Source organism: Anguilla anguilla, chromosome 13 (genome assembly GCF_013347855.1).
Source record: "Anguilla anguilla isolate fAngAng1 chromosome 13, fAngAng1.pri, whole genome shotgun sequence".
Classification (NCBI taxonomy): domain Eukaryota; kingdom Metazoa; phylum Chordata; class Actinopteri; order Anguilliformes; family Anguillidae; genus Anguilla; species Anguilla anguilla.
In genome coordinates this window covers 18066177-18354534 of record NC_049213.1, presented here as the reverse complement: position 1 = coordinate 18354534, position 288358 = coordinate 18066177, and the positions used below count along the sequence as shown (strand labels likewise).

At 41.7% G+C, this 288358-nt stretch overlaps 6 protein-coding genes and 1 long non-coding RNA gene across 8 annotated transcripts; 4 read left to right on the top strand and 3 right to left on the bottom strand.

Moving 5' to 3' along the window:
* The first annotated feature begins 19999 nt into the window (after positions 1-19999).
* LOC118210701 (leucine-rich repeat-containing protein 38-like) lies at positions 20000-37185 on the top strand. The gene is made up of 2 exons (XM_035387094.1): positions 20000-21058; positions 34002-37185. Exons 1-2 carry the CDS (start codon positions 20431-20433, stop codon positions 34247-34249), a joined length of 876 nt encoding a protein of 291 aa, XP_035242985.1. The 5' UTR covers positions 20000-20430; the 3' UTR covers positions 34250-37185.
* A 27700-nt stretch (positions 37186-64885) lies between these two features.
* Positions 64886-74141, bottom strand: dhrs3b (dehydrogenase/reductase (SDR family) member 3b). The gene is made up of 6 exons (XM_035389521.1): positions 72955-74141; positions 67932-68075; positions 67518-67637; positions 67067-67305; positions 66774-66899; positions 64886-66505 (listed from the first exon to the last, which is right to left on the bottom strand). The coding sequence occupies exons 1-6, from the start codon at positions 73147-73149 to the stop codon at positions 66421-66423; spliced, it is 909 nt and encodes a 302-aa protein (XP_035245412.1). The 5' UTR covers positions 73150-74141; the 3' UTR covers positions 64886-66420.
* Positions 74142-77244: 3103 nt separating this feature from the next.
* aadacl4 (arylacetamide deacetylase-like 4) lies at positions 77245-80658 on the top strand. The gene is made up of 4 exons (XM_035389520.1): positions 77245-77455; positions 78680-78905; positions 78994-79057; positions 79465-80658. The coding sequence occupies exons 1-4, from the start codon at positions 77279-77281 to the stop codon at positions 80246-80248; spliced, it is 1251 nt and encodes a 416-aa protein (XP_035245411.1). The 5' UTR covers positions 77245-77278; the 3' UTR covers positions 80249-80658.
* A 159-nt stretch (positions 80659-80817) lies between these two features.
* c13h1orf158 (chromosome 13 C1orf158 homolog) lies at positions 80818-86992 on the top strand. Of its 2 annotated transcripts, none has more exons than XM_035389522.1 (4): positions 80818-81127; positions 82387-82497; positions 83655-83829; positions 85020-86992. In XM_035389522.1, exons 1-4 carry the CDS (start codon positions 81029-81031, stop codon positions 85346-85348), a joined length of 714 nt encoding a protein of 237 aa, XP_035245413.1. In that variant the 5' UTR covers positions 80818-81028; the 3' UTR covers positions 85349-86992. The 2 variants fall into 2 exon arrangements, with proteins under 2 accessions (XP_035245413.1, XP_035245414.1); XM_035389523.1 differs by having other exon boundaries at positions 81091-81214.
* Positions 86993-87573: 581 nt separating this feature from the next.
* LOC118211931 (kelch domain-containing protein 7A-like) lies at positions 87574-90369 on the bottom strand. The gene has a single exon (XM_035389519.1). It carries the CDS (start codon positions 90367-90369, stop codon positions 87694-87696), a length of 2676 nt encoding a protein of 891 aa, XP_035245410.1. The 3' UTR covers positions 87574-87693.
* A 7243-nt stretch (positions 90370-97612) lies between these two features.
* Positions 97613-271197, bottom strand: LOC118210492 (immunoglobulin superfamily member 21-like). Its single transcript, XM_035386694.1, has 10 exons — positions 270468-271197; positions 196262-196374; positions 155529-155650; positions 150160-150278; positions 122747-122862; positions 111536-112016; positions 106503-106603; positions 102845-103037; positions 101003-101041; positions 97613-98937 (listed from the first exon to the last, which is right to left on the bottom strand). Exons 1-10 carry the CDS (start codon positions 270523-270525, stop codon positions 98861-98863), a joined length of 1419 nt encoding a protein of 472 aa, XP_035242585.1. The 5' UTR covers positions 270526-271197; the 3' UTR covers positions 97613-98860.
* On the top strand, positions 269618-274056 carry LOC118210493. Its single transcript, XR_004761872.1, has 3 exons — positions 269618-269794; positions 270092-270212; positions 273925-274056. It is a non-coding gene; the product is annotated as an uncharacterized LOC118210493 (long non-coding RNA).
* The last annotated feature ends 14302 nt before the right edge of the window (positions 274057-288358 follow it).

Genomic DNA, 288358 nt, shown 5'->3' with positions numbered 1-288358 from the left:
ACATTGTGTCACTGCTCTCTGGGCAAAAGAAAGTGAACAGATGATAAATACATTTGGGTTTTTGTATTTTTATTGTTGCAGGTTCCCTCTGTGCAGACCACATGCTCTTTTTGATGGTTTATCAACAACAGTCTGCCATCCATAAATGATTAAAATTACACAGTTACTCCTGCTTCGAAAGCATCAGTGTGAGTGTAAACTCAGATGGTGCTGGTTTGCTCCATTCAGTCTGTGTTTATTGTTATCTGTTGGCTCGTGTGAAGAGAAAATGGCTCCTGATGTGAACATGCTGTGTTATGATGTAGAGCTCACCCTGCTGGTGTGATGGTGAAACTTCAGCATTGCTGTGGCAGTGTCCCTTTGTCTGCTTGCCGTCCCCAGCTGCCTATCCAATCCCCACCTTCAAACAAGGCCACAGTGGCCCCCTCCCACCCCCTACCGCCCCGTTGTCCTCACCCATAGCACTGCCAACCCTGACCACTGTGACAGAAACAGGAAGCTCTGTTCCCTGTATAAATGTAAATTGACTGTATCCCTGTGAATGATGTAACAATTGCATTATTTGTAATATTGTTATTGTTTTTTTTTTCTAAAAATGGAAAGCCCAACTCGACTGTCCTCAATAAAAAATAAATCAGATCTGTAATTGTCTCCTTTTTTTGGTATGCATTGTGTTTTTTTACACACTGCTTGGCTTGGTTAACAGACTAATTTCTTTGAATCCTTATGAAGCCAGAGTAAGATTTCCCCCCTGACGATGTGAGGATTTTTTAATGGCTTTTTTCCCCCCCTTCTGACCCATGGACAGCACATGTTCCACAAAAGGCAATTTCCACTTTCTGTGGTAGAGGATTGTATTTTCTGATTGCCGTCAAAGCTGTTCAGGTCGATCTGTGGAATTGAACAGATCAACAGACAGAAACAGATTTTGGTTTGGCTCTAACGTCAATTTATTTTATTTTTATTTACCAAGTAGACCACAAAACAAATTCACATTTTGCATTTTTCATGCCAAAGTGCTCAAATTTGGGAAAAAGTGCCAGTGTTGAAATTTGAAAAAGGTTCCGTGGGAACAGTAACTAGAACACGTTCTATGAACTACCTAGGTTCCAGATAGTCCCAGGTATGGATGGTTCCTGAACTGCTTTGTGCAATGGAAAAGGGGATATTTTGTTCTGCAGAGCTGGAAACACCTGGCTGAATGAGTAGGCCTTTGAGGGGGTGATCTGGGCCTGCCTACCCCCCTCCTGGCTCCGCAGACCTTGCTTCCCGCGGTGGAACCCTGTGCCTCGTTAGCGATTGAAGTGTGAAGGGGTGGTAACCTCTTTCTGACTTTTAGAGCCCAAGGCGCAGAAAGCCCCTGACCGGGAAAGAGGGAGTTCAGGAGTTTACAGTCAAGAACTCACTGTTCCACAGGCCAGCCACTCTAATCCGCCTCACCCGCCTCGCCCCGCCCCGCCGTCAAACCGGGACACAGCTGGAGCCTAAACTCCAGGAGGCGGGACTGAAACCGCCTTTTGATGTTGGTCGACTGGAAATGAGATGTTCTTTGAGCTTCGGGATTGGCGGTAAAAGTTTGTGACAGACATCACGGTCTGCCTCACTGAACTCTCAGCAGAGAGAGGGGCAGGAGGAGAAACGTAAGCAGGTGAGACGCACACTGACCGCTATGGGCTTGCTAGCGCATGCTTAACAGTGACCAGAGGCACACTCGTCCTTCTGCCAGTCAGCAGCGATTAGCCAAATCGTTACCTGAAATTTATTAATGAAGTTAGTTTGTGAGGTGAAAATGCTTGTTTCATTTTCTCTCGGTTAGCTTTTTTCCTGCTCTGCTTTGTGCTTCCGCCTTTCTTTTTATTTTGTGTCATTCTGTCTCTCCCCTTATTTTTCCTTATTACTCTCCGACGTTAAGTTTTTTGTGTGCAGACAATCTACTGCTTCCCTCCAGCAGAGTTTAACTTGCTTCAGTGCTCTTTGTGCATGTCTGTTTGAATGTGTGTGAGAGTGTGTGTTTGTGTGTGTGTGTGTGTGTGCGCGTGTGCGTGATGCAAGGAAATACACACCTTTGTGTGTCTGGAGGGCCCTTCTCACAGCTGCCTGGTTCAGCATGTAATCACGTTTCTCTTTTCTCCCCTGCCCCACGGTGCCTGCTGAACACCATCGATTTATCAGCACGAGTCCCTCACTCACGTCTGTCCTGTGGACACGTTAAGAGGCCGCGGGGCCAATTAAACCCCATTCAGAGTCTGAGCCCTTCCTGAGCCCCCGTTTGTGCGGGTAATGGGCCTTGGGGAGGACGGGCCTTGGGAATGAGGGCTGTTTCAGGGTCTGTTACAGCCTCCCCTTGCTGCCATACCTGGCATCAAGGGCAACACCACACCGTCCGTGGCCAGTGTGCACCTTTGTACATCCTGAGGGAATTCAGTTTAATTCTACAGCCACTTTTCCTAGTCTCAACACTGTGGCCAATGGGCTATCAAAATGGAATTTAAAGGTTCCTTGTGTTTGGGGCAAAGTGCGTGTCATGTTGCATGTCCACTTGTGATGCACTCAGCAGGGGCCTGAGAAGCATCTCTGTAGAGAGACACAAGACATTAATGAATGTGTTCATCAGCCCACAAGCACTTTGGTCCAATAATTCATTACCACATTTGCTATAATGATGATCTGTGTTGACACTGGTTTTCCAGTCAAGCAACTTGCTGTCCTTTTACCGCAAACATCTCGAATGTTCAGGCCTTTCGTCCACACGGCATGTGCCCCCCTACCAGCCTATATGGTCACGGTCAATTCACAAAGCATTGAAGCCGTTAATGAATCCCAGGATGGAGTGTACCCGTGCGACTGACTGTTCTGTTGTTAATAATACCCACTTCAGATTGGCGTGAGTTGAGAGGTCACACCGTGAGCACCAGAGCAAAATCATCCCCAGAGTAGCATGCTTGAGTTGCATTTGAAGCCCAGGCATATTTGAGGGTGGACCGCTGTTTAATTAATGCTGTAGCAACACATGGTGGCCTTCAACAGCTCATTTTAACCGTTCAGTTTTTCATTTAATCAGTTCAATGAATTATACAATATCCCAGCCAGTTATTTCATCAAGTAATCCATCATTCAGCAGTCTATGATTACTATGCCATTTTGTTTATTGGCCTTCACAATGGGATTTGTTTTTTTGAGAGATCATTGTGTGAAGTGCAGTGCTGATGTTGTTTTAAGTTGCAATCATACTTTAGTCAGTTTAAAAATGTAATGTCCTCTAATGCAAACCTCAAACAAATGTTCATATGAGAAAGTACGTGGCACTCTCTCTACACACAGACAAGAACCATTCGTAATGTGAACTTTAGGTCTCCCCTATGCTCTGAATTTACTGTGTACATCTGGTTTGCCACTACCGCCCAGCAGTCCTACAGTCACAACCCTTTTATGACCCAAATGAAACGAGTCTGTTTTGCAGAACTTGCATAAAATTTGTTGCCATCATTTAACACTGGCTGAAGCGGATATTAGTTTACTTTGGACAGGGGATGGGTACGAGTGGTTGATGAATCGATTACTCATTGGATACGTGCCTACTTAATCTTGGCTCTGTTCATTCATTTAACTGATATAAAAAAGGGACGCATTGAAACAAACATATTTCTCCACCTAATATGAACAGAATAAACCAAATACATGTTTTGATTACATCTGTGCTTTTTATTGAAGAGCTGTATAAGCGGGATAATGACCGAGGGGTTTGGCATTATGCAGTTCCAAAGCCCCATGCAGAAGTAATAAATTCACCTCGGTAATTTCCCTCAGCGCTCGGCATTCAAGCTGTGTAATGCCCAGCCCCTCAGTCATTATCCCACTTATATAACAAAAAGCATAATTGTATAAAAATATGCAGAATATGGAAATATTACTTAAGTATTCCAGAAAATATCCTGTAGCCTATACCATTTAGCAGAGATGTTCCATGGCCCATGAGGCCCCCTCCTCTCCATTCACCGCTGCCCCACCAGCCACTTGCCTATATATGAGCCTACAGAACACTGGAATTTCAACACCACCAAAAGCTTAAGTAAATGCTGAACCTTGAAAACTGAAAACTTTGTGTTTATTCGTTCAAGCATTCACAACTGAAATTTTGAAAAGCTGTTTCAAAAAACAAACATTAAACATCCATTGCGTGTAGGCTGTGTGTTTCCATAGCTTAGGGAAAGGCAAAGGAGGTGTGACACTCGCTCTAAGAACATTAAAAATAGGGCTTGTTTAATTTAAAACTGTTCAAACTGCCACTCAACAGCGAACTCGTCTTTCTAGTCCCACTCTCAATGGTCTTTAAGCAGGTTATCACAAAGAACTAGCTAGCCACCTTTTGAATTACATTCAAAACAGACGCTAAACTATAAACGTAGTCAAACTATGACTAGTCTAGCTACTCTCTAAACATTTGTGGACATCAAGCTGACACTGTTGCAAGTGTAATATTGAAACGGTTGGCTTGCTAGCTCTTATAAATTTTCACTTTACTGAGTCAGACCAGGCAGCAACATCCCGCCTCAATTTTAGAAGCTGTTTCCCCCGTAGTGGTTTCCCCCAGTGGGCAGTGGCTAAATAGTGAACTGCAACACTGCTTGCAAAGAAGGGCTTGAAATCCTGCCCACCCCATTGTAAATGAACGGACATAGGCCAATGTTCTGTGGAAATACAGTCAATAAATTCACTAAACATTATGGTTTAAGTAGTTAATCCCATCCCTCCAAATGTCTCCCCTGGGTATGATTTTTTTTAAAATTGTAATTGCACTAATATTCCTAAATTTGGGTTAATTTCAGTAGATGCAATGTGGCTTCTGATATTACCATAAATTACCATACAGTATGAGTATATAAGGGAACTCGATCCTGGCTGCCTGGTGCATAAAGCAGAGTGCTTCAGTAGGATGTATGTAATGTGTTGCTCTGAGAAATTACTGGTTTGGGCTTCATGCGCCAGTGTACATTAGCCATTGAAAATGAATGGGTGATGTCATCATCACTTCGTCCATTTTTTTGTGGTCTATGAGTCAGACCGATGTGTGTTAATTTAGAAAGGGTTATTGAAATTTTGCAGTCGCTACTTCATAGGCCAGTGTATATGGAAAAAGAACACACACGGCCCAGTCCCAGTCAATCAGAACTGAGCATTCAGCCAAGCCTGCAACATTTGTTCGTTCAGAATACAATTCTTTGTAACATATCTAAAAATAGATGATTCTTCCCCATGCACACAATCGATTTCGGAATCGAGCGCATTGTGATCTCATGATATGAGAAATAATTGAAAATCACCATCCCTACTTTGGACTTGAGGCTGTCTGAGTTACCTGCTGCTGGCCCTATAGTTCAAAGGTCAATGAGAATGCGACTGCATCCTGGGCGAAGCTGGCATTGTGACCTCTGACCTCTGAAAGAGGCTTATTGAGTTGGAGCTCCGAGAGCTCCTCTAGTAAAAGCGGTTTTCATTTCGATGGTAAACAAGGTATGGAAAAGTATTTCCAGAAGCCAGAATACCAGAAGTGTTCCATATCATTTTGTATGCTCAACAAGCCATGAGGTTGGTACTGGTGATTATCTTTGTGTCTGCTGAAGCCATCAGCCCCAAAAACTGCTCTAAATCATTTGAACATCCCCCCGAATGCAACCCCTAAACCTGAGCGTTTGAAGCTACGAGGGAGGAGTTAATGCAGGACAGATTGCCTGGAGCTTAGCAGCTCATTAGGAGTAAATGTGTACCAGGCGCGCTGGGCTGTGCTGGGAGACCCAGACTGCTGCTCGTGGGGCTGCCCCGGTGCTGATAGACACGAGAGCAGGACGGGGCCTGGCTCAAGGTTTAGGAACGGTAGCGCGGGTTCAAGAGAGGCCGGGCGTAGCGCCTCAAGAATCTAGTCTAAGCTTGCAAGGTTTCCAGTGCCGTCCGGCCTACACTTCCACAACCACGATGCCCCTCGTCCCTCCGTTTAGTCCCGGGCCGCTTTCAGTCCCTTTCAGCTGAACCCAGATGCCATTCTCCTCCTCTTCTTTTTGTTCTTAGTTTCCATTTTTGTGGCATTTTCCCTTTTTACTGGATGCCGAAAGGAGCATTGGACCTTTTGTTGTGGTGCGGATGAATTCTGATTCCTTATGAATCGCAGGCTTTGGGAACAATCAAAGTCAGACTGTCCATGGGGGCTCTACTATCATCTCCCGTCTGAAGTTAAACATCTCTGTCAAACGTGGTTTACGTTGCTGGTGGATTCTTTTTCTGAGCGCCCACAAACATGAGAAAACTCACAGACGCTCGTGCAAAAACCAGTCTCTCCTTAGGAGGACCGTCTGCTATTTGGATATTGTATCTCAGATAAAGAACATGACAATGTGGATGTAATTGTCCCATGAACAGTTATGCAGTACTGCAGATGTTTGCCTTCATAGTTGGGCCCCATTGTCTTTATCTAGATCAGTTTTCATCTCTTTTCAATCCATTCATTTGTCGCTAAAAATGGCTGTTTATAAAACAATGTCAACAATCTATATTTCAAACGAGAGAATAGTTTAACATGACAGCATATTACGTGTAATTTAATGTTTGTTGGCATGGAATCATTGCATGATTTGAGGTTTCATTCTTTTGCCCAGTGAAGCTGAATTGTTCTTTGGCTGGGAGCCCTCTGCTGGTCAGTTTGAGAAATATCGACAGTCCTCTGCCTTGGTTAGGGTGGTGAATCCGAACTCAGTCCTGGGGACCCCTGTGTATGCTAAGTTTTTGTTCCAACCAATTTCTCTCTTGTTAGGTTGTTGAACAAGACTGTTAGCAAGCCCTTTGTCTTTATATACCCCCAAGGAATCTCAGCTACCTCAGTTATACGTTACAAATGGAAAAGGTAATGCAGTAGGATGGACAAAGCCACAAATGTACAAGTCATGACGAATTTAAGTTCTTACTGTACTGCTTTGTCCGTTCCATATGCTACCAGATAGTCCCCTACTGAAAACTGTCATTTCTGCTGAATATTACTGAATGAGAAAATCTTTCTGGAGTGAACTATGACCTGGAACTTAATCATGCCTGATATTATTCCACATCCCACTCAAGAAAGCGTGAAGGCATATGGAAACCCGCTCTAGTTGTATTTTAACTGAGCTAGAAGATTTACATTAAACTACTGATTCACATTAAATCAACTATTCTGTAGTGCACAACAAATAGCATAAGCATGTCAAACAGACAAAATACTGAAGTTTAAAGATCCTTGATTGGACTACCAGCCTGTGTGGTGTAGCAGTTATGTTTGGGGGTGGGGATTTAGTAGATAATTAAGAATAAACATAATTATTGAATTATTAAAGGGAGTATAAATAGCTCTCTCTTGCTGTGCTGATGTCAGTATCATCTCAGACCAACCGGACCGCTATGGCGGTAAGGCTGCAGTTCTGTGGCAGGGCGGAGCTCCGGAACCGGCCCCCCGGGGCCACCCCGTGCCCCGGCAGGCGGCTGAGGTGTTGTTACTTGGGGCGCATCTCGGCGTTTTAGCACATGAGGGTGTCGGGAGGCCCGGCTCCAGAACTGAGGCGCGGTGGCGCAGGCAAACCCTATCTGACCTCGTCGTCATGGAGACCTGGCAGATTGCAGGGGATCCGTTCCGACGGGCGAAGGCGTGGTGGTGCGGCAGACACTTTTCCGGGGGCCCCAATTATGTGTGATTTAATGGAAGAAAAGGAGAGCAGCGTCCTGACCGACAGCTGCTTTGTCCCCCTACGGACGTGCTCAGAATGGACCCTTTCTTCCCAATCTTCCCTCTCTGTTCTGATGTAATTGTTTGCCTCTAGACCTCTCTCCCTCTCTCTTTCTCTCTTTTAGCTTCCCTCTCTCACAGCTTCACTCTTTCTTAGTTTCCCCTTCTCCCTCTGCCGCTGCTCCTCTCTCTCATTCAAATTTCAAATTCTAATGTCTCTATTGCCGTGAAAAACATATTCAGAGCGCCAAAGCATATGTGTAAAAAGCTGTATCGGTGGACAATACTTCATATATTAATATTGATGTTATTGTTAAAAGCACAATATACAATATTAGTGCAAAATTAACACACTTTTATAAGAAAAGAAAATTGTAAGAAATAAATGTAAAAATTTAATAAAATCAAGACAACACAATAATGTACAGTACATATAAAATAAGAATCATGATAAAACATAACCATAAAACCTAACATTTTGTAAGTTTGCAGTCTTTAAGGCTTTCTCTCTTTCAATCTCTCTGTATGCACATACCATTATATTTCTTCACAGATAGGTTGCAGCTGCTTTCTGAAATTGCAGTTTGATCCTCAGTTAAACCTCAGAGCCAGCATGGGGCCTGAGCTTTGAGGTCACCACCATTGAGGGAACACCAATTCTAGGATTACCCCCCCCCCCCCCCATTTTGGGAGTCCCTCTGTGTGCTAGGCAGGCAATCCTGCATCATGTTATACATTACATTACATTTTAATCCATACTGAATTTACACTGTCACATCACAATGTCTCTCTTATGCACACACTCATAGCCCAGCATGTGAGCATGGGGGTGACAGTTATGAGGGCGTGTGTGTGTACAGGAAGGGGAGGGGAGGCAGTGGGATGCACAGGGTGGAGTCTCATTGAGGGAACACCACTATAATTATCCACTGAACAATGAAATCTTCTGGAGCAGTCAGACAACCGCCAACCAAAATGAAGGACGCTGTCACCATCTTGTGGTAGTGCAGCAATGTAACTTTGTGGCTTCTCCAATATCTTATAGTGGTATAACAATTAGGTTGTTTATCAAATTTTGAACCCCTTTGCAAAATAAAGGCTACCAAGCACATATTTTCATAACTGGGAAAAACCAAAATGGCTGTGTTCCATTATCTCTGTACTTTTATTTTCTTAGGGCTGGATTCTGGATGAGCAGCTCTCTAATGTATTGTCTATGTAAACACAAACATAAAAACTACAACCACATGAGGGCGCTGTAGGCCACAGTGTTCCTGTTAACGCTAAGCTTTTTCTCAAAGAATGGGGAAGAACAGAGCCCAGCCGAAGTTCGAAACCGAAAGCCAATAAGTAAAGAATCCTGGAACATGGTGGGTATACAATTACACTCAGCAGTTAAACAAAGATAACAGTCCAGCTGTATTCTGAGGACATTTCAAGACCACGGGGCGGTGTGTGTGTGTGTGTGTGTGTGTGTGTGTGTGTGTGTGTGTCCGTCAAAGAGAGACATTTCTCACACACGCACTCTGTTCTCAAACCAGAACAGCTGAAAAATATTTTCCATTATGACATGATATTTCAGTATCAAGTAAATTTGAAGAGTGACTTAAAAATGTGATGTTCACACACAATCCCTTGGAATATAATTTAAACTGGTGATCACTGATTATCAGTATTTTCACAGCTATCACTGTTAGATCATGCCAGGTCATATCTTTGTTAATTATATTGTGATAATTGTTTCATAGTAATAATTTGTTTTGGGGATCTATTTTGTTGGGCAACCTGAAAGATTGATCACTTGAAAATTCCCATGCATGCCATTTTAAACAACTCTGTGCTCATTCCAAAGTCACACTGAAACGCAGTATAACACTGAGGCGTTAAATCTTACACAACTCCATTAGAAAATCAGTACCAAATCCCATGTAGCAACAGTTTATTTTGACAGTGTGGATGGAGAAGGCACTTGTAATCCGGAGATGTTTTGGAAGTGCAGTCTCCTTTGGATTCCGGCACAGATAACTGTGCAGGTCTTAAGAGGGATGCCTCGTGGTGTACTCATCCCCTGGGGGAAACCATGTGACTGTCTGCCGTCCTCAGTGCACTGAATCCAAAATGGGAGAATGTCTACAGCAAGCACTTCAACTCTCTCCATTTTGTTACGGAAAATATTAAGTGATTCCAAAATAATGTTAAGCATCACATATGCAGCCATATCAAGTGTACAATAGAAATAACTAACATGTAAAAAAGTAAAAATAATCATTTGTAATTAAATCATATCAATAGTCATGTCGTAGAAATGAGCCAATATTACTGGTGCTGGTTATGGTCTTTATCCTGGCTATAGTATTGTTCACTTTGGTCTCTCCAGAACATGTAAATGTAAATGTAAAAAGACATCTTAGGTATCAGAATTTATTTTAAACTTGACAGATGAAATGCATATTTGAGTAGAGAGCTGGGCAAAAGTATTTTGATTAAATAGGGACATTCAACAGTATCTAAAGGCAGCTCATCAATTTATAAACAGAAGCACAAACACAGCACACATTATAGGCTTACAGGGATAATGGGCCAGGGTGTGCAGAGACTCTTAATATTTACACCCACAAAGGCAAATCAGTGGCTCTGTGTAAATATCTGGCACCATTTCGTGACGAAAACGAGCAGGTGTTAAAATTGCAGCCCTGAAATGCCCAATCAGAGAGTTAGACAGTGCAGGGGTCACCTTGGTCACCTGCCATTTGTCACTTGCTGAGACTGCCTTGACAGACTGGAAAGTGACATCACACATTCCCCATATGGTATGTTTTTGTAACTAGTCTTTTATGTTGACAGAATATGCTGACACCAGCTGAAAAGCTGTATAAGAGAATAGCTTAGAAGATATTAGGTCTCTCCATACTTTGTGTTTATATTTGTTTATCAGGCTATCTTGCAAAAATGCTAGGTAGTAGATGGGAGGGAGTAGATGGCTTATGCATGACATTGCAGTTCAGTTATTACAGAAACAATTCAGGTTATGTTCCCAGTTATGTGCCCTACCTGGAATTCTAACCTGAAACCTTCCAGCTCAGGCACCTGTGAATGTTACTGCACATGTCAGAGAAACAACTCTCCTTCCTGTGAAGGGAAATGACCCTCGCCTGCTGTCTCAGTGCTTACTGGTGAGGACATTCCACGTGGACGACTCGTGCTCTCCGTCACGTCTCCTTAGCAACTGCTCCGTCTGCTGCTGCCAGTTAATGTGTCTTTGCGGGAAAGGAGGAGACGATATGTACCAGAACATCTGTCAGTCTGACGCAGGTCAAAGCCATTCAATTCGTTCGGAGGGATGTTTACATTAAAGTGTGCATTATCACAGAAATAAAAATGGCACAGTTGATGATAAATCAGCAAAGAAAAGTGGAGTGCACAGTTGATGTCACTGAGACATTGGGCTATATTTTCTGGCTGGTGCATAGCGTGTTATGAGCCATCGCAGTATAGCAAAGTGGTATTTTTGTAATGGATTTTGACGCGCCTGAGTCATTTGATAATTTTGTGAAATGGGTGAAGAGCCGCTGCTGGGGGTGTGACAGTCAAGAGCAAGCAGTGCATCACAATTTTAGTGCAGCTCATTGCAATTTTAATGTCTGTCCCGCCAGCTACCCAGACCCAGTCTAAGGCACAAATCGCAGCCAAACGTACAGTATGGCGGATTAGAAATTTATGGCTTTTCAATGTAATGATAATAGCCTATTCAAAAGCCAATCAATGGTTTGTCCAATTCCAGAAGCTGGAAAAATGCACTAAAATGCATAATTTAAAAACAAATTCCTGTGTTTATTTCTATTTTTAATAGATGTTTTAATGTTTATGGCTGTTCTTATACTGCATTGTGATTCCTGGAGTGCTGTATTTCATTCTTTTTCTCACACCCATCTGTAATGAGAAGAATGACAGCAAAATCTGGAAAATAGAGCCCATTGCCTTTTCTAGCAGTCACATACACATGTACAGAAACATTGTGTATCTTAAGTCTGTGTAGCAAAGCATGTTTTCACTCATAGTGTCCCTGTTCTTTCAATAGTGCTTCTGACAATATAAACTAAATGATCCACCCATAACTGTGCTGCAATCACTGTCCCATGATGCAGTTCTGCTGGTGGAAGTGAAAAACAGATAAGTACACAGATGTTATTTTTGTCCCTGTACCCTGAGGTCCAGCTCTCTCTTTGCCCTCTTGGTTTGGTTGCTGGGATGCAGCGAATGATGTCATTCTTTGAAGTACTCCCTGTGCAGTGACCATTGACCCTGTTAAGCGGCTTCGGGCATGTTGCATTATGTGAGCACCAGTGTGCATTGTGACATCACTGCACACTGGAGACCAGCTTGCATCTTTTGTCACAGGGAAATACAAAACCCATTACAGCCTTTTAAAAAGCCTCCTCAATACATGTGTGCATTTGTGCATGCATGTATTTGTGAGCATCTGAGCATGTGTGCTGTGCGTGCTTCACTTGCACAGCTCCTCAGAATCTTGAAATGATGTGTAATCTGAAATAAATGCTCAGTGAGTCGTTTACGTGCTGCTCTGTAGATGTATAGGATTGACTATAAATAATTGGACAGACGTGTGTAGAGTATGTCATGAGAATAATGCAAAAACATGTATGTCCATTTTTGTCATTCGCATGCATCAAAAATTCTGATCCAGCTCTGTGTGTAGTTAAGTTCAAAGAAATTTTGGTCAAAACCATATATGACAAAAACCATAATGTGTATAACAAGATTATAAACTATAATGAGAATTTTGTGTTTTGGGCATATGAGGTATTTCCATGAAACAAACACTATGGTTACAAGTCACTTTGCTCTTACCCCAGTCCGTCCCAGCACAGACGTTTGGAATGAAATGCAGTGTAGAGGACTGGTGTGATTCAAAACTTTCAGGCTGTTCTAATGATGTGTGATGTTACTCAGGCTGTGTGTGTGTGTGTAGAGTGGGGTGCAGGTGTGTGTGAGTACTTTTTTTCGTGGATCCTGTTCTTTTGGATTCAGATTGAGGGCTAAGCAGGTGGGAGAGCTCAGCACCGCCCCGTGACTCACCACCCATGGACCGGGTCAGATCGATCTCACACCAGCTGACAGGGCTTAATTAGGCCTACTGCAAGGGGCAGTGGCTGTCAATCACTCTGCCCTTCACAGTGCTGCCATGGAGAGGGTGGGTGGTTCCGGTTAGACTGCTGTGCCCTTCCACCGCGCCCCCCTCCCCAACCAGCTGGAATACATAATAGCAAAGGTCACCTTAAAAATGGATTCTTATTACATCAGATGCCATTTAGCATCAGCAGCTAAAACCTGTCCCCCACTTTTAAATCCTGTCTCCTCAGTGCTGTTAAATGGTTTGTTAAAGTAGACAGGAAAGCTATAGTGATAATTATCTGGCTGTAGGACTAAACGTGCGTTACAAAATGTACACTGACAAAGGGTAATTGGCTTTAATGCAGTTTAAGATGTAATTACAATATTTTGCCACTGGGTTTAATTTTGATCCTACTTCTTACTTACAAGTGTTTGTCATTAATGCAACCGCTCTTGAAACAGAATAAACTGAAAGGTGAAATCTAATTCACGATGAACGCCCTAAATTTAATGCTGTTGCGCCATTTTTAAAAAAAAGTATCAGTAAATCAGTATCATAAATCTGCAGAGCACATTTTTATGCGTGGCCTATCTACTTGGACCTGGTTAACCAATTTAAGTGAACTGGAGCCTGGGCTTCATTGGAGATGCTACCGGCCTTTGGCTGTCAAAAGGTACACAGCGCAATACGATATAATCCTCTCAATAAACATCAAAGAAGTCAGGTGAAGATGCATCAAAGCACATTCATTAGGAAGATATCTAATCATGTATTCACTTGACTGGAGAGCAGATGTGCTTGCCAGCCAGATGGTCTCCCGGTAGAGCATATTCTCATTAATGGGGCGTCTAGAGTAGGTATCTGCATTCATCTGGGCTGAGCTGTAGAGATGCAGTAGATCCGGGGCATATCTTCTTACAGCATTTACATACAGTAATGTCGACACGTCGGATTAACAGATTCTCAGACCGAATCCCTTCATCCCTCCATCCAACCATTCCATCTTCCCTCTTGCGAAAGGTTGTGGAGAGCACCCCCGTCTCACGGAGGATAACACGGGGGCGCTGATGTATTCACGTTAAGTATCCACTCACTGCCTGTTTCCAGGTAGTCACGTGATTGGTCACGGCTGGCAGAGGATCTATGTAGCGTGTAAGCAGATGAAGCCCGAGGGAGAGACCGAACGGGCTCATCATCCACCATGGGATGTAATGAGTAATGTAATGAATTCAAGATCAGCGGTCACGCGATAGAGAAAAAAAAAAAAAAAAAAAAAATGTAAAAAGCGATGCTGACAATCGCAGGATTTGGCAGTTGGTCATAAAGGCTAAGCCTCAGGGCTTTATTTAATGTATGCATTTGTGTCTGTGAATGAGGCCTGATCTCTTTGCGTGATGGATGGAAGAATAGAGGGGCACTCACTCTTTCTCTGTCTCTCTCACTCTCTCCGTGGTCAGCTGTCCTGTGGTTTTTGAACCTGGAGTGCAAAAAGCACAAGACATTCACCCCCGTCTTTCACCCCCCCTCCCCCGTGCTTGGCCCAAGTGGTCAGGAGAGGGTTTTCGAGGACACTAACCCCCGTCTTCTGACCAAAGGTTCTCTCAGGTGGGGGTCCCCCTTATCCAAGCCCCCCACCCTCTTTCCTGTGACCCCCCTGTCCTTCTCACCTACCGACTAGGAGCTTATGACAGCTTAGGATGGCACAGCTGCCTCTCTCCAGAATGCCCAGGCAGTGCTAGATGACATTTATAGTTCCCCCCCGCGACGGCGGTGGGACGGCTCGCGGTGCTCTCCACACCCCCTCAGGCATGGAGCCCAGGAACAAACTGAGCCTGACATTAATCACTTATTAATTAACTCTTCTTAATTGCACCCAGGGGAGGGAGGGGGGAAAAAAAAGAGAGAAGGGAGCAGACCCCACCCTGTGACCCCTTCCTTCAACTAACCCCCCCCTTCCCGCCCAGTTCCCCTACGCCGAGCATGCGGTGTGGCCGGCACTCATTGCTAGGTGACGTTACGGCCTCGGCTCACCCGCTCTCTCTCTCTCCGGCTACGCGGCCCCGCAGAGGAGCGATTAGCCGCTAACCGAAGCGGGTGGAAGTGAAAGGCGAACGCTGTCCGTACTGATGCGCATGTCTTTCGCGGCCTGTTAATTGCGCCGGAGGCTTCTTGAGCAGAGCCTCCCTAGCGTGATCCTCATTAATCTGCGAGCTGCCAGGGCGCCGTTCCTATGGCGCGCCGCGGTCCGGCTTCCGATGGAAACGCCGTGCAGGTGCACTGTGGGGGAGGGTCTGCCAGAGGCACTTCACTTCAGCGCTAAATAATCAGATGAATCTCCAGGTGTGAAATACATTTAAAATTGGAAGTCAAACATCTTTCACCTCCACGTAATTGGTCTGTTTGATCCTCCTTGCCAGTATGTCAAGGAAAAGAAGTCATCCTGAAAAATAAGCAGTTTTTCTACAGCATTTCCAAAAACACATACAAGTAGAATCATTTGTTGGTATTTCTTTCTGACTACAGTCAGCTCGCAAGTAGTGAACAGACAATAATTCTATACAGCTGGGAGAGTTGAAATGAATTTACTGTATATTCATCAGCATGAATTACATCATAAGAAAAGTCACATTCAGTTGCATTTAGCCAAGTCAGGAATGTCTATGAGAATTTGATCTGAACTGTGTCAGGAGATGCTTTGACGACAATAATTACTCATTTGTCCGTCTGAGAAAATGGTGAGCAGGCTGTGCCCCAACACCCAGTCTATTAAGAGGATGTCAGGTCACGAGCTCCTGATGTACAGTACTGTACATATGTGCCTGGAGTGGATACTTTCAAGGTGGATAGGAACAACACTGCATCTGCACAGGTTGAGAACTTAGGTGACTCGGTTGAAATCTTACTCCTGAAGGGTAAGAGTCTGCTTGTTATGAAGCCAGGCATATATCTGTGAGCCTCCAAGTCCCCATCTGCACTGTGGGGTGTGATGGTGTATCTGTGTAAATTCAATACACTGGGTCAGAGATGTTGAGTGTGTGACTCACACTCCTGATTTAGAACATAAGATTAGATATTGTGTTTGTATTTATATTCAGTGTGATGGATCACAGCTGTTCAGAGGTAAGGTTACACTGACCTGTGAGAACCAATGCTAAAATTCCTTCTGACGTCTCATTTCAACACCACCTTCAAGTGAAAGTCTTCCTTTCTCTCTGTATTCTCTTTTTTGTCTTTGATCTATGTTACTGTGTTTTAAATACACACAGACCTATGCACTGTAAATCAAGGGTAAATATACTTATATAAACTTAATAATAATGGAAAAGGTCTCTCTGTTCAAGCCATCGTTTAAGACATGACTATCGAGCAGCTCTGAGCTGAAGTTCCCATGTATTCTGATATAGATCTGGGAAGAGCCAAGCTATAGTGGACCATAGCAGCCTACACCTCTGCCCCACACCATATGAAGTCCCTATCTCCAGCATTAACATTTCAATGACTCACAAAGTGCTCAACCCATCCTTTTTAGGACTCACACTGCCATTCTTGCTCGGTCACTAGTTTGAGCTTTATGTTGAAATAGGACATTGGATAGGAAATAGGAGAGATGAGATGAATTGTCCACACAGCAATGCCATTATACTAATCACAGTGGATTTTATTGAGGTGATCTGGCCATCTTCAACGAGTCGAAAGTCCCAGCCATTAATGGAGAAGGTCTGCACCCAATCCCAGCACTCCGATGGAATCGAACACAGCATTTCTTTCTACACTTCAGCCTCCCAACCACCCACCCTCTTGCCCCCTGCCCCCAGGGAAATGGAGAACATTAGCTTTGCTCAGGCTAAGCAACGCTGCAGGTACATTTGAATGCTAAGACCCCTCTGTTAGACTACATATACTTTGCCCTCTGATTTCATCCCAAGCCGGTGCACGATTACCCAGCCAGCACAAATAGATTCAGAAGGTGGAGAGGGAAAAGATTGTTCCTTTCTGCTTATCCCTCTGCCATAAAGAGGATTTTTTCCCTCTCTCTCTCTCTGTGCTTGCAGGGATTCGGTCTTGGAAAAAATAAACACTTTTTCAATTTGTACGCAACAATAATAATCCTCCTACTCTGTGCATTCCAGTGGGCCCATACTCAGAGGAAAAAAGATAAGGACTGTATGCATTACCGTTGCATTGCAACACAACAAATGATCATTTCACAATACGTGAAATTATGGGAATTTGTTTAACGGTATGAGGGCATCCAAGTAGCTTAACTTCTATACAAATTTTAGTTCAAGGTGCTACTTATATGTAAGCCATTTGCACACCACAATAACAAAAAACCTTATGCGAAAATATCATATTGCAGCTATATTTATGTTTAGTGTATTGGTGCTTTTTATTATACAATAACACAGCAGATAAAGTAATACTATTTCACGTTGGCTGCAAATCTGTGCCAAAGGTATCCCCTAAGAGAAATACATTTACAGATTGAATAAATATAGATCATAAATTCTCACAGTAAACTGCTTTTTGGGCACACAAGGCTCAGGACTCTTGTCCAGTGACATTCCCTCTTTAACCCTAATGGACATGTTCATGTAATATTGCAGCTGTGGATTTTCAATTCAAATGGATCCTACCGCAGTAAATCCAGCTTCTCTAATAGGTCAGCCATTTAGCCCTGGAACAGCCCTGTTGTGAATAAATACTGTCAGTCAGTTGATTGAGACTTAGGCTCTGATCTCATGCTACACATTGTGACAAGTAGGGGGTCCCGACTCATTGGACAGTTTGACCAAACTCCCTTCAATAGCCCCCTCAATGAACCTGTCCCTCTTCACCTAACACGGTGTCAGTACACAAAGAATCGTTAGTGCGAGGCCGTGTTCTGGGCACAACTTTCATTCCCAGCTCACGTTACCATTTCTGTGAATCTGTGTGGATGATGGCAACCCTCAGGAAGTTGCCGTGTTGACTCAGTAGGATTCTTAAACAGGCCAGGCTTCCACTGGAAAATATTTAATAGTACAATTCCAGGCCTGTTAGTGACCAAGTCTCACGCACACAACCTTCGGTCAGACGGGGGTTAGTCTTCGATTGTCGAAATGTCCAGGTTCCCTTCAGTCATGCATGAAGAGCCAAGACATTAATCAGGCTGAAAGCACCATTCTCCCTCACAAATTTTAATCTTTTTTTTCTACTCATTGTCATCTCCTGTCTCTCTCTATAAAATAACTGTATGCATATTTCCAGATTTTATCACTGAAGATCCAATTTGGACTGATAATTAATAAAATCAAAATATAACATCTCCCTCTATTCCCGCTGTTCCCTTTGCCCTGTAACCTTGGACTAGTTTCATTAAATCAATCTCTCTTCATCTTATCAGTGATGGCTTAATGAGATTCAACTAAAACCTCAGTCTGTGATATGCCATTTTTATACTCAGAAATGTGGACTAGCAAGATGTCAAATCTGCTCCTGAATTTGAAACTGGGTGTGTATATATATATATATATATATATATATATATATATATATATATTACACACACATACATACACACACACATATTTGTGTGTGATGTGCAACTGTCTCGACCAGAATAAGGATTCTAATCACAGATTAAAGATTCTATATTTTGCGGAGAAAAATTTCTCTACCAGAGATGAATATAATTATGAAAATATTTCAGAGAACTTATTCAAGGAAATGAGAATCTGAGCTCTAGACTAGCACAGTGGTAAAGGAAATCTAGTCCGGTCCCAAATTCAGATTTCACATGCCTTGCTGCCAATATACCTAGGTACTTACAGTAAGTCCAGTGAATGTCTCGCTGGGTAAATCAGTATTACATAAAAATGTAAGCCATAGATGTTGACCTGTGCAAGGGTGCTTGACAAACCAATATATCACCTGTGTGTCAGATTACATTGTAAGCGCATTGACACCTGCCAGTTTCAGGCTAGTCATGCAGCGCAGAGAGAGAACGAGGGATGATTAGGAATCGGTGCAGACATTCCTTCCTCCTCCAGCAGCAGGGAACGTGGGATCCTCTCCCTAACAGTTGTGTAACACGACTGACTAACAGCGCTCATGAATGCTGCGTAGCTCTTATTTAGGTTGTATTCCTTTTATTTTGCCAGGGTCACAGCTGACTTCTCTCTGAATAGAGGTAAATAAAGAATATTTGATTTAGTGTATTGAAGAACTTAGTGTATTGTATGTGAGAGGAAGCTATTTTTTTCCTTAGCTAGATAAACAACCTATTAATTGTTTATATGTAAAGGTAAATCATAAATGGCCTAGCGAACAATCTACAAGTGACAAATTGAGTAATCATTTTAGTCATAAGCCATAATTAAAAGTCATAAGCAGAACTCCTCATGGGGCTGAAAGCACTACTGTGTGGTGGGACCAGGGGATGTGAAAGAGTGACAGGTTGACTTTGTTCTTTAAGAGCAAAACTGATCTCTGAACAGGAAGTGACATCATGTGCTAGATTGACAATTCAGTCATGCCTTCCATGGGACCATAGAGTATGACATGACAGCACACTCCATTTTGCCTCAAAGTCATTAAACGGATTGGTCAGGTGACTGTTGCTCCTGTTGTGTCACCACTAGGACCACTTTCCACATCCAGACGCCTCCACGTGGTTATTTAGAGGTCTTTGCCATGGAAACAGAGCAACGGAGTGTTCAATTTAGCCCGTCACCTCCGCAGAGTACAAAGGCGGGGGGGACAGATAACCATGTGGTTTTGCAGACTTTTCTGGAACCTTTCATTTTTGCCCCTTCTAAGTGCTTCTCCACCTCACACATGCTTTGGCCAGTGAAACGGGAGTGCGCCCCCATGTGGAACAGACATAGGGCTGCGACTTCACCACCCTCGGCTCTGCCTACTGCTGCAGCTGGCTGTGACATCCCGCTGTGCCAAAGACCCCCGGCCTGATCCTTAATCACACCCCCGAGAGTTCCACTGTGGGTTAACCCAGAAAGCGGATGCCCCCCTCCTCCTCTGCCCTGCGGGAGATCCCCTCCTCCTGCTCCTCCCTCCCCCGCTCCTATCTGTCTCTCAGTGAGCCTCATCCTAGTGTTTCCCCAGTGCCTGGTTTGCTCTGGTCTACCTACCTCCTGTCTTCTAATCTCCCCTCCCTTTCCCCCTCTCTCTCTCTCTCTCACTGTCACTCTCTCTCCTTTGCTCATTGTACCCTCCCTCTCGCTCTCGCTCTCCTTTCTCCTCCCCTCGCTCCCTCAAAGCCAGCAGTCTGCTATTCGATCCAGGCTGCCTGCTTCATGATCTCCAGGAAAACACTGCTCAGCTTCTTGCTGTCTCTCTTTCTGCTTGATGCAGGAGCTTTTTTAGACTCTTATCACTGGAAGGATAGGATGGGTCTGCTTGGGGACTGATTCCTTCCACCACCCCTTCTCCCCACTCCCCTCTCCTAATCTCCCGCCCTCTGACCCCACCCCCCTTCCCCCTTCCCTCTTTCCCTGTACCTTGTCCCAGCCCGATCCCCATTTCCCCCCTATTTCTTCTCTGCCACTCGACCATGTTGCCATGTGTTCTCTGGTTCCAGTCTCTCTTCGTCTTGCTCTCTTCCGTCTCGCTGTCCCGAGGGGAAAACTGCCCTGCTAGCTGCCTGTGCCCAGACCCCCACACGGTGGACTGCAGCGGCCGGGGGCTCACCCGGCTCCCGGAGGCCATCCCCCTGGACGTCCGCAGGCTCCTGCTCTCCGACAACTGGATCCCCCGCATCCCCGCCGACTTCCTAGTGCTCTACAGCGACCTGGTCTACCTGGACCTGCGGAACAACTCTCTCTCCCGCATCGAGCCGGGGACCCTCAGCACATCTTCCAGGTTGGTGTTCCTGGACCTCGGCAGCAACAACCTGACAGAGATCCCCAAGGGGACTTTTGGAGAGTCCCGGAGCCTGATCAAACTCCGCCTGGGAAACAACCCCCACCTGAGCATGGTCAATGAGGATGCTTTCCTGGGCCTCACCTCCCTACGTGAGCTGGAGCTGGAGCGCAACGCCCTGTCTGGCCTGCAGGTGGGGGCCCTGAGCAAGCTGCCCTCCTTGCGGGTGGTACGCCTGGAGGGCAATCCTTGGGTGTGCAATTGCAACTTTGCCAACTTGTTTGCCTGGCTGATGGCAAACAGACACAAGCTTCCAAATGGTAAGATCCCCAAGTTTGGTAGTTCACATCTTGCTTGCTTCATTTAGAAAAGCTCTTGGATATGTTTTTTCTTCCCCCCCCCCCCCCCCCCCCAGGCTAACAACATTGCAAAGTTGTATTCTGGTACATCTTAGCCTTAAAAGAACAATATTCAGTGTGGCATTACAGTATGTCAGCCCTATTTATGTATTTATGCAACAAGAATAGACTTCTAAATTATGTTTTTTTGGTGTAACCAGACGCCTTCTTTAAGTGATAATAAAATAACGTGACACCCAAATGGGGTCTTTCTGACCCATTTAAAAAGCGAGTAGTTTTCCTATGTTATCTGGTGCCCAGAATACGGTTCGAGAATGTCTCTCATTCCATTACCACGTGCCTCGCATGTCAAGCACCACGTCTCCCCGGGTCTGGAGTTTGTCTTCTGGCCGTAAATCATAGGGCTGTGGGCTTTCTGACTCGCAGACGCCGGAGAGAACACTACAGCTCTGACTTGTTCCCTCCTAGTTTCGGGGGCTCAGACATTTTTATGCACGCAGCATGCATTTTGTAAACAATACAGAATGGATCGCGATCTTTCCAAAGGAAGACAAAAGCGGTAGAATATCCGAGAACATTGTTTCCAACACATAAAAACACTGGTTTCGTACGGAATCAGTCTCATAACGATGGACTGAACCCCACTCCTCCGTTCCAAGGTTAGAATACATTTTAGAATACATTTTGATTGGTTACTTCTGAAGATTGTCACATTCTGTTGTGAAACGAATACACAACACAAGTACCTTCAAACATCAGTGTGAGCATTTTAACGCAACTTAAACTGAGGTCTTGAATGTCGTACCTACGTATCCTTCGTTCGAATGATAAAACAAAGATGGATAAAATTACTTGACAAGTAGGTGATCCGACCTAATCGATTGTACGCGCAAAGGACAATCTTGAGTGCAGTTATGCGTGAATTCAGAGGATAGCATCGCTCTGTAGGCTACAAGCACGAACAATCAATGGAGAGTCTTCTTGTTTTGGAACTGAAGTTTAATTTTAAGTAGCGCAGCGCGTATACAATTAGACCATGTGCGCTCCGCTGTGTGCCTGTGTCGTGGCGACGAGATCCTAGCGTTCGTTTCTGCTGCATTGCAATTGATTGAGCTTGTTTGCAATAACCTCAGGAGGCATTCCCCAGTTTATTTACCCCTTCCGAAAACTAAGAATTCCGTTTATGTAGTTCACTCTGACATCTGCGGGCAGTCTTATTTAAAACAAATCTCCCGAAGAGCAATATCTTAGCCTACGTCATTAATATAATATATTAAAGTAAAATAGTAAATACTGTATATTAAGTGCTCACAGCTATCACAATCTTTATACCAAGGTCATTCTTTAGCCAACCTATCCTCAAAGGTAATATCATATAATGCAAATATCATTCAGTGAATGTGGAATTGTGAGAAACTTTTCAGCTAATCTCACAAATTCAAAATCAAATGTTTTTTTTTTTGTGTGAGTTTAACAAATTGCATGTAAACATACAATATAAAACCTAAATGGACACAATTACCTCCACTCCACTTATTAAAACAGAGCATATGTTATAGTTCTTCCAACCTTAGTCTTCTCACAATGTGACAGACAGACATACAGTAGCTACTGGATTAGCAACACTGTGGTAGCCTTTATTCCCAAAAGTGTTTTTATTTTGCCAGTATCTGGTATTTACAAGCCAGATAATGCACAGTGCAGGTGTCCCTGCTTGTTTGCGTTCATGGTCATTTTGTACATAAAGTTTTGTGCATGTGTGTGAAAAAGTTCATTTGGAATGAGTGTTCCATGTGGCAGAGAGCGCATCATTCACAGATCTCAGGTGTAGCCCTGTGCTCTGTGCACAGCATTCTGGTAAAAACACTAGCCAAGCAAACACCGCCGCCCACCAACAAGAGACCGCCGATTCTGCCAAGCCTCCGGAACATCTGCCAAATGGCCTTGCTGAATAAACGCTGACGAATCTGGTCGGGCGTCTGCGTCTAACCCCACACAGTCATTATTTCCACATCGCCATGTGTTTACAGCCTGCCGTTGTGTGCTGACGGGAGTCTGGCACTGGACTTGTGTCGTTGAAAAACTGCGGCAAGCTTGTTCATGCATGGGCTATAATCACCGTCTGAGTGGTGGGGAAGGTTACTGCCATTCAAAGTTCAGATATGCACTATGAATAAATCCTCTTAAAACATCTTATTTTGAAGATGTTGGAGGCTTGAATACTAAACTAAATGGGCCATATTTAGAGTATGAATCCTGTTCCAATGCACCAAGCCTTTGAATTAAGAAGTATGCCTTCCAAGCAAAACAAAAATCAGACCCTGTCCAATGCATATGTATGAGGGACAGCCTCTGCTGTGAAACAGTAAACAAAAAAAACCTTCAACAACAAATCTGAACAGTGAGCATTTTCAACGTATGGAATCACTTCTCGGAATGCCACCGTAATGCCACTGGGAAGCACCAGAGTAAGTTTCCGAAGTAACAATGAAATTAAGGCTTCAGCCAAAAACAAGCTGGAAAAACTTTAGTATTACTTTACTTCAGTTGTTTATTGCATTCTTAATTATGATCGTATTACATCTGATGTGCATTGCGACTGCTATTATGTTGCATTACAATGACATTTAGACTTGAAGTGTGATGAGTGGCAAGGAATGATTAGAAATTCTGCTATAGGCTACCGCTTTTTGCACACTTAAGGAATTGGTAATATACTGTATGTTGTTGTGTAATGCTCGTGAAACCCTTATTTGTCTCTGCATAGCACAAAAATGTGACCAATTTAAGACCATTGCTTCTAATATGAGAGTATCAGAGTTATATGTGGAGATTGAAAACAAGTCAATGCATTTGAAGGAGACTTTGGCAGTCTCAGGTGTTGGAGCCATACTGGGTAGAGGCAGCACTGATTTATTTGCTGTAGTGACACTCATTGTTTTTATACGTCAGCAAAGTAATCTCCCATTTCAGGAATTTGACAGGACAAGATTTATTTCTGCTTATATTATCATGGGAAAAGTGAAGGGGGGGAGCAGAATTCGATACCTCAGTTGTCCCCATCTTTTATATGTAATCTGTTTAAGGTGGAAGGAAGGGAGTGGCGAGCTAGCATTTGCCCCACATTTAGAGCTATGATATCGTTGTGAACAGGCTGGGTGTGAGCTTTGTTTAGTTCTTGATTTTCTGCTATTATATCCAGTGAACCTGATCTTAACAAATGATAAATTGGTTAATAAGTGAAGTTATGATAAGCCTTTCTATAGTAAGCCTCATAATACTTTTCAGTTTCCTGACTGTAAGCTCTTGTATTTCCATTGTGATGGTGGTGACCCCATCCAACCATGCATGGCAAGCAAACATTAGATTCTGATTTGCCAAATACCTGAAATCTGAAAGTCACAATTATTTACTTTAAGTGGCTTTCTGTAGAACGGCAATGGAAGCACAAAACGTGTGAAGAAATATCCGGGCTGCCTGACAGAACCAGTCTGCAGCAGGTGTGTTGTGGAGTACAGCAAGGACTTTAACCTTGTAGGGCACCCATGCAGGTTGACACTGTAGGGCAGCCATCCATGGTGCCACAATCGTTGCCGAGTCCTGACGTGGCAGTACATAGAGTGATTCCCTTACTTCAAATGTTGTGTGGTGTGTCTGCCCCACTCTCCTGTGTCCACCTTATCCCAGTTATCACTTGCAGTAAACATGCTTGAGATTTCTGTAGCCATTATGCATGTATTTGGCTTTGATTAAACATTGTGTACAATGAGACTTTTCAGAAATTAATTGGACAGGACTGACAACGGTATGGATTTAGACTATAGAATTATAAATGAAACCTTATACTCAGCTGAAACATCGGGATAACTGATACCATGCCAGTATTCTTTTTTTCCCCCTCCAATTGTTTCCCCTCCTCTGACCCAGTTCCATTCTCTGTAGAGAGGACCTCTGACTTTCTGGGAACGAGGCCATATTGTGTGGCATTTCTATTGTGTGGAGTGGAACTGTAAGCCTTCAGCATGATGTGAGCATTATCGGTCCTCCTCTGCCTCCTCCCTCCCACAGCGCCCTCCTTGATTTGGACATTTGGACTCTTCTGTTCTGCGCCCATCTCAGTTTGCTGAACGTGGGTGGGGGGGAATTGTAGGTTGTAGCTGCAGAACCCCATGGATTTAAATAGATCAAATGAGTCATTGACTGCCTGCCTCTCATGTAGCACAAAATGCACATCTCTTGAATAAGCCTCTCCAGCAGTAATTGGTCTAAAGCAATACCAGCGGGGGGGGCCTGCCACCCGAAGGCGAGCTCCCCCGGCAGAATTCCGACAAGTCTCGGAAGATCCCCCGCCCCGCCCAGTCACTCGATATCCCGTTCCCGCCTGACACGTCGGGTATCGCACTGACAGGAACGAGTGACAGATGCGTCCCGATATCCACCCCGCAGGGATTTCTGCCTGCTGCGGATGACCGATGTGAATGATTCAGCACCAATACTAATGTAAACACGATCCCCCGCTTGTCCCCGGCTCCTGGGTTAAGGACGGACAAATGACATCCATAATTCAGAGCCAGACGGGGCCCAATCTCGGAGACGTCAAATGTTTGGTTGCCTCTTTGGCCCACTGTGGTCTGGTAACTGGGCTCCACTCACACTCGTGTCAGGACAACATAAATCCTTAACACCATGAGGCCCAGCCATCCATAATTCATGACTAAAGGTTGGGTTGAGCTTAACAGCGTGCTTGTTTCATTGACTTTCCAGGGACTGGATAACAGCATGGAGACTGGAATGTTGGGTGTACAGAATATGAAACGATGATTGGTGTACTTGGATCACAAAACTTGGGCCAGACTTGGCATATTCAGTCTTATTTTCATTCATCAAGCCCATTTAATGTTTTTTTTTGCTCTGTATGCACAGAATTAACAGAACTGTGTGCTTATATGTAGATACCCGTTAGTGTGACAATCAAACATCACTTATTATTTTAGCTGGTTTTCGATTTGGCAGCTTGGCTAGCTGGACACTTGGTGCAGGTATTTGCATATATCAAACCATAGGATAAATATGTTTTTTTTAATATACATACTGCACTAGAAACTTTGGGGAAGTGGGTGGGAGTGTTTAAGTGTGTGTATTTGCTTGTGTAAGATCATGAGTCCATCCCTGCATGTTTTTGCGTGGCTGAGTGAGCGTGTCTGCGTGTCCATGGGTTCGAGTCATCGTTTATGGATGCTTGCATGAGCCTGCATTTGCAAATGCGCGTACATTTACAGACGTGCGAGTAAGCACGTGATTTTTAAGCTTCCCTTGCAGGGGATGCTGGGCTCAGCATGCAGCCGGGCTGTCATTAGGACGCCCACATGATGCTGATGTCACCACCCCTCCCCTGCATTTCCAGAGAATCCCCCTCCTGACTTACACACGGACCAGGCTTGTCACTACAGCCTGGTGAAGCAATTCTCACCAGCAGGTCTCATGAAAAAAAAGTTAGAATCAGCCAACTGATAAAATATTTGTAAAAACACAGGGAATATATTTAAATATGCCCATTCAAGTTCATTTGGCAGACACTTGACCAAAATGATTTACACAATCATAACTAGGACAAGATACCAAGACTGGGGACCTCCATCATTGCTGTGAATGGGAGTTGTTTCCATACAAACACTTTCACTTTCTTTCAGGAATGGAATGTTAGACATATGTACTAAATTGTATCAATGTGTAAATATTAACCTTTAAAAAAAATAAAAAAATAAAAAAAAATTTCTACCCCACGTCATTGAAGGAATTTAAGGTTTGTTAAATGTACGCTTGGTTTATCATTTAGCCTGTGCTCAGGATGCATTCAAAAACAGTCGTAAAAAAATGCATTGCTCAAGAAACTGCTTACATCAGACAATCAAGCACATGCTGACGAAGTATGATTCTCTCTTCTCGTTTTCTAGTGGTGTTAAAATGAAATTTCCCCTGTTCAATAAATTATGTTCTGTTATTCTTCTCTTCTTCCTGCTGTACATTTGTTCAAACAGTCTGACTGAGATCTGGCCCTTAGGAACCACAAGGTCATGGGCTCAGGGAGTTAGTTTCAGGCTGACAGCCTATCTGTTGCACAGACTGCAATCCTATCTACATTCAATCAGTGGTGGATGCCAGGGGTAACCTATCTGTGTTATGACTACACCAAGGGTGCCCTAATTAAACCCCCCCCCCCCCCCCCCACCCCACACTAAGCATCTCCATCTGATTGGTTTTACGATGCTTCTCCCAGGTTCATGGTAAGGTTTTTATGTTAAGGTGGCTTGCAGAGCACAAGCTATAAAGATGATTAAAGCTTGCATTTACAATGTCAATCTTAGTTATGCAAGTGCCATTTATACTGGGGTCACCTTTACAAGAATGCTGGGGTACCTCAATTGCTAGAGTAATACTTGGTATTAATGTCATGTGTGATGTGTAAGGTTTGTGAAATCCTAATCCTACAAAATCCTGTTATCTTCCAAAGTAATTTAAATGATTAATTTTAGCTATTTCAGTCCTGGTCTTCAGATTCATTCATATTAAATTTTCCACCACATTATTCCATGCTGTGGATTGGTATTGTATATTCACACCACATATTTGTATGACAACAGGAATACAAAATTACTGCTCGTTTTAGATGTATTCACTTTATGGACACCCATTACATACATTGTATGCATTTTGTATATTGTCTTCAAACTGGATTACTGAAGCAATTCTGGTTACGTTGCTCAAGAGTGCTATTATCCCAGTTCCTGGTGTCTCACTGCCAGTGTAATGTTGTGGAGACACGGCCTGCACTCGCTATTTCACATATTATAGACTGGTGTATGTGTGATGTCATTTAAAGCCATTACCATTCTGGAATACCCATCTGCACATTATTCCCTTCAAAGCCCCATCAGCCAATAGAACTCCTTGAACCTGAGAAGCAATACAAGGTGTCAGACATGTCAAACAAGAGTGTCCGTGTCACCCGTGTCTGGTCACTCACATTTAGCTTGGACTCAGAAAGCAAAAGCTGTACAGCTTTAAAGTTCAGATTCTTCTAACCTGTGGTGGGTCTGATGGGTAGTTCCTTTCAGCAATATCAGTCAATTCAGTTGGTGAAATTTTGTCTAGAGGATCTTCTTGCATAAGATTTGGATCCCAGTTTCCACAGCATTTAAAAAAGGCTACCAAAAGCAACAATACCTTTTACTCTGTTTAGGTTTTTTGCTTTTTTCTTATCCATGTTGTTTTTGTTTTGCTGTGTTTCCCATTCAAAGTGCTGTTTATTTACATCATCTCCCAAAATAATATAGAAAATATTGCATCTGAACTGTTTGTTGTAGGCTGGGCCCTTTTGAAATCTAGCAGCTGGGACTCTAGCTCTCTAACTAACTGCATACATAAAGAACCACTGATTAAATTATTCTTACGAAAACTGGAGCTGGTACCAAGAAAGAAATGGAGTGGGCGTTTGCCTTAAAAAAGCACTATTGGAGTGTCCTGGCTCCAGTCCATTGGCTGGATTGAATGACACAAGTGATTTGCAGATCACTTGTGTTGAGGGGCCTAATCCTCTTTGATGAAATTAAGTGCCAACTATGAAACGCAAAATATATGATATTGATCATGTGATGTACCTTTAATTTACAATATTTTCTGTTGAACACCAAATAACAAGGAATTGTGAGGTTAGGAAGAGGGTTTTCAGAACTTAACTTTAAAACAATAAATAAGTCTAGATCTGCTTGTATCCCTAGCACAGGTAACCCAACACAGTTGTGTTTTTAAATGGAGTGCCTTAAAAATAGCTAGGCTTATAGCTTATCCACAGTAGATCGGACAGCTAAAATAATGAAATTCGCAAACAAAAAGTCCCAAAAGACTGGGCAAGTTCCAAGCTAAAATAAAAGCTGCTGACCTTAGGACCATAGTAAGAGCCGAGAGGATCAGAAAATGAACCTGGATGTGTTATTTCCTGCCTCTTGTAGTGCCAACAACGCCCTCATTGGACCACAGAGAATGCACCACAGCTGCTCTCAATGGCCAATTAACTGCCAGTCTCCAATACACTGATCAACAGCGGATGCACATAACCCTATAATCAAGTGCTGAATCAAAGGAATCTCAAACTGAGTGACTTACGAAATGAAGAAATATGCGAAAATGCAAAAAATGCACTGAAGAAAAAAGGAAGCTCCACAGCATAGGGGACTGCTACAATCACGCCTGTTAAGCAAGTTGACATTGCCTTGAATAAGCCAGTAAACCCAGCGTGATGGTAGTAATATCACTGCAATGTACAGTGGGGAAACCTGGGTTTCACAAAGTATGCTATAAAAATATAATGCAAGCAAGTTTATATATATATATCACAGTGCATTTCTCGTTTCATTCCGGATATCTACAGTGAACATTTTATTACACAGTGCAACAAACCTCTATAGTGTCAGGATTTGAAATAAGACTGTATGGCACTCACTGAAACAGTCCTTTAGCTGGATATTCCAATCAATGTCCCATCACGCCTTATATTTATTGTTTTGCCAGTTTTCTAAATACATTAAATTCTCATCCATCCTGACTATCTTGTTCGGTGCAGTCAGGATGGATGAAAAAGCGATCGCCCTCCCAGGACCGTTGTTTTCAAGCCGACGGCTGGATTGATGCGAATTCCATTAGACTTTAAAAGGTCCATTTAGTGTTGAGCTCTGGCAGTGGTTTTAATTAGAGAGTAATCAGTATCCTGCAGGAATGTAATAACGCTTAACTTTAATTCAAAGTTCAATTCAACCAGGTTTCTTCTTTCATGACACATTGTTCTCCAGCTGTTTTCCGGTTATAATGTAATTCATTGTTTAAAAATACGTTTTGTAAGCTTTTGCTGGCATTGCATGCATTCATTGATCTGGACTGAATTGGAAGCAGAGAAAGTTAAGCTGTTTTCCCTTTGAAGCAAGACAGTCATCCACCCCCCTGTTGCTTCAGCTCTGGGGAATGCATCCTGTGCGCCATGATGTGCATGTGAGGAATGGTGTACTGTACAGAGAACTCCGGACCTTTCTGGAACATTTAAACCAATGGACATCCTGGCTGGACACCCTGCTAATACAGCTAGCCTTAAAATAATCTCACAGCACTTTAAATCACAAGATCACTGGCTCAAATCGTTCCTATTCTGATTGAGCATGAGTTTTAAGTCTTTGTGTTTTTCGGCCAAACTCTGCTGCATTTGAATTCAAATTGTGTAAAGATAGTGTAATGTAAATATGGAGAATGTGCTAGAATTCTTGACTCAGGGATAGAGATTTAGCTCCTTCAGCTCCACCAGCTCCTGAGTCACAGTGGAGGTGAAGCACAGGGGCAGTGTGTTCCTTTGCTGTGCTTATTCTCTTCTTACCAAACAGCAGCAGTCAAAATCACACTTGTTATTAGTTCTCCTCCTCTATCACTCCCTTGTTTGTCCCCCTTTTTACCCAACGGGAGATTTGCTTGGTTGGTGTCCTCCTTTTTTGTTTTTCAGTTTGCTTCATTCCTTTATTTTTGTTGCTCATTCCGTCCCAAGTGCTTTCCCTTTGCAGCGTGCTTTGCGACAGTGATGAATCACCAGGGGTGTGCAGCCAAAACCAGGTCATAATCCACCAGGGAAGGGATTTATCTTCTCACACGCAGGGATGATGTCGATGCATTCGCTGCTGTGGGAGTGTGGATGTGCCCATTGGGCATAGTCGCTAAGGAGGAGAGGTTGGAAACTGAGCCACAAGTCAGGTGTTAAACAGGCAAACTTTTCACCCCAAGACACATAAATCACCCTGCTGTATGAGGCAGATAGAAGTAGCCAGACTGCTCACCTCGTCACAGAAACAAAGGGTAAGTCTGTTGGGGGATGAGCTCGCTCCTGAAGGAGTACAGCACAAACATATATATATAGAAAGCATTAATCATGTTCACACATGGTCTAGATACACAGCCGCCGTAGTGTGGAAACCCAAAGGCTTGTCTGTCTGAACTTCCTTATGGTACGGGTTTGTGCTATGGTATACTATCTGCAAAATGATATTAGCAGGCTGTTCTCACCAGTGTTCTTGCAAAAAACTATTCTTTGTCTTAAGTTTACTTTTTATGACCATTGTTCAATTTAATTATATTGTACACAGTGTATGATACATTAGTCTACCATGTCAACCAGTTTATATGTAGATTTGAACGAGTTACTTTAAGCTGGAGTCTGATTTATGGCTGGAATCCTCACCTTACTGAGCGAGCTAGCACCGTCAGCTTTTTGTGTGAGGAAACAGACAGATGCGTGCTGAAATGACGTGAGCCTCCTGCCACCTGCTAGTGCACATTTGACGTTTATGCACGCACGCGTCCCTTCTCCACAGGCCGGTTGATGCTGATCGCTTTAGAGTTCCCCACACTCAGCACACCGTCTTGAAACTGATATCTTGACAATTCAGTAGCTTCCCTGCCATCGCATAATCTCAATCGTTTTGACTTTAGTTGCAAGCCACTCATGGATTTAGTGCCAAATTGGGAGTAGTAGTTTTGTAGTTATGTGGAGGTAGGTGTATGTTGTGTTAAATACTGAGCAAAACACAAATCAATGGAGAAATAATGTTAACGCTACACTGAATACAACATGCCATACCATCTTATCCTCAAACTTGAATAACCCATTATTCAACTGCAGAAGCCTAGCAGAGTGTATTTTTACATACTTGCTAAATACCTTAAGGGAATTTCTCTGCCAAAAAACAACTGCCAAAGCACCATTGGGTCATCTAATGTTGAAATCACTTTGAACCTTTTGTCCTAAAGAGATTTATTGTGTGTTGTACGTTGGAAAATGTACAATTCTCAGAGAGGGAAGGGTCACCTCTGTCATTCTGAAAGCTGAGGACAGCGAGACAGTTTGTTTCATCGGCGCCGTGGCAACGAGCAGGTCAGCTGTCCTTCATCATGTGGATTGCCTGCCACAAGGATGTTTCAGAGCACAAACGCATCTGTCAACAGGAGGGGTTGTTCTCAGCTATGTAAAGCTATGCCGATAACTAGTAACTGAAGACTGGTGTGTAAGAACAGGTGCTTTCTGTGTGGGTGTGTCACAGACTGCAGTGCAGGGGACGTTAGGAATAAGCGTAACGCACGCATATACATGCCATCCCCATTTCTCTCCACACAATTTGGGAATGCCACATTTGTAACGATAATTATGTCAGTGCCTTGTATTGAACTATACATGCATTTTCCATTGATTAGCATGCAGTAATGTAACCGTGTAATCATGTAATGCTGAGTAACAGTAAAGCCCATGTTGGCGCTGAATAGCAGTTGGCGCCTGACTATTTCAGGGGTGTTAAACTGTACTAGTCCCACACGTACAATCCTGCATATTGCTATTGCTGCATCTCACACAAGCACGCATGCACATACACACCAACCCTCGCAGTCACTCACTCATATGCACACATGCAGTTGCTCAAAAATCCCCCCCCGCCCCCCGCCCAAGCTGTAACTTGGCATGTGGCATACCTGCCATCCCAAAATAATTGTTTTTGTTTAAAAAAAGAAAAAAGGTAATGGTTTAATCTGGGACAGGAAAACCAAATAGGCAGATACTGAAGCAAAAACATTTGAAAGTCATCATGCTTGGTTTTCCCCCTGATGTTTTAACCTTGAGAACTTCCCTTTCATCTTCCTGTTGCATTGGAAATATTTATTGCTGTTGATGTGCAGCTTGTAAACTGCGTCACCAACTGAGGTATTGTGTTGAAAAGATGCCATACATTATTCCAGTTTATTATTTTCACAAATCTAATAATGTATTAGCACAGCAGACAGATCTGTCACAACCATAAACTCTAAGAAGGTCAAACTCAGTTTCTTGTTGGCGGACAAAGTCATTAATAAACAGTGACGGCTTGCTTGGCTAGTTTCCTCTCATTAGTCTGATTTCCATTTCTTTCAGACACTGTACTATAAATGGGGGTTTGGAATTAGAGTTGAAAGTGTATTGCTGAGTGTGATAAAACTGCACTGTGGGTGGAAATGACACTCGTAAGTCTGATCCTCGACTTCAAAAAAGGGAGGTTAGAACTGAGTCAACATCCTTAACTGACTCACAATTCAAGTGGCAACTTTCTGGTGTTGCTTTCCTTATGAACACAGTTTGGCAAATTTGAAGAAAATTAATTTCTTATGCCTTGGACTCATTCTTTGAAACCTGAAAAAGCATATTACCCATGTTGGTAACAGTAGCTTTAAGTGAATGCTTCTGTGACCAAATGAACAGTCATTGCTGGTTCACTTTCTTAGCGAGACCCTGCTTTTGTTCCCTTAAAAGTATGTAAGCGTAATTACATCAATTATATGCAGCTACATAAATTAATGAAAACTGCAGAGCCCCCATCCCAACTGTAAACTTTTTGTTTTAGTATGGCAAACTTGAATGAATTAAATGTTTGTTAACCAGCTAGTTAAAACATCAGACTACTATAGCTACAGGATTTATACACTTAACTCAGGGAGGGGGGAACCCTACAAATTGTTAGTAATTTCACCCATCCACTAAACCCTTCACTCCAGTAGATTCAAGATCCCACTGGTGTGGAAAGACCACAATAAAAAGTGATTAATCTGTTCTGCTGTCTGAATTCTAAACAGGCGCCTAATATAAAATGTATACTGTAAGGAAGATGACATACAGCCTATATTGTGTTGTGTTTAATTTTATTACATTGTGCAAGATTATGCTGTACCCAAGACTTTATTTTATGCTGCCATCAGCATTTTATGAAGTATTTTAGTGGCCTGTAATATTTTGTAATATAACCATGGTTCATTAGGCCAGCCCCAGTAAAAGGCAGGTTCTGTCTACCCGCAGGTGTGGAGGGTATGGAGTGCTCCCTCCCAACGGATGGGCGGAGGGTGGCTCTGAGCCAGCTCTCTCAGGACAGCTTCCGGGAATGCCAGGTCACCCTCACCCTGACGGACTTCCTCATCATCATCTTCTCCGGCATCTCCGTCTCGGTGGCCGCCATCATGGCCAGCTTCTTCCTGGCTTCCACCGTTCACTGCTTCCAGCGGTGGAGCAAGGGCGTCAAGGGCGACGAGGAGGAGAACGAGGAGTGAGGCCGTAGGCTCACTCGCCCTGGGAATTGGGAGCTGGAGAGTGACAGCCACGCAGGAATTTTAATCTAATCCTGTGCGTCAGTCTCCGTTTTAGGGCAACTGCACTCGCTGTCGTCACAGTACACAAAGCCTTGGTACCTGCAGAAGATGTGAATATGGAAGGTCCTAAGGCCAAAATTCAAGGCCAGGTTTGCAAATGTTTTTTTTGTTTGTTATTGCTTCACGCTGGTTCTCTATGCATGTACATTATGTACATGTGGTACAATAGTACAGTATTTGTTTTTGGAGCCAGGGTTTGAAAGGCTTAAGTTCCTTAATGTCCTAGGGTCTTTCCAGCATTACAGAGCTAAATCTTAACTTGCAAAGACTTCATAGAGTAGTTCATTACACCTACCGGTTGTTCAGTTTACACTGTAATCCAAATCAAAGCTTTGATGTTTCTGAGATGTGCCAGAATTACACAGGAGAGCAGTCCCTATAAGTAAGATGCAAATGAACATCAAAATGGGTGGAGTGAAGGAAAGCACCGACAGCGATGTATGCAGACGTGTGAAGAATCAAGCAGAACATTCAGTGATTGGGGCCTGCAAACAGTATTTAAATTAAATTCAGTTCCTTTGTAAAAATAAGTCCAATCATACAAATTGTTAGGCATAATTTGCAAGTTGGAAATGATCCCTTTCCATTTAATAAAAAAACAGTTATTAGACTAGAGTAATGTTTCACAATGTATTTCAAAGTGTACTGCACTTTGATTAGAATCTGTGCAGACTTGCAGTGTGCCTTGTTGGAGAAGGTGACACGAGGAAAGGTTTGGTCATTCACACTTCAGATGAGAAAAGGGAGGGGCTTGGCTTCCACAGTTCTCAACTCGCCTATTTCATAGGGATTACCTGTTAATTGTCAAGTCTGCCAAAGATGAGGATATGAGGTGGAGGGAACGAGTGCTGAATTTCCACAGTACGAGTGTTTTGTAGAACGGCTGCAGAATGTTCCGGTGGACCTGTTTGCACAGGGTGTGAGAGCAACGTTCTTTCGTGTATAACAGCATACCATCTAGCATGTCAACATCTGGCAAAAGCATGTGCATTTGCTAACAAATTAGAAAGTGGTCAAAGTATTTATGCATATTCAATTGCTTAACAAATTGAATTGGAATACAATAAAAAATACATGGTTTGGACAGAGGAATTTGAGATGCTAAAAATTCACATTAAGTATCTAGTTCTTACCCTTGCTATGCTGTATATATCTTATGGAGAACAATAATAATACATGAGAATTCTTTGAAACAAGTGGAATGACACTTGATGCCATCAATGATTTTCAGAGTGTTTTCCTAATGGATAATACGAGTTATGGCAATATGAAGTAATGTAAGGTTACAGGACAGCTGGAGGATGAAAGTGTAATCTTTCATCTGTTCTAGAGTGAGTTCATAAAAGGACACAGTTTTCCCTCAGCTAGCACAGGACAGAAGAAAAAAAGAAAAGTTTATCCTTGAATGTATCAAGCATTTTCCGTACGAGTCAGTCTTTTCCGGCTTTTTTTTTTGGTATATCCAATGAAACCCTTTCTCTGGGGTTCATTTTCAAACATTTGCTTTTTCAGGATGCATTAAAAATTTACTTCATGATCCAATTAGACGTGCATGGTAAATGATAACCGTAAGAGAAACTACTGATCATTTTTCAGACAGCTGCTGTGACTGCCCTTTGAGTACAAGTACAGAAGGATATCTGAATTATTTATCGAGGGAATGAGAATGCTGAAGGTTCTGAAGCACAGCAATGGGCAACATCCTATGCTTACCATTTATGCAGTGCTGGACCAAAAGCATTTTTAATGGGTTTTATAGCTTGCATTCATAGATGGAACTAATGGTGACATTGCCTGGGTTTCTTAGGGTTTATTTCAGGGATTTTACATAAACAGTATGTGCATTCCTGACCAAAACATTTAAATACTGATGATCTAGATGATGCAATGCATGGGTTCAGTTTAGGCCCAAAATCTTCCGTTCCTGATAGTCAAATACCTATAGTTCCTGATTTCACATAGGGCAATGCTACAGTCTAGAATGAGCTGTGTTAGATAAATGCATGTGCATATCCCAATGCCATCAACAAATGGTGTTGCCTAGTTGTGACTGTACTGTGGATTTTTAAAACATTTTTTCAATATACACTTTAAAAAAACAAATACAATGTTGGATGCTACATGTTCCCATTCAGAGAAAGTTATTGATGCAATTATTCTGTTGCATTTAGAATGAGTGTCGTCCCTCTGAAAGTGGCCTCTCCAAAGTGGGCTATGGCCATTTTATTCATAAACATTGCGACCTCCATTTCCACTGTCAGTCTAACTGCGGCAGCTGCATTGCATCTGCAGGCAAGGGAGTTGAGAGGGAGCAAAAGCATGTGACCAGTGATGGTCAAGGAGTAGAGAATTTGAGGTGTTACTGCATGTCGCATTGTGATATCACTGCTTGCTCACTTTATCAACACATACACAACGGAAGTACAGCTCTGTGTACTCATAACTGAATCCCACACCCACAGTACTGTCAATTTGTTGGTGCTAGATGTACCTTCACCCCTTAAATTATTTAATACAAATGGGCTCACAAGGAGACGGATTGGCTCTGTTCCCTCCACACTGTGCTGGGACAGCGTAGTAAGCCTGATTTCCAAAGAGCTAAACTAAATTTTTACGCTCAGTGTTGTCTGCTTTCCCAGTTTACTGTTGAGTTACAATTGTCCTGAGTCGTGTCCTTGAATTTTTGTCTCATGATTCTGGTTTAAAGGGCTTTTTTTGTTATGTAATAATGGATGTTCTCTGAATATAAATTTGAGGTGACTGGTATTTTCTTGACAATGAAGAGTCCTTTTCTTTATAGTGATACAGAAACAATAAACCCCTGATAAATACAATTTATATGTCATTCTTTACATCAAAATTACATCCAATTTACCAATTTTTTTAAAGACATATCACAATTTATTTTGTTAGATAATAGCCACAACCAATAATTTCCTTAGAGCAATTGATATTTCTATTCTTTGATAAGTAATCTTAAATCACATTTTCAGTTTAAAAAGTAGTGTTTTCAGAGGGGGGAAAAAAAAAAAAAAAAAAAAAAAAAAAAAACCAGCTGGTATGATACGAGTTTTTGCAAAGGAATTTCAATATTGATTCATATTGTTGGCAAATATCACACATTAATTTATAAATAAAAGCCTAAAGCTCTGCCGGTTAAAATGTTATGGTTCACTAATGCTTACTGTTCTGTGTCATGTGATTGAGATGTTCTAGAAACGCAGCTTCTCATTTCCATTGGAAAGTGTACTCTGCACAGTTCTCCCTGAAGGAAACAGTGCTCAACATCCTGTTAAAGCTATGGATCAAGCCTCAATAAATGTCAGTGCATGACTCGTTTACTCTTAGTCCTGTTGGGATCTTTTCCCCTCTGGCAGCGCAATTTAGCACAGAAATACAGGTGTTAGTTGTATCCAGAGCTGTAATTTACAGCCTCTAGAAAAGGGGAAGTCTTCGGTCTATAGAACATGGAGCTGTCACTAACTTCATTCATTTCATGTCATTCAGCTGAGACCGCAAAATAATAGCACCGATGGTTTGTGAAAAACAGGCGTTTGATCATGCTCCTGGCTTTTGGGTATGTTGTGGCTGTGCTCTCGTCTTTCACATTGTAAAGATAATGCAACAGAGTATATCAATGTAATTTCATTCAGTCAGCCTACTGTCAGGGAGTGGGGGTTTTGGGAGACCAAACGCGACTCAACAGGGATTCTTTAAAGCTATTCACCTGAGGTAGAATAACCACTAAGCCTCGAAAGAGACAAAAGGACAAGGTAAAGAACGAAAAGAAAAATACTCCTAAGGGAAAGTATCCCAAAGAAAATCTCTAAACAACCCGTGTACTGGGTAAAAAACAAAGGCTTAAGGAGTATGAACCTTCTGAAAATAAAACGATTGCCTGTGCAGAAAACGGGGTAACTCAAAGAAAACAGACCTCGAACCGAGGCTGGAAAAGGTAACACCCTAAAAGAAGAATGCAGAGTTTAGGCTGTGGCACTAACTTGTTACCAACAACCCATTAAGCTAAAGACTGTTGTGCTAACTTTGTAGCTACAACAATCCAATACCGCAAACTCTCAATCCTATACCTTTACCACCGATTACCGGCTCTCGTGTAACGTAAATGACACTGAAGCAAAGCTTATCGGCTTGCTAGGGGTTTAAATAGAAAGCCAACAGGTGCAAATTGTAAAAGGAGATTTTCACGCGTATAATTCAATCAAGGAAATGAAGAAAATGTAATGGCCGTAATAACTGAAAAAAAGGCGCAGAAAAAACCACTGGCCGTAATAACTAAAGAAAAGGCGCAGAAAAACCCAATGGCCACAATAAACGAAAGAATGATGCAGAGTGGAAAAGAAATGGTGTTGTCACCCAAAACCATGACACCTACGGGTGGAACACTGAGGCAAAACATGATGATTGCCTTAAATCATTGAGTCACTGATAACCTGTGTATCCCATTATCATTCTTAAAGCCTCACTGTATTACCACTTTTGTTTGTGCCCATTATGGTATAGCATAGTCCTGAGCTTCAGTTCTGGCTTTAACCAATATCCAGCTTGGCTTTTTGGATGGTGAACAGCTGTTGCCTGCTTGCGAACCTAACCCTGAACTGTCATTTTAGAGTGGAACCGCAAAACATGTTCAAAATCCAGGTACAGCTGTGCCATAATTAAATGCATAATAATCACAACCTACCCTACTGGCTGCACTGTTAGCAGTACCCGTTCAATAGCTGCAGACGTCTTTAACATGTGTCTTGTTGTAAAACATTTGTGCAGTGTTTTTCTTTAGGACGGTGGTGTTCACTCCTGATCCTGGAATTCCACAGTCCTGAGCATTGAAGAGAGTTGCCTTTCCTCCAGCATCTTTGTGAACAACAGGTGATTGAAATCGGCAATTAATTAATCCTGTTTAAGTTATTAAGATAATTTTAAAAATATATTTTCGTCGGAGGACAGAAAAGAAGCCCATGGATCACCAGTGAACACCACTGCTATAGAGGTTATCCAACTACTGTGTAGTTGCAATGAAATGAACGTACCTGTGTTTTGAATTTCACCCATGTTCTGCCCCTTTGCTGTTTTTTCTGAATGTGGTGGGAGCAAACTGACATACCTACTGAAATGCAGCAATGCTTCCATCTCCTTTATTCTTGCCCATTGAAATGATCACGCTGACTATGATATTGATGACTGCATTAGAAAATGATGATTTTTGACATGTAACTGTTATTTTTAATTCTACTTCCAGATTCATATGTATATTTTTTATTAAATAAAGAAAATAGGGCAATCCTTTATGATATTATTGCATTTTCCAAACTCTCCTGCCTCTCTCTGTCTTGGTCTCCTGGTTTGTTTCATATCCCAAAGGGGGAGATTGCATTGATGTTGTGGTGGGCATGTTCATTGAGCACAGGTGATGCATCAGATGTACTCTGTAGCCATTATCAACACTCAACACTACTTGACCAAATGCTGCTTTGTTAGCGCTACTGTTCACAGAGCTCTAAATCTAGTCCAAGTATGTTTGAGAGCCAACAAGCAAATACAGTATGTAAATAATTAATAAATAAATATAACAGGGACACTAAAAGGCTACTAAAAGATTTGGGATAAATGTTGTGACATTTACACTTGGTTTGTATTTAATTGTATTTAAAAGGCAATATTAAAATGCTATGCATTTATTTATTCATTTATTTATTTATTGAAGGACACTGCATGAATGGTATCCTACTCACCAAATTTAGTTTGTGATGAAACAGCTTATTGCTTACTTATGCTTATAATATTTACATGTCAAAGCAGATCAAAAATTAAGAACAGATGTTGATGGAAGATAGGTGATATACTGTGTGTATCACCACACTAAGCTTTACGTCTCTTCTGACTGATTCACTTCACATAAATAGCCACTTCGCTATGATATTATATAATGGTACAGTCCCACTGTGCTACATGTGCTGCAAGATAAACCACTAGCTGGGGACAGAGGGAGAGCCAGTTAGCCATCCCAGGTAACTCAAAGTAGCTTATTGTCCTACAACCAACACAGGGCTGAACCCCAGCATCACCCAAAAATAGACCTGCTGCAGAGCAGTTACCATGGAGACACAGAATTACACAGCCGTCAAAGCTTTATTACATTAAGAAAATGACACTCTCTGTAATTCACCAATAGTTCACCAATAAGAATGAAGATGGAATGTTTACTGATGGGAACAGTTCAAGCTATAGCATACATTACTGTAGCACAGCTGGCAGTTTCCAATAAATAACATTTCAGTCTCCACACCTTCTATCTTCACAGTGGTATTACCTTGTCGTGAGTATGCAAATCCCAAGTCTGTTTTCAGAGGGGGTGCAAATGGCCCGTTTATTGTTAGCAGGACGATAAACACCTAACTGCATGATTTTTGCAAGTCATCCACTACCTCTTTAATCCTTTTTGCTTCTTACTCAAGGGTGGTGAGAAATCTCCTAATTGGCCACAAACTGCTGTATATCGGTGCCAATGTAGTAGCAGACTTTGAAAGGGAGGAGAGGGGAAGTTTGCATTTTTAATGGAGGGCTGGTAGACTGGGGGAGCTTAGTCTAATGGGGATGCAGACAGGATCAGTTCGTATGCGGATCACTGCTCTTTTTCACGTTTTACGTATAGAAATAATGGAATCCACTTTGAATTATTCATGCATCGGCTTATGTGTATCTCCAAATGTACAGAACCACCGGTGAGCTTGACCGAGAGGCATGTGCCTAGAGCAGACACCACTGTGAATGGCATCACTGTTGCACTGCTGTGGCATTACCTGGCAGCACAGTCTTAATGCCTGAGACTGAGAGACAAGGCTGGGGAAACCCCTCCCATGCCAGTCATCAAGTATAATAATCACACTGTAAGTGTGCTGGGTGGGTGTGAGAAGCACACTTACAGAATCTTCTGCATTTTGCCTCGTCATCATCCTCAAAATGGATACAAAGTCAAAGATGGGGAGGGCGATGGGGGTGGGGGTGGGGGTGGGGGGGAATTATGAAACATGCCACCCATTTACTTTGTGTGGTTGCCATGGTTACACAACCAGGGGCTGACACACTGCAACGCAAAGAGAAAAAAGCAAAAGAGAAACCATGTGGAGCCCACAGCATCGTGATTCCTCTCCTCCCCTTCTTTGTCTCCCTCTCTTGCTATTTTTGAAGCTTCTGACCCAGCTATAATCTCTTATTGGCCCTAATATAAACATTACAATTTTGCTAAAAGCATAATAAAAGATTAAAAATGTATTATGAAATAGTGTTCATTTTTAATCAGCTGTAGCCCAGCGTAATGGAATTAGGCAGCCTGGTCTGTCCACTCAGATTAACCTGTCATTAAGCCATGTCTCTCCCCCTGTTCCCTTCCCCCTCTCTGACTGTGTATCTCGTAATCACCATGCACGCTGACACAAAAACACACACGCACACACACACACACACACACACACACACAGAGTGAGAGAGAGAGAGAGACAGAGAGTCCTACATGCAGAGCATGCTAAAGACCAGTTTCAGGGCTTAAAGGAACATAACGTGCAGAGATGTGTATAGTACTAAATATATCTCTTTTAACATCTGCTGGGCACCACCAGAAATGCAGCAGTTAGAGCTTCCTCTAATTAAAGGCCACAACCATGCACCTCAAATCTGAGCAAATCACTGGCACAGTCGGTCCCCTATTCATCTACATAACCACAAAATATACGGCATAGAATATTTATGCTTTGGTGTCTGTTCATACCTGCACTTTGAAATTGCTTTAATGCATACATAGCCTTAGGAGTCAGGCTTTATTTATATCCTTATAGATATGTCTGGCTGTGAAAACAGTGTGTTTGGTGATAAGTCTGGCTGTGTTTGTGAGAAGAGCCCTGTTGATCCCACTCCCCTAAATGATTAAATATGAGAATCCATGACTGCAGGCTAACCGCCAAATAACCCCCCCCCCCCCAATAATATTCAGTAAGTGCATTTAATTGAATCCCACCAATTTATTTTAAATGAATTATAAGTCGAGCACGTTGTAGCACACATGAGCCTACATTGTTTGTTTGTGGCAGTTTTACAATTTTTTCAATGTACTGTTGTGGCAATGCAATGAGTAATGCAATCCACACCTGGAAGGAAGTTGTGAAGAAGACAGGAAGTAATGCTACACCTCATGGAAAGGTATGAATAATTACACACAGACTCACACAGGAATCTGATGTAGTTGGGGATGGGATGTCAGGTCGCATTGCAACAGGAGCCCTGTCAAGTTTGACTGCTGTCTCCTCGGACTACTGACCCCTTTGGACCAAGTCCAAGATCAATTTAATTCAGAGAGAAACTTGCCCACATAGACCTGGCTGGCTCTGAACAACAAAGAACAAGGAACAAGGATATTTAACAGATGTAAACTGGAAATTCAGCTGGTGTTGTCTGTACATCTATTTTTTTTATCATAAAAATGTAAATAAACCTGAAAAGCCAAAATCGTAACAAAAAACTATGATCTTAAAAATATATTAAAAATGAAATTTGCCCAGTATGATTTGAATCATTTCTTCTATAAATCCTGGTAAACTATTCTGCAGGTCACATGTGTAATACTTATTCTGTTTATGCAAACATATCTCAGTAAAACCAATCATTTCAATCTTTCATTTTCCAAGTCTCCAGATACATGGGTCATTTTTATAGTTTGAGCATTCAAGCAAAAACTACATAAATTGTAATCTGAAGAATTATTTTGGAGTTGTGTTTTAATTAAAAAATGACACCCAACCCTAGCACAGCAGTTCCAGTGAAATGACAAAGGGTGGCTGAAAATCATCTACAAGGGTGAAAACTGTCCCTCTTACAAAACCCAGGGGTCTCAGAAAATCCCCTCTCATCCATGACAGATAAATGATAGTCTAAAATCTGAGAGCACTCCAAAACAATCAAAAATGGCTATTTTTTCTGTTTCTAAAAGTAATATTCCTGAAGTGAGACTGTAGTATCATGCAGTACTGTCTCTCAGCGGCTCTGTGTCAAAAGAGAGGCCTCAGTCTGAGTTTTATTCCATCTGATAACCGTGTCGCTGCCGTTCACCTCATGTTCCTCACCTCATGGTAAATACAGGGATTGTAAAGTGAACGATGCAGGTTTTGTGCTCATTGTTAAACCCGATGACCTGGTTTTGCTTCATGCTGACGTCTGATTTCTGGGGTTTCGGCAGCAGGATCCATTTTTACGAGCTCGGTTTTCTGGCTCCCATCTCCTGTCTGTGTCCTCCCATCAATAACATGTCCCATCGATCTCCTCATTTTGGCACCGAGGCATTCAACACTCAGTCAAACCACGTCAAATGCATTGGAATGGGCTTGGATCCCAGCTGGGGCTTTCACCGGACATCTTAGCAGGCCGTGATTCACAAGCCCTCACTGGGTGTTCTGTTATCCCATCGCTTAAATTTCTATCGGCTTGAAGTATGGTCTTGCTATGGTCATTTATTAGTGAGCATTTTGAAAAGCTCAGCAGAAAAACACAGGGACCCTATCAAACATGATACAATTTACCTGGCATTTTTCTGCAAGCATCAGGATCTGGAAGCTTGGGGTTATTTTGGTAATAAAATTAGGTATTTTCATGAGTATTACAAATGAAGCCTTGGGAAATTATATATATATAGTGAACTTCTTAATGTTTGGGACAAAGGAATTTCTTTCTCATTTTGGCTCTGTTATTTTAGATTTTCAATCACGTGTGCTTGAAGTGCAGATTCTCAGCTTTTGAAAGACAAGGAAGCCATTTGAGAAATAAGGGGTAAAAACAGACAGAGACATAAGCTAACCAAAATCAACTGTTTGGAATATCATTAATCTCTTAGCGCAAAACCCCTAGTGTTCGGCCCGCCGGCGTGCCGAGATTACTGAACTCAGACATTCGGTGCTACTGAAACAAAAGTATAAGTTAAAAACAGAAACGCGCTGTTTTTGTTTCATTAGTAGACGATACACTACAACTATGCCGAATACGGAGTTTCGCAGCACCACCATTGTCACTCTGGTCCTTCATTTAACACGCACCCCTCCCTGCAGTCTCATCTGCAACTACACCCCCCGCCCATGACATAATGGACAATATCGTCTATCTTGGCATTCATAAAAATATTCTTTCACCACTAAAAAATCGTATTCCGTCATAGCAACAAGGTAAACTCGACAATATCCCTAAGATATGCCAATACAGCAGTGAAAACGCTGCTCACTGAATAACAAAATAATACCATGTCATTCCACAGTCAATATCTGGGACTAAATATTGAATAAATATACAACCTTACCATTGGTTTTACGCGTAGAGATGTCCCTTTTGAGACTGAGTGGTCATATATTGTCTTGGGCAACCGTTGTGAAATACACAAGCATTTGCGACCCCTGGGTACCTTCTAAGATAGCTGTGGGTAATACCACATGTGTTGTTTACGGCGTTGTCACCCTTTTTAGTACAGTCTGGCTTGATTGACAATTAATTTATTCAGTAGGTGAGAGTATAAGCTTTCTAACGATGTATGACATGTCTAATTTTGCTTTTGGAATAGTGTTTTATAGGTCAGCGTAACCAAAAATTTTCTTACCATGGCATTCACTTACGCATTCACTTTGTGGTAGCAGTAAAAGACGCTGCACCTAACGAAACGTGGTCAACGATTTTTCGTAATTTCTTAGGAAATACTATTATTATTGAAGACTTCTGGGCATAGCTAAGGCATATGTTTGCTGATAGACCTAGCTGACATCGTTTTCTGGAGCAAAACAGAGGCGAATAGAGCAGTATCATTGATACTGTCTGTCTCCATCTACTGAACATAGATAAGATTTAACCATTGCTATGTAAGTATTACTGCTCAAAATATTTCGGTTATATACGTTATTTTTGAAATTGAGTGTCTTTAAATAGGTTAGTGGTGTTATATAATGTGGATATTCCACACTGTAATGTAAGTGTTGGATGGTAGTGTAATAGTTTTTGTGAAGCATGCAACAGTGATGACGTGAGAGTTGGAACATTGCCAAAACATGGTGGACGGTTGAAAATTGTTTTCATGTCTTCCCATCCCCATACAAGAAAACATACGAGAGTACAGAGTATAGAAATACATACAAGAGTTAATTATTTCACATTTAGGTACTGTACTGCATTGTGTGACAATATTTTTGCATTATCTTTTAATCTGATAGCAATGTTTCATCTTAAACCTTCATAAGGGGCTCGTTTATATGCTTTATAATGGACAAAAATCATTTTATTCATTTTTGGAGAGATTTTGGATATGTTTCTGAACCCCTAGATGTTTTAGACCAATGTACTGACTGACAGCTTGTAATACCCACTTGAAAATGATGCAACAGTGCGTTTCTTGAATCAAAACAGTTCATTTGTAGTGAAATACGTGAATATGTTGTGATTTACAGCAATGCATAATTTAGACATTTTGGATAGATTTGGAGACGCTGGGTACACTGCTTAGTTTTTGCTTCATACATCTATAGTAATTCTACATATCCACCCTTAGATTTTATGAACTTGTGGTCAAGAAGTTTTAGATTCAGCACATGTATAGTTTAACCTGCTGTATATATGCAATCTCTCAATAGTTCATTGCATTTTTGATTTTTTGTCTAGACAATTGCATTTGTGGCACTTTATTTCTTCCAAAATTATGAATGTAAACTAATCTGCATTAGTATTGTAAATTGTACAAATGTCTTGCTTCATTTAAGCCATTTTTCAAGTCTCTGTGTTGTTCACATCTGGAGTTATAAAGTTTTAAATAGGGTACCCCCTAAATGGGCAAGGATTGGCAAGATTTGGCATGTGCGCTAAGGGGTTAAGAAGAAAGAGAGCACTGATGAGCTCAGAAATCACAAAGAAAACCTAATACTGAGGACGTGGTGATGGCTATGGGTCACAGACTTTAAGCAATCATTGCATGCAAGGGCTATGTGACAAAGTACTAAACATGACTAATTTCAAGTAACATAACAGTAATTCCCCAAACATTATGGTGCCCTAAAATGGGGGCCTATGTATAAAAAGTTCTGTATATATGGTATACATCAGAGAGTTTGCCATAAAAGTATGATTTTAAATACCTGCTCCCATGGCTTCATCCCACTTATGCATAAAATCACTTGTAAAATTGTATATTAATCTATTAAAACTGCCCTGGTTCAGGGGAGATTTCAGCGTGCAGTGCAGGTATAAGTATAGGATCTGGAGCATCTTTTTCTGAATGCCCCATTTACAAAATGGACTGTGCTATTTTATCAGATGACTGCTGTTAAACAGTTCTGCTTGTTCAGCACAGAACAGCACCATGGAGAGGGAGCATCTTCCTCTGTAAGCTCTGAAACTGTCAGCGAGTTGCTGGGTTGGGGATGTGAGCGAGGGCGAAATAAAATTGCTCTCCTTTCAGTTTGTGGTTGAGTGAGATAATGAGACACTGAAAAAATAAGGACCACACGTGTGTGTGTGTGTGTGTATGTGTATGTAAATGAGGGAGAGAAGAAGACACGGATAGACGTGGATAGCTGCTGCTCGGCTCCTCGGTCTGTGCCAATCAGAGCGTAACAGAGCAGAGGCTTAAGAGTGACGGGAGCCCAAGGCCGCGGCCCCCCCAGGGAGATTGCTGTCTCTTCCCTTCACCCCTATCTGATCAACGAGGGCCTGCACACCGTCCGCGAGGCAGCGAGACGGAGAGATCTTAGCCCCTCCCATCCGCTGCGTGTGCCGCCAATCCGAGCGGCTCTCCGACTCTTGCTCATCCTGTGACATCAGACCACAGCATCGTCCTTGTAGAAAGCTTTGTGGCCCCACCTCTCTCTGATGCGTGGATGAGCTTCTGACGCTGACATCTCAATGGCGTTCGTTAATATATTTCCACATCACGGGTGCTGACACTTGTACCGTCATGCCACTTTGTAATAACGTTAAGGACGCTCGCAAAGCTCTGTCCGTTGCACGGGCTACAGGTTAGCGGCATTCCATTTTTACATCTGCTGACAGCATGCGTGACAGCATAATTTGGTTAAATGCTGTGTATTCTCCTGTGCATAGAGGATATGTTCTGACAGGCTTTGTTTTATGATGCAGTGTCTAACCAGATAGCTGCATCTTAATTTCAAACAACTGGGGCAATAAATGTATGGATAGCTTGTTAATTTCATCCCATCAAATCTGTAAAGTTCTGCTATGTGCAAAAGTGCACAGATAGCAATTCTTGACCCAAGGCTTTCTGGTGAATCAAAACAGGCCCATGCTGCATGCGGCTACCCAGGCTGGATGGACTGGGGAGTTTATTCTTAGTGACCAACTTATATTTACCAGAACATTAGGGTAAATGTTGCATTTGTCCAGTTACCTGGATGCATTTTTCCCACAGCACGCAGGACTGCCTGCTGCCGTGGGCCATGCGTGGCAAATTGTGATCACTCACTCACTCACTCCTGGACGAACTGAGAGGGACGTTTGGTAGGACGTATGCACAGGTGGTGCTTCATTTAGTAGGACACATGCGCAGGTGCATCTCCCAAAATCACCACTTCGAACGGCACAACATTTTTAAGCACAGCTTTATCGCTTAACGTTACTTTAGCTAACCCTAACATGTTAGTGTTTTACCTACTTTAGTTAACCTAGTTAGTGTGTACCACCGATAGTGATGTATGGACACACGGAGGACAACAAATAACGTTACAGAGGTGAGGACATGCCATAGCTAGCTAGCTATATAGTTAGCCAAGTTTTACTCATGACACTTTGTACATGTGCGCCGTGGGTCTGACGGTTTTGTGCTTGTTTAAGTTACAGGCAACACTGCAGGAATGGTCTTAGAACATGAATACATTACTTCAGATTAACAGGCAAGTGAATTGAGCATCCATTCTTTTTTTAAATTTGGAAATGTGGTCAGTCAGGAGAATTGTTACATTTGGAACACTCCCAAAACATTATTGACAGGTTCCCTCAATGTTTTTTCATGGCTAAATGACAGCTGTCAGGTTATACTAAAAAGTGTGTATGCCACATGTGTGGAACATTTTACTATGACCTTGACAGACTTTTCTTGGAATAATAATTACGTTCTACGACTCTTTGGGGGATGTTCTCATTGCTGCATTATATCACATGCAAAGGGGAAGTTAAGAAGCATGCTCCTCAAATGTCCTTTCTTATTTCTAAAATTTAGAGATGTTCCTTGTTTCCTGGGCCGTGGCCTGTGGTGGAGATGCAGTCCACTGGGACCGACAGAGTTTCACAGTCACATTCCGGCTGGATGCACGTCCTGTCCTGGGAACTGTGTTCCCTGTGTCTGGGGACGTGGCTCCAGGAAAGGAGGACAGCCGCAGGAGGAAAGAATCCAAAATCTCTGAGGGGAGGATGGAGGAGGGAAGAGGAAAAAAAGGGATGAAAAGAAAACAGACAGAAAGAAACAGCCCCGGGTGTCGCTCCGCATGAGTTATCACGTCTTAACGAGCTCCATTAATTACCTATTCATCAAAAGCCTTTTAACCAAAGCACCGTGCCAGGAATAGACGATGGGAGTAAACACGGCGCGATGCCGTAGCCTAAATATCAGCTGCCGTGCTGGGCGAGGCTGCTTTCTGTGGTGCTCCCGACCAGCCTGGCCTGACCTGTGGGTTTCTGGGTGCATCCAGGGCAGGAGGGAACGGCTCATTCCTGCTTCCCAAGTGAAGGCCAGCCGTCTCTGTGCTGCCGATGGATCGGGTCTGCGCCGTGCCAGGAGACCCGAGGCGGTCCGCGCTGATGGATTGTGGGACGTTGAAGCCGGGGGAACGAGGCCGTGAAGGGAATGTTGATTATGAATGCGGGGCGCGAGCTCCTTGGGAATTCAGAGGCGTGGTGCAGCTGGACACGATGTCAGGATCTCAAATGCTAAGGCCCAGGGGCTGGATACGCTAGACTACCGTAGAACGGAAAGATCAATGTTTGTGGCTAACAGGGGTCTTAATTGCACAGCTCATTAACACAATGCAAATAACAAATTCCTTCTGGATTAAAAAAAAACACAGCTATGCAGTTCAGGTGGCTCATTAGTTGTGTGTAACTATAGCTGAAACTAACCCTGTTTCTGAATGAGTGTTGACGTTAAATAAGTGAACAGGAGTAATCCAATGCAGTAGAGTTCACACGTAGCTATAAATTCTGCCTGTTTGCCGAGGCAGTGACTGCTCTGTCCTTGAAATGGCATCTGTGATTCCCAGTTGAGTGGAGCTTGATTACATTTATTTCTAAATCACCTTATTTGAATACTCACAATCAGAAAATTAGACTTATCTATTGGAATAACTCAGGATATTACAGGGATTCAATATAAACAAACAAAAGCAGGAGTCTCATGCAGGAACAGAATATGAATGCTTATGATTACCATGAACATTAATCATGTGACTATGGATAAATAAATGGAGAAATAATAATGGAAAGTAATACACTGTTTATATTGGTAAATGTCAGAAAATAATTTACCCATCAGCTTATCAGAAGGATGATAAAAAGTGATGAACAGCATGTAGCCCACACATGTTCTGGTCTTGGAATGCTCTACACCCCTGCAATTCCTCAATTCATCAGGTTCACTTGAGATGTTAAGAATGTATTGACTGATCAAGATCTTTCACCACTTAATAACCATACATTGGTGGAAATATGCCCTTGAAGGAGTGAGCAAAATTAAGACAGGTTTATTCAGCTCAGCTGAAATAACAGAAGCAGCGTTCTCAGGGTCTACAGGACCCAGAGTGTAAACCCTGTGTCAGACTGTGGTCTCAGGGGACAGAAAGTCATAATCACTTTAAAGCTTAAAATCCCCAGGAATTCCCGCATCTGTGGACACCGCTGAACCACACGCAAAAGCTTGCGACACAAAACACGCATGCTTGCGACTTTCATTCTGCCCGTGTGCAATCTGTTCAAAGACGCTCAGCCATACCACGCCCGGCATCGACTCCTGCTTCTCCTCTGCATCCATCAAAGAGCATTGCGCCAGGTTTTCGTGGTACGGAGGAGATTTGAGGGGGATAACTGGTCTCCGGGGAGGATAAAGGGATCCTGGGGATGCAGTGGGGAAGTGAGGAGTTCAACACTGAGATTAGAGGAGATTACGGAGTCAAATGGAATATTGAGAACCAGGATAGGAAGGGACACTGAGGCAATGATCTGTCAGTTTTACATTTTTCACATACGCTGAAAACAAAGCCACAAACGTAAAGAGCACATTATTAATGTATGTCAAATGTACTGCATATCTTACTGTAAATCAGTTGTATGAATTATTTCATTTGTTATTTATGTGAATATAATAGAATATGCTATCAGTATTTTACTATCTGAATAAATATAATCATTTGGTATGCTATCAAATATATAATTGCAATATGATTCATATATTTATAATTTTGCAGTGATAAATTTGATAGCATATATCATTTTCACAAGGGGGATTGGGGGAGATTCTGAGAACAGTTGCTTGAATTGACCTCTCAGCATTAATGATGAGGTGCAGTGGAGGATAGACCGAGTGCCCCACCTAGCTGTGGTGCTGGAGATGCTTTTACAGGATGTCTGCTCGTCGAACATGGCGAAGTCTCCCTCCGGAGGAAACCAATTAGAGCGTTAGTGACTGCATACTGATGGCATCTCATTAGTGTGCTTTTAGCTTTGTTAGAGAGTTGTCTGGCATTTCATTACATAGGATGCACTCACACGTTAAGTGTATCTCATAAAGTCTTTACACAGCATGTATAATGTACTCATAAACATGACATGAGATTATATCTGCTGTAAAAAGCCTTTCCTGGGAGAAGAACGTTTGAGTAAGGAGCGGGAAGGATCCATGGTACAATGTAGCAGAAGCACCTCTCAATTCCTAATTGTGTATGCACACATTTTTGCCTGCATCTGCTTTTTATGTGTTTGGTTTTTTTTCTCCCATTTGATGCACATATAGGAAGAGAGGGGTCAGCTCTATTGAGCAAGAAAGGCTGGAATGCGTAGAGCCATAGTCTATGGTAGAGTCTAATTGGTACCATGGAAGTTTCCTGGCAGAAAATGTATTGAAAGCACACATCAATTGCTTTTTATGATCCTGGGGATTCCACCAGAAAGATGGAAGCTGGTTCAGCTGTAGATTTCAAGACAAATTAAATGTATGGCCTGACTTGTCTCTCAGACAAGTTGGCACTGATAAACATGTGAGATGGGAAGACATTCACTATATTCACTCCTTTAATAGTTCTTTAAAATCCTATTTTCTGGTGGTAGCAAATATCCGGTCTAGGATTCTATGGAATTCATTAGAGGAAAATAATTAATAATCTTTATTCAAAAGCTGACACCAGAATATTGAAAAAAAACATACAACATTACTTCCTATTTGCTGTGAAGTAGTTTCAACTTCTCTTGATTATTCATGCCCGTTGTCCTTCTCATGTGAATAAAGTGTATCAGAGGATATTAAGATGTAGGCCTAGGCCTACAGGGAGGAGCTGAGGCTCAAATGTAGTCTCTCAGAGATGCAGTGTGCAAGATAATGTCATGTCATTTTTAAAGTGAATTAATTAATGTGAAGGAAGAGCCCTGCAGGTCAGCCATCTTGAGAGAAAGTCAGTTGTGCCTTTGCTTTATTTGGAAGGCTTGGGGCTCACAGGGTCAAGATACAGTGCATGGCTGAATCATCTACCAAGACGGCTTTAAATTACATCAAGTTTCCGGAATACTGCTGGCTTTCCAACAACCAATCTCCTAGGATACAAAAAATAATATGGATTAACAGCAATTACTAGACTGTCATTTACAGAGCAGTGCAAGACTGCGATGCTGGTTTCATATTAAAGCTTATGATACATTATGATAGGTATTGCAATATATCCTCCAGGTCACGTCTGAAATTTTTCATCAGGAAATGACATCAATTTTCCATCAATTTGACATCACTTTTCAAGGTCTGAATTCAGAATTTCTTCTCTTTTTTGCATTAAATACACATTAAAGAGAGAAATGTGTTTTGCCTTGAAGAGTGTGTCAGAGGAATTAAATCACAAGGTTACAAGAATATAATTATACTTACACTTTTTAAATTATTTGACTTTCCCATAGAACATTTTGAATGAGAACATCACATCATCTTAATATTATATTTCTAATCAGATTTAAGCAAAAAATACCATTGTTCAGCTTGTCATTGTTAAGCTCTTGAATACTTATACTTTATTTTATCACTATTTGTCAGAATGCCCTTGCACCAAAAAAGCAATTCAGATCTTGTCTTTAAATAACCACTGAACTCTGGAATACTTGAATATTGGTGGTAGCAGCTATTTAATTTAATCCACCTCTTGTACTAATTAATAATTTCATTGTTTTAAATTAGACACTTATGATTTCCAACAGTTTACCCTCTTAATGCAACATCTGTCAGAAGCAGATATTAATTTTATTCAGTTAGGTGAGTTCTCAGGCAACATTTTTCTTATTTAATGTGCTGTTGCAATGATTCCTTTTGAAAGAGGTTATATTTAGCATTGATTCATTGATGGATCTAAAGTTTAAATCAACAAAGTCCTAAATACTGATTATGTGGACACCCTGGGCATTGAAACTGTGGCAAATGATGAGATCAGTGATGGAGAAAATGGTAATGACCTGGGCCAGAACTGTGTTAACTTAAATGCATTTTTAAATGCCGGACAACCTCATCCTCAATTAATCAAGTGATTGGTTGGAGACCAGCAATGGTTTACAGGAAAACGCATTTATTGTAGTATTATATCGCCCTCTAATGTTCAAGATACAAACCATAAAGCAGGATGGTCTCAAACTGCAGTCCTGGAGGGCTACAGTCTCTGCTGGTTTTTTTAATTTTCAGCTAATTTAGGCCTTGGAAACGAGGTGTGCAAACTCTTTAGCCAATCAGTGATTATGCACTTAAGTGCAGGAACATATCAAAAACCAGCAGGCACAGCAGCTGGTTTATGAATTTGAGATCTCTGCTTTAAAGGGACAGTTCTATTTTCTTGGGTTTTTGATATTGCGCTGGGACTTCTTTCATTGACTGCAATGGTCTCAGCACCATAGGAAATTGCTCAAAGTAAAATTAAACAAGTTTTTGAAAAATAATTAGGTAATAGAACATACATGCAACCTCAGGAAAGTTGCATTGGAGATACTCAGCATGTATTTTCTTGCTTTTCTTTCTAGAGTAATTTAAAAGACAATAAGAAAATAGAATTTTAAGCAAATCCTCTATGAATTTTTGTCCATCTACTGCACAATGGATACATTTTCGACAGGACTCTAAATTTAATTGAATTACTGGCCAGCAGGTGGTGCTAACTGTCCAGGTTTATTTTAATAATAAAAATATTTTTATAACGGCTGTTTCAAAAGGGTTAAAATCAAAAAAAATTCTGATTGATAGTTATTTCTTTTTTGCAACCAACTTTTCACCCTTATTTTTCTTAATTGTAGACCTGGTCCTTCACTGCAATGACCTGTATCAGTGCAGAAGAGGGCACCCACTTATGCATGCCAGAACGTGGCACAGAGAGAAGCCTCCACATATTCTGCTTACACTCAGTAATGCATTTCTGATGACCTTTCACCAAAGCTTTGGAACAGACTCACCAGAGCAGGTACCAATGCTCATTATTGGACTTATGTGTTCATATTTGCCCTGTGAAATGATGAAAATTCATAGTAATTATTTACCCGGCAGATGCTGCTGACTTGAGAATCCTCCAGGGATTAAATATTAACCACTATCTGCTTAAAGGCTAAATGTTTTCTGAGACAATCCAGGTTTGAGTTCCTTTGTCAAGAATACAACCTGTTCCTATGAGGATTCAAACCACAGCCTAGCCATGTAACTAAGTACTATCCCACATGTGGCTGTAATTAAAATGTTTTCATGTAGAAATACTATTTAAATAAGAAAAACCTATGAAGAGATTTAAAATCCAGTTTATGTATCTGTATTGTGAGCACTGCATGCTTTGTCTCACGTTGCTACTGTTTCCAGAGTTACAGAGAAACTGTCTGAAAATCTACATGCAATATGTTTTGTTATGGGATTAGTCATGTTTGTGACATTGTATAAGTCCACTGGCTTTGTGCCTGTTTTATCTGCTTCATAAGGGAAAAAAAGGTAACGTGGGTTCTAAAAAGCGTTCTGGCATTCTATCCTTAGAGGTCCTGATGTGACAGAGCCTGATTCAGCATTAGATTATAAAATCCAGGCTCTATTCTATTCTGTTAAAGGAATCTAAGCTTATTAAGAGTTGGCAAATGCCTTTTCTTGTGATCCAATGAAAATAAGAAGAGATTGATGGCATTTCTCATTGACTGGCTTCGAACACAACTCTTACAACATGCTCTGTACCTCCCTGAATGAAAACGTACAACCCAGCACAGCTGGAGTGAAACCTATTTGTTATGTTTTTCGACATGGAAATATTTAGTTGTAATGTTTTCGTGATAAAAAAGCAGTTATATTTTTCAAATATGGTATATACACTGCATAATATTACACATTATGTGGTACAGATTAGCATATTTCAAATCTGGTACATAAACTGGTATATACTGGATGAGTTCATATCACATCTGCCACATATACTAATTTAGTACTCTGTTTTGTACAGACTCTGTAGATACACCTGAATTTATCACAAGGGATTACAGAAACGGAACATTTTGTTCTCTCAGCCTGTGATCCTGTCCAAGGTAATTACATAGCCTACACAATGGTCACGTTAATACAGGACTCCGCATTATTTAGCAGAAAAAATTAACTCCATTCAATAAATGCAGTTATTCTATTTTTTAGATTACAATGGGCAATGATCCAGACGTGAACCACAAAATAATTACTCTTGTTTCATGAGCTAATTATCTTTCAGTGTCTGACATTTGTGCTGTTATTGATAATAATATTTACACCACCGTTGGTTGCAAGCCCAGTTGTTGTCTAGTTTCTTCGATATTGAATAATGCGAATTGCTCCATGATAACGGGCTAGCTTGGACTCATGGTATTATAAATGTAGCACAGATCTTAATCTCAGATCAACTGTGGAGTATTGTAATCGCGTGTGTGGGTGTTTCTGATTAAATCTTTACCTTAGTGAGCCTAGTTTATCCCTAATATATTTGTCTTGGATCTTTTACATTTATATAAGGATTTAGATGAATTTTGAGCACTTTTTACATGTTTGATAACAGCAATGTGTTTAAGTATAAGTTGTGGAGAGTCCAGGGGTTATTGCACGTTTTTTCTCAGTACATTACGTCTCCTACCACAAGGAGGTGCAAAGACTTTGTGTTCCTATAAGGCCTATACCAAGTCCAGTCCTATAACTTTGCACGAAAGTTTGGATGCAAGGAATTCAAGCTAATTCAATACCGCCATGAAGAGAGAGCCATATATCCTAAACTTCTGCATAGGAAGGGCTACTGGTGAAACTAAAGCTGTCAGTGACATTAGCAATGACCCACTGTGTGGTTGGTTGGATGTAAACTCTGTTCCAGGTGAGCAGGTTGCAGATGGTAAGTGCACCCATACCCAATCTAGTCTATTAAAAATTGAACATTTCAAAAGGGAAAGGCTTTTATAGAGGTTGTTTAATAGGTGAACTGCATTTCACTGTTAAAACTTTGAACTTCGCATTTACAACACTTTAATTTCAGATTCTTTTTCATTGGAACATGCATGTGTGTGTCTATTCTTGCATGTGCATGCATGTGTAGTAGGCAAACACACGCCTTGTTTTTTCACATCATGATAGGATTAAAGGACTGTAAATAATGTTAATAAAATGTGCAGAATAAAAATAATTTTATTACTCATCTAACAGCATAACGAAGGAGAATTGGCCATATCTGATGGTATTGACAATTATGTCAATATAATGGTGCTTATATTAATTCAATAATGTCAGCATTTATTTACTTATTTATTTATTATTTTAAAATGTATGTGTAAATTGTAATTACAAAATACTGGTATTGACAGTAATGAGATAACTACAGTGATGTAGGCTCGCAAATCGTATGCCACCAGTTAAACACCGCAACAAGCCTAGTGCGTATGTGTGTGCGTGCATGTGTTGAAGCAGGCTCAAATGAACTTTCCTTTTGGGCAGTTGGGGCTGGTTCACTTTGGGGAGGTGCAGTGTGGGAGGAATTATGTCATGCCAGGTTTTCTGGTCTGGAATACTGATCTCAAGAGAAAGAGTTATGAGGGAAGAACTGGAGCTGGCCTTCTTATGAACCCAAGAGAGACTTCACTGACTGGGGTTATCCCAAGTTCAAGCCTCTCTCTGAGTGTGCAGGCCAGGAGAAGATTAGCAGGGTGAGGCCTGTGGTGGAGAACTGAAGAGGGGTATAAGGAGTGAGTAGGATACTACACATAGTACTTCAGAGTACAAGCAACTACGGAGGTGTATAGTGAATTTGCAGAGAGTAGCGTAGTGCAGTGGGACAAGGAGATGTGTGGTGGAGCTTACAACTCAGAGAGGTTTGTAATTCAGTAGTTCAGTGAGGTGTGTGTAGTTGAATATATCAGAGGGGCTTGTAGTGAAGTATCATGGAGAGATGTGCAGTTGAGTATCACAGAGAAGTGTGTAGTTACGTATCACAGAGAGGTATGTTGTTGAATATCATAGAGAGGTATGTTGTTGAGTATTGCAGGGAAGTGTGTAGTGGAGGATAACAGACAGGTGTATAGCATTACACACTGGACTCCAGCTCTAACAGGACACTCCCAGGGCCAGCAGTGCCTATTGGGGTCCTTGGGGGAGCTGGGGGGGGGGGGGGTTAGCTGGGGAGGCCCTCTGCTGTAAGTCAAAGTCAGGTCAGACTGTGGGAGACTCCACAGGGGTCAAAGTGCCTGATAAAGCAGTTACATTCTGACTTATCTCACAGTGTCCTCATAGTTAAACATTCTGTGTGATTACACTGGAGCAGCCCAAGTGCTCACCCCCCCCCCCCCCCCCCCCCCTAACACATCTAACTTGACATAAACCACCCTGTCAAGAACATTCTAGAAGCCGTGAAATTATCTGAAAGCCGTGTATTACAGTGGAATGCAAAGATATAACAGCCTAAGAATGTTTGATAACAAGAAGAGGAAATTCATGGGAATGCAGCCCATCAAGAACAGGATACTCAGCCCATCTCGGCTAATCATTTTGACTGTCCAGCACTGTAAAGCCTGGTCTCAGACATCACAAGGGCTTCTGTATCTGTTACTCGAACTGGCATGCGATCCCATGCATTGATAACCCTGCATGAAATAAAATTTCCTGATATCACTGCGAAATATACTTGTAACTGATTTTCGCCTATGCTACCAGTTCACAGAATTCAACCTGTAACTTTTGTGCACTGATATAAAAGCATTACCGCAGCCCCGGGTATGAGTCTGGGAAGCAGTGGCTAGTCTGTTCTCTTTTTTATTTTTATTTATTTTTATTATTCTCAACACTTAATGCCATAGACAGTGCCTTCTCTGTGCACCCAGCCCTACAAATGACATCATGGCTGAACTGAACCACACTCCAAATTGTTGCAATGTTTTTTTTTTCCTTTTGGCACATGAGAACTGGGATTGGAGTTAATCTTGTGGGAGGAATATTCCATCTCTTGGAGGACTGAGACGACTCTCTGGAGTGACTCTCTGAAGTGTCTGGGGTTTGAAATACTGGGTCGGCTTGTAGCCATACTTAAGCTTTCCGCTGTTCTTGAACACTATGAAACACAGATATACTGACGGGTCTTAAAACTAGATTTTTTTTGAATGGCATGGAGTCCTTAAGGTGTTTTTGACAGTGACTGAGCGCTGGAATGCTTTGTGACTTATTAGCAAGTCAACAAGAGTGGCATTACCCAGAATGCTTTGGTCCTCTGTGAATTCAGCTCTCTGTTTGCATCAACTGGTCTGGAAAGTACAGATCTTTACTTCAGTGATGTCATCTGTTTCCATGAGCTGAGTTGTTATTAAGCGTATACTTTTCAGTTGCTGCATGCAACGTCTTTACTGTAAGTAAAAGTCATCATGAAGTGTGAAATTAGCAAACAGCCTGGTGCTCATTTGAGAGAAAATACCTTCTGAATGAACTTAGATCAGATGAAGTAAACAGGCCTTTGTGTTTGCTATTTCATTATTTTCCCTCAGCCTTTTGTTTTCGGTGAATTATTTTTCAATGCGTCCTGGTGTCAGATGGCTTGAGGCGGTAGGTCAGGCCTCAGAGAACACGAGCCATGCTTGTGAGTGTAATCAGAGCTGGAGAACCTGGCTCAATCCATTCTGGCACACACACACACACACACACAGGCACGCACACACACTGCCCAAAACTGCCCCGAGCGTTGCTCTCCGCTGCTCTTTCTCCCCCACAGCACGTGGCCTCCACCTTTGGAGGAAAACCGCAGAACACGCCGTCCTCTTTAACAAAACTTAGGCGGTCCTGTGTTACTGAAGAAGATGGGACTCTGAAATCTGTGCGCTACTTTTCTGTACTGTATGTCCCCGAGGCAAGCAGAGGTGAGCTCCAGGTGCTGAACCCTCAGTAAGAGGATAGTGAAGGAAGAACTTTTAGGTGGTTTCTGGGCCCCAGCAGCTGTCCTATAGGATGATAGAGAGGTGGGGTGTGGGGGGTGGGGCAGTTCTGTTTTGGTTAATAATAAATTATGTTTGCATAAGATTGCAGCTTCTTCATTAGTTTTCTTTAGTATTTACTTTGTCACAAATGGGATGGAGAAGCCATGTAGGAGTCTTTACATTGTAGCAAGGTCAAGAAACATTTTGAAAGCTTAGAATGTTGTTCTCTTAAATGCAGAGGAGCAGGGAGAGAGAGAGAGAGAGAGAGAATGGGACAGCGGTGGTATTGAGAGATGTGTGTAGGGTGCAAGACCTCCCTGTGAACTGTGCTGTCACAAGCCAGGGCAGAGGAGGAAGGCAGTCAGAGACCGATCAGGAGTTCAGCCAGAGTTCACACAGGAAGAGGGCACAGCCTGTCCCAAATACACACAGACGGGCGTGCGCACACACACACACACACACACATTAAACACACATGCACACACACACGCACACACACACACACGCGCGCGCAATATGATACGATAATACTTTATTGTCAGATTACTTAGAAATTTGTCTTGCGTCGTTGTGCCAAAAGTTCCATATAATCACAAAAGGCAAGCACAGTACTACAAAAGACATTAAAAATAAATTTATCTGAATACAATTAAATATAAAAATAAAAAAACACGTTCTCCCATATACCCCCCTAAGCAACAGTTCCCAATTATCTTCCCTTTCTGGACCTATCATTTAGCATTTGAATAGACATTGGGATAAAAGTGCATTTATATCTTTTTTGTCTATGCTTTGGTACCCTATACCTCCTCCCTAAGAGAAAAAGCTAGAACTCAGAGTGCAGCACATGGGAACTCTCACCAACCATATTGTCTGCCCATCTCAAAATCAAACACACCTATCTATGTTCTCTTGAATCAAGACAGGGACAAACCCCCACCCCCCCCCATTTTGTCTCCGTATGCTTGAAGAATTTGAGAGTGGTATGGCAGCAGTTGAGGTGCGGTTGGTGTGGAGGAATGGGGTGTTGCAGAGTTGGCTGGGGTGTGGCTGTTGGCAGCTGAGGATGCTGACTCATTCTCCTTCGTCCCCTGGGGGGAGCTCATTCGCCACCTCCTGGGCTAATTAATCCACTGAAGGAGGCCCCCTACCTCCACGGCTCAACTTTAACCTCCCAGGCGTAAAGTGGCCAATTAATCTTCCCTGCTTCTGTGTGTAGACTGCCGCTGTGAGCCCTGCTGGTGTGTGTGTGTATGTGTGTGTGTGTGTGTGCGCATGCGTGTGCGTGTGTGTGTGTGTGTGTGTGCGCTCATGCATGTGTGTGTGTGTGCGTGCGTGCGTGCGTGTGTGTGTGTGCGTGTGCGTGTGTGTTCGTGCACGTTTGTCTCTCTGTACTGGTTAGGAAGTGGTCTGCTCAGTTTGGACTCCTGTCATTCCTGCAGTTTAATCTTAAGCTCCATCTCTTCTACATCCGTCTGGTTTCCTGGTGTCGGCCAGTGCATTTCCTTCTGTGACGCTGAACTCCTCCAGCCAACATTCAGCTTGGTGCTGGTTAAAGGGATATTTCACTTTGGTATAACGCAAAGAGTTCCTCCCAGTTGTCAGCTCTCAGTTCACTCCTTTTCATTTTCGGGACCTCACCGACATAAATAGTTTTAAAGCACAAACTAACTATGAAGCATAATAGATTGATAAAAGAGACTACTAACATCAAAAGATGTTTTTTTTTTGGAACTGATAAGCTGTTTTCAGGTTTAGGTTAACTATAAATAGAGGAACTATTTTCATATATGTTGCATAGAAATACAATAAGCCGTAGTTGGGAGTAAATTGGGAGCCTGACAACCAGGAGGAACGGCAATGCCATTAATGGTCAGTAGGGACAGCTGATGTTGTGAGTATTCACGCTGTGCAAAGACAATGGGGCAGTTAAAATTACAATTGCAAAAGTGAAATAGCCCGTTGATGACCCGGGCCGGTGTCTCTCGGCGAAGAGGTCCTGGTCCCAGGTGGCGCTCTGCTGTGGCGCCACCGAGGGACGCGCCTCGCCCTGAATCGCTCCGCTAAAACACACAGTACAGCCGTAGAAACGGACAGCGGGGTAAAAATGTCAGCCATGTAAATCCAGATAAGGGTGCCTGCTACAATAAGCAAAAGTAAATGAAGAATCCTCGCAATGCGTATGCCCAGCTCGTTGACAGTGTTCACAAGAGGTGCTGGAGCCTGTGGATCGAAAGTCCCAGTCTGAAATTACCACTCAGAACAGTGTCTGCCTCGCACTGTTACATCAGTCTAACTGCATGGTAAACTGCTGTTAAAGGCATCAGAGAAGGTGGTGCCAAGGGTGTCCTTATTAGGGCTCTTTTCTCAGACAGTGAAATGTCACAATCCCAGCAGGCCTCTGTCCTCTGAGCGGCTGTCGATCGGCCTTTGATGCTCTCTCTCCTCGTTAGGGCTGAGGATGTGCAGTAGATGCTCAGGCCCTGTGGCTCGTGCCTTTGTGATTGGGAAAGGTCTACCAAGCTGTGCACAATGGGACCTGTTCACAGTTCCAAAAAATGCCACCAAACAAAAAACCTGGCTAACACAAAATATGCCCACATGGAATTCTCTCATCATGTTACAGGTTTTTCCTGTGTTGGACATGTCACAATATTCCTGTGTAATTGCATTAGTATTTATTAATTTGTTTTGGTGTGTGAAGCCTTGGTTATGCTTAGCGAGGTGAATTTGTATGATGCTAGACTTCCCTTTTAGGAAATAGATCAGAAGATTTTCTTTGTGAATAGTGTCTTTTCATTGCAAAATATATTGTCAGGTTTATTGAAAACTATACTGCAAAAAGCATTCGAACATATGGAGACTTTCCAATGCATTTCAGTATTGAAAAGATGTAATTTCTGAAATAAATGTAATAAAAGAACACATATTTTACAATGCATTTTAAAATGTTTTGCAACATCTGAAAGTGACATTTTTATGTTGTAATATATTAATAAATGTTATTTAAATATAATCTTTGTATATTTAGTTTCCATATGGAGAGTGCAAAGAGGTAATTATTCCATTTTGCTGTTTATTATTCAACACATTTTTACTGCCCTTCTTACTCATCTTCAATGTGCAATAGTTTCACATCTTTAAAATAGCCTTTTTTAATGTCAATTAATGGCTTTTTAATGGGCTGTAATAAGATTAATAATTGGATAGGGCTGAAGCAGCAGGAGCTCTGTTCAGTAGCAGATTTGTTGACACAGATTTGCATGGTTTTGAATGCATGTAGGACTGAAAATGGTCCCCTGCTAGCTCTGGAATTTAATCAACCCCAGCCCCCTCTCCAAAACATTGCAACAAGCTGTATGTTTCTTGCCAGTGACTCATGCTTTGTCATGAATATACTATCATCTGCTTCAGGCTGGACTGTGGTCCAGTTATGTAAGGAGACGGCTGCTCAGCTGTAAATAATTCATATTTCTCAGAAGAGGACCTCATGTTCCAATGGCTTCTATACCACTCCTGGAGAGAGCAACTGTACAGCTGTCTCTATTCCTTCTTGTCCTGCCTCTTTCTAATTAGAGTTATTTCCAATTTAAGAAGCGTGCTTGTGTGTCTTTACCAGTGTGTTTGCAGCTGTGCGTGCATGCATGTGCGTGCTTGTGCGCATGCGTGCGTGTGAGCATGTGTGTATTCAGAGCAGTTTTTGAAGAAAAGATCTTTTGAGCTCTGACTCTTTTCTGTGTTATCACCAAACCTTCACAAGTATTAAACATTTCCATCGATTCATTCCTTGGTGGCTGATGTGCTTGTGGTTGGTCATTGGTCAAGCCCTTTTAAAAGCAAGAACATTCTTGCTTGAAACTGAGCTTCATTCTGCACAATAGCTCGAAGACCATCCAGTTCTCATGCGTGTGCGTGTTACATAATCTCCAGCAGGCCACGTTCCGCATCGGGCTGTTATTGTTCCTGTTCAGATCGGTCAGACTGATAGGCTGTTCCAGCCCGAAATGAGCACTGGTAAAACAAACAAGAGACGAGCAAGAAAGCAGAGAGCCAGCACTAGGGCACACTCCTGTGAATGAAAACCTGTTCCTGAGATCACAGAGAGGTAGGCTAACGCCTCTGTGTAGCTCAGTAAATGTTTTGAATGTGTTTGTTTAACGTGGTGAGACTCATTCTTCTCCAGAGCCATTGTTTGAATGGACACTCCAACAATCCAGCCACTTGTGTGTTTATCATCAGTAAGAGAGAGGGGTTGCTCAAGCATAGATTATCAGTAGTCTCTCCCTGCCCTGTGAGGTAGCCTGAGATTCTGAATGTGTAAACATGACCATGGAGACAAGCATAGACATGTAACTCCGTACTGTCCCACTTCTGTCCTCTCTTCCCTCCAGACTTCTCTTTACCAGTCATATAATCTCTGGTGTGTAATTGGACTAGAGCCCCCTCTCCCTTTCTTAAACAGATATTAGGCATCAGAGTTTCCTAGTGGGAGGCATGTAAAAAGGATTGTTCAGCACACACTTCATAAAAACAGCCGAAATGAGCCATGTGACGTGTCTGATGGGTTACTGAATCCAGACTATTGAACTAGACAGTGAAGTAGTCATATTCTGTGTCAAAATTATGATGGTGCATTTACTTATCAGAAACCTTCCTCAAAGGCAAGATTACGTATACAGAGTATCTATTTTACGCATTTCCGTAACCCTGCTTAAAGGTACAACAGCAGTGCAACACTCTTTTAAATAAGTTGTTAGGCCTTACCTGCTCTTGTGCGTCTAGTCTTAGCTAGGACTTTAGCCGATTCTGATTTTGATTTTAACCCTTAGCCTATAATGTGCAACTGATTAGCAATGTATAAGAGCTTAATGTATTGTAAAAGTCATATTACCCTAACGTATGCACCATACAGTCATCCCTGTTCTAGACTGTATGCATGACATTAAAAAGCCATTTAACAGGAACTGTCTTCACTTACACCTTCTGACCTGCCATCTTCCTCAGCGCACTGTGTGGAAGTTCTTCCCTTTCTATAGACGTCTCAGAGGATGAGTCTCTGGACGCGGTGGAGCTGTGCTCCCTACAGGTGCTTATTCGCCTGAATCCTTTAGCACATGCTCTTTTCCCCTCCCCTCCACCTGCTCCAGGACCACGGGGGCGGCACGCGGGCCCCCGGGCGGAGAGTTCACCGCTGGGTGAGCTGTCTGTCCGACGGCCCCTGGCGGACCATCCGCTGTTTGGCTAACCCAGCTCTGAACTCCCCCACCCCCCTCCTCCCTCCCCACCCCCCCAACTCCGCCCACACCCCTGAGATGTGAGCTGTGCTGTTCTGATGCATGCACTCTGCTCGGCCCCGTGTCCCAGACCGACCATCACACGTTTTTTTGGCCCCTTTTAACCCTCCCCTCACCTCTCCCTAGCACCAACTTCCACTGAGAAAATGATCCCTGAAAAGAGATTGCTTCTGTGAGACTCCTCCTGTGTTCTGTCTCTCTGTATCTGTTCCTCACAGGCCCACAGAGAAGCACACAGACAAGATCTGCTATCACACATGACCCAGCTTCTCACTTATTTACCCACTTTTTCCATACCATATGGATTCAGTGTTTGGGAGCCATGGTACACATCTCATAGCCAGGGGTCAAAGGCCTGTATTTGGGGTAGTTGTTTATTATTTTGGTCAGAGTGGCCCGTGTTCATCTTGGATGATGTTCAGAAGAACACTTTTTCATACCAGATGCCTTGTCTGGAGGATTTGAGTATTTTTTGTACAAGCGACAGGTTTTAGACAATCATTTTGAGCACTGGCATAAAGAAAGATCTTGACATACAAAATGAAGACTGCAATTCACAAAATGGTTTTTATAAGTGAAACAGGCCCATATATTACTTGCTCACCAGTATGTCGCCAGTTCCTGCGGTTGAGTGTCAAAGGGAACAGGCATTTGTTAAAGTCAGTTCTCTACTTTATCAACATCAGGTTTTATAAGATAAAAGTACATATCATCAATATTTCATCCAGCTACTGTTTGATTTCCCCCCCAGTCTTTGAAGATCAGAAGTATATATTTTTTAAAAGGTTTCCTTTGATGTAGTTGAGTGTGAATGTGTTTACCAATGTTGCTCTTTTTAAGGCTTACCATTCAATGTTACAACATCCACAAAATGTTAAAGGCATGCGTGAAATAAGCATGATATGTGACTGTACTGCTTAACTTGTCTTTAATGGTAGTGTGCAGTGAATGAAATAATTTATGGACTTCTTAGTTAAGCATAACCTTCTTGTGTCTGAAATGTGGTTTGTAAGAAGACAGTGGATGCGTACAGTATCTGTTTATCGAGAGGTTGGGCAACCTCTTGATCACCTCAGCTGAACATACCACAAGCAGGGAAGCATGCAGTAAGTAACATACAGACAGCAATTCCACATAAGGGAAAAACATAACACATAATTATAACTGGCCATTTTGTTTTCAAATCATGAGATTACAAAAAAGAACATGTCCGTATGGAAAATATCACATTTCCCATAACCATAGTCCTCTTCTCAATCATCAGGACAATTATTAAAGCAATTCAAAAAGGAAAGTCTGCATTTAAATTCAGTTACTTTTCATTGTAAAGATTACATGATACGCCATAAAAGAACATTGGCTGCATTTTAAAACCCACCAAATAAACAGGTCAGGCCCTTTAGACTGTGAGAGAGCACACTCCTCATGTAGATTACTTTCTGTTTCCCCAGGGATCAGTGAGCGTTATCCCACACTGCATATACAAGCAGACATGGCCCAGTTTATGGTCTCACAATATACCACAGCTTTCAAAATTTGTGGTTCAAAAATCTTCAGAAATTTCCCTTTCTGCTGTTCTGGCATTACCAAATTGTTTAATTAAATTGACTACTCCTGAAAAGTTGTATCTACAATTTACTTAAATTTTGCATATTCAGCACAGAGAGTGGCACCACTATCTTTGTACACAAAGACATTTCTGCTGCGTATAAATAGTTCTAAATAAATATATCTTTTCAATGGAAAAAAAAAGTATTTTGGTTAGATTATTTTTCCATCTACAACCATTTTACAAGATCACATTTTAGAGGGCAATACTGTGACATTGTTGGCCAAGGTTTTCATACCACTGAAATCTCACACCGGCCCAAGCCTAGCTATAAACAGTTGTTTGAGGTGCAATGGTGTGATGAGGTGAACAACAGCACCGCGTTTTGAGATGCTGTGGCCTCTGAGAATCCCCCACACCTGGAAGAGACTGGGACCCCAAAGTCCTGCTCCGCCCCCATGCTGTTCTGGGCCAATAAGACAAAGACTCTCAGGTCTATTTGTCCTCCCAGAGTCCCCTAGAGTCACTGTTAGCGTCCCTCATGTCCGTCCCTTGAACGTGTTCATGCAGGAGTAAGATCCTGTGAACTTGTGGATTTCCTCTAAGGCATACTGTGGCATGAAGCTATTTAAGAGGCCAAAAAAAAGAGTTGAGTTGAGTAAGTTGGTCAGTTAAACAAAGAGTGGGCTCCTTTTTCTGCAATATAATAGACTGTATGCATATAAGAGTAAGAACAACAGTGGCTCATAAAACACAAATCAGACATGATGTTCTTGCTCATTCTATGTTCATTCTATGAAAAAGCGCTTTCAACTAATCACGTGAATAGGATGTACTCTATTCACACTACGAACAACCCCCACCACCCCTCATTTCATTCGGGATGGCTCACCTTTTGAGTATGACGAGGGCACGCATGGTCCAGGGCAGGTAGACGAAGGCCGTGCTGGTTCGGACCGCGTCCACCGTCCGCTGAGCCACGTACTCGGGCCTCAGGGGAGGGAAGAGCTGGGGGAACCTGGGAGGCAGCGGTGGGCGTGAGAGGTTAATGCCAAGTGTTGGCCCTTCTCACAGCATACATCTCCGCAGCGGTGCTACGGCCACTCTATACCAGTCAGAGTTCGCTCTCTACCCCCTCCCCTCTGCTGCCATCTCCCTGTCCTCTCTCTCTTCCCGCGCTCTTACCGGACTCTCATGCCCTGGAACATCTCGGTGTTGGTGTGGAAGGGCAGCACGGTGGTGCAGCCCACCCCGGGGCAGTCCAGAAGACCCAGGGTCAGGCTCTCCATGAAAGCGAAGGACGAGGCCTTGGAAGAGCAGTAGTCGATGGCCCCGGGGATGGAGGAGAGCGAGAGGATGGAGTTGATGCAGACCACGTGCCCGTGCCGAAGCTCCAGCATCCTGGGCAGGAAGGCCTTCGTGGTCTGGGGGTGGGAGGTTGTGGTAAAACATGGTCGTGTTAATACCTGTCTGGAACTTTCCACAGCTGTTGACTGCGCATTTATTGTACGCACCTAAAACATAAGTGGCGTCAAATTCAATAACAGCTGAGGCAAAATTGATTTAATTTGGGGCTCAGCTGGAATGAAAACCAATCCATGCAATGTTCCCCCAGGACCAGGGTTGGGAAACTTACCCAGAATTGGCCCAGTGTGTTAACATTTTGCGATTTCAAAAGGGCATCATCATCGCTGTCCATTAGATTCTTCCCATGCACCACTGCTGCATTGTTCACAAGGATAGTGACGTCTCCCACCTGTCAGTGATAAGGACAGACAAATATAAGCGGTGTAAAAATGCTCCTGCCTTGCTGTGGTCAGGAATAAAAAGTGCAAATTGCAAAGGGTAGGATGTTTGCTAATGTCCTGGCCAAATTTGCATTCTGTCTCTGTTAATATGGTCATCATCCCCAGTGTATTTGGCTAAACAAATCCCCCCTCTTCATCTCACTTGATGTCTGGTGAGTGTCCTGGTGAAAAATGGGTGCTGTGCATCCCCTTGATAACAGCTTTTATTTGACTACAATTTGTCCATGTCTGGGGATACAGACCTTCTCCCTGACCACCTTGGCCTGCTGATAGACCTCCTCCCTGTTGCCCACGTCACACAGGAAATAGTGGCATTCAGTTCCCGCCTGCGAGATCTCCTCACAGGTCTCCTTCAGACATCTCTCTGTGCGACCCCACAGGATCACCTAGCAAGGGTGAGAGGTCAAAGGTCAAGAGATTAAAAAGAGAGGTTCACAAATAGAAGTGAATGCTCTGTGCCAAAATGAGTTTACAGTATACTTGTGGGAAACTTGCTGATAGCATCACAATGATCTGTATGTACATTCATGTATTGATCACTCATTCATAAGTTAAAAGCAGAATAAAAAATAAAAAAAAAGTTTTGACCTTCCAGTTGGAAATTCAAGCTTGGAGTTTGATTTTTAAATGCATCAATGAGCAATAATGTTAGTATTATGGGTGGTGTTTCGACTTAAACATTATGTGACTTGCCCTCTCTTGCAAATCGTTGTTTAGGGCAAGGTCACATGGCTTACCTAATTTTTATGGAAATAAACATCCCTTGAGGACTTACAGCAAAGCTGAGGTGAGAGTACTCAAGTAAATTTAAATATGCTGACAAAAAATGGAAAACCACTGGTATGGAACTTCAAATATCCATTGCAGCAGTATTTAGATGGTTAGCATTACAGTTACAGTAGCGTGTGTGATCTAAAGTGATCTCATCCTCTAAAGCCTTATGTCAATTTGCAGGCCAGTTATGCTAGACATGTCATAGCAGGTTCCTTCCTTTGAGTAGGGAAATCCAAAAAGCAAGAAAAAACAGAACCTGAATTCAGCAGCTCTCCACAACAGGTTTTCAGATCTACTTGTGTTCAGCATGGAAGTTTCATTCACAAGCACATCACAGTAATCAAATCAGATCACAGTAATTCAAATTTAAACATAATGCAGGACATTTAACAGCAGGATGATGACTCCAGAAGCAAACCTGTCATTTTCAATTTGGGAACCAGCTAAGGTTATGCCACCTACTCATATCCAATGTCAAAAGCAGCTTAGTATCTCATTCCACACATGCAGTGAGAGGACCTTTGAGCAAAGGAGCTGGTTATGCACAAGCCTACCAGCAAACAGACCTTTGTCTTTCTCCAACTGCCCCGTCACCTTTCACTGATAGCCAGTCACAGCCATTGAGACCACAACTGATTGCTGCATCTGTTACCACTGATAAGTCATCACTGATAACTTCTCTACATGTGGCAATCACAAACACAGTGCCTGGCCAATGTTAAATTAAATATGAAGAGGTGAATAAGTTAATATTTGTGTGCGTCCCTCATCTTCTCTTCCACAATGAAATTCAGGAGTTTTTATTTCCATTTGTGAGAAACTGAAAAAAAACAAACAAAAAACATATACTGTTCCATTTCCAGTGATGCTGACTATATTCAGATTAGTTCTGAATGCTACACTATTTTAGACTTGACTTAGCTCTGTTGATTCCAGCCGTGCCTCATCTTAACACCTTAAGTCCACACAGTTGATCCAAGGCCAGTATCAAGCACATTGTCCAAAATGTGTCAAGAGCAATTTTATCATTTTAACTATTAACCCCAACACAGGAGCCTGATTTTATTATTTCTTAATGATACCTTTAAAGTATCAGTTTTTTTCTGACCATGAACGTTTCCTTCAGTGATTAAGGCATGACAGATGTTATGACAAAACTGGGTTCTTGTAATTATCAGGGTTGGGTTTCATAAATACAGACTGAGAAAATAAAGGAGCTAATAGTTTCCTCCCTGCTCTCTCTCTCACCCCTCTTATTTCTGTCCCCCTTTCCGTCTACCATTCCTTCTTCCCTTTCTCCTGGTCTTCCTTCCATATCCTTCATTCTCCTCACTCTCTGCTCTGCTCCGCTCATATCCCCTGACCTTTTGTGTGCGATGTGAACTTTGCCTCCGGTGCTCTGACATCACTGTCCTGCAGCAAGCTGGCTACAGGACAGCCCATTCGTACGTTCCAGGAGGGGGAGAGGAAAGTTAACAGACCGGCAGACTTCCGCCCCCTCCCCCACCAGGCGCAAAATTTACTCAGCCTTCTGCAAATATTTACTGGCGCCGATGCCTCTGAGTGTATGTATAAGCATTAGGTCAGAGCTGTATGGAGCCGGGCCTACACAAACCACAGCTTCATGGGATCAGTCCCCCCCCCCCCCTTTCAGATTTCTCTCACGGCTACAGCAGGGCAGTGGGGGCGAGGGGCATAGAGCAGAGGATTGGTGGAGTTATGGGGAGCCCCACTATGCTGTTCCACAACAGCGGACACCCCCTCACTCACCAGCACCTTGCTGTCGAGGTAGTTTGAGAAATGGGCAACGACAACATGTATGTCTCAAGACACCGCCTCTCAGGAAGCGTGATCTCATGATGCAAATCGATATACTACATGTATGCACTGACGTATGCAAGTGTGTATGAAATTACAGTAGGCTGAATGTGTTAATAATTACAGCCTGCAGAACTGTTCATGCTGTAATTAGATATATTTCACATGTAGTTTGGAGGTATTGTTGAAGTAGTACTGAAATAATGAAACTGAAATAGTACTGAATTTCTGCTCCATAAAACATAGGGAAAAAGTGCAATGTTTATAAAACAAAATGTTTCACAAATGACAGCTAAATAAGAATACTGGGATCGATGGGTACAGATATAAATCATGATATAACTACGTTCAAACTACCTTTTTTTGGAAATAATCTCAGCAGTTATGAGTATATGTCATTCATGATTCATGTGATGTGGAGCAGTGACGTATTTTTATTAACCCTTTGTACATTCTTCACCAACCCTCTCTGTGGATATTCCTTTTCAAAGACCTAGTCATTTCTCAGGAGTAAAAATAAAAGCATTTGATAAAGAAAAGATTTTTATTTTGTCCATCAATGTGTTGTAAATAAATAAATAAATAAACAAAGAATATATGGTGAATATACTGTTGAAACTGATTCCAAGCAAGATTGAGAAAAAACAGATATCTAGGGGGAGGAGATTTTCTCAATTCAAAACAGGGGAACTTGGTGAACTTCTGAACTCTCCTGAATAAAACCATCCAACACCTGTTGTAGGACACAAATACTTTGCTTGACAAAGGCTTCTGTCGGCGAAAGACATTGTTTGCCCGCATTGTGTCTTGTGTGTTGAATGATGAAGCCCATTCACGCCTGGCTTTGGGTGCGTGGCCCAGGGCCCTTTGTCAGGGCCTGGCCAGAACGTAACGCACACTCTACTTTAGCGCATCGGTGGTCACATGACCAGAAAGGGCTCTATTCTTGCCTGAGATCTGCCCTCTGGTTGACCCTGTTTGTTGTTCAATTTGAACCTGAAATGAGGGAGCTGTGGCTCATGTCTTATTGGCTGTTGTCCCCCGAGGTTGCAACTCCCAAGATTGTGTTTTCAGAAAATAAGAGAATAGGATGAAAAAGAAAAAAGAAAACAGGTCAACCAAAGCTGTTAAAATGTGTTTGCCCTTTATACTGTAGAATGTGTTACACTTTTATGGACTGTGGCTGGGATTCAGTCAATATTTGTCCTTATCTTTAACTAACAATTAAACACAAGATTAATTGTCTTCACAAACACAGTAGGGAGACTTCAGCAATTAGTAAAACAAACTCATCAAAAATTAGTTTGCCAAGAAAAAGTGAAATGCTCACATTTACTTGGAACTCAAGCTTAAAGACAAAGGTTGATTAAATACAGGCTTGTGTCACTAATTAAGTGGCTCAATTTACTGAGGACATTTAAGTGAATACTGTTACGGAACCGAAAGTCTAAGCTACACTATGACCCGCTGCTACAAACACGATATGATATGAGAAAGGGACAGGTGTTCACACGTCCTGCAAGTAAACTGGAGCAGTAGCTATGATGGGAGTTGTTTATAATACTACAGTAATACGAAATACCCACCTGTTGACAGTTTTAAGAAAATCCATGCAACGATGGTGCTTTGGTACAGTACAGCAAAAACGTTTGGCCAACTTCTGTATTAACACTAAAAAGTTAATAAAACAGCTTCGATATTGTACAAAAACTGCAGAATCAACATGCATTTCTATTTTTTAAACATCCACCTCTAAGTTCTGTAGTAGCGTTACCTCGTACCGTTTCGAATAAGGCTACCTTTTCAAGAATTTAATTTGTACATTTTACAGGAGCTGTCCAATGGTGACGGACGGTGCTTTCGCAATCAATTATAGACCAATTAGCAGTTTTACAGTTTTCTTGGCACTGGCGCAGGAAAGCGCTGATGATACACACGCCAGGATTCGCCCGCGCTGGGCTCCCTCTCATTACGGCAATAGAACTGCGGAAATATGCATTCGTGATGGATGAGAACTTGAAAAAAATACAAATCATTTAATGTTTCTGGCACTTATGGCACAAGTGGTTTCCAGACTATCTGTTCATTGATTGGTTATATTCAAGTGTACAAAGGTCGTTAACCCGGCAAATGTCACCGTTGGTCAAATGATGCACTTTACGTCCTTTGCCATTTTAAGTCGCTCTGAATAAGATCATCTGCTAAATTAATATAAAGTAATATCAACCTTACGGTAAGAAATAAAACAAACATTATCACACTGTCTATCAGCCTCGCCAGACGCGTTAGAAGTAATGTAATCGCGGAACGGCAGTAACGACCGGACTGCATAGCAGCCCAACACAATACTTTATTTAATAATTGCATATAAGAACTACAAAGCAGCACTTGTATGGCAGTGACGGTAATATTGAATACCCGTTTACTTCTTTATTGCGCTTCAAAGTGATACAAAGTTGCACACGAACTGGCTAGCGTACCGAATGACCATAGTGCCTTTAAATGCATCTATATAACTGTTCCAGGATAGGGACCGTTATATACATTTTAAAATACAATGAACTACAGATTATGATTTTAATTATTTAAAGCGCAGGCTATGCCTCTCCAAACTGTTGATTCTCCTTCATTCTTACAGTTTGTGTATTGTGAATAATATAAATGTATCTTTACCTTCTTTGCCCCCTGCACAGCAAACTCCCTGGCCAGGTGTCGACCAATACCTCTTCCTCCTCCGGTGATCAGGACCACCTCTCCTCCCAGATCCCTCCGTTTGTTTGGGAGCAGTGTGCATACACACGCTTTAACAATGCAGAATATAATTTGGGCAGGAAAAAACAGCGCGGCGATCAGCAGTTTCCATTCCATTTTCTCGTTATATGCTATGCGTAACTTTATGCGTAATTCGGAGAACACGGGCTAACCGAATGCGTGCTTCGAGTGCCTCCAAATCATAGAAGCTTGAAAGCTTCTAGACATCGATGTGACCCTCCAAGTACTTGTGCCTGCTAGGCACTTTCAGGCAATTATGTTCCTGTGGTTGCTATGGTGAGTATTTCACCACTGAAGGACACACTTTACACGGAAAACTATTTTAAACGTGTCCATGTATACGCTGAAAAGAAACGACAAAAAGAAGTGCCTCGCTCATGCCCGGAAGACCGCTGAATGAGTGGCTTAAAATATGCACGTTTCCGAGACAAGTTTGAGTAGCTGACAAATTAACGAAACAACCAATGTCAATGTTATTTGTTTTTAGTTTGCGTGCTTTGATTCATAACCACCAGTCACTTCTTCTGCCGTTGTTCACCTCCAAGGTGTAATCACAGATACAGTACAGAGGGGTTCATGGTCCTTGTCCAGCGACCTTGCGGCTTCTTACGGGTTGCTGCTTGTTAGTCTTTCCCGATTCTTTAATGACTGTGGGTTGGTTTGGGGCCTGATTCGAGCTTTTAAAGAACACTGATCCTGATTGACAGTTTAGCGTTTGAGAATACTGCAGTACTGTGGTGTTTGTGGGTGGGTATTTTCGACTCCTAGTTCCTCCACCCCCAGAAGCATCAGACCGCAATGACATAACAACAGTAAATCGTCTTCTGCCGTAGAAAGAAGGGCACACTTCATTGAGATTCCCATCTGACCAAGCAGTAATCCCTTTGAAAAATAAACCCGGACAAAAAGCCAATCCTCTTCACGTGCTTTGCGCACTGACACCAGAGACAGGTTTACTAAGCAATTTTTTCTTTCTCAGAAAGTTCAACTAAAGAGCCAAGACTTGATTAAGAAGAGATCATATAACATGTGCTTTGAAAGTGCTTCGGTTGCTTATCTGTGTGCGCGTTCGTGTGCGTGTGTATACGTGCGTGCCCTCGTGCGTGCCTGTGTGTTTATGTGGGCGGGTGGCGGGGAATGACAATAATGCTCGCGTGCACTTGAAAATTTAACACGCTGCGAATCAGTGTTTAGTTTTGAAATGTATAATTGCTAATATGCGATTCTTAAAAATATATACATTTATTTTTATTATGTGTGTCAGTAACTGCACGCTGTACAGAATTTTTTGATTGACACGGGGACTTGAAGAACGTAATTAATTTTAAAGGCCATTGCCAAATTTGTTGAGTAACAAAAAAACAACAAAAATCTATCAAGTTAAAATCTTATAGCAAGAGAAATTGGCAGCAGTAGTTTGATGGCAACTAATTGAAACTGGGAAAAGTCGCTGTGACGGGGTGTTTAAGACATCAATGACAAGGAGGAATTGATTATATCTGTTCACCTGAAATGAAAGTAGGCTACATGCTGATAAAGCACCATCTTGCTGTCAAATGAGAGATATGAGGTTGCAACAGGATGTCAGTCACCACCAGACCCACTCAACAAAAGTGTCCCATTTGCATTGAGATGATTGGCAGCTATTATTAGTTTGTGCTGACATATGAGATTAAAAATAGATGAGTGTTGATGTGCTGGTGGGAGGTTCAGTCCATTGTAAATTAGGTACAGTGTTCATGGACGGATTTGATTATGTGCAGTATCTCCCATCTGTGCGGCACCTAATGTGTGTGGATCTGGCTTGTCTGTCTGAACTACACTCACATTACGTTTCCTTGTCATCCTCGTTGCTTTAATCAGGTTTATAGACTTATAGGCATATGATTATGATGCTTTTTGGCTAGGTCCAGCTTATGACATTTTTTTTTACATTCTGCAGGGTTAAAATATATGAAATATATATATATTTCTTTATTGGTCCTTTAACCTTTTTTTCATTAACTGCAATTGAACTTGAAACTGGAACATTCTATTTTCAAAAATTCAACTAATGGCACAAAAGCATATAAGTTCTACTGGGTCACTATTTGTTTACCAAGTTAAAAAAAAAAAGTTTTTTATATCTAACAGTGGAACTAGTTGAGAAGACATGGAAACAGAATAAGAACATTTTGATGAAGAAAAACTGTTTTCATGTATTCTACATTCAACATAATAAGAAGATAGATCCTCCTTAGAAACAACAGCATTTTGCATGTTTCCATGCAAACTAGCACAGCCCTGACTGTGAATGTGTTGCTCTAGAAAAAAATATTCTTGGCTGTTGAATACAATCCAGACTGTGGCTTTTGCCCCAGTTCCTGGTTAGTTCTCTGTGGCTGTGCCGAGGGCTGTCTGGAGACTCAGAAATGGCTGTTTAAAAAAAACTCTCACAATGGCGGCTTTGTGAGTCTCTCGGATTCTCTGGAGCGAGAGACCAGAGCGAGCGAGCGAGCAAGGAAAAATTACACGCTGCATGGAAAAAGTTGGCTGTGAAATATACCCCGCACTTATCTCAGCTATAACCTCTGATAACCTTCATTCTACCCTTAGAAGCATGAGCTGGGAGGGTAATGGAAATAAATAGATTCTTCTCCCTTTTGAATGAAAGTGTTGGACCACAGGGTTCACATGCATTGTAGGCTGGAATGATTTTACTTTGTACAATAAATAACACTGATGCTTACACTATAAAGACATCTCACCATTTTAACCTTGCGTTGATCTCAGATCATGAACTGAAATTTAATCTTCCTGAAGTCAGGCATTGACAAAATAATAGAATGTTAGAATTCAGTAGCTGGAAATGGAGAAACTGAGGATCGTGGTTTTGTGAATTTACTGAAGCCATATGACGACCAAAAACATTTTTTAATGGAAATAATGTTTTTATGATGATAAGTGCACGTTAAATGTCACAAGGAACATGTGTTTCATGAAGAGTCCATTTTTAAATGAAGTTGCAGAGGGAGACTGCCATCTACTGACTATAAGAAACATTTCAGCCTGTGCAGAAACGTTGGCGTAGTCACAGTGTGAAGTTGTCCTCCAAGAAATACTAAGGCAGTGTGTAGTATAAGATTCTTGTGCAATTACAGCCTTTAGTAAAAAAAGGAAGAGTAAACATGGCAGCAATATCTTACCTGGACTACTGCGACTCCCTGCCGTCCAGACTTCTGCAGTCCCTTCAGCTCCTCCAGAACACTTCAGCTGCCAGGTTTTCAACCCCTCTCCCCCCATCAATTTTTTTTTGCCATGTCATTCCCATTCTGTGTTCCCTCAACTGGGCCTTGGTGTTTGCCCCCAACAAAATCAAAACTAGTACTGGTGTAGAAGGCTGTTAAAGAAGCAGCATCCCCATTCCTCCAGGCTATGGTCCAGCCCTACACCCCAGTCCATGCTCTACGCTCTGCTGTCACCAGCCACCTAGCTCTCCCCTCCTGGCGGTGGCCTGGCCATCGCTCCACTCAGCCCCGACTCTTCTTCCTACTGGTTCCCGAATAGTGGAAGAACTTGCTCACCTCAGTCAGGACTGCAGAGTCCCTTCCTACCTTCCCTCATTACGTGAAGAGCTATCTGTACAGGAAACACCCATTCCCTTCTTCCACATCTTCCCCCTATATTCCACATCCTCCACATCTACCCTGTATTCAAATAAAAAATCCAAAATGTTTGTTTTTGTGACAAACGATTAACTATTTCCAAGGTGTTATGGCACTTCTCCTTAAACTCTACTTCAGATGTTGGTGATTCACAAATATATGCCTTTTCTGTGTTTACACTCATTGTAGGTCGATAAGGATAATAGTGTCTAAAATGTAAATATTTCAGTATTCCTAGTTTACGGTTTACAGCTATAGTTTAATTTATAATTGTTCTCATTAAGGAGACAGACCAACAGTTTTGAGAAAGCCTTTTCGAGGAAGTGCTGGTCAGGTGTAGCTTATCAGCAGGTTTAAAGCAACAGGGACCTGATATGTACTCACATTCCACAAAAGGCCGGATATATCTGAAGGGTAGTTTGTTTGGCGACTGGAAGCTGAAGTGGTCACTCAGAAAAGCAAACACGTAGTGCACTGTAATTCGAATCCTAGGGTAGCTGGAAAGTACCGCATGTAATTCATAATAGGTGTTCTTCATTTCTGCGCAGTTACATCCAGTATTCAGTTGGTTCGGTGGCACGATGGGTGTAGGTTTGGCAATTTTGATAATTGGCTTCGCTGCATTGTTTGCAGCATTCCTTCTGCTCTTAATTGGCCTCGTGTATGCTGAATTAATGAATTCGGAAATTCCTCCTGGGGTAACTAGTCGTCCGAAGCTACACGCCGTTCATATCTTGTTTGTCGGAGTAGCAATCGTGGTGAGTCGCAATGGATTTTCATGAATGTGATAATTATTTGTGTTTTCTCTTAGTCAAGCATCTTTGTGTATTTGTAACATTTATCCGTGGGAAATCCTACTAGGACATGATGAAATTGTAACTGCTCCTGCATGTACCCTTTTTCCTTCTCCATCTCCTGCACGCTGGTGAATGGTGATTGTTCTACCTTTAAGATAAAGCGCACGTGTTTGTTTTAAAGACAAGGTCATAGTGCCTTTGATTTTATTTATTGCAGTCTTTGTTCATTAACACTCGCGTTTGTTACGTCAAGCCTCCAAAGCCCGCCACGGTTATCAGTTTCACTTCTTCCAAAGAATTTAACGTTGAAAATGTAACGAAATATTTATAAAGTCAAACGTCCTCCCTTAAAAATCTCCGAAAAACCTTTGACAAAGAACAATATGAAAGGCCGCAGAGGCCATTGGTGGATAGCCTATTTCGTGACCATAAGAAAATAAAGTTAAATAAATAAATTCAATGTACCCATGTCCTCTCCGGCTGTCTAAGAGTGCCCAGTACTGTATCACAAACACCGCTTCCGGCAGCAACTTGGATTTTCCCAGGTCTCGCACCAAAGTTATAAGCCCACACCTGTTTAACTTTAGGAGTTTGACATGAGAAGGGTGCTGAGGCTGCTTAGCTTCAGTAGTTTTACATGAGAAGGGTGCAGGGTGGTAAGCCTGCTTAGCTTCAGTAGTTTTACATGAGAACAGTACAGGATGGTAAGCCTGCTTAGCTTCAGTAGTTTTACATGAGAAGGGTGCAGGGTGGTAAGCCTGCTTAGCTTCAATAGTTTTACATGAGAAGTGTGCAGGGTGGTAAGGTTGATGGAGGTACGGTGCTGGTGGTATGACTTGTATATATGACTCTATCACAGGTATAATTTTAGGATGGATGGGTGTGGTGGTGTGAACCCATTCAATGTTTTCAGGAAACAGTGCCCGTCCCCCTACCTAAACCTACTCAAACCCCACTCCACCCAGCCCCACCATCTTCAGCATAACTATTATACTTCTAGGTGTTGTTATGCATCTTACTAATGTTTTTAGTGACTTGTAAATCATTTTCAATGAGCAGATCCATATGATGATGATTGTGTGTGTGGTGTGAATTCTTTACTCATACCTCACCCAAACACCTGTAAGCCCTTTTAATTAAAAAATAGTATTTAAAGTCACCACCCCATCCCCACCTCCCTGTCAGGGCCGGATTCTGGAGCGCCTGGGTCTGTGCCAGCAGGTCAGCATCATCCGCTGGGCCTACGCCCGCCTGCTGGTCTGCAGGAGGCCAGCCGCGCCCGGCCTGCACATCAGAGACCTGACGTTCGGGGAGGTGCCAGTACGGGTTTATCAGCCGACAGCGCCCTCTTCAGGTGGAAGGAGGGGGCTGCTCTATTTCCACGGCGGGGGCTGGGTCACTGGAAGTATTGGTGAGAGACTGAGTTACAGCACACGCAGGTTAAGAATTTTTTTGTAAAGTGATTTGTACTGTCTGTAGCAGTTGTTCCCTCTTTACAGACATCGCGGATGAGGTCTGCAGGTACATTGCCAAGGAGTCGGAAACCACGGTTGTGTCAGTTGGGTGGGTCAACTTGTACTCTTAAAATCAACTATGAAGTGATTCATACTTGCATAATTTAATGACACCATTGCTAGCAGGTTTACATGTCACTAGATTTATAAAACAAAGCATTATATTATTTGTACTTATTAGTTTTAATTTCCTTTTAAAAAGTTCAGAGAACTGCAGTGTAACGAAGTTGTAAAAACGATGTTGTGATTTAAAAACAGAATGTCGTTGTTGTTGTTATTATTATTTGCCTACCAGACAACTGGTGTGATAGTGTCTACATTTTCCATAATCTATTTTCTGTACACAGCAGGATACGTACTGAAAGAATTGAGGTTAAGTAGTTTGTCCGTAGGTACAGTAACAGTGTCCAGTGGCTCAAACCTGAGACCCTCCGATGTTATTTGTTTCCTGCCTAGTTACCGGCTCGCTCCAGAACACAGATATCCAGCCGCACTGGATGACTGTGAGGTCGCCACCCATCATTTCCTGTCGGTGGCTGAGGCGGAGTTTGGAGTGGACCCACGCAGGGTCGCAGTGGGTGGGGACAGCACTGGCGGCAACCTGGCGGCAGCTCTGTGCCAACGGCTGGCAAAGAAAACGGACGGCCATCTGTCCTCTCCCTGTGCCCAGGTCCTAATCTACCCTATCCTGCAGATGGCAGATTTCAGCTTGCCCTCGTACCAGCAGAACCACGCCGTGCCCATATTGTTTCGCGGCCGGGCTGCCTTCTACTACCTGCAGTACCTGAACGGGGACGTGTCGGTATGCCAGGACGTCCTGGAGGGAAGCCACGTTCACCAGGACTGCAGGCTGCAGTACGGGAAGTGGCTGTCCCCGGAGCTCCTCCCACCCGAGTTCCTGGCGCGGGGGTACAGGCCGGTGGAGCCGCCGCCCTACGACGGCGAGGTGTACCACGTCGTCCGGGGGGGCCTGGACCCCGAGGTGTCCCCCCTGCTGGGAGAGGACGAGGTCGTCCGTCGGACGCCCCCCGCCTTCGTCCTCACCTGCGAGTACGACGTCCTGAGGGACGACGGGCTGCTGTACCGCAAGCGCCTGGAGGACCTGGGGGTGGGCGTGGCCTGGCACCATGTCCCCGACGGCTTCCACGGGATCGTCAGCTTCTACAACTGCGGGTGGCTCAGCTTCCCCGCGGCGCGGCCCACCCTGGACAGCATCGTGCGCTATGTGGAGACGCTCTGAGCAGAAGGGCGGGGTTTAAGGCAGGGCCTGTATCACGTGCTGCTGAAATAAAAATACACAGGGAGACTGAATGAGGGACTACAGAAATGCTTTTTGGTTGATTTGCATGGCTTCTCTGCAAATCAAATAAATTGAAATATATGTGTCTGTCTGACCAGTTAATCAATCAATCACCGACCAATAATGAATCTACATTTATTGTCAATACTAACCATATTATATATACTTTGGGATTATTTCAATGTGATGCTTCATGCTTGGGAGATTGTACAGTTCACGTTTTGAATTTGGGCCGCTGTTCCATTTTGAAAATGCAAGGCCACAGAAATGGGTGTATTAAATATCTCGTCTTGGAAAAATAAACATGAGAGCCCAAAACTGAGGGAAATTTCACTTAAATATATTCTTTTGAAAAAAAATGAAGCTTTAAAATATGTGGAACTGACAGGGTAAGTTGGTATTTTTAGGTCATGTCCTTGGTTATGAACAGTACACTACACTGCACTGCTACCTGAAACTATGACGAGGCAAATTCCTCACAAGTGGTATGTTTGCAGTGTCCATGGCAACGAAACACTGTGTTTCCCAGTGGCAGCATACAGCGGTCATCCTTGTACTCAGTATCCCACAGAGCCCAGGACAGTGGATAGTCTGCACTGGTGCGTAGTCTGCTCCAGTGTGTAGCCCGATCCAGTGTGTAGTCCGCTCCAGTGTGTAGCCCTATCCAGTGCGTAGCCCGCTCCACGTGACCGGTCCTTTCACAGGTGGGGTGGGTCAGCGATGGAGACGGACGACAAATGGGCGAAGCCCGGCTGGAGGATCGAGCAGAAGTACGGCAACAAAGTGCTGATCGGAAACTGGGCAGAGGAGAGGCTACAGGTGGGCCGGACCGTCGTCCCTCTCCTCTAGGGTCAGCGGTGCGTGACTGATGTGTCTGCTGAAACAGAGAACATGGCAGTGAAAAGGGTAATGGTATTGATGCGGTCTTTTTTTAAGTTTTGAGACCTTTTCTGTGGACAGACCCATGTCTAGGAGAGTCCAACCTAATATTTGTCTGCGGCTCTCAGTGTTTAATGAGTGCTCGTTCAACTGGCAGTTCCTGGTGTTCTAAAGGTCATTTTACCCTGTATTCCATATTTAAACTCGTAAAAAGGCCTTTCACTTCATTTAATGACACATAACATGCAGGCCCAAGTATTTATTTTCTTCATGTTTTTGCTAGTTGAAGAAAGTGTACATTTGAAAATGGAGGTAATGTATGACACATGGCATAAGCACAAAAATTATTAATGGCATCAAATATTTGTTTTGTATAATTCTTGATATGGTTCAGATTTGTTCGTGACACCTAAGTCTCCATGTAATAAATGTGATGTGTAGATAATGCTGAGAGAGCATACTGTGACACTTTCTACTATTCCTTTGTCTAGTGCTAATAACTAGGCTTCTGAACAAAAAACCTTTTAAAAAAATCTATTTCACTGTTTAGATTATCAAAATTTAACACAACACTTATCTAGACATGATGTTATTTCTGTTGCTTACCTATGGTAGAAAATAAGCTACACCTCATGAAATTCAATCAGTTTCTCCCCCAAAAAAATAAATAAATAAAATCCACTGGGTTATTAAGTTCTTTTTATCTGCAGGACACTTCAGTTTCCAAGGGATGCTAGCCAGTACATCTCTGTTACTTCCTCCATATTGCTGTCCAGGATGTTCTGTAGCTCTGCAAACCAAGAGTAATTTTTTTCTGATGAAAGCTGATTGATTGCACACATGTCCCAGAGGGTTGCTGGGTACTTTGACCTGTATGAGGACAGGCTGCACGTGTGTGGAGCAGCGGCAAACATCCAGCCAATCAGCTCTGTCAAATGAATCTTTCAAGGAAAGGAAAGGACAATTAAAGCAAGGGAACAATTAGCATTTATGAATGTAATGTGATTGGTTGAGCTAACTGAGCATGTTCCTTGAGGTTTATTTTCAAATGTTCTGGAAAACCTTTCTTCTGAAAATCTTACTTTGTATTTAAATGTCCAATGTACTTGGCAACTGCGATGGCAACTACAGGTAATGTATTTGGAAAACAGGCCAAGTGGCCTTGAAAATAATTTCATGCTCCTCTGTGTTTGAAAAAGTTCACCCGAGATTGCCGCGTGCCGACCAGCACGCACTGCGCAGACTACCGTCCGCAGTGGGACCACAGGCCCGACATCTTCCTGAGGAGAGAAGCACTGCGCAGAGCTGAGGTGAAGAACATGCAGGAACTCACACACAGCCACACATAAGACCCTGCCTAAAGGGATAGTTTACTTTCGGAGGTTTTTGCTTTAGACCACAAACTCCCAAGTATCAGTCAGCCTGCCACTGGAAAATCAGCAGGTTGTCAGAAACATCCCCCAATTATCTAAAATGTCCTTCATCTCAGAAAAATTGTCTGGGACAATTGACATTCGATAGAACTGGAATAATATTTTTAAAAACCCAGAAAGTAAATTCTAGGCCTGAAGTGGCGCTGTTTTCGTCTTGCTTCCTGCCTCCTTGTTTTGTTCATCCCCTCATTGGGTTTAGTCATCAGCAAACACTGCTGAGAGCCCAAGGGTTTTTCTTGACTCAGGAGTGTCCAAAAATGAACCTGTCACTCAATACCATGCAGGAAGCTCTCACGCTTAACAAAAGAGTGTGTGTGTGTGGGTGCGTGTGCGTGTGTGTGTTTGTGTGTGTCTGCTCCTCTGTGCTTTACAGCAGTGTATTCCTATCCCGCTGAGTATGCTTATTTTTAATTAGCTACTAAATTAATTATTTGTGATTAGGGTCTGAAACAATTAATTAATTAAACATCTAATTAATCCTAATTCATTTAGCTCAATACTAATCCGTATCATTGATTTGAACATCAAGGGCACTACTTAACAAAACAATAATTGAAAAAATACCTTTCATTGTTTCATGAACACAAACAATGTGTTTCTTTCTTGAAATGTCAAATCCTAACCGCTGTTCAGCTCCACAGTCAAGCCTAATTAGTTTAGAGGTCGCGGGATTGGAAACAGCTCACACAGTGTGGTTTATAGGACCAAGATCAGAAGCACCACTTTAGAAAAGCAATAGCTTTCTCTGGATAAATTAGTTTGGACTGAGTCCTAAGAGAGTCCTCTTATATAAATGTGTGTGTGTCAGCACGGTGTGTGTGTGTGTGTCTGTGTGCATACGTGTGTGTGCGTGTGTGCATGCATGCATGTGTGTGTACATGCATGAGCATGCGTGTATGTGTTTGTGTGTATATGCCTGTGTGTATGTGTATATCTGCATGCATGTGTGTGTGTGCATGTGTGCATGCATACAGAATGTGCTTGTGTGTGTGTGTCTCTGTATATGTGCTTATGTTTGCATACCTTTTCTACAGGGCCTGCCTGCAAAACTTCTTCTCGACCACCACAACATACCTCATTCTCACTACCTGGTCTCTCACTACGATGAGACTTACTGTCGACAGACTTCCTCTGCTCTGCCGACCCGGCGCTCCTGGCACCGTGACAAGCTGGCCTGGGTTCCAGAAAGATCTGACCATCCAGTTAAAGGTGGGTGGCAATGCCCCTTCCCCCTGAATCCTGACCCAGGGGTGAACCAGGACTGTGGAACTCTGCTTCTAACCAGTGTTCTGAACCACGTCAGCTGTTTGGCAAAACTTGACATGTTTTTTCAAAATGATTTTGTCACATCTGAAGACTACTCAGTACTATTCAGTGTGTATCTGAGAACAGGGAAATTGCGCTGTCACCTAATGGTGTCAGTTCTCGATCTGTGAGTTCCGTGGTTCTGAGGGGTGTTAGAGTCACCTTTCAATCAGCAGCTGACTGACACCACAAAAAAAAAGATGTGGTTAAAATGCCCATTTAATTTGTGGCTCCAATTAAGTCATTAAGATCTGATTTGAAATGCCGTTCGAGAAATTCAAGGATCTCGAGGTCTGTTATCCATTGTTTTTATGTACTTTGTGTGTTATGGATAGATGAGTAAAAAGTATTTAACTGACTGAAATAAAATCTGCACCTGCTGAATTAGTCTAGAAAAACAATACTAGCACACACGCATCATTGAGACAACAATGCCATTTGCAGATGTTCAGTCCTGAAGACATCCCATAATGCTAACTGGCTGAGAGACCATTCTAAGATACATGAGTGACTCAGCACTTTGTTTTGTTCAAGTTCAGCTACTCTTTCCAATTTTATTTTTTGGGAAATAAGACAAGCGAACAAGGGATTGGAGTCTGCAGCCCAAAGACTGGGCTCCTCCTAGCCCATAAAACCTAGCTATGCACTTTGCTGCTTTTTGCATTTGCACACCTCTCATGTGTGGACCACCTCACAGTTCCTCTTTTCTCAAATACCATCTTCAAAGCCATGTCACTTACCTCGCATTTAACCATCCCTTTTTTGCACTGCCTTGCCCTGGATTTGATTTGACACTCCTTTTCTTTCTGCTCTTTAGCATGTTTTTAATTAATTTTTGTATTATCCTCCTTTTAAAATAAAATAAAAGATACTGATATTAAAATATGATAGAATACATGATGATAATGTAGGCCTAAATCATATGGTGACAGTGAGGATGATAATGATTAGTATAGCTTTGTTTGAAAGAAAAAACAGTTGAGTCCCTTAATTTTGTGAATGAAAAATGATACCCCAGAAAGCCTCCCATGACTTGATGTGTTTCCAACCCCAGGCTAATGGAAGTCACAGTAGAATGCTTCCTGTTCCCACAGTTCCGCCGACTAACTTTGGCCTGGCGGAGTCACGGTGGGTTCACTCTGCGAAGCGGGCGGAGACTGCCGGTCACATGGTCAGCGTGTACCGGTCCATGTACCCCCGGTACCCAGACTCGGCCTTCAGCCCGCCCCGCAGCGCCCGCACCCCCCGCACGCTGTCCAGCCACCTGCACCCTACCAACAGAACCAACAAGGACCTGGGGCTGAAACGCAGGCCGCTGCTGCAGGTCCCCGACCACCCGGCCCGCCTCCTCCCTCCCGTCTGGGCCCCGCCGACGCGCGGAGCCCTTCCCGCTGACTCCGCGCGGTCTGCGCAGCTCCAGTGAGCCTCCACTGGGAACGCTTCCGCCTGGGGATCGTTTAACTCATTAGTTTAATTCACTTAACGCTGAAGCACTGAAAAGCCAATGAGACTGCAAAAATACATGTATGCATTATGTAGGGCGCATGGTGGTGCAGAGGGTAGCGCAGCAAGATGGTCCTGGGTCCCAGTCCTGGCCCGGGGCCCTTCTGTGTGGAGTTTGCATGTTCTCCCTGTGCCCGCATGGGTTTCCTTCAGGCACTCTGGTTTCCTCCCACAGTCCAAAGACATGCAGGTTAGGTTAATTGGAGAGTCTAAATTGCCCCAACGTATTAGTGTGCGGGTGAATGGTGTGTGGGCCCTGTGATGGACTGCCAAAATTGCCCAATGCGTGCTGGGCAAGGCTCCAGCACCTCCAGCAACCCTGACCAGGAATAAGCACACATGGATAATGAATGGATGGATGTATTATGTATTCAGCAGTATTCATCCTTCAGTGCCTGGCTGAGATGCACTTACATACCATACTTTACATTCTTTACTTAATAACATGATTGATTGGTTGGTTTTGACCATTTTCTATGTCTGTCTTCCTATGGTATCACAAGAAGTAGGAGGGGAATTTTACCCCGCTGGTTGAATAACAGCCAAATGACACTGTGTTTGCAGAGTAGCGCAGCTGACGTAGCAGCAGAGCAACATGTAAGTGAAGACCTCCAGGATGTCAACAGTGACCCGTGCGCACACACTTGGCTGGAACTGGAGCTGTTTAAGCACAATTCTCAGCGGGTCTGTTTGACTCTGTCTCCATTAGGTGTTTAATTGCAGGGAATCAAAGTGTTTAATTACAGAGAATCAAAGATCCTTCTGTCTGACGGTCACCCATCTGCACCGCTCGTCTCCTGCGGTCTCCCATGCCCCGTCTGTCTCTCTCATAGCCGTTTTCAACAATTAAATTGTTCCTCGATGTAAAAAACAAAAGACTGCACTCCTAGAACCACAAGGTGGCACTATGTCCATGATGCTGGTATATTCAAACTAGGATTTCTTTTTTTTTGGTTCACTCCGTGTATTTCATTCCCCGATTGAAAAACAGGAAAATTTCTAATTAAAAGGAGACAAATCACCAAACTTTCCTTCCATGCATCTACATCAAATTAATTCAGAGTAAACTTTAACATGTATTTCTGTGTACACTACATTTTACTAGGTAGACAAAATTAGCCAAAAGTGTAAGACAAACAGTTAAAACAGAGGATTCTAAATATTTTATATTGCATCAACAAAAACATTGTGTACCTAATAGTGTAAGGATTCATGTCACCATTGTATATTGTAAATATATTAATATATACACACTATACAGGTGCCAGGTCAATATTGCATTTAAGTTTATATGACAACATGTGTTGTCTTAGATTTCTTATAGGAACTGAATGTAGGTGCAGATTATTATTCAGTTCTGTCTGAACTGGCGCAAATATCTGCCATGAAAATTAAAAGTGGTTATTTCCAAGCAGAAAAATTCCTCCCCATTTATTAAAAATGTCACAGAATAGACTTGAATTTAGTTTTAAACCATAATCATGCACAAAACAAACCAGCAAATACTGTATAATGTCTACTTATGAACACATAATCATGATTAAAGGATTGGTTTACAAGTTAATTCGATTTTGGCTGTCTTCTTGGCTCCTACCACGTAAAATAATAAAAACATAGACTGAAATTGTTTTTACTAAAAGCAGAAACGACTCAGGCAAATCTTCAAAAGAAATGAGACCTAGATACAATGGGCAGAAATGTTGCTCTCAGGAAAGGGGGCACATCACTGAATTAATTTGTTTATTGAAGTCCATAAATCAATAATGAGTGACACATATTCAAATCAGATTATGTTTACAAAGCAAAACTTTAAGGATTACACCAAATCTAATCTTCACACAATGAACAGTGTTTATATATGATTATGCTATGATAAATCCCAGCAATCCTGAATTACTTGCAGACAAGTTTATACATTGTTTTCACAAAAAGGAAATCAACACTTCAAATAGTTTTGATTATTACTGAATAAAGTCAATTATTTTATTTTTTCTATAGATAATTCATTCATGGCAGCCAGTATAACCAATAATATTGTATTATTATTATTAGTATTGTTAATAATAATAATAATAATTACAATTGTGATAAAATAAAACACATTTTTGTTGCTAACATTTTAATTAGCGTTGTTACTGTGTGATACTGTTCGCTCAAAACAGCTAATTTTGTGTATTTTGTGCTGCAATGGCCCTGGATGAGATTTACATAGACAAAAAAGCTTTCTTACCCCTTCGCTTTCTTAATTTCTCCAAGCATCTATAGTTAAACACTGGTCTGGAGAGCCTCCATTTCAGGAAGCACCAGAATGAATGGAAACAGGGTGCCCTTGGCTGCAGAAAGGACACTCAAGTCCTCAGCAATGAAGGCCGGAGAGACCTCGTCTGCCAGGAACCTCATGGTGGCCTGCCGGCTCACGCAGTAGATGACATCATCAATGACTGCGCATTGGAAGGCGAGGCAGCGGGGCAGCTTCCGGGAGCAGCACTCGTACCAGAGTCGGGCGGCCACATGGTAGCGGTACACGCTGACACCAGAAGTAGAGCCCACATCGAACCGATACAGGAAGTTCTTCACTGCTACCATTTCGATGGTCCTCTCCTTACTGCCCACAATCAGGCTCCGCCTCCAGGTGTTGGTGGCTGGGTTATAACGGAGCAGGGTGTACCTCAGGGTGCCCCCAGAGACGAACAGCTCCCCATTGCAGACAGTGGCACGGTGGGCCACGGCGAAGGTGTCGTTGGGCATGGAAGCAACGAAGGCCCAGCGGCCTGTCCGGGGGTCATATCGCTCCACGCTGCTGAGACACTCCCCCCCGATGGCATACACGTAGCCCCCCAGGGCTACCAGCTTGCACTGGGGCCGGGCCTCGTTCATGGGGCTGATCTCCTTCCAGATGGATGTGGCCGGGTTGTAGCAGAACGCCCTCCTTGATGGCTGCACCTCCCGGCCCAAGCCCTGGCAGCCCAAAGTGACAAAGAGGTAGTTGTCCATTACACACATGGCGGAGCCCCTGGACACCACCTCCTTAGGGAGGGGGCACAGGAAGTTCCAGGAATCTTTGAGATCATCGTAGTAATAGAGACTGCTCGATGTCTTTGGAAGGCCAGAGTCTGACCCCACCAAGTCCTGCTGGTCTAAGTCAGCCACCACCAGGCACCGCTTACCCCTTGTCCGCAGCTTTTGGATCAAGTCCCTGTCCCCTCCTTTCAGGCTTCCATACAGCCCTGGGTCCTGTAGGACCTGCAGGTAGTTGTCAGACATGACTTTAAGAGCAGCATGCTGCAGGCTGGCATGTCCCTCTTTCCTGGCCAGGCTGAGAGTATGAAGACAGTTTCCTAGGTCTAGTCTTCCCTGCAATCTCTCCAGCTCTGGACTGCTTCCTTCTTTGGGTATCTGTAAAATGGTCAATCTTTCTGCACCCTCCAGTCCTGTTTCTTCAGAAGTATCCCCACCGGGGACTGTGGGATCTTTTACAGGACTATGGGGCTTTGAGCACGGGCCTTCTGAAGACAGGGTTTGAGAACTGAGCATGCTCGGTGATGTAGAAGCCCTAGGGTTGAGGAAAGGGATTTGGAGGTCATCATTCTCTACAATGTGAATGTAGCTGTCCTTTCGCACAAGCCCCTGCCGTCCAGGGGAAGGGGGGTCAAGGCTGGCTGCGAAGGAGTGCTCCTGTACAGAGGGGAGAACAAGGTCCTGCAGGTTGAGAGGTGGGGTAAGGGAATGGCTCAACTGATGGATGGCTTTGCCATCATGGTAACAACTCACCTCTGGCTGCTTAAGGCTCAGTGGGTCATGTGACGTAGTATCCTCTTGGAGCTCACCAATGAGATTTTGGATGGAGGGGCTGGCCAACAGACTCTCATCTGAGACTGACTGCAATGAGGACTGTATGTGGTTGTCATAGGTGCTCCCGTGTGCCTCAACTGGGGCATCCCCATCCCTCTCCTGCAGATAATCTGTGCCTTCTGTCCTGACCTCTTCCTTGGTCAGAAGATGGGAGGAGTTTGCCAGGTGACCCAGATCCTGCCTCAGCTCCTGGCCCATGCTTGTGCTTGGCTCCAGCCTCTCTTGCTTGCACGGGGATCGCCTCCCAGTTGGACTCACCCCAACATGGTCCAGGTCTTCCATGGGAGGGGGAGACAGAGAAGTGTCCAGAACAAGATCAGCATCCGGCCATCCCTCTGCCTCCTCGCAGTTGGTGTGGAGAGCTCCCTGGGTGCTGCGGTCATGTGCCACTGGTGTCTGTTTTATTTTGGGGGGATCATGTCGCACCATACTCTCCTTCGTTGGCAGGTTTGGATTGTGGTTCAGGTTTTCTTCTCCTCTTACAATTGCTACGTCAGGCTCGACATGGCCCAGATAAGCTGAGCTCTGAGTTTCTACAGATGAGTACTTGTATTTCTCTAAAAAGGTTTCTCCAGGTGACAGTATATTCTGAGGCTTCGGAGGTGAGTCTTCATATTGATCTGAAAACGTTTCTCCAGATGATGGTATGTTGTGAAGTTCCCCAGGTGAGTCCTCATGTTGATCTGAAAATGTTTCTCCAACTGACGGTATATTCTGTGGTTCCTCAGGTGAGTGCATGCACTGCTCTAATGGCATCTCTCCAGGTGATGGTATATTTGGAGGTTCTCTGGGTGAATGCTTGCACTGTTGTAACAATGTTTCTCTGGGTGAGACTTCATTCGATCGGAGCAGTTCTTCCTCACAGTTGTCAGCGGAGCCCTCTGAGGACGTACCTGCGTCCGGTTCCCGGTGCGCTCCTAGCCTGTCGGCCTGTTGGGTCCCTGGACCATCCTGTCGTACGTGCCACCTCCTGGAGTTGTAGAACCGGTAAGCCCAGGACACGAGCAGCACGCCGGCTACGGATAGAGCCAGCTTTGCCAACATCTGTGTATCGACCTGGATACCTAAGAGGTCCTCTGCCACTCGCATGTCCAAGATGGGTAGGGGTGGGAGGGGTTACCACCTGTCACAAGTGTCCTCTTCGCATCTTTGGAAGTTGAGATAACTCACCCTGTTAGCGCATCATTTATGCCCGCGTTGCTGCTCTCCCCCGGGGACTCAGCCCTGAACCCGACACCTGAACAGCCTGTGCCTTTGTTTCCCGATTTGCATGTCCTCTCTCGATGCTGGGCAGGATTTGGGTGACGCCCCGGTTGCACACCGAACAAAAGACGCACGTCTGAAAACCAACACTTATCTTTTATATTTTCTGTTTCTTTATACGATCTCGCTCATCTACTAATGAACTAACAGCTAGTCTGTTTCTTGTTCAACAGCTAGGCTTAACTATCGGTCACTGGCACTTATAGTCCACATTAAATAAATGTGCTTCTCTATGTCAACACGGTTGTGGATTTAGTCACTGTGCTGGATTGTTGTAGTTTGCCTCAAGGGAGGGAGAAGCTGATAGTCTCTATTTATAAAAAGTGTAATGACCAGGATCTGACTGTTTACATAGGCAAAGGCACATGCTCCACTGCCAGGATACATATGTTCAGCTGCTCTCTGGTTGAAGAGCTGTACCTTAAATTTTGTGTCATGATTTTCACATTACACAGTCTTAAAATGAAGAATCCCAGTGCGCTTCATAAAATGAATTTTGTAGCAATATCTTGTAGTGATTAAGTTGAGCCTACATTCTAGTAGGTTTGAGTCACTGTCGTACCTCTGAGACATTCACTTATCCTGTATTGCTTCAGAAAATAATCAGCTGTCTAAATAAAGAATATGCTTTTGAAATAGTGTCATCTACAGTCTATGCTCTGCCCTGATTCAGAGTGTTAGCTGTTCACTAAGTAGATAGGTAATATAAGTGTCACAGTGTGTATTACATAGATGCATAGAATAACTTTAACAAATATGCGATGGGGAGAGAATATTAATTGCACCATGGCAAACAGAACAAAGATCATGGAGTGATTGAACAGATACGAATGATGTTCTTATTTTTTGTTGTATTGAAATTCAGAAATGCAAGCGTTTGACAGACTATCGATTGTGAGTTTAATCATTGAAGCCCCCATAACACATAAGTGTAGTTGCAGATGTTTGTGGGGCTGCCCTAAGGTGACTGACAGAAATCACCTGACAGCCATGAGCTGGTTCTAGACAAACTTTATTAGTTGTTGAGGGGAGAGATGTAAATATATGTAAAAATATGACAAAAAATGGACCTACAAGGTATTCCATGAGACCAACTAAACAGAATACTAATACAATCTCCTAGATCAGAGTTTGTGGCGTTGTGAACAGACTTCACAAAGACTACCATATAGCATTTCTGGCCAGCTGCTTTTCAAGCCTGCTTCATTCAGTAACATCATATACATTATAAACTCAGAAGCAAACAGTTTTTGAATTAGTCATGGTCTTAGTCTTTTGACTAAAATGCATTTTAGTTTTAGTCATATTTTAGTCCTAACTTAATTTCTGCTGCATTTAATTCCCTGCCTACAGTAAATGTCATTACTATAAAGTACTTTGTATTTACTCAGATAGTGTTTATGACAACACATCAGTTGTAACAGTGCGTGTCCCTTGTGCATGAGAGTACTCTGCTTCACATGTGCATGCAATCAATGTCCAGCTGCAGTGTGAACACTTCTTTTCTAAAGACAATAAAGACATTAAAGATTAATATAAAACATTAAATTAGTTTTATTCAAAAACTCATGGCTCATTTGTTGATTAATCATTGTTGATTAAATAAATATAGGTGATTAGACAATGTAACTGCATGCATTTTTTTTGGGCATAACATTTTATTAGGCATAACATTACAGCTATCCAACTTGTGTAAACTGCGAGTATGTGATCTTTGCCATGAATTCTCTCCAAGAGTCAGTGCAGAGAATGAAGAGTACATGTACCCACAGTTTTAAATATTGTTGATAAAACATGCACAATTTTGCAATGCAAACAAAAATGATTTTTTTTAACTTATCTACAGCTCACCAGTGCTTTCTTTTTAATGATGTTCCAAGCAGTTGATTTTGGTAAGCCTAAGGTTTTGCCTATGTCACCGTTTTTCTCAACCTTAGGCCTTTTTTTGTATTTCTTAGCTCATAATGGCTTCCTCGACTTTCATTGGCACAACTCTGGTCCTCGTGTTGACAAATGTCAATAGCAGACTCCAAAAGCAATCAAAAGACTGAAAGCTTTCATATACCTGCACTAAGGAAGCAACTGAACACACCTGACTAATCAGAAACACCATAATGTCTGGGAAAAGACGATAATCTAAATTATGGATCATGTCTTGTCCCAGATATTATGGTGCCCATAAACAGGGGGTACTATGTATAAAAACTTCTGTAATTTCTACATGGTGGATATTATGACCGGTCATAAAGTTTTGTGTTTACATTTGTCTCTGCTGCGTGTGTATCCTGTTTATCTGGTTCGTCATCTGACTGGTCGTTTCAGTCTCCGGGTACTCTGTTTGAAAAAGCCACCATGTGCCACTTACTAATGGAGACTAGCTCTTCAAACGTGTGCTTGGTGTTTTGCTTCATTTGACTTTGTGTCTTTGACCTTATTTTGTTCGATTTCGATTCTCGTCCAGCCGTTCTGGTTTGTTTGCTGATTAGATTTCGTGTTTGACCACTGACTCTTTCCATTCGCCTCTGATTCTTGCCTTATCCCTTTTGGTATGTTTGCCCTGTGGATTTTGTGCTCAACCCTTCGCTCGTTCTCTACCTCAGACACCCCTCTGCTCGCTGTATAGTATCTCTTTTTTCGATGGAGTGTTCCGAGCTGGACTACAAATCCTTCCATGGGCCAGTATTTTGTTACTTTTCCTTGTTACTTTATTATTTTTTTTATAAGGTACTCCAGGTGGAATTTTAAATCTCTATTGGGGATACGCTATTCGGACTATTGGTCTCAGACTACAGACTAATTGTCGCGAAGTTCAGCATTCAAAGCCGCCACATGCCTAGCAACCACCCTTCAAAAAATTTGTCAGGTTTTATTTAGTTTTGGATAGTTAGATAGGGGCCGGAGTTACTCATTCGTCTGCAGTTCAAATTCTCTTACTCATTATCCCTTATCCTTATCCTTTTTCCTGTTTCGGTCTGCCCTTAGACCAGGTCATAACAGTGAAATCAAATTGGATTAAAATACCTTTCAATAAAAGGTGAGAATCTGAACTTTAACCACATATGAATCGTTTGATCACAAATCTAAAATTGTGGAGTACAGCGAGTCCACCATTTTCCTTTATCACAGCTTCCTTCCTTTTCAGGAGACCTGCTTGCTTTTAATCAGTAGTGGCTTTTGACATCTACACATCCTTTCAGACCCACAGCACTGAGGTGTCTTCTCACCGTGGAAAGATCGAAAGAAACACGTGTGGATTTCTTCAGATCTGGAGTAAGAGTGTAGCAGGAATTTTTCCTGTCTCTCAAAGATAAAATCTACTGTCTAGTAAATCTAATCTAAAAATACTGTCTTTATGATGATGATAGTTTTGATGGTCCACCAGTTCTTGCACGGTTGTTAGGAGTCCCATTTTCTCTGTATCTTGCAATAATCTTTTGAATCTTTTGAACATTTTTGGAAACTGTTTTTTCCCCCACTTAATTTCCTTTGACTTTCACAGTCCTTATATCTTATATCTAATCTTATTTTGTATCTAATCTCATCAGAAATACCCCCTTTACTATTTTGAGATGCACACGACAATCTAGATAAATCTACAAGGCAGCTAAGGTGTGTTTGGGTGATTGTTTCTTTCTAACATAATGTCATTGACACTTTTGATAACAACTTTTGTTGGGAGGACAGCTTTAACTTGTTTGTTGATTGGAAGAATGGAAGACTTAGTGATAGTAGGGTGCACAAAAGAAAGATTAGACAAAACTGATTTGATATATATAGTGGTGGACACTTTTCTGTAATTTTTCGTTAAATATATAACGGAAAATTACATTATTGTCTGACACTAAAAAAAATTCCCACTGAATGGCCGATTTAACTAGAAATTGAATATACAAAACGGTGGTCTCTGACTTTAGTGCCGTCTGTATATATATATATATATATATATATATAGACTGCCCCTATTTGTGAATAAGAGCTTGGAGTGTTACCCCTTCTTCCTTTTCCCCTGCATTCAAAACAAGACACGATCCAGGCAAACATGCTTCGAATTTCAATGAGATATTCACCGTTTTTCGCAATTGTGCAGACAAATCCTTCTTCTAATTGCCTTGCAAATACATTATCTCGGTTCGGAGCAGGGTGGTAAGCAGACTTCACGGGGGTGTGGAGGTCTTAAAGTGGTGGTGAAAAGGTGACCTAGGAAGAAGTGTCACATGGATACTTGAGCAGTCTTTTTCTGGTGCGGAAAGCCTGTGAGTCACCCGATCCCAGCTCCTGCTGAAGAGGACAAAGAGGGCCAGAGTCAGCAGACTCACTCTGCGGTGAATAATTCACCAGCGTTTGGCTGAAGACAGCTCTGCGGACCGCCTGCCTCTCAGGTGTTGAGTGGCGGAGCGCTCATGGTTATTTCGCAACGAATGAGCTGGCAGCTCTTATAACAGAAAACACTTTCACCTCCCTTCCCCCATATTTTGAAGAGCATTAGTGGAAATTATGCTGAAAACAAATTCAAACTTCCTAAGTCAACCATTATTTTTTATACTATTGGCAAATGGGTGTACAGTATTGTACGACTGTTATATAGATTGCACATCCAGTATTGACTGGCTGTTTTCTAAGATTCAGCGACCCAGGCTTGAATTAGTGCTAGGTACTCTCTAGATTAGGGCTTCTGAACCATGAGAGAGAGAGAAATAGAGAGAGAGAGAGAGAGAGAGAGAGAGAGAGTCTAAGTGACAGATTAGATGGTAATTCAGAGCATCTATTGTGAAAACTGTCACACAGATTGTGTACATGTGATGTACAGGAGGAATTAAAACATTGCATGTTGCAAGGAGGAGGGCCTTTTGGACGTAAACCAAATTTATCTGCTAACAGACAATAAAGTATGATCTTATCTTATCTCTCCTAAGCATCACAAAGGAATTGATTAGAATGGAAATAAGACGCCTGAGGTGAATTTAAAATCTGTGCGGATTTCGTGTCACAATCAAGCGGTTTTTCATTGTTATGCTATCTAGGGATATTAGCTTCTGAAAATCCAATATTTATGCTTCAAGCTGTAATTAAATTGTCACATTGTCATTTTCTTTATAAAGAATTTATTTTTGGAATAAGCATGGTAGAACTGCTAGCATGGCTTCTAGATGTGTGAAAGCCCATTAGGCATGATGGAAAGAGACTGCGGTGATATGAGTGTACACTGGTTCAAATGGCACATGGCACGGGTTCCTCCTGAATACTGGCAGCTATGCCAACAGAGATATCACAGCACAATTTGAAAGGCCTGTATTCAAACTATATCTAAACTGGTTTTTAAAACATCATAGGTAACAAGATTATAGATTCACCTGGACTTAAGAATTTGAATTATAAATTTGAATGAATTTCTAGTCAAAATTAGAATTATTGATAGCAAAAAATGGAAAACTTGTCTTGGTCTGCATCTGTAACATTCAAATCATAACTTGAGAGTAAGACAAAAGAAGTGTCACACAGTAGACACACAGAATGGTGAGTCTTTAGACTGGGGTGCAAAACAAATTCAGTTAAGCCAATGGTAAATTTTAAGCTTTTTGATTGGTGGATGAGTGTGAACTTCAAACCCTGTTGGTGTGAAGTAATCCAAAGATGCCTGTACGTATCGTTCCCAAACACTTTTAATTTACAGGTTCAAACTACTTAATGACCTTTGTACTCATGGTTGAAATTTGTATTTTTTTTGGATATGGTCTATTTACAGTGCTTCTAGCCTGGTCTCTAGTCGACTTCAAGCATTGCCTTAGAAGAGAATGCATATCGTTGTCGGTTTTTAAACCAGTCCCAGCAAACATTTGTATTTCAGCTTCAAAAAGTGACAGTTGATGGCAGTGATTGATTTGCTGTTTGGATTTCAAACTGAGGAATGATAGTGTGAAAAGCGGGGAGATGTGTATGGGGAGATATACTGTGAAGCAACGCTGTTATACATCCTCGAAAAAAGAATAATAGTACACGAGAAGATCATCCATAAAACGTGCTCTTCCATTCATTATTTTGCCCAACCACCCAGAGCTCATCTGAAAAATAGAGAAGCACGTGGTAGGGGGTGGACACCCATCTTCCCGATTTTACTAAACCCATAAATCTCTCCTGCTACCTACATCCTGGGCCCTAATCCTTTAATACACCGTGTGTCGAAAATAGCTTAAATTGCAATTCCTCTGAATGTGAAAAGAGACAGGATTACTATGCACGGAGTGGGAGAGGGGAGAAGGAGTGATACTAGCAACTGCATGAACTAGATGAAGGATATAAAAGGGTTAAAAATGCCCTCTAATGTTTTCCTTCCAAAATGAAAATATAATCGTAGATTACTGATAACACTCCTCCAATGATCTTAACAAATACTAACAACCACAGAAAGGTGGTTGTAAGATTCAATTTCATCGATGAATATTTTTGATTGGTGAGGTACATGACATGGTGATTTTTTTAATGGCTAGTGTTATTCATGTAGATCCTGCTCAGTAGAAGAAAAAAAAGCTCCAGTGTTTGATCCAACCATTTTAGATTGTTGTCATACAAAGTAGTTTTCCATATTAATTTGAATGGACCTAATTTGAGTCTGCCTACCAATCTTGCTTTGTGATATGTGATTATAGAGAATATTTAAAAATATGGGCAAGATGAGGTGCCATTTTGTTGATGTTAAACCCCAGTGTGTATCTGTAATGCTCCATTATAGAAAAAGGACACACAAGATTAAGTATGTGGGAACTGTTACACACTGTCAGGAAGATGACATGAGCAGAGTGACACAAGACACGTACAGTGGAATAACTCAAAACAATACTCCATATTTTATATCAATATTTAATATTCAGACGAACGTAGTGCTACTGATATTTGATAACACACTCAAGTTGATGAGAGCGGTGTCACAGTGTCACAAAAGTGTGAAATTGAATCATTGTGCGTTTTTTCATACTGGATTTTTATTCATTTATTTCTCCTTTGGGTTTTTTTTTTGCCTCACAGGTGTGATGTGGGCAGTATGTTTTCTGAAAGAGGACATCTGTGCACGAGATTAAATTCATAATCCCCATTTTAATACTGCTGGTAAAAAAAATAACACCCTGTTTACACTCAGCTGAAATCAAAATGGCGTCTAAACATGGAACTTGCGATACATTTTGCCAGGAAAAGGAACTTGTACACAACGCAGGTCACTTACTATAATATGTAACAGATGAAACATGGGACTACAGGTCAGCTGAATGTGGCCCACCCACATGGATTATGAGAAATGAGAAATAATTGTCAGACGTCTCATGCACCATGACCCTGAAATGCAGACAACAGCTTTTGATTAAAACCTGCCATACAGCAGATATAATTTATTGAATACAATTAAATTATAGTAATGAAAAGCTAGTATTTTAGGGCTGCTTTCCCAGACATTAAGCCTAGTCCTAAACTAAAACCTTTTTTCAATGGAGATCTTCATTGATTTGTTTCTTTTTGTCTAGGACTAGGCTTACTCCATGTCTAGGAAACCAGCACTCAGTGTTTATTCTTGATCTAAGTTGAGTTTCTTGAAGTCATAGGAAAGAGCCGATACAGTTCAAGCAGAAATTGTGAAAATTTGTGAGGCAAAACTGTCACTCTGCCCAACACTCTAAGCTGAACCTTTATATCAATTTATATATTTACAGGGATGTACACAAAAATACATTTAAAAAGGCGGTTGGGGTGGTGGGGGTCTTCTGTTCTTCTAACTGGGAAAGTGACATCAGTTTCACAGCACTGAAAAGAGTCCTCTTGTTTCCTCCAACATAGTCACTTTTAAAAAAAGGGGGAAAAGGAAGAAATACTAAAACAAGAAGAAAGAAGATATGACCGGACAAATGTTCTAGAAGGGCTGCCTTGTTGCCAACTGGGAGGTGCATAGAAATATAAGTGGGCCAATATGAGACTCCGTGGGATTTTGGGAGATAAAATGGTGGGCCTGCCCACACCATTCCAAAGATGACTGTACAAAAACAAACATGGTTATGTCTGAAGGAATTAAACCAAGCCCAGAGTTTTTACTTTTCCTTTCTCAAACATCGGATTTTATTGATAGACAGGCAGACGTGTGACAAGTAGACAAACAGGGGAGGGCAGGTGTTTTTTGTTGTTGCCTTCTTGTATGTCATTTTATCTTCTGTCTTGTTTTTCGTTTTGTCCAGAAAACAAATAGGGAATTCTCCCTGGTGAAGGTACTGATTCCTGGTGGACAGACGGGTGGACAGACGGACCGGAGGAGGGCAGGCAGAGCGCGAGCTTCAGAGGCTCACGTTAGCTCCACAGTCACTGTGAGAATCAGCACGGTCACGATCAGTCCCAGAACGTCCTTGTGGGAGGCAGCGTCTACAGCGGCAACAAACAGTGGCACTCTCATTACTACACACACACACGCAAACACACACACACACACACACATGCACACACGCGCACACAAACACACACACACGCACACACACAGTCACATGCTTGCAGATATGTATGCACATGCATGGACACACCCTCTCTCAGATGCCAGTGACTCAGTCAACAGACAGATTTTCATGAACTCGCAGAGAACCAGTTGGTCAGCTATTCCTATGTATCAATTACACTAAAGAATATGCCAAATGGATATAGTTGAAAAAGTTATTTCCCAGTTTAACACAGGAGGTCAAATGCTACTTGTCAGCTGTTATGAATTCTGTCAATGCCAATCTTACCACAAGCAGGTTTTCACGCATCAACATTAATACACAAAAGAGACAGTAAATGAACTGACAGTTCCTATTAAATTTAACGACCAGACCAGACGTTTTCCATTGCTTAAATACGACATTCAGAGCTGTCTGTTCTTATTTATGTCCCTGCTGTGAACAGCTTGCCTTAAAAACAATATTTTTGTATATATATTGTAGAGCAGGTTGCTAATTATAAATCAACGCTTTCCGCCAACGTTTTGCTCTCGGTGGACATTTTTAACATGATAACTGTCAACAGACATTTTGCTGTCATTCCTCTCACATGCCAGATCATGTGGCGATTAAGTGATTAACTGAGATGATTTGATGTAATTCATTGAATGGCTGTTTGACATGTGGGTCTAAATAGAGGCTCCATCAACCACTTGGTGATGCAGGAATACATACAAGATAACAGCCCAAGGTTTTCTCTGTGTTGTATTCATGAGTTTGAGCGATAACCAACCCCTCCCATTTTTGTTCTACATGATCAGAGTCCCTTGTGCAAACACAGTAAAAACAGTGCCAAAACACATAATCATATGTAACATAATCAACATAGCGCATATATCCTTCATCTCTTCTAATTTATGAAATGTTTTTGGGATCATGAGCATTTTTTGGGAAAATAATTTTGAGTTTGAGGATTGGTCGCCACATGAATAATATGTAATATGTATTATATTTAATTATCCAATCATGTAGAATCATGGGAACAAAAAGGTGGCGACCACCACATTTCTCTCATTTTCCTCGGGCTGCTGGTAGGACGAGCACGAGAACAGTGCTCCGCGCTGATTGGTAGATAGAGAGTGTGTGCGGAATGCTGGAGATCCCGCCTCTATACTGAAACCACCCCCTGCTGTTCTCCACCTGCTCCAAAGCTATGGTAGACATTTGCATATTCAAATATGTATCCACGGAGACTGAGGCAGAGAGAAAAGGAAAAATAGGAAGAGACAGCAAAACTGAATGAGACTGGGGGAGTGAGAGAGAGAAGAGAGAGAGCATGAGAGAGTGTGTGTGAGAGAGAGGGAGCACACGGGGTGGAGGGACAAAAATAAAGAAAAAAAATACACAGAAAGGCAGAAAGCTATTAAAAGGGAGAAAGTAAGCAAGATGCAGTGAGAAAGGAGGAGGAGGAAGAGTGAGAACGATTAGGGGAGAGATGAATAAAGAGAAAGAGAGAACGACAGAGAGAGAAAGATTCCTTCGTGGCTACACTCGAGACTGAGAAACCGAAGCAAATGAATAGCAATGAACCATATGGAACAGCCGCGATACATCACTGCAACACTGTGGTCCTGGGGACATACTGCAGGTCCTGTTTGGCAGAATATAATAGAGGAGGTGCAACCTCTGAGACTGTGAAAGGGTTCATTGTTCTAACACGCTGAGCCCCAAACAACGAGCCTCACCAAGCAAACATGGCGTTAATGTTCTAACACTTCTTATGTGGGCGGCGGCACCCAGTCGCACCAGCTGATTTAATTAGCAGCACCTCTTCTCTCTGCACCTGTAATAGATCAATGAGCTTTTCCTGCATTCAGAGGAAATGGCACAAACCGCCCTTTCACTAGTCTGCAGTCAGCCCATCAACACATTTAGGCTGTTTCAAGGTCACCTCAAGGTCTCAAGGTGTCCATTCATGAGTAACCCTGCTCTCCTCCCTCCTGAAAGTCCATACTTACTGTTCTGATTTTGAGTGTGCTTCATCATACTGGGATTTTCTGTGGAGGAAAAGGCAGGCAGACGTAAATATAGAACATGACAGAGAAAGAGACATAGACAAAAAGAATGGCAACAAAAAGACAAGAAGAATGACACGTCATTCTTAGACTTCTGGAAGTTGTGCAGATTCCTGCGACACACAGGAGTCAGCCTCTGCAGCGCTGCCTTCTTGAGTCTGCACTGGTCAGAGCCGGAGCTGCAGGCAATCCTGTTTTCCATCTATGCAGATGAGATTTGTTTGTGAGTGTTCTTCCCAGCATGGGGGTCCCAGCTTGTTTGATTGGATATAAACAGAGGCATGTTTCCCAGACCAGATGAGCTACTTAGGCTGGCTTTATTATGTTATCTCACGCAGCTTACAGTCGTGACATGTTATCCATTTATGCAGATGGATGCTTACAGAATAAATTCAGGTAACATGCTCAAAGGAACACCTGCACCTCATATGGGTTGAGAACAAAGAACCATGCGGTTGCAAGTGGAGCTCCCTAATCACTGTGCTGTAGCGCTGGGGGCAGGAACACAGCACACTGGGGGGTGGTGCTGCCGTATCATTATTGTTTGCTTTTCCAACCCGTGAGCAAAATCTGCTTTAGCCCTAGACTGAGACAAACAGCCGGAGGTTCACTGCTCCTGGGGAAGAACGGCAGAGAGCTGCACGGGGGTGTTTACTCATACACTACACAGCCAAGAGTATGTGGACACCTGACATCCAACGTTTCATCCAAAATTATGGGCATTAATATGGAGTTCTGATGTTAATGTCGATTTCTAAAAACCCTTCAGGGTAGAGAGGGTAGGTCTGCCAATTACCAAATTTAAATTTAGTGCATGTGTACATTAAACAGGTATATATAGCAGAATTAAGTCATATGCAACATATATAAAAAAAAAAAACTAATGCAAAAGTTACTGGACTTCATAATGTAGTATTGGAATCAGTAACTCCGGTTACATCAACAACAACAAAGTAATCACTCACATTCTGAATTTCCTCCTCTGGCATTCTTTTATCTTCTTTTTAAATAATAAAAAAAAAGAATAACCCTCATCTAAAATAGTCCTGTTCCAAAAATGTCTTTCAATGGAGACAAATGTACTGGAAACAAATTATGTAGGAGCTCAAAGAAAAGAGTTATGCTAGTCTTAAATACCACTGAAGCGCTCAACAGCGGTCATTACTGAGTACAGCCATGTGATTTGTCCGCGGCTGAAGAAGGTTGGATTTTCTGGTCGCATGAACCACAGTCACGTTCCTCTCTCCCATCTACCCTTGTGAAGATTTATAGAGCAATTTAATAATACTATAACTTATTAATCATGCACTTAGTTTGCATGAATTATTCATTGAGGAAAATGCAGCTAAATTAATTCCCACTTCATTGTGGAGAGCAATGCTCTGATACGATAGGGAACCCGTCGCACAAACTACTTATGAACCCTCTGAGAAATGCTGACTTTCTTTTTTTGCCCTTCTTTAGAACTGCAAAACTTTGGCACAAATATATTCACTTTCTTTTTTTGACTTTACACCAAAGCTTAATACTTTTAATTTCTACAAGCACTCAATCCATTCATTTGTACAAGGGCTGTAATTATTGCAAGGCCTCAGTCAAAACCACTGAGTTATCTAAAAGGGAAGGCAATGTCAATTAAATAAAGCCAAGCGTTATTTTTTCTTTTATTGTCAGTGATTGCACAACTAGCTGAACTGAATTTCTTAAGACATCCAAGTCGCCCTCTACACTAATTCTCTGTTGTAAGAAAAGCGAATGGTTCACGTTGATTGAATTCAAACTCACCAAACACAATTAGGCGTGTGTGGGTGTCTGTGGAGCCGAGGGGGTTCTGAGCCGTGCAGCGGTACATGGATCCGTTAAGTTCGGCTGGCACCCGCTCTAGAACCAGCTCATACCCGTCCCGTTCCAAACTCCCGTCCAGGAGACGCCCCCCCACGCGCGTCCAAGTGAAGAGGGGCTCGGGAAACACCTCGTTCTGGAGAAGGTTGGGAAGGGAGGTGTCAATCAGGTTTGTAATGAAGGAGAAAAAAAGCACTCAGGAGTCTGTATGAAAGTGACTAATGCTGGAATCTGACTACACAACCAGCAAAATCTAAGATCGCTGTACAGCTTAGACTACCCAACATTCTATCCTGTACATTTTTGTATTGCAGACATAGCACTGCACACACTTAACACACGTCACGGTACATTTTTAAAAAAGAAGACACATTTCTAAAGCTGAGGCTGACTGAGCTCCGGTCTCTTATCAACGTCCGATATTTCACACATTAAATACGCAAGCGTTCTGCTGCTGCTCTGTCTGATCGTGCCAAATCTGTTGTCTCGCCAAAAAAGCAGTCATGTTGCTGCCAGCCTCCCTCCCATCTTGTGCGTCAATGAAGAATGCAGGGCGCTGTGTTTTTTCAAGGCTATGATGCCATTAGTCTGCTGTTTTTTTCCGGCTTCCTCCACATGGCTTGTTGTTGATCACCAGTCGTAAAGCTCTTCACACAGCTCAAACTACAAGAGCAGTGCAGATTTGGCGCCGAGAAAAAGAAACAAGTTTAAAAATATCGGGCGGTCTGGGGCTTGTCTGAGACTGAGAGATCGGGTCCTGATTGCAAGTCTCTGACTTGTTTACATGACCTGCAGTGGCAGACAAGGGTCCGGTTTGCGGAATTTGTCTACGACCTCCAATAATTTGTCCCAGACAGCTAAATCCTGCTTAAAATTGTGTCTTGTAAGCCCAGCATTACCCTACTCAACACACACTGATACACATCTTTTCTTGTACATTCAGGTGTAAGGTGAATTGCAGATAAAACAAAATGACTCCATTCTGCAGCAGAACTTTGAACTGATTTTAAGCACTTTCATTGAGCTTCACATAGTCCAGATCCCTGCACTTGGTACATTAGGTTTGACAGAAGGCCTTGGACTTGCAGGCTTATCCCTGTATAGAAGAGGCCCTCTTCTCACTACCCCTGTCAATTTCCAACAGTTCCACCTGCTGGACAAGCTCATTTTGAACATTCACATTGGGAAAGCAGTTCACTGGCCAGTCTTTTTTAAGCTGCTGGAGAGTTATGATACGCAATGAGAATTTATAAGTTATTCAAAAATAACAGAAAATCACTAAAATGAATTGACACTTCACACATTCTAAAATAATTTTGTATTATTCTCCTCTGGTTGGTGTGAATCTGGCCAGGAAGCACCATTGTTCATCTGTGACTCTAAGTCTGGGAGATTGATGTATTTTGCAGGAAAGGTCACAGTGAGCTGGGAGTGTTTTTTGTGTTTGTGTGTGTGTGTGTGTGTCTAAATGCATGTTAAAAAGAAAATTCATGATGCAACTGCACGAAATGGTCACCCAAGTGGGTTTCTAGCTTGAATGTGTCCGTTCAGTTTATCAATCAGCTTGTAGGTGAGAATGAGTGAGAGAAAAAATATTGCAAACAAAAATGGTATAAGCCTTTCTCAAGATTGCAACTTTTCCCCTAGATAAGTTGAGACATGGCCTGTGTCACTTGACTGACACCTGCCTGAAGGGTGTGGGTGGGGGGGGCGCCGTCCATGTGACCTTTCGGAAACCGACATGAAATGTCAGTGCTGCCGCATGGCGACGTGCTTCCACATTCACCTTATGACAGCAGTGGAATGAGTTTTTCTGATTGGACGCAGATTCACTGCACCGGGTCACGGCAAGATCACAAGCTAAGTGGTCAGATAGATCCAGTCTTTTCATATATCCCCCATCAGGCTATGAGAGTGTAATTAAGCTGCTCAGTGAAAAAAAACACACATTTTTCCTTCTTTTCTAAATTTTTATTTGAACCATTGAATCCAAACGAGGGGGATTAAATGTAATAGCTCGCCATTAAGCTGCAAGCCAAACGTTTGACACCGCAAGACAGATTTAGACACAAAAAATGACCCAAGGGGATATATTTTACTGTCTTCTCAATGAAAACACAATGCAATGTATTTGTTCATCAAAACTACTACAATCTGATCTAAATTTGAAACAGGGCCAAAGGATGAGAGAAATATGTCTTAAATGTCTATGCATTCGAACCGTGACGGTCCAAATTAGCTCCATGTTAGCCAGGCCTGTTTATAGTTACCATTCTTAACGGTAATCGAAGATGAACTTCAAGTACTCGTAAAGCCGTGTCAGAACGCATAGGGCGAGTCTGCCTGTTCATCAGCATGGGCGACAGCAGGGCCTTTGATCACTGCCTTTCACATAGCTTACCATCAAAAAATAAAAAAATAGAATAAGAAAGCATAATAGCGCAGCTCACCTCCCTGTTCCTTGCAAACCCGCACAAAATAACAAACAGGATTTGCGTTCTGGTTCATCCGAGTCCCATCAGGATTAGAACAATCCACTTCGCACCTGGGCAGCTTCCGTGACCTCTGCTGCCGTATCGTTTCCGTCACAGTGACAGGGGGCTCGCACCTGACCTGTTTGTGTCGGGCGGCTTATTTCTTCTACGCTGTATTTTTTATGACTTTGCCGATAGCTACGCACAGGCAATCTCCCCGCTTGGCTTATTGGCACGGGCAGAAAACCTCCACGCAGGTGTATGCGGTCACTGACCGGCTGACAGGAGACGGCTTACGTGCGACTCAAAGATGGATACGCAGCCGCTGAGTTCGGCTCCGCGTGTCAAAAACCCTGAGAGAGAGTCGCAGACGGCGCGAAGAAACACAAACATCCAGTTTCTCTTCTCAGTCTCTTTTTCTACTTCCTGTTCCCCACAGAAGAGGTGCAAAAAACTATGAATGTTTCCCAGCCAAAAACACTGTATACTGTATGTGTGAGAGCCTCTGACTTGCCCGTCAGCAGCTTTTAGCTGCTTAAAATGGCTGACTTATCACATGAGATTTCATGCTTATATGACACATTCCTGAAATTGTAATCTGTGTGCAAGTGCTAGTTTTCACCATACAGCTTTTCTGTCCATCCATCATCTAACCAACTCTTTCTGGTCAGGGTCATGGGGTGTGGAGTGGGGGGTTGTGGTTTTGGGGGGGAGTTAGAAACGCATGATCCCAGCATGCAATGGGCCAGCGGCAGGAATACACCCTGGACAGGTTGCCAATTCATCGCAGGGCACACACACCTTTCACTCACACACTTATACCAACGAGCAATTTAGACTTCTCAATTAACCTACTGTATGTCTTTGCACTGTGAGAGGAAACCAGAGTACCCGGAGTAAATCCACATGGACATGAGGAGAACATGCAAACTCCACACAGAAAGGCAAACCCTTTCTGTCTGTAGCTGTCATTTATATGGTTGGCTATGGATCAGGCAGGCTCATTCTGTATATTCCCAATTTCCTAAGAATGGTCACTATAGACTAAATCACTGGGACCACAGGCAGCTCTCCGCATCCCGACCAGACAAAGCCCCGCTTTCAAATCTGACCCCTCATCCGCTTACCCCAGTGGATCCTACCTGGAATCCTTCAACGGCGATTCGCACCGTGTCCCCTACCTTCGCCCTGCTGGGGGTCATCTGGAGTTTGGGGCCTTTGGGAGCCGCTGGAAGAGAGGAGAGGAGAGGAGTAAGAGCTCTTATCCCGTAGACTCAGAGAAAGAGATGTGCCAGAAGCCGGTTTACTTGGGGAGAAAATGAATACATTTACTGCCAGTGGAGGTCGTGGGCGGGCAGCCAGGGAGCTGTGAGCTCTCTGATCCAAAGGGCAGAGGAGGATTTACTTCCTTGGGAGAAACAAGGAACTAAATTGGGTGGATACTCATTACTGCAGGAGAGACAGAGCATGCGAGAGGGAACGTACAGGCTGACCGATAAGGAACACTTGGAGAACTAATTCCCCCGACTGCAATTGACATGGGGCCCCAGATGGATTTCATTTGCTCTCTGGGTAAAGGTGTACGCTGCCAGCCAAGAGAGACGATTGTATTCCGACCTTCTTAAGGGGCCAAGGATTTCTCTGCTGTGCCTATAGACCACAGATAAGGTGCGATTTTATTATTTTTTTCCACTTTGCATTCTAAATGTTGACCTTTGACCCTCAGAGTGAATTCTCTCCCAAATCTTCCATCGGAACCCCCCCCGGAATGAATGGAGGGAAAAGAGCGGCCCCTGTGTCGTCCAGTTCTGCTTCATTTCCGAGAGTAACGGCCCTGTGCTTGTAATGGCCCTGGGAATAATACAGTAAAGCAGTGCGCAGTGGGGTAATGGCGGTGTAATTATGCAGGCGCGGGAGCTTGGAGACTCAGCACAGATGTTCCGCAGTGTGTACCGAGGGTTTATTTCTTAATCACAGGGAATTGAATTAAGGCAACGCGACCCATACTGGGGTTGCCATTGTACTGATCGTTCCTGCTCCACCAGTAGCCTTTGTGTCTAAACTCACACCACTAATGAACTCTGCAACCAACACCCCCCCCCCCCACACACACCATCCCCTCCCCTGCACCCCCCAAAAAAAACCTCTCTGTAAATTTCTCCCTTCATGAAGCTGACCACACCTGAGAAGGTAGAAGCCTCTTTTAACTCATCAATCAAAATGTCAGCCACCGAGGAACGCCAAATGAAGCATCGCAGCCAATCGCGTTGCTTGATGATTCTACCCATGGCTGTCGGTTAACGGATCATGATTTCCCTTCTCACGTCTGTGATGCGCATTGAAAATTCGGTCGGCTCATAAATCACACGGCAAGACATGTAGGATATAACGGGGAATCCTTCAGTGGCGTGTTTCTAGTGTGGGACTTCAGATAGAAGGTATCCACGGAGCAAGAAAGCGCGTGACATGTGGGAGAGGTTAAAAGCACTCTCAGACATAAATCAATATCTCCAATCTTAGACAAAGACGGAGTGTTAAACCGAAGAATGAGTTATGGAGGGTCCCTACTCTCTGCCCAGGTATTACCAGACACCATTAAACAACAGACTGGCAGATCTGGGGTTCAAGTTTAAAAACGTGAGCCTATACTTGCATTCAAGTGGCGCACGGTCTGATTTTTGTTGGTGTCTTACGATCCACGGTGCTACAAAAATCATAATGATTAGACAGCGAATAAGAACACATTACCCTTCAGTTTGCTTGAGGCAGACTTTTCTGTGCTGAGCACTCTAAGCTGAAACTCTGTTGACTAAATTTTGCATCGAAATATGTGGCCCCTGCGAATGCGAGGAGGGGTTAGCGCCGTTCTAAGCTCTGTACATTGTGCCCCTTTACATAAATAATGAGACAGGAAATCAGTATTCAGCCAGCCTCGGCTCTTAAGCGTTTGAAAACTCCTAGCCGAATATCTTTTGAATAAACTGCCGCTGCAGCTCGCTCCCAGAGGTGAAGGGTAAGTGCGGGGCGGCGCTGTTGTTCGCGCCTTATCGCGTGTCACAACGGCATTCATTTCACACAGCATCGATCCCGCCTCCTGTCAGCCGAGGGCCGACGTCGGGGCGAGCGGCGGGAGAAAATGCACGTCGGAGCCCCTCCCCCCGTCCCCGTCCCCGTCCCCGTCCACTTTGTCTGAGTTCCGCAGCGACGGGGAGAGGAGCGGGGGGGCGGGGAGCCGCGAGGACGGACAGATCATTTCCCGTCGTCCACCAAATCCGCTGAATAAAACATGACCGCCGAGCCCTGCCGACGGAGGCCGCGGAGCAAGAGGCTGAATTATTGAGACACGCCGGGTTTCACATCAATTCCACGTTCCGCAAAAAAAAAAAAGAAAAACTTTGGGGAAAGGGAGCGGTTTGAGCGTGGCGCTCGGCTCCGGCTGAATTCCATCTGCATGGGAGGCACTGCGGGGGCGGCGGGCGCTCATGAATATTCAGCAGCTGTAATACAACATTGGACCATTGTACGGCTGTCGCTTAGGCTCTCGTGGCGATATTACACTGATGAAAGATTCATCGTTAACGCCGATGCTCCGGTTTCATCTGCTCAACCGGAGCACGGCGGGGGGATCAGGTGATAGGGAATGACGTGGAAGACAACTGTAAGTCCCGTGAGCGCTACGCACTGAAAAGCGAGACGATAACTTGCCGAAAGTTGACCCGAGGAAAATAAACTGTACCGTGCCGCCCTCCAAACCCCCTCAGAGGTGTCAGACTTTGTTTTAAGGAATGGAAATGGCAATCATGACTTAAAGGAGGGTTATCAAATTTTACCGGGATATCCTACATTTACATCCTGGACCGACTGAGGCTCCAGAAACGGCTGTTGACTAACTTCTTTGGAGATGCAACAGCCTGCCGGCAACATTACATACCCAATTAATACAGATACGTCTTAATTATGAAAGCTCAAAAAAAAAGCAGATTGTGAAATTGAATTGCCACAGAAAGGCGATGACTTCATTTGCACATTTCTTACCTAAGGTGCTTAATTTGAGAGAATAATTATTTATAATACATATTTGAAAGAGTGAGGCTTGGAGGAGAATGCATTGAGTTGTATGATCTAAATAAAACCACAACTTCTTATGGTAAAGGTGCTTTAGGTGTATTTCATGAAGTTCCAGAGCTTATTGACAGAGAAAAACGAAATAATAAATCACAGAGCATGTCTACTTTAATACTAATTTCACCAAGTGCATTTAGTACCTCAAGGGTATTATTTAAGATAGAAGTAATGATGTTCTCTGAAGTATGAAATGTTGTTTATTTACGGTATTCTGTTGGAACAGTATGACTTTAAGGTTTTAGAATAAGGTCTGTTAGAAAATAGGCCTGCCACTGCTTCTCCTTCATATCACCTGAGGTTAAAACTCACTCCAGCCGGGTCTGAGAGTGCTTTGAATTTTAAGAGTGTGCCAATTAAAATAAACAAACGCACATTCTTAGTATTCTTGAGAGTGAGCTTTCTGTTGTGTATTCTCAAGGTAACAAAATAAGGATGTCTAATTCTGTTCTCTCCAGCCCTTTAAAGAAGGCACCTACTGATAAATGAATGGCGCGAATTGCTATGGAGACAAAGCCCCGTTGAAATTTAAGTCTCCCACAGATAATAAGCATGCTGTCCTGTTAGGCTCCACTGCGGCGAGTGTGATGTTTTGCCAACACCACCGCTGTGGTATTTTATTTTAATGGAGCTGAAGAGAAATGGCTTCTCTCCTCAGTGGTGATATTCTACGCTGGTTTTGCTTTGCTGTTGTCGTGCAGTGCGCTCTGGGGAAACGCGGTGCATTGTGGGGCCGAATGACAGCAAAGAGAATGTGCCTCCATGCTGTGGAGGAGCCTGGGGCAAGCTCTGCTGGCAGACAGAGATTGGGCCATCTCTACCATGGATCACTAGCCAGCAGGCCCGTCAATCCATTGCCTGCTCCATATACCAGTACGGTTTCGTCATCGTAGTTCAAACAGGGAGACTTGTTCCTACTGTTGTGGCTAGCTCCGGCATTTCCACTGCAATGCCATCTTGTAGAGAATCAGGAAATGCCTCTACGATTAGCTGGGATGATTGGCACCCCTATTGCGGAGTTGGAGGTGCCCTTGTCTGTCAGTGTGATGGACAGCTACCCTGGCAAAGACATTAAAGCACGTTTGAGAGATGAAAAGAAACCCACGGCGCCACGGTGACGAGGCGTGGAAGCGAACGCGCGCGGCAGAAAAACTCCTGCATCGTACGAACCTCAACATGCCTAACCTTTATCGTTGACCTTTCCTCTGTGGACTCCTCACTAGGGACTTGGGAGCTTTGACGTCTTAATGGGACCAGCAGGAGTCCATCTTATTTTTGGAGTGAAATGGAATCAGTGCCTTTAATTCATCCTTGTTCTCCTCAGCCTCTGTGTTTTTTTTTTGAACGGCCGCTAACACATCAGTGGCTCTGTGGAATAGCACTCCCCTTCGTATTCCATGGAGGAAGCATCTTACCGAATTGCTGTAAGTTTACACTCACCTCCCTTTACAAGTTAATTAGATCCTTGATTAAGCAGAAATATCCGAAGCTCACATTTGCAGACGCACTCGAGCAAACAGCAGGAGAGGCGCAGTCCAGTACCGCTGCCTATCGGAGGGCGGCGACACAGCGGTTCCTGCATAACAGCTCGATCGCGCCAGCGTGTTAACATTTTCATTCGATTCCCCTAATTCAGGTTGACTTTTACAATAACGCACGCGAGTTAACTCAATCTAACGACAGACAGCTCAATGAGCCGCCTGTCAGTCACAGGCCTTTCGCATTCCGCGTAAAACCTTCAATCTGCCCGACTAACACAATTAAGCATCAAACAGCACGGCTGCGCTGCTAACAATACAGGTGGAAAACAAATGGGAGGGAGCGGTTATTATGGGGTAAGGAGACAATAGGAGGGGAAGGGGGAGGGGACACGAGGTTTGACATTAAGGGAACGTGCCGCAGGAGGGGTGGAGTGATGTGGATGGGCGGAGGGGACTGACTGCAGGAGGGCTGGGGGATGAGCGTGAGAGTGGCAGGAGTGTGGGAAGGGGACATTTCAGAGCCAAGGTGTCGGGCGGGGTCGCGGTCCCGTGCTCACCTAGCGTGACCTCCGCCTGCATGGGCATGGAGAGCGCGGGGTGCTTGACCTCGCAGCTGAACAGGGCGTCGTTGTCCAGCTGGGGGTTGAGCGTCCAGGTGAGCATGGCGCGCACCTCCACCGTGCCGTCGCTCTGGGGCAGGTGGGCCGTGCTGAAGTAGTAGAGCGGGTCGGAGCTCTGGACCCAGCGCGGGAACTCCCGGCTCACCACCGTCTCCGGGATGGTCTCGGTGGCGGGGCTGGGCTCCGAGCCCGGCGCGCCCGGGGTGAAGCCGCGGGCGGGGCCCTCCGTGTACGAGCGGGCGGCCTTCCCGTCCAGGTCCAGGAGGGACAGGGACCGCTGCATCTTGGTGTCGTCCAGGTCGCGGCTGATTAGCGGCCTGGCGCCCCTGACCCCCGCCGAGCCCCCGCTCTCCCCTGCAGCTGGGGGCTGGGCGTACGGAATAACGTCTATGAGCTCCCCGTCCCGCTTAAAGTACACCTACGGAGGGAGAGGGGAAGAGTCAGTGTCTTGCCATTCTGTGTTTTAGCCACACTATCCTGTTTGCTATACTAGTGAAGCTCATTTGAATTCATTACTATTGAACTGAACCCTTATGAGGGGTACACATTCAGGTCACTCACAGAGCGATACAAACTGGACAAACAGCACCACTGTTCAGCTAACCCACACATAGTTACACTTGCTACCACTTAATACCTCCTCTACAATGAGCACAATGTTTGTCCTTAATAAGATCATTTGAATGGTGCATGCTGAGCTAACCAGCGTGAAGAAGCAGAACCATTAACATGCATATCTAAAGACAAGTAGCCATGGAGAAATCTAGCTTAGTTCTTGTATCAGCCTGCATGTGAACTACTTTAGAAACATCTGTGTCACAGCCTTGTTTGGTGCCTGTGTTCGTCTTGCTTGCTTTTGGTATTACAGGAGCTATCGCATTCTTCAATCTGCGTATTAGGATTCCCACTGATTTGCTCCCTTTTCGACACACGCCCTCCAGTTATTTGTATTAAAATTGGGATTAAGAAAAACTGCCACTGGCACAGCTGTTTGTGCCCCTCCCTTTTTCCCCCCCACTGTCCTCATTTTGAGTTTTTATGTATTTTATTTTATTTTTTCCCCCCAATGCAGCTCAGTCTTGTTTTGAGACCTTCGGATATTTGAATTCAATACCCATAATATCAGTGTCATTACTTTACACACTGCATTTCACTCACAATACATTTGACTGTGTTCATTTACTTCTTGTAGTAAATGAATGGTGATGTCCCGGTGATGTCTGTGGGTCACAGAGCAAAAGTGACTTCAAAAGTAGGTAACATTCAAACAAGCAACTACACAAACACCTTAGTTGCCTTGCAGATGTCTTTGTCATGTGCATCAAAAATGGTTAAAGGAGACATTTCCGCTGAGATTAGATATACGATAATTCAACTGCACAAGGAAGGTGAAAGTCAAAGGAAAATAAGTGAAAAAAACTGGAGATTCCAAAAATGAAGTTCAAAAGATTACTGCGGGAGAAAATGGAGAAAATGGGACTCCTAACACCGTGCAAGAACTGGCAGACCACTATCACCATCACAAAGACAGTACTTAACAAAAACAAAACATCAAGCTCCACTCTTGCTTCAGATCTAAAGACATCCAGGCGAGGTCCTGTCAGTCCTTCAGACAACTCAATGGTATGGATCTGAAAGGATGTAGAGCCATCACAAAGCCACTACTGAGAAAAGGAAATGGACAAAGATTTGCAGTAGTACACTGAAACTGAACTCCTGAGATGTGGAGTAGGGTTTTAGACTAATGAGTCTAATTTTGAGATTTTAAGAAGTAAGAGAAGGCAGTATGTACACCACTGAAGCAATGAAAGACACTCAGAACCATGTCTACAACCATCAGTCAAGCATGGTGGAGGATCAGTGCAAGTTTTGGGTTGTATAACAACATCTTGTGTTGGTGATTTGGTTTTGATTGAAGGGCATCATGAATGCTGATAAATACAATCAAATCTTAACATATCATACAATACCCTCTAAACAGCATTTGTTTGGAAGCAAATTAATTCTACAGCATGATAATTACCCAAAGCAGACTGCTAAAGATCAAGCTGCTGGTGTTCTCAGAACAATGGACCGTCCACCCCAGAGTCCTCACCTCAACATCATTGATTATGTTTGGGATTATGTTAGGGTGTTTACAAAAAACTTGAAAAATATCCCTGAAGATTTCTGTGAAAAACTGAAAGCAAGCCTCCAAAAAGAATTGCAGGTGTAATAAAGGGTGGATACACTAAATAAAGATTTTTTATTGATATTGCACATAGCTGGGGAGGTTTCTGTGTAATTGGTGTTAAATATATGTTTGCTGCACTATTTTCTGTCACTGAAAAATAAATAACTTGAATGTAATGGCTGTTTTTTTTAAAAATGTACTTTTCATTGAAAAGTACATAAAAGAAAGGGTGGTCACTGACTTTTGCACAATACTATATATATATATATATATATATACACACATACAGCGAGAGAGAGAGAGAAAGAGAGATTTTTTCCTCTAGATTGTTGAGGCATGCTTTGGTGTTGCACTAGCTGAGGGAGGATCACTGGATCACTCTGCTTGGTAAATATGCGTAATGAGTGTGAACAAGTGTGACGTATAGCACCCTGCTGGGGCTGAGTTCACAGGAATGGCAGACACTGAAGACCTGAGGGAAGACTGCTGGCTGTGTTCCATTGGTTCTGCTGGTGCTCAGTGTTCCCAGGGCTCCTACAGTTTAAAGGGATATTTCATAATCAACCTACTATCCTCCATTGTTAGTTTGTGTTTTAAAACGATTAATTTCGGCAAGGTTGCAAAAATGAATGGGAGTGAACGGGAACCGGAAAACTGGGAGGAACGGAAAACAGGAACATCTGATGTTGCTAGCATTCACACTGCACAAATACAATGGGGTAAGCTCCACAAAATGACTTGCGTCATACCAAAGTATGCCCAGTGTTTCTATGGCTCTGTGTTCCAGGGGCTCTTGCAGTGCTCTTTGTTTTTTCCTTGCTACCAGTTTATCTCCTGAAGAGAGCCATGGACCTGAAAGCAGTGCTGCTTTGCACCCTAAAGTGATGCATTTATGACCTGGGGACTGTATGAGTCACTTTCTGATTCATAAAAACCACTGTTTCCTCTTGATCTACAAAAACATGGCTTCAAACAACAATTTGTTCAATTTAAAAGGTAATATTCTGGAACAGATAAAGTTGTGGAATGCATAAAAACCACACTTCACAATCTTTCCCACAGTTGTGTCACTACTTGTCCAATTTCTGTAACTGGGCATTCAGTTTGGTGATGCTGAGATATTCCAATCAATTGTGCACTCCCTCTCCTGACCAGTGGGTGTCACTACAGATCCTATTTAACAGAAAGGGACCTCACCTACAAAATCCAAAAAAAAAAGAATACCTATTCCAATTCCAATTCCATTTCCCTTTGAATATATTTTCTATTGTCAGATGCATTTCTCAATAGGTTACTATTCTATTTTGGTAGTTCTGTTAGACCAACAACAGCTGGATAAATAAAGAACACAAAGAACACCTCACGGCTGGTACAGCAGCTGGGGCGCTTGGCTTTTCCGACAGGCCAGGACTGAATGACAAACGCTCCCGCATCTCCAGTCACAGATACAGCCAGTGAGATTTCTGTCTTATGACCAGTTTCCATACTGGTCCACATGGTGCTTAGAAGGTAAAACACACACTACACGTGACTTTCAACGATTTAAAGTAAATATGCTCTCAGAGAAACGATCTGTGATCATCTGCCCCTTGATGGCAATTTCGAGTAAAGCCGCTTGTATCCAGCGCAGATGAGGGGTAAGAATTATTTCATGCTGGTAGACGGTGTGGTAGCAATGCCCTAGTTATGTCAAACAGGCAAAGGATCTGACAGTTCTATTTGAAGCAAATGTTTAAGAAAAGTGCAATAATTGAATAGCTAAAGTAATATAGGAGCATGTCACAGGTTCCCATCATATCCATTTTTATTATTTTGAATGGTAATAGGCTGAATCTGGGTTTTCATATCACAGTGGAAATTCCATTATTCCTACTTGTAGCTGACAGTGGTACGCTTGTCAAGAAATAGCATTTGTCAAGAAATAATTCTATGCTGTATCAGCCAACACGTCACGCACGGATATTCCCACACATATACATTTATACGTGACTTTAATGGAAAGTGGTTCTCCACATAAACAGCCATACCAGGCAGTTTAACAAAAACTGTTCAGGCAGTTTGGTGAAACTTGGGAGGGACAAAACATGTCTTGTTTTCGATTAATAACCAGTAATGAAAGCACCTGCACCCTGCACATAGCCAGGGTTTCCATTTAAAATTCAGTTTGTTTGCAAGCTTGATAATAACCTTGCCCTTGCCCAAATGCCCTTTAAAAACAAAAATCCCATCAGGATGCATCACACAATTGCCTGACGGATGATCATTTCTATAGCTACGACCAGCTAGAAATCTGAGCTGGGTCTCGACCCTTTCTTAATTATCTCCTAACGTGGTCATTATTATTCATCATTCTCCCTCCTTACAATCAGCAAGTGCTTGCTTTCAGAAGGAGTCAGGATTGGTGTGACACCGGAGCTATTACTGTTATTTGAAAAGCTTGTGCTGGTGGCACAAGATTGAGACAATTTCCCAAAGCAAACACTTGGCCTTTTCAACACAAAAACTGAATTTAAATGGGAAAAGAAAAAAAAAAGAAAAAAAAAAGAAAAGTGTTGCAGAGCTACTTTTCACAACACGGATAATCACCACATATTTTGTGGCTTGCACTAATTTTTAATTGTTTCCACAAATTGGCACGTAATTACTGCACTACTGAATTTTTACAAGGTAATTCATTTATTGGGGGATTAAAATTTAAGCATTCTGTGGTAGTGTGTGAAATGAGAGCTGGTGAAGCAAGCATGCAGTCCTCTTTCATATTGAGATTACTCTGTGTTGTTTTTGTGAAAGTAAGTGTATCTATCTATATATAAAAACACACACGCGCATGCACCCACACACACACACCAAAAAAAGATCTGCTCTTTATTATTTACCATGATTGATTACTGTGCAGAGAAATAGTACCCCGTGCCTTCATATGTACTTAGTACCCCTCAACCAATCACAACGCAGTCCTCTAAAGGTCAATAGTACTACTAGTTCTACAGGGTGGCGAGTGTCAATTGAGGGAGAATGTTATCTTTGTCGCCTGTGAGAGATAACAGGTGTGTCATATGAAGTAAACGATACAGTGTTGAGCAAATCCACCCTGTCCCTTGTGGGATGAGGCCACCTGTGACCTGCCACAGCAGATCACCAGTTCCGACTGGCTAATGACATAATCCATGTGGAACCCGCAATGTTTGTATCATCAAGACACGAGAGCATTAGGAGGACTCGCTCTGTGGCATCTTTCCGCTTCGGCTTCTTTTTGGATTTCGTTGGTAACTGCACCTCAGCCTTCCAGCGAAATGCTCTCTATCCAAAAGCAAAAGCACTTCTGCGCTTTATACAAACTCCACTGGGAGCTGGCCATTGCCTGGGGAATGACACCATTTCATTTACCATCCCACTAGAAATAAGAGAAAGGAAGAGAGTACTACTTTTGTAGAATACCCTCAACACAGGATCATGTTTATATTTTGTAAATATCTATCTTCTTCCAAGGTGTGCTTTCTGCTTTTCTAACAATTTGTACGTAAGCTTTATCAGAGTATATCCCCCTGTCCTTCATAAGGCAACAAAAGATTCCTCTTAGATATTCTTTAATTTTTCAATCTCACATACCCAACCCACTGAAGCCAGACTTTATGAATTCAGAAAACTAGCTCATGGCAAGAGATGAGCAATCAGAGCTTGCTTATCTAGCAGCAGACAGTCTAGGTCGATAGTGGTCCCCAGCAAGAGATCCATGGCTCTCTCTCATAGCATGAAATGCATAAGGCCTGATTTTTGGGTCATTTTGTGACTAGACTGTAGTGCACCTGCAGCACTACACATAATGAAAACGTTTGATTAAGCAGAATGAATGAACTGTGGTGGAGGCTTGGTTTCATAATGGCCAATCAGATAAGCTGGTTTCTTCAACAACACTGCACAAATGCTATAAGCAAAGTTATAATTTTGTCAAGTCTGATACCACATGTGGATTTATGCCACTTCAAAAAAACCGCTTAGGGAAAATGATGCTGTCAAGATGGAAAACTGGGACAATTCTTTCATCCTAATGAGATATAAATCTAAAGTATTGGGTTATTTGTCATTTTTCTGTTTTATTATAATTGGCAGTAGATGTTTACCAGCCTACACTACTTCATTTTACATTAATGAGAAACCTAAATACAAACAAAATTAGACAAAGAAGTCTGTTTCAGCACAACTGCTAAAGAATACAATTAGGAAAAGCAAAGAATTGACTAACTGTAGTGGAATACAAGACGCAATCAATAAAGCTATAGCTACAGTATATCCAAAGAATGAAAAATATGTTAAAACAAAAAAGAGAGCAGAGTTTATTAGCCCTACCCACCTAAAATAGCTGTGCAGAAGACATGCACAAATTTAAGCAACAGAATAAAACAAAATAAATAATTACCCATATGATTATCAACATGTAAAACAGAGTAGAAGAATATGGTATTTGGACTGTTTTTGGGTTTTCTGAAACTCATTTTCAGCGAGGAGGGTGGGTTTGCCTGAGGAAACCGTGCAATTGCCTCTACTTTGTTTTATGTGTTAATACACATCTAGATTGTGCTTTTATTTGTGTTTTTTTCTTTTGAGTACATTTGAGCACATTACTGTGCAATCCTTATAGTTAGAGTGCCTTAAGACTGGGAACTACTAATAAACTCTGCACTGTTGTCTGATTAAAAAATAAAAAAAATACAGAATAAAACCAAAGTTAGCCAGTCTCTGAAATTGGCCATGTTCAGAAAGCACAATGAAAAATCTATTTTGATTACAGCAAGTTTGACTTTTTATTAATTTAAACAAAAGTGACAACAAAATGGGAATAGCTAAGTCAACAATACAGTAACAGTTTTGTAACAGTTCCAAGGATCTGAATACTTTAAATTGGTAAAAGAGTTTAGAAATGGTTTCACCTCCATCTAAAATTTTTTAGTTTAGTAATTTTTTGTAAATTACTTGAATCACATTTTTCACTTTCCTTGGACATCTTACAGTCTCATACACTTATATAGTAGATGGTTTAAGATTAAGAGGAATAAATACCCTGTGTGTGGTAAGAGGAATAAATTATCTGTGATCTTAGCTGGATAGTAACCCTTGATCTATTATTAGCATTTCCTCCCCTTTTTATTATAATTTGAAGTAGTAACACTTGTTTGTTCACATGTTCGAGTTTACCTGACTATTTTAAACAAAATATGTATTCTCCACTTCACTTGCATTTCATTAATGCACTGCATTGCAGCCAATGGGCCCATCACATTCAATCGAACTGTGAAGAATCCAAAAGTAGCTTATACGATTAGGCCTTATCAATATAAAGCTCTTGTACAAAAAGGCAAGCACTAAAGCAAACATTAAACTCATACAAATAATGTTCCATTCAGAAGTAACTTAAATACTACTGAAATTAAACGAGGAGTGTATGTCTCAGCTCTATTACACTATCACTATTAAAGGCTAGAATTGAAGATCCACTCAAATAGCTATCTATATCCAAAAAAGAATGAAAAATACATTAGGACTTATTGCAAAAAATTGTAATTTCTTTAATGAGCAACAGCACCCACTAAATACAGTTACACAGTAATCTTTGTCTGATATCTAAAGAATTAACATAGCACAAATGTTTCCTTCAACACCCCAAGCCTAGCCCAAACATTCAAGACTACTTTGAAGCAATTTGGAGTTACTTTGGAGAAGTGGAATGTGACGTCACGGCTCATAAAATATGTTTCTTAAATCTTAAAGCCATTGCAGCACAAATGATCATTTTGGGGGGAACACAAAGCAGCATAAAGTACTGGCAATACTAGTGGTGAAGCACATTTGTGCTACAGTTGTCACCATGAAAAGCGATGAGCATAAGAGTAAGAGTTTTGTTCACTGAGAGTGTTTCTTATTTTTCCATCCTGTCATGTCTCCACATACCGACAGCTTTCTGTCACAGAAATGCACCTCCAGCAGCGCAGCTTTGTATTTAACCCCCGAAACCTTTTCTTCCATACTCAACCCTGCATGAATTGTATGTTTCCTATGAATGCCTAAGCTTTAAAATGCCTCTGTATTGAGTCTGTTATCTGGTATTTGTCTGATTGGGGATGATTTACCTTGAACAGAGAGGATTACTTGGACATACTTTGAAAGAACTAGGACGATCCTTGTCTAATTGTCAAGTAGTTTGCTGTAAAGGCATTTCATAGTTCACATGCTGCATTGGTAAATAAGTCACAGAAATAAAAAAAAAAAAAATAAATAAACCTTTGAGGAGCTTTGTTTCCATACCAATCTTAATCCTCAGTTTTTTCAGGTCATGCAAGGGCATCCTTCTGAACGGTAACAGTTAGTGTTTTGCAAAGTACACATTTTCCCTTCAACAGTTACAGTACGTGTCAGAGCAGCTTAAAACACAAGATTTACACAGTCAATCCACAGTAAACATTTTCAGGGCTTCTTGCCATATGAGAAGACAACTGTCAGAAATGTCTGTAAAATTCGGTCAAAATGTATTTTAGTTGCACATTTATTGAATGCAGGTAATAAACTCAAAAACATGCCACAAGGTGATAAAATTGATTACAGTGCCGGGCCAGAGGGTTCTGGGTTTGAAACTGCCCTTTTGCCCTTGAGCAAGCTACTTCATCCACCGTTGCCCCAGTAAAAACATTCAGCCATATAAATGGGTTGCTGAAGGCATCATGAAGTGAAACTGCGCTCACCTTGACTAAGGCCATCTTTTTTTGGCAGGTAATGAAATGTTATGATCACTCATTTGCTTTGTGTGTGCCTTTGTGCAACCTAGTTAGATTTGAGTATTAATAAGACAGGGGCAGTCTGAACGACCCTCCCCCCCTCCCCCCCCCTCCCCCCGCCTCTAAGGGAGGGCAGAGTGAGTACTGTCAACCATCTGCAAGAAGTAGTTAACGGTCAGTGGTATGGTCAGTGGCTCAGTAAACAATGTCATTTTAAATGAGCACCCGTTCACTTCTTTAGGAGACAGGGATGAATGTGGGGAGGTGGAAATCAGATTGACCTTTCCCTGACCTCTCACCTGGCGCCTAATTGGTCCAGATGGGGCAGAGATAGACCTGGAATACATTAGCGAGCCTCCACAGATAATGATTAATGGCCCAGAAAAAGTTTCATTAACAAGTGTCTGAGGATATAGGACAGTATATGTGCTCCTGTCCTGAAGAACCACAATACTGAAGGGGCTTAATAATAATACCAAATATAGCTGCAAACAATTTTTTAGGATGATTTAAGTGCCAACAATATGAAAATGTACAAAGGCACTGCACATATGTATGTACAACTTTAATTTGGTTGATTGTAATAATCCAATTTTAATAAGGTTGATTGGAATAATCACATAATTTAAAAATGGTAAGACATTTAGAAGGGTCATTCATACCACACCACAAAATCATTGTAAATCATTTGAATAGCAGTGTTCACAATACAACAGTATGTTTAGTTCACAGATTAGTAGAATATTTCTCCAATGATAAAATATGTTCAACCAGTTAAAAGTATAAATCAAACTGTGCTCGAGATGATAGTGGCAGACTGTCAGCACTAGTTTGTCATCTTGGATGATATTTCAAACAAATTTATCCTCATTGCAAAATAGATGATTTCTTAGAGAAGTTAATATCAGAGAAGAGCCCAGTCATTTATTGTAAAAAATGACAAGCCTTTCAAGGATGCACTTAAAAAGAAAGATGCCTTGGAAGCAAATTGCAAGTCATGTATGGGAATAAATATGCTAGTTGGGAGCAATTGCTATAGTAGGCAGAGGTTAGCTAACCTAGTCAATACCCTGGCAAACTTTGATAACGTCTGACATTTTCAATAGATAATATTCCATATTACCCTATTACCTTCCTCTATAACCAAGGTACTTTTAATGTTTGGGCAAACGAGCATAGCTATCGCTATTTTAAAGATTAGTTGCATACTGAGGACCACAAGTGTCTGTCAGAGCTCACAACACATATTGAAAAACTCCAGCGATGTAACACCAACTAAAAATTTCCATGTTACATTTTAGGAGAAATGGCATTACAGGGAAACTGTAACAAATTTCAACTGAGCAGGAAGTAAGCAATCACAAAGAGTGGCGATGCAGCAAAACCTGAAATAACCTACAGTTTTTCCAGTCAGATGGCCTTTATTATCCCGCGCCCAGTGTACAGAGAGTAACTTCAAAATGTTACCGAGGAAACGCAATCCCAGACCGGCACCCTGGCACATGTGTCCACTTCCAATGGGTGTTCTTGTCACAAACCTCAAAGCTTGGCATACTGTTTGGTAATTAACCAATTCGAAACATGTACTACCCAGGTGATCGCCAATATCTAATACCTGCGTGAGGTCATCTAGTCCCTTTATGCATTTTAACACGGTATGACTGTGTATAAACTATAAGAATATATAATAACATGTTTTCTTGGTCCTAAATTGTTACGACAGTTGAGCTTCAAGTATAAATTATCTGGTGTGGACGCTGCTCAATGATAAAACAATATTGTCCCTGTTATAGTTATTTTTATAGGTCACAGTGTGAACAGAGCTTCTGAGTGTTATACTCTAACTCAGAATTGAAGGTCAGATAATTAACAGCTTTTGTCGCTGCAGCCATGGCATCCAAAGAACAAATTAGTGAAAATTGCAAGTCAATAAATGAAATTATCTTAAGAGATATGTACTAACAAAATTAATTGATTGGCTTGCTGTCATATTAACCGCTGTCATATTGTTTGAAAAGATGAGCATCTGAAGAACCATGTACCTATGACGATTAGCCCAATAATAAAAATAAAAATAAAATAAATAATAATAATAATAATTATTATTATTGTTATTATTATTATCATTATACACTGCATCTAAATAACACCATCCATAAACTGTTTTCACAGGAAACCATGATGGATTAGCTTGCTTAACAGGCTCACCGTTGGTTCGGGTTTTCCACCAGATACGATGCACATCAGGGTGAAGTTCTGTGCCTGGTACCGACTGAACGGGGCAGGGGTGTCTGCTGCAACCACAGAGATGGCCTTAGGAGGTGCTGTGGAGGATGCAAGTGAAAATGACATCACTTAAATTCGCACAAGGGATTCACATTTGATTTTACAATCTAATACGAGCTATATTAGAAGTATTAAAATTTAGGCAAAACAATACTGGTCAAAAAAGGTCAAAATGACATTTGGTTTCATATCAGTGTACCATCTGAAGAAAAAGAAAGACAGAAGAGAGAAGGAGTAATTTTAAGGTTCATCCTGATGCAATCCAGCTTTCTCCTTCTGGCTGTAATCATGTGCTCTGCATGGAGCAGACTCACACTGTTTCAGATTCAGAAAGAGAGCAGGATAGAGAGAGAGGGAGACCGGGAGAGAATACTAAAGGAGAGAGAAAGACAGAGAGAAGGGCTGGGAAGTGTAGGAAGTGGAGCAGATCCACAGTAGATTAGCTGGCTGCTGTGAGTAGAGGATGCAGGAGTCTCTTGGGCAGAGAGAGAGAGAGAGAGCACTAAGGGCAAGACCGGTGCCAACATGCTTGGGAGGCGCCCCTTGTGGCCAGACGCTGCCAGTTCCAAAGCTGGTGAACTGTAACTTTTGTGGCATTGGGCTGGGGCATGGGGGGTGTGGGCAGTGAAATCTGCACCCCGTCCCACCACTTGCAACATCATAAACATGAGACCAAGTCAGCGTGAGACGCACTCAGAATGGATAAAAAATTAAGAGTAACCCCACTCTCACACTTTGGGAAAAGCAATTCTCAACACAACAGCCCCCACGGCAAACAATATGTGCCAAGTAGGCCGCAATTACTAGTAAGACAGTGGCAGAGAATGCAGGAACAGGAAAAGGACTCAGACAATGAACAGGTTCTTTCCCGTAGGCTGTATGACACTGTAGTGCTCTAACACCATTACAAATATCCTGCTTTGCATTTGGTTTCAGCCGCAAGACCCTCATTATGGCATTAGAGGAATAAAAAGTCAATTGGAAGCCACCAATATATTAAAAAAAGGAAAAATGACAAATGAAATTTATATGTTTTTTTCAGCTGGCTTTCCTGCCAGAGCGAGATCATTTCATTGGTAGGTTCTCGCCACTGAGTTTCTCCTGATTCTCAGTCAAACATTCTTTGCAGGAGGGCATTAGATATTCTGCCTGCTGCATTAATATATAAAACACTTCCTGAGAATTCTGTTTTACTTCCTTCCTGCGGGACGCCGTAACTTGCCATGGGGCCGAGCGGCGTCTGGTCGGGATTCACGAGTGTAGATGAAGGGGCCACGTCTGATCAGAAAACCAGGCTGGAAGGGAGGAGTCCCCAGCAGGAACCACGGAAGCAGATTTTCTGATTTGATAGAAACACGCGTCGAACAACTTGCTGCGGAAATGTTCGATGTAAAAAAAACCAAGCATTTACTGGCATAGCTTTTAGGTCTAAATCGATTCGTAGCGGTGCAACGGCATGCGACGGTTAATAAAGGGAGTATAAAAAACAAAGTGCGCTAGCCTCGGTGTTCTCGCTGCCTTTCCCGTTAATTGCTTATTGATGGAGCGCTGCGTGGCTGGTAATAAACGGCGAGGTGCGATCAGTCGATTGAGACGTCCGTCCGCTACAGGAACACGCGCACAAATCAGCTCGCGACTATCGGCCTTGATTAAAAGTTCCTTTCAGTAATACAGAAAAGTCTCAAATAAATAAGTCGATTAAGGTGACTGGAACAGAACGTGACCAATTCACCAGATGAAGGAAGATACTGATGGGTTTTATGGTGGTGATGTTGATGCTGTTTGTATTTTTCGTCTGAACTTGTTTACCAATGAGTCCAACTAACGCACTATAAGTCCCCTACGCAATTTTCTCGGGTATTTTAATTCTTATTACAGGTAATATCAAATAAGTGAGCCAGAGGTAGAAACTGGTTTGGTAAAGATGCTAACGGGGTAGAATGCAGGGTTATTTATGTGTCTGGTTTCGTGAAAACAGTGACCCTGTATACCCTGTTTTAAAATGCATTTCGGTGATCCGAACACAAGTGGACAGCCGAGACACATCGCTGTTCACACCTGTGTCTATCATGCATCTCCAAGGTGTCCAGCTGACCACTTGTGTACAGATTTCGTTACTGCCTATGTCTCTTCCGCTAGAAGGTCGCCAGACAAGCGCCAGATTTGTTTTCGCACGGGCTAACTAAGAAAACAAAAATGTTTCAAGTACTAATATACATGTACATTCCAACTGTTGAGATTGGTAAGACAAAGTCATTTGCGAATTGCAAAACAACCACCACGTCCTGCATTGATGATGTATTTTCCTGTTACGTCCTTGTCGGGGACGCATCAGGACGCATTAGCATTTACACTATAAAAGACATGTGGACAAATGCGTCCCAGACCACCTCGGCAAGTGGTTTGAGTGATCAGATCACAATGCATCTTGGTGGTCGTTTACACTTGTATTTAGCGCTGTCTACTTCCGATCCGATCGCCCAAGATGCACTTTAAAACCAAGTGTAAACAGGGTCAGTGAGAGTGAGGCTGGATTACATTCCTGTTCCATGCAGATGTATTACTTTGACAGCCTTAGGGGCGATTGGGAAAAGAAAACAAACAAGTTAAATTTAGAAATGATCAACTATAAGTAGTGGTCCACAGCTCTGGTCATGAAATACTTTTTTGGTTCCGGTGTTTCAGGTGGCTCATATATGCAAAGGGAAACACTTGACCGTTCTCGATAAAAGGTAAATATCGAACATCAGTGCCTGGGGGAGAAATGTGTGTAGAATCACAGAATGATGGGGAACTCTTGCTTAAACAACTAAAACTTCTGCAGTCGAGTATCATAAAATAAGAAATAAAAGAATATATTTGTCAAAGTAAATTAACAATACATACTTTAAAAGCTTCTTAAAGTGTGAAACTTGAAAATTTGTGATGACTTCATTTTAACCTCTATTGACAGGAGTTCTTAAGATGTCAAGCCATTCAATTATAGAGCAAAAATTGGGGCGTATTCAAATAAGCCTCAATAAAATATTTAAACTGATTAAAAGCAAGTCCCACCATGCTTGGCATACAATTTTCAAACACAACAACCTCTCATTTAATCCTCCCCTGGATTAAAAGAACATCCCAATGTGATAGCAGTTAAATCCCGCATATTCCATTTAATTGAACTTAAGTTGTGTCTATTGTTGGAGGCTTTCGTATTCAGATGATTTTTGTGTATTCTCCACAAAGCCCTTCTATGCCAGAGATGTATTGTGCACAAAGCAAGGTTTTCTTGACTTTTCTACAACCTATTTTGCATAAAAGAAACTTTTTCACCGACTTGTCTGATGAAACAAGGGCAAGCAGTTTCCTTTCCCTTAGAACCAGCATCACAACTGACTACTGATGTTTCTAAAAGACTGGTGCACAAGGCACTGAGAGGCTGGAGATCAAAAAGGAGAATTCGAGTATTTTAACTTTTACCTCCTTATTTCAAGAGACAAGTTCAGAAGAACATCCGCATGTGTTTGGGATTTTATTTTATTTTTTAACTTATGAAAGAAAACTTGAAGCAGAATATTATATAATTTCTACAGAGTGAGAAAGTGAGTTGTGTGAGTGATGACCGCAGATGATCATATTACCGTCACGTGCAAACGCAGTTTAATAATACATTACGTTTTCAGTGCGCTTACAGTGCAACAGAAACATGAAGAACGTGTTCATTGCCAATGCTTACACTGTAACATCACAAAAATCACACTTTTTACCACTTACAAAAAAGACAGATTTACATTTTAAATATTTACTTGTGTTCAATACTGTCTAGGGTGGACGAGTTAAAAGAAGAATGTCCAACATGCCTTTTTTATCCAGAGGCAGTTTATTTACAGCTCAGGAACATCAGCTACCAGAACAACCCCAATTACAATAATTGTATCAACATTAAGTTGCAAGGCAGCTGTAAATTAAAGCACTAAACACTTGTGCTCAGTTACCAGGGAAGATGAGAACCACAGCTCCATATGGGCAGTATATCTGTGCTGGTCTATGGGCGATCCTGTGGCTTCTGCTTGCCTGGCAATCCGAGAAGAAGCCAAGCCAAACATGGACACAGGCACAGACTCAGTACGCGGTGGTCTTGTTTGCGCTGGCGGTATAAACGCCATTCCATCTTCTTATGTTCACGTCGTCATCCGTCTTCACAGAACAAACCTAAAAAATTCCTCCTCGGACACCCCCCACAGTGTGAGACAGTCCTGGGGCTGCACAACCCTCCGTGCCTCTTTTTTAAAAAATAACTGCAGATGGGATTTTTATGTCACCGGTATGGTGGTGTAATGAACAGGGAATTCCCAGGAGGCATATGTCTCTGGCCGTTAAGCAAAGGTTTCTCTGAGCCCTCTGAAAATAGGCCTTCTGTGTGTTGGGCCTGCTACTACCTTCTAAAAGATGCGAGGACAGAGTAGCAGCACACAGATTGAAAGGTCAACTCTCAGCTACACTTTTGCCCCAGGAATGTCGTTTCCTGGTGATTTTTTGAAATAATGAAATATTCAAATCTAGTTTTACTTTTTCACCCTTTCTTTATTATGATGAACATCCTGAAATTCACCAACTGGTGTTTGTAAAGTTCCTCTCACTTTTGCTGCAGTGTGAGAATCTATTTTGAACACAGACGTTCAGAAATAAACACACATTCAGCACACGCAGATTACAGAGTATAGAGGCTCTGGGCTTTCTCGACAGAAAGAACGGACTGAAAACACCAAGGCAAGCTTGGTTTGAGAGGGAAGACTCAAAGACTGCGTGGTCCTGATAAAAAAAAAAACAAATGCCTTCTAAAAAAGACTTTGAAGTGAGCTAAACAGTGCCAACAATTGACTGCAAATTATACTAATTTCAGCCTGCATTGTACAATGCATTCTTCAACCATTCCCCACGCCCCTCAATTTTCCAATGTATTCCATTGTAATTTATTAATGGGCAAATTCTCCTCTGAATAATAAAAACATGCATCTTTATCAACATCATATTTTTGAATGATCATTCTTTTTTCTGCCATTTTTTAAAAAACTTCACTGCAGTCACCATGGATACACAGGAGCTAAGTCTAAGCAACAGGCCTGTCCAAAGCATAGAACTGACATGAGCAGAACTGAGCCGAGATGCAAAGAAGCCATGTGGCACAGACTCCGAATCATCGTTTCATTTTACGCATTAAACAACCCGTGCTCGCTTTCAAAGCGCAACACAGCTGCTGAACCTGCCAGGGAGAGACCGTCAACATATTGCGCTGCGTTTGCAGGTTTAAATTTACCTTCAAATGTGCAGCGGAATTAAAAGACCTTGTGAGTACACTCAAATACTGCAGTCAGCATGTATAATTCCTAACATACACTCAAAAACATTTTGTTGTTTTTGTGGTTAAAAAAAGAAAAAAAAACTTCATGTTGATACTGTCTCCTGAAGAGAAAGGAGGGGTAATTCTCTTTCATGAGAACAAATCATCGCCTCTGTCTCCTGACAAATACTGTAGTAAAACCAAGGATGAGGTGAGATCCACTGCCAAATCTTCACTTCTGTCAATCACAGATATAATGAGACATCCAGCATGCTCTTATGACCTGCACTCACTTAGTGATCATCTGCCCTAAACTTTGAACAATGATATTAACAACAATAATAATGCTCAATACTTTAGAAATAATGTTTTGCAAGTTAGCTTTGGTGATTGTGTGAAGAAGAAGAAAGAAAAAAAAACACTTGTTGATGGGATCCAGGCCCATGCGTGCTGAAGTAGAGTAGGCTCTGCACTGTTATCGGGTCTGTCCAGGAGAATTTCCTTAGAGGAATCAGAGGTTCTCTTCAGGAGTGTCTAGCTAAGTCTGGTACTCAAGGAGTTGTAGTGGCTCTCACCCACAGTGTCCCAGGAGTAAACTTCAGAGGCCACTCAAAGGAGCACTGGAGAACCGAGTCATACTTTCAATCAAGAAGTGAGGCACTGTGCAATTTCTTCTGTAACACCAGCTCAGTTCAGATCTGCTTTAGTGTGTGAAGGCGAATACATGTGTGTGTGCATGTGTTTGTGTACGTTTCTGGAAATCGCTATTATTTGGTGCCTTCTCTGCAGTCTACAGAAGGTAAGCTAAAGGGACACCCAGGAAAACACTTTGGCGCTAGAAGAAATCTATGCAGTGTGGATGAGATACAAGATCGTTACTCTTTCACGCTCTGGATTGCAGTCCTCGGCAATTCTTTTAAAACCTCCCGTTTCCTGGGATGCGATGTTGTGTTTGTTTGTAACATGCCGGAGTCTAAGAAGAGTGCTGTGGGACGGGACCGGATGACTCCGTCGACCCGCTCACGCAGGAAGCGAACAAATTTGGTCGTCTGTTTTTCGGGTCTACGCTGCCTGAAAAACCAATCAGAGCGAAAGAGCCTCTCTGGGGGCGAAAGAGACACATTGAAATGAGCGCTGGCAGGAGCCTCCGAGTCCTAAATCGGCCCTTTGAAATCCAGCTCCCAGGACGAGGCTAAGCGAGAGATAAAAGAAGCCAGAGTGCGTTTTAATCACTCCGCCATTGTGCTTTTAACATTTGCATTTGCCCCCACCCCCTTCATTTGCATTCCTCATTACAAGGCTGTCAGCGCCCATCCAGACCCCCCCCCCCCCCCCCCTTCCTGCCCTACCCTGGGTGGGAGGGAGGGGGGAGCGGGTGGAGGCACTGGCAAACTGCACGAGGGGGATGGGTAACTCCAGAGTAAACCAGTCCACTGAGTGTCAGGAAGAGAAAGAAGCACGTACACAGAGACAAAGACTGTCACATTTACTGTTACAGAGTCCATTAATCATGCATGACGTCCGAGTGTGTAGGTGCGCGTGTCTGTGTGTGTGTGTGTGAATGCGTCTGTGTGTGCTTTGCAGCATGCTTTGGAGTGCACAAGACAGTACAGTTAAATTACCCTGAGAAAGCAGTCAACAACTGTCAGCTTAGTGCATCCTGCAGGCCATGTAGTTTAGAAGGCCACGCTGTGGTCATCTGGGCCTCTTCCAAGTACCACCAAGCTGCACTGGCAAAAACAGCCGCGAGGCTTTGCGGGTTTGATAGCCCAAATCTTTCTAGTCTGACCGGGTTTATCGCACTTCCACTGCTCTTTCGCACCATTACCAAACTCCATTCTGATTCAGAGCTCTCCCTTCCGCCCCCACCTCCATTCTCAATCCAAAAAGAAGCCAAGGCTTACTTTCCAAACAACAGAAATTGAGACAGCCCGTTCGCTCTGAGTCACTTCCCAAAGTCATGCTCTCACGCATCCGCTTTCGGATGACAGCCTGTGGATGTGTCATGGCTGCTAACGGCCTCGCGGTTCCTCTCCAGCTCCTCCAGCAGCTTCTCTTCGGGGGGGGAAGCGGCCTTGGACTCTGAAGGCACCGGCTTTAACTACCATGGCTGGAGGGACATAAGAAAGGATTTCGCGGGTGTGATGAAGTGGGGAAGTAAGAACAGGTTTTACGAGAATGGTGGAAGAAGAAGAAAGAAAACGGACAGATGGGCAGCCCCGGCGCGGCACAGTAGCGGTAACACCGCGGCTGGCAACCTCGCCCCTAAAGCCGGCACTTTGTCTTAGGGGGCCTCCACACAATCTGCCTGGGATTTGGCAATGCAACCGCCCCACCGGTCCCCCCATTGTCCCCAACCCCACTTCATGGGTCACTCTGGGTAGTTTGCACACCCAGAGCAGGCTGTTTTTTTTAGGGTGCCCTGGTCCCGCAGATATCACAGAAAACTTGCTTTATGTACGGACGCGAGGTTTAGTTCATGGGGATCATTTTAATCCCATGCTTTTTCCTTCATTCTTTCTTTCTATTGACACCTACTTTACTGTGGCCATGAAGCTGTATGAGGCCAGAGAGCCCAGCATGCCACATTCTGGTCTGAACTCCACCCCTCGGTTGTGCCAAGTAGAAGCCCTGCCCATGTGCCCCAGAGACAGATGGTCATCTCAGCACCCAGCTGCCAGGGGGCACAGGAATAGCTTCAGTCGCCAGGGGATAGAGGGAGGGCAGTGGGGGGGGGGGGGGGGGGGGGGGGGGGGGGGATTCATACTGAGAGGTTTGGGAGCTAGGGCTAAACCCATAAGTGAAAATATGCAGGCCGGATGCACGACAACGAATTGCAGTAGAAAGCCATGAAGATTTGCAGGAGCCCCAGCAGAGACCCACAGGGACAAGCCATTTAAGGTTCCTGATTGGTTGGATCAGTCGGCTCTAATGGCAGGTTTGGTACCGTTGTTTACTGTGTGAAACAGAATACAATAAATAGAAGGTGTTACAAATGAAGTGGCCAATGTGCTCTACTTAATTAGAAATGGCTTATTTAGCTGCTTTATACAATTCCCTCTTGCGACAGGAGTCGGCAGTAAACAGGTAATTGGATACTTATTGTTAAGTCACTTCACATAACACACTTATTGATTGATACTGAACACTCTGGAGTAAATTCCAGGAGACTCTGAACATTTATCAGAATGATACCACAAAGAAGCACGGAAAAATGTGAAAATCTCTCAAATTTGTGGATTTTGTACTTTGGCTATAGGGGTTAGGATCCTGCTGTGTTCTCGGTAGCAGTCAGAGAAGTCTGTGTAGTGCATTTCCTGTGTGCACAGACGGAGAATGTTCTGTAGTTTTAACCAGGGCTTCAAAACGAAAACGGAAATGAAAACCAGAAATGAAAGGCACTTTTGCAGGAACAAAAACAAAAACAGAAACAAAATCAGCATTAGTGTTCCTGAGCAAAAATGTCAAGTGAAAATTTTTAAATTTGAGGCAGGATGTTTACAGTTTAGAATAAAACAATTACAGCGGTAATAATATAGTCAGCTAATATATAGCCTAGTTAGTTTGTTCGCTTAGTCCCTTAGCTTGCCAGCAATAATACAGGTAGATGAGTCGGGTTCCATTATCATTTTAACGTTACTTTGTTACTACTTTACATAGGGGTTTTATCTGCAAGTGGTTAATGAATGATACAAGGCTGTTTGTTATTGGTAACTTAAGCAAGCATCGATACAAAAATGAATCGATGACCAAGCTGCAACATTAGTCAATGATAAGCAAGCATTGATACAGCAATTATGAAGTTGTAGCGTAGTTTCCGTAAGATGGTAAAACCATTTTGTTCTCTTTGATCTGGATAACTTAGGTTAGTCTACATCATGTTTCCATGACTTTGTGATGGCACAAAATCATGGTGGCAGCAGGCATTTTTCATTTCTCAAGTTGAACTTCTGGATTGCTAGACAGTTTGATTTGGCTATATTGACTTCCTGGCTTTCTCGACATGATGGATCGGTATCATTCAAGTGGGTCTGCAAAGCGTAAACTGATTCGACAGCAATTCTGCAGAAGGTAACGTAACCCTGCATCGGCTGTTTTTATTTTTTTTTGAGTTGCTGCTGCTACATGCTAACGCTACTCCCAGCAATGCCATTTCTGCTAGCTTGCCAATTAGCAAGCCTACACAAACCACAATGGGACAGCAGTGCCTTTAAGTTTATTGATGGACGAGTCAGACATTGTAGCAAGCTGGAATTTGAGGACAGCCTATTGTGTCTGCTTTTGGTAGATGGAAGAAGACCTTTGCGGGTAAGACACATTTTATTTATATCACGCTGGTGGTATTTTGCATAGTCTAATATATCACTGGTGATGCTTTGTCTATGCCTTTAGTTTTCTTATTGAAAATGACTAGGCCAGTCAGTCAGTGCATGTTATTGCTACGAGAACAGCCCCGAGCCGCTGTACTCTTGCTCGATTGTGTCACGATGAAGTTGGTAAGTGTTTTAATTTTTAATGTTAGGCTACTTTGAAAGATATCTCAGTGCTAAGTATTATCTCTCAGTGTGGATAATGTTGACGTTACCATCCATTTATGTTTAAGTCAATTGTTGAATGTGATTTATGCAGTTAATGAAGCTGGTATTTCAATTAAATACCACGCTACCCTACACCTTGTAAATGCCAGGAGTTTAGATTCAGATTATTTGCTTATCTTGCTGTGAGGAATTTGATCCTGCTCAGAGCCAATGAATATAAAAAAAATCTGTTTTCAAGTTCTAGTTTTAACAGACCTGTACATATGCACATGTCAGTTTGAGGCTACTGAAGTTCTGTATGTGATGCACATTTGTATATGTGTATGTCTGTGTACACACATTTCTGTGTGTAAGCACGTACATACATAATTGCATGTGCTGTGTGCATGCACATGTGTGTGGTGAACGTTCTGCAATGTGTGTATAAAACGGTGAGTGAGGTTCCTCCTCAACGACTCCTGGAAGCAGCACTCTGAAACCTCTCTGTACCTACGGTCCCCAGAGCACTGTGCCATAATCACTGAAAGAGATCAAATTCCCTGGGCTCAATCTCCTCCTGTCCTTGTGTGTGTGTGTGTCTGTTGTTTTGTGTGTACGTAGGAAGGTTGAATAAAAAAAAATCAAATGAATGAACAGTAACCCTAACCTTCTACCTACTGCTGTTTTACACCCTGCCTGTGAGGTGGGCTGCAGCAGAGAGCTCTAATGCGTCTCAAACAGCGAGTAACAGCAGGGGCTTAGACGTGAGTTCCCTATTCCCAGCCAGACTGAAACTCACCATATCACTGCCAGCAGGGAAACGGCCATAAAAACCATACACTGCGGCTGCTTTACTAGGGGCGTTTTTGGGACGATTTTGATACGAAATATGAAAGTCGAAAAAATAAACGTCCAGTACAACATAGAAAAATTAAGAGCTGGGTCACGATTCTCTCTCTGTCTTGCCCCCACTCTCCCTTTTTATGTGGAGAGAAAGAGATCGCATTTGACCAGAATTTCAGCTCTTCCTTCCGACAGGAAAGAACGGGTCATCACTGTGTAATCAGTGCGGAGGCACGACGCGGGCAGCAGTGGAGGTTAAAAATGCACCGGGCTTCTGTCAGCTGTTAACAAGGATTGACAACAATTGCAAAAAGCAATGTCATCGTTTTTGTAGTGTACCGCTTTGTTCAGCTAGCAAATTAAAACAGCAATATTTGAGATTTCATGCTTTCTTAACATTTTTGTCCTTAATCAAAATCAAATGGAATTCTGCTCTAAAAATTGACAGTCGTATCGAATTCGGGATTTTGAGCATGGTTACACCCCAGTGCTCTACCCATCCTGGCCTCCTCACCTCCTCCTTGTTTCTTTCAGACCACAGGAAAAATAAACATCTTCCACTGAGTCACTGCTGAGTTTGTTTTCCTCTGCAGGTTAATCTTTAATTACACGTAATCAGAAAAGTGCATTCTGTGTTCAAAATGAGATGTGGGGCCTTATTTACCAGAGTCCTGCTGGTAAATAAGAATAAAACAGGCACAATTAATAATAATTACATGGCCAGTTGTGCATACATTTAAAAAGTGTTGCCAACAAACACTGGCAGTTTTCATTTTTTCAGTATTGTCAACATATCCTATGAAAACACCAAAACCAAAAATGTATTTTTCAACATTAAGCATTCAACCAGAAATGCCATTCATTTATATTGTGTACTGGAGTCATTAAATACAGCTCAGAAAGACATATTTTCATTTTCAGAAAATGCAACCTATAATCATAAAAATCATGGCCACTAAATTTACTTCAAAATGAAGCACATTTTTAATTTCGATGGGGGACTATTTTCATTATGACAGTGTCCAACTGTAGACATATCAGAAAAGCTATTTTTAAAGCAAACTCTATAAAGTTTCAGTAAAAAGTGTAAAGGCCAGGTTCTTCGTACAGGTGAATTATGCTGACAAAGTAACAGTATGTCTCTTTGATTTGTTTTCATACTTTTTAGGACAACAATGGAGTTCTATGACTTCCGCTATATTGGCGTTGGCTAGATCCTTTTACAGTTCTAACAGACAGAATTAATTCATGAAGGTTCCGTTCAATGTGAGTTTACAGGGAAGGATTTCCTGACCTTCTGAGATATATACTGTAATTAGTCAAGCATGATAAACATGTATAAAGGTCTACACAATATATTCAGGCATATTCAAGACAACTGTACAAATTGAGGAGCATTGCTTGTTACCCACTTATCCATTATGTAGTGAGACTCATCCGCTGCATGCCAAAAGAGCGGATGGATCACCCACGGCTGTTAGTCTGATGTTTTTTTGTCCATACATTATCTTGATTAAGGATGTCTTAAACTATGGAAATGCACATCTATATCTGGCAAAAGGCACAGTCCAGATAATCATTTTTAATTAGTTTAAAGAGAAGCATCTCTCATCGAATGCACATTTTATAAGGGATTGCCAAGCTATACTCAGAAGAAGCATACAAGGTAGAAGGTCTGTTTTTAAAAACTGTTATTGCTGATGTTCCGACGTTCACATCTGGAATAGTCATTTTTAAATGGCAAATGTGCGCAACTGAACAAGGGTTTTTTTCCCCTTATATACACAGATTTATTTAATTTTTTTTGCATTATCTGTGCTTGACATCAAGGTATAGTGAGGATATGTAAAGGATGTATTCATCATCATGAGAAAGGACACGTTTGTTTGCTAACATTACGTGGAACACAATATACAGACAACAGAGAGGTTTCCCCTCTGAAGTGCATATGTTTGGAATACATTTGAAATTATTGCATTGAATTCACTGAATTGTGTCACGATGAAACTATACACAGGAATGTTTGTGGCCTCTGGCTTCCTGACCACGGGACTGACCCTCTGCTGAGTCACGTTCACCACAAGCTTTGCCTGGTCAACCAAGGTGTAATTAAGTGCCTGTCTTCTTCCTCTTGTGACCCCGCAAAAACTGCTTGGACAATTAGCCACCAGCTTGGTGCAGGAACACCACTTTTATGAGGAAATGAGGAGCCCGATTTACCACACTTAAACATTAAAGCAGTAATCAATTGTATATCTATCAGTATTTGATTGACAGCTCCAATACCTTGAGCCAATCAAATGTTTGTGTGCCCAAAATAATCTACCAATCAGGTTCCAGGGAACACGCGTGGGATTCCATCACATCAGTGACTTTGTGAGCATAAAAACTCACCAAAAACGTAACAGCTCTGCTTTGATGGTAAAGACAATCGTCTACCCAACCGGACCCACTAAGGAAACTGACAGACCAGAAGCACTAAGTGAATTGACGGCCCACACAAGCATCTCGTCTGATCATCGAGGCAGAGCTTGCCTGTTATCGTCTGCAAAATAAACCTGGGTCTGGGTTGTTTCCCTCCGACAGCTGTTTTGAGGGACAAATATCTCCAGACTTTTCCTCCCATACCTCCCTTGCGGCCAGACCCAAGCGGAAGGTCTGTGCTCATCCAAAGTCGTCTTGACTAGAACTCGACGTGACCCTGACTACAAAGAAGTTTTCCAGGGGCACATGCACCTGCAGTGGCCTTGGGCCAGCTGACGCATAACCTAATGGAATTAAGGATTGGCCTCCCCTTTTATTGCTATCAAGTATTGAAACACATTTAATATAACACTGACATCAAACCATAGAATAGTGTAAAACTTGTAATACCTGACTGCGTAATTTTACTGCTGTTTCTTGTTGTGTTTTGTATTGCTATGCGTGTGCTGGTACAGAATATAAAATTCCATGACCTTGTTGTTTTACATTGTTAAAACTTAATTTTAGGAGACTTATTAAACTAACTAACCACGTAATACAGAGTAGCGTGTCACTAACCCATAACACAAATTAAACTTTGGAAGTACTATTAACCTCTATGTATATCATTTCCTTTGATTAAGAATTAAATAATGTTATCCTTCATATTATGCAAATGATTGTTTTCAATTAGCCTGTTCACATATTCATTATCACAGCCAATAAATATATATCCTTTATTTCTAAACCATTGTTGTGTCCTTGTTATTTCACTAAGCTTGGCTCTACAGACATTGATTGGTTGTTGAACTCAGTAGTTCTGAATAAACCTGACCAAACCTCACTATTGAATACATTTAACAGCATTTTTCTGTATCTGCCTACATTCTCTAATGCAGGATTGTAAAACTCCAGTCATGCAGGGCCGCAGTGTCTGCAGTTATCTGTGGTTTCCTTTCAATCAGCAGCCAATTAAGAGCCTGAGAAGGTTTGGGGACTTTAGCCAATCAATGACTTAAATTAATCACTTGTGCTGAAACACACTGAAAAACCAGCAGACACTGCAACCCTTCAGAACTGGATTTTAACCCCCCCCTGCTCTAATGTGACAAGAAAAAAGAATTATACAAGACCATTTTTAAAAGGGATTCCTTACTAATGAATTATTCAAACAATAGATATCGTTGTTAATCATGTAAAATATATGAAATCAGCCATTGTTGCACAGATCCATATGTCCTTTGTGTGGGTACATGCAGCTGAAGTGGCATGGAGTGGCTTTTTCACCACGTCGCATTTGATGATGTAAGGAGAAATGTAGCATGAGAATGTGCCTTTTGCTAAAGGTAGATGTGGAGAAAGACGACAGACACCAGGATGCATTTAAGCTTTAGATGTTAGCAAGCCCAGCAAGAAAGTAAGGCTAGGTCTAGCACAAGTGGCTTGCCAACCTCAAAATTGATGAAAAGAATGTTTACCAACAGCAGCCTTATTAACATTTATGTAAACTGTTAGATCAATATATTTTACACATATCTATAATTATCAGTCTGCCACCACGTTTCCATCAGAAGTTTATCTTGCCTTTACTAATTGTCAATAACGCTTGACAAAGTGTCGCATTTTGTGTTGGTATTCAAATAGGGAAACCATCTGAGGTTTGTGGGAGTGCATATGGCTTTTCACATTAAATTGATGGATCTTGATAAAGACGTTTTGGTTTTTACATGGGTTGTTGGCTTTCTCTCCCAGAATGAATGACTTCCTGCTTCACATTAAGTGTTCAGAAATGTGCTGTGGGTTTCAAAAATGTACTCTGGGTATGGTAGGGAAAAATACAACTGTATGTATAGTTTGTAGTTGAGGGAATTTGTCATCATTGTTCCCCAGAACAAAGAGGTCCATTTTCCACTTGATATATTTCACTCTCAGCAGATTGCCAAACACCGCAAATTGACTCTGAAAAGGTTGCCTGTGGATACAATAGCTTTTTTTATATGAAGGACATATTTTACTAGTCAGCTTGTATAGAATTCCATGCTTTTTATTTTCTGAAGCATCACTAATGCTCAAAAAAATGTACTGTAGTTAGTCATTGTTTTTATAGCCCCCAACATACTGCATATTGTTATACTGATTTACTATTAATGGAAATAAAGCACAAACGGACAGTACAGCAATACATTCAGCCAAGAACAAAAGGTGCTTTTAAAATAAATAGTACATTCATATGAATTATTATTATTATTATTATTATTACAACAACAAAATGAGGGTTTCAAACCCCAATGTGAAATTGGATTTTTTTTACATGTCTGCAAATGTGTGAAGAAGGAATTGCAGACAAATTGGGGATCAATTAAATTGCAGGCTCTGCTCCTGCTGTGTCCTCAATACTGCTTAACTCCTGAAGAAAACACATTTTTAAATAATTTTGTTTAACAAAGAAAATATGTGTAAAAGCATTATATTCTCTTTGCACATATCAAAGTCACTCTATGAGCCTATTAACAGTGTTGTAAAAGAGTCCATACATGCATAAGTACTTATGAAGTATGATTTTTTTTGAGACCGTTAATATGGGGACAGTTATTGGGCAATAAACTAGTCACAAGATTATAGAAGCTCACACACAGAGTTAATCTACACAGATTTTCAGATGCATTTTTGTTGATTTTCCCATTGCAAATGTAACTATCTCTTTTCATTGTCCACCGTGTGCTGCAATTCCACGCTTGTTCTCTCTCTGCGTCCCTCTCTCTCTGTCTCTGAGCAGCGCACTGCTGGAGTCAGCTCCAGTACCATAATGCCTCAGCGCTAGATGGAGAAAATGTGAAAATGACAGCAAGAAAGAAGGCACCCTCACCGGCTCCAAGTGTTCAGACCACAAAAAGAGTCTATGATTTGCGGGTAATTACGGTGCTATTTGGGATAGATTAAACCTTTATCCCCTTAGTTCCTCCATTTATGACGTATTCACTTTGAAACTGCGGTTTGCAATGGGTCTTTTGGAACTTTGTGCTGTAGAACACAACAGGACAATGCTCCTAATAATACTTTGCGTAAAACAAATGACTTAAGTGCTTTTCGGAAGTTTTTTTTTTTCATGACATGAACATTGATGGTAGAGTGCAGTCTTTTTTGTGTCTCAATCACATGGAGAACCAGTGAGATATCCCTGCCGTAGGGCTGCAGAGATCTTAGTAATTACAGTGCTAGGCTGCAACCAGTGTGTTTACTCAGTTTTAGCAGGGTTTGAATAGCTGGTAGAGATCACTTCTCTTGCCTGCCTGAAATAGCAGGTCTGTAATTGTAAGGCAGGTGCCTGGTCTGTCTTCCCTCCCCACTCATTCGGTCACAGAGGGTTAGAACAAGTGGGGATAGACTCTCCGGCAAAGTCACCCTGCGTGCTCGCTGCCAAGTGGTAGAGTCTTCATTATCACAAACAAGGTGTCACTCACTCCCAGTCCGGTCGATCAGTTCAGGGGCAATCTGACAAACATTTTGACTTTGAAAACTGCCGGCTGGAGATGTTTCTCGTCAAATTTTCCTCTGCGTCTAGATCTCTTTCCTCCGACACACCTTCATGTGGCTTTAGCTGAGTGGGATTTCATTCGGTTCTGCCCCCCATAAAACGGCACAATATGTTACATTAATAAAATCGATTTCGGCAGCGGCGGTGGAAATCATGAAAGGCAACTCAGCTGTTATATGAGAAAATAAAAACTGAGGAGAAAGTGCCTGGTCGGAGGTTCCATACATTATTGAATCTGCCTAGCAAGGGCCATTAACTTGGTGTGAGTCGGTCCTTAACACTTTATTTGGGCTTCATTTTTTAAAACGCTCTTTTCTCCAGAAAAAATGAGCAATGGGACTTTTCTTCAGAGAAATGTGCCAGCTCCTACATGCTGATGCCTGTGAAGGTGACAGCTTTGCTGAGAGCAGCCGTCGGTGCCCTTTAAGAAGCCTTTTGGGAAATTCATAATGCCGGACGAACATTGTACAATTTTGCCGTGATATCGTCATGACCTATAAGATGCTAACCAATTTTCAGCGTTGAAGGAACATGTTAGGAGAATTCTAGTGTTGTAGCTCATGCAGTGTAAGAGGGTCTATGACCTGTGTGTAATTGTCTCTTTGTTCTTCAGACCTCTCTCTATGTCCTGACAAAATTCAGAAATGCTGCAATTTTCAGCCATAATGTGTCACAGCATGAGAAATGTTGCATCAGAATGAATCTACAATGGCTGCAAATAGGCAGCAGAAACCTAGTTTTTGTATGCAGGCCTATTTTATATGGCTTTTACAGATTTTTGGAAGAATAACCATCCCAAAAAAATCAATAACGATGATTACCCATATACATACACTTCAAATGAAATGTCATCATATTTGTTCATTATCTGGTGTAATGAGGCTGATCATTAAAATAAAAAAGTAAAAAATGATGTGTACTCTGCTCACAGTGATCTGTACACACCATTAAGGGAATCAATGATGATTAGCCAAACTTAAAAATGTCTTTAGGTGTGAGTGCTGAATTCCAGTTGCCTAAATATTGAATAGCACAGGACCTGCATTTGGATAGACTTACACTGTGTATTAGACCACTTCCCTGTGATTCATGGAGACTTGTAAAAAGCAAAGAAATAAAAAAACAATGGGAAAGAAAAAGACCAAGGCCTAACCTAGGTTCTTCCAATGCCGTATCAATTATTCTCTAATAAATCACAATGAGCACATTGTCGAGCATGTCACACATCATTTCTGTATGTGGTACTCTGTAGTTCAGAATCTATTCAATATATGAAAAGGATGGATTAGCATGATTTTGAAAGATTCTGCCAGGTCCAAAATGTATTGACATTCTTTTCTGTAACATAATCATAAAGAAACAGTAGTTTATAATGGTTGGTTACTAAACAGCAATAGTTTCTGGTAGAGCTAGTTACAGCAGCTACTTTACCCGATAGTGTTTGGACATTTTCTTGGTGTATGCCCAGCAGTCAAGCAGTAAAATATGCACGCCTCTACTCCTGCGTTTGGTCACTTTTTTTACTAAAATATTACATCCTCCTTCACCATACAAGCAACATGAAAGTCATACATGTGTGGGGAAGGAGGGTTTGCAGTAGCCTGAAACTTAAACCATTGCAAATTGTGACTTTTGTGAATGAAAGCAGTCCACTGTGAGGGGACCTGCAATCTTACGATTTTTCAAGTTGCACCGTGTCCGTACAGCATAACTCATACACATAAAAAATAAGTAAGAACACTAAAAATTCTCCTCAGAAACTGCATGCATCTCATTTAAAAGCCCCCTCCCGCCTGTTCCACAACCAAGTTACTATCAGACATGAAACACCAGTGTGCTAAATAAAGAAGAGGCAAAGCCTGTGTGCATGTGTAGTGTGTGCGTCTGTGTGTATGCGGTATGTGGGTTGTGTGTGTAGTCCCTGGAGGGGTCATTACAAGCATCGTGCTTCTCTCAGTCCCAAAAGTCCTAGTTTTAACATCCATTTCATACACAACTTTTGCATTTTACATAGCTCATGGGTTAACTGCACAGTCACACCTTAAAAAAATAGTGCCTAGGATGGAAAATGTATTTCTCTCCCCCCCCTCCCCACCCCACCCACCCCCCAACTCACCTCATCTAATTTGTATTCGGCTTAAGGAAACTGGCAAAAGGAGAACAAATCCATTCGCTGCAGGCCCGCCGGCTGCATTCAGGAGCTTTTAAATCTACACTTTTTTTTTATCCTTGCCAATTTATCGCGTGTCCCGGCCTCTCTGTTAGCCGCGGCCGGAGAAGACTGTGGAATCTCTGAGCGCGCTGGCAGGGGAAAGGGAAGCTGAGGGGCGTGCGGGCACGTCCGCGTCTCACACTTCAGCGCCACGCGAACCGCAGTGTGACATTTACCAACCCAGATTTCTTTCTGAAACTAGACCGTCCTGGTGTAAAGGGAACAGAAAGAAGGGAAATTAAATTGTCCTTTTTTGGCTGGACCACAACAGCGGGGCCAGCCCTACAAACGCGAATGTCTGTGACCGAGTGAGTGACTGAGTGAGTGGCTCGTCCAGCCATATACTAGGTTTTGAGCTGGTATTGCTTTTTTACAACTGCCTTTTTTTTTTTTTTTTTACAACTGGCAAAGAATGCTAACAATCACTCGGCCCATTTCACAGATAAGGATAGCTTAAATTTGTCAGAAATTTCTAATGCAATTTGGTAGCTCGTTGAAGCATTGTTATCAAATTTGAAAATGCTATCATGATGGCATACTGTATAAGCCAAATTGTGCTATTATGCACTAGGCCTCTCATCTGGAAAACTTTATTCATTCTTTCATTGGCTCCCATAAGGTTAGTTAAGTTATGTAAGATCTAATGTTACAAAGATTAAAATTACGAGTTTAGGGTCCTATTTGTCAATGGTCAGTGTACAAATTGTATAAATAAATGAATCAGAACACAGCTACCATAATGAAATCTTCCACCAATCCTGATTTAATGAATAGAAAAGCCTACACACTAAACTACACAGCAGTGTGTAGGCTCATCAAATCCTAACCGGCTTCCAAAGAAAAACACACCACCAAAAGAACACCTCTGTAGTAATTGCACTATGTATCAGACTAAATACTAAATAGCATAAAGTTTCTATAAATCTTTAAAGTAGATCCTGCCATTTTCACTCACGTTTAGTCATGTTAAGGGCATGCTAATTCCTTTAATAAAAAACATAGGTCTATTGTTGGAATATCCTAGTCAGCTGGCACCACAGTAACCTAAAGGGGATTGTCTGCACAGTCATCAAATGTCATCAAAACATTTCATGAACAACTAGCCAACTGCCTTCCATTGCACCTGCTAGCTGTGGGTCATATGAAGCATGAATACAGTGAGGTCCAGTGTTTTTGACGCTGTCCAGTGAAAACAGCGGGACGCAGTGCTTGACCATAGGGGGCAGGGCATCCTCAGGCAGCTCCAGACAGGGCGGGACTCTTCACGATAAAAAACGGGCAGTTTAAGGATGTGATGTCCTGCAGTCTTTAATAAACAGCCCGGGGCTCACACAGTGAAAATAACAGTAGAGACTGCCTGGGCCTGCCAGGCCAAGCCATACAGCAATCTGTTCAACAACAGCTCAGCTGGACCCAGAAAAAATAAATAATACACAAGCAGCTGAACATTAGTCGGACCTTTTAGCCACATATACACAATGCCAAGTGTGAAGCTTATGGCTTAGTCTAAGCTAATGGTGGGCACTGACACTGCACACATACACGCACACACACACACGAGCAAACACACATACACACACGCTACCAATCATCATCTGGCTTGTCTGAGAAAATTATATAGAGGTACTTAAACAATTGGAAATTCAACAGGAAAAGACAATAGCTTTAATTCACACGTCATCCAAAATATCTGGTGTAGGTCACAGGTCAATATATTTTCATTATTTACTCATTAAAATATTTCTCACATTCCCCAACAAACCATTCTTTGCCTTAATGAAAACGTATCTAAAGGAGGAGCTTAATCTCCCTAGAGAAAAGAAAGGGAAAAATAGAAACGGAAAAAGAGTTGGGAATCTTTAACTGCAAACAGATTCAAATCTGTCAAAGATTAAATCAATAGCTTTTAAATTTTTCTTTTCATACCACATCATGCCAGTGCTTGCGGATATGCATGCGTCCATGAGATCCTGTGTTACACGTGTGGCTAATGCAGGGGTCTGCAACCCTGGTCCTGGACAGCCACAGGCTCTGCTAATTTTTTTTTTGTTACGCTGCACTTAATTGACCAGTTGATTGCTGATGTGTGGTATAAAATGGCTGCCGTGCTACACATTGGTGGTGGTTGAGGTGAGTTTCCTCCATCATTACGATAAAGTCCTTTGAGTCACCAGATGGTGAGAAAGGAATTATATCAATGCAAGGAATTATTATTATTGTGTGCATTATGTACATGGGTTTGTCCCAGCATAATGAATATAAGTATGCATAAGAGTGTTACTTTGTCTGCGGTCTTTATATACTTGTGTGTGGATACTTTATGAGTGTGTGTGCGCACGTACATATTTTTTCATGAATGCTTTACATGCAGCCGCAATAGAATCTTGAAGCAAGAGCAAACATTTCTGAAAATAAAAAAAAAAGATTTTAATATTCACTGAGAGAGTGTTATGTTGAGAAGTTTTCTAGTACTTCACGTCAGGAATGACAACCGTTATTCTCCAAGTCGCATTCAACGCAGAAAACTGCTAGAGTACACTCAAGTGTATGCCATTTTAGAGAGGACAGGAACCGGCGTGTACCACAGGAGGCATTGTGCTCTCACAGATGGAAATCTCAGAGTGATTTCAAGTACATAAGAATAATTGAATGGGTACAAAGAGGACGAGAAAGTAGCCAAACATGAAAGAAGAGGAAAATGGAGAAGAGAATGGAAAAAGAAGAGAAATAATACACTACGGCTTGGCTGACTACTGAATGGCTGGGAGCTGTGGCTGTGATAGATTCGCGACCTATCCAGGGTGTGTTCCCGCCTCTTGACCAATGCACCCTGGGATAGGCTCCAGCACAACCTGCGACCCAGGAATAGATAAGCGGGTATAGATAATGGATGGATGGAAGGATGGATGGGAGGTGCGCATTGTTTTTTTTACATAATTGCTCAGCTATGAAGTAACACAGACAAAGGCTTAATCACAGTTCTAAATTATTGGGCATCAAAGTCTAATTCAATAGAATGGATGTGGACAACAAATTTTTTTGTCGTAAATTGCTGGCAAGCCAACGATTACAATTTTATACTTGCAATAGTGTTAACGGATATGTCCAGCCTCTGCCAACTCAAGCATAGTCAGCTTGTTGTCCATGAATGACTATAGTGAGTAGCTAGTCTAGTTATAGTTTACAGTTGCCAGCCATCCCATAAAATAAGGAATCATCCTATAATTGGAAAGTAGAAGAGGTGTTTCGTACTGAGCTCATACGGGATACATTTTGTTACGTAACTTTGAGAATGACCACATTTATAGTTTAGCTTCTGTTTTGAATATAATTCAATAGTTGGCTAGCTATCTATCTGTGATAACAACCATGTTGTGAGACCTACCTTAAAGCTAGCTTGGCCAGTTGAGAGGGACTAGAAATATATGTTTATTGCTGAGTGCTAATTTGCTGAAATACTTAAGTATTGTTTCCAGTGCAGTTTCCAGTTCCTCACTGTATATGTATACACCGCCCACTGTTTATATATTTTTAACAGTTGAAAAAAAAAACTTTTTTTGTGTGACGATGAGCAACAAATTCATAGGACAATATATAAGTATTGGACAATAGTTCTTAACCACTGTCACATTTTAATAAGATGTGTAGATGTTCCTGGCTATCATGGCAGGCGCCCACACACTGAAAACCAGTGTCAGGTGAAAATTATTTTTTGAAAGTCTTCAGAAGTTTTTTGTTAGGTACATGATAACATTACTTTATTGTTCATTTTCAACATTGACTTTTGTGGCTTTAAACATATTACTTAATCATTTGTTTTATATTGAGTTTGCTGTTCGTTTATTTTTAACTTCTTTTTTAACTTCGGATGATATACACTGCATGCGGTATTATAGATGTTCTGAGCGTTCCTTGCATTGTGGTGGTCAGATTATTTTTCAGAATGTTGCAGGGATTTATGTTGCCTAGACGCTCTAATTCGTGCTGTGGCACAGCACCATGTTTGATTATTAGCAAAAACCCTGAAGGCTGTATAATTATAACCTAATGATAGCATATAATAGAAAGTACTAATTTGACTGACTAGGCTAGTCAATCAATTTTGACTAATGAAAGCTGCAAAACTCAAAAATGACCTGTTCATGAGAAACCCAACATCCAGCAACCACCCCCCCAGCCCCGCCCCCTCCCCGACCAGCGATTCCTATGGGTCATGTCTTGCCGATCTGAACAGACAGACGATCGCCCTAGATCCTACCCTAGATCCAATTATCATATTATTTGCAAAATAGAACAAACAGAATTAGTTTCTTTTAGAACACAATAGAATAGAGTAGAATTATTGTTCATATTAATGGAATATTAGTCTGTGCAAAAAAAAAATCATTCTTCACCATCAAAATGAAAGAAGAGTCTAGTATTTTTGCACACTAACATGGGGCTCGGTGTTCTACAGCCAGGTTCTACAACCTGGTCTGATCAACAACAACAACAAAAAAAAGCCTGTTTCCTGTCAATCCATGCAACACAAGGATCTCAGTGCTAAACCATGCATTTGTGTCTACAGGAGGCCTAGTCCACAAGGGTTAGGAGGGCTGCATTAACAACAGCCATTTACAAACCACTGGCTAAATATATACACGGCATAATTAAAGTCAGGTCCGTAATTGAAACGAATCCTGGTTTTATGGGATGAAAGAATAATTACTCCCCAAACACCTCATAGCTCATTTGCCCTGTTCCCCAGCATATAAATACAAACTCCAGCTGTCTTATGAAGGGTGTTCTCTCAATTACCTCTCACGCTCCTTTGAAAGGTTAAAACAGAGGGATCTCAGAGATTACGTGCCCTGACATACAAACACAGAAGTGCATCGATGGAGTTATAGTTTTACAAGACGAACATTGACACAAATGTTTTAAGAAATGAATTTTAAACCTTGTCATTGCATTATTAAAAAAATAAACCTCCTTCACTCACTGTTCTGCATCACGGCATTGATCAGTGATTAAAACCGAACAAAAAGTTTCATGTCAAATAATTAGACACCGTTGTTGTACCCATGGACATTTAGACGCCCGGAGTTGATCTGAGATATGAACATAATTGATCTAATTATTTGCTCGGCTGGACTAATTTGACATTGTCTCAAGGTCATTTACGGCTAGCGACTTCAGAGGAACGCATGATTTAAGGTGCAGAGGCTGCACAGATAGTCAAGTGAAACATTAATAATGAATAACAATCATGCGCAATTAAGGAAGTAAGTTCTGGAAGGCTAGCTAAGCTGCTTTTATGCTACTTGTGGGCATGTATGTAACAGAGGGGGGACCTGTAAATGGCATCATGGACTGGATTTGTGGGATTCATTTTTTTTTTCCCCACTCCCCGCAGAGGAAAACCCCAGGGCTGGCACAGACGAGGGGCACCCAACCCAGGTCCAAGGAAGCAACTCAGGTCATTGTCTGCCTTTCAGCTGCGATGTGCCACGGGAGACCAAATCTTTTTCAATACATTGTTTTAAAAAGCCTGAGTTATTTCAGGAAGGAATGTACAAAAAGATCTTCTAAACTGATATTTATTTCAGTGGCTCTGTGCCTATGGGTAAGGCAGTCGAGAGAGAATACAGTTTGCTGAGAGTATGTGCTATTGTAAGCTTTGGATATCTCAGCCTCTTTGCTTTCATTTCTGCCATTGTGTTTTCCAAAAAAGCCTTCTAAGAAACACTGTCCTGCTTGCCTTCCAGCCTTCCAGTGTCCATTGTGACAGGTGCGCGGAATGGCAGGGAAACACTCAGGCGAAGACGAAAGATTAAAAAGTAATGAAGTCAGAGTGACACGGGCTACATAATTCCACAGTGTGGCCTTCAGATACAGTGGTAGAATTGCTTGGCAGGAATTCATTAAAATGATAATTCTTATTTATGAAGCCCTTTAAAAAATTAAAATTGCCTCCTTGCAGTTTCCCATTAATTAACTTTTGTCTCTTTTTCTCTCTTTTTCCTCTTTCCTATTTTCCCTTCCCGGTGAACTTGGCACACTGATGGGTTATGAATAATTCTTTTTCAGCTTAGACAGCAATTAGCCATGACACTGAAGGCCACGCAGATCCTCCTTTATGAGAAAAGGTTCTCACACTATTTCAGGTCCCAGATTTTAGCCATGCTGCGTCTCACATTCTGGCAACGTAAGCACTCCTCGACTTCAGACTCATTCTAAATTGCGACACGAAATGTTCACACACACACGCACGCACGCACGCACACACACACACTCTCTTCTCACAAAAAAAGGAATGAGAACATACAGAGAATTACTGGCATCTTTCATAGGAGTATGCTCATCACTGTTTCCCACAGGTTTACATTCAAACATTGCACACGGAGGTATGCTTTCACTACCATCTTTTTACACTGTTGGCTTGAAACTAACATGGCCGTTTGCTTCATCTTTAAGTCAGAATCCGTTCACATTGTAGTTTATTTGGGTAAGATTGGAAAAAATGGCTGCCCCTAATAATTTATAAAATAGTTTTGGCCATTATTTGCTAATTGTCTCTGAAATTGAAATTAGTGTTCTGTTTCTGGGGTGCACTTATCTGCCTTATAGAACGATTGAAGTTAATTTTTGTAATACCAGAAACAGGGATCCTGCCACCCATTGCTCCATGGATGAGGTCACAGGTCAATTAGCGGCAAGAGGAACGTCTCTCACGCGAGCCAGTGGGAGTGTGTAGCATCGGACATCCTGTAGCTGATCCATCTCCCTGAGAGTGCAACAGGAATCGGCAGAAACGGGTGAAATTCTACCGCAGGAACCCCAGCTCACCCCTCACTTCACCGTTAAGGGCTTATTTTAGAAACCCAAAGATTAAAAAAAAAACGTTAGAAAAAGAAGGAACAAATCCAAAATGAGGAAATCATTTCCAGTTCAAAATTACCATCCCTATCACCACCTTTTAATTAAAATATATTACATAACACAGATCTGCTGGAGAATGAGGAAGAGCACGTCCTCAAAGCAAATAGAGGAATTCAGCTCATTTGGTAGGACAATTTATATTTCTTTTTTTCTGGACCGAAAAAAGAAAATCCATTTGCTTCTGGGCTTAATTATGCTGTAATAACTGCTGTTTGAGAATAAGAGCCTATGGTTTAAACATGACCCTGCAGCACAGACTGGAGAGCGGATGAGTGTGTGTGTGTGTATGTACATGCGTGTGTGTGCATATGCATGCACGTTTGAGTATGAAAGACAGAGAAAGTGAGACATGGAAAATGTGTACGTAAGCGTGTAACATTATATATGGAATAGTTTATGAGTGCAGTGAGGAGTACTAGAGCTCCAAGTTTCACTCCTGTGCATCTCACAGCCCTCTGCATAAACAGCCCCTTATCATGCTGAGCTGGTTCTGCTAACGAGCCTCCACTCCTTCCCTGTGTCTCATGGCTTGCATCCAACATGCCATCGCTACCCCCTCTCCCCCCCCCCCCCCCCCCAAACTGCAGCTGTTCTCTCCCAGTTCTATCAATCCATCAATCAACTTCATTTTATTTGACACGCTGCTCTTAAAGTGCATTGTATGGATGTAATGTGAGTTATTGCAGATATAAATTGGGGAAAAAAGAGCAATGATGCTTGGGTAATAGAAGAGAAAACACCTTGAGCAATAGCAGTGGAAAAACCGAGATGTGATCAGTCGTGATTAAGGGTAGATGGGAAAACAACCTAATGAAACACCTTTCTGAAGCCGTTCTCTCTTTCAGGGGGAAGGGTGGGTAAATAATGACCCGACACTTTATATGGTAAAAAAAAATAGGGACATTTTCCCCCTGGATGGACACCCTTTGTAAAAAAATAAAATAAAAAAGTGAAAGATAACAATGGGAGGTGTTTGTCTGGGGGGTAATGCATTCAGATATTCTCCTCCCCGGCAAAGATGTGGTATACTTGCGGTTAATTCTGTGTAATGGATGAGGCACAGGTTTGAAAATCAGGTGGGACACAGCTGTGAAACCACATAGCTTCATTAAATATTCATCTCTATAAATGGATGATACAAACCATGCATTGTTTAGGTCTGCTTGGATAATGATCATTCTCTGTTTTCCAATGGTAGAGGGCAGGCATGTAACATAATGTACTCTGAAATAAGTCTTATATCTTTGAGCGAGGTAGCGAATCTGAAATATTTTGTTTATCATTAAGCTGCTTCAATGACTGACATACATCACGTAAGAGATAATAATGGTTGCTAAGAAAATAAATTTTAAAACATAATAATAGTCAACATACAGTATATGACATTATTTACAGTACCATGTGATTTATAGCAGTGTAACAACTGATCTTAGTTAAAGAAAGATTATCATAATTCATCGATGCAGGGAATACGGCGCACATCTGTGATTGGTTATTGAGAGACCCGTGGACACTCACCCATCACATTCAGGAAGACGTTCCCCGAAGCCAGGACCACCTTCTCCCTGGTCGCTCGGTCGTAGATGCCCACGTGGCACTCGTACGGCCCGTTGTCAGAGATCCGTACCTCCGGCAGCCTGGGGGTGAAGGAATGGACATACATGCATCACAATCACAAAGTAAAATTACACAACCAAGGAAAAATGTCTACACGAACTGAGCTCGCGCAGCCTTACAGATTATGACCTCACACTGTCCAACTGCAGCGAGCTAGCACGTTATTATAGTACTACAAGTGATCCACTGATTTGAACCAATCAAAGCCTGTGCCTGTGGAGTCTTTTGATTGCTTTGAACAAGCAAGTGATGACTCTGACTGTTATAGCTGATGGTATGTTATTCACCTGGGTGCAAATATGCGCAAAAGACAGAGTTTCAACAATGTAGTAAGACCGTGACACCAACAGGCGCCAAACTATTCTGTGCAGACTGAGGTTTCGATGCTATCGACAAGGCTTCACAAGCGCGTGATTCTCTGGCAATCTGCCTGAAAAACGTCAGAGGCATCATCGGTATTCCGAGACAACCCTAACGCGTGTGTCAAGGGAAAACAACGGCGAGCACGGGAAAGTGTTGGGATTTATTTTGGGACAGGAGAGATTGTCCTTGCTGTCTGGAAACCGCAGACAGACCTCTCTGTGGGAGAGTGGGGCACGCCAAACTGTGTCACGCTAATGAGTTCAATGGCGGGGGAGAGTCATTGTTCTGGAGCCTTCGGCAGAGTGACTCTTCTCTTCAGACTCAGGATCTCCGCTTCCAACCTAGCACCCATCTAGAAGCTCGCGCGAATGGTTACAACAGGAACCGACCTCTCCTATCTTGTGAAGACACACACACACACACACACATAACAATTTGAAAAAAATGCTCTGTGCTTTCTTTTCCATTCCTCTAGCCTGTGAGCTCCCTGAGTACTGCGCCATCTCCTTGCGCATACCGGACACCTCGCGGAAAGTTAGCGGTTAGCTCGACTAGTTTGCTGTGATTGAAAGCGGCAGAGGAGCTTGACACTTTTCACAGAGAGCGTTCCCGCCGCGCGCAGCGTTTCTTTTCCTGTGCTCTAAATCATTCCTTCCAGCGCGCGGTGGGGAGGAGCACCAGGAGCTGGAGTCTGAGGCGCGGCGTGGATAATGGCTTCTGCGTGACAGCGTCGGTCGTGCCAAGAGAAGAAAAAAATTTCATTTGACTTTGGAGTCTGTTTGGAGGTTCCCGAAGCATAATTCCACAGCCTTAATTATGTAGATGGTGGCAGATTGAATGCGCTAGAGGAGGAGGAGGAGGAGGAGGATTTGGTGATAGGCCCTAGTGCGCACCAGGGAAAACACTGAAAACACTGCCATTACCACAAATGCAGTATAGTGTTGGCTTCCTCACCAGTGCTCACTGTCCCCTCGATGACACCAGTCCAACTCGACTTGGCTCGGCCTAGCTGAGCATGATTCGACTCAGGTCAGCTAGGCCTTTCTGCGCAAAATGAGGTTTTGATACTATCGACAAGAGATCACAAGAAAACGCCTACGAAACGTCAGAGGCATCAGAAGTACTACGCCACAGCCCCAACGTGGCAACGGGGATCATCGAAGGCGAGCCTGCGAATGAATCACGACTGATTTCTGAACAGCAGCGACTGCCCTTGACTCAGGTCAGATAGGTTAAGTCCGGCTCAGCACACCTTACTTCGACTAAGCTCAGCCTAGCTTAGCCCAGTTATGCTCAACTTTGCTAGGCTCAACGGCCAGGTCAGTCAGGTGGCAACGTGCCCGGAACCCGTGCCAGCCCGTTAAAAGCCCGGGCCCTCGGAGCCATTTTCACGGCACTGAGGGATGGGCTACTCCTTCCTGTACCCTGTTCTGCTCTAGATGTAGATTTCACATGGACCATTCATCGGCTTGTAATAAAAAGCCGATTAGCACTAAATCACCTTGGAGCGAGGAGGGAAGTCTGGCCACCAACCAAGGACGTGCTTCTCTCTTACAATATATTGCAATTTCCCGGGGTGGCTGAGAACTTACAACGCAAAAATGTACATATTCAGGAAATAACGAGAATACGATGTCAGTATACCCAACGAATAAAGTCATTAGATTGGATTCCTTTGTTCCCTGATCCAGAGTACTGACCTCTGGCTGACTAATCTTTTTATCCAAGTCTGAATAATCCCACTGTAAATGTTTCAATTTGTCTATATCTGCTCCTGCATCGTGATCAGAATGATGTGATAGTGGATAAATGCATCACATGCACACACACACACGTGCACACACACATGCACATACACACACAGACACACGCAGACACACACACGCACGCACACACACAAAGACACACACGTACAGAAGTGCGGCGGACACACACACACACACGCGTGTGGCTGATGGCAGTGGGCAGGCTCAGAGGGATCGATAGACCGTTTAGAGCTCCCTCTAAGAGTTCATTCCCGCTGTCCAGGGTGCCAAGTAGCCGGCCCTAACGTGACCGCCTGAGCTGCTCCTCTCTGACATCAGAGGAGGGAGAGCTGACCTGCCAGGCCGCTCCACACAGCACATTCCATTACCTCAGCCAGGCGGTCACAAGCGTTTATGCAAAGGCCTCCAGCCTCCCTCCACTGATCTCAGCTCATAGCACTACATGCACTGAATAAACACCATGGCGCACTCCCATCAGAGGCTGGATAAAGGATTCAGTGAGAGAAACAGTGGCTCAGAAGACAAGGCTGTGTACCATATAATTAATACAGGGACATGTCGTAACTTTCTGTGCTTTTACAGGAGAGTGAAAAAAGCAATCTATTGCTAAATTACCTTTATAAGAACATTATAATAATTATGAATAATTCATGTCATCGGGTCTTGTTATATTCTGTCTGCATTTAGACTGCCTTCTGTAAATAGTTGTATGCAAATAAAAATGGCACGTTGTCTCATAATTGTGATAGGTTGGGCTTGACTGATAAGTGAAAGCACTGAGGTAATCTCAAAGAGAGGGGTAGTCTTGTCCTGTGTTCTTATGAATCCATAATGTTAATTCATCAACTGATGCCCTGTGATTAACTCTACCCTTCAAGTATATATTAGGGGTGTAACAATATATCGATCCAGATGGATGTATCAGTTCAAAAAGCAATCCTAACGTGCAAAATTCGATCCGTATCAGATATCCAGCTTGCTCTTTAGCAACCCTACCAACACCACAATTTACATTTCTGACTCGAGCTCATCATCACTCGCACTAGTGCTGTTTTTCCTTCTGTTAAACATGATGTCAATAAGTTTCACTCTCAACCTCATTTTGGTGGTATGTGTACCTTTTATCAGAATTGTGTTATCTGGATCATACGTATTGATCGTTTTGTACTGCCAGTCATTTTGGCTCGTATCGTAGCAAAATCTGTGATATTGCCAAATATCAAACCAGCAGTCCTAAACTTGACCCGCTGTACCACTGTCACACACAGAACAGGCAACTTTGCAGGGGTTCTGAGCAGTGAGGTCACAGGATGGATGCAAGAAGAGAGAAACAGAGCGGAGACTCAGCGAGACTTCAGAGAGCGAGGGAGCACAGTGCAGCAGTTCCCGAGCAACAGCGGCCACTGAACCACTTCCAAGCCCGGCTTCCTCGAGGCTGTGTGACAGAAAGCATTGCATTCGTAACTGGAGAGGTTATACTCTGAACACACTAACTGCTATTAAATATTCACACTGACTACAGCAATCTCCCCACAGTTATGCAAGGGAGTTATGGAGCTGTGTTAGTGGAAAGCATCAAATCGCAATTTTCTCCATCCTCATTTGTGGATTTGACACCGTACCATGAATGTGTCATGTCTTCATACTGCTCTATGCCCTCCAGGAGAACCAGCAGCCCGTACTAAGCACATGCCATCAAGGGAAACACACCAACTCTAATTCCCCTCTGTTGAAAATGTCTTTGCATTAAAATGCCTTAGTACCCTTCTTATAATATTACAATGAAACTTCCATTGTCAGGAGTCCTATCACTGCTGCCTTGATCTCATTGATGCATGTCACAGACATTCAGTAAGTAAATAGCTTAAACAGCCTTTCCCGGTTTGCTGAAATGTGGTTTTGCAATAAAGATTTAAGACTTAATTACATGCTCTAATATTTGTGTACTTCCTTCCCACTTCCTACTGGGCTCAAATGCCCCCCTATATTTACCTTGATGGGGTATCAGTGACCATGTGACCAGCCTGGCTAGATGTCTGCTTCAGGAGCACGGTACTGTAATGCTGTACTCACACCTCCTTAAAGGTTTTCCTCAATTGGCCTGCATATCACAGTCTATCACATACAACCATCAGTGTGGTTATAATGAGTGAGTGAATGTGCATGTGGGTGTTGTGTGTCTTGGTTCCCCAAAGCAAAGACAGGATTTTCAGTGCGCCACATTCTAACCCAAATAGAGGGACGGAGACAGAGACAGGGAGTGAGATAACTTTTTTATCCAAAACTTTCAGACAGGCGAGAAAATCCCAGGAAATCCCTGACATGCTGCTCAACCACCCAGACGCAGAGCTGTCCGTTTCTCAGGCGGGATGGTATGTTCTCGGAGGGGAAAGATGGAGAAAGGAGCCCGACTTCTGCAGAACTGCCGTAGGGCCTGCCTCAGGTGCACTGTAGCACCGATCGATAATTTAAAAAAAAAAAAAAAAAAAAAGCCCACAGACGTTAATGGGGTCTCATGAACATTCAATGGACAGAGACAGGTGCAATTCTCTCCAAGATTGTTGGAGATGACCACATCAGCCAATTAGCATCATTCAATGCCAGTCCATCATTGTTGAACAGGTTGAACAGTGTACGTTTAAGGTTGATTCAGGACTGTTTTTGGGAGCCTATCTCTCTCTCTCTCTCTTTCACTCTCATGAAATTATCTTTCAAACAAAAACGTTATTCATTTTAAGAAACAATGATTGATTTTTGAACTTTATGAATTCAATGGCATGAAAACAAAATTTAATTTTAAGAAATGCAGTGCCGCATGTATCCAGTATAGGGGCAATAATGCCTGTGTTTCTTGTGCAGTGACTGAGCCAACAAAATGAAACCGAAAACAGCAACTTTTTCCTCTTAATTTTTTCTGTCTCTTCTTTCTGTCTTTCTCACCCTCTTTCTGTCGCCCCCCTCTCTCTTTCTCTCTCTCTTACTTCCTCTCTTTCTGTTGTGTGAATGCACATGTGTGATTGTGTGTATGTGTGTGTTTGTGGGAGGGATGGATTTTTGCTGGGGCAAAAACAAAGGTTTGGGTCTTCCCTTGAATCACCAATCAGTACTGCGGTGGTAGGTGTTTGGCCTCCATTCACTTACCTGACGGTTGACTGGTACACCAGGTCTTCGCGTCTCCGGTAGTCCTCCATGTGGGAGTAATTGGTGTTGAACATGGCATCATATGTAAAAATCTTCTGCTTAAGCGTGCCCCCGTCCATCACCTGCGGGGACAGACAAAAAGAATGTAAAAAAAACAGGCACAAACATTCCACAGTACAAATGTACTGGGTGCTCCTCTCTGTAAAGCACAGCACTTACATCATATCACATCTCCTGAGGCAATTTTACTAATTGTTCCTTCAGTCACCTCATTGATCCACTTAATGGTGAAACAGGTTTCCTTATTCAAAAGGAGAGCATGATTCACAGCACTTAAACATATTTTGACACATTCAAAGATGGCAGAGGTTTGGACTTGTTTCCCTTTCTGGCCCTTGTCCTTGCTGATTTAGATCGGTGGAGAGGGTGTTAATTCTTTTTCTGACAGCCTGCTTTGAGAAACAGTATGCTGCACATTCCATACAATCGTTCCTGTGAAAGTGGCCTTCTGACTGTTCTAAATGAATACACCAGCTGTTCAACCTTCTATTTCAATTGAACATATGTGCAGCTGAAAATAATGGCGAAAAGTTAACATTACAGAGTAACAGTTTAAAAAAAAAAAAAAAAAAGTATTTGTATGTTCGCTCATTTCTGTCACAAATAGCTACAGTGGATACAAAATAACCCATTTGGGACTGTCCGGTTGTATGAAAAGAGACCACCTCAGAGTCACTACACAACCCCTCAGGTTTACCTGGAGACCACTGCAGGCCACCCGGTCACTGCTTATCTTTGTACAACCACGCATTCCGGAGTATCCCCTGCATATTTTAGTGAAGACTGTAAGAGCACTGTATTCCGTTGGTGGCCAACAGACTTTGAAACAGCTACGGCATTACACTATATGACCATTATACTATAGTGTGTGAGGGAACGGTGCTTGGAATGGCACAGCCATTTTCTGATTTATTTTTTTAAAGTCAAAGTGAATGATGGCCCGGCGTTTCTTCCTCTAATATTCACAAGGGGAGGTTGTTTAGCATTTGAATGACTGCGATTTTTCTCGCCTTTAGAATGGCAGACAGACGTGGAGAAAGGGTGACAGCATTTTAATGGAAGCGTTAATGCCGCTTTGAAGGGGGAAATTGTTGGCGGGATGGATCTTTCTTCGGCGGCTGCTGGAGATCTTATCTTCCGCTTCTGCCACCGCATCCCTCTCAGCGGTAAATAAGTCCTAAAATAGGCCGCAGCAGACACAGGCCCGAGGAGGTGGAACTAAATTGATTGATTTAAGAAAAACAATTCATGCAGGGTAGAGTCTTCATAAAAAATACCCAGAATAGCTTACAGCATGATCAGGAGAAGATGGGAACACCTGCAGATTCCAGTTACAAAATAACATAGAATGTGGAGATATAAAATCAGAGGAGCGTGCTAAAAATGCTCAATAACATGCCGGAAAAATACAACCGATTGGGTACAAGAAGCCATATTTTTTTTATACAGTAGAACATCCGAGCAGGAGAATAAAAAATGTGAATTATTGGACGGATGTGTGAGTGATGTTATACATGCAACGTTTAAATGTATAAATAGTTCTGTTAAATAAATATTGTGTATATTTAAAATAAATGTTGGCCATATTTATATATGTTTATATTTTTAATAAAAAGGTTACATGCAATTGAATGAAAATGAGCACACTAGTGAATAGAAAGTAATGGTTTCATCAAATGTAAGGTGTTTGCCACACATTTGTACATAATCTAATTTACAATTGTGTGGCAATTGTCTATGCAAATGTCAGTACAGTATGTTATTTCTAGTTTCTGGTATAGCACAAATCTGCATTTTAAACAGATAATATGTTCATAACAGAGGCCTATGATAGAAACATTTCAAAAGATGAGGCAGTTGCACTGCAGAACCTTTAAATGTTCAAACTGATCTTTTTTTAATGCTTCACAGAAATGTGCTCGATTCTGACATTTCTAATATGTAACGGATCACAGGAAACAATTTACGGGCCAAGAGGAGGGACATTAATATTTCTGCAAGCGAGACTGTGAGAGTGGCCATTTGGCCAGGGCACAGGCTTCCGCTTTATCCTTGACTGAAAGGACTGTGCCCAAGGAAATGCTTTGGCACTGGACCCAAGGCCTGAAGGACGATAACACTTATCAGTTTTCCTCCTGCTAGTAGCGTTTCAGGAGTGAGGACACACTCAATCTGGCACGGGTATGGATGCACAATGGCGGGTAGATGTTGCTTAGAGGTTTTACAGACGGAGGCCGCGTTGAAAGGTCAACTGCTAAAAGCAAACCCCTGTCTGAGAACTGTTTACGCACCAGCCAACCTCTCACTATTGTTGTGGCTCCCTGTAATAGACCTTTCAGAAATGTCCTAAAAGGCAACAAAGGTAACAATAGCTGTCTAACATTACTTCAGACAGTGACAAAGAAATACAAACTTGTCCGCTGCATACTTCAAAATGTTTCTCCTGCTTACATCAGAAAGGATGAAAAAAATGTTGCAGAAGAGACAATATTAATAATTTTACAATCCCCTGGTATAGCCATATTTTACATAGGAAAGCACTCGCTTTATTTTCTCACTACTTCAACAAAATATAGCTATAATCACATGGGTCTTTTTTTGTATGTGCACTTTCAATGTCTTAATGATGAATTATGAATCTACTAATTACATAAAAATGACAGTCCAAATCATTCACAAATCCCAAAATGTAAACACAATGCAACAAAAAAATCTTAGATGTGAAAGACAGCAGAATTATTATAACCAATCCTGGCAGCAGGTTGTGGGTAAACTGCTCATTTTTTCTCTTATTGTGTTGTTGGGAGAGCTGTTCATTACAGTCCAGAAGCAAAGGAGCAGTAACTTATGTAAACAGAGATGGCGGTCGATGGCGAGTCGTCTGAAGAGACGGAGCAGCAGCGCCTCGCCGATCCCCGCGGATTGTTACCGTTCTAGGGTTAAATAGTCCGTTTCAACGCGTCCCTCCCCCCCCTCCCAGCCCCCGCGATTCACGATTCAAAAATGGGCTGTTAGAAATGCGGCCCAGGGTCGCTCGGGGGCCCGCCTCGCACCGCCCGCCTCGCACCGCCCGCCAGCCATAATGGAGACGGAGACCAGGGAGTCCTCGGATGGGGCCGAGTCAGTCCCTCGCCGTTGTTTGATATTCCTCGGGTGCCCCTCCTCCCTAAACGAATTCACCCCTTAATTAAGACGGACTCGGATCCTGGCGCACGGTGACACCCGTCTGTGGAGGAGCGAGGAGCGCGCGACGCCGGTCGATTCGGAGTCTGAACTTCCTCAGAGGGAGGCGCGAGCGCGCGGACAGGGGAGGGGGAGGGGGAGGGGGACAAGATGAATTTGTGGTGATTAAGAACAAGCGCTGCTCGGGGAAAATGACGCTTTGCTTCGGTGACTTTTTTGAATCCGGGCCACGCATTACAGGTGTACGCAGAAAAGACCACGGCCATTCCAACAGTCTGCCATCTGGAGATCTGAAAACCAGCAGCCACGCGAATGATGGCCGTTCCCTCAGTCGAGCCGATTGGTTTACAAAGTGCGGCTACCTCACTGTCTTACCGACAGAAACAACGAGGTGCGTCGACTGGTGTGTGTTGCCCTGCCTACGAGGCTTCACCGAACAGCGTAAATCCCAGCGCAAGGCTCCGGCAGGGTACAGGGACATCACAAAGACCAATAAGCGAGCAGGAACAATCAAAAAGGCCTCCAGACAGGAAGAGTGGTGTAATCCAGCTCTTCTCCTCAGGTCACCAGAGGCCTTCATTTATAGTAGAGCACAGTACCAGCTGTGAACCTCTATGGAACCATGAGGAAACCATGTAATCCGCACTGAATCTAAGACCACCTGCCGTCAGCGTAACTGTCTCCATTTAAAGGAAATACTGCCGGCCACCTGGAACGGTCTTCCCACAGCTTCCCAATTTAGGGACGCTTTGAAAAGTCTCGAATGCTCTTGGCGGGTTATAACGCGCAAACAATACCACTATCTTATCTCTGTTGAACCAACTCCATCACGGCACAAGCCTTGAATTAGTCTTCTGAAATGTCTTCAATTCTCTTAAAAACAGAAACATTTTTGATTGCAGTTTGAGAGCCAACAATCTGGGCCACTAACAGCAGTGCTCTGGCTTTTCCCAAAGCATGTTTAATACACAAATTAGCACGATAAGTGTTCATTACTTTGTTCACTGTTCTCCGTTTCAGTATGTTCAATCTTTCACAGCATGAGTCCAGGAGTCTCTGTGCATAACGCACCTGAATCAGCTCGTTATATGCCGGCAGGCTCCACTCGTATATAATTTAACAGAGCAACTTCAATAGCTTAGAATTTAGCTAATTATGCACAGTTAACTAGCATATAGTGCAGTATACAAGTTATTGTATTGTTAACACACAAGTATTAAATAGGAAAACAAGCACCAAAGCAGAGATTTTCAGAACATTACCATAAGCGGACACACTGCATTGTGAAAACAATTAGCAACCGATCTTCTCGGTAATGAGGCTGAACATTATACAGTTGCAGCGTGAGCGAACTCAGAAGCACAGAATATTGCACAAATTTATGGGTGACAATATTCAACAAACTCATTTCCATATTAGTTTGTATTACAAGTGTGCCTTTATGTTGATTTGCAAGTTCATAGCAGGAGTGTCACTGTGAGTGTGCACTCTGCTGTAATTTCCATAATTGCAGTCTAGGCTACTCCTCAAAAAAAAAAAAAAAAAAAACTAAGTGAAACAAAACAAAAATGGCTACGGAATGAAATCTCCTGATGATATAGCTCATTAAAAAAAGAAAAGAAATTAAAGTGTGAACATGTTAACGTGATTAACATAAAAACAAGTTGACCATAAGAACATTTTAATGCAGCTGATGAAATCGACCATTTATACAATCCTTTTTTAAAAAAATCCCTGGTGACTCGGCCTCACTGTAGGTTTAACGGAAGCCAGTGTAACGGGAAAATGGCAGTGTTTGCTGTTCCGCCGGTGTGCACGTCGCCAATTTGCACCACGATCTTCTGGCTGAAACGTGATGGGCGTATTCGTAAACTGCTCGCTGAGAACCATTCTGTTAACCTGCAAGCATGCGGCACGGCGCAGACTTCCCATCGAACGCGGTGTGTCAGGAACCTGTTTAATGCATTTCATGCTCCAAATGAGAAGGGCTGCTCTTCAGCCTCACCCCGCCTGAGCTCACCGCGGGACCGTCAAAAACGCGCCTTCCCCTTGTCACGCGCATAGTCGCCCCACTCAGAGGAGGGAGCCATATGTCTCTCCTTTAAGGGTGAAAAATGACTCAGTTATGAGGATTTCTGGATGAGTCGGCATCACCTTCACGCTCCTCTCATCAAAATTTATAATGAATAATACTGTGATGTTTAAGACAACAAAGAAAACAAGTTTGTTCTTGGCAGTGCAGATGAATAGAATGGAATGAGCCTGGGTCATAGTGGGATGGTAAATACTGCTATATTTTCCTCATATCTGTGTCAGGGCCTCTCAGTTGTTTGGCTCCTACTGTCATTCTGATTGGCTACCAAACACACATGCACACACACACGCATATACACACACACACACACACACACACACACACAGACCCTCAAAAGAGTGACGTCTCGCTAGGTTGGCTATTGATTTGTGAGGGTCAGATCAGGTTCAGGTTTAATCAGTGGCCTGTTCTCTGAGACGTTATTACAGATGTCTGTCTTCCTGATCCAGACTGCCCAACAGCGGCATTACTTGCTCTGTCCCAGCTTCGCTTGCTGATAAAATCAGAGCAAGAGAGATATGACGGTGAAAGAGCTGAGAGAGAGAAGGGGGCTCTCACAGAGCAAGCGAGTGAGCGAGCGAGCAAGAGAGAGAGAGAGAGAGAGAGAGAGGACAACGAGTGGACAGAAGCACCCATGGGCCAGCACCCAAGTCAGTACCAAGTAGGAGAAATGAACAGCTGACTGGAGTGAACCATGAGCTAACCTGCTTGTTTCTCCAAAAAATCACCAGAAACATCCCTGTATCCACCACCAGAGGCTCGGAGCGCACCTGGAGACAGTTCTGAGGGCAGCATGATTCTGTGGATGTGGTCTCCCAAAGGCCTGAAAGCCCTCAGTAGGTTTTTTCTTTTTTTTTTAGTTCTTTAAAGTCAAGTGTTTCACTGTAAAATATCAGCACCTCTTGGTCATTTTAATGGTCAACGTATAGCCTTAGAAAAGAGACATTATTAATGACAGAATGAAGGAACACTATGCTCCAGTCAACAATGGCAATGTAAACTCCATGCAGAGGTCAAATGGTGTTCTCTAGAATGTTGTGGCTTCTCTATTTTAAGAACAGGTGTAAATTGTAGGACAAGCTGTTTGTGTGATACTTCAGCATAACAAAGTATGCTGGCCTGAGCACAAACCACACGTTTTAAGAAAATAGGTTATGGATAGGGAATAAAAATGAGGTCACTGTGCTCGATTGAAACTTTGTGTGAGTGTGACTATTCATACTGTTGGCCTCCCCCTTCAACTTGAACATTTCCTTCCCCTGAAATTTTATTAATAAATAAAATAAAAAACAGTTACAAGATTAACTGTTAACTTATGAATGACTTTTAATGTTATTTAAAGAGGATCTGAGCATAAAAACAGTAGCAAAACACTAAGTCATCAAATAAAGGCACAATCATGGCAAAACAGTAGAGATCAATGATCCAGCTTGCACTACCTCTGTGAGCATATCACACCGGGATAACCTTCTGGCTGGGCGCTGACCCATTGGTATCAAGATCTTTAGTCAGCATCCCACCACTAAAGACACCAACTTGTTTCACATGACATTAGTTTTCAAATAATACAGAACATGATTACATTGTATCATGGAGAACCTAAAGTTCAGATAATGCTGATCCGATCGGATGTTTTGCACTGTCTCTTCATCACACTTGCTGACACCCTGTCAGCACAGTAAACAGTCTGTTTTCCTTTGTAGGTCTGATAAGAAGCACACTTCTGTGAACTGCCCCACAGTAGCTTTAGTTTGATTTACTACTTTTCTCTTACTAGTAGCTGTGCTGTACTGCATCTCCCCTTATTATAACACTATGTTCGTAAACAGTCAGTACCTTCCTGTATGTTACACATACTCCCTCCTCTCCTCTCCCTCCTCTCCCTGTACACCATTCATACGTCCCTCCTTACCCTCCTTATTATAAAACACTCTGCACCTAAACTATGAGTCTTTTCAGTAGGGAAATTTAGCTTCATGGCCCATTGGCTCTTAATAAGAACCTGTATCTAAAAAAGCAGCAATAAATCATCCATCTTAAAAAATCCTAATTGACTTTCTTTAAAAAAAAAAAAAGAAAAGAAAAAAAAGCATACATTTGCAAGAAATGAAATTTAAGGAGTGTAAGGAATTTCTGACTCAACAGCAATAACCCTTTTTGAGTTACATTTATAAAGCCCATGTTGCCTCAGCGACCAAGAGAAGTTGGGGCTGGTGGGGGGGGGGTTATCCGTAATCCAGTGGAAGGATTTTGCTTTTATTCTGTGGTGATGAGGTGTCGAGCTGGTTACCGTGGATTAACATACAGATTTAAACCAATCCTCTTTTACATTTTCACACACAACCACAGAAAATATTTACTCCACACTCTGTAAAATATTCATAACTCTCAGATACATTTGGGGCTGGGCTTCATTTCATGGTTAAATACGTCAACTTTCTAATGCTCAGAGTGACATGAGGTCTTTTTATTTTTAATAAGACATGCTTCATTTGAACGGAAGAAACAGACAGTAGCTGAAATCATTAACCACTAATGCGTGCTTTCAGGGTGACTTTGTCTTCCTATTGCAAAAGCTGCTAATTATGAAACAAAATCCATGCTGAATATTAAATTGTTCCATTTTTCTTATTTCCACCACATCTAATCTGATTTTCCAGCGTTCTGTCAGTTTGTCATATGTTATTGACTGAAAAGTTCTGGTGGCAAGATAATATTGTGTGACATCTAAAAGGCATGCTTAAAGACTTATGCTTGAAAATGAGATATTGCAGAGCCCTGAGATAAACAAAACAACAAGTCCTCAGTCAGGCTTTGTCTAAATCAAACGCGGGATCTGAGCGGAACGACGAGTCCTGGAAAGGAGACACCTGCGGCATGTGCGCCAGGCTAGAACTGAAACGAAAGGAAGTCTTTCTCTTCCTTTCTTTCTTCTTCTTTGTGGCGCACATGCGGTCTAACTGTCTCGTACCTGCACACGTGCATCAGATGATAAGTTTCATGTTGCCTCTATTGTTGCGCATGTTCCTGTAATTACATGGCCCGTTGCATTTAACCATAATGCCTCTCACTAACACACATCCGGTCCCCGCCCCTTTACATATTTTAAATGTTATTATGCAATTTGCATCTATTAAAACAGAGCAGGGCCTGGAAGCTTTGCTTTATATGTGCAGCTGAAGCGTAATCATTCAGGTATTAGAAGTGATTGTAATACACTAGCAGTTAAATAAGGTTTCTTGCTTGAATGACGACTGCTTTATTATGTAAAACTTGATTATGGTCTGGAGGCATTCGTATGATGGCATATCCTATGTGATGTTGACAGGCGATAGCTTCTAGAATATTCCCATATTCTGTGTATGCATCTTGGTTGCAGTTTGTTAAAATTTTTTTACCTCAATTCCCTCCAACTCAAACTGTAACTTTCCACGATTATACACATCCGGAATTATAGTTAAAGGCATCCAAAATCTTTTGCTGAGTAACTTTTTTTTAGCATTAAATAAACTCATAATTTTACTCTTATGGGCTACCTTTGATCCCTGTTGAGCCCATACAAAATAATTTCAGGTAGAAACAGTACACAAGACACCCACTCATATGAGCCGATCAGAACCTCTGGCCCATTGACCTGTGATAGACCGAGGACAATCCACCACCTCTTAATTAATTGGACTGTGCCTGTATAAATGGAAACTAATTAACCACATTAGAATAGGGCAGGCTGGGAATTTAATATGCAGAAACCAAACAACCTTCTCATGCAGAACAGGTTAATTGATTATGACTGCTCTAAAAGACAAAGTGATTGAGCAAATTGAATCAATTGCAAAGAGGTGCTTGGACATCTTGTAGACACATTTTATTGTGGTCAAAGCACTCCCACTTTTTCAACAGAATAAACAGCTTTGTGCGTATGTGCATGTGTGTGTGTGTGTGTGTGTGCTTGCGTTTGTCTGTGTCTATTTGTGGCTTACCATTGTCCTCTCTCTATCTCCCTTCCCTTTTTCTTATTCTCTCTGCTCCTTTTCCTCTCCCCCTCTTTCTCTCCATGTCTATCTCTGCCATGGTGCACCCCTCCCTCTCCCCTGCCCTCCCTCCCTCCCTCTGTCTCTCCTTCTGCATGTGCCAAGCTCAGAATTCAGAGTGGCGGGCTGAGCTCCCCGGCTGAGGGACGGCGGTCTCTGGGGCGGCGCCGGGGCCGCGTCCGGGGCCGAGCGGCCGGCTCACGCAGGGCGAACACGAGTCGGGCCGGAATGAGAAGCATTATTCACATCCGCTGAGGGGGACGGAGCCCTCCCCCCCGGCCACAGCTGCGCCGATATTAATGGGCTACAGGAGACAGGTACTTTCTGCCAAGGTGACACGCTTCCGCGCGGCTCCAGAGTGACAGTGAACAATCGCAGGCCCGAGCGGTGCTCCCAGGCCCTCGAATGCACCTGTCCTGCCTAAATGACCACATTTGACTGATTCTTTTGGAGAGAGGGGCACCATGGAGGGAACAGGAGACTCTGGTCAGGATCCGATCGACATTTCCTTAACTGACACTCAATTAAATGCAGCTATGACTGATAAAAAGGAATCCAAGAAAGACTTCCAAAGTGGACTCATTCTTGGAAAAGGTGAAGTTGGAGCACATATGTTGTTACACTCAGGCCTTTAATCCACCTGGCGTCTTCCTCAGTTACCTGCACATACCAAAGAGCCCATATACACTACATCCAAAATTATGAGCATTAATATGGAGTTGGTCAACCCTTTGCTGCCATAACAACCTGGAAAGGCTTTATAATAGATTGCTGCAGGGATTTGCTTCCATTCAGCCAGAAGACCATTAGTGATGTCAGGCACTGATTGGGCGATTAGGCCTGGCATGCAGTTACCTTTCCAATTGATCAACAAGGTGTTGAGGTCAGGGCTCTATGTAGGCCAGCCAAGTTCTTCTACACTGTTCTTGACAAAACTATTTCTATATGGACCTTGCTGTGTGCCCAGGGGCATTGTCATGTTGAAAGAGGAAAGGGCCTCCCCACAAACTGTTGGGGAAGCACAGAGTAGTCTAGAATCTGATTGTATGCTGTAGCATTAAGCCTTCACTGGAACTAAGGGGCCTAGCTCAAAACATGAAAAACAGCCCCAGACCAAGGGGTGTCCAGATACCTTTGGTCATATAGTGTATATATAGCCTAATGGCCAATTGAGACATGTAACATAATCCCAACTTGTAAGGTATGACTTTGTTTAAAAAATTGTTTTCACTTTTTTGGTGATTGATGAATTTGCCAAACTGTGATTGTGCAGAGAGAAAAAGTTTGTTAGTGCCAAAGTTAAGGACAAACAGTGATGGAATCCAGGCCTCTGTGTCCATTCTATTCCTGTCCTAAAACAAGCACGGGCCCTCCAGCTGCAAGCTCTCCCTGCGTTCAGGCAGGAGCTGGTGTGACGATGGGGAATAGCAGCTGGCCCCCTTAGCGGAGCCTTGTTCATGCTATTTCTGGGTGCATGTACCTCATTTTCACAACGTCCTCTAAGCCTAATGTCCAGAAAGGACCCCTCTCGAAAGTACAGGTCACCGGTGAACATGGCCCAGCAGAAAAGCTTTTCGAGACGGAGGAGAACAACAAAAATTTAAGCGGGGAGTGTGGACCGGGATTAATGTTTGTTTGCTTCTGGCTACGGTTGAAAAAAGAACAGGAAAAAACGGAAACAGCAGCTTTGGTGCGAAGAACACTTTTTGAGGTGAAAAGGAAATCATGGCTCTTTGCGGAAAGAAAAAAAAAAGGCTCATTAAGAGCCTGGGGAGATGAGAAACCCTCGCCGTGCTGGAGAGGCGGCGCTGGCTCGTGGCTCCGGCCGGGGGGATTTCAAGGCCTCGCGATCAAGCGTCTCCAGCTAATGACCTGGGAGATGAGAGCATCACACCACCGCGTGAGGGAGGAAGAGAACAGAGAGCAAATGAGAGGAAGTGAAACAGTCAGTTAATAGTCTCCTCTTTCTCCCCCCACCACCAATCTTCTCTCATTAGACCGCTTCCTACAGTTGTGCGGATCACTTGAAGCCTGCTGTGAGAAAGGACTGTCAAATAAAAGCGTGAAACAAGACCTCACTGTTTCCCATACTAATGCGTGCCTGGGAAATGGAGAGAAACGAGAGAATGAAGCAGCGAAACAGGGGGGAAAAAGGCGTGCAGAAAAATGCTGGGTACAGTTCATTTTCTGTATCCTGCATAATTGCTAGTGTGTAGGTTCAAAGCTAGACAAAACTAACTATCCCCAATAAGGACTTTCATAACCTTTTCAAGACACAAAGAATGTTTGCCATGGAAACTGAACATAATAATTTGTAAGTCAAAGGACAGATTTTGATTGAATCCAGTCCTTTGAGTACTTTACTATCTGAAGCCTTTCAGTGTGGGTGCTACTTTTCGAAATGAGAGGAATTTGCCAATCAAAATGTCCACAAAGAAATCATAAAACACACAAAAAACAAGGTCGCTGATTTCACAGCCTCAAAGTCTCAGCCTCCACTTTCAAAAACTGACTATGGGTGGGGGGGGGGGCACAGCAAGTTTGGCCTTGTCTTGCCTGGTATATGACGTACATGCGTTGGCTGCTACACCCACTCCTCCCGTTGACACGACTGCCACCCACAGGCTGCCAGCCAACATCAGAGACATGCCTCTTCTCTGACTGGCGCTAGCTGTCTCCTGTAGTATTATGTAGACTAGTACTTCCTGTTTCAATTCTTATCCCTTGTTTTTGCTTCCCGTCCTCCTGGCAGCGCTTCTTTCATCCGAGAGGCAGTCGATAGCTCACAGTCGAGCGCGAGTGAGAAATGCACGCCTCACCGTTGCGGCGCTCCTGGCGTTTGGGTTCGAGTGGGGGCGTGACTGGCATTTCAGTATCTCAAAGGGTTCAATCGGCGGTTCCACCATGGAGAAAAAACGAAGAAATGGGGGGAAAAAGGTTTCAGCAAGGAAAGGATAGCACCATAATCCAGTAAGCAGAGAGGCATAAGGCCAAGCTGGCGGCAGCTGAGCAGGTGAATATGGGTGGAATGGGGCACGGCACTCCAGGGTTCTTGGGTGTGCACATAATGGAGCACTATCCTGAGGGTTTGTCTCACAGGCAGTATAAATCACTCTCACCCCAATACGGGCATGGCTCCCGCTGGCCTGGGGGAGAGCCTCATGCATTATTTACGCACAGAAATGGGAGATGACTCAACCCCAGGGTCTCCAGGCAACAACCCAAGGAGGAAGGGGTGGTTCAGGGGAGAAAGTGAGTTAAACTGTTGCTTAACTAAGACTTGGCACACTAAGTGGACTGTTTAATCAGTTTCAGTTCTGCGCATGGTCACATGGTCACCTGGGATAAGTCAGATGAGATGCTGAGAAAAGGCTGCATGGCTGCAGATGGGAAAGTGAAGTGAAGTTTGGGGTACACAGAGTACTTTTACGCTGCTTCTAAACTACCATTAGCACCGCAGTGAGACAACGTAGAACACTTCAGCTCGTTCAGCCCACCTCATTTATAGTGATTATTCCATTTATGTCATTACAGCTGCAAATAGAGCAAAACCTCAAAGCGGCCTTGGCTCTCCGGAACCTGGGATGTCAACAGTTTAACAGACAATTACGACCTTTTTTTTAAATAGCAATGACTCAAGGGAACAGCAGGAAAGGAACCAGAAGGAGGAAGAGAAACAATATTTTAATTGACAAAGACAAGCACTTCAGACACCAACAGTGATGAACACTGGGAAGGGCTGTGCAGACCTGTCTCAGTTTCTGCTTCTGTCTCTCACTTTCCCACTGCAACTTGAGCTTTGAAATGTGACAGCAATATGTATGACTGAATTGGCCGCCTTTTCTTTTCCAGCAGCCCTCTAAACTTCCACACCCTCGGTGGTATGTCCCTGCAGTTTTAGTTATCTTTTTCTTCAGTGTTTGCGTGAAATGTGGGCAGGGCCAAGGAGTGGCACTCAACATTCCTCCCCGATTAAGTCCAATGAGGATCAGCTGTGTGCTTGGATATTAAAAAAACTGAAGATTTCTCCATTCAGGAGAGGAACAGGACAAAGAGAGTCCAGGTTTTTTTCCCCTTTTCTTCTTCCTTTCCTGACAAAGCCAGACCTACATTTTGGTATTCTATCCTTTTTTCTTTTCATCTCATGTGCTATTGTTTTGGTTCCATTTTATTTGTTGTTTCTTTTGGTTTTTGTTGTTTTTTTGGGGGGCACAATGGTTTATTAGCACAGTTTAAATTACGGTAGAAGTGTATTATGTGGAAGATCACAGCTGCTTAAGTAGGTAAGACCTTGTATATGCAAGATCTTGTACTGTAGCGTATGTAAGTCTTCCATGCCTGCCCTGACCCTATTTGTGTAGTTTATGGTTTTGTCATATTTGAAATTAAATATCGCTTGCATGTTACAACTGTGATTTCTGTTGGTCTTTTGTTAACTGCGTGGTTATTATAACTCAGCTGACTGTTGGCTGTAACACCTGGGGAACTCAAAAAGAATGTACAGAATGTTGCACTAAATCATGAATTGGGTGACACTGCTGGCCTGACCCTTACTGCCGGTTCTGATCTAGCCCCCTTGCACATCATCACTCTGGGACCATGTGGAGCTACTCACCTTGCAGAGTCATCAGGAGGCTAGAACTATCCAATAAAACGGGTCACTGATGACAGGGAGCATTTGGCAGGCACCCAAGAGGAGGACACAATGCTATCTACCTGTATGTGGCTGCAAGTTGAGACGCCCTATGCATGATGCCTAAAACCCTTTCACATTCTCCATACCATCTACCTGTTCCCATCAGGAAATCTTCTGTCCCCTTAAAAAGTTAAATCCATCAAAATAAAAACATTAAATGTTTAGCAGGCCTATGAGCTCTGTGCAAGCCTCTTCCTGGACATGCAAAAAAGGTGGGAAAATTGCCTTCCTAACAAACCAGTTGTGGATACGCAAAATGAACAGGCACCATGAAAAGTTTTATCCTCCGGAGGTGAAACATGTCGCCTTTGTAGTGAGTCCTTCATTAAGTGTGGCAGCTAAACATAGCCTTTTGTTTGTAGCTACAAAGAGATAAAAAAAACAACTTTGCCTGAAACGGCAACCTTTCGCACCTCATCGCATGCAAAACAAAATGTTTTTACGGCTGAGTTAGCGGTTTAACAGCGTGACATGTTCCAATACTTACAGTGTTGGAGAGCCAGGGCACACTGCCTTAAACAATATGGAGGTGTTGATAAAGACTATAAAATGACATGCCTTTTATCTCACATGAAGAATCATCTTCGACACCCACTCTACATTACTCGGGGGGGCCTAACACCCTATGTCACAAAGAGGAGGGGCATCAGGCATGATGACATCACAGACTTCACTTTCGCTATTGTAAGCAGCAGCATTTCTAAACTAAAAATGAGAGAACAATTAGTCACTAGAGATTTGTAGCACAAAGACTGGAAACACCATCCAGCCTGGGCAGTCCCAAATGTGCCTTCTGTTAAATGCTTTGATGGCCTCATGGGTGGCTCTGTCGTTTAAGGCACCATGTCGTGGTGCATGCATGAGCCCCACAGCCTTGGATCGAATGCAAGACTGTGACTGCGCCAGTGCCAACTGCGGCTGGTAGACCCATGGGGCGATGCGTAATTGGCAATTGCATCACCCAGGCACAGGACGGTTCAGTCAGTTAAGGGTCTGCGTTTCATCACTCTCTAGCACCCCCCGCTGGTTGATCGGGCGCCCGTGGACTGTGTGCCAATACCGCATATGAGATGTCTTCCTCTGACTCAACTCAATGCAAACCTGGCTGTGGACTGTGGTGTGAAAAGAACTGGTGACACCATGTGCTGGTGACACCATGTGTTTCGGAACAGGACCACAGATGTCTTCACTCTCCCCAGTCAACAGTGGAGACTGTGCATAAACTCGGCAACAAATAGCTAACCGGATAATCCAAATTATGGCTGTAACTGGACATGTGCATTCCCACGTTGGGAATGCTTTGATGGCTTAAGAGAGCCAAATATGAGAGCAGCTGAAAGAACCTGTGCTCCATTTTATAGCCGTGGATTTAACAGCACACAAGGAAATGAAGAGCCTTTTTAAACGCGTGCTCTCCCCTTTGCGCGATAAAATGGACAAAGGAATCAAAGTGTGAAAGAATAAACGCATCATAAAAAGGCGGTAAGAATAAGCACTGTAGGCAAAGGCAAATGCTGCAGACACAGTGGGAATAGGTGTGCTCTGATGATAATAAAGAAGCAGGTTTCCTTTGGCTTTGAAAGAAAAGAAAATGCGGAGGGAAGCACTTTTCCAAAGCTTGCGTCTGGAGTCAAAGCCCCTAATTAAGCAGAGTCTCTCCATCCCGCCAGGATCTCTCTCGGTATTCCGCAGGGTCGAGGAGACGCCCCTGGGAGCAGGCTAGAACCGAGCGAACCCGTACGTTGTAGCTGTTAAATATTCCCAATGAAATCCCCGAAGGGCAGCTCCGTAAACGGCGTGAAAAAATAATGTAATGCGTCCATTGGTTCTGCTGGATTGAAACGTTTAGCTCACGCGCGGGTCTCGGGTGACCGGAACTGATCACCCCGCAGTGAAAACCATGACGACAGTGTCGCGGGGGGTGGGGGGTGGGGAACAAAGCGGTTTCACATGTGCATATGTCGACACATGTGGTTCTGTAACTTAAGCCCAAACTACAGTCAAGGAGGAGGCTGTGTGGAAGCAGTGGGGACCACCTTTAGGACCGCGTATGCCCCCCTCGTTGATCAACACCAGTGCATGCGAAGCTGCGCTATTTGTCACGCAGGTAAAATGCGCCGTCCCGTCATTTAGAATTCTATCAGCGGCTTCACGGTCTTCTCTCTTTCGCTCCATCTCCCTGTCATACCACGCATCTCTATTCATCGGCGTATTTACACTGGCCCTACATTCACCGAGCCTTTCCTGATAGAGTGGGGGGAAGAAAACGTCCTGCACTGAAGACGCATTTAAAAGGCTTTAAAAAAAGCCTCCCCTGGCAGATTTATCAGATGCCGTGAATTTCCGTCGATGTTCACACTGACCCTGTTTTATGTGTTAGGCTAGAATGGAGTTACTGAGACAGTTGCCCCTGACAGCCTTCATTCTACCACTCCTAACACTGCACACCTCTACATCTATTGCTCCTGAAAGTGTCTCAGTTTCTCCCATCCCTCTCCCACATACACCTGAGCATGACCTATCCTGTAATGTACACCTGTGCCCCTTTCTCTCCAATAACATACACCTCCATATTACCTGTGTGCATCCTACAAATATACATTACCTGCAACTTTACCTCTCCTATAATGCACGCGTGTGGTAGAACAAATTGCTGTCACTTACAATATGTATTTGTTTTGTTAGTCGAAAACTGTGGCATTGATGTTTGATAAATGTGCAGCACAATAAATGTTGGGAGGGATTTGCAAAATGAGGAAGATGAAGGTTATTTATTGCAGACTGGGACTGGATTTTTGACTTCATTTGACAATGCATTTTTATATGCTGACAGTTCAAAACATATGAACTGTTTCCTTTGTTATTTTCAATATATTTATTGCACAAAACGTATTTGGGTTTATTGTCTTAATATTTAAAAACTTAATATTTAAAAATATTTTAGAAATCCATGAATTTAATTATTATTTGGCAATGTTGATGGGACAAGGACTTATATCCTTGATTATATAGCCTGTAGGTAAATGGTTAGCAGCACTGTGTGAGACAGAACCACAGACATATTTACATTGGTCTGCAGTGGGTTAAAATCTTACATTTCACCACAAGTATTGAATAAAAATCTATTTCTCTTATTTTTCCTCCTTCTGAGGACAGTGTCTTGAACTCTATTAGAATAAAATCACAAAGACCCAAGACAAACTTGTCTAAGAATTATTTATAATCTGCTGTGTGCCGGAGCCAATTTGACCCCTGTGGTCTGTCTAATACTAAAAGCACACGGCGAAGTAAGAAGGTACCGCATTATCATCCTTAATGCAAGCCACGGAATTTACACCGATCCTGATAATAACAGCAAAATGTAACAGAACTGTAATCTGGAGCCATGTCCTGTGAACCCGACTGATTTAACGGTCGACTGTGCACAACGCTCATTGCTCCGTCGAACAGGACTGTAACACAAACTTTTAATTGAGTAAGCTTCGGAGATGATGCTCCACAGGTGGGCACGATCAGAAGATCTCATCCACAGACATACATCACCGAGTCCCCCCTCTCCCCCTCTCCCCCCCTCCCCCACCCACAAAAATTTCTGCATTCCCGCTAAAGTGATGAAAAGTAATTGGCGAGAGGGCAGAAAAGCCGGGGCGACTGGTGGTGGTCTGCCAGTCCCTTCCATTTTCACAACAATTGCTTTTTCTGTCACATTGTGGAATGATGTTCACGGATGGATCAGTGATAGCTATTGCGTCGTGCTGAGCTGGACATTGTCAGCAGTTGGACTCAGCGATTTCCTTTAGAACAGCCTCCAGGCAAGTTCAGGTCCTTATTAGAATTGGTCCATAGCACATTTTTGACTGAAGCCCTGTCGTTGTTGTCTGTCTCATTCTTGGCTCCCAGAACCGAACAGCTTCAAACACATTGCATCAAACCCAAAACACACCTCCATAATTATGTTCACTATGAAATAATACGAATCGATGGCTGAATAAACACAGGGAATAAAGGCAGTCTGACTGACAGCCATTTCTGGGAGTAAGGATCTTAGGTAGAGATGACTGTAATTTAAGAACCCTGATGCTGACACAGAGACAGGTTTCTTTAGAATCATTTGAAATTCACATCATTTGTTTCTGTGGATTTAATCACTCTTGCCTGTAATCTGTTCACGTTTCATGAATCACAGCAAGACAGAATTCAGAGTGAAGCTTTTACGAAGTCCTCAGCACTGCTGAGCATTGGGATGGCTTTGCTCAAAAAGATTCAAAATCAAACAGTGGGAGTCAACCTGGAGATAAAACAAACACTTTGTGTTTCAGATGAAGTGAGCCTGAAGAACATTTTCAGAAAAACATTCCTTCTGTAAAAATGTTTCACAAAAAAACAAAAAAAAAACAAGGTGAGAGATATAAATATAATTTCTCTACAATCTTTGCCATTTTACAAGTGAAAGATGTTTGGGAGCACACAAACACACACATACACACACACAAATGGTCAGTGACAATACTTTATAGGTAAAAATATAATGATAAAAATACCGCCAAATGTTAATCATAATATGGGTGTCTTAGGCACTAGAGATGAAAACAGGAAGGATTTTATTTTCCCAGAATGCTGCTTGGCTTGGGCTTCTTCGGTCATCAGCTGGGTGCGGAAAGGGGTTTAGCCAGACCATGGCTAATCCCGGATGGAATACAGGTCTGAAAAGACAGGCTGAAATCACAGCTTTCTCCATGATAATGGCGAAGGCCGTGGATGAAAGCGGGCTTTTCAAGGTCTCTCTTGCCAATTCCAAGGGGCCAAACCTTTGAAAAATAAAAGGCAGGGAGAGATGAAAGCGTTCGTTTTTTTATTTTTTATTATTATGCCTCGATGGCTACACAATTGCAGCTTTAAAACAGATCATGTAAGCATTCGATTTCTTGGTAGTTCCACACATGACCGAAATACAGCAGTTCCATAACAGTGCTAATGTATGCTGTAAATGGAGTGAATTGTGCTCATAAGGGATATGCGTAATACCTACGGCCTCATTGTTAAAACTAAAGCAATGCTGCACTGCCCATGTATTGCGGCCATGGTACTGTGTCTATCGTCACATGCATTCAGTGCCTGAAATGTATCTTACAATGGCAGAGAGTACACAGGTATTTCATAAGAATTCCCAAATCTGCACAACACCGTGTAAAATTGTGCTCATTAAGAGCTCTTTTTCAAACTAAAATTCACACCTCAAGCCTTCTTTCAAGTTGCTGTTCTCTCCTCTATAGGGCTTGTATGAATTCCTGCATTTGTCCCATCATTCGCTCCGCTAATGTTTACCTATGTTATCTTAAGGCTGCCATTACACTTTCTGTCTGGAGCAGGAATGCATGCCAAAATGCAGCCTGGTTATTTAAGTTAAAACAGCAGCCGGTGACATCGAGGTCGGGAGTAATCAATCTCTCCTTTCTGTCCCTGTTCACCTTCCTCCCCCGAGTCGCACTCCTGTTCACACGCACGTTCCTCTTATCCCATTCCTAAATTTCGATCGGCTCAGGTCTTGCTCATCCCGTCGCTGGAATTAACTGTCCGTCAATATAAGAATGGCATAAGAATCTGCCAGTCGGGGACAGAGAGGATCCCAAACTTCACAAGCCCGGGCCCCGAGTGAATCAGGCTTCTGTGACCCAACTCTTATTATATGTCATTTAGATATGGAATTACATGCAGGAGCATTGCATCTAAGAGATGCAGTGTGCGTAACAGGTGCAGTGTGTAGCAGTGTGTGTAGCAAGTGCAGTGTGTAGCAGTGTGCGTGGCAGGTGTAGTAGGTGTAATGTGTGTAGCAAGTGCAGTGTGTAGTAGTGTGTGTAGCAGGTGCAGTGTGTAGCAGTGTGTGTGTAGGTGTAGTAGGTGTAATGTGTGTAGCAGGTGCAGTGTGTAGCAGTGTGTGTAGCAGGTGCAGTGTGTAGCAGTGTGTGTGGCAGGTGTAGTAGGTGTAATGCGTATAGCAGGTGCAGTGTGTAGCAGTGTGTGTGGCAGGTGTAGTAGGTGTAATGCGTGTAGCAGATGCAGTGTGTAGCAGATGCAGTGTGTGTAGAAGGTGCAGTGCTTATTTTGACTGGTGTGAATGTCAATGGAAAGGGTATTGTATTAATTATTCCATGTGTGTTTTCATGTCATTACTTTAGCCTCTCTCGTGGCCCACAGTTGGGAACCAGTGCACCAACACAGAGCTGTGCAGTACATCCCATCAATACAGTAACACTGCCATTTCATGCAGATTCTCTACATATTTAATTTCTTGAAGATGCATTGGGCTTTGAAGTAATTAGCAGAAATACCGCTGGTGAACTTTTGGCTGATCATTGGCTCATTACAGTACCTTGATTTTAAATAAACATTTATTCAATAAGCAATTAAGGGAAAGACTAGGGGAAGGAAAGAAGAAGAAAAAAAAAGACCTGGGTCAAACATGGGTTTCAAATACTTGAACTCCTTAGATGCTGTTAAAAATACTGAACCATGTTTCTAGCTAAAACACATAATCATAAGAAAGAAGTTTGTTCTGAACTTAGTTCCCTTAGTTCCAGTGAGGCAAATCTTGGATGCTACAGCATACAATCACATTCTAGATGATTCTGTGCTTCCCCAACAGTTTGGGGAAGGCCCTATGTTGTTTCAGCATGACAATGCCCCCTGGCATTCAGAAAGGTCCATATAGAAATCGTTTTGACGAGAACCATGTGGGAGAACTTGAGTGGCCTCCACAGCGCCCTGACCTCAACCCCATCCAACACCTTTAGGATAAATTGGAAAACCAACTGCGAGCCAGGCCTAATTTCCCAATCAGTGCCCGACCTCACTAAAGCTCTTCTGGCTGAATGGAAGCAAATCCCAGCAGAAATGCTCCAATATCTAGTATAAAGCCTTCCCAGAAGAGTGGAAGTTGTTATAGCAACATGGGTGGACTAACTCCATATTAATGCCAATAATTTTGGATGAGATTCTGAATGTCAGATGTCCACATAGCCTAGTTCTGGCCATGCAGTGTGTGTACATACGTATACTAAACGAAACCACTGCCAACTGCAGCTTCCATCTTTTTTATTATTATTATTATTATTATTTTTAATCCAAATGTCAAAGGAAAACACTTTCTGAATACATGAAAATCTGTTCACACCTCTTCTGTTCACACCTCTCCACCCAGCACCCCAGTTAAGAGATTCTTCGGTAATTTTTTAAATTATGTTGTAATTATTCCCTAAACTTAGAAGGATGTAAACCAGAATTTCTTCTAAAAGTTAACATTTTCATTGAAGTCACATAAAAAACAAAATAAAAATAAAAAGAATTCTAAAATAATTCTGCTCCATTGCCCTGGATACCATGATGCTGGAAAGCGGTACATTCTCACAGGAATACAGCACTCTGCGTCGTCACACATTCGAACAGAGCCGCATAACATACATAAATTCATAGCTCCTCACTCTGAGCGTTAATGGCACTTATGCAAATAAATCCACAAAAGTTTGTGGCATTCGATCTGACTGGTGAGTGGATTAGTCTCCGCCACACCTCACTGAGGAGTGAGCGCAGGACCCTTGGTTGAGTTAACTAATAAGCCCAGATGCTTAAAAGTGTACACCTCTGCCCAGATGCTTAAAAGTGTACACCTCTGCATGGTATGGGGCTGTGACTGGGAGCACATGCCAAGTCAGTTTTAGCTGGATAGTCCATTTGGTTTGTGAAGACAAAGTGAAAGTAAAAAAAAACATTAAAAAGCGGAGGAGCTGGTGAACTGAAAGGCGGGTGACCTGAGAAGCTGTTGCTGAGTCGTGTATTTGTTGTTTCGGTTTATTATTTTGCTCGGAAGCCACGAGGAGGAAAGGTGAAGATTTTAGTTTATTCGTGTTTTTGTGTCTGTGTGGGTGCTATCTATCTCTGTCTCTATGAAGCAAATTAAATCCCAGAACTGCTGCATCCCCCTCCCAGAGGTGCCATTTGACAAAGTTTTATTTCTGTATGTGTTCATGAGATTTTGACCCTTAATATTATGTCTGCATTTTTATTTATTTTTCAAAAAAGAAAACAAAAAAATTAGCTCATTACTGGCGCAAGCGTCATGTGCAGAGGTGAAATGAAAAGAAAGGTTCTGCCTGTCAGTCAAAGCATAACCATGTTGTGACGAAGAGGAACCCGATATGAGCTCTGGCCAAGTGATTCCATATCAGGATGAAGACACAATGGATGTTATGGAAATGGAAATCAGAGTAACAGACAAATTGACTAATGGACATTTGCAGGGAAAAGCTACAAAGAGACTTTACTGGAATGATATCATCTTCTGGGTTACACACAAGGCAGCATGCGACATGTCTGAAAGCCTTTGTCAGTACTTGGCTGTTCTGTTGTTTGGGTGATATTGGCTGAGCACCATATACTTCAGTGAATTCAACATTGCACTAATGTTGCCCCCCCCCCACCCAATTGACACTTGAACCCCTGATGGTAGTAAAAACAAAAGGTTAGGGGGGTTGTAAAATCTTTACATAAACTTAAGTAATTCTAATACTAAATATTCAAATGTGTTTCTCCAGCCCTGACAATCACCCTACGGTGGCCATACCTTTTCTAAACAATTGAGATCGTTTGATCAGGTCTACATTATGAAATACAAATATATGTCACTAGCTATATTTGTTTTATGTGCTAAGTGCAGGCAACTGTAAACATAGCTAACAACAAGTCAATAACAAATTCACCTACAGCTAGCTAGTTCTTGGCAAACTTTGCTGTGAGATAACTTGCTTATAGAGTATCATCTCAATGCAACAATAAGTTAATTTGAGCAGGTGCAATACATATATAGCCATTATTTTAAAAGCATGCAACTTTCCAGACACCAAAACAATGGTTTTATTCAAATGCAAATTACTGTCATTGTCTTATATTTAAAGTGTTTTTCCTTGTTGCCTTTTTAAAAATAAATTATTCTTTTTCTGCCATGTTGGGCCCCTTTTTGTCATGGACCTCTGGGTAAGTGCTCATTCGGCCCATGCATTAATCCAGCCTTACTGATAACAGCATGCACCGGATATTCTGCTGAACTGTGTGGCACAAGAAATATGATTCCGCTTCGTATTTCCCAAGTTCCCCAGGTAACTTCCTCTTGATGCAGAGTGTGTAAAATTTGACACTCCAGTGCAGTTGTAAAAAAAGAGAAACAAAGCTAAAAATAGGCATCAAATACTACATTTACATTTAGCAGACTTATCTAAAGCAGCATACATAGCTACATACATGCAACTGTAGGCAACAAACAATGCTGAACTATTATAAACTATTATGGGTAATTAAGAACGATGGTTCCAATTTATTACATAGTGAGCAAATTAAAGGAAACTTGCAGCTCTTTCCATTTAATAGGAGTTCTTGAACCAAGAAACCAATTTTCTATTTTCTTCCTTCTTCCCATCATCCCTGCATCACACAAAAGCCTCCCTCTGTCCTGCAAAATGCCAGGGAACCTGAAACCTCCAGCTGATAATTGATGTTGGCTTTAGTTCGGTGATGGCTCAATTTGACCCTCACGGTATTGCTTTGGTCTGTACCAGTCCGTAGAGGAGAGTGAGATATTTATCTCAGCCCATCTGTCACACTAAAACACGTTTTAGACAACACAAGAACAGGGGGACAAAATTGGAGGATTTCAGTTTGTCCTGTGGAGAGGTTTTCTAATTGCCAAGACATTTGTCATCGCATTTGAAAGTTGCTTCCCCGGACAATAGGGTCCTGCTAGCAAGGTCTTTTTAATGGGTGCTATAATAAATTGCTTCAAAGCAGAGGTCATTTACACAGTGGTAAGCTCCTTATAACAAATGTAGCCACTCGCACATATTACAACCAATTTTTTTGTTATGCAAATGATAATTTCTGCAAATTTCTTGCAATATTACATACCATGCAATTCTAAAGAAATTAATTCTCAAAAGAAAAATGACATATGACCATTTATGGTGTGGCTGTTTCCCATGGCTCATTAGAGAAAGCATACATGACCATGGGAGAAACATTGTAAAGGAATAGAACACAAAACATTATAATATTGTAATAGGAATCAATCATATGCCCTCGCTTTTGTTACATTACTTCAATGCCATGAATATGGTTGGTTTGACTTCACAATCAGCTGGTATACGTGCATACAGTTATACAGTTCAGGATTTTTAAGATATGATTATTATCATTTTTTATTTATTCATAATAAACTGCATAATGGCTCCTGGAAAAATAAGTGATATTCAGTAAAGGCAGGTGGGACAAGGGAGTATAAAGGATTATTTTGAGACTGGCCACCAGGAACAAGGAGATGGCAGAACTGAAAAGGGTCACAACAAGGACAAAGTTGGTGCAGTCGTGAAGTACAAATTAGAAATCCAGAGGAAGCCAAGCCTCAAAGCAAAGTGGTGGTACCGTACAACGCAGGAGTTTGTCATGACCCCCCCCCCCCCCCCCCCAACATGCACCACTCCCCTTTCTCCTGCTGGAGATAAATAGTGGGGTGAGGGGGTGGGGAGTGCAAGTATTGGGATGGCAGGCACACCCCATTCTTATACAGCACTGAGAGATTGGCACTTTCCAGGGTTTCTCACTGAAATAACCACAATAACCACAGACTCTCGGCCCAGAGATTCTGACCTCATGAATACACACAGAATTCAGATACAACTTCACATGTCCACACAATAAAGCCCCAAACTTGGGTTATTTCATGTTTTTTCCTTCTTCTTTTTCCTGCCGATTTCATCATCACAAATGATCCAGTCTCAGAATCAATAATTCTCTCCACTGGGTCCAAGGCCTGACTTGAACGCAATGGTGCTGAGGCAGGACCTGAAATGAGCAGTTCAGGCTTGAAAATCAACTAATTTTTATGAATTAAAGCAGTTCTGCACAGAAGAGTGGGCTAAAATTCCTCCACAGTAATGTGAAACACTGATATAAAATTGTAGGAAGTGTCTGGTTGCACGTATTGCTCCTAAAGTTGGTGCAAGCAGTTATTAAGTTTAAGGGGGAAGTTACTTTTTCCAAATGGCTGACATGGGTGTTTGATAACTTTTTCAATAAATAAATTAACTCATAATTTAAAAATGTTCTTTGTGTTTAATCGGGTTCTGTTTGTCTAATATTACATTTTGTTTAAAGATCTGAAACCATTCAGTGTGACAAATACAAAATAATAGAGGAAATCAGGAATGGGGAAAATACTTTTTCATGGCACCATACTAGAGGCCTGTTTGAAAACTGTTCACAAGTACTTTTATAAATTTTTTCCATGAGAAATGAAGACCTTACTAAATTCTGGGGGGAAAAAATCACACAGCCTTAAACGTCCCTTCATCCACTGTCCCTATAAGAACACACACTGGTAGTCCAAATGGTAATCTCTGCTTTCCGACTTCTTTCCGAGTTCTGCCTGGGTGGACAGGACACAGAAGTTTCAGCCTGTGGCTTCTCATGCTTTTGTAATTAAAGCTGATCTCCTGCATCTAAACCTTTTAACTCCATAGGACCCAAATCGGCCTCTCCTTCCAGCTAGTCTGTTTCTAACTGAGTTCAGTTTTTCACCTTATTATGCAGGGTTACCTCCCCACAAAGCAGTATCCCCATGGGAGTGCCAGCCATTGTTGCTAATCATTTAGTTTCAGCTAAATCAGTTATACATGAGCCAGGAACATCCTGTACTACAACAAGAAACAGAAATCATAACCCAGGTGAAGGGTAAAGTTTAACAAGGCAGACACAAATTATAGTCCAGAAATGCATGGTTCATGCAAGTCATGCTTCAGTGCATGATAATTCTCACAAGCCTATCAAACAATAGTTGTGTAGACCCCCAAACCAGCTCAACTCATTTAAAAAATACAATAACTATATTGCATTAATTGTATTAAATTGTGAGGTTAGCCCTATATGTAATGTTTTGTAAATATAATGTAGAAATCAGGTTTCAGTTTGTTTTGTCTGTAACCTTTCCTTAAAAGGAAAGTCTGACCACATTTCCTGCTGTAAAACTGATGAGATCAAAAATTAAAACAAATAGTAACAGTGTCACAATGTATTTCTTCCAGCTCATAGAGAACACTGAATAAAACAATAATGAGAGAAAGCAAGAGAGTAGAATTTTACCTGCAAATTATCAGGATTTTCAATGGCATATATGCCTCTCAAACATTATGCTATTTAAGCTCACATACATAATAAACACATTTCTTTCTAGAATTCATCGGTCTGTGGATTGAAAAACAGCGCATGGCCTAAAGCCTAGATCTGTTCAATTGAGCCCTCATAAAGATTTTTCTCAACACGGTCCTGCTGAAATGGAATTAATATCAATATAATCATTTTCAAATCATGTCTCACAGAAGGAGCAGAGGTAGTCCACGGTATCGCTATGGACGCAATTCTAATATTTGATTGACATGTCTGTGAACTGTCCCCGTGGAAGCGGGCCCTTTTATCCCAGCTCTCCCCCACTGGCATTTCCAGGAGGAAGTACTCAGCGGGAAGCCTCTGTTAAACCTCCACTGACAGCAACACATACTCAGACTACTCGCGCTACATCACCATCACTTGTCAAACAGGAGACCCATCAGTCATAAAAAGTACTCACTGGACACACTCACATGTATTGTGCTTGATGTACATGCGCACGTGCAAATCCCACACACGTACACATGGGCACTGCACTCTTGCATTCTTACCCAAATACATGTACAGGTTTCATGGTAAGCACTATGCTTACATAGCTTCTCACAACAGGCAGGCAAGCGCACGCACGCACACAAGCACGCACACACATTCATACCTGTGCTCGTACACACACCATAAGGTGAACAGTGGCAATATAGCTCGGCAGCACTTAAGACAGCCTCCTCATCTATCTGTGGTATGGAGCAGGGCTTAAGGAAGTCTTCATAATCACTGGGTTGCATGTTTGAAAAGTGCAAGGTACAATTTTGCTGTGCAAGGCACTTAAATTTCTCAGGTAAATATCACAGCTGTAGAAAAGGATAATACATGAATCTAAGTTTCCTGGATAAAAGTGGTTGCTAAGCAAACAGATAATGTAACATAATCGTCCAATCTCAATTTCAGTCCATCAGCCTGTTGGGGGCCTAAGGCAGCTCCACCAGATATATTGCAGACCATCAGTAGAATCAAGAAGGAAGTATAGATCATAGAGAGATGTGAATGAGACAGCTATTTTGCCCCTTTTCTTTAATGAGCCAATGAGATTCTTACTAACGATCATTACCAGAGCGCAGACAGTCTGACTTGCATGCCTCCAAAAAAAGGCTCTTTGAAAATGGAGGCACTTTAGAACCACTGGAACTCCAGCCAGTTGTATCAATATTAAACACAGTCAGACTGCGTTAGTGTTAAGTCAGAAGAAGACCGTAAAGGCAACAGTTTCACAGGGGAGTACTCTTCAACATAGACTGTGGGATTACAAATACAACCACAGCGGTTGTCTCAGAATCTCTCTCCCTTGTTTTTGGAAAGGGAAGTCGCAGTGTATATGATTGTTTCCAGCAAATTTAATCCTAGATTATGTTCTAGGCCAACAGTTTTTGTTGAAATGAATTTGTTGCCTCCAGCAGGAGCTCAACCACACACGATTGATTCACAAAGGACCACCTGACTATTGGTTTGCTGGCAATACACCTTCCCAGAAATTGGGTAGACTAATCTCAAATTAAAGTTTCAACCTGGACAGACTCACAGTACCATGAATTTATGAGCCTGGCAAGTGAGTCTGACTAAGAAAGAGAGAAAATATTTGATTATCCCAACACTTGACCATTGGATCACTGATTGTTCACTTTTCCTGGCACTTTTCCTTATTAATAATGAAACTTGAGTCTTGTACTCTCATTAATCAATATTCAGAAAGTTTGTGCACATAAATGGAGAGAGGGGCTTTGGAGGGAGAGCAGAGAGGGGATGGGTGGTGGAACTTTTTTAATTTTTCAAAATCTAGCGCTAGTTTCTCTGAACTTACATACTGCCTGTTTAAAATCTCTTTACCAAAAGTAAAACAATGTGGGGTCAAACAGTAATGAAGGTGTCATCCAACAGGGGGGCGATATTTCAACTGAGGTGTGGCACTGTCATACCCATAAGTATTCCTTTTTTTCCTCATTTACAGCCAAATTTATAAGCATAACTCCGCCACTCTGGGGAAAATGTTCCCTTGTCTTTGTTGTCCTTAAAGAAACCACATGTTTCCATTGGGTTTGTGTGGAGGCACACACTAAGTCCCCTGCTGCCCCTGGCCACAAGAATCTCTCTCCCCCTTGTAATGCAAATGTCACAAACAGCCTCTGATCCACTCCTAATCACTAAGTAATCACTCTCGTGTTTGATCATTCTGTGATAGTGAAATGGATTTGGGAAAAATCTGCGGTCGGACTGGTGCCACGCTCACTTCTGCACCGCGGCAGGTTCACAGGCCTGTGCTGTGCAGGGAGGCGCGAGTGTGGCTTCAGATTCCAGGCTCTACAGTCTGCCTCCGGTATCACCGCGCACGCAAAACAACGCTGATGCAATTCAACCGCGTCGCCCATTCTCTCTGAAGGGCACAGGGGGCTGTTCTCTGAAACAGTGTAACTATGCTGATGATTATGATTTAATTTGCACATGTGATTATTGCACGAAACAAACTGGAAAGGTTTATAGCAAAACAAGTCAGGTAGGTGAAAATAAACCTCAGAATCAGCTAAAAAAAGGTCAATTTAATTTGAACATAGTTTTATCAATTTGTCTTACATATAAAGAAATGGGCATAATTTGGATTTTGTTTGACTTCTAAATTCATTACATACGACATCTACAATAGAAAAAATTTAGTCTTAATGCTGTATTATACTAATATGCAGTATCTTCAAGAATACTGGAGAGTGTCAAGTTTGTCAAGCTTGTCTGTCACACCAGATACTATTTAATTTTAACTTACACTATTTTGAGACATTTACGTAATGGAATATACAAATTCATTTGAAAATTGTGACATAAAAAATATAAAGAAACTTACAGGAAATGATATTTTGAGCTACAGTAGTTATGGTGACTGATCTAATTTTTATGAGTTGAATCCTGTGGTCACTATAGTATTGAATACAAGAAAGTGCAAGAGTGCATTAAGAAGAAATTACAGTTCATAGACCTACAACGTCAGAGCACCATAATGTTTTGGACAAATGGCTATATATATACAGTTGAGGCCAAAAGTTTACATACACCTAGGCTAAAGATATTTTCACAACTCAGCACATTTCATGTTACCATACATTTCTTTTGGCAAATCAATTCGGGAATATACTTTGTTCACATCAGAGGTAATTTTAAAACACTCGATTTTAATTCACTATATCAGAATTCCAGTGGGTAAAAAGTTGACATACACCAAGTCTCTTTAAACAGTCTGGAAGACTCCAGAAATTGATGTAATGACTTTTTAAAAGCTTCTGATTGGCCAATAGTCATAATTAGGAGTTAATTGGGAGTTAATTGGCACCTGTGGCTGTATTTAAGGGCCTACCTTTAGAGCCACTGCCTTCTTGCCCTTGATACCATGGGGAAATCCAAGCAACTCAGAAAAAAAATTGTGGTCCTCCACAAGTTCGGTTCGTCCTTAGGAGCAATTTCCAAACAACTGATGGTACTACGAGCACCTGTACAAACAATTGTATGCAAATTTAAAAATCTTGGGACCACAGACACTGCATTGTTCAGGAAGGAGGCTCAAATGAACTAGGTGTGTGTAGCAAAAACTACTGTGCAATATATGTATGTGATAAATATGTCACATAACACAAAGCATTTATTACAATGAGACATTTAAAAAGATGTGTCATCAGTTGGAACATTTTAAAGCCCCCGGACACACATAGAATCCTGTGTAATATTTTCCTCAGCATATTTAGACTCCTGTAGAGTTTTTTTTTTTTTTCCTTACAGACAAACAACAACAGTGAAAGTTAAAAGGTCAGAGCACCAAAAACTGACATTTTCCCCCTCTGACCTGCTGGCACTAATGCAACACGTAGGTGCAGGTAGATGATATAGACCCTGTATTACAGAAACAGCACATGACCACGTGATCATTTCTCTGTGATCATATTCCGTATATACAGCTTAACTGCATCTAAAAAGAAAATGGCACATAACCCTTCATTCATTTAGGCCATTCGAGCATCCTTCAAGGTAAAGGTAGCATTCGTCATTCGGTCGTAATCAACTCACGAGCCAGGTGAGTGATTGCGATGACTGCGTCAGTGTGTTCTCTCAGTGCCTAACGCTTGGTTAATTCCCACGCGTTCTACCTTTATTTCTCTATTCTTCTAATGTCATTAAAGCTCAGTCACATGGTGTACAAGCAATGTGCATAGATCTCATTATCCTTAACAAAACAGCAATGAGTAGCAAGTTCAGTGGAAATAATCAGCTCGCAGAGTCCTTCATGGGAAATCATCATCAGACATGGCTCAGAGACACTTAATAAACCCCCCTCAGGGAAAGAAACATTCCAGCTTTTCTCTCCTCTTAAACACAGATCACACATTTGTACTCCTATCTTACAGATTCCACTTTGTCACATGGTGCGGTCCATTAACAAGGCCAGACCCCATTAGAGAGCGACATCACAGACGGGCGCGCTGTGCAACAGTGTGCGCAACAGCGATGCGGTGTGAATGAAATTGGATGTGGCTACCGACTATGTCAGATCTCAGAGAGGAGTTAGACCCTATTATGGCGGTAATGGGTTCGAGGGATTCATGTCTGCAAGCAGTTGTTTACTCACTGGGAAATATCAGCGGATATCACACAATCGGCAAGATCATTAATTGCAGTTTCATCGCCGTTTTTGTTTCGATTTCTTTGGGCTCTGCATGGAGCACTGGATTCTTGCATTTCATTTTCAAGCCATTGCTTGTCATTGGTTCTTAAAATGAGTAACTTTTTTAGTTTGAATGATAATTTCATGAGAGAGAGGGAGAGAGAGAGAGAGAGAGAGGAAGAAAGAGTCATGTACAAAGGACACTCCTCAGCACCCAACACATTCTGCAGTCTTTCTGATTTCCCACAAGAATAGGCCTGAAACATTAAACTACAATAGAATCAGTTAGGCACATGCACAGACAAATTGCCTGATATAAATTCAGCTTCCATCCTCTTTTTCCTTCCATAGCCTAAACTTCCTTGCTTTGAATTAAGGCACATGTTTAAATACATATACTGTATCGCAAGTGTAGCCTTATAGCTCTTTATATACAGAATTTGGGAAATAAAAATATTGTTTTTATTTTTTTTTTTTTAGTCCCAGGCATATTCTGAAGAAGAAACAAGACTAACTTGATTGAAGAGAGAAATTGCAAATGACAAAATGACTCCTGAGGAGAGGAACAGCGGGGTTTACACACGTTAAAAGCCTGCAGGATCACGGTGTATGTATGCCTTGCAAAAACCAACACCGCGCGCCAAGGCTCCGGTTGCCATGGCAACAAAGTCCCCTCTTTCACCGACTAAGATTGTGAATCTGATTTCACCTTTTCTTTCCTGGTTGTGGAAACAGGTCACTGTCTGCTGAAACCGACAGCTTTCCAGCCTAACCATGGCTGAGGACTAACTGGCACTCCTGCAGGGTGGACGCTCATAAGGGGGTAACTGGATGCTGTGACCTGGTGAGGAGGTTGCTGTGGGAAAAGCTGTGGACAGGCCTGCTGATTCTTGTTGTGTTATCTCGCCGGGAGCCGGGCATTTGCATACCGCGATCATGTGCGTTGGTGTCAGTCCCGATATAATAGGATTTATTTAAACGTGGGCCACGCAGCTCCACCCTTGGTGCTGCTGAGATGCTGTGGTATCAGTGCAGAGCCAGAAACAGGAGGAGCAAAGACTCCTGTAATGTGTGCAAGCACAACCATTGTCTGTGGCAACAAGTAATTAGGTCGCATGGCGCTCTCCGAATGACCCAGCGCTTATGTATTCTGGGTGGCAGCGTTTCAGGGAGTGGCTAAGGAACAAGCTTTTCCACGTAAATACACCGGCTAATATAACTAGCTGATCAGCATGCTATGAACCTTACAGTATCTGCACTGCATCTGGCCTATAAATAAATGGAAGCCCATAAAAAAAAGAACAAATGCCGTGTTTTATTGTATTAATCTGACCTCCCTCCCAGATTCCTAGAGTCGACAGTTTAGAGAGAGATGAAAGCCTTGCTGGACTGCAGAACCGCAGGGGTAGAATTAGGAGGCATGAAAAACATCAGGACTGGAAAGCAGGCAACTCCGGCAGTGACATATGCTTTGTGTGTTGTTGGTCATATTTGTCATTGGAGCCGCCAGTTTTACTCATTCTGTAGGCTGCTCTGTGGAAGTCTTGCTGCTCCAAGGCTCAGAAACAACAATAATAGTAGGAAAGCATGGATTGCTAAGCATCACATGGAGAGGCATAACGTACGGGCAGTCTGATAGCCTATTGTTCCTGTACAGCCAGCAAGCATTTCATAGCTTTTCCATCCCAGGCGTAAGGCTTTTCAGACACCGTGAACAGGCTATGTGTTGGAGGATATAAAAGTGCCACGAGGAAGATGGATTTTTCTCCTCAAAACCTTGAGAAAACGCGATCCTCCCGACTGCAAGGTGAATGGAGAGAATGCAGCCATGTTGCATCTGTTCAGATTTTATTTTGATACCCCAGGGGCCCTCTGCAGTGCACTTGTCAAAAGAGACAGAAGGAGAGGGATAGACAGAAAAAAAGAAGGGGAAGCGAAGGAGGGTGGGTGAGGAAAAAAAGCCAGACAGGGAAAACGAGGGAGAGAGTGAGCTCCAGCTTGCGAACTAATTCAGACACTTCAAGTGGACATAGCAAGCGTGTCAATCTGAACAATTTCACGGGTCTAAGTGCTGGTTCCCTGTTAGTCAGAAACACAATGAACCACTGTGAACTGAAATGCGAGGGGTGTATTTGACATACGTTGGCCATGCTGTACACTGGGTCCTGCCTTATACAGTCCATACCCTAACTTGAATATTCTTTCAAATATCACAATTGCCCTGCGAGGTGAAGTGGACTGAGAACTACAGTGATGATGAACTATGATGAAATCACTGCATATTGTTAAATGCTGTTAAATGTTTGTGTGTTTGTTAAATGGCTGTCGGCAGCCATAGAACATGTACCCTGCTTTTACCAATTGGCTGAAGCTAAGCAGGTGAGAGATTGGTTAATATTGGGATGAAACTCCAGGGAAAACCAAGTTGCTGCTGGAAATGTTGCTGGTGGGCCAGTAGGGGGCAAACTTCCCTCTGGTTAAATAAACGCCCATACCCCAGTGCAGTGATAGAGACACTGTGTTGTAGGAAACAGTTTAATCGAGGTTTTGACTCACTGAGGTGATCAATGATCCCACAACAGTTATCAAAAGAATAGGGGGATCCCAGGTGTCCTGGCTAAATTCTCAACCTGCTTTTAATTGGCTAAAAATCGTTCTCTTCCTCTCCACCTCAGCTGAAGTACGGTGACTGGTGCAAAATTGCACCCAGGTGGGTGCTACACATTGGTGGTGGTTGAGGAGAGTTTCCCCCTGATCACTGTAAAGTACTTGGAGTTTGAGAAAAGTGTTATATACTGTAAATGCAAGCCATTATATTGCACTAATACAGTACTTCAGTGGTTAATAATAGAAAGCCTAGCATCTTCATCAAATGTGTCCAGTTGCTTCCTTTTTAATGTGTGAATTTGCCTTATTTGAGTATTCATGCTCCACCTGTACTCATCTGTTTAATAAGTTCAGGTTCTCAGTGGGGATCTCTATGGACTCCCGTCCATAGACTTATGAATACAGTGCAAATCGCACCACTGCAATCCAAACCACACTTCAGACACGTCCCACATATAAAACATCATGGTGTGAAATTTGACGTATGATGAGTGTACATGGCAAGCGATACTTTATTTACCATACAATATGTATGTGATCAACATGTTCATGGTTTCTCAGTTCTTCTCACTGACACATGCCTTAGCTTCTGTGTGATTGGCTACACATACTGTATAGAATATAAGCAAGATGGGGGACCGTCAACTGTGGCCGGTAGCTCCATAGGGTGACACAAAATTGATTTGCGTCGCCCGGAGCATGGGAGGGTTCAGTCGGCTAGGGGTCTGTGTTCATTGCTATCTAGTGACCGTCTGGTTGAACAGGTGCCCGTGGACTGCTTGGAAAAAGCCACATATGAAAGGTCTTCCTCCGACTCCGCTCAATGTGAGCTTAGCTGTAGTTGGCGGTGTGAAAAGAAGCAGCTGGCATGGAGGATTGTGGGTGTCTACACTCTCCTGAACTGGCAGTGAGGTTCGCAGCATGAGCACGGTACGTATAAATGTAAATAAATAACGTCATAATGTGCTGTCTTTACATTATGTAATCATACTGTAAAGAAAGCACCAAAGCAGAAGCCAGGGTTCATATCATCAAGGCTGTCATGCAATATAAAGTATGTCAGTCAACACGGAACACAGAAAGCAGAACTGCATCTACGCCAGGGGTGATTTGCAATCAAAGCATTCATAGTCTTTATTAAGAACATTTTGTTAAATGCAGGCGCAGCACAAATTTAAACCCCTTTGTTATAATAAATACGCCCATCACTATGGGTATACCTGTATCTAATGTAAATAAAATGAATCCATAAATTATGTGTATCGTCATTATTCCCACATTGTAAACAATGTTTAATGTCTCCTTTAAAACGCAACATTATGGTACTAAATATGCAGCACTCTGAAACTCCAAAATGCCATTAACATAGGCGAAGGGGAGCAATGATTTACGTGTGCTCTGAGCAAAAACATCCTCAAGCTATTCCTTTCTCTTTCAATTCACACAGGCTTGTGCTCCCCGGAGCACTTTAAAAACACTGCAGAAAAGAGTGGAGAGTTAAATTTTCCCACAAAAAGCTTTTGCAGAAAAGTACAGGGCAGCCAACAAATAACAGTGCTAGATCTTGCGTAAGGCTGGACCCTGAAGACATGTTGGTGGCAGGTAATGCAGAACGACACCTCTGCACGCAGGCAGGTAGAAGTGCAGTGTTCACAGGCATTGCTGTAGCCCCCCCTTTCCCCCGAAGTGAGAGGAGAGGTTCACATAATAAATACAAACAGCGTGAGGTGAAAAGGAGAGCTTTTTGGCAAGGATGACTCTCCACGGTCCTCTCTTGCCTTCAACTCTGAAGACCGCATGTGATGGCTTGAAAATGATGTGACAGATTCTCATTTCCATCTGCATACTTCCAATATGACACATTATCATAATATCAAAGACAGCTTGATGTTACTATGCATCTGTCATTCAGGCTGAAATATTTGGCTTGCTAGCGATTGAAAGGCAGTATCACTGTTCACAAGGCCTCGGATGAAGTATTGTATACTCCAGAGGATTTATTTTTAATGTTTTTTTATCAGAAATTGTAACTATTTCAGGAATATTTTGTAATGTAAGATATACAAACATATTATTACAGATAAATGCAACAGTATCGGGATAGTGACACCATTTTTGTTGTTTTGGCTGTATACTCCAGCACACTGGATTTGAAATAAAACAATATAACCATGTCACTGACTGATTTATTCTGATTTTTCAGCCTCATGATGGCCTGATTTCTTGGCATTGACACTTTAGTTCTCATGTTCAGAGACATCAATGGCAGACTCCAAATGCACATTCCACAACGAGAATCAATGCTAGACCTTTAGTTAGCTTTCTTGTGCATGAACTAATGATGCAAAGACACATAGCTGGCCAAGAAACTGCTCAGAGAATACAACTGCCCAATTATATTTGCTCCCCCTAAAATCGAGGACAATGTATAAAAAGGGCTGTAATTCCTACAAAGATCACACTCAACGTGGATGCAAATGCCCTCAAATCAAATTAAAGCTTACACACTGCACATCAACATTATATTCATTGTTTTATTTCTGATACAATGTGCTGGAGAACAAAGACAAAAAAAAAAAAAAAAATTCTGCCTCTGTCCCAAATTATATATGATGCCTATAAGAGGAAAAGATCTCCTTTCTCATTTATTTATTTAAATGTACAATCAATGAAACAACATCAAAACCACAAATCCACGGCTGGTTGGCTCATTCAAAAAGGTACCACTCTGGATGAGCCTCATGGCCCGGAATCAAATCCGCACTGTGCCTTTGCTGATTGGCCAGTTGCTCAACCGGGCAGCGTGCAATTTCCAATTGTAACACCCAGGGTATGGGAGGGTTCACTTGGTTAGGGGTCCGAGTTCATTGGTATCTAGTGATCCCTGCTGGTCCACGGAGCGCCCATGGACTGCTCGCTAAAGCCGCATATGAAAGGTCTTCCGCCGACTCTGCTCTGTGTGAGCTTAGCTGCAGTCTGCAGCTAGCAAGACCACGTGTTTTGGAGGAGAACCATGGATGTTTGCACTTTCCTGAATCAGCAGTGGGGTCCGCATATGAATGGCGCTGTGGATGCAGATTACTGGCCATTCCAGATTGGGGGTGGGAATTAAATATGCTCACCCCCACGCTGGGTACCAAAGCTATGAAAAAATAAATAAAGAAAGTCAAATAAATAAAAAACTACCACAATAAAATCCTGTGCCCACTCAAACTTATCAAATCTGAGTAAACAGACCAATTTATAAAAGCAAGAGAGAAAAAAAGCTTTTTTTTTTTTTTTAAGTTAACCAGGGAGGTCAAGAGAAAATGATCATTTCAGCTTCATGGATAGGCAACACATGAACCAAAAAAAGTACTGTTCACTGTGCTCACGCACATTCATACAGGATGTAAACCAATAATTACATTAATTTCATATTAATAAATTCAGTCTATATAGTGATTTCTATTGAATGTAGAATACTGAATCTATTATTTCAGCTTCCTCTACTCGACAGCTTCCAGTATCAGTACCAGTATCTGAGCTGTTTGCTGTTGCCGTGAGGTGCGAGTTGAGAGAGCAGCCCTGCCAAGGTAGACGTTACGAATTTCTCAAACAGAATTTTTTAAGAGCGCGGTAATGAACGAGGGAAACCACCGGATCTTTAATTCACGCTTCCGACTCTTCCCGCTGGCTTCGATTAAGATACCGCAATTCCCACGGCGGGCATCAGCCTCAAATGCATCTTGAAGGGAAGGAGAGAGAAAAATAAAGCGCGGAGAAGACGGCAGTTTAGTCGAATAAAAGGTCGAGATTAAAGAGGCACTGGCAGCCGAGCGTGGATAATTGATTTATAATGTATTAGCGGTTGCAGAAAGCAGGAGTCGCCGGGGACGCGCGGCTGCTTCTGCCGGGCTCACCTCTGCCTCTCTTCCGCAGCCGCCGTTTGATGATGACAGCTCCGGTCTCCCAAGGCCTCTTTTAACGCTACAGCTGTCAATACAAACACCGCTTCTCTTCCTCTCCGGTAAACTGCAATGTAAGGCTTACTTCGGCCCCTGCTCTGTTTCATTATTCATGGCTTTTCCTCTTAAACAGCCTTGGACTTAAAAGGCATTCAGGGTCACACTGCCAAGAAATAAGAGCTCAGGTATTTAAAGGGTTTTGCTGGACCAAGAGTATAAAATGTTTTATTTTTTATTTTATAAAATTGGCTTTTACTTGGGGTTCATTTCCAGAAAACCAGAGATTGATAAAATAATTTTGAGTTATTTACATATTTACATGCAACAGATATATGGCATATGTATGCATGTGTGCGTGGGCACACACACACAGCCTTGGCACAGTTATATATAATAATTTATATTATATATTTTTTTATCACATTTATAATAATATATTGAATATTTTTATAGGCCATTGATGCCCTTTAAACACAAGTCAGATTATTAAACCAATCCTTAACTTTAACTGTAACTCTAAATTGTAATTGTACACTTCTTTCCAAGCTACCTTTTGTAGCTTTGTAAATTCTGTAAGTATGCAGACACTACCCCGACTGTGTCCCTGTAAATAAATGAATCTCTGGCACTGCCATTAGTGAAATGAGGCAGAGACAATCACAGCGTCGCTAGTAACACCAAGAGAAGGAAACTACCTCATTTATTTTTGTTAGTCAAGGATTCCACTTTTAAAAATCGCAGTATACATAATCTATACATAACAGTATATGTGGGAATAAGATGTTTTTCATTGTAGCAGCAGAAAAATGCAGTACTTATACAGTTGTACTTGATGATTAAGACTCACTGTTCCTCTTGATCTTAAAAAAATTCCAGCAACTTGGTTTACAGTGTTTTTAGCAAGTTTGAGCCTGTTGATTGTAATCGATTAGCTATATATAGATATTAACACTATACTGTAGATATTTTTATCTAAAATAAAAAGATACAAAACAAACAAAACCTCTGTATCCATATTCAATGGAACTATTCAACTCTTTCAAATAATTGATGATACCAAGGTTATTCAGTAAAGTTCCATAAATATTTCTTTGTCCTGTCTAGAAATATCAGGATTTGTAAAGGTGAGCTCAGCAGACAATTGATTTTTAAAGACAGTTGGAACAGAAATCCAAGATAGCCACTCCCACGGGGTTTGTCTATCTTATTCGATAGTCTCCTCCATTGCAGGTCTGTTCATCTTGTCTCTCTCTGACCCGCATTCACACAGAAAGCAATTTGATCAACCTGTTGCCGGAAGTCCATTCCTTTTCTATAAAGCTGAGTGACCTGAGCAACTGGGCAACTGAGCAACAAAAGTTGCTCAAGAAATATTGTCCACAGTTTATCTTTTTGCAGGCTTCGCCCATCAAAAGCAAATCAGGGTTTCTGGCTTCATGTTTCTCCAGCAAATATAATACCATTTTGTGAATAATTGCTCCGCTGGGCTTCACTCATTGCACTGGAGGAGACACTAAAATCTTAAAGGCTAGACAGCAGACTATATGGCCAATATGTGGCTTCTACAAAAATCAGTTACATTGACACCAAAACACATTGAGTCTTCTAAACCACTAGACAGCTGGCTATTTCTAACAATCTATCTAACTATGTCACGAGCTAGATAACGTTAGCTATTAAGATTGAGATTGCTAGCTAGGTAGCTTACTAGTGACAGAGATATATAAAGGGGAGTGTTGAAGTGTCCCTGAGCAAGACACCTAACCCCTAATTGCTCCCAATGATCTGACTGGTGCCTTGCATGGCAGCCTTTCACCGTTGGCCTGTGAGTGTGTGTGTGAATGGGTGAGTGAGAGGCACCAATTGTGTGTGTGTGAATGGGTGAGTGAGAGGCACCAATATATATGGATATATAAATATATAGATAAAAGCGCTATATAAATGCAGTCCATATAAATACAGATCATTAGCTACTGTAGCTAGCAAGATGGCAGTTACAAATAATAATTATCACTGTAATGACATAACTATAGAAACTAAAGGACCGGCTATATGGCAGATATATGTCTTTAGCCGTCTTTACACTTCTACACCGGATAAGAATGCCAGATCAGAGCCGGGAAACAATGACCGGTTTACACAGCTGACAGCTGATGGAATGTTTACATGGCTTGTTACCATGGCAACGGCCCAGCATTTCTCTGGTTTTACTTGACACGGAACTAAACTCCACCAATTACCTGGTATTTGTGCTCTGTCTGAAGGTGGCTTTTGACAGATAATGACGTTATTTCTCTTCAAAAATGTGTAGCTGCACAAGAGGACACAATGTCACAGAACTGACAAAAAAATTGAAAAAATCACAGAACCCATGACATCCGTGACTTTCGAGGCGCCCAGCCTCAACTATGACTCTTAAATGTTCAGAAATGGTGTTAGAACTTATATTTTAGTGTAAATATGTACACAGTACTGCGTAAGTACAAAGATCACAATATTATATCATCAACTTTAAATAATAGACAGGTCATATTTCAAGATCACATATTTTGCAAGCAAAACAAGGGGATCTGACATAATAGCATTTGCAATCAGCACAGACAGTCACTGCTAAACAAATGGCGCAGGCTACAGATTTGCAGATGGTTCATTGACATTTGACTAGATAAGGGCCTGCATGTGACCTCTCTAGAATACATTTTTTATTCAAAACAACGGCTCTGTGCTGTAATTATTTGGCTGATAATGTCACACAGGCCATCTCTCCAATTCTGTGGTTTTCAGCAATTAAAGCGAGCATTTCCATTTTCATTATCCACTGAATATGACATAGAGACATAATGAAGCCCTTGTATGGAGGCGTCAAGCACTGAGCCAAAGCTAAATGCAAAATGCCTCAACGTAAACCCTGTCTCTGACCAAAGGAGGATTATAATGACTTTAGAGAATCTAGTTGGGAGCCATTACTGAATTCCTGTACACTGTACCTAGGCAGTCCAAATGGTCCTATGGTAGGCAATGCATTAGCTGGATGTTCATGTGTCACTTTCACCAATCCTTCTAGTGCCACAAAATGACTGACATCATGTTTAAGATGTTTTTCTACATCTTAAACATGTAGAAAATTCAATTTGGAAATCATGGTTGTGATGCTGGTAATCACCATTCCGACAGAGCCACGTGGACCCTGACGTTTCCAGGAGCGGGTAGTGCTACTCACCCGGAACCAGACGATCTCTCGCAGCCTGCCGTCGGTTTTGAAGTTGCACTTTAGCGTCACGGTCTCTCCCACAACAACAGGGGGAATGGGCTCGATGGTCACGGTCAGGTATCCTGTGGGACAGGGACAGAGAGAGGAAATTGGACTTTCTGTTCCGCTGGGCATTTGTCGCAACATCTTCCATCACTTTGAAAGTGCCAGTGTGAAAGGTCCTCCAAAATGCGAAGCTAAGAGGTGCCCTACTGTCTGGAGCATCTCTAGTGAGGAATGAGGCAGGGCTATCCTTCTGGATCCAGAGTTACAATTTCCAGCACCATCTGGTGTCCCGTTTTGGTTTGTGAGTGTGCAAGTTTATGTGAATGTATATGTACGTTTGTGTCTGTGTGTGTGTTTGTGTATGTTCTCTGTATATATTTATTTTAATTCCTAGGACTACCTGGCAGGGATAATGCTTTTACCCTACATTGCAAAATATTTGAGCTGAGAAAGCTGAAGGAGTGTGTTTGTTCGAGAGGGGCTGGCGAAAGACATCCGAGATATGCTGACATTAAAACTCTGAGACTCAGACAGAAAGAGTGCGACTTAGCCAACCTGCTGACACGGCTTCTGACCTCAGTTTGTCCACTGAATGTAAACCACTACAGCTCTGGTGTGTGTCTTCTATGATGGCAGTGAGCATTACTGACCATGTGCTCCATGGAGACAACTCAAAGACTTCAGCTGGGCAACATGCTTTCTTTAAAACACTGCTTGTCCGTAAATCATGAAAACCGAGATCAGGTATTATTTATCATCGGCCTTACCCATCATGGCAGCTCCTGTACCTTCATGCCCCCCCACCCCCCACCCCACCCCTGTTCACCCGTTCACCCTCTTCATACGCAAAGAAAAAAAAAGACTGAGGCAGTGAAAAACAGTCATCTAGTAAAAGAACAACAGTTATTAATACACCCTAACTTGTCTTTTTTTATTTTCGTTACCGCAAGCAGTTTTGATTTATTGAGTGACTAATTCCATCCTGTTTGAGACTACCTACGTTATTGATCTAGTTCATGCAGTCCATTATACAATGCAGAAATAAATTACACAAGTTTGGGTAAGGAGGTCTTTTAGTAATGTTTTTTTTTTTTTTGGACACGTGGAAATGGATTTCCAACATGGCTGACTGGCAGCAAGCTATGTCTGTGCAGGGGTTGGTGCGGGCTGTGGGAGGGACAGGAGACACTATCCCTCCATCAACGCTGAATGATGCTGGCAGGGGTAAGGAAGGGAATGTGTGTTAAAACAGACAGCCATATTAGCCATCAGAAAGTCCCACTGCTCGAATTCTGATCGTCTGAAGCAGACAAGGGCAGTGTTGATGGTCAGTTGTGTTCAGTTAGGCTATTTGCGTTCAGTTAAGCTCAGGTCTGGGTACTCTTCTTCTGAAAGCAAATGATCAATCCCATAGGCTGTTAATTATCTCAGCGCAGACTCTGTCTCACACGGTCTCTATAGGACTTTACTCGCTAAATCTTTATATTCATCTACAGGGCAGCTAGTGGTGAAGAGTAGGAACTCTGGGGAAATAAAGTATATTCCCTGAAAGAAATCAAATCAAACAATTCGCATGTGGTTAAAAATATTCTCAGATTTATTAAAGAGTATTTTTTTTTATACATTTTGGTTTCATGTGTAGAAATTACAGTACTTTTTATACATAGCCCCCCATTTCAGGACATCATAATGTTTGGTACAAATGGTGATCTTAATCTAAGTGAACATGTGTTTCATATGCTGAAAAACATACTTAGGCCAACTAGCCACCAAAACAAAGAGGAGCTGAGGGTGGCTGCATTACAGGCCTGGCAGAGCATCACAAGAAAAGATAACTCAGCACCTGGTGATTTCTATGGGTCACAGACAAGCAGGCATTACTAAACATGACCACTGTAATTTACATAACATTAATATGACCCAAACATAATGGCAAATTATGGAGCTCACTGCATATACACACACACACACATATATATATATATATATTTTTTTTTAAATTGTGAAGTCACAAGTTATGGGCGAGAGAAAAAGAAATGGAGCTCTGCATTCTCAAAGCCATAACCCATAAGCCAAAATCACATTACACAAGACCGGCCATTTGAGTCCTGTTTTATGTTTCATTCAAACAGCATTAAAGGACAGGTAATGGACTTCAAGTCCATGATTCATGTTATTTCCTGACATTGCAGGGTACGAGTACTATACAGGTTGCTTATAATGAGGATTGTTTTTGCTGGAAAAAGCTTTTAGCACATTTATACATAGTTTCCAGTAAGTACTGCAATGGGATGTTTGTAAAAATAAGATTGATTTAGAGAAATCTTATCTATCAATCTACCCAGCAGGGAAATGCATGTCCTGGTTATTTTAAACCTCTGGCTTCTCTAGGCAACCCATGCTTGTGTCTTCATCGAAGATAAAGAGGTTCACCTGTCTTTGGAAAATGCATCATTTAACCCCAATCACCAGTGGGTACAGCTGTGAAAGCGCTGCTGATAACTTAATGCACTGCTGCATTGTAGGACAGGATCTCACTATGCTCTGCTGTCTATGAGTCAAAAGTCTAAGAGTCCAAAACCAAGGGAATGTTTGTATATTTTCCCAAAGGAATAACTTGAAATTACTGCTACATGTATTGTGGTTTATGCTATGACATGGCAATTTTATTTTTAATAAAATATTGCAGAAAACATTATTATTATTATTATTATTATTAGAGTAGGACAGACAACTTTTCAAGCAAATCTCAAATTGTATCATGTGTAACATACTGTATGTTGACAATAGTTTTGATACACTATCAGGTAATATGCAATAACTGACTCATTGATACACATCTCTGAACTGCTAATTCAGATTTTATCTCATGATATGAGGTAAATGCATGAAGGGGGTAAACTAGTATCACTGCCAAACTTACAATTAAGTATTAGGCAAGTCCACCAGCCTGCCCGATTTAAATAATGCATATGGATGGATAGCCGGGTCGGTAATAAGTGTTCGGGAACAGTGGTGTCTGACACCACTAAACCCATCCACTAAGACCACTCTGCAGAATGACTGAATAAGTGAGTATGCCTGAATGTTGAGGACCTAATTTTCACTACTCAAACCCCTCATGCTTTAAAGCTGGTCATAAAACTCACCAGTGAATTTGCTCGCTTTTGTTTCATGAGCTTACCCAGAGCTCCAGCACAAGCCAGACAGCTGCTTCTTTTTGGACTGATTCTAGATGAAAAGCCACTTCCATCTATGTTGTATGGTTGTGGAATTAATTTACAAATGAATGAATAAAGAATGTTGCATTTAGACTAGATGAGTTTGGAGACAAATGGAGTTGGCAAATTTTCAAAGCATGCATAAAACCTGTCCTTGTGTGGGTTTTGCTCCTCCTAGAGATATGTATAACATGATTAACTCGGTTACTCAGTTACTTTATAGTATATGTGTGATTGTGTGTGTGTGTGCATGTGTGTGTTGTGTATGTGTGTATGCTTTCAGGATTCATAAATTAAAACATTAGCTTCACTTAGCCAGGTGGACCTGAAGAGATGTAATAGAAACTACGGTCCATGGCTCATAGAATGAGAGATATTCCATTAAAGCTTCACAAATTTATTGTACACTAAATGTTTATGAGTGTAGTTAAACATTCAGTCATCCCCAGGCCACCTCTTAAGACGGAAACATATCTCTGAGGTGTCCGATGACATTATTATCAGGCAGGGAGAGTCAGGGCACGATAAGATCCTTTCTTTTTGGTAGTGGTCCACTCTAGTGGAAGCTCCATTCGGAAATTTCCTGTAAGCCCCGATGATAAGGCGTGTTGTGTTGCGAGGACGTTCTGGGTTTACTGAGGCTTAGGCTCAACAGCAGGGCTTAAACTCCTGCCTCCCTGCTCTAATGCCTCCACAGCGGCGTATTGATCCCTCCCGCGGTGCGAGCCAGCTGCTCCTGCGCGAGCGAGCTGAGGGGAGGCGCACATCTGCGCAGCGCCAGGCGCAGCCCGCTCCGTAACCACCCTCACCAGGCAGGCAAACGGGCAGAGGTTCCGGAACGATGGAAAAGAACGTCGGCTGGGCAGCAGCCACTCTCCCTGGCCCCTCCCCCCGGCCGCTCTCTCAGGCTCCTCAGATACAGTAACCAATAGGCCTCCTTTGCTTCCACAAATCAGACCCTGATTTGTTCACCACTAGGCATCACAGGGGATTGTGCAAGCTAGAAAAAATATTAAAGCAGTGCTTGCTAATGCTGAAAAGCCTCAGAAGTTTACCAAACCAAAGTTGTGGGACTACTCTAATTAACATATATTAGCTGATAGTAGGATCATAAGATGCCTCTGGCTTTCCTTAATCTATCACCACAACCATTAAAATGACACCTACGAGGGTAGCAAAACAAGCTTTCCTCCATTAACAGCAATTTGCCTACTGTAACTGTTATGACCTAATAATGCACATCTCAAGATAGACCTACCTGGTGTTGCTTCTGTAATTCTTCAGCAAGATTTCTGATAATAGTGTTCTTCAGCAGTTCTGAAATCTGCTATCAACCACTGGTTAAAATCTGCTGTCAATCACTGGTTCCTCCGATTCATTTATCATACTTTACTCACCCTTGCAAAATGCACTCCGCTGGTAAACGTGCTAACCACACAAAACTGGCTGTGCGGTTTCATGTTTGTGCCTTGGCTATTTAATATGCCTGGGAGTCAAGAGTGACATCACCCTGCCTAGGGTAAAGGGAGTTTTAGCTGGACAGAAGTTCCCAGGTGCTCACAGGGTACCAGCTGTGATCCTGCAGAGATGCGCCTTTCCTCTGATCAGCATTGGCTCTCCTGTAGTACTGTGTGGCCTTTCAAGTTTAAAATATTTAATGACTCCCAGGTAACAGAATCGAAGAAGTGCATGAACCTCAGTTGTGTCAGGGAAATACAAATACCAGACCCACTCAATGCAAACTACTTCCCTTAATTATTTATAGGTCTTAAATTATTGCACGTGTTTGCGCATTTGCACATATGTGTGTGTGCTTGCCCAACCTAAGCCCAACAGGGTGTACAGTGACAACTATCATGTAGGCCTTGCAGCGCGCTATTAAAAACGTGTCGAAGAAATATATTCACAATAGTCTAGTCCCTGTTAGTCTACAACTCAGTTACTTAGCTAGCAGTAAGGATGTTTGTTTTAGTTCCCTGAAACCTCATGGTAGTTCTCTATAAATATAACATGAACAACATGGTCACAAGCTGTCCTTGCTGAGTGCCTCTCCCTGTCTCGGGGACACAAGAGAATTCCTCTCATTACTGCAATTAAAGCCCTTCAGCTCAGGAGCAGTGGGTAAATTCCTCCTGATTGTGTCTTGTTCCAAAGCTCTCTGCAAACTGAGGGAGGCTCTATAGATGAAAGCGATCTCAGATTCTCACAATCGTTATGCTCATGTACTTTTCAGCATGAATATGAAGAACGATAGATAGGGCACACATGAAAGCTACAGGAAATTCATGCACACAATGTCCACCATTAGTTCCTAACACGTGTACATTCACATTTTGCCTAATTAGGTGGCATTTGTAGTACAGCATAACCATGCTATTTTCATGTAGTTATACACTCAGTAATAATATAACAATAATAATAGTTATACACTATAGTGTATAATAATAGTTATGCACTATTATTATTATTATTATTATTATTATTCTTTTAATCTACTTTGGTTCATTACAGTCATTGAGTGCACACAAATAGACATACGTTCTCAGACTAGAATAACAATTCTTCGTCTGTGAGCAGTCGATATCTGTGCTTAAGGCGAATGCTGAATGGTTTCATATCTAACGTGCCAGAACGAGCATGTCAGATGACAGTATGACACCGTGAGTGGCACAGAGCCTTCCCGAGAGAATCTCTTGCCCATGCAATCTCTGTTTATTGTTCCACTTAAAAGCACATTCCATTGCTGATAGCCAATTATGACTATGAGCACAATGGATGCAATCACGGTGAGAGCCACTTTACACATACTAATGTTGAGTGAATACATACAAATTGCCTTACAGATCTAAGTTTTCATATGAATAAAAATGACCTGATATAACATGAAAATTCAACCTGATACTTCAGTCCAAGATCGTTGGACACATTAAATGGCAAGGTTTTTAATATCATGATAATTCTGTATGAATACTGGGTTTACTGTCCTTATTGATGTCCTTACGGGGTTCTTAAGGGAGTTATGTAACTTCCAGGGACTGGGATCTGTACACCTACCAGGATCAACCAGGTAATAATGCATATGGAAAGACTTGAGCACTATGCACCTGTCAGACCTGGTAATAATGCATATAACAAGGCTGTAGCACAATGCACCTGCCACAACTTGGTAATAATGCATATAACAAGACCTGAGCACTATGTGCTTGCCATGACCTGGGAATAATGCATATAACAAGGCTGGAGCACTATGCACCTGCCAGGACCTGGGTGCTATGCACTTACAGGTTCTGGGGCTCATTCCAATCTCTAATTTTATCCGTCCTCGTCTCCTCTGTCCTCACCTGACCTGGAAATCGATCAAGGTCTGCCATCTTTAAGGGCAATACAGTCTGATAAATGCTCCTTGGAGGAGCAAGGAGGCTCCCAGAGGGTGGGTCAGCGAGGATACACAAGTGCATCCTTTTTTTGCAGATACACAAGTATTTTTTTAGGAACATGCGATATATAAATGACCAACTTGTGGATCCACCTCTCCACATTTGCCACATTTGTAACTGGCCTAATACACATTTTCTTGATTCCTCCATAATCGTATCTTTTCTTCGTGTCCTTTCCTAGTGTCCTCTTTGGGGGTAGCTATGGAGTGAGGAAAATAAGTGAGGAAGAGATGGCGAGGAGAGAAAATAAGCGATTGGAATGAGCCCATGGTCTTTGGTTACGTCCCCCAGGACCTTGCTGAAAGCTGAACAGGTTATTCACTCTCCATGGACGCCATATGGACAGGAATTCCCCAGAGAGACTCTTTCTTTATTCCCACCTGGAGAACACTATGGTTCCACTTACTCTTCACTGGCAGGGTGCAAGATTACACAGGGTGGCTATAAAAGAGAATAAAACTCAGGGAAAGCTTTTGGTTGGACCTAAGCATGAATAAATGAGCAGTTTAGGGCCCATGTCCAGATGTAAATATGGCACATCCAGCTATACACCTCCCTGGGGATCATTTTGTTCAACCTACTCACTTTATCCAGAAAACTAGAAGTTATTTCCAGCTGTAATTAAGTTAACCCTTGTGTAATCTCCATATTATATATGCACCCCGTGTTCACAGAAAAGAAAAATGTCCCACCGTTATTGCCTGCCTGTGATCAAGCCTCGCCGTTGAATATTAAACCCAGAGTCTATTTTGCATGTGGAAACCTGCCACTCATCAACAAATCGGTGAATAACTGTGCTTTCCTACTTCGCAGTCCAACGAGACTGCATTTATGTAGTCTGCACCACTTGTTTTTACTACAAAGCACAAATTATTAATGTTTGGTTTTGCTTAATAGATGTGTAGCACTTAACTTTAATTATGAATTTCTCTATTTGTATGTGTGCACAGCCTAATTTTTTTCCCCACATTTTCATTATTATGTTGGCTAAAGGTACTGCATTTTTTTTGTGCCTTTTTAATGATTTTTTTATGCCAGTGTTGTGTGTGTGTGTGTATGCCCGCAGGGAAAAAAGTGTCTTGGCAAAGATTCACATTGAGAAACTTATTTTTTGTTTCATTTTGTTTGTTTGAGTGACTGCCTTGGGAGGTCTTTATAAGATTTGTGGATTTATGTAAGAGTGAAAGAGAAAGGGAGAGTACTCCATTTGATGCCATGTGTATGTGTGTATGCACATGTGCACGTCTGTGCATATGCACATTTTCTGTATGAGAGAAAAAGATAGATGAGGAGAGGGAGATGCTAAGATATCAAGTGAAAATGTCCTCAGGTTCTTTACTGAGCTTTATAGTTACTATAAATCATTTATTAATACTTCAGTTAGCAATTGATTTCGCCTGAGTCAAAAAAGACCTGTAAGACTTTGTACTGCTTCTATAAAAATATAAAAAAGGGCAATGTTTAACAATTTAAAATGGCAGGGTCATCAAATTTCATGCTGAAAAATATTATTTAGGGGGTTTTCACTGCTATTCATTTCAGAAAAGGGTCTTTTTTTGACCCACGGACAACAGGGAGGTTAAATGATAATGTAAGTGTCATGATAATCACTAGGTAAACTCCTTATGGCCTACCCCACAATTAACAGTAGCCTTCAGTGTCCTAGTGTGATCACGAGTGAGGGAAATTGCCTCAGGTAAGTGTAACTGAGCGCAGTCGTAGCCATTAGAAGAAAGGATTCTAAGCACTTAAGGTGAGTACAATGAGAGGGTTGACAGTAGGGAGTGTCATACATAACTTTTCTACTAAAACCAGATCAGAACTGTAGGGCATTCAGAACCAAACCAGAACGAGGCAATCGGCGCACACGCTCAGTGGTGCGGTTCTCTGGCGCACAGCTTATGTGCATGCCTCAGACTCTTTTCCTTCACGGCAAGTAATGGCCCACTGCCTCAGCTAATTCAAGCAGAAAGACACCCACTGTTAGTTCAATATGGAAGACTTCTCGTTTATATAAAGCGCCTTTTGTTTGAGCAAAACCGTGCCGCTGGGAGCATTGGACTGTGGAAAAAATGTTTGTCTCCTGCTACCTTTTCAGCCCTGAAATTCCATGTGGTGCCACGCGGCGAATGCAGTAGGAATGGAAAGTGAAACAAGCATCCGATTTGTGGGGGACTCTTTAAGGGGAATCTGTAAATGAAGATTGATTCTGGATAATGACAGGATACTTTTCCGTCTCCGGAAAGCTGCACAAAGGCAGCTCGCAGTTTGCCTGAATGAGGTGACAATTAAGCTTGGATTTGTGTCAAACTCGAAATTGCACCAAATCGTGGGCATGATTGCGGCATCATTTTCGACCCTACATGGCCTGCCATGCCAGCAGAGGCAGGGATATTAGGCGAACACCCCACAAGGAAAGCATTAGCATTCCGATTCTGCAGGCTTGGCCTCACAGCAGCCTCCTGTCTGTTGAAAAGACAAAGCCTTGAACATACAGTAGAAATAACCGCGTGGGGATACCACTTTAGCACTGATCGGAATGACTAAGACATTTTCTCCTCACTCTGTCCCTGCCAGTACCCGCAGAACTGGAGGGGAGGAAAACGACGAGAAGTAAAGTCTGATATAAATACCCACGCCATAGTGAACTGTGTCATCCTGCGGCATTGACCTATGGTTGTCAGACATGCAGTTGTTTCTCCAGCTATTTCTGATGAGTTTGCTTCTAGACTAAACACAGGCCAAATTAATCTACTTCCAACCGGTAGCAGGACAAGAATACCTATTAGTGACTGAACATAACTGGGCCGAGCAGACAGACATTCCGATCGACTTTAATGAGGTGAATATGGCCTGGCACACTGCCTGTGGTGTCCACAGCTGAGGAAAGCTCACATCACCACGGAAACACAGAGAGGCCAGATAGGGACACATTGTGGTTTGGTGCCTTAGCCTTTCATGGGAAGCGTGTCCGTAGATCTGAAAAAAAATGTGTGAAATAAAATAATTTAAAGAGAAAAGTTCATCCATCACAGTCATACAGTGGTCATTACTGGAAGGGCCTTTCACAACGATAATGACATTTATTCCCACTGTTTCTCCCTCCCTTTCTACATTCACCCTACTGCTTTTCTCATGTTCTCCCCTTCAAACTGCGAGGAAAATAAACACAAGCAAATACATATACTCTATACATGAGCAAAATTTCTCTCTCACATCTCATCATCTTCAGTTGAGTTGTAGACAAGAGTCAAGGGGACAGCAGAACTGAGAAGAGAAGTTTTCCAAACTGTTATAAGCACCCAAGTAAACATCTATGAAAATGGTTTGAGACCATATTTTCAGCAGGGAATATTTTGTTTTTTATTGGACAGGGCAGGTATAGTAGTGTTCAAGTTTGAATAGTCTGTGGAATATTGACTTTTCGCAAAGTAATGCTTGTGAAAATTCAGCTCATCAGTGTACTGTGGTCATCTCCCTTTCTCCCCTTCACATTCATTTTCCATCGAAAAAGCCAGAACAAGCAGCAAGTTCAGAGAGGGGTTACTGTTATCAATTCAAAGAAAAGAAGTGTATAAAGTAGTAAACTAAGTGTATAAAGTATTCCAACTAAAAGTATATGATGTCATCTTGTGTACTTAATTTATCTTCCTAGAATGGAAAGCTAGCAACAGATGGAAGACAATGAGTATGGTACAGTGTGTTAAAAATGAAGAAAGCAGGGCTGATTTGTAGCTCATTTGGTTAAAGCACTACGCTGTGGTGCATGAATGTGCCCCATGGTCTTGGACTGAATCTGGACCGTGCCAATGCTATCTGCAATAGGCAATGCGTAATTGGCGATTGCATCGTTCAGGGTATGAGAGGATTCAGACAGTTAGGGGTCGGTGTTTCATCGCATTCTTGTGAACCCCACTGGTTGGGTGGGCACCCATGGACTGCATGCCAAAGCTACATGAGATGTCTTCCACCAACTCAACTATACGTGAGCTTGGCTGTGGGCTGCAATGTGATAAGAAGTATGCTGGTAACACCACATGTTTCAGAGGAGACCTGTGGCTGTCTTCGCTTTACCAAATCGACAATGAGGGATCACGCACGAATGCGGCTTCAAATGGTAACCAGATATTCCAAATTGCAGTGTGATTTGGATATATTCAGCCTCATGTTGGGCATAAAGTAAAAATAAAAAAAAAATAAAAGGAGAAAAAATGATGAAGGCACACAAAATGATGAATAATAATAATAAAAAACTGGATAACATACTACAGCTAAAAGCTTTCCCAAGAGCATATTATTATTAAGAGGGATAATTTCACAAGATAATGACATTAATTAGCATGGGCATTATTGTGATCCTGATTCATAAATACAGCTATGAAAGCAGTGTCTACCAAATGGAAAGTTTTTCTACTGTCTGGCAGTAGGACCTAAATAAAGCCAAAACGCTGTGCCTGAAGAGGAAGCATATATATTACAACACTCTGCTGCACTTTCTGTGAATGTTCATAAGAGCTAAATAACTGTTGCATAAGCATTATATGCCACTGCCATAAGCACTAAAGCTTTCATACATGCTTATTTCAATTACAGTAAATTGGTATAATGTGTTTTATATCACCACTAATGCAGCCAATGGCATTGCCAGGATATAGATTTAACAGTTGGCACATACCGTATACCTATATGTGGTTAGTGACAAAAATTTATGAATGTCTATATAGTGATTATGAGGGACCTGTAGAAAATCTATAAAATGTATGCTCATTCAGGGGCCCTAGGTGAATCGAAGGAATATCCTGGACATGCCTTAAGTAGTTCTCACAAGCTGAAAATGACTGAGCTCTCAACATATCAGAGAGGTTCGTTACTGGCAGTCTATTAGCTGCAGGAGCTAATCAGCATGCTAATATGGGAGCCTGTATGTGCAGCGCTACACAAAGACAAGGATACGCCAGCTAAAGTTGAGACCTGTGCAAAATATAGGCCTATGTCATGATGATGTGTACCTGAAAACAGTGAGTTACACTAATACTTTATTTGTGATACCATCTGTTCTGCATTGTGTTGTGCTTAATATTAGCAGTGTTAGCATGACTACATGTGTAGTAACTGTGAGAATATGTGAGTGGTGTGCAATAGATGGGTGTCACTTTGCTGAATTTAACTTCTAGGCTATATCCTGTGTCTAATCCTGTATCTCGGTATCTAACAAGGTACCTCGGTATCTCGTCTTTTTATCCCACGGCGTGGCGGAACTGCCGCCGTGGGCTATGCATGGCAAATTGTGGTCACTCACTCACTCACTCACAGACGACCTGAGAGGGACGTTTGGTGGGATGCATGCACAGGTGGTGCTTTGTTTAGTAGGACACATGCGCAAGTGCATCTCCCAAAATCACCACTTCAAACGGCATGAGATTTTTAAGCACAGCTTTATCGCCTAACGTTACTTTAGCTAACCCTAACATGTTCGCGTTTCGCCTACTTTAGTTAACCTAGTTAGCGCGTACCACCGATACAGATGTATGGACACACAGAGGACAACAAATAACATTACAGAGGTGAGGACATGCCATAGCTAGCTAGCTATATAGTTAGCCAAGTTTTACTCATGACACTTTGTACAGGTGCGCCATGGGTCTGGACGGTTTCGTGCTTGTTTTCCCTCATATAGCAGTTTTCATTGATATTGTTGTACTGAACCCAAACTACTGTATTGTACAGTGTCAAGTTTATGTTGTTAACCCTTTGGTTGTAAATGTAAACTATACCTTTTATGTCATTGCATTTACCCAGACAAAACAATGTTATAATTACATCGATCGACACCCAGAGTGACAGTCACTCCCCCTTAACCAGCAGAGTAGAGAGGCCTTTCTTGTGTACTTCTGGTAATACATTTTGAGGGATACACATGGATCTGCCAGTAAGGCACACGGTGGGTGAGTTTGTGAGGCACTATAACAGGAGTAATGGAGCGCACAGAGATATCTGTGATGGGTGGCAATGGAGTGTTGCGGGTTTGATTCCCAAGTGGGGCACTACTGCTGTACCACTGAGTAAATTGAACCAATTCAGCAAAAAATACAGCTGTATAAACGGATAGAGCGCAAGAAAAATGTAAAGTGGATACGTTGCTCAAGATAAGGCCACCTGCTAAGCAAACAAACAATGTAATGTAATAATAATGTGTTTATGATTCTGGTATTTTCCATTTTAAATATAATAAAACAAACATTAAGATTATTGCAATCATGATATAATAAATGTCAAAATGTTTGAGTCATCCACAGTGAATAATATCAATTCAAGCTGCTTATCATTTTATATACTAAATCTTATTAAAACTATGAAAATCTATTGTAATAATCAATATAATAATTTCCTGTTTTATTTTAAGCATGCTGTACCATTATGATTTGATACCTTCCTGAAATCTCTGATTAATCATTTAAATTAATAATTATTTATTTATTAAGTTATATCATAACTGGTATAATGGCAATGGCATACAGGAGGCTTCACAAAGGGTCTTTATCAGCATCTCGCTGCTCCTGGAATAGAAGAGAAACCATAAAACCTGGTTTCCGAGATACATGGCCCTGCCTATGTGAGTTTTTCAGAACCCGTCCAGGGGAGGACCTGCCGAATTTCAGCACCTGCACCGAAGACAGATCGACCGCATCCATCAGATGGGACATTGTAACAGCGGACACCGGAACTGCCTCTTCTCTATGAGACGAGTGAGGTTTCCTTCTTAGCCTCCTGCCATGTTGCCACGCCCCTGTACACGCGTTTGACACGCCCCTGGTCCTTCCGAAGCCCGTGCGCGTGGAGGAGATGGTCCGCCCCTGCTCCCTTGCTCCTCAAAATCTGTCGCCAGCAGGAGGCGGTGATCCCGCGCTGGATCTCCCGTCAAAGAGCCGAGAGGCGACCCGCGGGCGTTCGTTACTCCGCAGCCAGGCGGACGGCGGAGCGGGAAAAAAATGAACCTCGCGTGCCGATCTATCAGCGCCACGGAGAGGATTAAAAGACCGCCGGCCTCCTGCCGGCGACGCCAGCCTGCCGCCACCCGCTCTGTTTCGGGTGCTTTTAAGCCCCCTCAGTCTCTCAAGATGTGCTCCCTCGCTCCGACGCCGCGGCGGAGGCTAGCAGGGAGCGGGAACGGGAGCGCGCTCCTTCATTCATTGATATAAATCACCCTCCTTTGTCAGCCCAGAGCACATCTATAAGGAGAGAGAAAGGATTTATTTATGAGTCAACCCTTCGCTAATACATGCAGGGGAGAAGCATACGGCGGAACCGAGTGACGCCGTCTTTTCTCTACAGGCTGTTAGCCTGGGCGCAGACACGCCAGCGCCCGAATCCTGGGCCTTTTCCGTGCCTCTCTGCCCCTCCCCGGACGGTCAGAGCCGCACTATGGAGGGTAACAACCCATCCAACCCCAAGCTGAGGTCAGAAAACTGCCAGTAATACACCCTCCTCCACTAAGAACAGGCTGTCTGAATGTTGTGGTTCCATACTTAACATTATATAGACAAGCAATGAGCCCGACACTGTAGCACAAAGTCCTCCAATGTTATCCATAGACCTTTGCAAACAATGCATGACACTATCATAACCAAGGCTATCAACGAGTGTGCTGTGCAATTCCGTTTGTAATTCTGCTCGAAACTTTGATTCTCATTATTTGAGCAGAAGCAGCACGGCAGTGCAGTGCAGAGGTCAAAGAGCTTGGACTCATAACGCAAACAGATTCCCGGGAGTGACACTGCTGCAGAGCTGTAGTCCCCATGCTTTCTAAAGACCATGACACAATTTATAAGCAAATACACCTTCTGTGACCCCTGCCTTATTAAATTTAACAAGCCTGGCATATGCTTAACATACAGTCTGTGAAGCAAATATATATATATATATATATATATATATATATATATATATATATATATATATATATATATATTTATTATTTTTTTTAAACCGTTGTTTAGCACTTACATAGGATGAGTCACCACCAATGTTGATCAAACTGGCTGCTCTTTCCCCAGGTTGACATTTGCATTCAGCTAATCTGCAGTTGCTCACCTGCTTTGTCTTGCACTTCAGATAAATGTGCAGAAATCTCAGTATTGGAATACACACTTACACTCACTGTTTCCCATGAGCATTGCTCATGAAACAGCTAGTTGTCCTGTCTTGAGGAACCCTCGATTACTTTGAAAGAGGGGCTTTGTTTGGGCATGTTTGGCGGGAACTGTCTTGGACAACTAGCTAGCTGTCCAAGACAGTTTCCGACAAACATGCCCTAACAAACCCCCTCTTTCAAAGTCATCGAGGTTTCATCTTTCAGCCATGCTAAACATATTATCTTCAACCAGACCTATCCAGAATTTTATAAATGACCCATGCATGATGGGATGTTATCTGCTTAAATCGTGGGTGAACTACCCCTATGTGGTCACCTCTACTTTGAATATACTTACCTCACATTTACCAAGGTGGATAAGTTTAGTTCACTGCCTGTAAGCTGAAATACAGAATTAAAATGCTTCTTCATGAATCAAAGAAATACTGTGTATACACTAACTAGAGAAGTACTTAATTTGACAGATGTGAATGGCAATGGAAAATGGATGATTTACTGTGCAATGTTTTTTTCTTCATAATTCTCACAACCCCCTACAACCTTTCCCATGACCCACCAGTGGGCCCTGGTTCACAGTGTGAGAACCATTGCCCTGAAGCAGCTTTAACTAAAAGCGCTGCAGAAAATCAATGACTCCAGCTGTATAAATGATACACGCATGGGGTATGGATTTCAGGAATTTGTTGTGAGATAAATGACGTGAAATTAAATCATGACAAATGAATGTAGTGATTTTTGTACAAGCCTCCAGGAGCTCATACTCACCAAATCTTTCCTTCCATCCCTGAAGGGATTAACCCCTCAGATATGTCAATATATGGAACCCAAATATACAGCATATACCAGAAAGCTAAACCTACTGATCCTTTGTACATGTAATTCTATGCACATAATTACTGTAGTGCTTGGATTAATATTCATTTTAGGTCGTATTTGGAGTATTTCTCAGTAGTTATTAGTCATACTTTAAATTTGATTCATTTTAAAAATAAACAGCAATTCCAAGACCTCCACCTTTGGTTTCAAAGAAAGAAAAATAAAATATTTAGTGACATTTAGCATTGTTACTTACTGATCATGTTAGACAGAAGTCATTAAACTCAGAAATGACTGAGAATTCTGTTAAGTTTATAATAATGTTTGAGATTGCTGGTAAACTTTTAAAAGCAAGTCACAATTTGTTTGACTTAGTCACACATCAATGGTGACTGGATCAGGCAACAAACAAATATCTGTTTACAATGATATGCTCCATGACACTAAATATAAAATTTCAAACAAAAACACAGATGACATGATTACTCATCACATATTCAAGAAGGAGAAAATTAACTTTCAGTCTTTCACTCACTCACACACACACACACACACACATACACACAAACACACATTTATACCCATGCTCATGCGTACACCATAAGATGAACAGTGGCAATATATGTAACAGCTCAACCGCACTTAAGACAGCCTCATCATCTATCTGTGCTGTGGAGTAGGACTTAAGGAAGCTTAGTCATAATCACTGGGCTGTAGGTTTGAAACATGCATGGCACAACTTTGTTGTGCAAGGCACTCAACTTGAATTTCTCAGGTAAATATCACAGACATATAAAAGGATAATACGTCAATCTAAGCTCTGCATGTCAGACCCATAAGTTTCCTGAAGTTAAGAGTGATTGCTAAGCAAACAGGTAATGTAACATAATCATCCCATCTCAATTCCAGTCCATCCATCTGTGAGGGGCCTAAGGCAGCTCCACCAGATATATTGCACACCATCAGTAGAATCTCTCCTTTAAAAAGTATAGATTATAAGAAGACTTTAAATAGACAGCTAAGCTAACACACACACACGCACGCACGCACAAACACACACACACACATCTTTGCTCTGCAATCTTGCAGCACAGTATCTGGCATTTCCTGGTCTCTTGACAAGGTGGGAGGGGTGATATCAAGATAGGAATGTCATTGGCCAGTCCTCCGCTATAACCCAGCTTTCACTTTGGTTAGCAAGAGGATAAAGAGAGGTTTTTAAAACGCTAAGCTAACACTACCCTACTTGAACATCAACTCATGTGCCACGTACTGTATGTACCGAAAATTAAATCACATGATTTCAGAATGAGTATGCATTTTATACAAATTGCAAATATGTAGTGTATGTCTGAAATGTTTTCCAACATATTGCTTTAATTAGGCATTTCATTTTTGCTGCAATTGGTTTATGCCTGGAAGAGTTAAATCAAGTCATAAGGGGTTATCAATCAACAGCCAATACTAAAAAACCTAGCCCTACACACACTGAAGATCACCACTTATCAATGCAATATATTTTATCAATATAAACATATTTTCCCTGAGACAGCTTGATATATTTTCTTTTATTTTGAGATTTGAGTTCTCTTCTAGTGTTTATTTTTTCCTCCACTAATAGAGGATATTAATATGTATGCTAATTATTTCTGGTCTGCCATTTGAAAGCCTCATTGTTCTGCAAATTATATCAGAGCCGCTCTTTGCAGATGCATCTCTTGAGAAAGACTGTGCTGTACTGCAAACACAGTAATGGTGCTCATTGCAGTTACATAGCTCATTCCAGATACACATTTATTCCCAAGTACAATTTTATTATTGTACAACTACAATCAATCTTCCCTCCCACCCATCACATGCAAACTGACGTTTTTCGAATGCGACCATTAACATTTTGAGTATGCATGCATCAACTGCTGCTACAATATTTTATTCACAATCAAATCAACCTATGTGAGTTCCGGAAAAAAAGAAAAAAAAATCTATTTCTTATTTGCTGAGAACTGCGAAAAATGTATCTCTTCAGCAGAAAGTCAATCATGTGACAAAAATATAAATTGCATATTTGTTATTAATATGCAATGACACAGCAAGGAAGTGAAATAAATTAATGGTTTCTGAACCACAGTTCAAACAATGTAATTTCGACTGTTTTTATTGATGGGGTCTTCTTGTATACAGAAATTTTTGAGAAAAAAAATGATGGCTACAATACCTTAAGAAAAAGGAATTTTTGAAGAGAACATTTTTCACATAATTAATTGCTTTGTACGTTTTGAATTATTCCTCGGAAACAAAACCAGGGGAAATATCTATTCCGACAAAGGCAACATACTATATCTCCTTGTCACATTTATTGTTTGTTTTTCATTAGCCAGTATATAACTACCAAGGTTTCATTTTATGTGTATCATTCAGAATTAAACTGTCGTTTCCCATAGTTCAATATCTAATCTACACATCATAAAATCACCTCTGAGTGTGACTAAATTGAAACCATTAGTCAGCAGTACAGCCTCAATACTTTCCCTGAATTCAATAAATCTTTGTCCTTAACTCTGAGCATTTGTAAGTGCTTACTGGAAGTGCTACATTCCTCTTCATAAAACCATATTGGCAAGTTCTGGATTTATAACCAAAATAAATGAAAAATTATCACTTCATTTATTTATTGAATTTATTTGTGAGTCAAAATAGAGCGCAAATATTGACCGGATCCAGGAGTATGCATGTCCCTATATGTGTTTACTGAAAATAAGATCACGGCGCAAATGAACCTTGGTTCTGCAAGATCGGTCATTATGGTAACCCTACCATATACAGTCATCATCCTCACTGCATCATCACCAGCCACCAACCCCTTCGTCACCCGGCCCAGAATGAAGACGATTCATCCCTATTAGATTGGGCTGGCATTATCGTCTCAGCGCAGCTTTTCTGTGTAGGGTGCCCGCGCCCCCGCATTAATCATGACCCTTTGGTCTTCCGCCGCGCACGGGCGACTCCACCGTCAACCCGCCCGATTTATCACAATAACCTTTCAGAGAGCATGCTTCTGGACCCGCTGTAAACTTCACTGCAGTGTGAAGCAGTCAGGGGAGCTCCAATATTATTATTATTATTATTATTATTATGATGATGATGATGATGATGATGATGCCAGGGTGGAAGACTGGATCAAAGTGTGCAGATTTTCTTTGGGTTGCAAACTATTCGACAAAAGCATTGGGCGATTGCCATCATGCCTTCATACAACCCACAGTGTATTTCATTAAGATGTAGTGGGGAAACTTAGTGGCTGACAGTTCTATTTATTGTCCCTTCTGATAGCACTCAGGGACAGAATTGAAGCCCCTTTTTTATTTTGTCAGTTCCATTCCATTCCAGTTCCTAATCTTTTGTTCCACCGCTGCAATTATTTGTCTCCCGTCGCCGCGACGCCCTGTTGTTTCTCCCAGGTTGTGCGCAAAAGCTGAGCTCAGCTGCTCATCAAAGTCAGGGAACGGTGCCCCGCCCATCGCCACACACCGATGACCCCCGAACCGGCGGATTGCTTGGTATTCACACAGGCTTCTTCACAGCCACTCTTATTTACCATGCATCAAACTCACAGGCTCTGCAATGCACGTTCGCTGACTGGTACAAACTCACATCCAATAAAATGAACCTTTACTAACTGGCACAAATGCACAGCCATTAAATGAACCTTTACTAACTGGCATAAATGCACAGCCACTAAACTGCACCTATACAAACTGGCACAGACTCTCAGCCACTAAAATGCACCTTTACTAACTGGAACAAACTTAGTTTTTGAAGGAGAGAGGGAGGGGGGAGGAACAGCGGTAAGTACAAGATGATTAATCACATTTTTCATGTTTATGAGATCAAAGGATGCACAGAGTGCATGTGTATGTATTTTCGTTTTTTTCCACAACCATCTGTGGAGTTGACAGTCTTAGCTGCATGTTATAATGTAATCTAGGACACTGCTGAGCCACACTCATCTACAGCACAGGTTTTAATCATTTCAACAGCGGTTCCCCACAAATTATATTTCAAGCAATAAATAATAAACATGCAATGTGTACTTTTAACACATCCCTGGCCCGTACAGTCGTGGGACCAGGTATGGACATTCTTCAGAAAGAGACCTCACTGCATGCTTCTTCAACACTGTTCTTTTCATGTGGTTGATAATACTATTTCTTTGTATCTTGCTTTATCATTGTATTTTGTCAGTATATACTACTAATAATAATCATTACCTTCATCATCATCATCAAACTCGTAATAATAATTGGTAGTTATACCATACTGTATATAACAAATGAATATTAGCTATGAAAACAACCTGTGGTGAATGCGTTGGAGCAATGCAGTCACACAGAGCCCTCGGCCACACCGGTACTTAGCATTCAATATGCACTGCGACTCCTATGCCTGCTGAATATTCTATTTGACATGATATCTGAACACAGTGTGAGGGGAGGGACCTTGACGTGTTCCTCTACGGAAGGCCCATAATTCACCAGCACGCGCTGAGCGGGAGCCAATGTTTATTCTGAACGTGCCTTGGACATCGTCCCCAGCTGGCGCCAAACATCTGCACAACACCGAGGTGACATTGCAGGAGCATGATTAATCAGGCCCGCGCGCACAGCCGCGCACTTTAGCCGGAGCCGGGGCTCACGGACGGCCCTTAAAGACTTATCAGCGTGTGACCAGGCGTGTTCAGGCGTGTTTATAGTCCCTGGGAGACTCACGTTCTGGAAGGTTCCGGCGGTCCAGATTTGGGATAATCTACGGAGGGTAACCCAGAGGTGTTAGCAAAGACACAAAAAGTGTTTGGGTGTGTGTGTGTGTGTGTGTGTGCGTGACATGTGAAACAGGGGAGAGGACTATAATCATGCCTACAAAACGCTCTGACACACAACATTATTGCTTTATCACATCACATATAATTACTCTGCTATGTAGGTATTCAAAGTTACAACAGCTTTCCAGTAAAGCGAGAGAAGGATTTCCTCGCAAATACAGATTTAAGATCGCGTTCCCTTTAATGCATTTCTCACTAAACCATGCAAGCGCATTCCTCGGACCACATGTGCAGCACCATTAAGACTAATTAAAGCGTGACCTCTTGGACACTGGAATCTCATCGCAATTAGTGGCTTCAAACACAGCTGTGGTATGAGGCAAAAAAACTACAGAAGAAATGAGAGCAGTGCAAGGTAGCTGAAGATACTACTTATGAAGCACTTTACTGGTACACAGCAATAATCATGAATCTCATCTGAGACTAGGCCAACATGGAGGGCATTTCATTGGAATTACTTCAAATCTTCACTAATGTTATACATTATTTGTTATTTCATTTATTTGGAGGAAATCTAGCCTTACAGTATCTGTACCTTGCAATAATTAATCTTTATAAATGTCTATAGCCGATTTGTTATTTTGATTTTGTTATGCATTAAATTATATGTATCTTGTTATTGCGTCGTATATTTACTGAATTTACATAGTTTAAATTGGCAAAACCGAATTTGAAAGACGGACATGGAATTATTCAGTTCTGGAAAGCGCCCATACTGAAATCATTGAAATAATTAAAAATGAATTCAGACAAAAAATATGCAGAGAGGAACATGCAACAAAAAAAAATAAAAAAATAAAAAAAAAACCTCCAAGGACGTAAGACTGGAAAGTGTTGGCAGTAAACAGTGCTCTGAAGGCCATGACTAAATCATTATTCGTTTCAGCCCCAAACCGCCACACTTCCAGTAATTGCATGATGGCCAGATAAAAGCCACAAAGTGTTTGTGCCGGTATGGCTCAGAAAACACCACTGTTATTCTGCTGCATGCTTGTGAGAGGGGACAGACATTGTCAATAAAAGTGCCTTAAAATTCTTTCTTCGCAGGAACGTCAAAAAGGATATCATTTTTGACAGCTTGTTTCATGCCTCCAAGAAAGCAATAATTGTGTCTATCGGGCGCGATGAAGGCATTTCGGCTGTGAAAGACTGCTACCTGTGTCACCCTGACAGAAGCCACTAAACTGTTGGCTACTAGTTGCCACTTGTCATTGTGTCTCTTTTGTGTTTGTCCACATAGCACATTTCAGTAAATCTGGCCTGGATTACAATGTGATTCTCGTTTCTTTAAACTTTGTAGATTACAAAAGTGTGTCGCAGTGACACCAGCCTCTGTCTCTGCTCAGTGTCATTGTGTTTCATTCCTGTGGGTTGCACTTGTCAGTACAGACAGTGCCCCCTAATTACACTGTACTACTTCTCCGCAAACTTCACACAAACTAGCCATGAAACGGTGCACACAATCATGAACATGAGCACCAATCTGGACCATTCAATTCTTCATATGAAAGAAATGCTCTCCAATCTTTTTTTTTTTTTTTGTGAAAGTGGAAACCTTAGTTGAGAGGTTTCAAAGGATGGTATTTTGAGTCCAGCAACCTCCCTGATCTGGTTGCATTTATATTAATGAAGACATGACAAGGAAAAAAAAAAAACACCATTTCAGATTCCATTTTCAATAAAGTTCTTAGGTAGAAGGAGAGAATGCCTGAGCAGCACTTTTTCCTTGGGCTCTTTGCACAATCCAGCATAACCTCAATCTCCAAAGAGACACAGACAGGAAACGCATCACCGCCTCCACCCCCCACACCTGCCAGCACTGTAAGTGGGCAGCGCTCTGACGGAGAAGGCTGGGGAGACGCCGCGGGGGTGACCCGCGACCCCGAAACACCGGCGCGCAGGTGCTCGTTTGTCTCGCCGTTCCCCATCGACGGCGGCGCCTAAATAAGGAACGGGAGCGTCCGCGGCGACCCCGCGGAAGGTCAGCGATCCCTCGGGGGCCCCCGGGCGGCTGCCACGGAGACGGGAGCGATCGGGCGTGAAGATCCGCTAGGAGAGCACGTCCTCACACCGAGCTACACCTGGGGGGAGGGGCGCGCAGGTAGAGTGCGGGACACACATGTACGCCAGGAGACAGAGGAGGACGTTGAAGCATGCCGGCCTACAACGTATCCTCCTCCTCCTCCTCCAGTCTCCTGCGGTTTCACATCACTAAAGCCAACACAACCCTTGACACAGATTAGACTGAACAGTCATCAACAGACACCCCGATAATCCCCAGATTCATTGTCACATCTTATAGTCTTAGATGTTTTTTTTCCCAGAGTAATTATCCGTTCGGTGAGATGTTTGTGTTAATGCGCAGTATCAAAGGGGAGAAGAGATAAGATTAACTACCTTGTTCAAAGGTGCAGCAGTGCGATGTTCAGGATTCAAATGGGCAGCCATAATGTTGCAGCACAAACTCCCACAAAGCACCCCTGCTCCACTCTGTTCCACCTGAGCAGTGCTCCCCATACAGTGTGTGACTAGAGCACAATCCGGAAGATCGGTTAAAGAGCAGGCAAGCTCAAGGCCACAATCTCCCTTTATCAGGAGAAGACGCATGATGATGATAATAATGTTGATCCTTTCTGCTGCTTTATGAGCTCCTGTATCAGAAGGTCCCATTGCATTGCTAATGCAATGCAATTGAGCTTTCAGAAGTGCATCCTTTAGAGGGGCAGAGAGTGAGAGCTAATGAAGACACATGCCCCTTTACGGTTGGCTGGAAATGCCAGAAATATGTAGTGAAGTGGCATTACCAGCCATGCGGTTGCTCATTCACTGCTCCAGCCTGTGTGTGTGTGTGTACTTGTCTGTGTATATATGTTTGTGTGTGTATGTGTGTGTGTGTGTGTGTGTGTGTGGGTGTGTGTGAATGTACGTGTATGCATATCAGCATGTCTGCATGTGCGAGTCTGTGCGCATATGCACACATTCATGTTTGCATACACATTTATGTATGTGAGAATGCAAGTGTGTCTTTGCACACAAACATGCATATCTGTGTGCCTGCATGTGTAGTTCCATGCATACTTGCATGTACATGTTTGTGCCTTTTATTGGAAAAAAAAATGTGGCTAAAATGCACAGACTTTCTGCCTTTCCATCTGCAAGTTTATACATCGTTCTATACATCGTTCCCCTTGGTCAAACGCATCTGCAATGTAAATCATCACATACAGGGGGTCTGAACGTTTCGATCGGAAATGATAGCGCAGGGAATTCACCCCCTCTCTCTCCATTCACTTAGTAAAGATTTCACCTCGTAATGAGACCGCATTGCCCCCACGCTCTTAATGACTCGGACCCCGGAGCCCGCTCCCGCTCCAGTATTTATTTCTGTCTTGCTCCGAGCGGTGGGATGCGAGTCACGGCGTCTGATAGATCATTTCTCCAGTTGTCAGATCTGGGCCTGTAATAACCCCATGATGCCTCATTGACTTTTAATAGGATGCAATTTGAGCTGAAATTCAGTGTTTAGGCCGGGGCATTAATGAACGGGGGGGGGGGGGGTATGGAGAGTTGGCCCCGTTCCTCCTCGGGGGGCCAAGGCTTCTCTCCCCGAACGCCCGCTCCTCCCGGCCCCCCTAAACGCAGAGAGGGAGGGAGGCCAGACACGCTCACTGGAGGCCCCGAAGAAATGATGAGATTAAAGCCCTGAGCAAAGAGGAGGGATGGGGAGCCACGCGATGCAGGAGAAAGGCATCAATGTCGCTCAATGTCAGATTGACAGATGCAATAAACATTAGCTCAGCGGTGGAAGGCCTATTCAGCCAGGATGGTGGCACTTTAAGGCCAAATCCACAGCCGATCATTGAACTTGGCAAGTAAATGCCTCATATAGATGAAAGTCCTATGCGTGAACCACGGGATTCTTCTGCATGGTTGAAGGAGAAAACGACTAAGGGCATGTGTGCTTGTGCTTCTGTGTGGCATGTGCACATACAGTATGTGCGTTTTGGGGTTGTGTACCTGTATTTGTCTAAGTTATATATCTATTAATTTTAGCGACAAAAATAGTTTGCAAGCAGTTGATTGAAGAATATATATCTGCCTTGGTTTTAGCTAATACTGCATTTATTCCATGTCATTTTTGCTACTGCTCATCACCATGGTTTGCTACTACAACACATGATAACTGTAGAATCTTCCAGATAAGAAGGCTTTGGAAATGGAAATAATTTATGGATCTAGTTTCATGGAAAATCTATTGCAATTTGTTGCATTTGTAAATAATACATTGCAGCTGCCTGGTTAACAAGCTTACAGTTAAATCGCTAGCTATCTACTGCTCGCTCTTCCTATCGATAGAGGTTAGCTACTAAGCGAAAAGCATTTTTACATGCAGTTTAGAAATGATGGTATTTGCTACTTAAAAGTGACATGAAAATACACCAATTTCGAGAAAAAAGATTCTTTATTTATCCTTTATTTGAATCTGTCATTGGAATAGTACACCTAAGTTATAGTACCCTTATGTGCAGGAAAACCTACATAAAGTGAACATATTCTCTCTCAAAATCGGGTTTAATATAGGATCCAGTGTTTCTGAGCTGTCCTGTCCTCTCTGTCATGTTACGGCAGGGACGGGGGCGCTTCAATCCGGTGGTACCCTCACACAGCCCCTGGAGTCATTATCTCTGCAAGCCCATCCCATTTGACCTTCGCTGCTGATGCGCATTACTCAGAACAGAGCGGGGGGGAGGGGGAAGGGGTCTGAGCATAAGGGGTTAAATAGAGCCCTGCTGTTCTTACTCTGAAGTAATGCTGGATGCTGCCGGTACACTCCTGTCATCACAAGATACCCAAGTCACCTTCAAACAGAAACGGACCACTCTTGAGCTTTGTGTTCCACGACTGCCACCGCCGTTCCCTCATTAGCCTATAACTATGTCTAATGGAGGCGAGAGAGGCACTGCTTTGCTGAAGATGAATAGATTTCTGCCCTCCGTTCTCCATTGTCACAGCATTGTGCTTTCATGCACTTAAGATCCAGATCCTTCGCCCAGCACTTACAGGGGGCCAGAGAGTCCTACAGGGCCGTTAATTGCATAATTAAACTAATTACCGGCGCGAGCGGAACAGTGGGGCCCGCCGAACGTTCACGTGGTCCGGGTCAAGAGCAGACGATAACTCAAACCCGCGGGCCGGGAACACGTGACGTGGGTTTGGGCGGGCCCGGAGCTCCGGTGGAGGGGAGAGGGAGGCACCGTCCTGAGCCCTCGTCTCCACCTTTTGTGTCTCTCTGCTGGGAGGCGACATCTCTTTTTCATCCCAAAAGTGCTACTGGGCGCTGCGCGTGTCTTTCAGAGTTCAGAGCGACTTCAGCAGCTCGCAATAATTCAATCTGACAAAAACTGTGAAGTTTTTTATTTTTTATTTTTTTTTACAGAATCCGGGCGGGTGGGAAGGATGACAGAAGTAATTTGCTGAAATTGACCTTGTTCCCACTTTGACTAAACCGCAGTATGGGAAAGCAGCTGGGACACTAAATTAATAATGAACACTCGCAATCCCAGATGCAGCCCAAGAAACACAGAGCCAAGCACTGGTGTGTCGAGTCCAGCAGAATTTAAGCGATGCCCATTTGTTAAATGAGACAAGGAGTGGAGGTGTGTTTGAGAAGGTTCTTCGATGACCTAGATTGTATTTGAATCACAATATAATCATGTCACTTTGAATGGTTGCCCTTTACACTACCTACTTCAGAAGTAGGTCAGGTCAAGTGCCTTCGCTCCATAGGGATTCAACAGCAGCTTCCGCCAACCCATCTTTAGGTGTGGCCTTGGTACAGACCAACTGAAAAAGAAAATATCTTCTCCGCAGGCCATGGCTCTTATTCCCAAATTTAGCAAGAGCTTAAGTGAGAAGTGTGTGTGTGTGTGTGTGTGTGTGTGTGTGTGCGTGCGTGTGCGTTTGTGTGTGCGTGTGCATGTGTGTGTGTGTGTCTCAGTGTGTGTCCATTTTTCTGTGTCAAACTCTGTGGGTTTGTGTGCACATACACATTATGTGCACGTTTTGGGGGTGGGTTCCTATGTGTTGTCTGCCCACGTATTTCAGAAGAATTTATCATCATTTTTATTCCACGGGATCTTCAAACCTCAAACCCCAATATTTCTTTATCACGACTGCTAGCTCCGCTGTTCATGACAGAACAGTAATATGAGGATGCCATATGTAGGCGAAAGAAACGGCGAGAGGAAAACACATTTGAAAAATAACCCTGGCCCGGGGGGTCCGGCTGAGCGGAAATGAATGCTTTCAGCGGAGAGGTTAATATATCTTCTGTATAAATACTACAGCTTAACGCACCATTACGCTCGTCCTGACAAGAGGATTACACAATGCCCTGGACCGCTCTGTAATCACTGCTTGCTTCCATTAATGCACACCATTTTAGTCCCATAAAAACAATTGTAGTTGCTCTATAGGTAATAACTGAGAAAGAAATAAAAACCTGTTGCTCTGACCAAATTATATACATTTTTCCATGCTATTTAAAGCATACTGTGACATTAATTCTAAGTTCGCGTGAAGTACTTTTTATACTGCTCTTTGTATGATACGATGCTGTACTAATAAAGATTATTATAAAATTTGCTGCAAATAAAGGCTCAGGGAAACAGACGAGCCAATAAGAGTGCTTTACTGAGGAAAGCGGTGTTCTGATTGGTCTGTGTTAGCCAGTGACAGAGAAGACCTGACAGCTCCACCCACAGTCGACGGTTACCGCAGCCTCCCGTCACACTACAGCGATTATGATCAGCGGAAAATGAACCGTGAGAGGGACACCCTTGGTTGATTGCGTTCATCTAATCCAGGAGAGAAATCTGTTTTGACAACCGTCTGTCCCGTGTTTCCTAGCATACAGAGTCCATTCCATAACACTGGTTCCTGCATGTTCAAAAATCTGTGGTTTCCTAATGGGCAGCTCCTAAGTGTAAGCGTTGTCATGGTGAAAAAATGACCAGTGTATGGTATGCAGAAATCGGGCCTTCATCCTGGCTTGTCTCAGGCATTCAGACACGTTTATCGGTAGCATTGCCAGAATCATTGTTGGAGCCAACAAAAAAATCAAGGGTAACAATAATTTAAACCTTATTTGAACCAAATAATTTAGAGAACAATAAATCCAGTGTGGTGCACTCCAATTATTTAGATATATTTTAGAGGAGGACTCCTGGTTTTTAAATGAAATACATGGCCCTTTAAAGAGTTCCCAGTAAATCTATAAATGATTTAGCCACAGAAAAAACAAGAACAAATTCATATAATTTCTGTATGTCACTTGCAAATCATCGTATCCACACTAAGATGTCCTTTAAGACAAGAAACATTAATGGTGTATTCATTTCTGAGTATTGCATGCCCACAATTTTGTCCCAAGTATACCACTTATAACAAGTTTAAAAATCATGCTAACTATCAATCACGTGAGGCTATGTGGTTCAATCTGTATCTTTACTACTGTTTAAAGTTGTCCTGTCCATGCTTGCTGCATGCAGCTTTAAGTGGATCCACTTTGTTTTTAAAAAGCCGGTACCCGATTCAAATTCTCAGTCAATTTCTTTTCAATACATTTTAAACATGCGCTGGATCCAGACAGTGAGGAGCGTATGTACTCCTGAAGAGTACAAACAAAACTAATGGTATCTTAATGCGCGGCAAAATCTCAGGTGGAGCTGAACTGTTTGTTAAACAGTCTGATGGAAACACAGCGGCAATACATTATCCGACATCCAGACTTCACAGAAAACAGAATTGCTTATCCATAATGGTTAAAACATTAGGACTATCCAGCTGTAAACAGGGCCACTATTGCGCCTGAATCTTAAACATTCACATTCGGGTTCACATTGTGAAATATTATGATTATGCCATAATTAACAGGCAAAAGGTCAGACGTCTTTTGAGAATGTTTGACACAAACAGATGCACAAAGAGCTGACAGGAAATTCAAATTGAGATGTAATGTTTTTTCAAGATGCATAATGCTGTGCTAAACAGCAGCAAAAACATTTGGCAAAGACATTTAACTGCTTCACCTTCACTCGCAAAATCATTTTCTTTCTCTTTTTTTCCAGTTCCCAGAAGACATCGCACCTGATTTGGGCCATTTAATCTCTACTGTTTGGTAGTCAGTGGTGTGAGACCACACATGAATATCTGTCAATCAATCTCCTCAGCAGCCCGACCAGAAGCTTCCCATCCTGTGGAGTGATACAGATGTCAACCTCACCAGGCTTGACAGATGGTATGAGGAAGACAGGTACAGTGAGTCTGGTGCTCCCAACTCTTCCTGATCCTCTAAATGGGTGAGGCTTAAGGTGCCAATGCTCGCACAGCACAGCCCTAGCATTAAACCAACACAAACCAGCCTTGACAGTCTTGCCAAAACCCAACAAACAGAGAGAGATGATGTAATGTGTGATTCCTATTAATGACACTTAAAGCTCTGAGAAACTGGATTCAAATTGTGGTTATATTCCCCAGAAGTGACAATTGACTGTCTTCTTAATATTTCTTTTTTGTTTTTAACCCAGTTACAACCATTACATGTTAATAAACACTATTAAATCATTGTGACCTGTTCAGACAACAAGAACAGGGTGGGTGTGTCCTGCGCTCATTAACATTCATATCCATAAGATATGTCATGTAAACCATTCCTCATCGCTAGCTAGGTTAGAGCAGATTGTCCCATGCAGTAACCTTACACTACCATAAAAAATGAAAGAAAGCAACATAAACTTGGCTTTACCATTATTTAGTTAAACCTGAAGATCATTCAATGTATACCACCTTTGTTACACTGAGCTACTGAACACAAAAATCAGACAATCAGTTTTAAACTCCAGACATTACAGCCAAATAAAGAAAGTCTTTGATTCCACATGCCTAAGCTTGAAAGATATTTAATTGTTGCTAGCTAACAGTAGGCCACTGAAGTGGCCACTGATCCACTTCATTCTGCAACAATTTCACTGGACTTAAGGTTTTTGTTGTGTAACTAACACCATGTTAAGAATTCACAGATCTCAGTTTCCTGGACCTACATAGCATAATAACACGTGAATTGTATTATGTTCATCGAGCAAAGTATCAGACACAAATTTTACATCCAGCCACAGTACAACTTACTTGTAGTTAAATTACATTACATTACAGTCGCTCTGGATAAGAGCGTCAGCTAAATGCCTATAATGTAATGTAGTTAAATTGATTCAGGTCAACCCTCCTTTAATGTTCAAAAAGGCTAATTGACTTACAGTATCTCCTCAATGTACACTGAGGGCCAGATTTAATTAGGAAATAGTCACAACGCAAAAACATCCGCTCTATGTTGCGGTCAAAGACACAGACACATTAACGACTGATTTACAAAGCCTGGTTCTATTTACGCAATCCAATAAACGAAAAAGGCCTCTTTCACGGTTTTGCAGTGGGAGGCACCCATAAAAATGGTCAGAAACAATATGTCATGCTCACACGTCCAGATTACAAGGCACTAAGAGATGGATAAGGAGCAACCAGGCACAAGCAGCAAGGGAATCACAACAAAAACAAAAGGTAATGGTCAACGAGGTACAGCTTCACAATGCCATATTACAGCACAGAAATACAACACCAATGGAGAGGACACAAATTTGGAGTGCCATCACATACAAAATTAATTCAGTGGGTATAATAAAATGAAGAGTAGAGGATGCAAAGTAAAGATGGCATGATGTTAGGTGGTATACAAAAGAAAAAACTTTACGAGGGCTAAGGGCAAAGGTGATGGTCCAATTAGGGAAAGAATATTAACACCGAACAACAGGTAGAAAAACAGGTAGAAAAATCCCTGCAAAATGAGCAAGTCATGGAGCGATAGACAATACATGCCAGCTACTTCTAGGGCCTTAACTTTGCAGAATCCTAAATTACCAAATAATTGATTTTACTTAAATTCTCCGTTGCTCGACTCCCTTTGAAAAACGTGTGCGGAACTTGGGCAAAATCAAACTCGAATTTAAGCAAACATCCTCCCACACACGACAGTGCAGCTTACTCGTCATTCATCTGATTCAGGTCAGCCCTCCTCCAATGGTGAAAAAGGCCAGAATAACACCAGATATACGGTATGTACGTTGGGTGAACACATCCCTGACATTTTCATCTGCATTTGCAGACAGCCTTAGTGGTCCACATCAACAACAGCTAGGTTTTAAGGTTCAATTTAATCTGCAGTTTCATTCTACTGAAAAGTGAAATTGAGCGCCTACAGTACGTTTCTATAAAAAATTGCTACCTTCCTTTTCCTTTAAGACCGTTTTTAATCGATTTTTTGCAAAGCATTGTCACATTATATGCTGTGTAAATTGATGGTTTTGAATTATAGGGTTCCATGCGATATGTATTAAAAAGGCTTTATTATGTATGTTTCTTGGAATGTAAAAGGAACACATGATGAAGCCAGAGAAGGTTGTGCAGGAGAAAGGGCTGCCCCAGTTAATGGTGACATTGACAGCAGCACCACTGTTTCTCTACCTTGGAGTCCTGTGGACCACAGACAGCGCCAGCATTTTGCTCACGCAGGGTAGAGAGGCCTGCTTGCCACGAGGCTGTGTGGGCTTGCGAGTTTATTACTGAAACTTGTTTTGATTTCTTTTTCTAATTCTTTCTTGGTGGAATAGTTTAAGTTCAAGGAAATAAAGTGTTAGAGATCTGAAGCAACAAAGCTTTCTGGCCCACTGTGCTGAAAAGGGGTTTGTTATTCAAAGCTTTGACTAACACAGTGCACACTAGGTGAATATGCTGGTCAGAAGAATTTAGCGCTGAAATCTGTCAAAGGTACACATGAAGTGCCTTGCACATTAACATTATATGAGCATGTATGTGTGCATATACAGTGTGTACATACACACACATTCATTTAAAGTGCAATGACCACCATTAATATTATAAAATTAGATACAGTAAATGTTATGAGAAGTAAGCTATATGTACAGGTGAGTGGTTAGCATGCAGCATTAAGCATTGTAAGGTCAAGGTTTTATCGTTGCTTATTTCTGTTTCAAAAGTTAAGTCAACATTTTAAAATATAATTATATAAACATTTTCTGTAAGTATGCTGCCAGAAAATGTATGTAGGCTTACTGAGAGTGCAAGACGCACGGATGACAGCGGGTGAGTTTCAAATCGCCAGTGAAGTGCTTTTGTTACCGAACAGCAAATGTGCTCGTCAGCCCACCACGTCTTCAAACCTGCAGCTTTCCTCGCACCCGAGATCAAACCAAACCAGCGCGGAGATCGTGTGACAAAACAAACCTTCGATGGTCATCGGCTCACGTGCTTCCGATCGTGCAAAACGAGCATTGGCGCAGTGCTTTGGACTAAACTGCTTCACAATTTCCATGCATGCTCTGAAGACTTCTCCTTTCTGTCCTACCTGTTTGCCACGTGGCAAAATGGATATTCCTGGCACTGTGTTGCAGTATTTTAATGAAAAAAAAAAAAAAAAATGCCAGTATGGGATTTGAAAAGTAAGTGGAAATACAGAACATCACTTGCACCATTTAAAAGTCAAAATACATCTTTTTTTTTTTTAGTTAAATTATGTTCAACTGATCAAAGTAAAGACTGTGGTGAATCAATAGGCACCTGGTGACATTCTCGACACCTGGCCACTAAAACTAAACATCTGGAAGATAATGAAGAATTCAAAGACCAAGCAAATTATAACAAGCCAAACCTACATTGTGTTAATGAGTTTAAGGAAAAAATTATGAAAAATTCAGCAACCTAATTAGGAGCCTATTCATTCATGAGTCTTTAATTCGATCAGTTCAATTTTGTTACCTCTTTTTGTTTGCGCAATATCACACAATATGAACATGGGAATTTTTTATTCATGGCATGCACAGCTATTTCTGACATAATGTGGCTTAAGAGGGTAAATAATCCCTCTAAACATAATTAATAAATGAATAGCTTGTTAAAATTCTGGGATTGCAATTCAGGTTGGAACGAAAGCCAGTATACACAGGGGGGCACCAGGACCAAGCTTGGGAACCACTGCGTTAAGTCAATGCATCATTAAGTATTCACAAGAAAAGTGTGTGGGGTCTGCTCCTATTTTAATAACCTACAAACAAACAAGCAGTGAAATTATCAGAACATTTTTCTGTTGCACACATTCGAGGGAGTCAACTGTAACCTTGTTATGCGCCTTACTACTGGGTTCTACTTATCTCTGCATTCTCCAATAAGAGTGCTCACATATTGTAATTTCTCCATTGGGATACATTAGTTTTTTGAGCAAATGTATTATCTGCAACTCATTCCAACCATTTGAGACCTTTATATCAAATATACTGTAGTAAATGTACTGCTGATCTCCCAAAATTATATTCTTTAGAAATATGACATACTGTACCACTTTGTATACTTTTTATAGCATTCCATAATTTTTATCATGGAAAGTGTGATTACGTTTTAATGCTGACATTTTTACCTCAGAGCTTGATGTCAAATAGGCATAATTATGAATTATTCAGGTTTCATACCTTTTTTGACCAATCAGTGCGCAATTCTGAGCTTCTTATTTCTGAGGTTCGAATTTATGGTGACTTTGTGCCTCCAGACATGTATATAATACATGGCAGCATTGGCAGTTATCTATGGCATTAATGCACTCTTACCAAAACCGCAGGTAATTCATTCTTTTTCCAATCGACCCCTTGAAATGGTGCTGCTGTCCCTTTGTCACAAAATTACCAAAATTGAGTCGGACACGCTTCAAATCCCCACCGCCTTAAATTAGAGGCTACGTTTTACAATTGTGTTTTGACTGCGAAACTAGGGCCCCTAGTATCTGAAAACATATTAAAGAAGGCTGTCACTGAAAGTGGAGCGACCACTTTATTCAATGCCTAATCACTTGACTCCAGAAATACAGTGCAAAAAGCCATTTTCTATTTGTGTCCTTTTGAAAGTTTTTAAGTTGTAACTTTAATTCTCTGGTGACAGTAATAGCCAGAGATAAAGACTGCAAACTGGAGTGGTGGTGGAACTGGGGGGAGGTCAATTAATTCAAATGGGACACTCATTCCACATTCCATTTCTTCTTCAAAATGACTTCTCATTACAAATAAATACCAGAGATTTTATGTATTTTCTCAAGATGGAAGCCTATGGAGCGCTGCAGGTGCTAACAACACAGTTGTGCCCTTGTCATGTCAGCCATACGTTCCTCCTATTACCACACCAAACAGAGATGGAGGTATACTTAAAAGCAGGTACAGTAAAAGCAGGCATAGGGGCCTCAGAGGAGAGGATCTTTGATAATTTTATGATTTCACAGTGAGTCTTTGTGAGCCGGCAACCATAGTGATTGTCACCACTACACATGTTAAGTCAACCCACTCAAATTAATGAATAAAAAGGCCTCTCATCATGGCAGAATGTTATGGCTTGCTCAAGTCTATGAGAGGCTCCGCCCATTTTGGGGTTCATAATGCCTCACTTAATGCCATCACTGCTGAAGAGACCCCATTGCAATGGTTCCCCATCCATTGAGCAATATGTGGCTTTAATTCCAGCAAACGAGCATCACACATTTCAAAATGACGCCTCTATCTAAGGTAATGGAGCAAAAGCAATTTAATGAAGATAAAGTTGACCATGCCATTAATTCACAGGCATGAAACAATTAGGTTATTAGCAAAAATGTACAGTAAATGTATTCATTTAATATCAAGGCATCTTTCACTATTGAGGGAAAATACTGTACATGACCAAACAGTGACACACAATGATTTCCAGAAAAATACTAGTTTCTAGTATTTGTAATATATAGCTCTGTTCCTTAACACTTTAAATTCCTTCTTAATTAAAGTGATGAAAGTGAACATGCCTTTATTCAGAGGTTTTATAATGTAAATCTGTATAATATGACTGAAAATAGTGCTTCTTTTCTGTTACTGCAGGCTATTGGTAAAAGGAGACTTTTAATTAATATACATTAGATCCCCACTGTGGAAAAGCACTGCAAGTGCTACAAATTTTGCTGTTGCTCTAAGCTTTAGAAAATGTTTTGCATAGAAATAACTGTCTATCCGATTATAAAAGCTGTGAACATCACATGGGCTAAGAGACTAAGCAAGAGCGACCCTCACCCTTTACAATCACTACTTTCAAGGACTATTCTGAATAGCTTTAATGTTAAAGCCATTTTTTCTCTGGTGAACCATGTAAGCTGAAGATGTCACAGAACCAGAGACCCAGCTGTGTCTTCTCTCTGTGCCTTGTGCCTATAAACTATGTTTACACTCTAAAGCACACACTTACAAAAGAAAACTGTACAATAAGCGCTCTAAACTCTGTAAAGTGATGCATGGTGCTTTTCTCTTTACCAGCATTTTTCCATTCTCGGTTTCTCAGAAGGGCTGGTATTGCTTTAGCCACTGAAATGAATAGCTGGCTGATCATTTCAAGTTAACTTGCTACCAACTACAACCAATTCCAAGCTCTTAAATCAAGAAAGAGTAGAATACACTTTGAGATGAAACCTAAGTGGCACCTAAGTGTACTAGAGAGAAGTTTCCAGAACTCTGTAGATTGAGGCAGTTCACTACTTTGCAAACTGTTTGCATTCATTGCATTAAATGACAAGTGCAACAACTGTAGAGTATTCCCCTTTACAGGAAACTGAGTCAAGCTGAATAAAATGACCGTACACCTGACTGGAGTTTTGGAAAGCTTGCGTTTCTGACTTATGAGGCCAATATTCAGCATCCAGCAATAATGCACATTATCTTGTTTCTAAATCCAGGACCCACTGCTAAGTATAAGGTATGGATCTGACTGAAAGGGAAATATCCAGTTAATGAGCAAATAAAGCCATTCCACAAATAAGTGATTTGATTATTCCCTACTTCCCATATACCATATCTTGACAACGTGGCATTATCTTCTGTACAACTAACCTGACTTGGTGCTGAGGTTTAGTCTTTCACAGAGTCTAACAGAGGAAGACCTAGGGAGGATAAAATGTTTCCAATCCACACGGGGCGGGAGATTTTATTTTTAGCTTGTCTGCTCTCCAAAATAAATTGACCTGGGACTTGACACAGAGTAATATAAGGCTGAACTTCAGAAGTGCTCTCTTGAAGATCCTTGATAACGCACAAATTTATTGCGGCTCAAAGAGAAATACAGGCTATTTATTGTCTTCTTTTGCTTTCAGCGAGGAGGTAAATATGTCACTTCCCTGTGTGGAAGTCTCACTCAGAGGGGGAAAAATTGGACTCCACTTTGACATAAAATGTGCCGGCCTATTCAAGCAGAAACAAATGTAACAAATCCCTCATGTGCCATAGTGAACATGTTAGACAGCCTAACATGGTAGTCCTTTGACTGGCCTGTATTTCATGGCATTGCTCAGTGACGGCCCGGCTAATTCATGACCAGATCTCCCTGAATCCATTGGTGAAGAACAGCGAACAAGCAGACACTCGCATTCACTTGAATTCACAGGCATCGCCACTAAATTACATGAGACCCTCATGAAGGAGACACGCGTCTCTCGTTTCATGAGCCAAGTTTGTCAATATTCAGAGATCATCTCCATGATTTTTTTTTTTTAGCTGAACGCTGAAAAAAGTTAACCAACAAACAAACAAAAAAAGACCGCAGTACACTTTAGAGGGTGTTTCCTAAAAGACGGAAAATGAAAATTTCTTATATGGCCAATCCGAAGTGCTCCCAGGAGAATTTTCTTGCCAATTCAAATGTCAGAAGCAACTGCAATGAGGCATGGAACCCTCCTACACAGGCTTTTTTTTTTACCTGATTAAAAGCGTGGAGCAGGAATGACCTATGAGATTTTAAACGTGTGTATCATTGTACTACAGCAATTTATGAGAACGCTGCTAAGGCACGGGGAATTAAATCTATACTGGCCACAGGGTTTTGGCAGGCAGTGGGTGCAGCACACTCGAGGAGCGGTAGAGAAGTCACGTCAACTCCGCTCCACCAGGGCTGGAGTTGGAAGCCATTACACGCGTGTTCTGCTGGTTTACAGCCCTCTTTCAAGAGCTTCCGTCCTTTCCCACTACAAATGACAGCATGTTCGAAGTTGCCATCACTAGGGCTCATGGCAACCGACTCCTCCTATCTTAACGATCACTGTCAATGCTGACAGATTGTAATATGCATCATCGACCTGAAAAATATTAAGGAGAGCGACCAAAACATAGAGAGGAAATCCTCTCTCAGCGGCGTGTGTCATTAAAACGGATGGCTTACTTTTATGGGAAAACCCATCAGCGTTGTTAATCAGGATAAGAAAGCTATCACATATTATTTACATTTCTGACCATGACAATGAGTCTTTAACGATTGTCGTGTTTAGGATATTCAGCACGTTTGTTCAAGAGGAATATTCTGGCAGCTTTAATACAACTCACACTACCCCTGTAAAAATTAAGTAATTAGGAATACACATAACATGCTGCAAGGTCGATCTTGAAACACGTCAAACTAACAGACATAAGAAGCCCCTTTCTTTGCAGGTCTCTTATTTTATCTCACAGTGTTCTGTGAGTTTAATGAAGACCATTATTTTCAGTCTTACACTCCTTGAAAAAGTATTTGTACACCTAGTAGATATTATTTACTGTTATATTGAAGAAACAATAAAGATGACAGCTGAAGATTTAAATGCTAGCATCTTCTTGACAGTAGAGAAATTATATTTACTAGAAGCAGCATTTTTGTGGATGTTGTCTTCTTGATGAACCTTTTGCATATTAACTAAACATTTCTGCATTGCTTTTCTATTATAGTAAAGCCTTACAGATAGTATTTAAAAACAAATTATGCGAGCCTGTACAGTCATAATTTTTCATAGTCACAATTTTGATAAACTTAATGTAATTTTAAAAAAATAATAATACTATGCTGTCTAATGTCCATAGAAAGTTTCTCATGTTACTTGAAAAATGGTAACATTTATCAGAACTGAGATGAAAATAAAATTATCAGGATAAGAAGTTCTTCACCCTGTATCTCTGAACAGTCAATACAAATTCATTTGTGAGCTAGAATGATGGCACATCAATGCCAAAAATCTATAAATTTAAGGATACAAAGAGCGTGACTGGCCTTAACCACCACAGTCAAAAATAAATAAAAATCTGAGCAAGTAGAGTTTTGTGAGCAGAACCAGACATGAAGAGCAATGAGTAGTTGTTGTCAGAGAATAACTTCAGCTCCTTCAGACAATGGATGCGCTCAAAGCCTGCATTTCTACAATTTCTGAAGAATGAAAATGGTGGCGTGGCCTTTGATGGCCGAATAACTCTTTTCAGCTCGTTCAAGCCTAATGAAGGATTTTATTGCTTGCATTGCAGATATACATTTTAAAAAAGCCTTAAATACTACAGAATAGTCCATTGACATTTTCTGTTTCCTAGCCTTTTATGTGATAAAAAGGCTTTTTCATTAATCAAATCTCATCTCATCACTTAGTTTATATTGTATATAAGAGCTATATTTAAATACTAATGTATTCAAATTTAATCATTTTATTAAAAAACATAATTAAAGGTTTATGACATACCTGTCCTCAGTGACTGTGCTAGAGGTTGCTCAATGACATACTACAAGCTTATGCCACAAGATTTTTAATTAGCTCTACATCTATCAGTGTTACCACATGCTTACTAAATCATTGGTCAGTAAGTAGTGGGTTTTCCAGCCATAAGGGACAAAGGGGTCGAAATCTAGATCCTGCATACTGTAGTTGATGTGATGTATCGACTATTTTCAGCATGTACACTTTGAAATAAAGGTACAGTGGAGGTACTTTTCTGTTCTTTAGGGAACAACTTTGCCAAATGTACACAGGCAGTACAATGGTGTTCTATTTGAGTACTAATAAGCACCTTTTAAAAGCAAAAAAGGCACAAATGAATTGTGCACTGCTGGCTAGGGGTGCAATTTTATCTACCAACTGTATAAGATAGACCAGTGACAAAATGAATACCTTCTTATAGACACATTTTCTGAGACCGTACTGTACATTTCAGAAGAGTGTAACATTGGCCATTAATGGATAAAAGTTTAGGCACACTTACAAGTTCAAATCCTGAGTAACGTATTTAACCCAACTTATTACAGTATATATTCATTTTCACGAACAGAAAATATAGAGGGTAAGATAAGCAGTTAGTTTCCCAAAGATCCATTCCCCATTAGCCAACATGGACCCAGTGACCATAGAGTCATATGTGCCATGTATAACTGAAGAGAAGGAGAAGAAGCGTGGGCTTGTAATCAGGCACATGGAGACTCTGGCCTGTGCTAAGCTTTGGAGGCGCACAAGATTAATGGTAGTATCTGTCAGTCTGCCAGGACGCCTCTTATGTTCTCAGCAAAGCCACAGTCATGCATTGGAGTCATTCATCACACCAACACGGCTGAAGAACCTCATGTATATGGAGTTAAAACTAATAAACCACACTTAGGAGCCATTTATATCCTGTTGTATGATTATTACAAATCTTCGCAAATGCTTGCGCGCCATAAATTTCTCTTCAATTGGTAGTTTATGACTAATATTCTGAGGGGGGGAAAAGCAAACTTGTTTCCTTCCCAGATGCAAAACTAAATTTACAGCCAAGCTACATTTCAGTTTCTTTTGGTAAAAGGCCAATTACATAGAGAAATGAAGCCACTAGGTTGTATTTCATGGTGATGCACCCCATTAGTTTATTGACTATTATGAGCACTCTATCCATGAACAATATGTGATAAATATAAGGTGTCTTGTGCGTGTGTGTGTGTGTGTGTGTCTGTGTGTGTGTGTGTGTGTGTGTGTATGTGTGAGCATTCATGCCTGCATGCATGTATATGGGGTCACACCTGATGAAAGGTCACATAAATTTTCGATTTAAAATGTTAACCAGTGTTATTTCATAGAATATGTATCTCAATAAAATAAAGAACAATGTCAGCCCTCTGAATGTGCATCATTGCTGAGAAAAACGTGGTGTTTTTAACTGATCGTTTGTTTGGCATGTCGCTTATCATGACCATTCTAGTCCTGCATTATATGTATAGTATTACTGCTAAAATCTTTAAATCATCTAAAATGTCACGATTATATTTTTGCCATGTAGTTGAGCTTATATAATTCTTTCACAGAAAATAAGAGATTTCTTAAATAGTTTATAAATATTGTGTCCCTGTGTCAACCATCAATCCTGATACCAAAACCCTCCCGGGAACATAGTGGTCTATTCCAGAATTCACAATCCTCAGAGAGTGACATTTCATTAGTGGGAAAACCATAGACATGCATATTTAACTAGACAGGAAGGTACACCCTCAGCCAACCTAAGTGGAAAGTGAATGAGGAATATTAGACGTTTGAAGGCAAAATTAAACTTAAAAACTTAAAAAGTATTAATGCCCATTCTGTTTCATTTGAACAGCATATTGTGAAAATATATGTTTTTTTTTTTTGTTTTTTTTTTTGTGTGGTAAATCTACAGCACATTATTTTGATTTCATTTTGTGCCATGTAAAGTCTATGGAGTGCCAAGGCCTAGAAATAGCACTTCCCAGCATGGCCAACAAACATCCCGTTGGGCCAAATCGATCAGCTGAACTGGGCAAAGTTCGCCACGGATGCAATGAAATAACCCCCTTTGCGTCTTATTTCAGCACAATATATATGTAGCTGTGTGACAGAGAAGAGAGACTAGCCAGCTGTCAAAAATTTGCTTGCGTATGTAAGTGGCAGTTGGATAAAAAGTGAGAAAATATTATTTATGACATTTATTGGGAATGTATTTAACATAAAGAGGAAAACAGATGAAAAGGACTTTTTCCAGTAAAGCATTTGGCTTTGAGTCTGGGGAAATCATGGCACTTGGCTGCTGGTAAAAGGCTGATTTCCCCCTCCCCTTGAACAGCACTGCATGTTAAAGCATAAATGCATTCAGTTATCCATCCGGAATATAATGAAACATGCTTGTTATAGAAATAGAACATGATATTTACAGAATTTCAATTATTTCAATAAATAAGTAATATTGTAATTCTTACTATGAATAAATGCTCTTAATGGTGTCATGGTTCCTTGAAAGATGCCATCACATCACAGCCAGTCACAAGGAACACATTAACGATTTCCACACTAGACCATGAAAAGCTTTCCTTCTAGGTGCATGTTCGGGACCTCCTTGCCTGTTTTTCGGTCCAGTCAGACCCTGCCGCACCTGTGCTGCATTAGCAGCTTTTCAATGACTGTCAATACTATACTAACTGAAAGAAGGATTTCAATTGACTTCCATCCCACTGAAACTATCTCTGCACAAAGAAATCGCCAAAAGCATTTCTAGAATTTGCAGTAAGCAACCTCAGGAGTTACCACTGTTCACCCTTCAGAAAGCACTCAATCCGTGGGTACCACACATACTGTGGAGTCTGCCTGCCTACCTACCATAAGGTCCCTCTGAGTGTTTTCAAATGAGACATGCTTTCTAAATACTTACAATCTTTTCAGCATTTTTGTGGTTATCCATGTTTTGTAATGTTTACTTTTTATCTTCTGCTATCAACCCTTAATTTTAGGCATTCACTTTTTAGCGTTGGATGGATTTATTTTTTAAGTGTTTTTCAGATGTTTGGTTGCAATGAGCAACTTCAGACTTTTATCACTAATTAATCTTTGTCTTGGTTCTTACTCCAAACATCACTGATTTGTTTTCTTATCAGCCATAAAATGTTTTCATCCTGCGGTGGGGCAGGCAGAACAAAATCACTGTTGGAAAAATCAGATTAGCAATCAAAACCATAATTATCTCTTATTTCTGTATAATTAACTGCAGCTCAGCTGTAAAGCACATTAAACCTGTCCAATGAATGACAGACATCACAGTTAAATGGTCAACAAAGACCAACCTAACAATAAAACTGCAATACCATTTTTATCAAAGGAAAATGTGTATTCATTAAAGATACTACAACAAAATATGTCTCTCTTTGGTTGCTATTTGTATGCGGAAACATAATGGGAAATATGACAACACTGATAATAAGGCAGATAGATTTCCCAAATTAAAGGATTTTCTGTTGGTTTAGCAGCCCCACAGAGAGCTGAGCTAATCAGTTTTGCATGCCTTCAAACACAACGGCTAAAGACCACAGAAAGAGAGAGGTAATGATTTTTCTGGTGAAGCTCTCTACAGCAAGCCACTGTCTGTTTAGAACGGGAAACAGTTTCTGCCAATACTGGAAAAAAAAGATAAATAAACCAGACAAACCAGAAATGGCAAAGAGACACAAAACCAATGTGGACAGCACACCTCTGCTAGGATATATGGATGTGCTTCTGACAATTTCACTGAAATGAGCAAACATATTCAAGATTATAAATCCCGATATAGACTTTCTATTGACCACAAACAATTGTTTTCCTGTACCTTTTGTCCTACATCAGCGTAAACAGTTTGGCAGAGCGTGCATTTTTAATCTCTCATTCCACCATCATCAATAAATGCATGAATTGGTTGATTTTTTCAACCAAAACATAACTTGTCCAAAATAACATTAAAGCCACTCGAAACCTGCCAAAGCAAAGGAGCTTTGGTACTGAATTCATTTTCAGAAGCCTGGCCGGACATACAGCTCTTTAAAATCAGGCAATTCTGCAGACAGATTTTAAAATACTGGACAGTGTTCTAAAAAGTACTCCACTTTTTAAATCACCACTAAGACAGTGACATAATTTTGAAGAATTATTTTTTCTTCACAAATATAGGTTGACTTATTCAGCAAATTGGTCAGAATGAAAGAAAGTTTAAGAAGACGATGATTGAATCCATGACCATGTGTGCAAGACTGACACAAGACAATGGCAAACTTCAGGCAAATGCCCCATGAAGCTTGAAGGCACCATTATAATCGGTTTCAGCTTCAGTTATCCCATTCTCCTTAAAGAAGGAACCAGGATTCTAATTTAGCCCTCAACTCACCACCACTGACACCTAAACACAAAATCAATGGGTGCCTCATGATGGGAATTGATCTCAAAATTGAGGTCTTGCTATTTAGAGATAACATTTTGAGAAACTGAAATTGCATCTGTCAGCCTTCGCATTGCGAAAATCTAAAAGAAAAAAAGTTTAAAAAATACAAAATAAAAATACATGGACAGTGCAATTTGTAACAATCAGGTAGTTTCTTGCCTTCCATTTATAGAAGCAGCAGCTTGTGTACTGCATATGTAGCCATGATAAAGTGCATACTGCCAAATGAAATCCAACAGCCTCTCTTCTGCCCATGTAATACTAATGAGTAATACTCATTAACATGCATTGCTAAAATTTGAATTCACAAGTGACTTTCTAGCTGTATAATCTTTTCATAATAAATAATGCAATTACAATGATAAAGATGGCTAAAACAGCAGTCTCTGGGCACGCAGACATTAGAAATACTCATAGCCAATTTTAAAGGCTCCCTTACAGCACATGCTACAGGATCAGAGGCTGTAAGGAGATGTGTGTGTGTTATGCTTTTGAGTATGTACATGACTTGATTGTGTGGGTGTGTGGGGGAGAGGGGGGCAACTTTCTTATCAAATGAGCACTCTGCCCATGAAAATTGAATGTGGGGAAATCCTGCAACACTGATTGGACAGGAGGTAGGGGAAAATGTACATGCTGATAGGTTCAGCTCTGATACACCAGAGGGGGAAAAAAAGGAAAAACCAGAATTGTTTTAATCAATTTTTGCTGTACAGGTGTGTAGTTTTCACCTGTTTACTTGTCAGCTGTGCCTCTGTCTGGGGGTCTTAGTAAGTAGCCTGCTGCAGCGAGCTCTCTACCAAAGATCAGGCTTGTCCACCAGTAGCAGCTACAGCTGCTTGGCTTAAATACAAAACAAAAAACAGAACTGTACCCCTCATCCATTGTGGGTCAGGTGTAGCAAGGTTGAATCCCGCCATCAGGGCAGCCGCTCTGTAGCAAACAGCCGCCAACAGACAAAGGACACTTTGCAGATTTACCGAATGAACAAACTCCAACACTTACAGACTCAAGAGACTGCAAACTGCTGGAAAAATATCAAACTTCAGGCTGCAGCCTCCAGAACCTCAGGAGGCAAGTAGGCTGAATTCCATATGCCGGACGTGGGCGGGCGGCAATGCTAAATGCTAGAATTGTATTTGTTTATTACTCTTTCAGGTAGCTATTAATTTGATGTCTGATACTGCTAACCTAGTTAGCTCGAAAGTTAGCTACCTAGCTACGCGGGCAGTCGATGCCCGAGGGAGAAAGGACCGCATATAAACCCATTTACTGCTGTTTGCTGTATCTCTGCAGACTGGATGCGAGGGCTGGCTGTGGGCCAGCAGCTGACGAGGCCGTAGGAGTGGAAGTGTTTGGGATGAGATGAGTGTGTCAGGTGCACTTATGGAACACGGCGTGCGGCGGCTCCCGACGGACGCGCTCGAGAGCCATTGACCCTGCCGTAGTAAAAATGGAACAGATTTTTTTTAACTCCATCCCCGTCCTACCTGTAGAGCAGGGACTCATAACGGTAGTAAAGCAGCCTGCGGTGAATGCTGGTTCTGCTGTTATATGGCATTCCTTGTTCTACCAAGTAAAGCTGCTACGACCTGCAATTTAAATGCACACTGGAATCCACAGCCCACTACACCAAGACAGGAACTGCCATCAGATAGGAGGGGCCTTTCATAAATACTGAAGATGTCTGTCTCTGTCTGTCTCTCTCTCTCTCACACACACACTCACTCTCTCACAGCTTATTTAGCTTCTTTAGACCATGGTTGTTTACTGAGCAAACTAATCGCACACATTGGGAGTTCCATGACAGCAGCGGTGGTTTTTGAAACTCTGCAAAATGCTTCCACAGAAAGCGACGGCACTGGAAACACCTGCCCACCCCCCAGAGATATTTCCGCCCCCCTGCTGATATCTTTTCCCCCAGAGGCATGTGCTCCCCTCTGCATCTCTTTTGCCTGGAGCTCCCTGCTACTGCTTGTAGGTATCTCCTCCCCCTGCTAATACCTGTTCCTACCAGGATAGCTCCCCCTCCCCTACTGTTAGACCTGTGTGTGTGGAAAACAATAAACATTATCAATATGTAATTCGTATAAGGTACTGCATGATTTTAATACATGCACAAGCACATTTAATTCTATGGTTAAAAAAATACAGCACCAGAAAGCAATGACAATGTGATAAAGTGTGATATAGTTCTCTATTTTCCATCAGAATATAAACAGAGGCCATGGGTGTGGTGCCATTAGGTAATGATAACAGCACATGTCCTTGATGTCTTTTAATCTTTGTTTTGTTTTTCTTCTTAGCGCACACATACAAGCCGCCCTGAGGAGATAAGGTGGTCTGAATACTAAATGCCAGCACCAGCACCATCGCCACCTGCCCATCTCATAGACTCATTATTTTGTGACCTTGGCTATGATGCCAGACAGGAAATGACATACTTGGCATCCGGCATACTAAGAACTGCCGACCTATGACTTTCTTTGGTTCAGGCACACTTAAAACAAATACAAAAAAAACAAAACAAAACAATGAAACATACCTAAGATTTCAAGAGTGGGGCAAAGGTGAAGTCTCCAAGCTAGCATTCAGAGTTTTTGGGGGAAATCTTTTCAAAAGTTGAAAAATGTGTGAAACATTTAAAACTATAAGCCAGACTCCTGTCTTCCTCTGCACCAGCCAGGACAAGAGCTGTGGGCTTTTGGGTTTTCAGAATTTCCTGGTTTAGTTTAATTAATTTTCTCTTGCTTCAATGGATATTGCTCCTGCCAATTGTCCTAAATGTCAGACATTTCACTTAAGCGTATAGTATGGCCCATTTTTGCACTAGAGGCCACACCCAGAAAACAAATAGATAAATAGATAGATAAAAACAGAAAAGTCTTTGTTCTGTCATCTTGTTTGCATTTCCTGTTTATGGCAAGCATACTTTATTCTAAATAAAACATAAAACGGCACATTCTTCAGCTCATTTTCAAGGGCTGCTTGTGTTCTTGTTTACTGAGAGCGCTCCCATTTATTATATTGAATAATGCGCTTGCAAATATCACTGCATTTTGCTTTTTGGGAGACATGAACTTGAATTCCCACCAGTGAAAATAGTTTGAGGTGAAACATTGTTCACAAACAACATACATTATAAACAACTGAACAAAAGGCTTTGAAGAATAGCGTAGCACTCGGTTTATTGAACCTGAGTTCATTTATACAAGCAGCTGCCTAAGTGCTATTAGATGGAACGATCCTACACTCCGAATGCATATCATCACATCGCTAATGAAGTTTGCACCCCGGAGGAAGGGCTGCGCACTGCTCCACATTTGTTTAATGAGTGCATTCGGCTTGAAAGGAACTATTGAGCCTGAGTCTGGCTCGCCTTCCGAGTGCAGACATGCCCAAACTTTGTCATTTCACATCATTAGTTAATTGCCCTGTGTTAAAATGTCTCTTGCAGCCCAGACACAAAAATAGAGTAGTGTCAGGAAGTAATTACATAGACTGCGCATTGTGAAAGTTAACAATGAGAACAGAAGAGTTCTGACACTTCTGCCAGACACAAAGAGACCTACTGTATGCCTTTCAGACTACCTTGTTTGACTTCCCCCTGCTGTACGTAATGGACGTGTTGAGAGAGATATATGGAAGCATGTAAAAATATGCCTTAGAGAAATGGAATATACTGTAGTAAATTATTATCAAGATAATGCAAAACGTCACAATATATCTTCCTGAGACACGGAAATTCACTTTTGTCCCCTGAAGGGGACATGAGCCTCTGTTCTTAATCCAAGAACCATATTTCCATTTTATGAAAAATAAAGTAAATAATATTTTTGACTGATCAGACACTCGTCTGTCATTTTGTCAATGTCAAAACAATTAAATGCTTAAACATTTTTCTGCCAGGTTCAGGAGGATACTAATATACAAATGTTATTTGTATTCAAATATTTATTCCATTTAATATTTGTTCATTTCATTTAACAACAAATGCATTGCTATGAAATATATTCAATAATAAATCATAACAGGTTGGCACAGTTGTGCAGTGGGTAGCACTGTCGCCTCACAGCAAGACGTTCAAGGCCCGGCCTGGGCCTTTCTGTGTGGAGTTTGCATATTCTCTCCGTGTCTGCGTGGGTTTCCTCTAAGTACTCCCACAGTCCAGAGACATGCAGGTGGGTTAATTGGAGATGCTAAATTGCCCATAGGTATGAGTGTGTGAGCGAATTGTATGTGTGCCCTGCGATAGATTGGTGGTCTGTCCAGGGTTCAGCTGGGATAGGCTCCATAGACCCCCCTGCGACTCTGACCAGGATAAGCAGGTAGAGATAATGGATGAATGGATAGATTGATGGAAATCATTACATGTAATCACTCCATTTCCATATGGGACAGGAGAACTAACACTTTAATTTATTTTACATCACTATGCACAACCAAACTTACAATGTGCTCACACTTTAAAATAAAGGCCTGTTTTGATCTTAGGAGATATTAAATATGCTTTGATTTAATAGATTATTTTATAATTTCAGCTGACAGGTGTGAAACCGGCACCATAGTAAAAATACAGTTTTTTGTTTTAATTTGTACGCATGTCATTTTGGTACAAGAACAAACTGTATAACTGTTGCTCCATCCCCACCCGAGCACCCTGACCTTTTGTCTAATGGTATTTAATAATTTTACATTTTTTCTTTTTATTTATTGAGCTTCTTATGGATATAATCTATATGTGATTAATATTACTTCTGTGTGTATGTTGGTTCTAGATTAGTACAGGCAACCTGTACTAGTGCTGGTGAATGCACTTATCTGCTCTTACCCCGCAGTTTGCTCTGCATAAAAGCATCTGCTAAATTAATGTAACATAATGCAATGTAATATTTAAATATATAAGCATAAAAGTACCTCATATTTAATACGATATTAAAACCACACATTTTACCAGCTGTACAGTCAGCTTATATGTTTTTAATTAATAATTTTTTACAGCCACAAAAAGTAAAGAAAATTAAGTGTAGAAACTGCCCACTATATGCATACCAAATACAGTCATACTTAATTACAGGAAACTGCAACACATTGCATTTTTAAACTGGTTTCTAACTGTATTAAAAGACCATTGAAATAAAGTGGGACTGTCAACTTGGCAACTAACATAGTGATAATGTGTTCTGTAAAATTGTATTCTGTTACTGTGGGTACTGCACATATTTCCTGTAAGTAGACGGTGAAACAGTCTAGAAGAAGAATAAAGGCATGATATACAAAACATAAAAAGCCTTGTATAAATACTACTTCTGGCCTTTTTTTTTTTTGATAGAAGAAACATTTAAATATATAAAGCTGTTCACATTCATCTGCCAGTAAATGGTTTCCAAGATCACAAGCCTAGAAATTGAGCCATATTGAGGCCTGTGATTTCCATGGCTCCAAATTGATCACATTTATGCAGTTATGCAAGTGCATATTCTGCCAATAATGTGTCTACTTGCTGGCATACCATAGAATCTGGAGCCAGCTTCTTGTTTTTTTTTCGTTTTTTTTAAAACGTGAAGTCACTGCTATTTGAAAGCGGGGAAACTTGTCATCTCTCTGGCTTTTCTCATCTGTCTTTGTTTTGATATTATCAGACAATGTAATAGCTTTAACTTATAGCACGAATCAGATCATTGTTGATATCCCTTTCCCCCTTGGAATGTCATATTTTCACTTCCTAGTAAAACAATAAAATCTTCCAAAGGGCAATAATTTGACTCCTCTTTCATCTCATCTTGGTAGGGTTTCATCATTTCTGTTAGGTTCATGGAAATATCCTCTGAAAACCATACATAAGCTTGATTTGGAATATCACTGAGTCACAGTACCAATTGACTGACTTCCTGTTGCACCGTTTCAAAGATGCAATTCCCGTCACACAAGGGGGTGATTGTGCTTGCATCTATTGGTTTGCTTGACTTATAAATTATAATGTAACAAGGGTTCACTGCGTATAGAAAGGTAAAAGCAGTCGATCTACTATTTTATAAATATACATTTTTTATGTAGTTATTGCAATGAACTTGACCTTTGAACATATGAAATATATCATAAATGATAGATATATGGGGTCTGATTTAATTAGTTGGATTTTCTAATATGTTGTAAGTGGGTTTCAGTATGCTGTCGCTAATGAATTGCAAATACAGTTTCATCTCTGTCACTTCTCCAGGGTCCACTTTAATCAGTCTCCTTCGTGCATTCTCTGTGCACATATTCACCCTTAACTTACACAGCCTCCGCCCAGCCTCTTAGGAGTACATTTCTGGGTAAAGGAAGGCAAAATTCATCAACAGGCTCTTCCTGAAACTCATCTTTCTCTTCCACAACAATGTCACAAGGTAACCTTGATAGTGATGGTCACAAAAACATTCAAAAGGGTAAACCCATACATGCAGGACTGTTAAATAGTTAATGTTGAGACCCAGGAGCTAACCTTTGTTATTAAACACATTCCACACTATTTCCTTTCAGAATTTTTCACTCCTTTTCAGAGTTTTCACCCAGACAGAGATCAGGAATGTCCTACACAATGCCTACTATCCCAGTTTGTTTGAATTTTTTGTCAGTTGATCTTCCCTGACTTGGCTGAAGGGTGAAGTACATTTACTGCTGCTGTAAAAAAAAGCCTTCATCAGTGTATACAACAAATTGGAAAATAAATCAGTGCAAATAAATATTAATTAATTAATTCAATTAAATTTCACTGATTGCCTCCCCATCTCCAGAAAAAAACATAACTGGATGTGCGTATGTGTATGTGAACAGCTTAATTGAGACCTATAATTTCATTTGCATTAATGATGTATGAATATGACATTTTGCAATGAGTTGTATACATAATATGTACATGTTATGTACAGACAAACATGAATTACAGTACATGTACATCTGCCCGTGGCACATACGTGGATGTGAAACAGAGATGAATGCAGAAATGTGCATTTATGAGAGAGATATTTGTCCCAATGTCTCTCACATCTCAGCTGTCACAGGTCTCCTCACTTTGGCGTACACATCGGCTGAAGCTGAAAGCATTACGTGTAGCCGCACCTTCAGGAGAACGGTTCTTTCACATGCTTCAGAGCAAGGATGAGAGAGCACTCCGCCATTCCCTTCTTTTGTTGAAAATTCAACACATTAAAAAAAATAAAAATAAATCTGAATCATGAAAGAGAGCTAATGGACGCTAAACATCTCTGTCAGTGACCCTCGTGTTGAACTGAAAGCTGTTCAGGAAGAACGAAGAAGAAAGTTTGGCTAAAGTCAAGTTATGCAACATAGGTCTTTCAGGGGGTCGGAATAGTTTCAAAAGGCTTGTGAATGCGGGATACAGTGCGAAAAACAGCAGCAATCCTTCTCAACAATAAAGCACAGAATGAAGGAAAAATGCAAAAAAAATAAATAAAAAGAAAACGCGATAAATTATACTGAGTCAAAGCAGGTTCAGATCATTCCACTGTGTCTGAAAATTATTGCAGGCAGGCTGCTGAATTTCTTATTTGGTTAAGGCACCGCATGGCGGAGCACAGATGAGTGTCAAGCCTTAAATTGAATTCAAACCACCAGTGCCGACTGTGGCAGGGAGCTCTATAGAGTGACGTGCAATTGCATCACCCAGGGTATGTCAGTTCAGGATCCACGTTTCATCACTATCTAGTAAACCCCTACTGGTCGATCGGGCCCCCATGGACTGCTAGCTTAAGCCACATATGAAAGGTCTTCCTGTGACTTTGCCCTGAGCAAACTTGGCTGCAGTGTGAAAAGAAGCACTTGGTGACATCACATGTTTCAGAGAAGAACTGCCGATGTCTGCACTCTTCCGGCTCAACAGAGGGGTTTGCACATGAGCACGGCTGCTACGATTGCAGATAACTGGACATTCCAAATTAGGGTGGGAATTGGATATATATGGCCCTACGTTGGGTGCCAAATTTATACATATACATTTTTTATACTCTAACATTTTTATCACCAAGACGGCAAATTTTCCATTCATCATGGTATGCAATGCAAAGTGTTATATAGGAGGAGGATCACTGTGCCTGACCAACTCTTACACCCACCGCCCACCCCCACCCCATCCAAAAATAACTTTTCATGGGTTCTGATTTTACAGTATAACTTCCAGTTCATATTATCCAATGGTCCCACCTCACAGATCCTGTGTAAATACACAATAGCATTATTTCCAGTCAAGTACCAGTATGTGTCTAATGTATATCAACCTTCTGTGTTTTATAAAATAGCCAGGCTTCAAAACAACTTACTATTATACCCCTTAACTGGATGCTGCTTATTCCATTGTCCTTCTTGCTTCTGGGTACATGTGGAGTGGATAATCAGACAAGTGTACAGCTCCGAACAAGCCCAATCAGGAATAAGGGTCCTGCTCCCCTTTTGACTCAAGCCTAATCTTTCATTGGTCAAACATCAATTCTGTGATCCAGGGATGTGGACTAACAGTCCGACAAAAGAAGCCAAATGTAATGCCCTTGAGGCTAAGGCCGTAAAGGGGGTTGAGTTATGAAAACTGTACTGCTGTGTGGTGCCTCATGATAAGAGAATTGGGATAAGAAGTTGCAAACAGTTTTACAAAATAATCCTTTACGTTCAATACATTTAATGGAGCTCTTTAATTCCCCTAGAGTAGTTAATGAGGACTGTGGGATTAACACTGTGTTCGTCTGAGAGGGTTAACTGGGAGGGTGAGGGATTACAGATGGGTCCACCGACCAGAGATTTTATTTTTCAATTGTTCTCCTTTTGAACACAAGGACGTGCCCTGCGATAGACTGGCGACCTCTCAAGGGTGTATTCCTGCCTCTTGCCGCAATGCACGCTGGGATAGGCTCCAGCAACCCCCACAACCCTGATCAGGAATAAGCAGGTATAGATAATGGCTGGTTGGACTGAACAGAACGGCTTTTTCTACATTCACATCAGAATGTCCTCAAACAGCACAGGGAAAAAAAAAAAAAAAAACCTAAAATAAAAGAAAACAAGGCTTCATCAGAGTCTGGCTTCCAATGATGACAGATGTCTCTCTCTGCCCTTATCCGTCTGTTCAATATCTTTGGCTTTAAAAAAAGGCCTTGATGAAACCACCCACAGCCACCAGCACCCGGGGTATAACCAATCTGCTATTATCTCTATACTGGTCTGATAAATACATTTTTTTTTTTTTTTTTTTTAAACACCTTTTTTTAATCTAAGTTTTTTTTTTTTTTTTTTTTTTTTTAATACTCCCATCGGAGATCTGTGTGTTTGTGAGTCTGTCTGTGCACATGCGCCTGTGTGTAAATGGGTTACAACCCGAAAACTCCTCACGTTACGATAACCAAGAGTTAGAATGTCTGAACACGGTGGTGCAGTGAGTAGCACTGTCACCTCACAACAAGAAGGTTGTTGGTCAGAATTTTGGCTTGGGCTATATATATATATACACATATATATATATGTATACACTGAGAGAACAATAAGCTTATCCTGAAATCCTGAAATTAGCATTCATTTGTCAGTTTTAAATCACAAAACAGTTTACAGTTCATATAATGATGTCATTGTTCAGATGACTTTTTCCTGGGGCCAGTAACAAGGTCAGTCCCTCTATGTCATTGGCCTGTCCTTTCCGGCACAGAAAAAATAAGGGATTTCAGTAAAATCCTAATTTCTTTTACAGTGGTGGGATTGTGCCTTCCTTCCCAAATCTACTGAGACCCCTGCTGTCATCATGGACACACAAGTCACTCCACCCTCACACCTGCCCCCTCCTCCCCACAGCCTTGTGAGGCCATTTTAAAGCTTTGTGCTTGGTACCGCCAATCAAATACTTTTCCTTGGCATAATTCTCAAATCTATATTTTTTTTTTCCCTGAAGGTATATATATCATATTTCCATAAGATATTTTCTTAAGGTGCTAAATGATGAATAGTAAATTAATGGATTTAGTAAAAAAATGTAACCTGCTTATAATGGTATCAAGGGTTTACTTAATGTGGGGATGTTTTATAAAGGGAATAAGCGAAGTGCCATCAGTAATGTTTAATGCTTCACACCCAGCTGTCAAAACAGACATGTTAAAGTCACACCATCGCACCGCGCCAGCACCTTCGCTACAATCACCCACCATGGAATTTCCCCCACACTTTCACACATCCTAAAGCTTTCCCACTGAACTTAGCAGAAGGACACCCTCTTTCTGAAAAGGTTTGCAACATGTCCCATACAGATCAAAACAGATTTTGTCTTTGAGTCAGTTATTGAGAAGGGACATAAATAAATAAATCAATAAATAAACAAATAGGGCACTTTTTTTCAAATTTAATAAACTACCTTGGATCAGCAGTGCTCAGCACCAACTACAACAGTGTAGCAAAGCACAGAAGTTGTAAAACACTTTGAACGGCCATTAGTGTCCTTTCAAATGATTCTTAAAGGCTCTGCTCCCATAGCACAATGAGCCGTAATGAGCCCGCTATTAGAAGATTTTTATGTCACAACATTCGACGCAGTTTGGTTCTGAAATACAGCCCAGCGAATGTACATCCATTTTGGAATTACTGTACGCAGCAGTCTGACACTTGGCTTCTCGAGAAAAGGACAATAAAAACTCTTCCCTAAAGAGGATGAAGGAAAGAGAATTGCGAAACTCGGTTCAGGCATTAACCTTTCTACCCCCTTCCATTGAAAAGTAAGGCCTGCTAATATGTGCCACGTCTTTATTAGCAGTGGGAAATTGCCCGAGCAGAATGAACACTGCTGTACTCAGCCGCGCCTCTTCCCTGAAGCTGGACACAGTTTACAACCAGCTTTCAAGCTGAATGGTTGTTAATTTTCTGCATTAGGTTCATTATATCTTCCAAACCATATGTTGGGGTGTCCGGATCACCACTGACCAGTGGTCCCAACTCACCCATCGAAGAATTGGGCCAATTCCTATGCTGACCCCCTCCCTCATCCCCCCCGCCCCCAAAAAATACAAAAAAACAAAACACCACCCCTCCACTTCAGTGCCTACAGAATCACCCTGTAGGGTTTTCTTTCCCTTTTAAAAACAAGAAGTTATTTCTAATTTTAGCACTCTGTTTCTATTGTAGCTTGCCGCATCACACGGAATACCGCAGACGGTAAAGGAACTCATCCTGGCTTTGATCACAGCCACACGAGCATGCGCACACACACACACATATACACACGCACACACACGCACACATACACACACATGCACACACACACACACACACATACACACATGCACACATACACACAAACGCACACACACACACACACACACACACACACACACGCGTACATGCCAGGTACACCGGCTGATCCATTATTTATGTGTGCGTATTACTGCATAATATGCACTTGTGTACTTGCGACTACGAGCTGAGGGAACAGGGATGAAACGGGATAAAGAAACAACACTGATCCTTCTATGCACGGTCTGCAGGCATCCCCTGCCTGCTCAGTCACATGCAAACCTTTCCCTGAATTAGATTACAACACCCTCCACAACACACAAGGCTGCTGGTCACAAAACAGAACCATGGAAGTGCTTTCATAGAAAACACAGGCATGTAAATACCACACACACACACACACACACACAAGCCTGATATCACAAAGCTACTCACATAGTCTGCAAATGTTGAACAGTAAATTAAATAAAAAATGGGAAATTGACTAATGCACACTGGGATAGGCTCCAGCACCCCCCACAACCCTGCCCAGGATAAGCGGGTATAGATAATGGATGGATGGATGGCTGGATGGAAAATTGACTTCGGGGTAAGACAGATCCTGAGCTGTACTACATTTATTTTTGGGATCCTGTGTGCGTGTGCACATGAGCGTGCTTGTGTGTGTGTGTGTGTATCTACTGGATGGGGGGGGGAAGGTGCGGGGGTAAAAGTGGTTGTGTATGTCTGTGGCAAAGGTCATTAATGATCACATACAATACTGGAATTTGTCAGTCTAGTTCTCCTAAGAGACAAAATGCCATTTTACCTCGCATTACCATTTTCATGCTCTGATGTAAAGCACTGCATTAAGTTTCATTATGCAAAACAGAATTTTTTGACAGACTTTCTTCAGAAAGTCACTCAGAACATATAAAGTGACTTCATCTTTTTTCTTGCTGGTGCAACAAGACCCTTGCTTCAAAACATCAGCTACTACATTCCTCATTAAAGCTATTTCATTAATGGTTTTTAAAATGTGTGTTTTTTTTACCGCAATATTGAGTATAATTGCCATGTGCTGGCACATATTACATTAGCCAACTGTTGTTCCCTTTATCTCCTGTAGATTTGGAGTAGTGTGGAGTTTAAAAAAGCTCCTTCAACCAGCTCCATTCAATCAAGAACTGACATTAACTACATGACTATTGCTTTGTCTCAGACAGTGGCACAAAAAACAAACAAGGAGGCCTTATCCATGGCTTTCAACACACATTTTTCTTGTTTGCATCCTATACAGCTGGGTATTTTGGTAAGTGGCAAAGCTTTGATAATATTCACTAAGTGGTACCTTTCTCAAGGGAAAGACGTACCAAGAAGTGTCATACCTATGCATTAACCTTCTTATTAAACGTTTCCGGGACAACATGAATACTGGGCCCATTGTAGTCTTGTAATGAGTTTTGTAATTACCTTATAAGGGTCCTCAAATCCTGGCCCTGAATAAAGTTGATTTTGATCATCTATAACAGTTGATTGCACAATAAACTCAACTCTGTTAACTCGGGTCTAAATTCATTGATCATTCCTCTGATTTTAATGTTATAAAGGAAAAACCTGTCAACTCTACGGCTTTCTTAAATAGACGCTCTCAGCAATAGGATGTCAGTCAGAATTTATTCATGTTATCAGGACTTTACTGATTATAGTTCACAGTAAGAACTCAGCCCAGAACCATTAGGATAAAAAGTAGACAGTGACAGCTTCTGGTCAGGCTTGCAGCTTCAACTGAATGATTGAGATGCTAGGGTGATCTCTCTGTGTCTCTGTCTCTGTATTGGCACACTCACTGGCACCAGTTAAGCCCTTTTAGGTCAAAGCTAACCGCAAAAATCCCAGGTTTAAAAATAAAAAACCTAAACAAACTGCATCTAGCAGAAGATGTAAATGCATATCTCCATTAGCATACGGTGAGTGATATATGCAATAACAATCCTGTGTGTGTGTGTTGCTTCATTAGTGATCTTCCCTGATCAATGAACTGTGAATGTCTTCTGAAGATAGGGAGGGAGGACCTCAAAAAGTTGCTCTATTTATAGGATTTAATTTCTGTTATTGAGCTCCCCAGGCCAAAGTCAAAGAGAAGATATTGCCGGACTTGTTAATAACTTCCATTTAGGCCAGATAAATTCACCTCAGCCTCTCCATTTCCCATCTCATATTAGTGTTTTGTGAGGTTGAAGCCTGCGGGGTTAAAAAAAGAAATGTATTTTCTCTAATGCTCATTATTTATATGCAGTGGCTGTTGAGATCTTTTTAACATGTAACAGCAGACAGATACTCATTGTAACTTAGTGTGGATGGTGCTGTATGGATTAGCAGTGCTTTTTGATTAAAATAATAAAATAATAAAATAATAAAATCTGCACAGGCATTTGTCTACTTTTATAACTCTATTTTTCACTGAATCCAGGCCACAGTTGATCAGACACTCAGCCTCAGAGATACAGTCTAGCAGGGGTTCAGGCTCACAGACACACAATCTAATGGACACACAGCCTCACATACATTCTAACAGGCATACAGTCTCACAGACACAATCTAATGCACACACATACATTCTAACTGCCATAGTCTCACAGACACAATCTAATGTACACACATACATTCTAACAGGCGTACGGTCTCACAGACACCATCTAATGCACACACATACATTCTAACTGCCATAGTCTCACAGACACAATCTAATGTACACACATACATTCTAACAGGCGTACAGTCTCACAGACACAGTCTAATGTACACACACACATTCTAACAGGCGTACGGTCTCACAGACAGTCTAACAGGCCCGCGTTGCCGGGCCTCGAGAGTCTAAGCCTCTCTGGGAACACCAAGGTGTGGTGCACCAAGAAGAGGGAAGTGCATGGAGGGAAATAATCTCAGTCATTGCGACGTGCCACCCCGACGATTCCACTCCCCCCCCCCCGCCCCTCCTCCACAGCTCCGGCCCATTCGCTCTGACGTCAATCATCGGATTATTCGTTTTTCCTCTTTTTCATTTTTTTCCCTCCCTAATCCGAAAGCTGTTCCTCCTTAAACCCGGAAAGAATGCATCCCGCAGCGGGGGGATTCCATCAGCTCACAAAAAGAAGTATGCCAGGAGCATGTGAAGACTTTACACCGGCCCCAACTTCGGTTAGAGGGTAAACAACTGTGGTCACAGGTCCCCTGACTCGGAAACTGAGAATCTGAGCCAAGGTGCATTAATATGTTATGAAAAGGTTGTTTTTCTTTAGTATTTCTAAGATTTTTATTCTCCAAGAAAATATACCCGTGCTTTCATTTCATTCAGGAAAATATATATATGGATTTTTTGGTGAGGTGCAGCCCACACCAGTGTCGGCCAAATCAATATGCACTCAACCTTGGAGTACACTGAAACACTAATGACTGTTTACTTATCAGCTTCTTTTTGGCAATCATATAAATGAATGGGTAAAAAACTACGGTACAGAAGTGAAGAACATGGGCATTTCTGTCGGGTACTGCAAGGGCACTTGAACAGCACCAGTGAAGGGTGCTCATGGGATCGCAGCACCCCGGTTACTGCCTGCAAGCTCACCTCGTCTTGATTTCCCTTTTTAGAGCAGGCAGCAGGAGTGATGAGTTGAAAAGAAATTGGTTCGCACTCAAAAAAAATGGCTACAAAGCTTCAAAAAAATATCATGATTTATTTTTTTTATTTGTCTTTTTTCGATGCAGAATCATGCACAAACGTTTAGGCATGTTGCCTTCTTCAGCGTGCAGGCACTTAGCAGGAATGATGGGGACATTTCTCTGGACTTACCACCTCCCTTTAGCCTGCCATGGCAATAGAATCACTTGCTGGTATTTTATTATGTGTATTTTTTTATACAGAAGAAGATGGTTCTGTAAGGGCAGGCACACCAGCGCTGTAAAAGGCACAGTTCACTTTCCTCTTATTATTTCAGTTCACGTTAATGTTTCTGATTAGGCAAGACAGTTTTGGGGCAAGTGAAGGCTATTTTTCCAAGGGACGTTTCTGACTATAATGGTGGTTATCGCGCCATTCACGGCCTAAAAGCAAGGACATACACTTCAAGTGATTCCAAAGCAGCTTGTTCAGTGATGGTTTGCCACTAGAGGTTGTGCATGCATATATTACCAAGTTATTTAATTATTCTTCAAAAAATTGATGTTTCGTCTTATTTTTGATAGGAACTCCTCTATGGCCATGCTATCAGTGTTCAAGGAAATTGTCATGTGGCTCAACATTGCTAAAGAGGTCCTTGAGAGTGAAAAACTGCTTAAACTGCAAAAAAAGCACTGGAACTAAATAAAATTAGATTTTTATTCTTATAATTGTGAATAAATGCTGTAGAATTATTCTGCTCATGTGTATTGACTCTGGGAACATAACATTGCTGTCCGATATACTTCACTTGAAAATGTTTTCTTGTCATTGTAAACCTGGCAGGTCACCAGAAACCTCTATAATAAGTTATAGATATGTAAAATATCTATCCTTCATCAAAAAAAAAATATATTTTATTAAAAAATAAAATGAAACTGATGAAATTTTACATGTATTAAAAATGAATGCTACCACGCATGTAATGAATGCTAGCATGCAAGCTTCCCTTACAAACGAGATCCCAGCATTGCCATTTGCAGTTTTGCGTGAAATTGGCCAAAAGGTTATAAAAGAGTATGTAGCCCATACTCCATGGGCTACATGGTGGGAAGCGGTGGAGACTGGATGCGGTGAGTAGAACTGAGAGGAAAACCTCCTTAGTTTCTAAACACTCCATGAAAAGCCTCCTTGTGATTGGAAAAAGTGCACAAGGATGGATGACATGCAGTATTTTGGGCAAAGAGGCCTCTTCCTGCATCAAATACAGGCCAAACAAAAATCTGCATGTGGCAGAGAGATGGTCATTACCCGCCATTCATGTTTAAACACGATAAGCAAATCACATAATCCATATTAGAATACAGACTGCAGAGGCAAGCAGACGGGCCAGCACAGGGTGGGGGGGGTGGGGCGAGGCAGGGGGTGATTTTAGTGAAATTACTGATTAAGCTGTGTGAAGCCACGCCTGATTGGACCGGTATCTCATCCCACCAAGACGTTTGAGAACTGGGAGGAGGTCACAGTTAGCTGGCGACACCCCTTCCGTGCCACGTTAACATATGGCTATAGTGAGAGCGCCTATTGTCTGTGGATTAAAGAAACAGGATTCATAGTCTTGAAGAGAAAAAAAAATAAATCAAAGTACACGCCACCATGTATGGTGCCAGATTAATCCAGAAAGAGTATTTATTTTTTTTAATTTTTTTTTTTTATCATGGGATTACTTCTGCAATGCTATGATTGCAGATGGCTGTATACTGTAATTTCAGCCTGACGCCTCCAGATGGATAAAACATGTCTTTTCTTACTCTGATATGATGCTTGTCCATTCTTATTGACTGGTCTCACGCCAGCAGTCCCAAGTCAAATGTACGAGACCGTGAACAGACATTAATTAATTTATGCAGGTCCTCATCTGTTTATCACCTGCACATCTTCAAATAACAGTAACCATGAACTATTTTCCGTTAACAGTAAAAAATAAATAAATAAACAAATAAATAACACACATACATGTTTCTGAAAAACATCTGTTGGGGAAGCCTCCCTCAATTCCTTTAGCAGTGTAAATATGCACCAGAATATTCACCGAGCTCTTTAAATAACACCAAAGTCATATGATTGCACCTTCAAACAGCCAAATGTCACTGCCCATTTTCCGTACGTATCATTTCTGCTGTTCATATTACCGTGCAAAATAGGAAACATTAAAAAGCAAAAACTGAGGTCACTGAGATAAGCATTTAAATTTAGTATTCTGCTCAAAGCCCTTTTGCCTAATAGTGCACTTACAGTGCATCGTACAGTAATTGCTACAATAAACTGTCGAAAACAGAGGCCTCCGCTTGTTCTGCCATTGCAGAGACAGCACTATCTGTGGCTGAAAGCCATGAATATAGGAATACTCTGGTGATTTTCTTATTTTTTATTTATTTATTTATTTAAAAGGCAGGAGGGGTAGGTTGATATTTTCTAAATTTAAGGCCTGTAAACAGTTATTACTGACAGTGCATACGACCACTGAATACTCAAGCTGGCAAGGTGCTACTTTTACCATTGACCCATCCTTTAATGGGAAGAATGTATTTTATTTTATTTTTTTTGCTTATTTTCAATTATTTTCATTAACATTTTAATGCACAATAAAGACTGATAATTGTAAAAGGTCCTCTCCTTTAAAAAAAAAAAGAAAAGAAAAGAAAAAAAAAACATTTTTATTAAATTAGTGTTGTGTGAAGTCTTGACCAATCACAACAGACCCTTACTTTTAAGTCAGGCCAGTATCAACGGCTCTGAGTGCGGCAGGTTTTTTTGTCCTTGTCTGGCTATGGCTAAAACTTGTTTTAAAAATACTATACTGTAGGCAACAAATTAATTCATTGTTATGGACTCATAAGAGCATGCCAGCATTAAGCCTGATTGATATTTAGTTGTACGACCATTTTGACAAGTGTGTGACGAAAATGACATTTTCACCTGGACACTTTCTCAGTGGTGCACAACTCTAGAATTTTATGTCATGGACAATGTCATACGTCGTAGAGACAACAGAACCCACCCCGCAGGCCTTCAGTGAAGTATAAATTCAAAACATCATGCGACACTTGTCGAAAGGGTCGTGCGATGAAGTATAAATCAGGCTTTATGCTAGGTCCCCTGTCACTCGCGTAACTTGGTGTTACAGTTCTATTTGACGTTGCTTAGAAACAGGTCTATTTCACTACATAGGTATTGGAAAAGTCAGCTCCAGCTGTGCAGAATGCAGATGTCAATAATGGTAAGCTGTTTATGACATAAGCAGCGCAATAATGGCAAATGGTGCATATTTGGCATGACAAAGGAATGAAACCTGCTGTAAATTAATGAAATAAAGGGCATGGGGTACGCAAACAGTTGGCCAAATTTCTGCAATTAAAAGGCCCAGCCAGAATTACTTTGGCCCATCCCAAAATTGAAATCCTGGCGCCGCTACAGTACTCAGGCATCATGCCCTGTTAATCAGAGAAAAATGCACGCGTACAACTGGTGTACTTGAGAGCATTTCTAAAAGTCAGTGTGTGGATGACAAAATTTAGCAAAGCATCTCTCATAAACACACACATGAAGCCAGCACATCCCATTGCTAAACACTTGACATTATCTCAACAGAACCTCGCAGAAAACCAAATTCAGATAAACAGCTATTGGCCATTCGTTATACTGTAGCTAACGTCATGCTAAGAACTGCAGGAGAAAGATAACTTTTCTCTGCACACTGGGTTTATTCTTCATAATTAAAATGCACTGCTCAGACCCTTTTTATAAACTGTCAAACAGATATCAGTATAAATTTGATTTTATGGATACAGAAAAGATCCTTGATAACATGACCAGCGGGGCGTCTTCTGGCGTTGCGATCAGTAGGGCCTTTCTAATAGATTTTGACTTAGTCACAGTCTTCACCACCATTTAATCTGCTAAGTGGCTTTCTTCCAGCACAAGATCTGCAATGATTGTTTATTAAAGTGCAAAACCTAAAACTCTGTTTTTCATAGTGTTGGTACATGCCAGTGACCTATGAAATAGAGTATTTTTTCTTGGCCTTACCAATCCATTACCCACCATTTGGAGACACAACCGCTTAATGTCAAGTGCAGTCACAGCGTGTAGCTTCCCGCGACCTGTCTGAATGCTTTAAGTGCAGTGGAATTTTTTTTTATATATTTTTTTTAAGTTGGCAGTTGGCCATTGAAATGGGCCAAGAAGTTATAAACCAAACTCTGCAGTGACAGCTACTTCTTCCATCACTGTCAACCCCGCAGGAGCCTGTCTGCAGGAGTAACCCCCCCCTCCCCCTCCCCCTCCCCCACCCCACCCAACACAATTTCAGTACACGGTTGTATTATAAAGAATCCACAATATCATGTTGAAGCTACATAACAAATGTTTCATTACCAGCTTCATACGAAAATGCTACCAGGCCAACAGAGACGCACTGAGAAAACCATACTCGAAAGGTTGACAGCTTTCAGGCTCAAATCACAGGAGGGTTGCATGTGGTGTTCGACTGACCCCCTTCCAAGAATAAGTGCTGAAAGGGATGGGACATGGGTTTCTTCTGAATTATTTTGCACCTTGGTTCTGTAGGATCCTCTCCCACTCCATCTTTTAGAAAATCTACCGGTCAACAACTCATACAGGATCCACAATTCTCTTTAGCACTGCAACATGAATAAAACATGTTGATGGACTTTTAATCACAAGTTCCCAGAGAGTATACTCTTTAGGAAGTCCCAAAATGTCAAAGCTATTCACCAAAGCTGAATAGAAGGGGTTGATGGGGGAAAACGATGTCAATGATTTCATAAAAGATTGTGACCTTTATAAGTTATTCAATGTGATACAGCACTCACACTTCTTTTCAGAGTTAGGCATACTACAGTGAATGTCACAGACTGTCTGCTCCATGATCTCCATCATGCAGAACCTTTCATAAATGTGCATTTATCTGTGGGCCTAAAGGACGGTGTGCGTGCGTGTGGGAGAGAGACAGAAAGAGAGAGAGAGCACTCTCTCTCTGTTAAAGAATGCAAACAAAACAAAATTGGAAAATACAATTTATAGTGGTCTATCAAAAATACAAATCATGGTTCCATTGCAGGAATGTGTGTTTAGTTCTCCACACAGAGAGTTACATAGTATTTATAAATCTACTAAAATGCTGGTGTAATATGAAAACTCTTATATGCTCTTACCTTGCATAGTATGCAATACCGTGACTTAATCCACTTGAACTTTTCTCACCCCTAAAAGGCTAAGGTACTGCAGCTAGTGATGTCACCACTAAGATCAAATTGAACCTTTGTGTTAGTGCTAGGGTTACATTACGGTGTTAACCTGCTTAATACAAATGTCAGCAAGACATCATCAGCAATAATGGCAATAAGTACTCATGTCTACAAATCGTTTATTACATAGTAATACAGTGCATACAAAAAACTAACAATAAATAAAATGATGTATAATGCCTAAATAAAGGAGACTCTTGTGAATCTCTTGGAATCCCTTTTTACACAGTATTATATATTTAATCATCCTCATTTCTTTTTATAATAAACTAATGACTCATAAATATATCATGTCTATAAATACCAGGAGATGGCTATGGGACATGTTTGGAAAACATTAGGAGAATATTGTTTTTACTGGAATATTCCTTCTGTATTAGAGGCTGAATATTTTGCAATATTAAACAGCACAGCCAGTGCTAGCAAGAGCTAGCAAACCTTAAACTGGAAAAATAAGTCACAGAGTGGCAGGTAGTATATGCTAATAGTTTTATCAGTGAAGGAAATGGTTCTACTTGTATTTGGGGGCTGTGGGAGAAGGTGGGTGGAACAGACAGATGTGAAGCGGGTCCAGTCACACTGAAACCATTCATATTCACAGAGGGATAGCGATTATATTTAGGCCAATTTAGAGACTAATGTGTAAGGTGTTATTCAAAAATGAAAAATACTATTTGTGTTTTGGTTTTGGTTTAAAACTGTCACAATTACATAGACATAAGCATGATATCAATGATATCAAATTACAATCGGTTCTTGTATTCTACTCTACATCTGAATACAATGGCCCAAATCCAACTTGGTGAAACATGCTTGGCAAGGGCTATTTTGGAGCATTGACACAGTATGAAGGACCCTGAATGTATGTTGGAGTGCCCTTAAGAGAGGCTGTTTCCATTCAGTTGACGTTCTTTACATGTACCCTTAAAACACAGAAACTAAAAATGAGATTTCTCTAAGCATCACAACCCAAGTCACCTTCTTAATTTATATGTGCATATAAATGTGGAACAAACAGATGGAAGTGAAACAGAGAAAATTGGATTTCCTGAACTTCACCAGGGTTATTAACCCCCTGGCCTCGCTGCCTCCTGAAGCTCTGAGCTAAATATGATTTCACAATAAACAAAAACCCACTCCAAGAATCTCCAACCACTCACCCATCGGAACTGATCTTCAGCTAGCATGACAACAGACAGCCTTGCACCAGCTGGTCATATCTACAGTACAGCTACCAAGAGATAGGATGTCTCCAGGGAATACAGAACGAATTAGAATTAACGCAATGCTTTTCAACTGAACTGTCAATTAATATGTCCTTTCCTTAAATGCCACTCTACCCTACTTGTCGAGTCACTAATACTTCAAACTAATGCTAAGACTATAAATAAGAAATCACCCATGTGAGCAAATGCACAACTATTTAAAACCTTTTGAATTCAATTATGATGATTGTTTGAGCAAGTATAGTAATCACATAGATTAACAGTGAAGCTACTATGAGCTCCAAACTAATTGGTACTCTTGATAAAGATGAGCAAAAATTTTATGCAATAAACTACATAGGTGAGACCTCTGATCATACCACAGTCTACCAACTATGTTATTTTATACAGGCTTGTTGTTCCACTTTATCAAGGGCACTATAAACGTGATAGTAAGCTTTAACATAAAAAATGTCTGGATGCAACTGCCAAATGTAACTGTAACTGATCTGAAATGTCTGCTGTCACCACACATCCAATTCAATCTCCAGAGATTGGGACATTGTGTGCCCTCTGTGCTACTAAAGGAACACCTCTGTCCTGCAAAATTTGGTCTGGAATTTACATTTCTACTATAGTTTTTTTATTTATTTTTTAAATAAGATTTCGGTAAAAAATAAAAATAAAAATAATAATAATAATAATAATAATAATAATAAATAAAATAAATAAATAAATAAATAACCAACCATGGCTAGGGGACTTCCCACATAACATATTTTCTCTAAACTATCACACAAGTACTTGAAGAGAATGTCCAATTAATACTTAGAGTACACTAGGGAAGGCTAAGAAGACTATTCAATCGATTAAGCTCTCTGCGTTTCAGTGATAAATGTGAACCTTTTGATACCCGAGGGAAGACAGGAGGCATATATGCTATCTATATAATGCCAGTGCTTTTTACCAGGGTATCTGAAGTATTTAATTATTCTCAGTACAAAACTACATTTCAATCTTGAGAAAGTCATGAAGAGATTATAGTTCCTGCCCTGAGGACAAGAAATGGCCTGCTTGAAAATAAAAAAGTTAAAAAAAAAATATATATATATATATATCACTAAAGATAATGCATGAATTATTTTATGTAGCATAAATGATTGGTGGCAGAATTGGGAGATGCAATTCAATAAAGTCACAGAAGAGAGGTTTATTTTTTCATTTTTGTTTAACAGCCATATCTTTTATTTATAAATATTTTTTATAAAGCTCTTGAACCTTTATCACAGATTCTATGAACGTATTTTTGATACGTTCATAGAATCCACAGGCTTCAGTGTGAATGATGTAAGCTGACATTCAACATCAGAGAAGCAGGACAATGCAAATTCTACAGGAAATTATGCATATCAAAGCCTTGTTTGAATAAACAAACCCACAACCTATCAACAAAAAAAGAAGAAAAAATATGCCTTGAACCTGAAGAAGCCACGGGAAATGTGTGTTTGTATCCTTTATGTAATTGAACTCAGCCAATAACGTGACAGATTAAACAGTTTATTTAGTGTATTATATATTTATATTTTATATAGATTTCAAGTCTGATCATACAATTACAACATTAAATTCAGAAGAAACACAAACGGGAAATCCTTGAAATATGATTATTTCCAAATGCAGGTCCTAGTGCTGCACAGGAGCACCGTCGCTTCCCTGTCCCGCCACAATCTATTCTTACTTCCTGTGACTCAGTCCCAGCTGTCACAGGCAGATGGACCCAGATCCTCACCCAGTTCACAGCTTTTTATTTCACAAATAGATCTGTTGCCCCTGTTAGGAGGCACAGCCCACCAACCATCTTTGCAAGGAATCTGAGACACCGCAATTAACTCTATCTGGGTCTACTCAGCCAGGAATGGGGACGGCATGGTGGCACAGTGGAAAGCACTATCTCCTTCGTAAAATTGGTATGCACACACAGTTTCCGTAACTGAACTAAATAAAAAGCTTTCTCATGAGTGACAGGACAATTAAAGGAGTTTTAAAGTACATGGCAAGCACTCACTTTAAAAACGTGGTGAACAAACACTTCAAATGAACTGTCGCACAATTCCTTTTTCATTTTTTAAATGTATCCAGTTCTGACAAGCTTTAATATAATGAACAGCATTTTAATTACAGGGGACTCTACCAATTTTATTTTACATGCAGTACGTACATTAAGCAGTGCTCCATTTGCCTGGCCTGTCTTTATATGAATATAAATAAGCCCCCTCTAGATTATTGTGTTTTATATTCTGAATGTGGCTGCTTGATGTATTGGGAACAAATCCCACTTCACCTATAATCCGTTGCCACTGGTGAAAGTACAGGGTAGTGTGACAAGATTGTCCTATTCGCATGGTTGTCTGGCATGTACACCAAATCAACTGTGAGTCTCCTATGTTCATGTTTAAAACTTAGGCATGGAAGAGTGAATTCAGCAGAGGGACATACGCTCAGGCACCATTGGACATTTTAAAATGTTACCCATGAGACAATGTACTGTGCAGACTGCTGTGTCTCTAACAGTCCACCAATTCCAAAAAGACAAGCACACGGTGAGGGATATGTGATAGTTTCAGGGCTTGAATTAAGCGCTCGGAACAATCCCTAGGAACAATAGTGCTGATCTGTAAATACAATGTAGTGCATTTTCATAAATAAAAAAATAAAACATCCCAACCACAGTACCTCCAATTTCATTTCAAACACTCGCGCTGTGTACACTGTGGATTATGTTTCATGTTTCTTGTGGAAAACAATCTGGAATAGAGTTTAGCTGTTAATGCACACTCAAATTATAGGTTACATATAAAGGCATTCAGAACCTTCTGTTTCATTCACCCAATGGTGAATGTGCATGTCACTGCAGCCATATCAGGGATGAAGATTCAGAATTTGCATCATCAATTTAGAGTCTCCAGTTAGATTACCTGCATGTACCGAAGTACCCGGAGGAAACCCATGCGGACACGGAGAACTCCACAAAGAAAGGCCTGTGATTCGAACCCAGGAGTCTACCATACCCTTACACAGAGCATACAGTTCAGAGAGCTCTTTTTCAGTCATTGCTTTACATGTATTTGCAATTGCTTACCTTTCAGTGTAAATACTATATTAGCAGTACCACAGAAAAACATGGATTTATAAAACTAATACAGAAATAAAGGAAAACAGATAATAACTCAAAGCTTAAGATGCAACAGCAGACAGCAGTGGCAATTTAGACTGAAAATTCCTGACTATACCTCAACAAATTTCCATGAGTAAGAACACTGTCTTTCGAATCTAAACTCAGGATTCCTCCATTTAATCCAATCTTATGTTAAGCTATAGAATATAGCCAATGTTTTATTCTGTTTTAATGTTTTATTCTATTCTCCATCAAGACAGTGACAGACAGTCTCGCACATTATCCACAAAGCTGTTGTGTAACACTCGTTGAGAGTGTCGTTTTCCATGTTTTAATGTATGTTTTGCATTTATAAAATAACAATAACTCCTGTATAACCACTTGTTAATGTCAAAAATTGAGTTGGCTTGTAAAGGGCTAACCCCTATCTATTCCAATTCTTGATGTATCGCTAGCTGGGTAGCAAAGCAATGGTTGCCAGCTAGCTAGCTAACCAGCAAACTAACTATGATTTTTACTATTTATTTCTGATTAGATATTGGCTGTAATAGCTAGGGCTGAATGATGGGTAGAATAATCATTTGAAAAAATCATACCGATAGTTAATGTATTCCTAGATGAACATAATTTGATGTAAATTATTTCTGAAAGCAATGCTATTAATAGTTTCATGTGGTCTGACTAGCATTCAAAAATATTCCCAAGTAATTTAAGAAATTTATGTCCCTCAGACCACCCACCACCCCATCAAAAAGCTTAGGGGACACTAGTCCATTTCACTGCTGTTAATTTTTCTTGTTTTTGTTATTCTAAAGAGCGCTAGTGAATGTGAAGTTAATGATTTATAATTCTGCCACCTCTTGGATGATAAATGGAGCCCATTTATGATTAAAGCTTCATCACCTAAAGCCATATTAGAAGGGAATGCGGACAGCTTCAGGGCACCTGAATGTGTGTGTGTGTGTGTGTGTGTGTGTGTGCATGTGGGAGGGGCAGTTTGACTGTACAAACCACTTTTTTTTTTTCTTTTTTTTTTTAACTTAAGATCAGTGAGGTCATACCTATGTCCTTGATTACAGCATCAAAGCAAGTGTACAGTAGTCTGCAGTAGAACTAAGAACACTGTTTCAGTTGGAAATGTATCTACACATTACATTACATTTATTTGGCAGACGCTTTCTTTCCTAAAGTGACATACAATAAGTGCACATACCTTAAATGCCTGAGTCACAGAGCCAAGATGAAGGACATCACAGCTGACTACTCCCCAGGTTGTTACAGCAATCTTAAAGCTATTTTTTTTTTATCTCTATGGATCTGGTATTATAGCCCATTCCCTTTGTTTAAAAGGTGAGCTAAACAGTGTATTAAAGATCTTTGAAGCAGTTGGTAATAGAATCACACAGATGATCCAGTTCTACACAGATGATCCACTTTTCAAATAAGCTGACAGCACATTAGATCTTAAGGATCTATTTATTTGGGAGGGGAGCCGGTGCCTAAAGTGTGTCAGTCAAGATCGAGCAGTGCACTGAAATTCTGGAGGAGGTCATTGCAATTTTGGTGTCCGTCCGTCTGGTGCATCTTGAATTTCAGTCAATCAGGACTTCCATCTGCCAAAGCCTTTAATCACATTTAAACTGTAAGGGACAACATTCCTTCTAATTTTATGTTGGCTTAGCAGTGTTGCTCTTCCAGACTGCAGATTATATATTTCAGTTACTGTAAAACACACCACCACAGGAATTAAGGCTAGATCCAAAGATATACAAGAAGAATGAGTATGGCAATAAAATGTAGCCTACTTCATTAATGGAAGAAGATGATGAGGGGTTTTAGGAGATGGTGTCAATGAAATACTGGAGTTTAGCCTATACCATAATAGATGCAAAGCTACGTACTACAAACACATTATATGCCGTGCATGTTATATAAAACTGGCCATGTGTGCTGAATGAGTGTCAGCCAACTTACAATGGTTGACAGAGTAAACCTCAAACCCCCCTACAAGTGACTGCCAAGTGCACTGCACAATAAAACACTTCAGAAGACCTCGAGACAGTGTGCCTTCATACATTTGTAATTGTTTGCATGTAGGCAGTGGTAGGTTTTCTCCAATAATTTAGTAAACACCAGAAGCCACTTGATAGCTCTGGAAAAAATGTGTGCCTCTGTTTTGCTCATTTGTTTTTTGTTTCAGCTCTGAAAAAAGGGGCATAATGACAGGGTACACAAGAGGTTTTGGTGGGAACTGCCAGAGAACCGTGACAGACGACTGCCACACACAGAATCAATAATTCAGAATCTATCATTCTGGCCAGGTTCACTGTCCTCACCACAACTTCCCTGTTTCCATTTAAATGGTAAAAATCAACACAGCAGCTCCAGTTATCTGACTCATCACAGTTCGGTATGGCTTTTTTTTATAGCATCTTCTTTCTAAACCACAGTTTAAAATAAAAAAGTGCCCATTGAATGGGATGAAAGGGAATTGCAGATTCTTCAATTACCCTGCTTATACGCAGTCTGACCTCACCATGCTCACTCGCTAAGTCTGAACTGACCCACGGAGAGCACATGCTATGTCGGCTCAGGCCACAGTGATGTCACGATAAAATAAACCTAAAGAGGAAGAGGAGCTGCGTTTATTCATAGAGAATGTCACTCTTTAGACACGTTCTGCTACACGAAACCACAAGCCTCCTCTAGTGACGACTTGTGTTTGCCTCATAGTCAAGAGATTTCCAGCTGTTTCCGGAGCACGATGGTGGCCACAAGACACTCAATGCAACATTCTGACCTGAAACTCTTCTTTTCTATGCTTGTTCTCCCTCATATGAAGTCAACAAATTAAAAAGTATGTTTTCCAAATAAACAAGGTGCATATTATATTTAAATATTATGTTTCAACAAAACAAATGAAAGGCACACTCCTCCTCTAGTATGTAAGTGCTGTTTGTTACGTACATTATGACATTATGTCCTCACGTAATGAATGCAATAAATTACAAGGCATAAAATCAATTCCAAACTCTCAAGGTACCTAAATGTGAAAAATCTGGCATCTCATCTCAAAGCACTACAGACAGTGAGTCATGAATATATATTTAATATTTCATGGGAAATCACTACAAAGTAGGCAGTATACCTAATATGGCATTTCTATGTTGAATACCTACTCCATTCTTTGGACATTATTTGGAAAGCAAAGGTTTCCATGCACTACAGAATGAATGAATGAATGAATGAAACAGAAGCCATTATATTTGACATTACACCATTAATTCACAAATGAAAATTCCTTCACTTTCCTGTGAGTTTGGGGCATTTTCAGCAATACCAATACAAGTGAATAAAGTCACCTAAAGTCACCTAAAATCCCACTGTGATACTATCCAAGTATAGAGATGGAGCCTCATCACACGCAGCAATGTATTATACTGTAGATCCATAGGTACTTGTTTGATAACCAACATGGCCACAAGCCAAACTTTCAAGGCAAATTAATGGAATAATAATCAGTGTTAGAAAAAGCTTACCCACAATTAACTATTCCTCCAGAGAAACAGTCAAGGTAAATGTTGATATGAAGGCTTCTGGGGGGTTTAATAGTCATTAAAATCACACATGATGACTTTCCGGCCATTAATCACTCTGAGACATATAAGCCGCAACACACTGATGTATGTTTGAGATAGGGATATGAACAATTTGTTGATTGCCAGTCACTACCACGCATGGCGAATGTTAAATTAAATAATCAAGAATAGTTTTTTTCAAACCTTTCAAAATTAAGGATCGCCAATGTTACCTAGGCTACTGCTCTACATGGGAAACAGAGGGGGCGGGCGGGGCTTGTCAGTTGAAAACATGCCAGCTCGCAAAAGAATGCCGCATGTGTAATCCTTTTTTTATAAGCTCAATGAAAACACTGTTCAGAGCAAAGTATGTGCAGCCAAATTTCCTTACCCCACGTCGATATCCATGATGTTAATCCACCTAAGAACCAGATTTCTGAGGCCAAGGGATCACAGCAAACAAGCACCCAACTTTGTAGTGAGACCTCATCAGCGTCCAGCAGAAACCACAACAGATTTAATTGGTAAAATGCTAACGAAAGATATGCTCCTTGTAAGCACGGTAAAGGGCAAAGAGTTTTGGGACCTACTAGCATTTGTTGAGCTTGAATACAGGGGAGAGTCGGTATCAATGTAACGCATCATAAATGTAACAGTCATTAACTTTTTGTTCACTGTTGCTACAATAGCAATTTCAGATTCCTAGACACACAATTCAGTCCTCTACCGAATGCCAAAAGAACAGAGCAACCTTCATGGGAAATATTTCAAAAATAAAAAATGTTTTTGAGTGACAGTTTTCACAGTCTTTTTTCATGAATAAAGCCCCATGCTTGATAATCTGAGGGTGTGGCTGGTCTCATGTTACCACTGGAAATGTGCTTCCTTGATTAAAAAGGGTGGCAATGCTTTCACAACTCTCATCCACACTAATGTGCAGTGTGAACGTGCTACGCTGCATAAGCGTGCTGCACTATTGTGCATTACAGCTGCAGTATGCTGCATTATGACTTCAGGGACAGTTCATTCCTACATAAAACAGGTTCTGGATCGCGGTTTCATTTCAATACATAAACAGGTATTAGTATTCCCTCTTAAGTGCACAATTAGTTTTGCTAAATTAAAAATTTTAAAAAGAAATAAAAATGAGCGCTATAACAAAAAAAGCAGCCTGTTTCATTTATTTTTGAAACTGGTTTATGGTTGGACCAAATTGATCCTTTTATGTTCACTCTGCTACAAATAAATAACTCTCCTCTTTACCCCAAAATAAAACCTTATCTATTCACATTACCAAGACCAGCATCTGCATATTAATGTCCATTAGAGTGAGTCTGTTGATTTGATTTTGGCAGAGCATTGCATTGCTTAAATAATTCTCCATCTGTGGCCAAATTCAGCTTGGGTAGAGAAAGAGCCCCTGAACTCTCTGGAGAAGGTGGCCATAACCAGCCAACCACTAATCGTATTGGATTTAGCCAGCAACGCTTCATCGGACTGCCTGTATGACATATCGCAAAGCATTTATCAGCGCGCTTCGGGGCTGCAGACAGAATTGGTCTTGTGTCTGGCCATGAACTTCTGCAACAGTTGGGGCCTGACCTTCCGCGACACACTCGGAAGAAACCTCACACCTCTGGTCTCCTTAAGAAAACAGATTACTTCAATGTTGTCATCTGTCACCCAAATAAGCTGTAAAAGCTCGTAGAGGTCTTTTCTTTTAAACCTGAGAAGTGGTAAAACTGCATGATTACTGCAAAATCCTGGAATAGATAGACCCTTTCTGGACACTGCTAGATGTATGAAGCACAAAATGTTCCATGACTATATCATTACATACATTATCAATGCATCTATGTGACAAACAGCTTTAAACAAATGTGCACCCCGAAAATATTGAGGTGCTAAGGCATGATGATCTCCAGATCTACATTATTCATTTATCAGCCCTGAACTAAAATAATAGTTTAGGCTTTAACCTTTGCTGTGATACCATTTTATGTTTTGTTCAGAAGCTGTACTATCCCAGACTCGAACGTACAGTAGTCTAATTTAAAAAACATGAGATGAACGCGTGGACAGACGCAGATTAGGGAAGATTGCACGGATGCAGCCGGAACTAGCGCCTTTAGTGCGTGTGCTGGCTGCTCTCGGTGGCATAACAGAATTCCAGGCATCGCTTCGACATTGTACACAGAAGTATGACTGTGAGGTGTACACGGAGGAAGGAGAGAGAGACACCAAGGGTGTAGCTACACGCACGGGAATTACAAAAAAAAAAAAAAAAAAAGCAATTTCATTGATATAACAGTTTGTAATTTAATCCCGTTCCCCACTACTGCTTTAAATTGTGTTTACTCATATTCCTGTCAGTGAAGTTTCTTCATTTCATAAAATACGCACCATGAACCATCACTGGTGTTAATAGTGTGCATTCACTTTGGCTGATGCATAACCACCTCAGGCTCAAGTGAATATTCACGAGAACACCTTCTGACACAGGAGAAACTGCCACCCACAAAAGAATCTGGAATTTGTATGGAATCACGAGGCAGTGGTTTGCTGGCAAAGACGAAAGCAACAGATTTTTTTTTCCTATTAACACAAGCGCCGATCGAATGTCGATGCTCCACAACACTGACAGCTTGCCAGGCACTAAATGTTCGTGCAAACAATACAATTACGTGAGTATTTGTGTGTGTGCGAGTGTGTGTGTGTGTGTGTGTGATGGGTTGGGGGGGGGGGGGGGGTTAGGACTCACGTGGAACTGCGATAATTAAAAATGAAAATAACTAATGACAGGAAAAGCGAACCACGATAAGTCTAAAAAGAAACCAAAATTAATTAATCCCCTAATATAAAAGCTGCCATAGATAACATGCGATGTATAAATCGTGTGGGTTGGTGGTTCCAGTGCTTAATATTTAACGTTTGCTTGAATTACCTTCATGCACTGCCCTCTTTGGTGCCCTTCTCTACAGTGCCACCGCTGAAAAATGCCAATGAGCATGTCGAGACTGCTGAGGAATAACAACCTCGAACACTGAAAGGAGCGACTCGTAACCCATGGCTCGATCGGCAAGTTGACATTAACAAACACATGTATCCTAATCAACAGTACCTGTCGTTGAAGCTACGTGATGACAGAAAGCACGAGACTTTCATGTATATTAGATTGCTGCCCATGTGTTAAATAGCAGAACCACGTTTAAAAGATACGGTATTTCAGGCAAAACAATGGCCCCAATGCAAAACAACAATTTTAGAAAGCTTCAATTTGCATAAAACTCTCAAGAATTTCGGGCAAGTACATTGCCTGAATCTGATATAATACCAGCAACAAAGTGACCGACTTACCGACGGCTGAATCCAGTAGTTCCGCGCACAAGAGGAAACACAATGAAAAGACGGTCATCTTTCCTGTATTTTACAATAAATCCCAAACTCCATCAGCGTTTAGTTGCTCGCCTTTCCTCGGCTGCGTAACCCCCACCATTCCAGAGGTGCAAGCTCGGGTGGTCCCCAGAAACTGCTCATGGTGCAATTTGGATGTGATAGGAAGTGGAACTGGACGAAATTAATAATCGCTTCAATTCATGCAACAACGGACACGGACTCCCAATTAACGAAAACAAATAGGCTAAAGCGCGCTTTAGAAAACGTTTCCTCCACAGAACGTGCGGCTTGTAGTGCTGCAGCGGTTTAGGATTAAAAAACAGAAACAGATTGTGATGAAAATCTATGCTCTTCACTCAATACTCATCCTCTCTCTCTCCCTCCTCTCGCCCGACCGCCCTCAGTTGGTCATACGAACACGCACACGCATTTACTCCTGCTCACTCTCTCTTTATTTCGCACAATTTTCCTTAATCCTACCCTGGCTCCAAACCCTTCTCCTCTAATTCTACCCACTAAGCCGATTTATTCCTGTTGGATTTTGTTCTTCCTCTGTGAAAAGGTTTTTAAGACCATTATAACCTACTACGCTGCAAACCAGTGCCCAAGTAAAGGCAATAAACCTGAAGAGTTACTTGTCACTACACAATCTAATATCTCCCCTGAGCGTCCCCAAGTTAACGCAACTTCAGATTAACCCCAGCGCGCAGTACGCGCAATATTGGATCTAACTTTCAGATCAGATGCTGACATTCTGAAGTCATTTCGAATAAAGGGGACCTCTGGTTAGTTAGTCCCGCGTCACGTCTAACTTGGAAATACTGCCGGTTAAGACTCCTGAATTAGGGAAATCTCCTTGAGGCTGTTGGATGGGTTTAACAACATGTGTATCATACTTAAAACAGTGATGCTATTTATGGTAAATATTACTTACACACAATCTTGCTTCTGAAATTGACAGATATGCAGATAAGAACAATGCAGGTCGCACACATTCTGAAAGCATCCTTTTCTGATACCGTTTTATTATCATGCGAGAATAGGGCATTTTCCATTAGCAACAGTAAAATGCATATAGTCTACACATATGTTTTAAGCTGGGACCATTTCTTTAATAGCTACATAGTAAAACTGCTTTCACCGTTTAAAAAAAAATCTTGTTTGGTAATACTGTTTGCTGAAAATAATGTATCCGTTTTATGCATGTGTTATTTAATCTCTTTCAAGAAGAAATCAAATGTGTATATAATTTTTGTACAAAGAAAAACACTGCATGGTCTGAACATGTCATGGTACAAGTTGAAATTCCCCTGAACTGCACAGGATCTGTCACTTCGAATTTAAAAATGCTACCACTCTCTCAGACAACACTTAGAACAGATTTCTTCATTGAGCAGAATTTGGCCTGTAACCATTGTACAACCCTCCTGGGTAATGGTCCCATTGAAGGTTTTCAGGCAAGTGTGCTTAATTTCATTATAGACCCAATAAGAGCAATTAAAAAACCCATTTTGAACTTGAAGAGATGCCCACAGCAGAAAGCAGTAATTAAGCAGCTAAGGTGGCTCCATGCATATTGGGGAAGCCTTAATGTTCACTGCTACGAGGGTCTTCTCATGGAAATTGATTAATTCGCTCCAGTGTACCTAACTGAATATTTTTATTCCATCGACAAACCATAGGTTTATCTACAGCCATATTATACAGCATTAAGTATGCCACTTAGATATGTGGTTCCAATCATTCAACTGAAAGGCATGTCCTTTTTACAGGAAAAAAATGACTTTCAGTCTTAAAAAATGACATGCAGTCTGTAATGTGCACTCTTAAAATAAGTGGCACATGCTGAAAAATGAGAAAAGAAGGGATTATAAGCTTTCTTACTCAATTATTAGAATGGCTACATTTTCAATGGAAAGAACAAACACAAATTAAAGTAGGAATTCCCATATTTTATTTTAGCCCTTTTAAATGTCATTTTTCTTAGGATAGCAATATATGTTAGCCATGCTAACAATATTTTCATGTGAGAAAAAATGCATTTATTGGGCTACACATATGAAAATGAGTAAAACATATTTGTTCCAAGTGTTTGGGCTCACATTTGGAGTTTTTTGTACAAACATAAGTAGCTATTTTAGCTAGCTGCCAATTTTCCACTTCCTAACACTGTTAAGCGTATGCTGTCAAAACTAAAATAAAGACAACTGGTATTTTAACGTAAAATACAGCCACACATCACTGTTTAACTTTTAGCATTTTGACTGAATTTAACCATAGCAGGCTTGCTAACGATACAGGGTGAGTGTAACGTTAGTCATGAAGACCGCACTGAAAACTTAATTGCAATTTTTGTCCAGTTGGTAGGCCTACTGGTCTTATGGGAATCCGTGCCATAGTGCTATCGGGTTTTGCTACCCAACCCTATTCATGACACAGACAGCTACATGACTACAAGGTAGGCCTTAAAACCTCGGGTTACTACTGAAGGCTTCACCCAGGCTTCTGCGGGCCTGCAGCTGGGTTCTATTAGAGTCATTTTGTTACATGCAGGGATCAAAATGCTCAAGCATACAGGCAAGATAAATGAAGGTCAATCTGACCATTCATGGCCTTTGAAGTGTTTAAAATTTTATTTTCTAATGCATTATTATTCAAATATATATATCAGAAGGTGTACAAACAGGCCATAACCTTTTGTTTCCCTGACAGATATTCACCAATCCAGCAAAGTGGCACTAGGATGCTTTTAAGTACTCGTATGCATCACAATGGGACAGTGTGAGGTAAAAAATGGCAGTTCATTTATTACCCCGACCACAACCACATCGACCACGCTATCCCAGACCATAGTGGACAGTGCCACTATAGGGAAACATTCATACACTGTGCCACATACCCTCTGCATACCCGTGATATACACCTTCACAGCAGACAGTAAAAAGTGCACTCAAGCGCACAGTGGTAATAAGGATAGTTACCCTCACCCTAAAAAACACCTCCCAATGTAATGTAATTGTCCTCCCAGGACCTCACTATAGAGAGAAGGAAATAATCACTAAGGCAGAATCCAGTCCAACTCACACAACAGACAAACACAAAAAAACAAAAGGGGGGAAATATTCCTAGCCAGTTCCACCTTGTGCCACAACCCTAACCCTAACCGCCCCCCCCCCCCCGGCCAAATAAAAAAAAAGAACTAAACCATGCTAGGAGCCTTTCTGATGAGGCTGGGTTTTGCTAACCGCTCCACAAACTGATGTGTGCCCGTGTGGAACCTCCCTGCTCAGCCATTTATCGGCACTGTAATCTGAGCGGTGACAGGGGAATACAATAGCACACAGGGCTCTGGCTCGTGATTGGTCGCACGTACAACAATATCGGGAATGATCACATTCCTTCCTGAGCTGGCTGACAGGACCCAGACAACTGAAGGCCTCTGCATCGTTGCCCAAACTCCTGCCATCAACTTCAGCTGGACCCTGCTGCCAGCCTGATCTCAGATTCCCCCGCTTGTCCTCTCCGAGACCTGGCCGCTGCTTTGCTTCAGGTGAGTCACCCAGCCTTCTCACTCACAGGCACATACTAATACCGCTACAGAGTACAGATTGCAAGTAAAAGTAACTTTGAAGACTGGTCCAAAATACAGAAAACGAGCACAAATAAATAAAACCCATGTTCATAACATCTGTGAGTCGCGACCTTGCCGGGGTTAAGTTCCATAATCGCATTCCACCAGTTGCACCATTTTTCACCTTTTTCTGAGTGCTTTCACTCTTCCTACTGTTAACACGAATTACATGTTTTACACCATTTCCTGAGCCTCTCGTAGTCAACTGCCTGAGGAAAACCACGTTCACAGTAGATGTTGTTCACACACATCCAGACATGACCCAAAAAACATGGGGGAGAACTACAAATGTTATTTTACACCCTGGAGTATGGATAATATGCAGAGGTGCTCATTCAGTACTCATGATGAGAGAAAAAAAGCAGTTATATCCATACCCAAAGCTATCCTTTTGCAGAGGACCCATACACCTTTACTCATGACTTATAAATCCATAACTGTAATGGGATTATGGACTTCATTTTCGTGATAATGTAAGCACAACCATGCCTGCGCGCAAGTGGAATTGCTCCCACAAATGGAATATTTGATAGTTTCTTAGTCTGCAGTAAACCCATGTGTGTGAACATTGGACACCAAATTAGGGGGCGTGTCCACAGAAACATCCAGTGCTGTGCAAGTTTGGTGTTCAATAATGCTCTTGCATTTCAAACCGGCATTATGAATGTGCTGCACATAAGAATGAACACATTAGACAGATTGGAGAAATATTTAGTTTTCTTTCCTGCCTAACATGATTTTTTACAGTATATGTCTAATTGTATTAGCAGATGTACAAAAAAGGCAAAAGCTGCACATAAATCAGACCTGGTTTTTTGTCCAGTTTTCTTTTGTATTTCTATTATAAAGCTTATTCGTGACTTTGTCTCTGTAAAAAGCGTTACACAAATAAAATGGAATTGAACTGAATAAATGGATGCAAAAAATATACAAGAGAGCAGGGACTGTGGAGTTACGGATTTTTTAAAAGTTTTTTTTGTTGTTGTTTATTTTAAATAATGGTATTGAACAAAAATGCATTCACTGTCATATAAATGGAATTATATATTTTGTTTGAGGGGGAAATAAATTTACCCCTTTGTTTTGATATCATGAGTAATGGTTTGCAGGGAAGCAAGTAACCTCTCATAATAATAATAATTCATTGCATTGCTTCTCTCACACTCAAAGCGCTTTACAGTGATGAGGGTGTAACTCGCCTCAACTACCACCAATGTGTAACACCCACCTGGGATGATGCACGGCAGCCATTTTGTAAAAGAATGCTCACCACGCATCAGCTGAGGTAAAGTTTTTTAGCCAATTAAATCAGGGGATGATTAGGTGGCATGTTGGGAAATTAGCCAGGACACAGAGGAACCCCTACTCTTTGTAATGAGTGTCATGGGGCTTTTAATGACCACAGTGAGTCAAGACCTCGGTTTAACATCTCAACCAAAAGACAGCATCTCCTTCAGCACAGTGTCCACATTACTGCACTGGGGCATTGAGGATTATTCAATTAGAGGGAAGACTGCCTGCTGGCGGCCCATCAACACCACTTCCAGCAGCAACTTAGTTTTCCCAGGAGGTCTCCCATCCAAGCGCTAACCAAGCCCACACTTGCTTAGCTTCAGCTCATTCAGAGTGCATGGCGGTATGTCTGCTGCTGCTGCAAAGTTAGTTGGCTGTGGTGCTAAATCAGAAAGAAATGGGCCAATTTGATTGGCAATAATGAAACCAAACACCCATCACACCCGCAATTAATGTTTTCCTATCAAACCAGCCTATTTTACAACTGTACCATAGTTGGGCTAAAGCCTGGAGATGCTAAATTACTGAAATTGAGTTGGACATGCCCTGAATGGCCAGCGCCGTGTGTTTAGGGCTTGTGTTTCATTATTTCAACTTAACTTTTCAAATAGGCCCATGATCATTCAAATATTGTTTGTGCTATTCCTCAATTGCCTTTCTTTTATTCAATGAGCGAGTGAAAGAGAGAGAGCTCTTTTTCATTTTTGTCAGTGAAAGAGATTTTTTAAGGAAGCCTCTAGCATCTCACTGTACATTTCACAGTATTCAAAAATATCTCCTCTTTGTTTCCTAAATGAATTGACTAGGAGAATATGACAACGGAAATATGACTGTATGAATGTAGATATGAATATGAATGTAGCTGAGATGTATTGACCTCTTTTAAACTGTGCAAATGGAGTTTGAATTGCATTGTCAGGCAGCATCCCCTAACTGTTGATATGTGAGAAGTTGAGTAGTTTCTCGCAGGCTGAATTATGCTGATTTTATCTCATTTGATGTTCACTGGTACCAATCTAAAACGAGAATGTGTGCCTACATGAATCCATTCCAATTTGCATGTAAAAGGGCACAGCAGGAAATATATACATTTCTGGTACGTTGAATGTATAATACCATAACTGCATGGATGCGTGATAACATAAACATAAGAAAAACAGAGGAAAGCACATACATTTATAGTATCAGTGCAAAAATACTGTGCGTCAGAAAGCAAGAGATCTGTGTACATGTGTGACAATAGGTTACACATCACTTGTTTGTTTAAGACAACTCCAGAAGGGCTGTCATTCATACTAGAGCCTTGGCGAACTATTGGCTTACAATTCCGTACATTACAGTCATGGTGAAATGTGAGCGCAACACTCATTCTTAGAAAAAATAATCATATTTAACTGATTTTAAACATCAGTCGGAATGGGAAAAAGTCTGTCCATAATGTTGAATAAGTGATAGCACCGGAAGGTTCCGCAGGTAAATGACATCGTCAGACCCTCTCGGGCAGAAACGTGGCGGGAAGCTTCTGGCACAAGTGTCAATGAGCCAAGATGAGAGCTCACAGACCTTTCAAATGATTTATGAGGGAGGAAGAAATATGACGTAAAAAAGGGGGGAAGGGGAAGGGGGGAGAAATGAGAAGAGCCGGCTTCTCATAAATGGCCAAAGACGGCCCTGGTCCCTGGAGCATGTAATTGTGCTGCTGGATATGAAGCAGGCCTCTACATCCAGCGCCTGGGATTGGGTCTGTGGTGCTAATGCACTGTCTCGGGTCTCTAGAGGGCAGTGTCAACAACAATTTATCGAGGCAGCAGAGCCGAACGTGTTCCCATCCATATGGCCTCCACTGTGAACAAAGAGAGGTCTCTGTTCCCATAGGATCATCGCGTCTTATATAGTTGTCACATTCTGACCTGGCCTTGTTTGGCTAGTGTAGATAGAGCAACAATGCAGAAAACATTTTTCCGAGGTCTTTCGCCCACGGAGGCTGATTTGACAGCGGAAGCCTGATTTAAGTCTAGGCAGGTGGGCAGAGAGACACACAGATGCGCAGACAAGCAGATGGATGTGTGAAAAGGCAGACAGATAGCCCCTGATTTAATTATCTGTTCTTATTTTAATTAATGAATTTTTTTTTGTTTTAAATGACAACCACAGTTTGGTACGTTCAGCAATTGATACTTAACCTTAGGACACAGTATTTATTAAGAATAAAAAACGTGACAGCTAATTTAATTGCAGTTAACATTAAGATAAACCATTGATTGAAATGAGAGCACATCGAAAAAACAGACTGGTGTACAGCACAAGAAAACACAAAAACAGACAAACATGCTTTCACCTTTGATACACTACCACCTCAGACATGTGTATGTATAATGAGACCTATATGATTTGGAATTACTTGCAAACATGACCTCAAGTTTAAGGGCATATGCAATTAAATCAAATCAGAATTAACTTAATTGAACTGCATATGCATTTTTCAGATTGGGTCAAACCAACCTTATACCATGCCAGTAAGGATTCGCCTTTGTCTTATAAGGACTGAAAAAGCAGCAAACAGGAATAGGTGTGGCCTGAAAGAAGGGACATCAGCATGAAGGCGGGACCCCCGTATGCCCTCATTAAAAGTAAAAACGAATGCCGCAGAAGTGATGATCCTGTGACAGAACGGGGGGCTTCCACAGGGCCAGGCTCTCAGGCTGCTGGTGGGGTGGTGGAACAGCATCTCTGAGAAGAGCCAGAGACCCTGGGAGCACACATTGAGTTCAGCAAGGAATGTCATGTCATATTTGTTTATGCAACAATAAAGCAATCAAACTACTATAATATTGTTGGCATACTGATGTGCCTACGAGGCAAATGCGAGTCTAATGATGAATATAATTTGAAGGCTCCCGCTTCATATCTGGAAACTGCCCGTAGAGTAAAATTTCACATAACCATCGCATTTACTCTCCCATTCTGACACACGCCCATGTCATTTTATATTAGATTTTACTTTTTAATTGCAAGGCTGGGCAAATCACAGGGATGTTGAAATGCCATTTTGCATAGATTTTCTCAGTCCACATGTTAAGTCAACGGCACTTTCCACTCCACTTCCACTAAAACCCAAATCGTGGATATCCAGCCCTCTGATGGCATCTATTTGCTGTTCCACTGGTGTGCCACAGCAGTGCTCGGTCTGAAGATGCGGCAGCCTCCTTAGTTGTTACAATCAATTTGATACTTTGTGATTGCACAGAATTAAAAGCCATATAAAACAAGTTTGTTCCATATAAGTAGGCAACACAACCCCATGCAGTTTTTTTTAGGTTGTTACGAGTGTACAGTGTGTCTCCTCTATAAACAGTATTATGGACTGAGAAGTCACAATGGTTAATGATAGCATTAACTCACCTTTGGTGTTCATGACTGTTATGACCAGATAACTGCTGCAATGCCCCGATATTTATGGAAAAATAGCATAGGATAATGATGAATAAAAACATTTTCACTGGCAATCATTTAATAAGTGCTCACCAATAACTTGACCATTTGTCTCTGATTACACTGAATAGCTAATTTATTTTGCTTTGTGGAATACTTTAGCAACAAATAAATTGGCTATTCGGTGTCATCATAAACAAATCGTAAAGTTACTGGTGTCTACCTTTTAAATGGTAGCCAGTGAAATTGTGTTTTCACTCATCACCATGTGATATTGTCTTTCATCTAATTCAGCCCATAGCTACATAACATAAAACAATGTGTGGGGTTTACATACCCTACTTATATATGCACACACACTTGTATGACCCATTGTGACATGACATTCCTTGCTGAATTCAAGAGAGCCTGGCACTGTGGAGGCCCCTGTTTTGTCACAGGATCATAACTTCTATTCCTGTATTCTGGTTTTTTCAGTCCTGATAAGGATAAGGCAAATCCTTATAGACTAAAGCCGGGTGAGATTGAATTGCATATGCCCTTAAACTGGCTATGCATTTGATTGAATTTTGGGGCATGTCTCTTGCCACTTCATTATGAAGTCATGAAGGTATTTTGCCAGTGAAGGGTTGAATAACATGATATAAAATTTGATCGGCTAAGGGCATAAGGCTCTACTTTTTTCTCAGTCTGATTGGGTAGCCTACAATTCAACGTAAGTCCTCTATGCATCTCTGTAACTGCTTTTACTCAATGCATTAGGCCATTGGTTGCGACAATGTCATATTTTTTCCTCCCACTTTGTATCCTTAATGTTTCCTTTTCTCAAAAGTTGGGCTTCCCAGTAAAATTCATATTTATACATTGCTTTTTCATTTGCTTTCTTAGAGAATCCATGCAGAAAGCACTCTATTTAAAATACGATTTCTCATCATTTATTGCAGGCTAACTAATGATGTTCTGTTCCTGGGAAACACTGACGCATTATTCTCGCATTATCCTGCATGCTACTGATAAATCAGGGAATTCCCCATCGCTCCGTGAACTGACGGGGAATTGCGCATAAGCTGGTCATAATTAAATGGTAAATTGAGACGATATGGTAAGAAAATGTGATGACTTTTTCTGAATGTTCAACAGGTAGCTTAATAGGAATGTTTGTTAACATTGCACTACTGGATGATTGAATTATGGGGTATGAAATCAGGCTGAGAATGCATGGGTTTAATTAGCACTTAAGCTGTAAGGCTTCAGGCTACGGTCTATATTCACTCAAAACCATTGAGCTGCATTAAGGATAGATAATAAACAAAACAAAAAGACTTGCCCAGAATAAATTGCCATTTTCAAACCACAGAGAAAATGGCAGAGGAAGCCAAATCTTCCAGGCTAATGGTTGTGATTTTACACCCTCTGAATGATTGCCAATGATTGTGTTAGATAGTGCATGCATTTGTAAACAGCCTCTTTGAACCTCAACTAGTTGTTGAAGTTGGTAGGATGTTTCCAATATCAGAATGTCTTCCCCACTGTTTACAACTTGTTAGTGCAGCAAAATGAAAACACAAAAACAAAAAAGATTATAGCTACAGGCAGTGGCCAAAAAGTGGAAACACTGATAAATGAGGGCAGGATGTATATTGAGTAAAGTAAATGGCAAATGCTTCCACGCAGTTGCGGTTCCCCAGTTAATTACAGAGTTAACATGCCACCATGACCAGTGTTATGTACTGCCTATAACTGTGGCTAGCATGGCTAGAAGACAAGACCTCAGTGACTGATTGCTGGGAAATGTCTGAAGATTATGTGCAGAAGATTATGAAGATGCAGAAGTAATCATTCATCTGTATGACAATGTAATACATACTGTATCTCTAATTTATATTATAAGGTTGAATTGATCCCAATCTATTTATGTCCTAGTGTATAGTATTTTATACACCTTAGCTCCCCTCTACTGGTTCTGCATTGAAAAGGGTGGCATTTTTCTCTAGAAAAAAAAAACCAACTTCATAATATACAGTCATGATGTGAATAAAATATCTTGTAAGATTATATCAACCCCCATATCATGCTTTTTACTCCGTATAGTTTTAAAGGGCTGTCTATAGGGTGCTTCAACATATTGTTTTTCTTCCAAAATAATAAAATATAGAATATAGATATTCCTCACTTGGAAACAATGCAAAAATATATATACTAATGGGAGTCGGTATTTATGTTTTCTTAATGTTAAATTGAAAATTATTTTAAAAGAGCAGGAACAGAATGTTTTCACGTTTATTATGAGCAAGGAGAAAGACTGAGCACACTCCTGGCCATTAACCTAAGCCAGTAGGAATAACTAGTTTCAATAAAATGTAATAGGATAATAATAAGGTGTTAATAGCGGAAGACTGTTTTCTTAACCGTCTCAAATGAACTAACTTTCACATTTTTTTTTACAGTCTAGCAAGGCACCTAGGGGAAGGCCAGTGTTTCCATGGAGGGAGAGACAGTCCCACGAGTAGATGGGACTCCCCCTGACCTGTTTTTTTTAAATGTGAGGATTGATAGCTCCTGTGATGATTAACTCTCTGGATAATATGGACTGCTCCAGTTGGCATTATTACATTCCAAAATTAGCTGAAATACACGTATAAAGCTGTCTTGGACTTAATACATGAAAATATACAACAGCTTAACAAGGGTTGCATTTTTTGCATTTTATATGTATGTCTGAGATGCCTGCCCAGCTGAGAAAGCATCCTGCGTAGTATTTTTCATTAGGTGCTTTTGTCATTCCTATGACTTGCACACTTCATTACAATCAAAGTGTTTGCATACAGAGAGGATGCTTAAAGCCCCACCGCTCTCAGTAGAAATTGTTACCCAGCAAGGTTGTCCACGTTCTCAATCCTTCCTCCAATCCCGTTTTCCCTGTCAGTGGAACCTCTCATCCTGGCTCTGTTATTAACCCCCATCTAGATTAAGAGCTTTACTCACCATATTTATCTGTGCGCTGATGACGTTCTTCATCTTTCTGATGTCACCAAGTCAGCTCCTCGTTCTATATTATTTGATGAATGCAGCTCTTCTGAATATAAATTCAGTGAGCCTAATGGTGTTCAAGTTAATTCAATAACTGAATTTGTTATGCCTCAGATATGTCATGTCTCTTAAAATATTCGCCGTGCTCTCTGTTTAGTAACCTGTCTGTCATTATGTTAATCAGTCTGCGATGCAAGGCCAGTACAAAAGCAGAGAAGGGTGTTCATGCTGCTAGCGTGCTGTCCGTTCAGCACCATAGGCTCCAGGACCATGGCTAGCGCCATACCCACTCATAGGCACAGCTGTAGCTTCTTGCTAATCATAAAAGCTATAATTGTACCCATTGCCTAATCACTGAGTGTACATGAGGGTCCTGCTGTCAGACCTTGGTATTCTTTTGCTCAGATTAATCATTATTTTTAGGAGTATTCCTACTATTCCATGCAATTTTCTTTCTATGCTTTTTAATGAAATGCTTATTTGCTGCCAAACCCTTGATCTTTCTCTCATCCACCTAAAGAGTGGCACTCTGGCTCCCTCTCAGTTCCAAAACAATCTCCAAGTTTTGATGGAGATACTCCTGATCTTTCTTAAGACTTTCTTTTAGGTTCAGGGATTCTTAATATATTATTCACTGGAAAATGCTGTATACACAGATCATAAATCTAATAACTTTGCTCCATAAAAGGGTTAAAGATCCTTGGAGGATTTAGTGTTAGGTTCTTGTTTTTATTTTTATTAAACTGATATGCTCAAAGCTTTTGGCAAAACAAATCAAATAAAAAATAGAGGCGGTTGTTTTGGACTTGATACGTTATGAGCAGACTGACTTTATATTACTTTTTTGTTTTTGAAAGTATCGTTATAGTCTTTTACTATTTTTAGAATTGTATGTTGCCTATACCAAAAATCACGTTTAATTCCATCTTTAATCCTGACATCTGACCAATAATACCGAGTACCAAAAGGACATTAAAACTGTATTTTATCCCTACAGCCATCAACCTGTTTAGCAAGGGATGACTAACTAGACATTTGGATATTATAACAGCCAAAACCTTTGGCAAAAATAAATAAGTAAATAAATAAATAATACAAGGGGTTGGTTTGGACTTGATATGTTACATATTATACATATTATAAATTACATTTTTATTTTTGAAGGTATTGCTGTGGTCTTTTACTAGAATTTGTATTTTGCCTATACAAATTTTAGGAGTTAATAGTTTAAAAGTTTCTGACATCTGAAGTAGAAAGAGCACATTTTACCAGCATTGTTTTATCCCTTTAGTCATCAACCTGCTTAGCAAGGGATAAATATACAAAATTAGAAATAAGAACTGCTCTATATCTAGTTCTATATCTGGTCTAAGAACATTAGTATATTATGCAATGATTTGATAATGTCTGTAATTGCATTCATAGTGTACTGCATGTATTCACATAATCTTTTCTGAGGCTCCAGTATTGTATGCATCAATACAGTGTATTAGTGCTGAGATGAGTGTCAAAACTGGCCTTCGAAGGTATGCTTTAACGGTGATAAGTGCATGGAAATCAAATATGTTATTTGCAATTATTATTTTTATTTTGCCGTATTACTGAAGGTAGCAGACTATGGAGAATGCACACATTCAACTCTCAGAAATAGTTCTTTATTGCTTTTATCATTCAGCCTGCAGAGCCTAGAGCAAGGTTACTGATAGACCAATATATTACTATATAGAGTATACAGAACTCGTACTGTAACAAGCTCCAGATAAACAGAATGGTAGTGATAGGCTACTGTTGCCAAATTCAGCTATAATCTGCAAAGCATGAACAAAATGATTGCATTGATTCATGCTTATTTATAAGTTACTGCAGAGCAAATTAAGAAGCTGTATCCTCAGTGCAAAATGGTCTTTCTCGCATTAGATGAAACAAAGGCTTAATTGATACTCTATCGCACAACACTTTTCATTAGTGTCGTCCGACATAGTATAAATTAGGCTTTAATTGTGAAATGCATATTTGTTAACACAAAGGGGGTCGTTATTTTAGTAACAAACTGTCCACAAACAGAATTACCTTTCTGGCTCTTCCCCCCTCTTGGAATAGCCAAGCAATGGTGGTCATTCTTGGCATAAGTACTGAAAGTAAATCCATCTCTTGCAGCCAACTGGAACAGTAATTTTTCAAGTGCTTTTGTGGGTGCTGGGTATGAATGTATTGTTCTCATTCTTTTGGTCTCTCCTCCGAGTCATCTTCTTCCCCCAGTCGCTCTTTGAAGACTTAATACTACTATTCACACAATTTCAACCACGGCCGCTTGCATAGTTGTCACAAGTTGCATGTGAAGTTTGGAGGGGCCGCAGAAACCGAGCCATGGGGAAGCAATATGTGTAGGAAAATTGAAATGCAGAGTTTAACTTAAGAAACTGGCAATTCATTATGTCACACATACACCAAACTATTCTAATGCAGATTTTTTACTACTGTTTTTTTAATTATCAAATAAACTATACAAGCTGCAAAGTTTACAGTTTTACATATATGTGAAATATATATATATATATATTTTTTTTTTTTTTTTTTTTTTTTAATTCACAAATATTTGAAATATTATTATATAAAAGGAAGAACATTCCCTGGGGCATTTCAGGTGTATTGCTTCCATCAAACCCTTCATTCCGTGTCCTACCTGAAACCCTTCAACCATTTGGTTACTGCCGTATTAAACTTCCTCCATAAATTGTGTCAGAGATGCATTAAAAATATATGCCTAATGGTTTAAGATGATGACATCATTAGCCATTCTCCAATCAACCAACTCTTTCACCAAATCATGATTTGACTGATGTAATTGGTATAGGCATAGCACTTCCATTTTGTATCCACAGTTTGAAAAGCCCAGTAATAACTATAGACCCAGCCACCCCAGCGCAGAAATGGTCTCCTTCAGTTTTGGGGGGCTGCAGACCAGAACCCTGCTCAGGATGCACTCCAGCATGAGTCCTCTGAGACACACGCAGCCAAACACGTCTCATTTCCACCCTACAATCCTCCAGCTAAGCCTTGCAGTTACTTTGCCAGAGAACCCCATGACTAACCATGCAGGCAGGTGAGGTAGAGAATGCCCTACCCGCATTCTCTGGGTGATGCTCTACTCCAACATAACTTTCTCAGCTGGAAAGACTGCCTAATTCCAGAATGTGTAAAAAAAAAACAAAAAAAACTGCCCAATCAGCCCACCTCCGGTTCACCTGAATCTGTCATTACTTCCACATCCACACACCACCTCCGCCCCCACCCCTTTCCCTGTTCACCCCCAACCGGCTTTGGATAGATTGTATTAGAAATCTCACAGACAGATGCATTTCATCCTGCCATCATCTAGGGACAAGGAATCAGCACAGGTTTGTGGTCTACGTGACCGCACTGAAAATAAGAGGGTTTATGACCAGGTCGGGATGAGATGGAACGCTGTGTCAGTCCCTTTGGGCCCAGAGGCACCGGTGTACCAGCTGCTGAGTTATGGAAAAACAGGGAAGAGACAAAATCAAGAGAGGAAATCCAGTAGCACTGCTGTCTGTCAGTTTGGTAAGTAAAGCAAAGATATCGGAAACAAAGAGGGATTCAAAGAGAGCATGGGGCCCAAAGGTGCACTGCATCAAGTCTCTGGGCAGATGCTCTTTGGCAATAGAGGATATGTGATTCTATGTTATGCATCATGCTCCTCTTTTTACATATAAACTGTATTTAAATGTGCACGAGTCACAAAAAAGATTCAGTCGGGCTGTAATAATGCCATCTGGTGCTCTACTGGCCATAGCTTACATTACCAGCAGTTGTTACATTTTTTTTAATTCTTACTCTAGTACACCAAGGTTAGGGGGGTAATTCCATCCTAGTTTTCCTTCCGCTGGCTACCATGTATATACAGGAAAAAGGGCACCTCCATTGGCACTGTGCTAGTGCACTGTTGTTTTCTGAGCTACAGTGTTTACAGTGTGCATACTGGAACTCATGTGCATACTAATCAGGGCAGCTTTTCATACATGAAGCTGTCAAGGTTTAAAGGAGTAGGGGTTAATGATTAAGCTGAGGGGAATAATATAACTGTCATCATGTGGTTGTAGAGCTTATTATGATATTGTAAATTATATTACCTTTGTTCATTAAAACTTTTTTGCGCAATTGTACAGTCCAAATGGTGACAATGCATTAAAAAGAAATTAGTCACATTCTCAAATGATATACTAAACCTGTAAAAACACCTCTCCCTCTGTCTAATCAGCAGGTATCCAAAGGAGCAGCATAAAGATACCAAAACAAAAGCACCTTCTTCCTTCACAATAAAATGTCCTTAATGCATTTCTCAACACATTAACAGATGCTTTTACTAATCAGCATTTTTTGAAGCAATTTAACTTGAGAAATGCATTAAAATGCATTTATTGTCCATTTAAAATCAGAATAATGGGAGCTAATTTCCAAAGCAGCAGCATAAAGACAAAAAAAAAAAAAACAAGGATACCGTCTTCCTGCGCAATAAATGCATTTTAATGAATTTCTCAGCACACTGACAGATGCTTTTACTAATTGACAGTTCTAGAAGCAGTTTAACTTGAACTGCATAGTCAGAAGCCATCTGGGTGTCAGCAGGCTGCCGCTCCCCTTTTCAGTGTTCCCTCTCTGGTGCCCTACCTTTCATATCACGCCAAGAACCCTGCCTAGCTGGCCCTGAAGGCACAGTTTACCATTCTATTGCTTTTCTTGATTAATAGCTTTCAGTTTCTCTGTAATCGACACATAATGTTTTTAAAAAATGAGATGAGAGTAATGTAAGTAATGATACCAATTAATAATTCTGTAGGAATGAATGTAGGAATCACTGGATGCATTTGAAAATTATTGTTTGACTGCAAATAAAAAGAGAGACCATATCGATCAAGGGTATTGTTGGAAGTGGAGTCCAAAGGGATCGCCATTGGGACCACTTCTTTTCCATATATACACAAATGTAAACATACATAAATCAACTTGAAATTGCAGCAAAATAATTAAATATCCAGATGAAACTAAGTCTGGTGGAGAAGCGATTAACAGTTCAAATGCTACAATAAAATATTATCCGGAATTTAATGTTAAATGGCAAATTAAATGTTACACCTCCAAACACAGCTTTACATATTTTTTTTAAAAAACATACAAGGACAACCATGTAAAGGTAAAAGAAATTAATATGCCTATGCATTTGAAATGAATTCCTCATCTCTGTCCTCTGTGCACCCACTCAACCCCTTTGACTGTGTCAGAAGGAATGTTTTTATTTCTAAAATTTATAACACTTGATGTGTTCTGCTTGGTCAAATATGAACACAAGTGACACATTTTCTACATGCTCAATGCACAACCCCTAAGCATGTATTACTTTGCAAGCATCCTAACCGAAACACAAGCAGGCACCAATTTTTCATAAAATGATATGTATGGAATCATCCTCCTAGGCTTTCATCATTCCTGGTAAAACATTGACTGTCAGAAGAAAATGGCAAAAAAATTCTTCTTTTTTGTGTTTATCTTCAATTACCTTAAATGACAGACCTTCTCAGCCCGCTTTAACGTAATTATACCTAGTTACATACAGCATGACCTGGACCCAGAGAAATACTTGAGTTATCTCATGCCTAATCGCATTTCAGTCCTGCACCACCAAGGGCTTGATGGAGCTTCTATTTCAAGCCATGAGTCATTGAACATTCAGCGCATTCAGATAGTTACAGCAGTCATTTTGGTGAATTATTCAGTTACCACATAATCAAGCACACGAGAACAATGACAGCATTTTAACAATGTTTTGTCTGTCGACACTTACCATCTGTCGGATGTAGTGTAGCGTATTTGGACAATATGATGGTAAAATATCCACCAAGAAGTCATGAATTAAAAAAAAAAAATGACTTGAAAGAGGTGAGAAATGTTTTAAAATGAGAATCTGCTTTACAGCTTTACAGAATACTATAAATTGAAAAAATCAAGTGAACTGTTCACAGCAGGAGCATGTACAGTGTCATGAAAAAGTACTTTACCCCTTCCTGATTTCCTCTATTATGGCATATTTGTCACACTGAATGGTTTCAGATCTTTAGACAAAATGCAATTTTAAATAAAGGGAACCCGCGCTAACACAAATCCATCTGGAAAATGGCAATATAAAAAAATCCATACATTTATCAAATTTGGAACCCCAGAATTTTATCAAATTTGGAACCCCTTTTACTTGTCACCAAACCAGTATCTGCATACTCCTTCCTGTTAATCTTGTAATTGTCCTCTCTTTCTATGCTCTCCATGTTACCTGCATGTTCCATCCCCCCCAAGACAAATCTCCATACAAGCTCAGAGCTAAAGCCATGTAAGTCTTTTATCTATTGTATTACTCATAGTTTTTAAGACATTGCATTTGTGTTATTGTAACTGT

What these genes read in the sequence shown, in the direction of transcription:
- LOC118210701 (XM_035387094.1), top strand. Translation starts at nt 20,431, where the DNA reads ATGTTGCCATGTGTTCTCTGGTTCCAGTCTCTCTTCGTCTTGCTCTCT. An exon ending in CAGACACAAGCTTCCAAATG is followed by an intron (nt 21,059 to 34,001) that starts GTAAGATCCCCA and finishes GTCTACCCGCAG; the next exon opens with GTGTGGAGGGTATGGAGTGC.
- dhrs3b (XM_035389521.1), bottom strand. Translation starts at nt 73,149, where the DNA reads ATGGAATGGAAACTGCTGATCGCCGCGCTGTTTTTTCCTGCCCAAATT. An exon ending in CTGTGCAGGGGGCAAAGAAG is followed by an intron (nt 68,076 to 72,954) that starts GTAAAGATACAT and finishes CACCCTTGCTAG; the next exon opens with GTGATCCTGTGGGGTCGCAC. An exon ending in TTCCAGGGCATGAGAGTCCG is followed by an intron (nt 66,900 to 67,066) that starts GTAAGAGCGCGG and finishes GCTGCCTCCCAG; the next exon opens with GTTCCCCCAGCTCTTCCCTC.
- aadacl4 (XM_035389520.1), top strand. Translation starts at nt 77,279, where the DNA reads ATGGGTGTAGGTTTGGCAATTTTGATAATTGGCTTCGCTGCATTGTTT. An exon ending in CTGGGTCACTGGAAGTATTG is followed by an intron (nt 78,906 to 78,993) that starts GTGAGAGACTGA and finishes CCCTCTTTACAG; the next exon opens with ACATCGCGGATGAGGTCTGC. An exon ending in ACCACGGTTGTGTCAGTTGG is followed by an intron (nt 79,058 to 79,464) that starts GTGGGTCAACTT and finishes TTTCCTGCCTAG; the next exon opens with TTACCGGCTCGCTCCAGAAC.
- c13h1orf158 (XM_035389522.1), top strand. Translation starts at nt 81,029, where the DNA reads ATGGAGACGGACGACAAATGGGCGAAGCCCGGCTGGAGGATCGAGCAG. An exon ending in GGGCAGAGGAGAGGCTACAG is followed by an intron (nt 81,128 to 82,386) that starts GTGGGCCGGACC and finishes TGTTTGAAAAAG; the next exon opens with TTCACCCGAGATTGCCGCGT. An exon ending in ATCTGACCATCCAGTTAAAG is followed by an intron (nt 83,830 to 85,019) that starts GTGGGTGGCAAT and finishes CTGTTCCCACAG; the next exon opens with TTCCGCCGACTAACTTTGGC.
- LOC118211931 (XM_035389519.1), bottom strand. Translation starts at nt 90,369, where the DNA reads ATGCGAGTGGCAGAGGACCTCTTAGGTATCCAGGTCGATACACAGATG.
- LOC118210492 (XM_035386694.1), bottom strand. Translation starts at nt 270,525, where the DNA reads ATGACCGTCTTTTCATTGTGTTTCCTCTTGTGCGCGGAACTACTGGAT. An exon ending in CGTCTTCCTGAATGTGATGG is followed by an intron (nt 122,863 to 150,159) that starts GTGAGTGTCCAC and finishes CATCCTCCACAG; the next exon opens with CACCTCCTAAGGCCATCTCT. An exon ending in TCCAGGTAGGATCCACTGGG is followed by an intron (nt 103,038 to 106,502) that starts GTAAGCGGATGA and finishes AACCTTCTCCAG; the next exon opens with AACGAGGTGTTTCCCGAGCC.